Source organism: Mobula hypostoma, chromosome 24 (genome assembly GCF_963921235.1).
Source record: "Mobula hypostoma chromosome 24, sMobHyp1.1, whole genome shotgun sequence".
In the NCBI taxonomy this organism is placed as follows: domain Eukaryota; kingdom Metazoa; phylum Chordata; class Chondrichthyes; order Myliobatiformes; family Myliobatidae; genus Mobula; species Mobula hypostoma.
In genome coordinates, this window is record NC_086120.1 from 36,571,716 (window position 1) to 36,860,073 (window position 288,358).

At 42.4% G+C, this 288,358-nt stretch overlaps 2 protein-coding genes across 8 annotated transcripts in view; one reads left to right on the plus strand and one right to left on the minus strand.

Moving 5' to 3' along the window:
* The window catches only part of LOC134337378 (transducin-like enhancer protein 4), a 279,756-nt gene extending 253,357 nt beyond the window's left edge, over positions 1 to 26,399 (plus strand). For 4 of the 5 annotated variants that reach the window (XM_063032339.1, XM_063032342.1, XM_063032340.1 and 1 more), the window contains exons 13-20: positions 1,560 to 1,720; positions 10,677 to 10,753; positions 11,848 to 12,097; positions 13,316 to 13,563; positions 14,352 to 14,499; positions 17,374 to 17,524; positions 21,136 to 21,212; positions 24,686 to 26,399. In XM_063032339.1, the coding sequence (XP_062888409.1) occupies positions 1,560 to 1,720; positions 10,677 to 10,753; positions 11,848 to 12,097; positions 13,316 to 13,563; positions 14,352 to 14,499; positions 17,374 to 17,524; positions 21,136 to 21,212; positions 24,686 to 24,793 (1,220 nt within the window). In that variant the 3' untranslated portion in view covers positions 24,794 to 26,399. The remainder of the gene's footprint in view (positions 1 to 1,559; positions 1,721 to 10,676; positions 10,754 to 11,847; positions 12,098 to 13,315; positions 13,564 to 14,351; positions 14,500 to 17,373; positions 17,525 to 21,135; positions 21,213 to 24,685) is intronic. The other variant, XM_063032341.1, reaches the window with a different exon arrangement.
* A 5,130-nt stretch (positions 26,400 to 31,529) lies between these two features.
* On the minus strand, positions 31,530 to 229,367 carry LOC134337365 (transducin-like enhancer protein 1). Of its 3 annotated transcripts, XM_063032303.1 has the most exons (20): positions 228,911 to 229,367; positions 214,337 to 214,449; positions 204,512 to 204,575; positions 192,785 to 192,829; positions 140,480 to 140,542; positions 139,734 to 139,838; positions 131,856 to 132,054; positions 129,685 to 129,701; positions 92,769 to 92,873; positions 84,519 to 84,572; positions 82,007 to 82,162; positions 80,311 to 80,440; positions 79,017 to 79,192; positions 75,331 to 75,407; positions 71,946 to 72,195; positions 64,625 to 64,872; positions 57,783 to 57,930; positions 50,608 to 50,758; positions 37,367 to 37,443; positions 31,530 to 34,669 (listed from the first exon to the last, which is right to left on the minus strand). In XM_063032303.1, exons 1-20 carry the CDS (start codon positions 228,932 to 228,934, stop codon positions 34,562 to 34,564), a joined length of 2,310 nt encoding a protein of 769 aa, XP_062888373.1. In that variant the 5' UTR covers positions 228,935 to 229,367; the 3' UTR covers positions 31,530 to 34,561. The 3 variants fall into 3 exon arrangements, with proteins under 3 accessions (XP_062888373.1, XP_062888374.1, XP_062888375.1); XM_063032304.1 differs by lacking the exon at positions 84,519 to 84,572; XM_063032305.1 differs by lacking the exons at positions 192,785 to 192,829; positions 204,512 to 204,575; positions 228,911 to 229,367 and having other exon boundaries at positions 214,337 to 214,423.
* Positions 229,368 to 288,358: the final 58,991 nt, after the last annotated feature.

Consider the following 288,358-nt stretch of genomic DNA (forward strand, 5'->3'; position numbering starts at 1 on the left):
CAGGACTGGACTTCATCCCGAAACGGCAACTGTACTCTTCTCCATAGGTGCTGCCTGGCCTGCTGAGTTCTTCCAGCATTTTGTGTGTGTTGCTTGGATTTCCAGCATGTGCAGAGCTACAAAATGAAATACAATGGAGAATACTGTTATAACACCTCCTGGAGATGATGATTGGAAGCCAAGATGAAAACCACAAGGGTGGAGCTCAGAAAACTAGCTGAGCTCCAGAAAGGTGTGAGGATCAAAGACCCTTCTCAGTTACTAAGGAAGTACAGAGGTAAGTCCACAGTTGAAGCCCTGGAAACTGCCAAGCAATAGTTAACAGTTCTGGCTACCAGACTACAGAAGTACACAAGAACGCAGGGGCCAAGCAAATAAATGCACTCTTTTCCAAAGAAGCAGGAAAAGCATTCGCGCATTTCCAGAGTAACAACATGCCAGTACCTGGACCAATCAAACAGCAGCTGAGGAGCATAGGAAGAGTATATGGGAGAGAGAAGCATCACCAGTGCCCAATGGCTGGAAGACCTACAAGCAAGCCTCTGCAACCAGTCACCATCACAGCAGCAGATGTCCAGCAAGTATGAAGAACTAGACATCACCAGGGCCTGACACGATCCAGGTCTTTTGGCTGAAGACACTGACAGCATTACATCCACAGCTGGCAGCTCAGATGAACGAGCTGCTTGAGCAAACTCCCACCCTACCTGGCTAACTCAAGGAAGGACAGGACTCATCCTGAAGGATCGTCACAAAGGCAGCTCTCTAGGTGATGAGAGAGGTCAGAGGAGAATGACCAGCCTGGTTTAAGCTGACAGGAAGCTGACGGGTAACTTCAGTAACCATGCATTACAGCAGCGGTGTGCGAAAAAGCAGCTCTGAAGGCCCAACCTGTCAAACCTTGGAGAGGATGGGCTGCAGCAGCAGAAGACCATGACCGTACACTCGGTGGCCACTTTATTAGGAACCTTTTGTACCTAATAAGGTTGCCACTGAGTGTATATGGAAAGTGCTGCCAGAGGAACTGGTTGAGGCATTAACATTAAGAATTAAAAGGCAATTGGACCTGTATGTGGATAGGAAAGGTTTAGAAGGATATAGGCCAAATGTGAGTAAGAGGGACTAGACTGAATGGGCGTCTTGTTCAGCACAGACCAATTCGGCCAAATGGCCTGTTTCCAGGCAGCATGACACCGCAATTTAATTTCTGTCTGCCTGCATGTGAATGTGAATGCATTCTGTTTCGGGGATGTCTACAGAGAGTAAGAATTTCAGGCTGCATATTGTATACATTCTCCAATATTAAATGGAACTATTGAATTAGTGAGTGTGTCTGATGGTGTGAGTAATTCTGTGTTCATTCAGTTCACTTACCTCCATTGGTGTAAGCATGCATGCATTTTTTTGAGTGTGAGTGTGAGACAATGTCCACTAACGAATGTTAGTGTGGATGTGAATGTGTGTGAATGCATTCTTCTGCACTTGTTTTTTTTAAGTAAAGGTACGTTGTACATTAGGTGGGTATTTATAAATAGTTCTTTTATGTGTTTCTCACTAAGGTCTAAGGAGCCCATTGACAGTCCCTGGCCCCTACCCCACGCCATTTGGAATGATGACCCACGCAGGAATGAATGGGGAGTTGCCCAGCCCTGGGGCCTACGCAAGCCTCCACATCTCACCTCAAATGAGCTCTGCAGCCGTGTATGGTCGATCGCCTATGGTAAGGATTTATTCTCTTTTAATGATTCCAGAATCCGCTGCACTCCATATGTGCTCATGGTTGATACAAGGAGCCTTTGGATGTGAAATATATAAAGCATAAGACATAGGAGCAGAATTAGGCCGTTCAGCTCATCGAGTCTGCTCCTCAATTCATATGTTGGATGAATTGTAGCATTTGTAACAATTTTTTTCATCAAATTCCCCTACCTCATCTTCATTCAAAGGTACAGTTGCATTTAGTCATAAGGTTATAGAAAAGTACAGCACAGAAACAGGTCCTTTGGCCCATCTAGTCCATGCCTTCTCCCATCGACCTGCACCAGTATTGTAGGTCTCCATACCCCTACCATCCATATACCTATCCAAACTTCTCCTAAATGTTGAAACTGAGCTCATCTGTAAGTTCTCAGACCTTTGCTTTGGGTGCCCCATGTGCAACTGACTTCTAGACTTCCTGGCCGGCTGATCAGTAGTGCTGTATTTATCAACACTATTTACTGTTGTATCTATTATTACCATGAATACTGACTACTCTGTAAGCTTCACGCGAACAAGGGAATTCATTGCACCCTGGTACATGTGAAAACAAACTAATCTAAATCGGATGCATATTATCAACTTTAAACAATGGCCTAGATTTAGTGGTCAGTCTTGTGGTAAAGATGTATGCTCTCGGTCTTGAAGAGATCAGACCACAAACATCTAGTGATCTGTGGCCCTGGATTGCCTATTTCCTTCAAGCGTGTCGGGTCAAAGGGACATGCTGTGATCTGCAGCAGTATTTAATTGGTTGAAGGATTATAGAGCAGCTTGACAGATTTGTGCAAAGACTGGTGAGGATGTGGAACACTCTGCCTGAGAGAGTGGTGGAGAGAGAAACCTCCAGCATGTTTAAAAAAAAACCCTGAATAAGCACGTAAATTATTTTATATATATTGAAGGATACAGCATGGTAACAGGTCCTTCCAGCCCAACGAGCCTACACTATCTATTTACACCCGTACTACTAACCTGTACGTCTTTAGAAAGTGGGAAGAAACTGGAATACCCGGAAGAACAGAGGAACATGTATAAAGGGGAGAGCGTACAAACTCCTTATAGACAGCAATGAGAATTGAACCTGGCTGCAGAGCATTACTCTAACCGTTTTGCTACTGTGCTGCCCCAAGTACTTCTGTTAGTGCTGTGATCTTCCAGAACCAGGAAATGCAATTAACCGAGAGTCCATTTTTGGTTAGTATCGACATTGGGCTGAATGGACACCTTTGTTGGAAACTTCTGTGATGTCATCAAGCTGGATGATTAAAATCTTACACATTTCACAGAGAACCAAATAAAGATTTGAAGATACAGTACAAGGATGAATAAAGTATAAGTGAGAAATCCATGGTAAAATCCATTATATTTTGGGATATTTATTAGAGAAAAGTTCAATGTAAATTATACTGTATTTATTATTTCAGTAATATTGTAAGTATACTGTTTTATTAAGCATTATTCTTTGTTTGCATAATTTATTACGGGCTATAGGTAAGAAGTAAGCGAAAGGCATTTTTTTTTAACCTATTGAGATATAACGCAGAATAGGCCCTTCAAGCCACACCGCCCAGCAACCCCCCGATTTCCAGCCTAATCATGAGACAGTTTGCAATGACCAATTAACCTACCTACTGGTACATCTTTGGACTGTGGGAGGAAACTGGAGCACCTGGAGGAAACCCACGCGGTCACGGGGAGAATGTACAGACTCTTTACAGGCAGGAGCAGGAATTAAACCCGGGTTGCCTGTACTGTAAAGCGTTGTGCTAACCTCTACGCTACCGTGCTGCCCTACGTCATTACGCCACCACATCGTATGTGAGCGCCTCACTAAATGTGAAACTAAGCATACAGTTATCCCAGCTCCCTTTTTTTTTCCTTCGATAAGTTTCTGGAGTTCTAAAACATAACAATAAAAATGTAAAACTCCAGTTTTAGAATCCAAGGATTTGCTTATTCATAATTGCAATTTGGGATGTCAATACAGCTATTGATCTATTACCTAAGACTTACAGAATATTTCATTGCAAGGCCTAGCCTGTAAACAACTAAAATAGGGAGACCAGAGGAAAGTATAGCTAATCCAAGAATCTGCAGGCTGTAGTGCAGTGGGTTACGTTACAAGATCAGCATAGGACATAGAACATAGAATAGTACAGCACAGTACAGGCCCTTCAGCCCACAATGTTGTGCTGACCCTCAAACCCTGCCTCCCATATAAGCCCCCACCTTAGATTCCTCCATATACCTGTCTAGTAGTCTCTTAAACTTCACTAGTGTATCTGCCTCCACCACTGACTCAGGCAGTGCATTCCACGCACCAACCACTCTCTGAGTAAAAAACCTTCCTCTAATATCCCCCTTGAACTTCCCACCCCTTACCTTAAAGCCATGTCCTCTTGTATTGAGCAGTGGTGCCCTGGGGAAGAGGTGCTGGCTATCCACTCTATCTATTCCTCTTATTATTTTGTACACCTCTATCATGTCTCCTCTCATCCTCCTTCTCTCCAAAGAATAAAGCCCTAGCTCCCTTAATCTCTGATCATAATGCATACTTTCTAAACCAGGCAGCATCCTGGTAAATCTCCTCTGTTCCCTTTCCAATGCTTCCACATCCTTCCTATATCCTTCCTATCTACAGGCTTGGACCATTGATTCAGAAAGATGAGTTCAGATTGACTGTGACGTTAGTGGAATGTAAGTTCATGAATGCAATAATTCTGGAATAAGTAAGTTAATAATTGTAATGATGAAACAACTAAGTTATCATAAAAATCAACTCGTGTTCTTAGGAGAAAGAATTTAAACATGCGATCCCAGACCCATCAGCGGAGAGAATCAGATGCAAAGTAAACATTCGAGTTGCCAGTTACATCCACCTCTAGTGAACCAGCATCTTGCTTGTTGCTAATTTTAGTGGTGAAGGATGCCAAGGTGGAAGGTTCACTCACTATAAATCACGTCAGGAATCCCAGCGTCCTGTCAACTTCATGACAGGGAACTGGTGAAAGTTAATGATTTTCTCTTCATTACGCAAGGCCATGTGATATGTACAAAGGTACTGTCTATCCTATGACAGCTTTGTTTTCTTCCATCTTATCTTTGATTTCTGGCACTGTCATTACTTGGCTTTTGTGTCACCATTAAGAAATACATACAGCCTCATTTTCACCTCCTCGTTGTCTGTTAGTTGCAGTGTATTGATTGCAATCACAGGACAGATTCCGCAAGATGACTGGGAATTAGTGAAGGGACTATAATTTAATTGAAAGGGAATAGGTCATGACAGAAGCCACAAAAGCAACAGCTTATCTAACCTCAGGTCGAATTACTAGCCGGTTTTTAAAGATATTCTTCCAGAATGTCCTTCACAGTTTGAGTTTTATTTCAGTCGTTCATCTGCAGCAAGGTTACATTGACAACTGTGAGTGTGTGTTGTTTCAAAACGAAGAGATTATCTCTGCTTCACCATCTCGAAACAGATATAAAATGGGAAATTACTAAGTAACGTGATAGGCTCACTGAGGCTCTGTAGCAGAGCTGGGAGGAGGGGAGGATGGGCAAAGAATTGGCCTGAACATGAGAAAGTCTGCAGAAAGAGGAAATCCAGAGCAACACACACACGCACACACAAAATGCCGGAGGAACTCAGCGGGTCAGGCAGAATCTAGAGAAGTGAATAGACAGTCAGCATTTCAGGCCAACACCCTTTTTCAGGACTGAAAAGGAAGAGGGAAGTTGCCAGAATAAAAAGGTGGGGGGAGGGGAAGGAGGCTAGCTAGAAGGTGATAGGTGAAGCCAGGTGGTGGGAAAGGATTGGCCTGGCTAGTCTGCTGATATCCTAACCACATTGCATAGAACTCCTGAAATGAGTAGAGACTGTCATGGAAACATTGCCAAGGATAGTATAGTACAACTATTCAACAAGTTTATTTAAGCTACCATCCCCTGCTGTAATACTCCAGTTGCTGTCATTCCGGAAGAGGAATAAGCCCTTCAGTCCACCATGTCTGTGGTCAACACAAGGCCAAGTTAAACTAATCCCATCTTCCTGCGTATCCCTCCATTTCCTGCATCTTGATGCGCCTGCCTATAAACACTACTATCATATCTGCTTCCACCACTGATCCTGGCACCAGCTGCTCTCTGCCTTTTTTAAGAGATAACTTGCCTCAACTATCCTCTTTAAATTTTTCCCCTCAATTGAAATCTAAGCCCTCCAGCTTTCAACAATTTTACCCTAGGAAGAAGATTCCACCCTATCTCTGTTTTGTTATTTAGAGACACCTCACCGTAACAGGTCTTTCCAGCTCAACGAGACCAGTTACACCCATGTGACCAATTAACCTGCTAACCTGCATGCCTTTGTAGTGTGGGAGGAAACCAGGATACCCAGAGGAGAACCATGAGAACATACAAAGTGCTTAGAGAGTGTGGAGTGATTGAACGCTGGCGGTGTAACAGCATTACACTCACCGCTACACTGACGTGCCACCCCCAACGTCATAAACGTCTGTAAAGTCTCCCCTCAGCCTCTCACACCGCAGGGAAAATCAATGTGTCTCATGGAAATGTTGCCAAGGGCAGGAAAATACAAATGTACAGGTACCTGGCAAGTTTATTTAAAGCAATTTTCCCTGCTGTCACAACACGCTGGAGGAACTCAGCAGGTCGGACAGCATCCGTGGAAACGATCAGTCAACGTTTCGGGCCGGAACCCTTCGTCAGGACTGTTCCCTGCTGTGTTAGTCCAGTTGCCTTCATTGTACTAATTCCTTAATTAACATAGAGGAGTAATTTCACACAAGGTACCTTTGCTCCAATGCAACGTGGACTCATGTTACAAAGTTGCAGCAGCTGGGAAGTCCATGGCTGTTTTCCTCATAACATCAATTCATTGAGAAACTGCAGCCACTGGAAATGTTGGCAAACAATGCTTCCCTGTGACATGGATTCCCAACTTTTTTTTAATGCCGTTGACTCTTAGCATTAACTGAGGGGTCTGTGGACTCGTGGTGTGGAACCCCTAGCCTATAATGTTCCAAAGTTACCTCAGTCCATGACTTGGGCCATTTTGGGCCCCTTATTTAAGAAAGGATGTGCTGACATTGGAGAGGATTCGGAGGAGGTTCACATGAACGATTCTGAAATAAAAGGCTTATTGTATGAGGAGTGATTGATAGCTCTAGTCCTTAACTTGCTGGAATTTAGAAGAATGAGGGGGTATCTCACTGAAACCTGTCAAATATTGAAAGGCCTAGATAGAGTGGATGTGGAAAGACTGTTTCATATGGTAGGGGAGTGTAGGACTAGAGGGCACAGCTTCAGAATAGAGAGACGTCCATTTAGAAAGGAGATGAGGGGTAATTTCTTTAGCCGGTGATTCTGTGGAATTTGTTGCCACAGGCATCTGTGGAGGCCCGGTCACTGGATGTGTTTAAGGCGAAGGTAGATAGGTCTTCAATCAGTCAGGGCATGAAAGGTTATGGGGAGAAGGCAGGAGACTGGGGTTGACAGGGAAACAGATCAGCCATGGTGAAATGGCAAAGCAGACTTGATGGGCCAAATGGCCTAATTCTGCTCCTATGTTTTATGGTCTTATGATTTTCCACTGCATTTCCACCTTGTACCCCATCTTCACTCCCCGACACTATTTTTTTCACAGTGGACTTTGTGTGATATGTTTTTTTAATAGATGGCGGCCAAAAAGAACACGTGTAATGCATCCCAAGGTATGGCTAAAGATCCAATAATTGCCATTCCTTGTGTATTGTCACTGAGTTATACTGAGTTGAATTTCTGCTTAAATCCTGGAGTAAAACCTTTTTATTTAAAATTATCACTTTCAACCAATGAAAGGGAAAAGCTTTACGTGACTCAGTAACACATCTGGTTAAAGTAGCAATGCATTGCATTAAAGAGCAAGTTGTTAACGTTATTTTAGTGTAACCTCTGCCCTGTAAGTAATTAAATACCTTAACAGATGGCGCTTCAGTGGCTTAGCAGACTCAACTTTCATGCATGTGGTCTGGATTTGAAGGGAGCTCAGACAAACAATAGGAAAGGCTGTAGATCCTGTGGGCAGTTTTAACCTAATTCTCAGTGAACTTACACCCACAAAACAAAAAAAAAATTTCATTGAGGCATAAAATCAGTGTTATTGTACAATAGAGAGGCATTCTATGAAAACCCAGGTTCATGTAGTTCTAATTACATTCTCATCAGCCTTAATGATGCTTTATACTGATGAAATTTCGCTTCAGTGACTGCATGTGACAACAGGGGGTGAAATCTATTCAGTGCTATTTCGGATACAAGCCAAGAACGCACATCCAGAAACTGTATCAGCATTGTGCAGAAGAATTTTAACTGATTTTGCAGTGTTTCCAGAAGGGGTGCTGCACAGTGGAGGTGCACACCTTGGGATCTCTCAAGGCCTCTTACCTCCTCTCACCTGCCTATCACCTCCCCCCGGTGCCCCTCCTCCTTCTCTTTCTCCTATGCTCCACTCTCCTCTCCTATCAGATTCCTTCCTGCCCAGCCCTTGACCTTTCCTACACACCTGGCTTCACCTATCGCCTTTTAGCTATGCTCCTTTCCCTCCCCCCACCTTTTTATCCTAGTGTCTTTCCCTATCCTTTCCAATCCTGAAAAAGGGTCTCAGCCCAAAACGTAGATTATTTGTTTATTTCCATGGATACTGCCTGACCTGCTGAGTTCCTCCAGCATTTTGTGGTGCTCTGGATTTCCAGCATCTGCAGATTTTCTTGTATACATCCTAAGAGATGAGCCTTATTTGTCACATGTACATCTAAACATACTGTGAAATGCATCGTTTGCATCAACAGCTCAACAAAGATGTGCTGGAGACCAGTTCTCAAGTGTCTCCATGCTTCTGGCACCAATAAAGACTGCCCACAATTTGCTAACCCTAACCTATATGTCTTTGGAAGCCTCAGAATACAATGACATCCCTTTAGAGCAAAGATGAGGAGGAATTTGTTTAGCAGAGTGGTGAATCTGTGCAATTCATTGCCACAGGCGGAGATTGATTGGTTCTTGATTAGGTGTCAAAGGTTACAGAGAGAAGGCAAGAGAATGGAATTGAGAGGGATAATAAATCAGCCACAATGGAATGACAGAGCACACTCAAAGGGCCAACTGGCTTAATTCTGCTCCTAGTTCTATGGAGCAGAACAAGGCCATTCGAACCATTGAGCCTGCTTCTGCGTTTCATCGTGGCTGATCCATTTCTCTCCCAACCCCATTCTCCTGCCTTCTCCCCGTAACCTTTCATGCCCTGAGTAATCAAGGACTTATCCTCCTTAAACAAACCCACTGACCTGGCCTCCACAGCCGCCGGTGGCAGCAAATCCCATAGGTTCACACCCTCTGACTAAAGAATGATTCTGGGAATGAAAGGGTTGTCATATGAGCTGTGATTGAAGGCTCTGGGCCTGTACTCACTAGAATTTAGAAGAATGGGAAGGATTTCATTGAAGCCTATCGAATATTGAAAGGCCTAGATAGAGTGGATGTGAAGAGGATAGCTTCCTTCGGAAGGGGAGTCCAGGACCAGAGAGCACAGCTTCAAAATAGAGGATCTAAGCTCTTAAAAAAAATCAACACAGTAAAAAAAAATTTATTTTGGCAATCACAGCTCTGTCTTTTTGCCTCATGGAGATGTTTCAGGAGGATTCATAATGCTGCTCTGCAAATTATTGCTGGTCCAGCCATGGGTATGCATGTAGATTTAAGCTTGATGGGTTTTGGATGGTTAAGTTGCCCAAACTGGCATGGTGGGATTTGAACTAATGTCTCTGAGTCAATGCTTCAGAAATCCAGCTCCTGTCCCTATGCTACGGCATCCAAAGGACCCGGGGGGAAAGGGAAAGCACCAGGGATAATCCCAGTGCTTTTATTCAAAGTAATGGTGTGAGTTCTTTTGCATCCACTCAAGAAGTACTCTTGCCTGTTCTTAAATGAATGGGAAAACATATTTCATTTCTTTTGATTATTTGGGGTTCTGCCCGCACTGCTAAAATGCTGTAATGTTGTAACAGAGCTGATATGTGTGCAAGATACTGATTTGCAGAGTGATGGCGATTTGGTGAGCAGTTGGGTTGCCAGCTCTCTCACTCCCAAATAAGGGACAAAAGTAGGAGTCAAATACGGGACACTTGTGTTTACCCCGAGAAAGACTACCATGACCATGAAGTCTTGCGTGGGCACCTGTGTGCGCGTGCGTGTACGTGCCGATTTTTTTCTACAAATCAGTTTTGGCTTAATCTGATACAGATTACCCGATTCTGATACACCGTACATACATTATTTCTACTTTATTTAGGCTGTGTATTTATCATATCATTCCTGCTTTTACTATATGTTAGCGTTATTTTAGGTTTTACGTGTTATTGGTATGATTTGATAGGTTATCTTTTGGGTCTGGGAACGCTCAAAAAATTTTCCCATATAAATTAGTTGTAATTGCTTCTGCGCTTTACGCCATTTCGGCTTACAAACGGTTTCATAGGAACGCTCTACCTTAGCGGGGGAAATACGGGACAAGGGCGGTCCCGTATGGGACAAACCAATTTAGCCCGATATACAGGATGTCCCGGCTAATACGGGACAGTTGGTAACCCTAGTGAGCAGTTGCATCTGAGTGAGACAAAGGACAGGTTGTTGATTAGTCAGGGCATCAAATGTTATGGGGAGAAGGCAGGAGGATGGGGTTAAGAGGGATAATAAGTTAGCCGTGATGGAATGGCGGGAACAGACTCGAAGGGCCTCATTCTGCTTCTGTGTCTTTTTGTCTTGTATATTCCCATACTGAGCGGTCCTTACCACATACAGTATCTTTGCTTTAGCTTGTCCAGTAGCACCGTTGACCCGTCTGATATCTTTACTTTCAGGTTGCGTTTGACTCACATCCTCATATGCGTCCTTCAGGCCTTCCTCCGAGCCTGCCCACAATTCCTGGGGGAAAACCGTGAGTTTCCTTACCTTTGCATGGTGGTGGTGGTGTGTGGGGAGAGGGGGGGCGGGGTTGAGTATGCAGTGGAGTGTTGAGAGGATGTAAATTGACACTTAACTTCTTCAAATTTGAGTGACAAACTCTTCTTTGAAATCTTCTTCTGATCCACCTCCTTTTCTAGCAACTCCATAGGTTCTGTTTTCATGCTGAGGCTTTTGAGGCCTACGTTCAGGCAACGAAGCTTCTTCCGTAAGACAGGAGGGAGGATCTGGTAGAAAGCTGGCCTTCAGATTATTCAGGCTGCTGGATAATCTCGGTTATTGGTCAAGACTGGTTTTGTTCGAAAGTCCCTTCTCGCAGCCGACATCCATTTGGGTATGAGCCCTGTCAGATTGTTTATGAGACTAACGCAGATGGGGAGAAAAGGTCACATGTAGGATGCATCATCAGGGACCGCAACCACCCAGGCAAGGTCTCTTCTCACTGCTGCCATCAAAAAGATGCTACAGGTGCCTCAGGACTCACGCCATCAGGTTCGGGAACAGTTATTACCCCTCAACCATCAGGCTCTGAACCAAAGGGGATAACTTCACTTGCCCCAGCATTGAAATGCTCCTACAACCTATGGACTCAAGAACTCTTCATCTCATGTTCTTGATATTTATTGGTTATTTATTATTATGATTTCTTTCATTTTGTATTTCTATGGCTCGTTGTCTTTTGCACACTGGCTGAATGCCCACGTCTTTCATTGATTCTGTTATGGTTATTATTCAGTATGCTCACAAGAAAATGAATCTTGTTATTGTAAATGGTGACATATACGCACCTAAAGTGACATTTCTGTGTTTTACAACTAACTCTGAGCCCTTTCATTGTAAAGTTATGCTAAATGAGGGATAATGTATAGTTTTGCAAGTAATCAGATACAGGGGTTTTAGAAAATATACGTTATTAAGGAACTGAGACCTTTACAGTATCTACATGAATGGGCAATATTGTCCTCTTTGCTTTTCCATGATTTTTGATGCACAGGACTGTAGATATTTTCTTTTAGAAAATTCAGTGTTATGTGTATTGTCCGTTAACTTACTGCCTTTTGATCCCAGGGCCTATTCATTCCACGTAAGTGCTGACAGTCAGATGCAGCCCGTACCGTTCCCTCCTGATGCCTTGGTGGGACCAGGGATTCCTCGGCACGCCCGGCAGATCAATAGTCTGAATCACGGTGAGGTAGTGTGCGCCGTTACCGTCAGCAACCCCATGAGGCACGTGTACACCGGAGGCAAAGGGTGCGTCAAGGTGTGGGACATCAGCCAGCCGGGTACTAAAAGCCCCATATCTCAGCTCGACTGCTTGGTAAGGAATATCCACGTTTGTCGTTTATATAAGTCTGAGACTAAAAACAACAGGATTGAGTATCTGTGTTGTATTGAAATGTTCTAGATCACTTAATTTCCTCGGGAGTGCAATTACTTTAGTAGCAATGTATGCACATTGTGAATTCACCACAGCAAGTGGGGTGACCAGTCAGTTTGGTGATGGGTAAGGAAAGGTTTGGTCAGGATACTCAGTGTTTGTTTTTTGTATGGGACCTTGCACACCCTTCTGTGGAAGCGGGCCCCAAAAATTGAACCAAACGTGCACAGTTTTATCAGTAGCAGTTTCTTTGGGCTGCTCTGACCGAAAAATAAGGACTAGCTTTTGAAGTCAATCTTGAACTTCTGGTCTCTGAGTTGGAGATGGAAACTTTAACCAAGTCAAGCTGGCACTCGGGATGGAGTTTACCAGTGTTGACCTCTTTCATTTCTCACTTCTTCTGACTTCTGCAATCAGATGGCAGAGAGAAGAGCCGTCACCAAGCCTTCAATGGAGCCGCTTCATGCAGAAGCACCGGGAGAACTATTTAAGAGTTGCCAAGAGCAACTCTGTAGTCAAACTTATTCCCTGTAGAGTCATATTTGGTGCCCAATATTTGTCAGTGCCTGACAGGAACAACTGTACTGCTGAAATCTACTGTCTCTCAACACCACACATTACTTCACTGGGAATCTGTCATCCAAAAGCAATAAGTTAATAATGAAGAGCAGGTTTTATGACTGAGGCCCCACTAGGACTGCCTGAAGATCCAAGCTGGGGATATATTCAGTCTTCCCTCTCGGCAACGTCTCGTGTGAGAGGACATACTTTTAAGGTGATTGGAAGAAAGAACAGGGGGATGTTGGAGGTAGGTTTTTTTACACAGAGAATGGTGAGTGTGTGGAAAGCACTGCTGGGAGTGATGGTAGAGGCAGCTAAATTAAGGATATTTAAGAGATGGAGGGCTATGTGAGAGAGAAGGATTAGATTGACCTTGGAGTAGATCAGCACAATTTCATGGGTCAAAGCGTTTGCACTCTGCTATACTGTTCAATGTTCTATCACTCTTTGACATTGTGATCAATGAGGGACCTCCAAATATACTTGGATTGAAATAAAATGTAAAAATCCCAGATGTTTTTCTGCTTAGATGGTGCTGGATTAAGTGGGGATCTATCACAGAGGGTAACTCACCCTTACACTTTCCTGTTGATCTAGAACCGGGACAACTACATCCGTTCCTGCAAGCTCCTCCCTGATGGGCGCACTCTGATCGTGGGCGGGGAGGCCAGCACGCTTTCCATCTGGGACCTGGCAGCACCCACCCCGCGAATCAAAGCAGAACTGACCTCGTCGGCTCCCGCCTGCTACGCGCTCGCCATCAGTCCTGACGCTAAAGTCTGCTTCTCATGCTGCAGTGATGGCAACATCGCTGTATGGGACCTGCACAATCAGACCTTGGTTAGGTAAGGCACCGTTGGGAATATGGCCAGCCATCTCCTTTCATCCCACTGGGGGTTGCATCTTAGGGCTCTGTTGGTGACGGTAGCTTCCAACAATGTTGGAGACACAAGAGACAGTGAATTTGCACCAAAGCACAATCAGCCAGAAGAATACAATGGCTCCAGTGGCATCAATGGAAGGCAAGAAATCTGCCCTGATGCAGGATTTTGGCGTGAAACGTGTACAATTCCTTCCTCCCACTGACTGCTCGACCTACTGAGTTCTTCCAGCCGATTGTGTATTGGCTGCAAAAACCACCTCTGATTTTCTGTTCTTTATGCAAGAACCATCGCTATAAATGCTGGCCAAATGTGCATGATTTTTAATTATCTTAAAGCTCGGTCTATTTGTCAAGTGTAAATGCCTACGTAAAAAAGATTAATGCTTTTGGGAATATCTCAGAGTTAGAGCAATTAATGAGAAACACCTTCACACTGTCAAAGGGAGTAACAAGCCTGGTCAAATTATAGGCACGCTCACCTGGACTCACCTATGTTACATTGTTATTTAATATTCCCCTGTGCTGAAGGATAATATATTGGACTTCAATTTGGTGAATGGGAAATCTAAAATGAGGGGGCGGGGGGGGGGGAAAGAAGATTGATGTGCACAAGAGTTGAACGTTGCAGTGATAAATGTACATTCTACCTGTTTGAAGTTTGAAGTTTAGCGTTGATGTTCATTGATTGCAAGCATTGGTTACAGATGGCCTTAAATTTCATCTGGTCTATTTTGCACTCTGTAATTGCAGACAGTTCCAGGGCCACACAGACGGAGCCAGTTGCATTGACATTTCAAACGATGGGACCAAGTTGTGGACCGGAGGTCTTGATAATACCGTCAGGTGCTGGGACCTGAGGGAAGGACGACAACTCCAGCAGCACGACTTCACTTCACAGGTACAGAACATGGGGGGATGAGGATGGAGGGGCAGAGATGTCAGTGGGTGCGGTGCAATTTGTGCTTGTGGTACAGCTGAGGGAGGAATGTGCTCCAGGATACATCTACCAGAGCATGTCTTATGAGGTGAGGCTGTGTGTGCCAGGGCTTTTCCCATTGGAGTGAAGGAGGATGAGAGGTGTACAGGATGAAATTGAGGCTTGCTTTGTTCTGTGTTGTGCTGCATGTGATGCTGGTGCCTTGCAAGCTACTCCCAACACTGCCTTGGTGTGTTGGTTGTTAACACTAACTACACATTTCACTGTATGTTTCATAGAAACATAGAAACATAGAAAATAGGTGCAGGAGTAGGCCATTCGGCCCTTTGAGCCTGCACCGCCATTTATTATGATCATGGCTGATCATCCAACTCAGAACCCCGCCCCAGCCTTCCCTCCATACCCCCTGATCCCTGTAGCCACAAGGGCCATATCTAACTCCCTCTTAAACATAGCCAATGAACTGGCCTCAACAGTTTGCTGTGGCAGAGAATTCCACAGATTCACTACTCTCTGTGTGAAGAAGTTTTTCCTAATCTCGGTCCTAAAAGGCTTCCCCTCTATCCTCAAACTGTGACCCCTCGTTCTGGACTTCCCCAACATCGGGAACAATCTTCCTGCATCTAGCCTGTCCAATCCCTTTAGGATCTTATACGTTTCAATCAGATCCCCCCTCAATCTTCTAAATTCCAACGAGTACAAGCCCAGTTCATCCAGTCTTTCTTCATATGAAAGTCCTGCCATCCCAGGAATCAATCTGGTGAACCTTCTTTGTACTCCCTCTATGGCAAAGATGTCTTTCCTCAGATTAGGGGACCAAAACTGCAGGGGTCAGGGGGTATGGAGGGAAGGCTGGGGCGGGGTTCTGAGTTTCGATGCACATATGGTAACTAAGTGTGAATCTTGGGAAATCAAAGTAAATCTCAATTTGTACACAGTCCCTCAGTGATTTTTCTCGGTCGCACCGGTTAGTATAATGATAGGTAGGTGCCATTTGGAAAGGACCTGTGGAAAGGAAGTTAGGAATCAACATGATCATCACTTCCAGAGACTAAAGTCCAGAAAGGAAGTTAGGAATCAACATGATCTTCACCTCCAGAGACTGAAGTCCAGGCAAAACAACACAGTGAAGCATCTTCCTGCATATTTCAGTAATGGTAGTCTTGGGTAACTTGAGTTTGCCAATGCATTGCTCATCACTGAGCTCCTGGTAAAAATAAGTTTTCTCTGACATACAGACATACCTTTGCCTCTGGCTCTGTGATCCTAGACTACTATGAGTAGCAAGAATGAAATGGAACAATACTTTAGTAAGGGCCTAATTATTATAAGGAGGAACAATAATTAGTAAGGGAGTGCTGTAGGTGGTGTCATCACTAAGGCATCCAACAAATGCATATCTCAGTAGCTTAATACTGGAATAAAAATTCGTCCCTACGCCTTAATTGGCGCAGCAGGTGGGAACCTTGCTGTTTCGTTAGTATTTTCCTGTTTTTACGAGGCAGAGTTGCTAGCTCGATGCTCAACCCAGCACAGATGGAAAGCATGCAAAGAGCCAGCCGGACTTGAACCTGCGGACCTCTTGTTTCAAAGTCTGGGTGCGGATACCACTGCGCCACCAGCGGAGACATTGTTGGAATAAAGCACACTATAAATTGTAGCACCATCTCTGGCTTTTGGAAGGTGCCCTGTCAGTCTTCCCCTTGTCCCATAAATGGACAAAAAAACAGTAAATGCACACACATTTTACTGAGACTGGTCCGTGATGGCCCATTGCATGAAGCCTACTGCTCCCGAGTCAGATCGAGAGGAAATGGGTGTTATACTAATAACATCACACTGCATACTTGGACAGATGGAAGACATCAGATGGGCAAAGAAAAATAGTGCACAGAATTGCAAGGTCCAGTTGAAAATGTGGTGTGATTTAATCTGGAAATTATCACCAACATAATCTGCTTTTCATAAATGCAAAATTAGACCACAAAAAACACACACGCACACTCTGTTTTTCCTGATTCCAGCCTAAAGGATCGGACATAATTTTAACAAAGTGTCTACATCCAAAATTTTAATTCCTGATGGGGTCTGTTATTTTTATATCTGCATTAATTTTGACCTTGGATAATAACAGTTAAATGGAAGACTTTGATGCCCATTTCACCCTGTTCTCACTTTCACTGATTAGGCCAGTGAGTACAGCATTGACCTGTTCACATATCAAACGATCCCCATCTTCACATCAGTATGTCCTGCAAACAGCCTGGTTTCCCTCCACAAAGCTGATAGTGTTTTATGGTCAACACAGAAAATGCTGGGGGAACTCAACAAGTCAGGCAGCATCTATGGCGAGGGACAAGCAGCCGAGGCTCCAGACTGAAATCTTCAATCGGGACTGAAAAGGAAAAGGGTAGAAGCCAGAGTAAGTGGGTGGGGTGGGGAAGGTGTACAATCTGCTAGATGATAGGTGAGACCAGGTGAGGTGGAGGATGGGTGGGTTGGGGAGGGGGGAATGAAATGAGAAGCTGGGAGGGGATTGGTGAAGAGATAAAGGGCTGAAGAAGGAGAAATCTAAAAAGTGATGGCAGTAGGCCATGGAAGAAATGAAAAGAGTGGAACCAGAGGGAGGTGATGGGCAGTTGCCCCTGCACCTTTTTATTCTGCCTTGTGCCCCCTTTGTTTCCAGACCTGATGAAGGGTCTCGGCCCAAACCGTTCCCCTTCATAGATGCTGACTGGCCTGCTGAGTTTCTCCAACATTTTTTTGTGTGTGTTGATTTACAGCATCTGCTGAATCTCCTTGAATTTCTGAAACTTTTTCTGGTGTGTGTTCCAGATTTTCTCCCTGGGGTACTGCCCAACTGGCGAATGGCTTGCGGTTGGCATGGAGAGCAGCAACGTAGAAGTGTTACACGTCAACAAGCCAGACAAATACCAGCTTCATCTTCATGAGAGCTGCGTGCTGTCACTGAAGTTTGCCTGTTGCGGTAAGGAATATTGTTTTGCCACAGCTTGCATTAAACTGATCATGAAGTTTGTTTTTTGTTTAATTTTGTATGCCCTTGATCTGGTTGGCTTGCTGTGTTACTTTGGAGGTCAATAATGGATGTTAAGTCATACTGATGCCAGCAGATTTTCTTCCTGAACCAAACCCATGGCAATGTGGTAGAGCAATGGTGATGTTCGCTTTTATTCCAGATTTATTTAATTAAAATTTATATTTCCTTGCTGCCATGGTGGGATGTGAATTTATTTCTCAGGAGAAGTAGTGTACATGTCTGCTTCACCGGTCTAGTGACAATGGTTCAATGGTTCAACTTAATATCAGAGAATGTATACAATATACAACCTGAAATCCTTACTCTTCACAAACATCCAAGAAACAGGGAGAGAAAAAAACCCGAAGAATGAATGACAGAAAATGTTAGAACCCCCAAACCCTGCTCCCCCTCCCATGCACATGCAGAGCATCAACCCTCCCCCCTGCCGTTCCACTTGCTCCATCAATCCCCACCACCCACCATGCAAGTAACAGTAAAGCCCCCAAAGAGAGACGATAGTCTGGAGTCCATCATAATAACACAGCTATTAGCTTAAAAGAGACCTAGAGCAACAGTAATGTGAGAACCTTTCTGTCAGTCTGAAATTGCTCCTGCATTTTAATGTTTATGCTCCATTTATATCTAACTCTTTCGTGGTATGTGTGCATTATAGACAAGGTCACAATTAATTTCCCATCTATTGTTGCAGTCTACAGGATAACAAAATCAAACAGCTAGAAAATATCCTCTTTGGCCCATCATGTTCATGTCAACCTTCAAGCACACATTTACTTACTTTCTGCTCATTACACAGCTGGCACTTAGGGCAGCAATGGAGGTCTTCTGCCTGTCTGTCACGGACAGATATAAAAGGATTATTCATTGCTGTTTCTGTAACTATTTTTTTGACCAGTCAGGATTGTTAGCGATAAGCTGAACCTCCGAACCCGGAGGACTGGTGGACCACTCTTAGCCGGGCCTCTACTCTTTGACCTGTTTGGCATGGGTGACCCTACCAAGAGTCAAAGCACAGGGCCCTGACTCCAGCCAACATAAGTCTCTGGGTCCATGAACCCTACGACAAGGTTGTGGTCCTTTTGGAGGACCCATTTATTCTCTTTGCGTTCCCATCAGGCTCCACCCCTCCAACCACCTGCCATTGCAGCAGGAACTACCACTCTCCTAGGGCTATTTTACAATGGTCAATTAACCTTTCAACCTGCACTTCTTTGGAATGGGGAGGAAATAGTTAAACTAGAAAGAAACCCATGCAATAGAACGTGCAGACTCCTCACAGAGGTCAGGAAACTGAACCTGTGTCACCAGAGCCAAGAGGTTACAGCTTTTTTATAGTTGTACCACACCGTCACCCGTGCTGGTGAAGTGCCTTGAAGTATTCCCATCTGTGTGGTGAAGATATGCTCAAGAGTTACTAGGTAAAGAGGTCAAGAATTCGGAGGGAAATGAATAAAGTTACTATAGCATTGTTATTTTCAGTGGATGAACAGTCAGAATTCTGAACTATTGATGCAGAGCCACAAGTTCAAATCCCATTGAGGTAACTTGGAAAGTAAATTCATTAATAAAATAAAATCTGGAATCACAAGAAAAAGCTGGGAACCATTAACATGCTGGACTGTCATAAAACCCCATCTGGTTCCTTCATATCTCTTAACTGCGGTCTGTACCCACCCAGCCTGGTCTTTGTGATTCCAAACTACCAGTGCTATTGGATGCTATTAGGGATGGAAAACAAGTCCACATCTGTGACCAAGTAAACTCACGTAATTGTTTTCTTTGAAAGTTAAGTTGCCTTTGGAAGCAGAAGATGCTGGGTATAGTTCGCAGCACGGGCAGCATCTATTGAATTGAAAGCAAAGATATAACTTCAGGTCAATCCCATCAGAGTAAGATATTACCTGTATTTCTCCCTTCACGTATGCTGCTCAAACTGCTGAGTATTTCCAGCATCAGCAGTACTTTGTGTTCCAGTTCTAGTAGAAACTTTGGCCAAGTTGGCCTGGAATGGTATTGACTTTATACACACCCTCCCATCCAGATATCTCCTTGTAACACGTTCAAAGTTACCAAAATCTACTTGCCATATTGGCAATATTAGCACAAGGTGGAAAAACTCTGAAATGATGTTTGAGGCTCCTGCAGCCACGCCATCTGGTTTGCTGTTCTTCAGTTTTCCATCTTGTTCACACTAGAATTTAATCTAATCCATGTTCAAACAACACTGGCATTTCAATTGCCACTGGAAGTGCATTCAAACTATGATTATCCCTCGGATTCACATCCTTCTAAGTAAGGGGTTCCCAACGTGGAGTCCATGCTTAATGGTATTGGTCCATGGCACGGAAAAGGTTGGGAACTCTTGCTCCAAGTTTAAATTTATTATTAAAGTACATGTATGTTACCATATACAACCCTGAGATTCATCTTCTTGCAGGCATTCCCAGTAGGACAATGAAATAAAATAGAATCAATGAAAAACTACACGCAAAGACAGAAACAACCGATGTGCAAAACACAAACTGTGCAAATACTAACTTAATAATAATAAATAAGTAAATAAATAAAATTGAGTACGAGCTGTACAGTCCTCGAGTCCATAGGTTGTGGAATCGCCTTAAGCATCTTTACTGACAGAGTATCCGTTACACTGCCTGTGGAAAAGCTTGCTTCTCTGGTCACGGAGTAGTTTTTGATAGGTTCTGCAGAAATTAATTCTTCCTCTCGCACAATTGGCTTAACTAGTATTTAAATGAAGTATTTACTCCAGGTGTTAGATAACCAGCTAACTCATGTACATCCCACACCGTGTCGCAGATACTATTTTCAAAGCTCTTGCCTTTTAACTCCCAGAGCGGGTCTAGAATGGCTCAACCTACCTGTCATCCTTTCCTCTCCTCTGCCAATCAATCACCTGAGGCTCCTATCTCACCAGTCTCCCCTCTATCTTTATAGTATCTATCACCACCCTACCCCCACCCCCACTCTCAATCCTGGTAGGGGGTTTCAACCCAAACCATCAACAATTCCTTCTCTCAAAGTTGCTGCTTCACCCACTAAGTTCCTCCTGCAGATCGTTGAGCCTAGAATGTGGGGCTCAAAGTGACCTGATCTGCTCTAATCATTAGTCTCCAGGGGAAACCAAGTTGGAGTCATGGCTTTGCTGCCTTTGGAACCATCTTCTCCACTGACAATGCTCCAGTTGTGCTCTAAACAGAATTTTATGGAGGCACAGCATTGTTCCTGATCATACCTAGCACATGATCCAAGAGGCAATTCCCTGCCATTATGCTATGAAACTGCAATAAGTCTGGGTGAACAGACAGAATTACCCCCACCCTCTCAGCTTTCCAAATCTGCTAGTATATCCAAGTACATGATACATATATATTAGTTTAAACTTGTTTAGTATGAATAAGTGAAAGCAAGTACTTTTATTGCTATAGGTATCCAACCAATATCCATACTTCCAGATAAAGATATGACAGAATAATGATTTTTTAAAAATTATGGCTTATGTTTTTTTTTCCATGTTTCAGGTAAATGGTTTGTGAGTACTGGGAAGGACAACCTTCTGAATGCATGGAGAACTCCCTATGGAGCTAGTATATTCCAGGTATTGACATTGTCTGAGTTATTCACAAAAATACAAGGCCAGAGCATTAACCACTCCTACCTCTATCATTGCTCATAGAGGTAGAACTGAGAGGTATAATAAATCAGATATAATGTAACAGTGGAGCAGACTCGATCGAGTATATAGCCTCATTCTGCTCCTATGTCTCATAGCCTACGTCTTGGTCACCACCTCCAAGTGAAAGTCAGTACACAGCTGTCAATGTGGAAACTATATCTACAGTTAACCCCTCATCAGTGTAGTGGAGAGTTGACAAGAGCAGTTCTCAAATCTGCAGGAAAGAAAGGGAACTCGTCCCCAGTTGTGTTAACTTGCCCCACTGCCAAGCACGTCACGAAAGCAAGTCCAGAAACTCGTGGAGTATTAACCAAATCAAAATTGTTCAATTATGGTTAAACTTTAATAAAGAAGGAAACGTATCATTGATGATTCAGTGGCATCCAATTGATTAATTTTATAATTGGCATTACTTGATATTTAAGTTCATTACCCTTAAGGTGAAAATATGTCCTCTGTCCACTCATAAAGACTTATAATTTATTTAGAGATACAGCAATATAACAGGCCCTTCCAGTTCAGTGAGCCTGCGCCATCCAATTACACCCATGTGGCCAATTAACCCATACACCTTTGGAATGTGGGAGGAAACTGGAGCACCTGGAGGAACCCCATGTGATGGGGGGGCGGGGTAGAACATACATACCCCTTACAGACAGCAGTGGAATTGAACCCAAATTGCTGGCATTATAATAGTGTTACACTAACTGCTGTACTACTATGTGTAGCCGCAGTGCTGCTTCAGAATATTGTGCATGTTGGGGGTGGGGGCGGAGTGCATCCCAAGAAAGAAGCAGCGTAGAAGGTTGAGGGGGGACTTGATAAAGGTGTTTAAAATTATGAGGGGGATTGATAGAGTTGACGTGGATAGGCTTTTTCCATTGAGAATGGGGGAGATTCAAACAAGAGGACATGAGTTGAGAGTTAAAGGGCAAAAGTTTAGGGGTAACATGAGGGGGATCTTCTTTACTCAGAGAGTGGTGGCTGTGTGGAACGAGCTTCCAGCAAAAGTAGTTGAATCAGGTTCAATGTTGTCGTTTAAGGTTAAATTGGATAGATATATGGACAGGAAAGGAATGGAGGGTTATGGGCTGAGTGCAGGTCAGTGGGACTAGATGAGAGTAAGAGTTCAGCACGGACTAGAAGGGCCAAGATGGCCTGTTTCTGTGCTGTAATTGTTATATGGTTATATGGTTAAAGAAGACTAGGTACGGGATCACCCATGAAATCCGTCCTGTGCTTTTTTTCCCCTTCTCATCACCAGGTAAGTTGGTAAGTTTGTACAGAATCACAGGGTCTATAGCCGGGAACATGGTAGCTGGAAAAATACATAATTTTAATTGAAGTACAAAGAGAGTGTAGAGTATGTGAGACAGGCTGCCCGTGGAGGTGATTGTGATGGCAAGAAGGGAGAACCCAACGGAAGAATAGCAGAGAAGCAGTGTCACTCACAGGGATTTTTAATTGGCCAGCTAAATCACAGTGAACATGAGCGGCGATAGTTCGTTCTCATGGTGAAGCAGGGTCACCTTAATTCAAGGATATGCGTACCCCAATCTCTACACTTGTGGAAGATATTATTTATAAAAACCCAACGGCAATAGATGAGGAGGAAATACATGGTTGATAATTTCCTGCCAGAAGAAGGCACAGTGACTAATTGCTGTACTTCATCTTGGTTTATAGTGAAGCAAATTGGCTCTAGCTTGCGCTGGAATATCTTCGCAAGAGCCAGTAAATCGGTTAAAACCTTGTATACAGTTTTGTTCCCAAGTTCCTGCTGTTAATGTAGATTTTGGAGGGCTTTCTGGGAGTCAATTCACTGCCAAATGTGCTTCTAAGTAACATCTTGGAACAGTTCTGTACTGCCAGTGAGTCATGGCTGGTTGGTAAGTTAACTCTAAATGCCTTCCTTTCCCCCCCCCATTGTGCCTTTGGTTAATCACCATCTGCCTCAGGTTTAAAACTCTTTGGATCCAGGTTCAATCCTGCTTTTTGGTTGGATTGAGCTAGAGAAGAGTCTTTTTGCAAGGGGATCAATCGCCTTTCCTGGTGCAAATCACTGCCTACTAGTGCGTGGTGCAGCTTCTAGAGCAACTGCCTCACAGCACTAGTGACCAAAGTTCAATCGTGGACTTCAGTGCTGAATGGGTGGAATTGGAACATAGCACAGGAAAGGCCTTTCAGCTCACAATATTTGTGCTGACCTTGAGGCCATATTACTTAATTAATTCCATCTCTTCCATTTCCTGCCTGTCGAAGTGCCTCAGACTCCTCTCTCACATATGCTTCTACCACCACTCTAGGTAAAGTGTGCCAGGTACCTGCTACTCTGGATGGCCCTTTAGAAAAGGGATGAGGAGGAATTTCTTTAGCCAGAGGGCAGTGAGTCTGTGGAATTCATTGCCACAGACAGCTGTGGAGGCCAGGTCACTGGGCATATTTAAAATGGAGGTTGCTAGGTTCTTGATTAGTAAAGATCAAAAGTTACAGGGAGAAGGCAGGAGGATGGAATTGAGAGGGAGAATAGATCAGCCATGATCAAATGGTGGAGCAGACACGATGGGCTGAATGGCCTATGCAAATGGTCTATATCCCACTGTATCCTTTGACATCATCTGCACTCTCTCCGTGACTGCTGAGCTTCCTCCAAGTTCTCCAGCTTCCTCCCACTTCCAGAAGATGTACTAGTTGATAAGTTAATTTCACTTGGTCAACGATAAAAATCTTTGTGGGAAGGGGTTGGGTGAAGTTAATGGAAATGTGGACAGGAAAGGTTACAAGGAGACTTATTGGAGGAATGGAAAAGCTCAGAAGACCACTGTAACTTTAAGGGGCTGAATGGAAATACAATAGAAGTTGCAGTGCTTTCTTAACTGTAAAGACAGATCACTACAGTACAATACAGGCCCATGACGTTGTGCTGATCTTTTAACCTACTCTAAAATTAATCTAATCCTTCCCTCATACATAGGCCACATTTTTTTATCATCTATATGTCGATCCAAAAATTTCTTTAATGTCCCTAATTTATCTGCTTCTACCACCACATTGGCAGGGTGTTCCATGCACCCTCTGTGTAAAATAACCTATCTTTGACATCCACTCATTTCTTTCCTCCAATTACCTTAAAATTATGCCCCTGTATTAAATATTTCCCTGGGGAAAGGTCTTGCTATCTACTTGATCTGTACCTCCTATCATCTTGTTCACCACTATCAAGTGGCCTTTCATTCCAACTGAAGTCAAGAATGTTGAGTGAGTGCGTCGAGGGGAGTGGAGAGGAAGGTGAAAGGTCATTTAAATGATGTGAATATGGCTTGCTTTGTTTAGAATCAAGCATGTTTTTCTCATTTAAGTTGCTGAGACCATATCTTGTTTGCTTTCCACTCAAGTCAAAGGAATCATCGTCAGTGCTGAGCTGCGACATTTCAGTGGACGACAAATACATCGTTACCGGCTCAGGAGACAAGAAGGCTACTGTCTATGAAGTGATCTACTGAGCAGCCACCTTTACGGAGCAAGAAATCTAAAAGGGACACCAAGCTGTTACTGGACATTGGATTTAACGAGGGACAAGGTCAACGACAGCTACTGCCAAAGCAGACTGCATATGTACTGTTAAAAGCTGCAATATACTATAGAGTGGAATCTTCAGATAGAATTAGGCGTAAGAAAGGCTCGCGTACCTGGGGCATTGTCTTGTTTATGCAACATAGTAAACCTGTAATTGTGGAAAGTGTATATATTTCTTAAAAAAAAATTTGCAATCAATGCTGTAGCCACTAACAATCATTCATTCATGAAGACCTTCTTTATTGTCTTTGCCTTTGGAACGCAGGGCTCCTGTTGTATTTAATTGCTCAACTACATTCAACAATGTCTAGGGGACAAATGCACTGTGTAGAACTAATTTGTGCTTTAAACAGCAGTTATGACATGAAGTTTAGAATGCTATTGTCTTTAATCCTAGTCCTCATTTTCTTTTCTGACAAGACTTGTGCCACCATTTTTATGTAGGGCACGACTCTACAGCACATTACCACAGAGGATAAAGGTTTCTGTTTAACTTTTAACTTGGCCTATGATCATTTTTCCAACCCACTGGCGGGGCAGGGGAAGCAGAGTCAGTCAATTTAAAGGGAGTTCGAAAGGCCTTGAGGGAAGTTGATGTGTAGGGCTATGGGGGAAAGAGCAGGTGAATGGGGCGGACAAGATTACTTCAAAGGTTAATGAACAGAGAACCCTCCTTCAGTGTTAGGATAATTATATACTTCCAACAAACGACAGGCAACCATTAATGTTAGAAGAGATTATTAAAAAACAGAGATGAGGAGGAATTTCTTTAGCCAGAGGATGGTGAATCTGTGGAATTCTTGGCCACAGCTGACTGTGGATGCCAAGGCATTGGGTATATTTAAAGTGGAGGTTGATAGGTTCTTAAATTAGTAAGGGTGTCAAAGACCTTGGGGAGAAGGCAGGAAGGCGGGGTTAATAAGTCAGCCTTGGTGGAATGGTGGAGCAGGCTCGATAGGCCAAACGGCCTAATTCTGGTCCTGTCTTATGAGGTCGTATGACAGTCACCTGCTCCCTCCTAGCCATGACGTGAGGAAGCCTTTCATACCAATATAACCAAGTGCAATGTTGTCAAAGTCAAACTATCACATGCCTCCAGAGAACCCCTTCTCTATATCCTCCCCAAACTACTTTTGAAATCATCTCTTTATAGAAATATTGAACTTGATGAATGCAAGTTGGATTATGATGTTGGGTCTCACTTCTTGTAAAGGAGGATGGACACCACGTCACACAAGAGGCCCTATAAAACACGTGGAATGAATGCACACTTGTGTAGAGCTGGCAGAAGAGGACCGGTGAAGTAGTGCACTGTGATTCAAAGAAATAGAGGCTAGGGGAAAGGTGAATGGAGGGACTGAACATGTGATGTACTATATTATATTGCAGCTTCAAAAAAGAAATTTGCACTTTTATGTGCATTTTAAGAACAAGCTTCTCTTTTGTACAGGTCAATGTAAGTGACTGACTGTAGAACCCTGCTGTATAGTTAATAAACAAGCTGATTAAACAGGTAAAACTCTGCACAGCTTTGCATCTTTGAGTGTCCCATAACTGAATAGGAAAAGCAGAAAATACAGGAGTGAAAATGAAAGTATTAATATTACTGATTTAATTATTCGTAGCTCTTATGGAAGCTGAGACAAATCAGTTTCTGAACATTAGTAAACAGCTGTCTAAGATCTGTCTCACAATAAAACACAGGTCAGTTTAGACCACAAAATATAGGAGCAGAATTAGGCCAATCAGACTGCTAAGCTTACTGCACTGAGCGCCAATCTCCCATGGCACAGTCAAAAGAGGCTGTCATTGTGTGCACATGTACCAAAGGATAATTATCCATCAGGATTTGAACAGCTTGGGAAGATGAATCCACAAACGATAGCTATTACTTTCCGAGAAATAAAAGAGTTGTAGTTTGAGATGGCTTGGCAGCTTGAAGGGGTAGACTTTATCCCAGTTATTACAAGTTTCCTTGTGGGAAATTGATATGGAAGAGCTGGGGGATTGTGGTGGAGTGGGCTGGCAGAAACATAAATTTGAGTTTTAAAGGCAGGAAAGTAATAGTCACTTGTGATCTGGCATGGTGAACAAGGATACTGAATTGAAGGGGATTGTGGGAGTAGAATAGAGTATAGAGAACCAGGCCTGTCGTGCATTTATAAACACATTTCTGCCTCCAACCTGAAGATATGAACATCTATTTCTCCTTCCAATGACTTTTTTCTCCCTTCTCCTTCCCTCTTCTTCTATTCTGCACTCTGGCCTCTTACGTCTCCCCTCACCTGCCTATCACTCCACATTTGTGCCCTTCCTCCATCCTTTTCACCTTTGGTCCATGCTCCTCGCCTATCAGATTTCTTCTCCAGCCCTTTACGTTTTCCAGCTATCATCTATCAGCTTCTTAAGTCAGCCTCCCCCCTCCTCTACCCACCTAGCTTCACCTACCACCTTCTAAGCTTGTTCTCCTTCCCCTCTTCCCAACCTTTTTTATTCTGGTATCTGCTCCTTTCCTTTCCAGTCCTGATGAAAGGTCTCAGCCCGAAATGTCGACCATTTATTCATTTCCATAAATGCTGCCTGACCTGCTGAGTTCCTTGTGCATTTTTCGTCTATAATGCATTTCATTGGGAAAAAGTGGCTGTGCATGCCAAGGAAGAACATTTAGAATTAAATTATATTACTGGCTACACCCTGACAGAAGTGCATCAGTGACTTTCCTTAACCAGAAACAGGTCCTTCAGCCCATGCTGTCTAAATGTCTGAGCTAGTCTCATTTGCTTGAATTTGGCTTATAACTCGCTAAATGATATCGATCCATGTACTAGTGCGGATGCCTTTTAAACATTGTGATTGTACCCACCGCTATAGCTCCCTTTGACATATACCTACCGTTTTGTGTGTGGCAAAAGTTACTCCTTAGATCCCTTTTAAGTCTTTTCCCTTTGCCTTAAAACTATACCCGCTAGTTTTGTTCTGATTTTTTATAATATTTTATTTATGTTTATCTATATCAATCTATTTATTTTACTTAGTTATTGAGATGCAACACTGAATAGGCCCTTCTGGCCCTTAAAAGCACGCCACCCAACAGTCCCCCAATTTAACCCTAGCCTAATCATGGGATAATTTACAATGACCAATTAACCTGCATTAGATCTTTGAACTGTGGGAGGAAACCAGAGCACCTGGAGGAAAACCACACGGTCACGAGGAGAATGTACAAACTCCTTACAGGTCGTGGCATGAATTGAACCCGGGTTACATGTACTGAAAAGTGCTATGCTAACCACCATGCTACTGTGTTGGGAAAAGAAATGACTATCCACCTTATCTATGCCTTTTATGGTTTTATATACCTCTATAAAGTCACCCCTCAGCCTCCTATGCTCTGGGGTAAAATAATTCCAGCCTCTCCTTGTAATTCCAGACTTCTAGCTCTAGTAGTATCCTCAAACTTCAGAAGAGTTCTGAAATCTTTCCAGCTTAAAAACAACTTTCAGTGGGTGGTGAACAACATGCTTGGTTGTAACATGACTTCACAACTCCCGTACTTAGTGCTCTAACAAATGAATTCAAGCATAGCCAATGGCTTCTTCATCACCCTGACTACCTTTGTTGCAATTTCAGTGGAACTATATGCCTACATCCCAAGTTCCTTTTGTTCTACAGCACTCTACTTTGGCCCTATCATTCACTGTGAATATCCTGCCCTGGTTTAATTTACCAAGATACAAGACTTCAAGCTAAATTGCATCTCTTCGCCTGTTCCCCCACTTCACCAACACTTTGTTGTAATCTTAGACAAGAAGAAAATAAGTTTGAAACTTACTTTCTTCCCACCTCACTGTATGGACTGTTTGCTGTGATAGAGACAACTAGAAATTAATTTCTAGGCAGTAGCAATAAACACATAATTAGCACAAGCCAAGTTGCAGTAAAATATGAATTTCTAGGAATAAAGAAAATTCTGCAATTAATGCAAGATCAAAATGGCTGAATGTAAATTCAAAACTGTGAGAATTGCACTAAAGACATGCTTTCCTTCTACCTGCTGGCAAAAATTCTAGAGTTGGATCCCTAAAGGTTAATTTGCAAGTTGAGTTGGTGGAGAGGAAGGCAAATGCAATGTTAAGATTATTTTCGAAAAGACTTGAATATAAAAGCAAGGATGTAATATTGATTCTTTATAAGGCTCTGTTGAGGCCTTACTTGGAGTATTGTGAGCAGTTTTTGGTCCCTTACCCAAGAGAGGATATGCTGACATTGAAGAGGGTTCAAAGGAGGTTCATGAAAATGATTCCACGATTGAAAAGCTTATCATATGAAGTTTGTTTGATGGCCCTGGGCTGCTGCTCACTGGAATTCGGAAGAATGATGGGTGACCTCATTGAAACCTATTGAGCAGATGTTTCCTATGGTGAGGAAGTCTTAAGACCAGAGGACACAGCCTGAGAATAGAAGGGGCACCCTTCTAGAACGGAGAAGAGGAAGAGTTTCTTCAGGCAGAGTGTGGAGAATCTGTGGAATTTGTTACCACAGGCAGCTTTGAAAGCCAAGTCATTGATTAGTTAAGGCAGGAGATTGGGGCTGTGAGGGAAACTGGACTAGCCATGACGAAATGGTGGAACAGACTCAATGGGCCAAATGGACTAATTCTGCTCCTTTATCTTATGGTCTTATATTTACTTATGGCTTAAATGTAACTTGTATTTTGAGAATAGCTTTATCTGCCACAGCATCTTAGTTAATGAACCATGTTCTCTACTATCTAGGCAATTTTTACTCAGCAAGACACAAACAATAAGAGACCAATCAGAAATTAACCTGCATTGAAGCTCAAAAGGTTCGTCCATCGTCATCAATGAAGACCTCGACACCATTAGTATTTCTTACGAGGTCGAGTTGCTAGCTCGACACTCAACCCAGCACGGATGGAGAGCGAGCAAGGGAGCCGGCCGGATTCGAACTCTGGACCCCTTGCCCTGAAGTCCAGCACTGATGCCACCACACCACCAGTTGGCAGTGATGGTGTCAAGACTAGCACTTGATTTGGATTTAAGTGAGGGAGAATTGTGCAGTGTCAGCCTCACTCTCTCTTCCCAATTCCCATCTGGATCCAGTGGCAAGACAAGAGTCGAGAGGGTTGGAGATGGGACTAGGTGCAGTGGATGACAAAGATGTCTTCTGTGTCTTGTCTTGCTCTGCACATTCCACAACACTTGCAGAGACCGCCTTCTTGACCGTTGGACCTTCCATTGGTCTCGTCCGCTCAACCTGGCGGAGTCTGTCTTTACATGCTGGGATAGACATCTCCCTATCTCACCGAGGGTTTAAGACCCGTCAACTACCGTCACCTGGTTTAGCCAGCTTATTGAAGCCATTGCCCGGGGTGTGGCGACTGTCACATGCAAACAGCTACGAGGAGCCACAGGTGAGATCTGAGTGCCAGGTGGGAATAAAAGGTGGACTAACCGCCTTGAAAAGGACGTGACATGTTCCCCCACCAGAGGTGCTACCCCTCCCTGACATCCCATACACCCTCATTGAAGCTCCTAGATCCAGTGGAAGAACTCCATTGCACTTCAGATGGTGCTATGGCATTACTGCCCTCTACTTAAATATTTGCATTTATATAGCAACAATGCTCCTTTCAGGATGTTTCAAAGTCATTTGTGCCCAATAAACTCCTTTTGAAGTGCAAGTCAATTGGTACATAGGAAGCTCCCACACCGCTGATAGTGCCCTAGTCTACTTTTTGTGATATTGAGACAAAGAAATATATTGGTCAGGTCAACAGGCAGTATACTGCAACACACACAGAGTGCTAGAGGAACACAGCAAGTCAGGCAGCATCTATGGACGGGAAAGAACAGTTGATGCTTCAGGCTGAAACCCTTCATCAGAACTGGAAGACAGGGATCCTGCTCTCCCTCCCCATCAATTCTTCTTGGAAATAGTGTCTGTGATCTTTTACATCCAATCACTGGGTGTATTGAAGGCAGAGCTTGACAGGTTCTTGATTGGACACGGCATCCAAGGTTATGTAGAGTGGGGCTGAGGTGGGAAAAAATAAGGATCAGCCATGGTGGAGCAGACTCAATGGGCCAAATGGCCTAATTCTGCTCCTATGTCTAATGATCTAAGAGCAGAAAGGGTCTCAACTTGACGTCGCAATATGCACATTTCTGATGCTCAAGCCACTGAGGAGCATACTCAACGTGTTGAATAGCCTAATTCTCCCCTATGGTCTAATGGACGAATGGCCTAATTGTGCTCCTATATCTTATGGTCATATACTCTGACCTGATACATACTTACCTATGACTTCAAAGATAATTTAACCAACTGAGCCATAGTTGACAACCTTCAGTGTTCAAGAGCCCTCTGATCAATGGCTCATCCCAATGATATTCCCTCAGGACTGAATCGAGATGCTGGGCATCATCAAGTCTTTCAGTTCAGAGTATGGCGTCTGATGCATCTGGGGCCTTTCCGCCTTGGATACCCTCGAAAGTGTAGTCGGCATCCTTACAGCTTCACTTACCATAAAGCCACTTCCCATCTCACATCACGGCATCAGAGGGCCATCGGACCTTAAATTTGGCTGCAATTTTTTTTCTGGATTGATGTGTTTACGGTTAGCAGACGAAGAATTTATTTAAGTTGACACAAAATACAGACATCACATACAAAATAGTTTATTGGGATTTTAAAGGCATAAACTACAAATTCACCCCAAACTGGGATGTAAAAGCATGAGACATGGAAGAATTTTGGACATTACAAATCACCATATTGGGCGACAAAAATATCTGGGTGTCACTGAAGAATTTAGCAATTTATTCATTTCTTCCAGGAGGAAGGCAGAGGCACGGTTACCATCGAAACCAAATATACAAGTTGACAATTAGGGCAATCTTAAATGTTTACAGTGATTACTTTACCAGTGGAGACAAAAAAAATGTACACAACCCTCTTTCATTACAGCATCCATAAAGAGGAAAAGTCTCTGAGGACGTGAACACACCAGAGCTCATCTTCAAAGTCACTTGGACTCTTTCTATTCCATTGTACCAAAGCCAAATGAAACAGGAATGTCTACATTTGGCCAAGAGGAAGGGAATGTTCAGAGCATAGTTCAGAATAAAAGGAAGATGTCATAGCGGACATTCAGATCAGTCAAATCGGACTGATAATTTATTTGGTTTAAACTCCACTATATGTACCATTCAACAGCTAAACTCCTGTCATGGAGATGACAAAATAGAACTTAATGATTCTCAGTAACACACACAAAATGCTAGAGGAACTCAGCAGGTCAGGCAGCATTTATGGAGAGGAATAAACAGTTGGCGTTTCAGGATGAGGTCCTTCACAGTGTGTGAGTGAGTATGAGTGAGTGAGTGTGTGTGTGTGTGTGTGTGTGTGTGTGTGTGTTATGTTATGCTACTCTAGATTTCCAGCATCTGCAGTGTTAATGATTCTCAGACCCAGAAGGTCCATGACTTTATCCAGGTTTACCACCCCTAAAGCTTAACCATTTCACCCCCCCAAAGAAAAATATAAAATCAAACAACGTTGGCCATTTTAGACCATTTAGGAAAAGCCAAAAGTTCTTAAAAACTGGATGCAATGAAGTTGATGTATTCACCAGACACATTTAGGTACCCTACACCATGAAGAGAAAGTGCATGTGTGCATGTGCATCCAGGTGATCAGGTGATTTTGAAGTAAACAGATGGTTAGAAGATGCCAATCTATCTTTAAAACCAACAAAAACTGAATCGTTAAATGCCCTTAGAACCCAGTTTAATTTTTGCTCCCTAATGAATGAGCTACCCAGGGGTTAACAGTGGCATAAAATCAACCACAGGCCCTTTTAAAGGAATGGGTGGTATTAGGAGATCAGGACTTCGGTGGAAAATTGCTCTCGATTACTCATCAGCCATTTTATAGGCTGTCAAGCAACATTGGGACCATGATTGCAAGTGGAGTCTTCCCAGGTCAGATATTGAAGGGGTGCCCACCATTCTGGCGTACTCTATAATGGCAGCTTTTGGCAAACGCTGGAAGGCAACCAATGGATGTGGAACCACCCATCAAGGAACAAGTGTTTTGAAGAATGAAACAAAGTAAGATGAAAAGAAGGACAACAAATGAATACCTTTATAATTATTGCTTTTAACATTGTGGATGATGAAAGAGAAGGAAAAATAGATAAAATGGTAACAAGGCAACAAATTTCTCCAGAGAGCATGTCTGACCAAAACCACGAGGCTGTGTTGTAAATTAGAAATGAAAAGTAATTACTATAAAGCCTAGATGTTAGTAGGACAAGCTGCTTCTCCTATAATAGTCATTTTATTACCATATTTATCCATCGGCTTTGAAAGAAAAAAATTGCCCAACTATTAAAATAATCCAAATGGTTTTGAAACTGTGTGGAACTCTTTGCAAATATAAGCTGATGACGGTTTCCTACAAACTTGATTAATAAATCCATGAAATTGCATAACCCAAGTTTCAGAAACATGCTCGAGTAAATTACAACATTGAAACCCAACTGGACAACTGTCATAACAGGCTGTAATTCTGTAATTCTTCAAGTCAAGTAGCACAAGTTGCTTCAAATCTGGGGTGTGGACTGCAGCCACTTGAAGCCCTAGTACTTGAACCTACATGAGATGTATTTTTCTAGTGAATGAAATAGGTTGTTAAACAGATTATTTTTCTCTTTCCTAAAAGCAACTCATTTTGTTACATCACATTTATGACTCTCTGTATTAAGTGTAAACCTTGTGCTCTCCTCCTCTCTACCTGAAGATCTCCCTTAAAGTTCCAAAAAGCCAATTGCTCCACAATGGGAGGAGTTAGTCTCAGACAATGGTGGAATTTGTGATCCTTGCCAAAGCAGGGAAGCAGCCAAATGACGAATACTAATTTCAGGCAATGACAAAACCTTGAAATCTGTACAGGCAAGTGGAAATGGAACCAAAATTTTAAAGCAGTCAACTTCTAAATCCACATTTGAACTGCTGTCTATAAAATGCTAACACACAAACACTAGTTTATATTAGGGCGGAAGGAGACTGGGAAGGAGAAGAGCAAGCCAAGGTTTTAAATTTCACACTGTTCTACAAATGAACAGCGCAAAATAAAACGATGAATTTCATGTATGGTTTAAAGCTTCGTTTGTGATTGAAAAGCAGGACAAAGTTCCATTGGTGTCATAACTAGTTAGGTCCAGAGGCAGCAAGCCTATAAGGAGTTACATCGTCTTAAACAATTATTTCCCATAACAGATGACCAAATCCAATGGTGAATTTCAAAGTTTCAGATAACAAAACAGAGAAATAAAATAAATTGTACAATGAATGTGTTACCCTAAACGTTAGCATTAATCATGGTGTTAGCTGGACCATGGGATCGTGAGGTGAATAAACCTTCCTCCTCAGATGAGAATTCACCACTTTGGTCAACTTAGAAATCCTTTCTTGTTAAAACAAGTTGAAGTTAAATTTCAATAACCAAGACAAGGCCACACAAAACAGTCTTCCAATGAGGACGTGGACTCTGTTGAAGTGTTCCTTGGGTAATGTGGTTAACTGATCCAGACGCAATGTCTCTGTTAAATGCTTGTCCCCTCCCCGTCCCATTTCCACTCCCTCCTCTCCCTGGAAAGAACTGAATTCTCAGTAAATTACTTCATACACTGTGGCTTTCTTGTCCCCTGAGCCAGTAACAACATATTGGTCGTCAACCGAGATGTCACAGCATAGCACAGATGATGACTCTTTGGACTGGAATAAAAAGAGAAAAAACAGTGATCACTAGCTATAAGTAAATAACATTTAAAGATGAGAGTGAAACACAATATTTTAGATTTTATTTTAACTTAGTTTTAACCAACAGCACAGCCATCTGCCTTTTCCTGAAGGCATTACAATGGCTGGATTAGAACTCTCAAGTGAAGACCATCACTGCCCCCTTGCATTTTGAAATAAATATTTCATACTTGCCTTCTTATGTCTGAATTCAAGCTATTCCGTGGGAGGCAACCCAACAGTCTACCTGTATGCTTTTACCCTATCAAGTTAATTGAGGATTTGGAATTCTACATCATTTTGCCCCAGTCCAATAACTGGAGACAACTAATCTCTGTTGAAGAATTAATTCGAGCTGTTTTCTTTTCTGCTTTATAAACATATAGCAGCCAATACCTGCCAAAAGGACATCTGCAGGCATCCTGACCTCTGCAAGGGGCTGGCAGCTGTTGGTGGACCTCGAAGGGCAGCTGAAGTTCCCCAGCCATATCGCAGCCACCACCCTGCGACCAGACATTGTCCTAGTGTCTGAGTCGACTAAGCAAGTGGTGCTGCTGGAGCTGACAGTCCCATGGGAAGATAGCTTGGAGGAGGCCTTTGAAAGGAAGCTCTCCAAGAACGCAGGACTGGTCAGCAACTGTCAGCAGGCTGGATGGAGAGCGAGGTGACTCCCAGTGGAGGTTGGTTGTAGGGGATTCATAGCCCGTTCTTTAGTTAGAGCCTTCAGCATTTTGGGCATCGAGGGAGAGAGGAAGAGGAGAGCCATCCGCAGTACCACCGATGTGGCAGAGAGGGCCTCAAGATGGCTGTGGCTCAAAAGAGGGGAGCCATGGAGTCATAAGTAGCTAGCCATCTGGACACAAGCTGGGGTCTGATCAGCCCCGGCTGGGTCACCTTGAGGAGGTTGTATGATGTTGAAAGACCCGAAACACCCGATGATTCCAGGAACATCACTGAAGATGTGTCCAGAAGCATCAGTAGATGTATGTACACAGCAGAGCAGGAGTAAAACACTTCACCTTCAAAATGCTCTGCCATTTAATAAGATCGTGGCTGGTGTATACCTTCACAAGAACTCAATGCGAACATAGACTCAAATCTGAATTCCTTTTGGGCACAGCTTAGAGTCCATTTGTGACTTACAAACTAGTTGCAACATACCAGTTGAGGGAAAATTAAGCTGCATCTTAACCAACTCATTATTTTCTCCTGTTGTGATTTTGGACAGTGATGATAATCATATCTCTCCTGAAGGCAACTTGTTAGCAAAAGTGGACGATAAGCATCAAGCTTTTTATGTTGCCGTGTTCGCCAAGGTTGGCAATTAGCTTCCAGATGTTTCATCACCAGTCGAGATGACAAATTCAGTGCGCAGTTGTCAGCATTTCTTTCTGAGAGTGCTTGCATTTACATAGGTCTCTATTTGCTTGCCTCGGTCCTAATTTGGTACTCCTTCAGTTGACCTTTGAATTCTATTGGCTTGCGCTTCTTTAGCTCTTGAGGATTCGTAAATGGTGTCTATTTCGATATGTTTGCTCGTGGAGTTATCAGAAGAAAATCAATAGAATGCAAGCCAGTAGAATTTAAACGTCAACTGAAGGGGAAGCCAATCAGAACCGAGGCAAGCGAAAGGGACCTATATAAATGCGAGGTGACGAAACGTTTGCAGGTTAATTGTCCAGCCGTGACGAACACTGCAACATCAAATGCCTCAAGCCAAGCTATCTATGTTCAACACCATCCTAAGCATCAAGCTATTTGCCCAGTTATCTACTTACCACCCATCAAAAGATGTTCACTATTACCTTCTTTCAGCACAGAGCAATTCAACGCATCAATCTTGGCAAAAACCTATGACAACATCTCCCCAGCTCCCCACACTCTTAATGGCCAAATCAAAATTGACTAGTGGAAAGTAAAGTCCAAACACACTAAAACGTGGAGGAACTCAAATGGGCAATGGTATGGCATGCTACCATTGAATGTGCCTAGTTTTTACATCGAAAACTTTGGGTTTTCAATGAGGAAACAAGGTGGAAAGTGAGCAGTTCATCAGCAGTGACTGCCTTCCTTTTCTATCGCAACTATAAAACAGTCCGTTTATCAGAGATGCCTCGAGCAAGGAGATTTGGAAGTGTGGTCAGGGATGAGCGGCGAAAGGTTTGATAAATAGTGAGCAAGAATAAAACTTGGAAGAATGTAGCAGCAAGATGGATTAATCCAATTAACACTTACTGGTCTCTACATAGCTCAAGAGCAACCACAATACAACTAGTCAAACCTTTGCCTGAAGGTACACACTCAGTGATTCAGGAATAGCTTCTTCCCCTCTGCCACCAGATGTTTGAATAGACATTGAACTCATGGACACTACCTCTCTGCTTAATTTTTCCTTTCTTTTTGCTCTACTTACTTAACTTAAAAAAAAATAGACTTTTTACTGTAATTCAGTTTTTATTACTATGTATATATAACATACATGCCTGTGATATTAAACCTGATTCTGACCATTTACAAGAAAAGCCCAAACACTCTTGAAAGTAGTCCTTATGTACAAACACTTTCTCTTTTCAACTGCACACCACAAATCAATTAACTGCTATTTTTACCCATCATATACTGATGCAAATATTGTCATTCCTGCTTGATAACCCACTTGATATTGTTTCTTACCTGGAATATACTTGCTCCGTATGGTACTCTCCATGCATTTAACAAGTTATCTTTTCCAGTGCTTACAAACCATTTACCTATAGAGACACAAAGGCAGTGTATGAATGGCAAAGCTTCAGACATTATTCAACACTAGCAGTGGCCATTTCCAACTAAAGCAAAAACATCTGAGTTTGCTTTGTGGGCTTTGATTAACCCGGTTTTACCATTCCCCCAGTGACTAGTTTGTTTGTCCTTGTTTTAAAAAGAAATTCACACTAAGAAATTTGCTGAGAGGAATTATAAAGTCCTGTGTAATGAAGGAGACTGACATCAGCAGAGATGATCATTGACCCAAGCCATTACCACACATTCTATATCAGTGGTCCCCAACCTCATGCAAAGCATGTGCTACCGGGCCACAAGGAAACGATATGATTTGGCGATATGAGTCTGCTGCACCTTTCCTCATTCCCTGTCACACCCACCGTTGAACTTGAACACACGCGAGGTCATTACCCACGCGTCATCCATGTCAGCGCGGGAAGATCATCAACTCCTCGAGCTTGCAAATGACGGCAGGCTGAAAAGAAGTATGTTTGACACAACGTCTCTGCTGGCATTCTGGATCATATCCAAGGCAAGTATCCTCAGATAGCTACGAAAGCACTGAAAACGTTGCTTCTATTTGCAACTTATCTCTACGAAGCAGGGTTTTCTGCAATGAATGCAACGAAAACTAAATTGCGGATACACTGGCCATTAGGAACCCCCTTGGAGTATCGCTGCCTCCCATCACCCCTCGATGGGACCGTCTTGTTGCAGGGAAACAAGCCCAGGGTTCCCACTGATTCAGTGATATTGGTGTGTTGCAATGAATTTATATGATGATACGGGGAAAATATGTGCTGTGTGTTTAATATCCGAACGTTACTTAAAATGTTATGATGCTATTGACTTATAAGTGACTTATAATTGACTTATCACGATATTCATATGAGGAAAATATGTGCTATGCGTTTAATATTAAATTCATTAGATAAACCCTTTTAGAAACGAAATTGAGTGTATTAGCCACTTGTAAGTGACTTATAGTTGACTTATCACCTATATTCCGGTTGTGATTAACAACCCTCCCCCGCTCCCCCCCCCCCATGGTTGCCAACAGTCCCGTATTAGCCAGAACATCCCGTATATTGGGCTAAATTGGTTTGTCCCATAGGGGACCGCCCTTGTCCTGTATTTCCCCCGCTAAGGTACAGCGTTCCTATGAAACCTTCCGTGCCAAAATGGCGTAAAGCGCATAAGCAATTACTATTAATTTATATGGGAAAAATTTTTGAGTGTTTCCAGACCCAAAAAATAACCTACCAAACCATACCAAATAACACATAAAACCTAAAATAACACTAACATATAGTAAGAGCAGGAATGATATGATAAATACATAGCCTATATAAAGTAGAAATAATGTATGTGCAGTATAGTTCCACTGAACAGGATTGCCAAAAACGATTTGTAGAAAAAAAAATCGGCACGTACACGCGCACGCATGTGCCCACAAGTGCCCCTGCAAGGCTTCATGGTCATGGTAGTCTTTCTCGGGGTAAACGCAACGCATTTGACTGCTACTCTTGTCCGTTGGCAACCCAACCCCCCCATCCCCCCCGGGTCGGCTGGTCCGTAAGAATATTGTCAATAATAAACCGGTCCATGGTCCACGATGCAAAAAAGGTTGGGGACCCCCTGTTCTACATAATGCAGTCAAAATAATCAATGCCCACCTAATCTCTTGCCTAGTCATTTCTCCCAGCAGCTTTCCCCAAGAAGTCAGTCACTTCTTCAATGAAGAAGTGTCTTGAATGGATAATTTGATTCTCAAGGACTTGATGCTTTTATTTGTTCTCCAGTGCCACACATTCTTCTGCCAAAGTTATGTCCCTATCCTTGAAGACCCATGTTGTGTTCCAACACTCAAATAAGAAACCTCCCACAAAGTCCACTCAATGCCCTGCCAAAACAAATGGGAACAGAATTGGTAATCAGACCTTCTAAAGTAAACTTTTAATAGCATTAATTGTGTTTATGTTTAATATTTTTAAATGGTATGCAGGGTCATTTAAATGCAAAGATCGAATGCAATTAAAACAGCTTGGAGTCACCCAAGGCCATCAGGTATCTTCCCCGAAGGACAATAAACATGATATTCTGCAGATACTTGAAATCTTGAGCGACAGATACATAACGCTGGAGGGATGGGTAGCATGGAAGCTTAGTGGTTACCACAACGCTTTACAGCACCAGCAACCCGGGTTTAATTCCCGCCACTGCCTGTAAGGAGTTCGTATGTTCTCCCCGTGACAATGTGGGTTTCATCCTGGTTCTCCAGTTTCCTCCCACAGTCAAAAGATGTACCAGTTGGTGGATTAATTTGTCATTGTAAATTGTCCTGCGATTAGGCCGTGATTAAATCGGGGCTGCTGGGCGGCTTGGCTTGAAGGGCTAGAAGACCTATTCCACACTGTCTGTCAATAAATAAACAAGCAAACTCAGCAGGTCAGGCAGCATCTAATGGAGGGAAGTAGAGAGTCGACGATTCAGGCTGAGACCATTCATTAGTATTGGAAAAGAAGAGAGAAGAAGCCAGAATAAGCAGGGGTTGGGGGGGGGGGCAGAGGAGGAGTTCTTCCTCATGGTTTTATGGTAACCAGGTTTGTCACCAGCTTTATTTCATTGCTTAGATTTAAGCTCCCAAGTCCATGATAGGATTTGAACTGTAATGTCTCAGTTAATGTCCAAGCCTCTGGATTCTAGTCCACTAAGCCACAGTGTCTCCATATTCAAAAGCCAGGCGCTGTTTGAACTTGGAGATGCATCTAAGATGATGCAACGAATATGGCCTGTTCTTAGGAGACATCATCTCAGAAGTTGCCATCCTAAGCAACCGCTGACAGCCACCACTTCACGAGAAACAATGTCTCTAGTGAAGTCTATCTGTCTGGACTGCACAGTACATGAACATTTTGAACACGTTCCTTAAACACCCTGCCACTTCCCAAAGCCTTTCCCCCTTCCAAACCTTATTTGAAACAAATATCAGTGACAGCAGAGCAATAGCCAAAGCAAATGCAATTTAAAAAAAATTCTTTCCACAGATGTGCATGAGGCACTTTGAAAATTTTATCTTCAGTAAAGACATTTTCAAATAAATCTTTCAAAGCACATCAAAAGCCTACCAGTCTCAATCTTGTTACTGCAAGATTAATGGCAAATAACCTCTCAGAAAAGCTATTAGCTTGCAAGGTCAGAGATGGTGGCAGCCAATTACAAATCGGGCAGATCATTTAATTGAAAACCTCTTTAAGAAGTTACAATTGGTTCAGCCTTGGAGCACAGTCTCAAAGCTGTGGAACAGAAATAAAATGAAGGGTGGGGTGTGATGGTGAGTGAGATAGTTTGAATGTAAACAAGAAAGGGGTAATGCTGTGCGCACAAATTATACAGAAAACCACTGCAAAGTACAATCAATTACATTAGATCGTGATGTAGATATTATATATAGATATATATACACACATACACACTCCGTGGCCACTAACTTTGGTACATCTGCTTGTTAATGCAGATATCTAATCACATGGCAGAAACTTAATGCATTAGAGCATGCAGACACAGTCAAGAGGTTCAGATGTTGTGCAGATCAAACATCAGTATGGGGAAGAAATGTGACCTAAGTGTGTTTGACTGTGGAACCTTCAAGATGGCAGCGTGTTCAGATGCCGTGACCACTTCTCTGGGTGTAATAGAAACATAGAAAATAGGTGCAGGAGTAGGCCATTCGGCCCTTCGAGCCTGCACCGCCATTTATTATGATCATGGCTGATCATCCAACTCAGAACCCTGCACCAGCCTTCCCTCCATACCCCCTGATCCCCGTAGCCACAAGGGCCATATCTAACTCCCTCTTAAATATAGCCAATGAACTGGCCTCAACTGTTTCCTGTGGCAGAGAATTCCACAGATTCACCACTCTCTGTGTGAAGAAGTTTTTCCTAATCTCAGTCCTAAAAGGCTTCCCCTTTATCCTCAAACTGTGACCCCTCGTTCTGGACTTCCCTAACATCGGGAACAATCTTCCTGCATCTAGCCTGTCCAATCCCTTTAGGATTTTATACGTTTCAATCAGATCCCCCCTCAATCTTCTAAATTCCAACGAGTACAAGCCCAGTTCATCCAGTCTTTCTTCATATGAAAGTCCTGCCATCCCAGGAATCAATCTGGTGAACCTTCTTTGTACTCCCTCTATGGCAAGGATGTCTTTCCTCAGATTAGGGGACCAAAACTGCACACAATACTCCAGGTGTGGTCTCACCAAGGCCTTGTACAACTGCAGTAGTACCTCCCTGCTCCTGTACTCGAATCCTCTTGCTATAAATGCCAGCATACCATTCGCCTTTTTCACCGCCTGCTGTACCTGCATGCCCACTTTCAATGACTGGTGTATAATGACACCCAGGTCTCATTGCACCTCCCCTTTTCCTAATCGGCCACCATTCAGATAATAATCTGTTTTCCTATTTTTGCCACCAAAGTGGATAACTTCACATTTATCCACATTAAATTGCATCTGCCATGAATTTGCCCACTCACCCAACCTATCCAAGTCACCATGCATCCTCTTAGCATCCTCCTCACAGCTAACACTGCCGCCCAGCTTCGTGTCATTTGCAAACTTGGAGATGCTGCATTTAATTCCCTCATCCAAATCATTAATATATATTGTAAACAACTGGGGTCCCAGCACTGAACCTTGCGGTACCCCACTAGTCACTGCCTGCCATTCTGAAAAGGTCCCGTTTATTCCCACTCTTTGCTTCCTGTCTGCTAACTAATTCTCTATCCAGATCAATACCTTACCCCCAATATCGTGTGCTTTAAGTTTGCACACTAATCTCCTGTGTGGGACCTTGTCAAAAGCCTTTTGAAAATCCAAATATACCACATCCACTGGTTCTCCCCTATCCACTCTACTAGTTACATCCTCAAAAAATTCTATGAGATTCGTCAGACATGATTTTCCTTTCACAAATCCAGGCTGACTTTGTCCGATGATTTCACCGCATTCCAAATGTGCTGTTATCACATCTTTGATAACTGACTCCAGCAGTTTCCCCACCACCAACGTTAGGCTAACTGGTCTATAATTCCCCGGTTTCTCTCTCCCTCCTTTTTTAAAAAGTGGGGTTACATTAGCCACCCTCCAATCCTCAGGAACTAGTCCAGAATCTAACGAGTTTTGAAAAATTATCACTAATGCATCCACTATTTCTTGGGCTACTTCCTTAAGCACTCTGGGATGCAGACCATCTGGCCCTGGGGATTTATCTGCCTTTAATCCCTTCAATTTACCCAACACCACTTCCCTACTAACATGTATTTCGCTCAGTTCCTCCATCTCACTGGACCCTCTGTCCCCTACTATTTCTGGAAGATTATTTATGTCCTCCTTAGTGAAGACAGAACCAAAGTAATTATTCAATTGGTCTGCCATGTCCTTGCTCCCCATAATCAATTCACCTGTTTCTGTCTGTAGGGGACCTACATTTGTCTTTACCAGTCTTTTCCTTTTTACATATCTATAAAAGCTTTTACAGTCAGTTTTTATGTTCCCTGCCAGTTTTCTCTCATAATCTTTTTTCCCCTTCCTAATTAAGCCCTTTGTCCTCCTCTGCTGAACTCTGAATTTCTCCCAGTCCTCAGGTGAGCCACTTTTTCTGGCTAATTTGTATGCTTCTTCTTTGGAATTGATACTATTCCTAATTTCTCGTCAGCCACGGGTGCACTACCTTCCTTGATTTATTCTTTTGCCAAACTGGGATGAACAATTGTTGTAGTTCATCCATGCAATCTTTAAATGCTTGCCATTGCATATCCACCATCAATCCTTTAAGTGTCATTTGCCAGTCTATCTTAGCTAATTCACGTCTCATACCTTCAAAGTTACCCCTCTTTAAGTTCAGAACCTTTGTTTCTGAATTAACTATGTCACTCTCCATCTTAATGAAGAATTCCACCATATTATGGTCACTCTTACCCAAGGGGCCTCTCACGACAAGATTGCATAGTTCACCCATGTCCCGTACGTCTTTGTTATGATTGGAAAATGCTACTGGCTATTAAATATCCTGTGCACAGCAATTCCACCTCGCTAGTGAATCTGTTGGGACTGTAGAGGGTTTACTGCGCACGGCATTGCCTGCTTCAGAACTCCGTGAGCGACGCCGTAGGAAGAGGTGTGCAAGGAAACAAAAACAAGGAGGAGAACGCACAGGAATCCAGGAACGACTTAGGTCAAAGCCCTGCAGACCAGCTCTCCACTCATTCTTACAGTCTGCTCACTTGAAAATAAACTGGACTAGCCGCACCTGAGACTGAAGCAGCAAGAGAAAACATCTGCGCACTCATTCTCACGGAATCATGGCTTCATGAATCCATCCCAGGTGCAGCCATCCAGAGCATTTTGGGCTGACAGGAATCCAGGGATCTCAGGCAAGTCCCATGGTGGCGGCATCTGTATTTACACAAATAAGAACTTGTGTGCGGACAGGTTAGGTGGTGTCCAATTGTTCACACTGATGATTGAGTATATTTGTGTAAAGTACAGACCATTTTATATACAGAGGGACTTCACTACAATCGTGTTGGTAGCTGTATATCCATCCCCATCCTCCGCAAACGCCAACGAGGCATTGCGGTAGCTCTAAAGCAGCATCAGTGACGTTCAAACCAAACACACCGATGGTATCTTCATCATCACAGGCAAATTTAACCATGCAAACCTAAAGACAGTCCTGCCAGCATGTTGATTTTGTTACCAGAGGTGAAAATACACTGGACTGGGTTTACACTAACACATCAGGAGCCTATAAAACAGTCCCTCGACCCCACTTTAGAGTCTCAGATCACTTTTCTGTAATGTTATTTCCAGTACACAAACTTGTGATCAAATGTGTATAAAACATGGTGAAAACCTGGTTTGAGGGTGTAACCTTTGCACTGCAGGACTGCTTTGATAATATTAATTAGATAATGTTCAGGGAGGCAGCTACCTACGGTAACCATGTTAACATCGAGGAATATGTGGATCCTGTGACCAGCTACATACAGAAGTGTACTGAGGATGTTACCACCACAAAACACACCCGGGTGAGGGCAAATCAGAAGCCCTGGCTAACCGCAGAGGTCTGGGCCAGGCTGAGGGCTCGTAATTAAGAGAAAAATCGGCAGATGCTGGAAATCCAAGCAACACACGCAAAATGCTGGAGGAACACAGCAGGCCCGGGAAATGGTGAAGTGGGGGAGTGGTGGTGGAGGCATTACTGGTATATCGGTGAGACCCGACGTAGATTGGGGGACCGCTTTGCCAGGCATCTATGCTCCATCCACCAGAACAAACGGGATCGCCCAGTGGCCACCATTTTAATTCCACTTCCCATTCCCATATGTCCATCCATGGCCTCTTCCACTGTCAGGATAAGGCCACACTTAGGCTGGTGGAACAACACCTTAAATTTCGTTTGGGTAGCCTCCAACCTGATGGCATGAACATCGACTTCTCAAACTTCCAGTAATGCCTCCACCAACTCTCCCTTCACCATTTCCCATCCCCTTCTCCCTATCTCATGTTATCTCCTTGCCTGCCCATTGTCTCCCTCTGGTGCTCCTCCCCCACCCCCCTTCTTCTTTCCTCTATGGCCTTCTGTCTCTTTCACCAATCACCTTCCTAGCTCTTTGCTTCATCCCTCCCCCTCCAAGTTTCACCTCTCGCCTGAGGTTTCTCTCTCCCCTCCCCCACCTTTCAAACCTACTCCTCAGCCTTTTTTCTCCAGTCCTGCCTAAGGGTTTCTTGAAATGAATGCTAACAATGCATTTTCCTTCCTCACCACTGACTCAAGCTGCAAGTTAAACATCAGGGTGTTCTGTACAAGGACTCCCAAGTCCATCTGTATCTCAGATTCCTGGATTTTCTCCCCGTTTAGAAAATAGTCCGCACGTTTATTTCTACAATCAAAATGCATGACCATGCATTTTCTAACATTGTATTGTGGCGACCCACTTTCTGGCACACACGAACCGGCTCACAACAGCGCGCGCAGGCAGAGGGCCGGCCCCAAAAAGGGCGCCAGGCCATCTTCACCAGCAGGGGGAAAATCCTGCGCGCAGAAAGGGTCTGGGAATATGCATTCCCCACAGCAATCCTGCCCAGGGAGGGCGGGAATGGGAAGGCTTTAAAGCGGGCCGTGAAGTTTGAATAAATCTCTTTCATCGCAACTCTAACTCACCGACTCCGTGTGGTTATTCTAGCGCTGTGTGTAGCACATCGCTACAGTATTTTGTTTGCCACTTACTTGTCCATTCTCCTAATCTAAGTCCTTCTGCATCCTACCTGTTTCCTCAACACTACCTGCCCCTCCACCAATCTTTGTATCATCTATAAACTTGACAACAAAGCCATCTATTCCATCATCTAAATCATTTATATACAGCATAAAAAGAAGTGGTCCCAACTCCAACCACTAGTCACTCGCAGCTAACCAGAAAAGGATCCTTTTATTCCCACTCACTGCCTCCTACCAATCAGCCAATGCTCTAACCATGTTAGTAATTTTCCTGTAATACCATGGGCTCTTAACTTGGTAAGCAGCCTCACGTGTGGCACCTTGTCAAAGGCCTTCTGAAAGTCCAAATATACAACATCCACTGCATCCCCTTTATCTATCCTACTTGTAATCTCCTCAAAGAATTCCAACAGGTTTGTCAGGCAGGATCTTCCCTGAAGGAAGCCATGCTGACTTTATACTATCTTGTCCTGTGTCACCAAGTACTCCATTACCTCATCCTTAACAACTGACTCCAACATCCTCCCAACCACTGAGGTCAGGCTAACTGGTCTATAATTTCCTTTCTGCTGCTTTCCTTCTTTCTTAAAGAGCGGAGTAACATTTGCAATTTTCCAATCCTCTGGCACCATGCCAGAGGCCAATGATTTTTGTGAAGATCATTTCTAATGCCTCCACAATCTCTAATGCTACCTCTTTCAGAACCCTAGGGTGCAGTTCCTCAAACCTGGGTGACTTATGTACCTTTCGGTCTTTCAGCTTTTTGAGCACCTTCTCTTTTGTAACAGTAACTGCACCCACTTCTCTTCCTTCACACACTACAACATCAGGCATACTGCTAGTGTCTTCCACAGTGAAGACTGAAGCAAAATACTCACTTGGTTCAGCAGCCATCTCCTTGTCCCCCGTTATTATTTCTCCTGCCTCATTTTCTAGCAGTTCTATATCCACTCTCATTTGTCTTTTGATTTTAGTATACTTGAAAAAATTTTTACTATCCACTTTGACATTATTTGCTAGCTTGCTTTCATATTTCATCTTTTCCCTTCTAATGCTTTTTTCTAGTTGCTCTCTGTAGGTTTTTAAAAACTTCCCAATCCTCTATCTTCTCACTAACTTTTGCTTTGTTGTATGCCCTTTCTTTTGCTTTTACAATAGCTTTGACTTCCCTTGTCAGCCACGGTTGTACTATTTTACATTTGAGTACTTCTCCATTTTTGGAATACTCATGTCCTGCTCCTTCCTCATTTTCCCCAGAAACACACACCATTGCTGCTCTGCTGACATCCCTGCCAGCAGCTCCTTCCCATTTACTTTGGCCAACTCCTCTCTCATACAACTGTAATTTCCCTTACTCCACTGAAATACTGCTACATCAGACTTTACTTTCTCCTTCTCAAGTTTCAAGTTGAACACAATTATATTGTGATCATTGGTTCCTAAGGGTTCTTTTATCTTAAGCTCCCTAATCACCTCTGGTTCATTACATATCACCCAATCCAGTACAGCTGATCCCCTAGTGGGCTCAATGACAAACTGCTCTAAAAAGCTATCTCTGAGGCATTCAAGAAACTCACTCTCTTGAGATCCACTACAAACCTGATTTTCCCAATCGACCTGCATGTTAAAATCTCCCATGACTACCATAATATTGCCCTTTTGACTTGCCTTTTCTATTTCCCGTTGTAACCTGTGATCCACCTCCCAGCCACTGTTGGGAGGCCTGTATATAACTGCCATCAACGTCCTTTTACCCTTGCAGTTTCTTAACTCAACCCACAAGGATTCAACATCTTCCAATCCTATGTCACAACTTTCTACTGATTTGATGCTTCTTTACCAGTAGAGCCACACCACACCCTCTGCCTACCTTCCTATCACTCCAATATAAGGTGTAACCTTGGACATTCAGCTCCCAACTACAACCATCCTTCAGCCATGATTAATGGGGGACGGAACACCATGACTTGAGGGGGCTTTGCTGACACAGGGCCCAGACAACTTGCAATCATTGAGGGAAGAATGAAGTCAAAATTGTATCAAGACATTTTACAGTAGAATGTCAGGGTAGCAGTCTGTCGCCTGAAGCTAAACAGAGGTTGAATAATGCAACAAGACAATGATCCGAAAGACAAGAGTAAATCAATAACAGAATGGTTTAAAAAGAAGAAAATTTGTATTTTGGAATGACTGAGAAGTTGGATAATGCAACAAGACAATGATCCGAAAGACAAGAGTAAATGAATAACAGAATGTTTAAAAAGAAGAAAACTTGTGTTTTGGAATGACCGAGTCAAAGTCCTGACCTTAAACCTATAGAAATGTTGTGGACGAACCTGCAGCAAGCAGTTCATGCAAGGTAGCCCACCAACATCCCAGAGATGAAGCAGTTTTGGAAGAATAAATGGTCTAAAATTCCTCCAATCCGATGTGCAGGACTGATCAACAGCTACCATAAGCACTTGGTTGAAGTTATTGTTGTACAGGGGTGGGGGGGGGGCGGGGGAGGTGTCACACCAGTTACTGAAAGCAAAGGTTCACATACTTAATTTAATATTTAATTGGGTTCTTTATTAAGTTTTAGGACGTGTGAAGATCTGATCACATTTTAGGTTATATTTATGTAGAAAAAGAGAAAATTCTACAGGGTTCACAAACCTTCTAGCACCACTGCAGATCTGACTGTGTCAAGAATCACTTATTTTTCAGGGAGAAACTGGCTTTGGGAAATTGAAATAATACTTTCAGACTCTGGGGTAATCTGCAAGATGAGCCATCCAGTGCCTCAAACACGTTGTTTCAACTCAATTAGTTTTAGCATGCTTACTAATTAAGTGGGAAACTACAGGAGGGTTTACTTCTGAAGGTTTTCAAAATACAAACAACTTTAAATGAGTGGAAGTGACTTCTAAAATAGACAAAAGCAAGCAACTACATCTTGCAATGACATTCCCTTCTTGGATGAAAGTGCCTCGTTCTAGCCTCTGTGACTCCAGACCAACTGTCCTTAACTATTCCCTGAAGTTACATTGCTCATAGAAAGACACTGGGTCACGAACTCCTTAAATAAACAAAGGTGGATTGACCTCCTGGCTTTGATGTAAGTACCAGACATGACAGAGAAAATGAAAATAATTCCAACCCAGTCAACTCTGTAAAAGATCTCCTAACCACCACCAGGGTGCATGATAAAATTGGGAGACCCGTAACAAAATCCATCAGTCACAAAATCTTACTTATCCAATATTGCTAACATCTGTCATTCAATACATCTTCTTCCAGTGACACAGAGGCTTCATCAAGAGAGGATTCATTAGGTGTGACTCTAGGAATTCTTGGTATTAACTCCAAGAAAAAGATAAAAATGGAAAAAGGAACTCCAATGTAGTCCTAGTCAGCATCCATGCTTTGAGTGAAGTAACATTCATGCCAGAAGTATTAGATAGCAATTAGAACTTGAAAGAGAATCTGATGACCTACTCTTGATATCCAATAAGACTCCAACCATCAAAACTTTGGAAAGACTACTGGAGTCATCCACATGAAGTGTGGCTACAAGACAGGCCAAGTACAGAGAGCAAGAGAGCCATCTCTCAAATGTCCAAACCTTTCCATTATCTGTAAAACACATGCATGTCATGGATGGGTGCAGTTCTGACAACATTCAAGGACCACCCTGAGAAAGCAATCCACTCAACAGGCCGAGCATTAACTGCCTCCAGCACCGAAGTACCATGGTGGCCGTGATAGTCGTAGAAAACCTCAGCACAAAAACAGACCCTTCGGCCCATCTAGTCCATGCCAAATATTATTCTACCAAGTGCCATCAATCCACATGTGGACCACAGCCCTCCATATCCCTCCCATCCAAGCATTTAACCAAGCTTCTGTTAGTTTATACCATCCAGTAAATGCAAAGCAACAAGCTTCCTCTAAAGCACATCCCAAATCCATTCCTCTATCACCCAGAAGAACGGCAGAGCCATAGATTAAACACAAGACTGGCATGTTACCCTCCCCAACCACACACTATCCTGACTTGGAAATACACAGTCATGCTGTTCATTTTTTGTTGCCGTGTCTAAAACCCAAATTCACCCCCCACGGTGTGGGGGTATTTTCACCAGGATGACCTCAATTAGTTCAAGAAGGCAGTTTACCATTGCTTCTCAAAGTGAATTGGGGGTGGACAATAAATGCTAGCCTTGAGAGCAATGTCCTCAAACTACGTGTGAAAGGAAAATCAAGAGTAGTAGTAGAAGATGGAGACCCAAGTTTCATGGACCCTCACCTGAGTTTAAAGCCAAGGTTCAGGAGGAATACCAGGCCACTGGAGAAGTTACATAACATTCAGCAAATTGACAGCTGGGCAGAAAAGGTGAAAAATCACGAACACATGGCATGTAATCCCCCAAGTAGAGAAGATTACTGGGTAATTGAATTGCAGTCGTTAAGATGGTCCAATTAATTAGCAGGGAGGAGCAAAGGCCAATGGGTGGAGAGCAGCTGAGGTCACATCCCTTGGTGGCAAAGGGAAAATGTTAAAACCTGTAAATTACCAGGTCTTGTGTGAAGATGTGCTTTCTGATGTATTTGGAGATACACCAGAAAGCACATCCTCACACAAGGGGCAGTAACAATCTGAAATATTTTCCTCCAGGTGCTGTTGTGGTTGGGCCAATTGAAATTTCTAAAGAGTTTGATAGGTTTATGTTGTCTGGCAAGGTTCTTAAAAGGTCACAGAAATAAGGCGGATTTATGTAATTTAGTCATAATCTAATTAAATGACAGGAACAAGCTTGAGGAACTTGAATCATCTGCTGCCTTCAGTGAATGACACTAAATCACAGAGCCAGTTCTTACCACAATAAGCAAATTTGAGCGACAGAACACAGCTCTCGTGAAGGTGAAGTTGATATTTATCTGGTTTGTTGATGTGTAAAACTTCTACGTTGCTGCTCTCTGTGCCGACCGCAAGCCACCCTCCGGTCGGGCAGCATCCTAGTGCAAAGATCTGTGGGAGAAAGGAAAATCAAGTATTAAAAGGCAAATTCTACGGGCAGTACCTCATATAATTCAGCAGCTTGTGCGTGGAGCAGGAAGAGAGCACAAAAGCATTGCACTTAATGCAGTCCACCATAGATACAATGCTATTTTCATGGAACGGCAGTCATTGAAACCAGATGAACTTTGACCTCCTGCTGTCAGACAGAAGGTACCACAACATAAGAACCAGAACTGCCAGGGCTCCGCAACAGCTTCTTCCCCCAGGATGTTCGACATCTTAACATCCTACTGCCACCCAGCACACAGGTACACCCTGCCTGAATGCCCTGCCCCAACTCCCCAACTCTCAGACACACTCTCATCGTGCACTGGTCACTTTGCATCTTTTATTGTTGCTGTTTCACATATTTATACAACTGTTTTATCATAACAGTACCTGTAACATTATACTGTCTTTCATAAACATGTACCTCGCACTTTATATCAACCTGTCAATCTTCAGCTATGCCACTCCGCGACTTGTGTTAATATTATTTTGTAACTGTGTGTGCTGTGTGTGACTATATGTACTGCATTTAGCAACTTGACTCCAGAGGAACGATGTTTCGTTCACCCATATTTAGTGTATGGTTGAATGACAATGAACTTGTACTGTTAAGACTGAGGTGTAACCACATTGAGTCAAAAGGATACTGATCTCAGCATTGACAAAATAACTGGGCAACTATCTCAGAGCAGTGGTACCTTCAAGTTTACATTTTAATACATTATTTTTAGTGGAAGACATCTAGAATATGGACTCATAGCTCGTTACTGCCAGAGGAGGGCGCCTACGTTTGATCGGCCTCTCACTCATTGCTGCAGGAGGATGGCGCTGGAGCCTTTGGTAATGGGCAAGATTTACTGGGCGTGGTTTGTGTCGTTCATGTTATGTGAATTTCCGATTGCTCCTTTTTTGTTGCTATTTTGTGCAATTTTAACCAGAGCAGGCTGGTTCTGTGGCCTGCAGTCAATGAACAACACGACACAGAGCCAGACTGAACTGAACTGAGGTGAGCTGAATAATCCTCCACTGTTTCGATGACTTTGTGGTTTTGATGTTTTATATTCTGTGTTTTTAGCCATTTGCATTTGTTCTTTTTTATGCGTGTTGGGGATTTGATGTTCTTTCTTTGAACGGGTTCCATGGTTTCTTTATTTTAGGACTGTGTGGGAAGACGAAAATCAGGGTTGTATACTGCATACGTACTTTGATAATAAATGTTCTTTGAATCTCTGGAAGCAGGCCATTTAGCACAACACTCCCATGAAACCAAGGTGCCTTCCGGAGATAGTCTCAGTTAGCACATTCCTCTCTAAACCTTTCCTATCCACGTATTTACCTAGATGCCTTTTAAAGGTTGTAATTGTATCTACCTCTACCACATCCACTGGCAGCTCATTCCATATCTCCACCACTCTCCATCTCTGGGTCCCCTTTAGGTCTTCTTCTTCTTGTCTTATACCCATATCCTTTAGTTTTGGAGTCCAATAACCTGAGTAAAAGATAGTAACTATCTACCTTGTCTATGTCCCTTATGATTTTAGAAACTTGTATTAAGGTCATCCTTCAAACATCTTCACTCCAGGGGAAAAGGTCCCAGCCTGACCATTCTCTCCTCATAAATCAAGCAGTCATTATCCGCACTCTCTCCAGCTTTATCACATCCTGCTTATTGTATAGTGACCAGAAATGCACACAATATTCCAGATGCCGTCTCACCAATATCCTACACAGCTATAACATGTCCACTCTTTTGTACTAAGCACCCTGTCCAATAAAGGCAAGTCTGCCATATGCCTTCTTCACCAATTTCAAAAAAATAGGTCTCTGTTTCCCAACATTCCTTGGGGCCCACTCATTTATTGTGCATGTCCTGTCCTAGTTTAACTTCACAAAGTTTTAACTTCCCAACATGTTATTACGTCCAAAGATGAATCAGGATATCATGATTCTTGATTACAATCTTAGCAAAAAGGAGTTTCCTGCTTCAAAGTAAGTGAAGCTGCAATAAAAGACGCTGCAAATTATATACTTTCAGCTATTATTTACATCCGAAGTTCCAAGTTAATTTATTATCAAAATACATATATGTCACCATATATGACCCTAAGATTCATTTTCTTGTGGACAAGAAACACAATAGAATCAATGAAAGACCACATCCACCAGGATGGACAGCTAACAACGTGCAAAAAAAATGTAGATACGAAAAGAAAGAGGGGAAATAAAAGCAATCAGTATTGAGAACATGAGATGAAGAATCCTTGAAGTGAGTTCATAGGTTACGGGAACATTTCAGTGACTGGTTCAAGAGACTGATGGTTGAGAGGTAATAACTGTTCCTGAACCTGGTGGTGTAAGTCCTGAGGCTCCTATACCTTTCTTCCTGATGGCAGCAGCGAGGAGGGAGCATGACCTGAGCTGTGGGGGTCCCTGATGATGGATGCTACTTCCCTGTGACAATGTGCTCAATGGTGGGTGGGCTTTACCCATGACGTACTTGGCCATATCCACTGCTTTTTGTAGGCTTTTCCATACAAGAGCTGTGATGTAGCCAGTCAATAGACCCGCCACCATACACCTACGGAAGTAAAACTTGTCAAAGTTATTGAAATCATGCAGAATCCTCGCAAACTCCTGAAAAATTAGAGGCACCGCCGTGCTTACTTCGTAATTGCACCTACATGCTGGGCCCCGGACAGGTCTTCTGAAATTAAAACACTGAAAAAGAATTTAAATTTGCTGACCCTCTTCTCGTCTTATCCCCCAATAAGAGCTGGTTCATGGATCTCCGGTTTTCTCCTCCTGAAGTCAACAATCAGCTCCTTGGCCTCGCTGACATTGAGCAAGAGGCTTTTGTTCCAATGCCAATTATCCCCAAAGCATGAATTAGTTGAAACGAAGCATTTTAAACACAGCACTAATTACAGAGTAAAAAAAAATTACATCTGCTTTGAATCGTTTAAATATTCAAAGGCAGAGCCATTAATGGGCAAAGGAAATGGGCAAACCAACGCCATCTGGGTTTCAACAGATGAGGGAATCACTTTTAAAGCAAGTGTAAATAAATAAAAAAAGCAAGCAGTAGGGGAACAACAGAAATTCCGAGTCTGCATATGTCACAAAAAGATCTGGAAAATATCCCAAAAAGCTAATGGACGAATAGCCTTTCTATCTAAAGCCTGAGGTATAAAGGATGGATTCTTCCCAATAGGGCAGGTGTCGAAGAGCAGAGATTGTAGATTTAAGGTGAGAAGTATGAGGTTTAGAAGGGGTCTAAGGTAGAGGTTCTGACTCAGAGCAAAGCTGAAATCTGAAGCATCGTGTCTCAGAATTGTGGCACAGGCAGATACTCTCAACATTTCAGCATCTGCATGAGCACCTGGAACCTCCAAGGGATGGTAGCCACAGTTGGTTGTGGATCAAATGTTGGAAAATGGTTATTTGTACAGATAGGAACATAATGGGCACCACAGACATAATGGGCTGAAGGGCCTGGTTCTGTGATATATGACAAAGACTATTATGCCACAAGCTAATGATTAGACCCTGCCTGGGATATTTTGGCCAGTTCCGCGCACTATGCGTTAGGAAGTCACAAACATGAGAAAGTCTGTAGATGCTGGAAATCCAAACCAAACCTGAAGGAACTTAGCAGGTCAGGCAGCATCCATGGAAAAGGTTAATACAGTCAACATTTCAGGCCAAGACCCTTCTTCAGGACTTGGAAGGAAGGGGGAAGATGCCTGAATAAAAAGGTGAGGGGAGGGGAAGGAGGCTAGCTAGAAGGTGATAGGTGAAGCCAGAAGGGTGGGAAAGGTCAAGGGCTGGAGAAGATAGAATCTCATAGGAGAGGAGGCTGGACAACAGGAAAAAGGAAAGGAGGAGGGAACCCAAGGGAAAGTAATAGGCAGGTGAAAAAAAGTGAAAGGTCAGAGTGGAGAACAGAGGAAGAGGGAGGAGGGAATTTGTTCACCAGAAGGAGAAATTGACATTCATATCATCACTTTGGAAGGTACTGAAACGGATTAAAAGGTGTTTCTCCTCTGCCAAGGATGGCCTCATCTCGGCACAAAAGGAGGCCATGGATCGACACCTTGGAACGGGAATAGGAATTAAAATGTTTGGCCACTGGGAAGCTTGTGGCGGATAGTTAAGAAGGATGTGCTTGACCTTGGAGTGAATGCTGAGCAGAATTGCCAGGATAATACCTTGATTCCAAGGCTTTATTGGGTACCATTGCTAAACTAGGGCTGCATTCACTGAACCTGGAAGGTCAGAGGTCAATATCATGGAGGCTTATGGGAACTGATAGATAGACAGAAGGAAACTACTTCTGCTGACTGAGATGTGAGGAAATTAGTTCTGAGAATGAGAAAGTTTTCTAAATTAGAAAATTAGAATCAGACCTATGAGGAGCGACGCAAGGAAGAATGTCTTTGCACATGAGGAAATATACATGTGGATCTCCTGCTGCAAATGTCAGTCATGTTTAATGCCATACATGCAAGTACGTGTACGCATAGGTGCAATGATAAAGTTACTTGCAGTAGCATCAGATACACAACCTTCACAAGAATGACAATCAATCCTGGGCAAATTGTTCATTTTAGGTGCAACTGACAGATTTTTGATTTTCATGCTAGATATGACCTAACTCAGGGATGGGCAACTTGTGGCACATTGGATGATTACAAGTGGCACATTGCACCCCAGTGATAATAATAAAAAAAAAGTAAGCCTACTCATGCAAAAAGTATTAACTAAAAAACAATTTGTAGAAAAGAAAACTTATAACAGGAATTCAAGTAGATTAGAGCTAGAAATGGGTTTTACTGAGAATAAATCTAAAACTTAGCAATTATTTTTAGCGATTTTTATTATTTTGTGTACATCTTTTGGTGAATATTATCTTCTTTCACATTAATCTGTTTTCAATTAAAAAAATGTTCAATGAGTCAAACTAGGACTTTTGCTCTGCAGTTGTTCCATAACTATTCAATACACATTTGGTGCTCTTTTGATCCTGAGGCGCCAGGCGTCTGCACCAGCGGTGCGTCGCCGATTTTTGCCAGTCAGTTTACAATTGACACTCGTGCGCTACGGAGTTATGCTTTGTTCATCCTTTTGTGAACATTCGCAGTTTTGTACTTTTTCAACAACTAAGCCGTGTTTTTACATTCAGTTACCTATCACGGTGCAAAAGAAAATGAGCAAAAGAAAAGCAGAAAGTGATAGTAAGTGTGAATTCAATGAACAGTGGGAAAATGAGTTCTTATTTATAGCGGGTCCGTCAGGAAAACAGTTGTGCATTATTTGTGAAAACACTTTCTCACATAATAGAAGACATGATCTTAATAGACACTATAAAACACAACATCAGACTGAAACAGAAGGAAAACTGAAGCTAGTGCTTGGGTCTGAGTTACGGAAAGAATATGTGATTAAGAAAAAGGAAGAAATCAAAAGATGACAAAATATATTTGTTAAAAGTCTCATTAAGGTAAGTAATGTTTATCTTGTTTTATATTAAATCAATATATCATGTAAAATGCTAAACATGTCTATATCAACATATTTTTACAAGAATTGAATGGTGGTACAAGAGTTGTATGGCGCATCTGAACTCGTGCGTGAAAAAATTAATGCATGGAATGTAAAAGGTTGGCCACCCCTGATCTAACTGAATGAGATTTTGGGGGAGTTTCTGGACTATAATATACGGAGGCCTGATCTGAAGTTTAAATCCCACCATAACAGCTGGAAGATTTAAATTCAAGTAGTTAAATTAATGTGAAAACAAATTGTAACTGCTGGACTGTCACAAAAACCATCTGGCTTGCAAATGGTCTCTTGTCTGTTTCATACAAAACTGCAAATCCGTAGTTGATTCTGAGGTAGTCTAGCAAGCCAACAAGGACAATAATGTCGATTTACTCTAAACAGATTTTTAAAAATTGTTCAAGGGGGTAAATTAGCTCAATTGCATTCTTTATTCTGCACAGAGTTATAGAACAATACAACATGGTTACAGGCCCTTCAGCCCAACCACTCTGTGTTGATCACCTTCTCCACTCAGCTCGTACTCATCTCTAGCAGTTGACCCATATCCCTCCAAACAGTACCCCTCCATAGAGTCATCCACATGGTTGATCTGGATGTTAAGCTACTCAGACCCAGTGGCACGCCACCAGCCATAGGCCTCCCATCAGAAAGGCAACCAACTATTACCACTGTCTGGCTTCTCCCACAAAGCAAAACTGAATCCAATTTTACTACCTCATCCTCAATGCCAAATGTCTGAAACTTCTTCACCAGCCTCCCATGCAGGACTCTGTCAAGGGCCTTACTAAAGTCCATGTAGAAAACATCCACCACTTTTCCTTTATCAACTTTCTGGGTAATCTCCTTAAAAACTCTATAAGATTGCTTAGATACAACAGTGTTCCAATCCGACTCTTCTTAAAAGACACAGTTGTACGTGCCACAAACACCTCCTCTGGCAGCTCACTCCATATACACGTCACCATCTGCACCTTCATGTAACCTGCCCAAGAACAGAACTGAAAGAGGTGATACACACAAATTGCTGGAGGAACACAGTAAGTCAGGCAGCATCTATGGAAATGAATAGATAGTCTACGTTTCAGGCCAAGAATCTTTTTCAGGACTGAGAAGGAAGGGGGAAGGTGCCAGAATAAAAAGTTGGGGGGAGGGGAAAGAGGCGAGCTGGAAGTGATAGGTGAAGCCATGTAGGTGGGAAAGGTCAAGGGCTGGAGAAGAAGGAATCTGACTGGGAAGGAGAGTGGACCATAGGTGTCAGAACGGGAATGGGAATTAGAATTAAAATGTTTGGCCACCAGGAGGTCCCGAAAGTGCCTTTGTGTTTGCAAGAGAGGAAATTATGTCCAGCTGAAGAAGATGGCAAAATTAAGGATGGAGTTGGGGGAGGAGAATAGCACTACCATATTTTCTAACAGCGACGTACCTGTGATGCAAAGTCATGCTGATGCATCTGACGACCCTCCCTCAGGTCCCAGCACCTGACTGTGTTGTCCAGTGCTCCTGTCCATAGTTTGGTCCCATCATTAGAAATATCTGTGCAGCTCACTCCATCAGAATGACCCTGGAACTGCCTGGGTTGAAAAATAAAATACTCAACATTACATTGTTGATATTAAGTTACAAAATGCAAAACACAGATAAAAATTAAATATTAGCATTATTTGTCGCATCAGTGATATGCCTTATTTGCATCAAATGAGAGCCTCTGGGCCTTGGCCTCTACTCACTGGATTTCAGAAGAACGAGGGTGACATCATTGAACGTTGAAAGGCCTCGATAGGGTGGATGCGGAAAGGATGTTTCCTTTGGCGGAGGAATCCAAGACCAGAGGACGCAGCCTCAGCATCCCGGGATGTCATTTTAGGACGGAGACGAGGAGGAATTGCTTTAGCCAGACAGTAGTGAATCTGAGGAATTTGTTGCCACAGGTGGCTGTGGGGGTCAAGCCATTGGGCATATTATGGCAGAGACTGGTAGATACTTGATCAGTCAGGGTATGAAGGGATACAGGGAGAAGGCAGGAGGAGATTGGGGCTGAGAGGAAAAATGGATCAGCCGTGATGAAATGACACAGCAGACCCAATGAGCCAAATGGTTTAATAATGCTCCTATATTTTATGGTCCTAAATCAAATCAATGAGAATTGGACTGGGCAGCCCACAAGTGAGGCCACGCTTCTGGCACCAATATAGCATGCCCACAACTCACTAACCCTATATGTACATCTTTGGAATGTGCGAGGAAACCCTAGCACCCAGAGAAACCCATGTGGACACCGTGGGGAACATACAATCTCCTTACACACAGCAACAGGAATCGAACCCTGACCTCGCAGTTGAATAGCCTTACTCTAACCGCCATGTTACCATGGTTATAAAAATGTCTAACATTAACCACCTTCCTGAAACAAAACAAAAAATCAGTTAAAGAACTCAAAGTTACTGAAAAATCAATGATCATAGATCTGAAAATACTATAGATCAGTGCAAGGAACTCAACCAAAAAATACACTGCAGAAATGCATTTGTCGTCATTACTGGCCTTGCATCAAACTGGTCCGTAATCCCACATTAACAACTGAAAAGCTGTCAACGAGCATTCCTTCAACCAGCACTTTAGGGACCCGGCTGAAAAATGACTTGGTTAAGATTATCGGCCCCAAATCAGCATGTACAGATAGTTTAGCGTTCAGTTTTACAGTTGCCAGCTCAAGAATGAGGAGGAGAGGTTTTAAATTTGCTCTGAAAACAATTGCAGCTTTTTTAAAATATTACTCAACACTCAGAATTGTGCTTTCACTTAGGTAGTTGCTACAACTAATAGTCGAAAAGAGCTCAGCTCAGGAAATGACCCAACCACATGACCTCAGTGCAGAAAGTGTGCAGATTCGAGTCACTGTGGCTAAATGTAAGGCGAGAGGTCAGTTTGGGGCGGAGCTTACAAAGCAACAGCTAGATACAGACATCAAAGAACACTTGGGTAACGCGTTGAAGGAGCCAGCAGAGATCAAGTAAACATTATCAACTCTTTGGATGGGAAAATAGTGAAAACAGGGTGGGGTGGAGCTTTTTTTAGTATTGGTGTATTTCTTTTTATATAAATGTCTTAGTTGTCCTGAATAACAAATTTCACAATGAAAGCCAAATTTTTGAAGTAATCAGGTGTTCCATCTGAAGTTTGCTTTTAACTAGGTGTGTATTTATACCACAAGAGGCTTTGTTGCATTTGCAGTAGAAACGTGAATGATGTGGAGTCACAGAAACAAGGAGCAGGCCCTTTGGCCCATCTAGTCCATGCCGAAACCTTTTAAATTGCCTACTCCCATTGACCTGCACTGGGACCATAGCCCTCCATACCCCTATACACACATCCGTGTACCCACCCAAACTTCACTCAAATGTTGAAATTGAGCTTGCGTGCACCTCTCACGCTGGCAGCTCGTTCCACACTCTCCGACCCTCCGACTGAAGAAGTTTCCCCTCATGTTTCCCTTAAACATTTCATCTTTTCTCCTTAACCTATGACCTCTGGTTGTAGTCCCACCCAATCTCAACAGGCTGACTTCTTTCACCGACTTCTTTCATGTGGCTCCTTAAGATGAGATAGAATTTTTAAAAAACGACACAGAATACACTCAATGCATTGAAATCGCTTGTGGTACACTTGCAGGAAAAAGCCAAAAAGTGAGGTAGAGAGAGATGGAGGGATCAGTATTGGGAAGTTGGGGGAGGTCAGTAATGGGAAGAAAACAATTGCGTGTGAACAGTTTAACTAAATCTCATGACAAATAGCTCATGCTTTCAGTGCTATGGTAACAAAATACATTTAACAGGAAATATACTTGTGGTTAAATAACAGGTCTTGCCCGTGAAAAGATGAGTGATATTCTTCTTGATTAAGGTATCAGTGTGCTTGTGTGAAAGAACACAAAACATTGCTTTTAGAGTGCTCTGCACCCAACGCTGGAGATATACACTCGGTGGCCAGTTTATTAGGTACACCTGTACACCTGCTCGTTAATGCAAGTATCTAAACAGCCAATCACGTGGCAGCAACTCAATGCATAAAATCATGCAGACATGGTCAAGAGGTTCAGTTGTTGTTTAGACCAAACATCAGAATTGTGAGGAAATGTGATCTATGTGACTTTGACTGTGGAATTACCATTGGTGCTACATGAGGTTGTCTGACTATCTCAGAAACTAGTGATCTCCTGAGACGTTCATGCACAACAGTTTACAGAGAATGGTGTGAAAAATAATAAAGCAACCAGTAGGCAGCAGTTCAGTGGGTAAAAACACCTTATTAATGAAAGCGGCCAGAGGAAAACGGCCAGACTAGTTCCAGCTAACAGAAAGGCAACAGCAACTCAAATAACCACCCGTTCCAACAGTGGTGTGCAGAAGAGCATCACTCAATTCACAACACATCGAACCTTGAAGTGGATGGGCTACAGCAGCAGAAGACCACAAACATACACTCAGTGACCATTTTTATTAGGTACAGGAGATACCCAGTAAGGTGGCCACTGAGTGTGCTTTAATGCCAGTAATTTTTACACTGGTTCTGCTACTTTTCACGTTATACTCTATGTTAACCATCTGGATGACAGAATTGATTGCTTTGTGCTCAAGTTTGTGGATGACACAAAGATAGGTGTAGGGCCAGCCAGTGTTGAGGAAGAAGGGAATCTATAAACGGACTCGAACAGGCAGAAGGAATACAATACAACATATGGAAATGTATGGTCATGCTCTTTGGTAGAAGGAATAAAGATGTAGTATATTTTCTAAATGGGGAGAGAATTCAGAAATCAGAGGTACAAGAGACTTGGGCGTCCTAGAGTAGGATTCTCTAAAGGTCAACTTGCAAGTTGAATCTGTAGTAAGGAAGGCAAATGCAACGTTGGTATTCATTTCAAGAGGACTAGAATATAAAAACAAGGAGGTAATACTGAGCAACGCACACAAAATGCTGGAGGAACTCAGGAGGCCAGGCAGCTTCTATGGGGAAAAAGTACAGTCGATGTTTTGGGCCGAGACCCTTCAGCGGGAGACAAACAGATGAGGAGTAGATTTAGAACTTTTTCCCATCGATGCTGCCTGGCTTGCTGAGGTCCTCCAGCATTTGTGCGTGTTGCTTGGATTTCAAACATCTGCAGATTCTCTTTGTGATGTAATACTGAGGCTTTATAAGGCATTGGTCAGAACACATTTGCTTTCGAGCCTCATATCTAAGAAGTGATGTGCTGGCACAAGAGAGGATTTCTCTATTCCATTAAACCTTATTGAGAAGCTTAACTAACTTGGAGAAAGGGAATAAGGCCAAAAATATTGTCTGAATCCAATCAGGATCACAGTTTCTCTTGTCATAATAAATAAGGAAGAGGAAAATATCCTTTTATACAATAAACAGGAAATCTAATTTTCTGCACAACTTACAATGCTTGGCACCTCTGTATTACATTTCTATTTCTTTAAATACATATAACACCAGTTTACAAATTTTATAATAGTGGCATAAAAGAAGTTGAGGTTTATAAAATGTTAAACAGGCAATCATTTCCTACGTTTATATTTGTTGTCAACTAATGATTTGGAGCTGAGACAGATCGTATGACTAACAACAAACAGAAAACAAAAGTAAATATACTCAAAGGGTAATTTGATTTAAAGCCCAAAGTAAACATACTAGAACAACAAATCATAAACACAAGAGATTCGGCAAATGCTGGAAATCCAGAACAACCCATGCTAAATGCTTCAGGATCTCAGCAAGTCAGGCAGCATCCATGAAAGACTGGGGCCCTTCATCAAGACTGGAAAGGAAGGGGGCTGAAGTCAGATTAAGAAGGTGGGAGAGGGGAAGGAGAATAAATTGGCAGGTGATAGGCGAAACCACATGAGCGGGAAGGGGGTTGGGTGGGAGAGTAGGGGGTGGGATGAAGTAAGAAGCTGGGAGGTGTTAGGTGGAAGAGATAAGGGGCCGAAGAAGGAATCTATTAGGAGAGGACATGACAGTAAGTGGAGGATATACACAATAATGTGCATATAACCACCTTAGACATTGATAGCAGTGTGGAGAAGCTTGATTGACAAGGGGATTATCCAGTTATCTGTAAGTGCACTGTATGCATCCTTTAGAATTACCTGCAACACACATCAAAGTTGCTGGTAAACGCAGCAGGCCAGGCAGCATCTATTGGAAGAGATTCAGTTGACGTTTCAGGCCAAGACCCTTCGTCAGGACTAACTGAAGGAAGAGTTAGTAAGAGATTTGAAAGTGAGGGGGGGGGAGGGTGAGATCCAAAATGATAGGAGGGGGAGGGATGGAGCCAAGAGCTGGACAGGTGATTGGCAAAGGGGATATGAGAGGATCATGAGACAGGAGGTCCGGGGAAAGACGGGGGTGGGGGAGGAAAACAGAGGATGGGCATGGGGTATAGTCAGAGGGACAGAGGGAGAAAAAGGAGAGTGAGAGAAAGAATGTATATATAAAAATAAATAACGGATGGGGTACTAGGGGGAGGTAGAGAAGTCGATGTTCATGCCATCAGGTTGGAGGCTACCCAGATGGAATATAAGATGTTGTTCCTCCAACCTGAGTGTGGCTTCAACTTTACAGTAGAGGAGGCCGTGGATGGACATGTCAGAATGGGAATGGGATGTGGCATTAAAATGTGTGGCCACTGGGAGATCCTGCTTTCTCTGGCGGACAGAGCGCAGGTGTTCAGCAAAGCGGTCTCCCAGTCTGCGTCGGGTCTCGCCAATATATAGAAGGCCACATCGCGAGCACTGGACACAGTATATCACCCCAGCCAACTCACAGGTGAAGTGTTGCCTCACCTGGAAGGACTGTTTGGGGCCCTGAATGGTGGTAAGGGAGGAAGTGTAGGGGAACGTGTAGCACTTGTTCCGCTTACTCGACTGAAACGTCGACTGAAACTCTTCCAATAGATGCTGCCTGGCCTGTTGCGTTTACCAGCAACTTTGATGCGTGTTGCTTGAATTTCCAGCATCTGCAGAATTCCTGTTGTTATTTTAGAATTACCTGTCAGTTTTTTTTTGTGAAAGTCAAAGTTTGTAATATAATGTAGCACAAAGCTTGAAGTAAGAGGGGGAGGAAAACACTATTGATTAGACAATGCCAAGCTTGACTGTCAATTCTTTTCCTCTCCAGGAAGAACGTGCCTCCAAAGTGGTCAGCTTGGCCATTTTATAAAACCTACCCAGACAGCATCCATCAGAATAGAAGGACAAGTGAGTGAGTATGTGAATATCATGAGAGGGGTCAGGCAAGGTTGTGTCTTTTCGCAGACTTATTCAACCTGTGTAGTGTAAATATCTTGAAAAGTATTAAAGACATCAAAGGATTCACAATTGGAGCCCATAATGTAAATAACATCAGATATGCTGATGACATCGTACTAATAGCTGACTCAGAAACAAAACTTCAAGAACTACTCACTATAGTGGCAGCAGAAAGTAATCACAGAGGCCTCTCAATCAACGCCAAGAAGACAGAAAGCATGGTCATCTCCAGAAAGACAAACATCCCACAATGTGTGATCAAGATCGGCAATACAAACATCAAACAAGTCAACAAATTCGGATATCTTGGCAGCCTAATAACAAGTGATGGTAGGTTCGACACAGATATCAAATACAGAATAGCAATGGTGAAAGAAGCTTTCCAAAAAATGAAGACCATATTAACAAACAAAGATGAGCATGTACACTAAAAACAGAATACTGCAGTGCTACATTTATTCTATCCTGATTTATGGAAGTGAATGCTGGACCATTTCCCCAGCAATGGAAAAGAGACTAGAAGCAGCTGTATTATGGTTCTACAGGAGAATGTTAAAAATATCATGGACCACACATACATCAACTGAAGAAGTTCTCAGAAGAACCCAAGCAGTTCAATCACTCATACCAACAATAAGAGAAAGACAACTCAGAATCCCAGGACACATCATGCGGAAAGATGAACTAGAAAAACTCATACTCTGGAAAGATCAAGGGGATCAAACCTTGAGGAAGACCTCGGCTTATGTACATCAAAAGCCTAGCCAGGTGGCTACACATTGAGGAAATGGAAGTCATCCAAAGAACGAAGGATAGATCTATATGGAAAACCATGGTCACCAATGTCCACATTGGATATGGTACCCAGACAGACAGACAGACAGACAGACCCAAGGAAGAACATGGCTTCCCTCCTCATTACCTGTGCCCAGTTCCAATTTTCCATCTTACTCACCTAATGAGCGTTTCGTTATGCAAGTCCCAGACAAAAATGCTTCCATCGCTGCAGCAAGAGAAACAAACTTTAGCATCTGGGCTGATGGCCAGCGCGTAGCAAGCGGGAGCAGATGAGGTTAGCTCAGCTTTGATTCGTGGGCTTGGAGCCGCGAGATCCCAGATGGAAATGTTGTTAGCTTCTCCGCCCACGATCAGACTGCGGCCATCTGGGAAAAGTTTACACGTGCGGATGTAGTTCTCCCTGTTCTGGAAAAAGATCACATTCAGCAAATCAGTAACTGCCAGAGGGCAGAACAATGCATTCTACTACAGAAAGCTAACAGGCTTAAAAAATACTCTGAAGTGCCTTGTATCTAACATGGATGTTGGAATAATCTCCAAAGACGGAAAATTAGATGGATACTAGGGTGTGGAGTAATACACACAAAATGCTGGAGGAACTCAGCAGATCAGGCAGCAACACACACACAAAACACTCCTGAAGAGTCCTGAAGAAGGGTCTTGGGCTGAAACATCGACTGCTTATTCTTTTCCATAGATGCTGCCTGGCCTGCTGAGTTCCTTGTGCATGCGTTGCTTGGATTTCCAGCGTCTGCAGATTTCCTTTTGTTTTGTGTGTGTTGCTTTGGATTTCCAGCTGCAGGCTTGCTCGTGTCTGAGATCAGGCAGAACCTATGAAGAGGAATAAGGAGCCAGCTTTTCAGGCTGAGACCCTTTCCTCAGCATATCACTCCGAGTCAGACTCTTATAGAGTCACAGTTGAGGTTATTATTTTTCCTTAAAGTAACATACTCGTCAGACTCTTTTGTCAGTTCACAACAGATGACAGGATTTTGTGAATCCAAAACACTCCGACTTGGAGTCAGATGCCTACGAAAGGGCTGACATCCTGATGAAGGATCTCGGCCCAAAACGTCAGCTCCTTATTCCTCTCCATCGATGCTGCCTGACCTGCTGAGTTCCACCAGCATTTTCTGTGTGTTACTCTGGATTTCTACCATATGCAAGATATCTTGCGTTTGCTGTGGATTCATGTCCCACTCACCATGAGCACCAAATCCATGCTGAGAACTACAAAATCATTAAAGGTATTGTGACTCGAACAATACAGCTCTCCCTGCCTTCACAGGTAGACACAGAAGATCCCATGCCTGTGACTGAGAAGGGAAATTCTTCCTGGTATCTTGGCCAATTCTTCAATTAATATCATTAAAGTAATTAGCTGGTCATTATCACACAGCTTTTACATGGAACTTGCAGTATGTAAATTTAGCTGTCAGATATCCTACGCTAACATACTCTGCATTCTGTATAGTTCACATGGCAGCACGACAGAGTAGCTGCTGCCATAGAACAAGCGATCAGGGCTCAATTCCCACCGCGGTCTGAAAGGAGTTTGTACGTTCACCCCAGGACTAAGTGGGGCTCCTCTGGGTTAGTGTGGGTTATGCTACGCTAGTGCCAGAAACATGGCCACACTTGTGGGGTTGCATGTTGGATGTTGACGCACCATTGACGCAGCCACTGAAATGCAGATGCAAACGACATATTTCGCTCTATGTTTTGATGCACAAACAAAGCTAATCTTTTTCTTTATCATGTATGGCAAAATCTGTCTGGATGGCATGGAGAACAAGCAGCTTTTCACTGTATTTTTACATGTGCTGGGATAATGAAGCATTTCAATAGCTGGAAATGGCTACAGGATTTGTCACTTGACACGGCTACATTGACGTCCTCCTGATCAGTTGGCCTCATTCTACCCTCCATAAACTTGAAATCATCGTCTAATAAGATTCCTGTGCCACTGAGCCACTATCTTCATCCAACCCCCACGTTTAATTCTCCACTTGTGTCTCTGTCAGGCAACACTACAGTTTGAACTTTCCACCTTCGTTTTCCTTAGGTCCACAAACTCCAGATAGAGATCCACCGTTATTTTCCCCTTCCCACCCTCGGTAGATGACAGAAATTTAAATATCAAAGATTCAGTTTGAAAACTTAAGACTGAAAAAAAGCATTTGTCCTAGAGATGTAGGTTTTCTTTTATATTCCAAAAAAATAGTATGCAGACCCCTTTAAATATGACCTACTGGTCAGATTTTGACATCTTGCTCTCAGTCCCCAAAGCAGGTCAAAGCTGACAAACAATTATTGTTGGAATCATGCCAGCAGCCAGCTCCAGCATGCGACTGGTTAGTCCTGTGGCAGCAGAGGAGTCTAAAATTAGACCAGAGTATGAATTACAATCAGCACTTCGATCAGTCTATTCACTGCCCCTCCTTCCTCTCCACAACAGATGTTGCCTTGTGTTCACTGCACGGATCAAAGCCAATAGATTTGCACTGAACTCCAGTTAGCCCAGCTCAAAGCAAAACATTTGGGAGGACTGGATCATTTGCCAAAACAGCAAATACCTAAATAAATTGTACTTTGGAGCCCAGATTTCCTTTACCAATACTCAAGTGATTAACAGATTGGGCTGGCTGCCAAAAGCCGATGGCATTTATCAGGTGCGGTAATAGCTACTGATAGCTTTTGAAGGCAGGCGCGGGGAATGAAGAGGAATCAGCCACTCTGTAACAATGCAATTAAACATGACAGTATATCAAGTTCAAGCAGTTAGAAGCAACACATTCACTTGTATCAGTTTTAACTCCTTTGTGACAGCTACTGATTGCCAGGAAATCTCGCCCTTGTAGATGAGGCCATTTACTGCTTTAAAAGCTTAGATTTAAAGTCCCGAGTTTCCTTCCCACCCCCCACCCACTTGAGCTACTTTCCCGTCCCTCCTGAAAACCAAAGAACTAATAACTCTTAACATCGGAAGTCAATAGGAATCAAATCCACTGTCAATGTGTGCGTGCAGCATAGCTAATAAAATCATGCAGTTACAGGAAAATACAGCACAGAAACAGGCCTTTCAGCCCATCTAGTCCATGCTGAACTATTTAAACTGTCTATTCCCATTGATCTGCACCGGGACCGTAGCCCACAATGCCCCTACCACCCATGTACCTATCTAAACTTCTCTTAAACATTGAAATTGGGCTTGTATGCAACACTTGTGATGGCAGCCCGTTCCACACTTTCACAACCCTCTGAGTGAAGAAGCTTCCCTTCAGTTCCACTTAATCTTTTCATCTTTCACCCTTAACCCATGACCTCTAGTTGTAGTCCCACCCAACCACAGTGGAAAAAGCCTGCTTGCATTTACCCGATCTATATCCTCATAATTTGGTACATCTCTATCAAATCTCATCTCAACATTCTATGTTCCAAGGAATAAAATACAAGTTCATTCAATCTTTCCTTATAACTCAGGTCCTCCAGACCTGGCATCTAATACATGCAGAAACTACTCCCTGACCTGAGGAGGACAAAGTCTGCTAGAAGGCCCCACAATGAGGGCAGAATCCACGGATTTCATGGTCTGCAGGTTCAATTACTTTCTAGTAAATTAACCAACAAGCACATCCTTCAACAGAGATTGCCCATGGTACTTATATTGTATACACTCAGTGACCACTTTATTAGGTACAAGAGTGGAACACAAATGGTCTTCTGTTGCTGCTATTGTAATGTGTAGTTATTTGAGTTACTGTTGCCTTCCTCTCAGCTTGAACCAGTCTGGCCATTCTCCTCTGACCTCTCTCAGTAATAAGGTATTTTTGTCCACAGAACTGCTGCTCACTGGATGTTTTTTGTTCTTCACACCACTCTCTGTAAATTCTACAGCAGGGGTCGGCAACCTTTTTGCCTCTGTGGGCCAGGTCACGTATTAATGAGCGGACGGTGGGCCAGATAAATGCCATAAGAAAACTTGAAATATGGGAATTATCCATTTAAATACATCCAGTTATGTTTTGCTTCAAATTAATGAATAACACATGCTAGAAAATCATTTGTGCTTAAGGTTGCCTACCCCTGCTCTAGAGACTGTTGTACCTGAAAATCCCAGGAGATCAGCTGTTTTCTGAGATACTCAAATCACCCCATCTGGCACCAACAATCATTCCACAGTCAAAGTCACTTAGATCACAATACTTCCCCATTCTGATGTTTGGTCTGAACAACAAATGAACCTCTTGATCATGTCTGCATACTTTTATGCATTGAGTTGCTGCCACATGATTGGCTGATTAGATATTTGCATTAACAAGCAGGTGTACAGGTGTCTGTAGTAATGTGGCGATTGAGTGCACATTTGACATAGAAATAACTTCAAAAAGAACAGATCCATGTTCAGTAATTAATCAATAACTTAGAGCTACAACTGATTAGTGTGTCTTGTTATCTTACACTGGACACCATCAGTTTTATTATCATTAACATAATCCTGCATCTAGAGGTGTGTGTGTGTGTATACCTTTGCACAGTACTGTATTTGTCAATGTGGAGTGGAGAACAAGTTTGTAAATCTGGCAGGAGCAAAGGATGTTGAGAAAGGTGAGGGTGGAGTACTACTGGAGGATTGTGGGACAGGTGGCAGAGGAGGAGTGCCAGGGTTGGGGAGTGGCACAGGTGCAGACACACCCAGTCCTGAGACACCAGACAATGTCATTTGATTCCAGACAACTGGTTTATTGATCATCACAGAATGTCTCCGTCTCCCTTTTTCCAACCATGGTTGCCCTCTCCCTGACCCCTTCCCACTCTCAGTCCACAATAAAGAACCATATCGGAATCTGGGTTATCATCACTCACATATGTCATCAAATCTGATTTTTTTTTTGTGGCAGCTCTACAGCGCAATGCATAAAATTACTACAGTACTACGCTAAAGCTTAGGCACACTCGATATATACAGGAGATGTGCCTAAGACTTTTGCACAGTACTGTATGCCATGAAATTTGTTGGGTGCAGTACAGAGCGACCAGCTAAAAGAGGAATGGCGAGGTTATGTTCATGGACCTTTCAGAAATCTGATGGCACAGGGGAAGAAGCTATTCCTTAAATATGAAGACACAAGCTATCCAATACTTTGCCATTTTGACTCCTTATCTTTTAGTTCAAGGTAGTTGCTGCAAGCCAACAGTTCCACAAGCCCAAGTGTTGGAGCTGAGGTCTATTCACTCCTCAGCGTCACCCATTCAATTTGCCTTTTTCAAGAAGCTACCAGACAGTGGGAGAGTGCCCCACACACAAACTACTAGGGGAACTCAGCAAGTCAGACAGAATCTATGGAGAGGAATAAAATAGTCAATGTTTCAGGAAGAGTTCCTTCATCAGGCCTCATGATCAGTCCTGATGAAAGTTCTTAGCTTGAAATGTCGACTGTTTATTCCTCTCCAGAGGTGTTACCTGACTTGCTGAATTTCTCCAGCATTTTGGGCGTGTTGGACTGAATTTCCAGTATATACAGAATCTCTTGTGTTACTGGAAGAGTGCAAGGCTTGGCTGACTTTTTTTGCTCCTGGCTTCACTGAGGAGCCCTGGATGATGATCTGAAGCAATGAAGATCACAAGGACGGTGTGTCGATACCTTCCAGTTCAACAACACAGACAGCGTGTTGAGAAGTGATATTTGTTCCTCAGATGACTCAGTTTATGTCGAGCTCAAAGGCTTCTTTGTACTGTCCTGGCCCAAGGACAGCTAACCAACACCAGCCGCGTTCAGGGTGGCACAGTGGCACAGCTAGCAGAGCTGGCACCTCACATCTTCAGTGTCACAGGTTCAATCCTGACCTCAGATGCAGTCCATATGGACTTCGAGCATTCTCCGGATGTGCTGGTTTTCACCCACACCCCAAAGATATTCAGATTGGCAGGTTTACTAACCACTGAAAATTCCTCAGTTTGTACGATTAATCAGTAGAATGTGGGGTTGGAATTCAAAATGGGGTTAAGATAGGTCGGTGGTTAATGGTCAGTGCAGACTCAGGTGGGCAGGCGTAGGCAAGTGCACTTTGGTAGAAGGAATAAAGCATCGACTATTTTCTAAATGGGAAACAAAATCAGAGACCGGAACAGGATTTCCAAAAGGTTACCTTGGGATTCGGTGGTAAGGAAGGCAAATGCAATGTCAACATTCATTTCCAGAAGACTAGATTATAAGACCATAAGACAAAGGAGCAGAAGTCGGCAATTTGGCCCATCGAGTCTGCTCTGCCATTTTACCGTGAGCTGATCTATTCTCCCATTTAGTTCCACTCCCCCGCCTTCTCACCATAACCTTTGATGCCCTGGCTACTCAGATACCTATCAATCTCTGCCTTAAATACACCCAATGACTTGACCTCCACTGCCGCCCGTGGCAACAAATTCCATAGATTCACCACCCTCTGGCTAAAATTATACAAGCAAGGACGTAATGCTGAGGCTTTATAAGGCATTGACCAGACCGCATTTGGAGTATTGTGAACAGTTTTGGGCCCCAAATCTAAGAAAGGGCAAAATGGCATTGGAGAGGACCCAGAGGATATGAGAAGCATTTCATGGCTCTGGGCTGTATTCACTAGAGGTTAAAACAATGAGAGGGGATCAAATTGAAACCTACCTATTACTGAAAGGTCTAGATAGACTTTGTGAGGAGGTTTCCATAGTGTGAGAGTCTAGGACCTGAAGGAACTCCCTCAGAATAGAAGGACATCCCTTTAGAACAGAGATGAGGAGGAATTTCTTTAGCCAGAGGATGGCAAACCTGTGGAATTCGTTGCCACGGACAGCTGTGGAGGCCAAGTCACTAGGTATATTTAAAGTGGAGGTTGATAGGCTCTTGTTTAGTAAAAGTGTCAAAGGTTACACAGAGAAGACAAGAGAATAGAGTTGAGAATAAAAATCAATCAGCACTGAACAAATGGTGGAGCAGACTTGATGGACCGAATGGCTTAATTCTGCTCTGACGTCTTACAGGACAAAGGACCCATTCCTGTGTTACATTATTTAGTCAACCTTCCCACACCGAGAGAGAGAAGGCAGTGGAGAAACACAGCAGAGTACCACTTGAAGTGAGCTCACGAATATAAATAACATCCAGTTCACTCACTCATTCGCAAGCCAGATGAGGCAAGATGTGTTTACCATATAGGTCAAGAAAACTCTTCTTCAAACAGAACGCAACCTCTTCAGAGCCTCGAATGCATTTTAAATGGGCTGGTTCCAAAAGCAGCCTCTAAGCAAGAATCCTCCACAAACAAACTGTCAGGAGTCTTCTGGGATATCCTGTGCAAATAACCTAAATAAACCTGCCCTGCTTGAGTAAAGCTTACGTGGACAAGGGCATGACTTCATCTCTGCAACGTGCTCTCTCAGGAGTTGCTGTGTGACCCCAGGCAAGGTTTAAAAACGAGAAAAACAAACAAGCATGCCGCTTTACCAGACAATCCAGCTGAGAGACAGGGCTTCTGTTTCCTGGCTGGCTGATATCCCACACTTTCACACAGCCCTTTCCTCCCGTGTACACGTGCTTGGTGAAGTTACTGATGGCCACGGCGCACACCACCTCTCCGTGGGGAAGGTTGTTGATCTGTCGAGCATGTCGAGGTATGCCTGTGCCTGTAAGGGCATCAGTCGGGAAAGCCACGGGCTGCATCTGTCTGTCAGCTCCAACGTGGAATGAATAGGCACTGTGAAAGGAATGGGGTGGGGATTGGACAGAAAGTCGGTCATTAGACATGGGAAGCGATATCAAGTTCAGCAGGACATCCAGTAGACCAGAATTCAACAGATCTCGTCTCAAGCAACTCACTCTACTAATCCTTTCCCTTGTCAGAAGCTCTCCCATTGACTCTTGAATCTGCCCCATTAAAGTGATCCACTATTACTGACCTGGAATGTCAGCTAAGGTCAGTGGCAACTGAACTTTCTGAACAGCCATTTATTTACCTATTGCTCCCCTCGCTCCCATACATAGGAACTCTTCAGTGATGACTTAGTGTTTAAACTAGAAGGTTCCTGGATTTCAGAGGTTTGGGGTCAAATGAGAGAGCAGGCAAACTATGCAAAGTAGGCACAGAGCATTATGGGAGTATAGGTGTATAGTACAGCACTGTGGGAAATGCAGTTTTCCCACGTTTACTCATCTTTCAGCTTCAAAATCTGATAATGCGCAGGCACTTGAAGCAAGGCTCACAGAAGCACTGGAGCAAAAGCAGACAAGAATAATTCTTTTACAGAAGGGCACTAGTCTGGGGGAACAGGATGAAAAATCCGACATCAGAGTCGTGGTCCATGTAGGTACCAATGATATGGGTAGGACGAGTGACAAGGTTCTACATAGGAAGTTCAGAGAGTTGGGTGCTACGTTACAGGGCAGGACCTCCAGGGTTGTGACCTCAGGATTGCTACACATGCCATGTGCTAGTGAGGCTAGAACTAGGAAGATTATACAGTTTAATATGTGGCTATGGAGTTGGTTTATGAGGGAGGGCACGAGAGTTTTTGATCATTGGTCTCTCTTCCAGGGAAGGTGGAACCTGTACAGAAGGGACCACTTGCACCTGAACTGGAGGGGGACTAATATCCTAGCGGGAAGGTTTGTAAATGCAGCATGGTGGGGTTTAGAGTAGAGTTGCAGGGAGATGGGAACCACAGTGCCAAAGCAGTTAGTGGACAAGTTGTGGAGATAGATGTTGGTAAAACCTCAGACAGTTAACAATCAATAGGTTGAGCATGGTGCGACAAAAACGGATAGGGTGAATACAGGACTGAAGGTGTTGCATCTGAATGCGCCTGGTACATGGGATAAGGTAGATGAACTTGCAGCATAGTTGCAGGTTGGCAGTTATGATATTATAAGCATCACTGAATCATGGCTATGCAACCTGATGGTTCTGGGCCTGTATTCACTAGAATTCAGAAGAATAAAGTCTTTATGTATATATAAGGCAGAGGTTGATAGATTCTAGATTGGTCAGGGCACGAAGGGATGTGGGGAGAAGGCAGGAGATTGGGGCTGAGAGGAAAACGGGATCAGCCATAATAAAATGGCGGAGCAGACCCGATGGGCCAAATGGCCTAATTCTGCCCCTATATCTTATGGCCTGAAAGAAGCACACACTCACACCCATTGTTGTGGCTCTGGTCTGACGCCCATGAAGTTTCATGCCTAGATAAACATTCCAAATATGATGTTGACAATTTTCAATATACAAGATCTCTTATTGATCATACTTGGAATCATGTGATCAGTTCCATGACCTGCACCTTGGTTAGGATACATTGGCTTTGAAAATTCAAAATTGAATGGCACCCCAAAAGATTATGATACACAGGAAGATTACCCAAACTCAGGATGAAGCTTATGGAATTTCCAAAATTTAAGAGTGATCTGCTCAAAATCCTGAATGGCTGCTGTTAGGGTATAAAGAAGCTATCACAACTAGTAACCCATCCTCACCTGGATCTACCAATCACCTGCCGCACTCCTTCTTGGTCATCTCCCATCTGCTCTTTCAGCCCAGGTTAAAGGTCTTGACTCAAACCGTCAACTGTCTATTTCCCCCGATACATGCTGCCTGTCCCACCGAGTTCCTTCTGCAGAGTTTGTTTTTCTTTGCTCCAGATTCCAGCATCTGCAACCCATGTCCTTAGTCATACTTTTCATCAGCTCCATAGCTTGTATCCTAACCTATTGTCTCACTCTTGCCAGGCTTCATAATTGCTCTATATAGCATTCTCACCGTCATCTGCAATGCCAGAACCTCAATTCGTCCAGTCACTGGTGACCAATGACACAAGCTGTCCTATTTACACCACTCCACCCCACTCTCCTTCTCCACAACTCAGGTGTGTCCACCTGTGACGAAGGACCAAGAACTAGAAGATACAGCAGGCAAATAAACCAAAAGTGACACAGGCAGAAGTTTTTTTTTAAGTTAGCTTAGGATCTTGAATTCATTGCAAGGGGTGTGGGGGGCACAGATTCAAATGGTATTTAAAAGGGATCTGGACAAGTATACAGAAGGAAAGAACTTGCCAGATTTTTGGGGCAAGTTGGGAAGTGGTTGGTCTTACAGATCTCTGCAATTCTAATCCCGAAACAAACCTACCTAAATACCCTGCCAGCGTAACAAAAAATAAAGATTTTTATTATTAACGACATTGTGATTTTAGAGACTAGGCAGATATACGTTGGCCAGTTCAATACACAAGGGAAAACAGATGCTGGAATCTGGAGCAACACAACAAAAGTTGCAGAAACTCAACAAATTAAACAGCATCAATGGTGGCAAATGGATAGTTTGGCCAATCCTGTTGAAGGATCCTGAGCTGAAGCATCATCTGGCCATTTACCTCTATAGATGCAGCCTGACCCGCTGAGATTTTCCAGCTTTGTGCGTGTTGCAGGAGTTTTATTTATTCTTTTATATTCTGAGATATAATGCACAACAGGCCCTTTCAGCCATGCTGGCCAGCAACCCACCAGTTTAACACCAGCTTAATCACAGAACAATTTACAATCATCTACTAACTGGTACATATTTGGACGGTGGGAGGAAACCAGAGCATCTGGAGGTTTCCACGCGGTCACTGGGAAACATACGAATTCCTCCTCAGATGGCACTGGAATTGAACTCCAAACTCCAATGCCCCAAGCTGTAAAGGCGTCCCGCTAAGGCTAGACCCATGGAAACTAATGCTTATTCCCATGTGAAAGCAGGCCACACATACAGTTACAGTTCATGCAAGATGCCACACAGCGCACCATCACAAAACAATACCTCTGAGCCACATTCTACTTCAGTTCCCACAACACTTACGGCTTTCCTGCAGTGGCTGCTGACAGACTCCCAGGAAGGCCTGGGCCTCGCTTGTGAGTGTGATGTTCAAAACCAGCCTAGACAGACCAAAAAACAGGGTTAAGAAAGGAGATGAATTCTAGAAATTCCTTACGGACAAAAGTGACGAAAACATTTGATGTCAGTCCTGCCCTCCTCATTCTTTCTACTGGTTTTTATTTATTTAATTTTATTTAGCGATACAGCACAAAACAGGCCTTTCCAGCCCAACGAGCTGCACCGCCCAACAACCAATCTAGTCTAATCACAGGACAATTTACAATGACCAATTGACCTACTATGTCTTTGGACTGTGGGAGGAGGAAATCGGAGCACACCCAGAAGAAATCCACAAGGTCACGGGAAAAACGGACAAAGTCTTTAGAGATGGTGCCGGAATTGAACTCTGACGCCCTGAGCTTAATGGCGTCGCGCTAACTCTTACGCCACCGTGGTGCATGTCAGTGCCCGCTTAACTTAACCTTTCACCTTGCATCCTCTGTAATCCTGGAATTGGAACGATTGTGGCACAGAAGTTCATTCAAGTCTTCAATATTTTGCTCCTTGTAGAGCAACAGATTCAGTCCTATTCTCCCCACCACCCCCCCACCTGCACACAAAAGCACAGCTGATGTTTCGGGTTCAGGATTCCTGTGAAAGGGTCTCAGCCCGAAACGTCGACTGTACTCTTTTCTATCGATGCTGCCTGGCCTTCTGAGTTCCTCCAGCATTTTGTGTGCATTGCTTAGATTTCCAGCATCCGCAGATTTCCTCCTGTTTGTGACTCACAAGATAACTTACTATATATTTCATCACCAAAGCCCTTCCTCTCCTTTACTATCCACCATGTTTTATGGCTTACTAACCTACTCTAGTTCCTATTCTGTCATTCTGTCACCAAGTTTCATCAACATTCTCAAATCTCTCCAGGTCCACCTCTATAATCTCACCGCTTCACAACCCTCTGAGACCTCCTCTTTGCATTGCAATTCTTTATAACCTTGTCATTGGGTGTGGAGACTTGCGTGCCTCAATGACTCGAAGAGCTATCTTGGCTAGAGTGAGGGCCTTGTGCATTGGCTTCTTGGTAGGGTCACCCATACCAAACAGGTCAAAGGTTAGAGGCCAACCTAAGTGTGGTCCACCTGTCCTCCAGGTTCGGGGATTTCAGCTCAGGGCTAACAACCCTGTCTGGTGAAATAAAACCGTTATGGAAAAAGCAATGAAGAATCCTTCTACATCTGAGTGCAACAGTACTCCCCAGTTTCCAGTGGGACTTGCATGAATGACAGTAGTGAAAACCGAGAGGAAGCTACTGACATGATGACGGAAGCTCTGAATACTGCCAGAGATGGAGTATCTTCACAGCTGCCCTAAATGCCAGTGGCGTAACGGGCACTCAGTCATTGTATCATCATTGTATTTTCATTGGCTTTCTGGATCCAGGTCCCAAACTTCACCCTCTAATTTTTCTAACCTTTGCTCTTAATATCAGGTTTTTGTTGTTTTGTTGTATTACTAAATTTATTGTTTTGTGCTTGGTACAAAGTGTAGCACTCTAATATTATCTGCCATCCCCATTACTTTTATTTGATGAAGCTCGCGATGCATCCTCAGATATCTGGCCACTGTGAAGACTCTATATATATAAATGCAATTTATCACTGTGGTAGTGATAAGTTATGATTCAAAACACTTTTCCAGGTTCTGAACTGTGTCTTACAGACCAGTTGTTTATTTAAAACCTGACAGGAAAAGAACAAAAGGGCACAGCTTACCACTTAGATGAGCGTGACTCAAAGTTACCTTAAGTCTCCTCAGGGATTGAGCTCTGCTGTAAGCCTCAACTATTAATTGCTCAGCAACTGGAACACTGTCAGATCTGGATTTGAGAAATGAGAACTTGCCTTTTCTTTCAAGGCAGACCAAGGCACAGGGGAAATAGCTATGGTCAAGAGGCTAAGGTTCACAGTTCAATATTTAACATGCACCCTCCCCCACACTCCTCCATGTACCTGTGTTTCTAGATTTTCCATAAAAGGAAAGAACTGAGCCTATAATCCTCAAGGCTGCTGTATTAAGACTCCCAATAACTAACAACTCAATGGGAAAACATTTCAGGCACACTCACAGTAGCAGCAAGTCATTTTTATGCATCTAACGTTGATCTCTTACACCGCCAGGATTCAGAAAACATATAAATCAAAGTTATTCATTAAGTTTACTGGGCTGTTTTTTGGCCCCAAGTGCCAGAGGACCAGAGAGTAAAAGAGCTTTGTATTTGAAATGAATTGATAATCCCCCCAAGAGCCCACTAACTGGTTGGGAATACAAGAGAAACACTAATGAAGAGAAGGCCAGGTACCTGAACTTTTTATTCCATTTTAAACCGAGCTGCAGAACACAGAACTACAGAAAGTTTAAAGCCTGGCTCCTCTAAAATTAGTATAATGTTTGGCAGTACCAAGAGATCTTGGAGTTTGTGATTTAAGGGAAATCTCTAATATGCTGTGAGGATCATGTTGAACTCCACATAGGTCTGCCTTATCCAGTTCTACAGGTCTACAGTAGTTCAAATTCATATATTGCTCCTGGCTGGGATTAAAATCCAGTGCCAAAAAAAGAGGGAGGAATGTTTTGAATCCCATCATTCTAGAGTATATCCACCTGGGTTGTCTTGCATTGACAACTATCCCAAGCAGGAAGTCATAAATATTCCTTATTCCCATCCACAGAAACTTTAGAACATAGAACAGTACAGCCTCTTCAGCTCAGTGTTGTACCGACCATTTAACCTACTCCAGAATCAATCTAACCCTTCTCTACTGCATAGTTCTCCATTGTTTCTTTCATCCAAGTGTTTATCTAAGAGTCTTTTAAATGTCCGTAAAGCATCTGCCACTACCACCAGCCTGGCAGCACACTCCACACACCCACCACTCGCCATGAAAGAAAAACGCCTACCTCTGACATGTCCCCTCGGCTTTCTTCCAATCACCTGAGAATTATGCCCTGCCATATCAAAGCCTCTTATTACCTCGTACACCTCTATCAAGTCCCCTCTCGTTTGCCTTTGCTCCAAAGAAAAACGCTCTCGCTCATTCAGCCATTCCTCATAAGACACACTCTTCAATGCAGGTGGCATTCTGTTAAATCTCCTCTGCACCCTCTAAAGCTTCCACATCTTTCCTATAATGAGGCAATCTTTGTTAAGAAGCATTTACCCAGCAATCAATCCTTAGATGCCCATCCTCCCCTCTCCCTTCCTTCTTAGAACTAGGGGACATAGCCTCAAGATTTGAGGGAGTAAATTTAAGACGGAGATAAGGAGGAACTGCTTTTCCCAAAGAGTGGTGAATCTGTGGAATTCTCTGCCAAATGAAGCAGTGGAGGCTACCTCAGTAAATATATTTAAGACAAGGCGGGATAGATTTTTGCATAGTAGGGGAATTAAGGGTAACGGAGAAAAGGCAGGTAGGTGGAGATGAGTCCATGGTCAGATCAGCTACAGTCTTAGAAAATGGCAGAGCAGGCTCGACGGGTCAGATGGCCTACTCCTGCTCCTATTTCATATGTTCTTGTTTTACTTAAGGATCACAATACACTTACAGATTGTGAACTTGGTCTTCAAAAAAAATGTTTCTGTAGAATAAGAAGGCAGGACTCACCACGGATGACCGTCCATACGTGGACGCTGTGGCTCCGCCGTTGAGTTGAGGGGAAGCAAAATGCAAACCTCCGTAGGCATTAGCACCGGCAATCCCACCATTCACCGCAGTGTGCACCATCCCAAACGGCACTGGGAAAGCTCCCTGTACAGAGAGCGGCGGTTTCAACCCTAAAGCTGAAAAACAAAATGGTACCATTAATGCTATGCAATGCTTCGCTCAAAACATGCACTTTGTTCTAACTCAGTTCTTTTCTGCAGACTGTAAATTCAATAACAAAACAAAATCTCCTTCCTTCCTTTCCAGTCTTGATGAGTGGTGTCGGCCCGAAACATCGACTGGTTTATTCCCCTCCACAGACACTGCCTGACCTGCTGAATTCCTAGCATTTTGCATGTGCCGCTCAAGATTTCCAACTCCTGCAGAATCTCTTGTGTTTATTCTATAGTTTTAAAACATTATTAAATACTCTAAGAACATCAGGAACATGTTTCTGAACCTGGTGTTGGGGGACCTGAGCCTCCTGTACTCCTTCCTGATGGCAACAACAAGAAGAGAGCATGGCCTGGAAGGTGAAGGCCATTGAGGATGGATGCTGCCTTCCTCTATCATCTCTCCTTGTAGATGTGCTCAGTGGTGGGGTGGGCTTTGTCTGTGATGGACTGAGCTGTATGGACTTTTGCAAGGTTGAAACATTGCTGATTTTCTGTCTCCAACCCCTCTCCCCATAACTGTTATACTGTGCACCACAAGGAAAAGAACTGTAATTTAGAGGAATGAGCATCTAGGCAATGTTTAGGCAGGGGTAAGGGATGGATTGTCTGGCTTTGAAAGAGGCTGCTACATACACTAATCTGGTAAACACAGAGATTCTCACCCTCCTTAGACTGTCCCATAGGATTGAGGACGACTCGTTTCTACTCTGGTTCTGTGAGTTCTGAGGTAGATACTACCAGAGCTGGGCAGGTCGAGGCAGAAAGGGCAGACTAGTCAGTACCTTAAACATGAGAGAATCTACAGATGCTGGAAGTCCAAAGCAACACTGCAAGCCAGGCAGCACCTATGGAAAAGGGTCACTGTTTCGGGCCGGGACAATTCATCGTCTTACCGATCATCGGCAATCCCTCCCATCACCTTGACAGTAAATGCAAGGCCTCAAAACCCAGCTGAGAGTTTGATTAGCTTGCACACCCTCAGTAAAAGCATAACGTATGTGGAAATGGAGCTCTGAGAACAACAGTCACCAAAATCAATAAACAAAAATAAACCGCTCAGATCAGTAAAGTCTGATTACCCAGTGGATCAGCTCCTGCTTTGCCAGGTGCCGAGCAGAGCTGTGAGGTGCCGCTAGTGCTGGGGGTCGCCGTATCACTCCGAGATGGCGGCACACCAGACTTCAGTCCTGGTGTGCTGGACTTCTCGTTCTAATATCAAGAGCACAGACAGCAGTTAGAGGGTTTTTAAGTATAGTTTATAAATCCAGCAGAGACTGATTGAGATGGGAAGACACAAGGTGCAGCATTTTAGTATGACACCTGACCTTAGAATGATTTGTGGATAGTCATATATCAGGATGTGTGAATAAAAAGGCAGAACAAACAGTAAGAGAAATTTTGCATGTGGTTTTCTTTTTGATACCTTGATAGTAAAATTGTGTTATTATGGCACGATCTGTCTAGATGACAGGCAAAACAAAAGCTTTTTACTGTATTTCAAAGTTAAATAAAGTTAAAAGTAAATTTGTTCTGAAAGTATGTTTAATAATAGGCATCCGTTAGTCTCATGAGACCATGGATTTGTGCCTTGGAAGGTTTCCAGGGCGTAGGCCTGGGCAAGTTTGTATGGAAGACCAGCAGTTGCCCATGCTGCACGTCTCCCCTCTCCACACTACCGATGTTGTCTAAGGGAAGGGCAGTAGGACCCATACAGCTTGGCACCAGTGTCGTCGCAGAGTGATGTGTGATTAAGTGCCTTGCTCAAGGACACACACGCTGCCTCAGCCAAGGCTCGAACTAGTGACCTTCAAATTACTAGACGAACGCCATAACCACTTGGCTATGCGCCAACACACAAAAAGTATGTTTATATCACCATATACTACCCTGAGTTTCACATCCTTGCAGACATTCACATTAGAACGAAGAAATACAATAGAATCAATGAAAAACTACACACAATGACTGACAAACAACCAATGTGCAAAAGAAGATAATCTGCAAATATAAAAAGTATATAATACAATTGGGTGGCAGGGTGGAGATGTGCCTCTGCCAAAAGAGGTGTATGGTGCTCCTTCCCTCTGCTAGCCGGCACGTCACCCTTAGGCAAGGTATAGCACCTGCTCAGTCCCCCGACTGGGGCCGTGTGAAGCCACGGGTGGTCGTATGAGCAGCTGGTGCATATCACAAATCCTAGTTATGTGACCACTGACGCCAGGCAGAGAATCTCTGAAAGTATTGATAATGGCTAGGGTCACCTGTCTTGTAAAGACACTGCCCAGAAGAAAACAATGGCAAACCACTTCTGTAGAAAATTTTGCCAAGAACAATCATGATCGTGGAAGAACCATGATCGCCTAACAACACAGCACATAACCATATAACAATAATTAAATCATTAAGTGGATAATACAGAGAACCTGAGTTATACAGTCCTTGAAAGGGAGTGCATAGGCTGTGGAATCGGTTCAGAATTGAGGTGAGTGAAGTTATCCACACTAGTTCAGGAGCCTGACAGTTGAAGGGTAATTGTTCCTGCATCAGGCAGTGTGGGACCTAAGGTTCCTGTACCTTCTTCCTATTGGCAGCAGCAAGAAGACAGCCTGGCCTGGATGGTGGTGGTCGTTAATGATGGATGCTGCATTCTTGTGGCATGCTCCTTGCAGATGTGCTCAATGATGGAGAGGGTTTGGACTGTGATGAACTGTGTGTGTTCTGTCACCACTTTTGTCTCAGTATATTTGAGAAAAATAAACCAGTACTAACACTTACCATGACTGGCTCTTTACTTTTTAGTGGAGGGGGAGTGCTGCTTGTTGTAACCAGGGACGTGGGGCTATTCACTTGTGTCTTCCTCCTTGCATGGAGCTTGTCTAATCCATTTTCATGTGCTGCTTGGGGAGAACTGCTGTGAGGAGATGAAGGCTCCTGTAACATAGAACAGTCATACATCCATAAAAAGATGGCAAGAACATATGACTCACAAACTCTCAATCTACAGGCTGCACTAGTTGGGCCAGTGGAATAAGTGTGATCATTGGTCCATTGGGTAGGTGTACAAAGAGAGAAACTTGCCAAGATGTTCACATGCTACAATCCTGCATCAATGCTTTTCTCCTCTGCTACTGAAACTTATTCCACTGGCTTCAGAGTACTAACACAATCACTGCCTATTGACCAGTGTTGAAGGGAAATTTCTAGTCAATGGGCCTATTCCTGCTCCCAAATCCATAAATTGTCACCATACCACTCCCTCAAAATCCAAGTTTTTATAAGATAAATCTTAAAGTTAGCTTTTTTTTTTGGAAGCAAGCAACAATGGCAAGGTCAGTATTTTGAGCCAATCTCAAACTGACATGCAGAAAGAAGTGCCTGGGCATTCCATGAGTTAGGAGATAGTACACTCTGTGGTTAAATAAGTCTTGCTCATTGTCCACATTGTTGAAAAGAGTTAGGGAGACAGGCTTAGGAACATTTCTACTCCTTTGCCCAGATACTCTCTTATGGTTAATATCAAACTACAGCTTCCCTCATTTTACTATCAGTCCATCAGCAGTACCCAAAGTGGTCAGCCAAATCCTAGTGTTATGAACTCATTCTGAGACTGCACACCCAACACAATCTGTCCTCAACACAAGGGAAAGTTGGTTAGGGCTGAGGCCAGTTCTCAGTGGTGAGCAGGCATGTTCCACATAATCTAATTGTGGCTGGAGATGGAAAACATTCTTGAGAATCTTTTGTTGCCCTCAGATCACCAGGCCCTGTCCCGGACCATGTTGGTTTTCCTGGTCAACTCCATCTACAGACTTCTGGAAATTCATCTCCAAAGATTTCACCATGAGTAGATGGTGAAGGAGCTCGAAGTGTAGGGATAGGGGCTCAGAGAATGGCTTTGACAGTTGGTTAGACAGTCCCCAGGGATACCAGCTCTTAATGCTGTCACCATTAGAAGCTTCTCAGTATCTTTGACATTCAAACATTCAGAAACAATTGAAGCCAATTAAAGAAAAATAAAGATTGTTAAATGGAAACTATTTTTCACTTTACATCACACACACATAAATTAAGAACATAAAGCAGCTTAAACAAATAATAAAAATAGTTCTAACTACCATTTATCCAGCATCCAATATTATCTATACAGGACTGTGGGGCTGTAACCCAGCTTTCATCTAGAACAAGAGCAGACGGCTGGCTTTCAACAGGGAATTCTGCAGAGGTTCACACAGCCCCCTTAGTCTTCTTGAGGAATCTGCCATGTACTATAAGATGCAGAAGTAGCCTCCAAGTTGGACACAAGTCAACACCAGAAACCAGACTTCCTCAGGGAGACATGGCTAAGTCCTGATATTAGAGCTGGTATGGAGTCAACAGATCCAGGCCACTATAGAGAAGAGCATCTAAAATTGAAGCTGACTTTTGGTCAGCAATAAAGCCAAGAATGTGCAGGCTACAAAAGAAAATGGCGCACCAAATGCAGGGAATGACTAGGCCTGAAACAGATTTAGTTGAGTACTTAGTGGGACAGCAACCATTCTGGTGGCATTCATCTGGGGCAAGGAGCCAGCCAACACAAGAACATCATTCGAGCCAACTCAACAAAGGTTAGGTTTTAATTATTTAACTATCCTCGGAAAGGAGCCAATTTAGTGAGCAAAGGGTCATGGGAAATGTCAAAGCTTTTAGCTTACGTTACAAGTGATACTTTAATCTATATTAATTACTAGCTGATATAAGGGGAAAAATTACCGTCAAAATAATTTGAAGATTTGGGTTTGAGATTTTTGTTGTCCATGCTATGGATTTTGAGTTGTTGATATTTAATAAACGTTAAAGTGTAGTCCTAGATCACTGAAATATTGCACAGACAATAAGAAAGGTGATGTGATCATTGTAGTCTAGAATTTAAGAAGTTATTGTTGGTGTCACTGATGGCTTGAAGATATTAAAAATAACTGGTAATGGTGGATAGAGGGATACTATTTGTACATACAGGGGAGCCAGACAAAAAATAGCCAAGCATTTCAGGTGTGAAGTTATTTAGCAAATTTTATGCAGAGGGTTGCAGAAATTTTAAACTCTATTCCACAAATAGCAAGTGCTCATGGATACGGTGGAAAAGGCAGGCATATGGATTTAGATTATAGATTTGTCGCAATATCACTGAATTGTAGAAAATAATATATCCTATCCCTTTTCCAGCGTTTCTCTGGTCGACAATAATTATGACAAAGCTTTGACCAACTCTAAATGACAAAGTCTTGTTTTACAAAATTTTACTGACCTCATTGGAAACATCAACTACAAGATTATCATCACTCTTGTCTTCATCACTGTCCTGTTTGAAAGCCAAAAAAAGTATTAAACACCCTCAAGGTGAGCTTGGCCAATTTTCCTATTATTTTAGTCACAGTGTGATCGACTAATTGTCAGCACATTGTCCAACACTCTATACATCATTAGGTGGCTAATGTCTTTGGTCACAATGAGAAAATGGTACAGTGGCTACAATTAAAGAAGTGAGTAAACAAATTATTAGTCCGGCAAAGCTAGTCCCTGGCTTTCTTGCTCTGCGTCTGATTCTAGGAGTGCTGCTTATTTTTGATGGCCATCTATTTAATCAAGTTTAAAATCTCTGTTGTCGATGTGATGGTAGTACTGAGATTAATGAGTTTGACTTCCAGGATCTCCAGTGTTAGGACATACAAGCTGGCAAATGCATTTGATTCATTGGACTGGGACTGTGGTGCTGATCATAGTAACTGAGCCCATTTAGCAGATACTGGTAGCCAGATTGCAGAACTTAAAGCTGTACCAAGACAGCTAATTGTCCAAGTTACAAGCTGGCAGCTCACCTACATTCGGGCCGAGATATTACTATAATTACTAAATTTAGGGCAGATTTATTTAATAAAATGGAGCTGTGGGAGAGTTGGGAAACTCGCAACATACAATCTAATCCACCAAGGCAGTCTCTGTATGTCCCAGTGCCCTGAGTACTTGGTAGTAGTCAGCAGTTTGCACACTCCCTTAAAGTTCAGATTTATTAATCACATGTACATTGAAACATACAGTGAAATACATTACAAATGAACAGAGAGGCTGTTTGTCATCTGTCAACATCAAAATAGATACCACCTTAACGGCAGTGTACAGACCACAAGACATGGGTGCAATCAGGCCATTCATCCAATTGAGTCTGCTCCACCATTCTATCATGGCTGATTCATTATTCCTCTTGACCCCATTCTCCTCCCCGTAACCTTTAACAATCTTAATAACAAGAGCCTGTCAACTCCTACTTTAAATATACCCTACGTCTTGGCCTCCATAGCCCTCTGTGGCAATGAATTCCACCAGATTCACCACCTTCTGGCTAAAGAAACTCCATCTCATCTGTTCTGAAACATGAAAGGAGATACTTAATTTACAAATATAGTAATTCCAAATTATCCTATCAATACCTTCCTAATTTCTTCTCCTGTGAGCTCTCTCACTGCTTCACAAACAACAGCTCAGCTGTTGCATACACAAGTAGCCACTTTTCATACAGATGCCAGTACAGTAAATATTAGCTGTATCACCTGTTCATGTATATACACAAAGACTTGAGCCCTCAGGACCGAGCAACATTACCTGGCTTTGAGGTCACCCTGACACAAACTAATGCTCCTTCTTCACCAAACCAACTGACTTTATTCCTAGCTACAGAAAAGTGCCATGTCAGTCTTTCTTACCTCAAGAATCAGTGATTTATGGACTCAAGCATAAAATATAAACGTGCTCCAGAGTAACACACACACACACACAATGGTGGAGGAACTCAGCAGGTCAGGCAGCATCTATGGAGATGAGTAAGTAGTCGATGTTTCCTGTAAAGATCCTTCATGAAAACTCCGATATGGTGAATGTTTATTCATTTTCATAGCTGCTGCCTGACCTGCTGTGTCCCTCCACCATTTTGTGTGTGTGTTGCCCTGGATTTCCAGCATCTACAGAATCTCGTATTAAATGTGCCCCAGTGCAATAATGAGGGAGAACTACGGCTGGCTAGCTTGCAGATCAAGCAATAATCCAAAGCTCCATCTGCCCTCCCTCTGGATGTCAAAGATCCCACAGCAATATTCTGAAGAAGAGAGGAGTTAACCCTGGCATCCTCACCAATACTGCATTGCTCCTTCGTCCTTTGTGAAAACAAAGATCAGGAGGGTTTGTGGGAATTTGCTGCATACAACATTTTCTTGCACTGCAATAGTCATTTTACTTAAGACAACCCAAACCATGAAAGGTGAAATGTAAATTGAAGTGTCATTAACCTAGAAAAGATACAAAAGTATCTACAAGGATGAGGATTTCTGATATAAGGAGAGGCTGGATAGACTGACTTTTTTCCCCTAGAGCACAGGAGGCTGAGGGATGACCTGAGAGGTTTATTTTTTAAAAAATCTGAGGAATAGATAAGCCACGGTCTTATAATTGAAATGCTTGAGTAACACACAAAAAATGCTGGAGGAACTCAGCAAATCAGGCAGCATCTATGGAGGGATATAAACAGTCAACGTTTCTGGCCAAGACTTGTCTGCAATAAAAGCAAAAGTGTTCTTGATTAAATATTATATTTACGGCTACTTGATCTCTGAATCCTTCTTTTCATTAGAGTTCACTCACAAGATGGCAGCGCAGAACTATTTATATAAAGCCAGCCAAGCACAAGTGTTTGTATTCATGAGCAATACAATCAAACTGCTGCAAATAAATACATTACACATTAAATTCTTTACTCCAACCTCAGCTGGTTTATCAAGAGCCCTTTTCCAATCTGCCTGTAAAAATAGTTAAGTAATGAGATCATCTTTCTACTGGACAGCTGAAGGAACATTAATCAGAAAACACTCTGTTCCTGCTAGACCAGACTCACATTAGACTTATTTAAAGATTCACAGCCAATAGAGAAACCCAACCCTCAAGATCACAGTGCCATGACACTGCTCAGGAACCCCCTGACACAGAGTTCTTCAAGGCTACAGGATGCAGACTCCCACCCACAATTTCAGACCTGGGCAGTCTCCAGCAAGAAAATATTAATCATCAGAACACAACCAGAAACAAATCTGCGAGATTCCTCTGTGTTGCTTTTATTTGATTGAACTCTTTGGGGAGACAGGCACTTCACTTGGTAATAGATGACGGGCAGTCATCTTTCCATGTGGCAGAGAGAAGGTGCCAAATGCACCAACTGTCACCCCTTGTATTTCCCGATGGCATCAGCTGCCATTCAGCCCACTAAGCTATGGAAACATTACCATCAGTTTTACCTGTACCTCTGTAACAGAGTCAGAGTCGGAGTCACACTGAAAGAAACACGCCTTTGGTCCATCTAGTTCACAATGACCAAGCTTTTCATCTAAGCTAGTCACACTGGGCTACATTTGGCCCATAACTTTCTAAACCTTTCCAGTCCACATACCTGTACAGATGTCTGAAACCAATTCGGAAAATGTGTAGCTTGGGTAGTTAATGGTTGGGTTGAGTAGTTCTCCAATCCTGGCAATTTACTCGCAAACGTTTCAGCACGATACGAGGTGACATCATCAGTGTGCTGTTAATTGTGGTGCGTCCTCCGAATGCTTGGCCTTTATATATTTATCAATCAGCTGACTGGTTGTCATTACGGAAACTCAATAGTAATGCAGGGTGGAAATCGCGTCGTTGATTTGTTGTGTGGCGAACTTCATGTGTTGTGGTCTGGAATTTTGCCCGCATCGGCTCATAAATGCAAGAGAATTTCTAGAAGCACGATTTTCCGCGAACATTTCAGTAAACAGGGGTGTAAACCTCGATCCTATTTAAGTAAATTGCCAAGCTCAGAGAACTCAACCCAACCATGTACAACTGTCTTTTTGAAGTTGCTATTGTACCTGCCTTAACCACTTGCTCTGACAGCTCATTCCACACAGATACCTCCCTTGCCTCGCAAGATCCTATTAAGCCTCTCCACTCTCACCTTAAACCTGTGACGCCAACTGCACAGCTCGTGTTCTCGGCTCTCAGTATCTTTTTTTTATTTGCACCATTTATCTTCTTTTGCACATTAGTTGATGGTCCATGAATATGCTGAGATTTCATGCCTCCTGTGTCTTGGTAGCATGTAGTTGTAATTATTCTAGTATAACAATTAGGGGGCTGGAATGTAGGATCCATGAATCTGTTCTCTATCTGCATTGTGTTCTGTGTTGAGCATTTATTATGGTAACTAGTCACAAGTGGTAAAAGCAAAGGGAATAAGTTACGGCTTCATGCTTTGCTCTAGGCAGTTTGTAGGTAGCTATGCACTAGCGGAGGTCATATCTTTTGCTGCTCACTCAATAGTGCTCAACATTGCTTAGCTTACTGTATGCTTAAGTTTTAGCACAACCCCATGCACAAAAGCATGCAGACACAGTCAAGAGGTTCCGCTATTGTTCAGATCAAACATCAGAATAGGGAGGAAATGTGATATAAGTCTCTTCGACTGTGGAATAATAGTTGGTGCCAGATAGGGTGGTTTGAATATCTCAGAAAAAATGTTCCCTGTAAGGTGCACACGCCTATATGTCTTTTGCTACTAGCTCACAAAAGAATTTAACCTGAGCACAAAAACTTGTCACTTTCTACCTTGTCAGCATGTTAAGTATATTTCACAATTGTACACAATCACATTTCCTTTTCCAGTTTCTGATGCGGATGGTGTTGACAATATGGAGTTGGCGATGACTTAGCTGCAGATTTTAGAACTGACTTATTTATATTGCTTTTATTGAAGGAGTTATTGATTCACTGTCGCAGTCCAAAGAGCAAAGGGCGTGAAGCGCAAAAGAACTGTTAGTTCATTTAAAACGGGATGATTTAATGAAACAGTAGAAACTGCTACATAGAAAGCTTATGAGGTCAGGAACATGCACCTATGAGAAATATTTATGTACAATACAGAAACTGGTGTTACCTGTGTGTATTGTTGTGATGCAAAAATTGCCTGAGAATTTGCAAGTGGGAAAAAGTGGAGTGATATTTGCAAACTTGAATTTTTTAAAGCATAATTTAGCAAACAAATCACATATGGGCAGTGTGCAAAAGCTCCAATGAGAAAATCTTTCATTACCCACGAAAGGCCTCCTACCTATGTTTTGTAAGACTGCAGATGAACGAGAGCGAAAACGATCAAACCCAGAGGAGATCAAAGTTCTTTTTGCCAATTTATTTTATTTCTTTTAAACAATGAACAACAAACTGGACTTGGTAGTTTATTAAGGGTGGTGAATTTATGGAATTTGTCGCCACATGCAGCTGTGGAGGCCAGGTGGTTGGGTGTATTTAAGGCAGAGATTGATAGGTTCTTGATTGGACATGGCATCAAAGGTTAAGGGGAGAAGGCCGGGAACTGGGGTTGAAGAGGAGAATAAAAAAGGATCAACTGTGATTAAATGGCAGAGCAGACTTGACGGGCCAGATGGCCTAATTCTGCTCCTGTTTTATGGTTTTATGATCCTTAAAATATCTTCAGGTTTACTTCCACTTAAAAATTCAGTGCACACATGTTGTCGTCACCAGGCAAAAAATTGCACTGCACAAGATTTTTGCGCACACTGGTCATTACAAGTTAAAGGGAACATTGCTCAGAAACTGCTGATGTTCTGGATTTTCATGCACAACAGTCTCTAGAGTTTACAGAGAATGGTACAAAAAACAAAAGAAAATCTCGTGAGTGGCAGTGCTGTGGAAATGCTTTGTTAATGAAAGAGGTCAGAAAAGAATGGTCAGACTGGTTTAAGCTTAAGGTAACAATAACTCTAATAATGACACATTACAACAGTGGTGTGCAGAACAGCATCTCTGGAAACAAAATGTTGAACCTTGAAATGGATGGGCTACAGCAACAGAAGACTATGAACATACACTCAGTGGCCACTTTATTAAGTACAGGAGGTACCTCATAAAGTGGCCACCAAGTGTAGCTGGGGGGGGGGGGCGGTGTGTGGAAGCTTCAACAATGAAAACCTCATCGAGGACAGCTCCGGCCAATGTAATAGTCGGGATGGTAAAGATGATCCACATGGGCTGCACGAGGCTGTATATTAAACACTCCTGGTGAAGAAATCCAAGAACATCACCAGTGGCCTACAAACCCATTAGTGGAACAGAAATTAAACAGCACCAGTCAGTAAGTTTTAATCCCATGTTTTGCTTGCCAAGATCTGGAATTACTTTCAAGAAAGCACAGCAGTGCCTCGACTTCCTCAGGAGTCTGCGGAGATTCAGCCTGTCATCAACAACCTTGGCAAACTTCTATAGATGTGTAGTGAGAAGTGTGCTGACTGGCTGCATTATGACCTGGTATGGGTACACCAATGCCTTTCAGCAGAAAATCCTGCAAAAGGTCGTGGATTTGGCCCTGTACATTACGTGTAAAGCTCTCCTAACTACTGACTACATGAAACATTTTCATAGAAAAGCAGTATTCACCACCCAGGCCATACTCTTCTCTCATTGCTGCTAACAGATAGAAGGTACAAGAGCCTCAGGACTCGCACCACACCAAGTTCAAGAACAGTTACTACCCTTCAACCATCAGGCTCTTGAACAAAGGGGGATAACTATACTCTTTTATCTTATTTCATGCTTGTCATTTATTGCTACTTATTTATTATTTGCATTTGTGCAGTTGGTTTACTGTTTACAGACTCTGTTTACAATTACTGTTCTATAGATTTGTTATGTATACCTGCAGAAAAAGCAATCTCAGGGTTGTATGTGGTGACATGTATGTACTCTGATAATAAATTTTACTTTGACTTTGAAGATTATGTAGCTGGCAGCTAATACCATCACTAACATCCAATGCAGGCAAGTATGATTCAACTTATCCCCATGATTCCAGACACCACTGCCGCAATAACAAAACTCAATCGGGTGGTTACTATGCATTTCAGAGACTTGTGATCTTTGAATTTGGCAGAATTACTTTACATCTGGCCCAGCCTTTAATCTTCAAACTCTCTTTACAACTACATCACACACATTGCCCAAGAGTGTAATCACCAGACCACAACACACCCAAGTCCAGAGACTACCAATCTCCGGTCAAAATTTTGCCCAAGAGTCATAATTAAGCTTCCTTTTTAAAAAAAAGTTTCACTGCAGCAAAACAAAGGTAATTGAAATCGAAAATGTTTCTGTTTGGCTGAAATGGGGAGACCGATGTGAGTGAGGGTGAGCAGGGTGTTAAACTCTGCCCATGACACGCCCAGAGGCCAGCGTATCACAGGAAACAGCATTGAATAGTCTTCTAAACTGGAACAAAAAGGAGTCTGACAAAAGAAAACCACTAAGATTGGCAGAGTGAATGGATTATTCTGAGTCAGTCAAAGGACAACAGGAAAAAATTAAGTTTATGGGTTTCCTGATAACACAGATAAAATTATTTTCAGTTATCAGACTACAGTCACATTTCTGTTTCTAATCAGTTCCACAAATAACAATTGTGCGGCAATAGTGTCGTGAGACTTACTTATCAATATATGCTGATGACAACTTATCACCTTATTAAACTTGACAAATATTGTAGCAACATTTTTATTATATACTGGCAGAGCTGCTGAACTGCAATGAATAACCAAGATCCTTCTTACAGTGCTGGAATGCAATGGAATTGGACCTCTGCATGTTTTAGTATCTCAATGAATCAAACTCCAATCTCCCAGCACCCACATGAATGCAGGAAAATACATTCCCAAGTAATAACACATGCGAATATTAGTGATGGGGGATAGGTACTGAAGAATGGAAGTGAAAAGCGAGTCACTCATTTGTACTTGCTGGTTGGGTTTAGGGGCGTATAAAGTGTGGGGGGGTGGAAGGGGAGGTGCCAGAGAACAGGCAGGTAAAGGGGGAGGAAGCAAGTGGGCACCAGCAGAAGAGGGAAGGGACAGACTGAGAGATGGTTGGGGGGGCAGACCGAGAGACTGGACTGGGGCAGGACAGATGGAGAGTTGGTGGTGTCAGGCAGAGAGACTGGGGGCAGATGGAGAGACAGGGGGCAGACAGAGAGACAGAGGGGGCAGACGGAGAGATGGTGGGCAGACGGAGAGACGGTGGACAGACAAAGAGACAGAGGGGATTGCAAGAGTGAGTGAGCAGAGAGACAGCAAATGAGCAGGGAGAAAAAATGAAGAGAAAGAGTCACATAAAAATCTGAACGCTCTCATCATAGGGCAGAGAATGACACGGCAGTGGGGAACATAATGACAGCACATGACAACAATGATGGAAGGCAAAAATCCTCTAGTCTATGCAGTCTGCCACACAATACAAAGATGTTAAACATCAGAATTTATACACTCCCCATTCCCCTAGAAACTATGATAACTGTTTGGAAATTAAAACATAGAGAGAAAAAAAATCAAGCTACTTTTATCAGAGGGTAAATACCAAATTCAGAGTGACAAACTGAAAAGAAACAGGGTTGGAAAAAGGGGAAATTCCCAAATAATGCACCTACATAGTCATTCACTGAATCCCGCTCCTCAGTCTTCTTCTTCTTGAGGTGGATAGGATATTCCGAGGAGTTTCTTGGCTTGTCTCCGTTGGACGAGTGCACAGAACTCTGTAAAAGATAAGATGACCCAGGTGAACTTTTGGGGGGTAGACTATGCAAGGTGTACAGAGAGAAAGGGGAGTGAAAATAAAACAAAGCGTAAATGATTCATGCACTCATCTGACTTAAAGACAGAATCCTTTTCCACAGATAGTAACTAAAGCCACACCCAGTTTACTGGGGTCTTGCAGTTGACAACCTGCTAAGGTTTTTAAGGAGAATGGAGATGAACACATTGAAAAATCCCCTTCACTTTTTTTCTCAATATTTAACAATTTAAATTTCAGAGTGATCAAGCTGATCATCATCATTATTATGTGTCGAGTCTAGGACATGGACAATTATGGTCTCATGACTATGACTACTGTTGGCAAAATTTTCTACAGAAGTGGTTTGCCATTGCCCCCTTCTGGGCAGTGTTTTTACAAGATAGGTGACCCCAGCCATTATCAATACTCTTCAGAGATTGCCTGCCTGGTGTCAGTGATCGCATAACCAGGCCTTGTGATATGCATCAACTGCTTATACGCCCATCCATCACCTGCTCCCTTGGGCTCACGTGACGCTGACCCTGCTACACCTTGCTCAAGGAAGACCTGCAGGATAGCAGAAGGAAAGAGCACCTTACACCTCCTTTGGTGGAGACTTATCTCCACCCTGCCACCCAAATCAAGCTGATAGATTGTTCAATTAATGCCCTCCTTCTACTCATTTCCCTTGGAAACTTTTTCACCTTTATCTGGTTCTCCATGGGAAGCTATAAATAAATCTGCTGCCACCACCACTTTTGACAGCATGTTCCACATCATCACTGAAGAACTGGACTCTCACTGGTCTAGATTATCATTATCTCTGCAACCTTCCCTTTTCTAGCAGTGATTGTTTTCAAATAAACATCAGGAGGTAGATTTTCAGCTCATCAACATTTATGAGAAAAACAACAATAAATACCAGTTCTAACTATTATGTTATTTAACTGGAGAAGGCATCACAAGAGACTAATAATTGTTCTCACCAATATCTTTGCCCATATCTCCATGAATTGAACTGATTTTACATTATGGAATCCAGCCTCCCCTCCATGGACTCTGTCTACACTTTTCCCTGCTTCAGTAAAGCAGCCAGCATAATCAAAGACCCCACCCACATTGAAAATACTTCCTTCTGCCCCCCTCCAATTGGGAGCTTGAAAGCATATAGCATCAGGCTAAAGACAGCTTCTATCCCACTGTTACAAGCCTATTGAACACTCCCCTAGTACAAGGTGAGCATTTTTGACTTCACAATCATAAAACATGAGATTTTGCAGATGCTGGAAATCAAGAGCACAGAAAATGTTGCAGGAACTCAGCAGGTCAGGCAGCATCTATGGAGAGGAACAAACAGTTGATATTTTATGCCGAGACCCTTGCCCTGATGAAGGGTCTCGGCCTGAAACATCAACAGCTTATTCCTCTCTGTCGATGCTGCCTGGCCTGCTGAGTTCCTTTGGCATTTTGTGCGTGTTACTCTGACTTCCCAATCTACTTTGCTGTAATGTTACTGTCCACCTGCAATGCACTTTCTCTATAACTGCAACAAAATATTTTGTATTCTGTTATTGTTTCCCTTGACCTACTTTAATGCACTGATTTATTTATTTCGATACAGCAAAATGGGCCCTTCTGGCCCGCGCACCCAGCAACCCCCAATTTAACCCTAGCCTAATCACAGGAGATTTTACGATGACCAATTAACCTATCAATCAATATATCTTTGGAATGTGGGATGAAACCGGAGCACCTGGAGGAAACTCATCCCGTCACAGGGAGAATATATACAGGTAGCAGTGGGATTTGAACCTACGCTGTAAATCACCATGGTAACCACTACTCCACAGTGCTACCCCACTGATGCGATATAACCATCTGTAAGGATGACATGCAAAACCAGTTTTTCACTGTATTTTGGTACATGTATCAGCAATAAATCAATTTAGCAATTTGATAAGAGTTAGTGGGAGCGGCCAAGAAAGTGGAAAACATCCTGTACATTTATGAATGGCGTGTTGGAATTCCATTGTTTGCCAGAGAGGCAAATAAACAGTAACGTAGCATTGCCACAGACCAGAGGCATCAAAGTTCAAGTGCTGCTGTGTGCTTTAAACTCATTAGCTTTAGTGCCAAGCTGAACTTGCAAGTTTGGCATAAAACTATATATATATATATATATAGATAGATACACACACACACACACACACATAAAAAAGATAGAAAATGGTAAAAATATTCAATAGATCAGGCAGCATCTGTGAAAGTGATATCACAGGTCAAAGGTCCTTCTGACAAAGTTTGCTTTTCGAGGTCATGTGCGTGCCTTGCTTCCCAATCAACTCAGAATAAAGTAGGGAACACCTCACACTGCATGATTGCAAAGCCCCAGGAGAAAGGGATTTCACAGGAAGTGTTTCATATCAGATCATCATGTACTGAGGTACAGATAAGTATTCAACATTACAGCATTTGTACTTTGGACACCATTTATTGATAATATGGAGGCAGAATATCAAGGGAGGGGTACAGTCGCTGTTCACAATTGGCAGCTCATTGCTTAAAACCACTAAACCAGCATAAAGTACCAACCACTGGCAACTAAATTCCCCCATTTAAACTGGGATTTGAGGTTTGGATTTGACCCCAAACCCCAAAAAAAAACGTAAACATGCAAATTTCTAAAGTTTTGAATGCTGAGTTGATGCCAAATGGGTTTCAAAGCTGTCTGAACATTTGGTTGTGATTAAATGCCATGGACAATTTCACTTCATGTCTACAGAATAAGGCCAAAAATAACCCAACAAATCCACACCGAAAAAGAAGGAAGCTACTAATAAAGACATAGGAGACGCAACATAATTTCATCTTGATGTATGGCTTCCAACTGAGGCTGGGTATAAAGGAGCCGTTAAGTATGCTTGGTTCATTGGTTCGCTTCCATTTGCTTATCCAAAAAGCCTTGAGAGCCTTTGGCTAAAGCTGAGTTAATTAGTAGGCAGAGCTGAACGTGCTGAAAGCATTATGCATGGGTAGATTATTTGTTTATTAACTGATCTAGCAAGGACAAGGCCCTTCCGGCTCAACGGGATGCACTGCCTACAACCCACATATTTAACCCCAGCCTAATCACAGGACAATTTACAATGACTAATTAACCTACTACCATCTTTGGACTGTGGGAGGAGACCAGAGCACCCAGAGGAAACCCTCGCACTTCACAGGGAGAATGTACAAACTCCTCACAAATGGCGCCAGAATTGAACTTTGAACTCCGGAACGACCCGAGCTGTAGTAGTGTTGTGTTAACCGCTATGCTACCATGGCAACCTCACAAGGTTCCTCACCTCCTGACAGAAGTTCAAGGAGGAATACACCCCTGTGAATCATAGGCAAGCATGATCAATGTATGGTCATGTGACATTGCTTCCCCACCCAAAGGTGAGTTACACAGAGTCACTATATAGTACCTTGAGATGTGTCAAGTGGCTGTTGTGACATGTCTAGTGGGTAGTGCTTGTTGCTTTCGCTTTCAGCTTCCACTGCTGACTAGCAGTCTTGAAAAGAGAGCTGAATGTACGGGTCTCCCACTGCCAGTACATTGCCCCTCCAAAAGCAAGCCTCACCGACTGCCTCCTCACTGGCAACACCAGGAAAGTGAACTCCTTTTGGACTCAGGCTGACCTACAGAGGACAGGGAGGAGGTCTGGCCCCTGCCCACATAGCACATAGGCCTATTGGCTTGAGGGCACGCCTTGGCGCTTGTGAACTAGATCCTCAGCTATGGGTAAGTAGCCAAGCATCCCAGGATCTCCATATTTTCTGCCCAGATGTGCCCTGGGGAGGTCACTCCAGTGCTGAACACCCCCATTGTCCTTTGAGACAGACAGACGTTATCAGTACCTTGAGATTCATTTTCTTGCAGGCATTAACAAAATAAATAAATACAATAGAAATTATGAAAAAATATACATAATCAAAGACTGACAACTAATGTGCAAAAGATTCAAGACTGTTTAACGTCGTGCAAAGGAGAACAAAATAATTGTTACTGTAGATCTGAAGCAACATAAAAAAAATAACAAATGCAATAAATATAGATATACAAGATAGTTTATATACAGTACACAGTTTGATTATATGTCCATAAAGTGATGCTAGGTACAGGAGTATTTGTACATAAGTGACTGATAGGAAATGATAATGTAGTTGTGGTGGGGTGGGTTACTGGGTAGAGGTGTTGACTAGCTTTACAACTTGGAGAAAGTATCTGGGAAAAGATGGCAAATTGTGCAAATAAAAACTGGTTTAGTTATTACCTGGTGATTAAAACCTGATTATATAATAAAGAGCTACTATTAAAAAAAACAATTTCTGTGCCACCTCTCTCCCACCAAAAAAAAAGTGCATATTTATCTCCACGAGTTTTATCTCCTGGAAACCTCAGTTTCATTGCAGCCCCCATATGTGCACTCACCGAGAAGACCACTGTAGGGTTCCTTTGATCAAGTGAAGCAGATCAAGCATTCTTAGAACTAAAGTGACGCTTCAACACTGCCCCAGTCTGCAACTTCCTAACCCATCCTGTGCATTCATCGTCGAAGTAGATGCATTGGGTGCTGCCATTGGTGCTCACGGGGACTTGAGGTTTAAGTGCAGAAAATGGAGTCCCAGTCCTCCACCTCTTCGTGTTAACAAGGAAAAGTGTAGGCTGCTGCCACTGCCTATGCGTTCCAGATTCAGGAACAGGCCAGCCATTCTTTTACTGGTGCAGTGAGTGTACGTTGCACTGTTCTTTGTCAGCTGTGTGGGCGCGTGGCCGAACAGTAACTGAAATGCTCCCGCACACATAGCCTTCGTACCGTGCAGCTGAGATTTTCTTTTACATAATGTAAATATGATCTTGAAATTATGTTAATACAATTTTGAAAAAATGCGAATATAATTTTGAAACCTATGTTAATAGAATTGTGAAGTACCCTGTAATTAACTATGTGTTCATGAATATAATCCACAAATAATAAACATAACACAACCATTACTTTGAAACATTAGAGCTTCAGTATATTTACATTGTTAGTGTTTCAAGTTACAACACCGTTACAACTTGTAACAATAAACAGAGAATGGAAGTCAGTAGTTCATTAGTAACCGCCAGCCAGAGAAATTGTTTACAAAATGTCAAAAGGTTTTCTTTGTTGTAGTGTATTTCCATATAGCCTTCAATTATTAAATAGAATCAAAAGTATGTGATTTTTCAATTTTCATTCCAAATATTCATGGAATACATATTGCATGAAACATTTAAAGTGTTATGCAGTTTTCCCTGATCAGAGTAATAGTTGGTCTGCGCAGCTGTGAAAAAAAAATTAGAGGGAATATTGGTGTGTTGGTCAAACGGGTAATATTTTTTTTAAACACAGCAGCTGACATTTACAAGATTTTTGTTCCCTTTGCAAAAGCACGTTCAGCCATTAAGCCAAACATTTGTTCATGATGGCATAATAAATGGTTATATTCCAGCAGCGCGGACAAAATAAGCCAGCACGTGGACTTCTGAAAAACAACAGATCCCAATTCCAGCCAAAATGGTCTGGATTCACTCCAGACTATCTGCCATTAAGCATTGAACTCTGCAAATCTAGAATAGTCAGTAGAGAGGAAGTCATCACCCTGACACAGTGGTGTCAAGAAAACAACCTCTCTCTCAGTGTTGCAAAACCAAAGGAGCTGGTTGTGGACTAAAGGAGGAATGGAGACAGGCTAACCCTTATCGACATCAAAGGATCTGGGTTGAAAGGGTGAACAGCTTTAAGTCCCTCAGCATAAACATTACCGAGGATCTCACGTGGTCTGTACATATCGGCTGTATGGTGAAAAAGACACAAAAGCGCCTCTTTCACCTCAGATGGTTGAAGAAGTTTGGTATGGCCCCCACAAATTCTAAGAACTTTCTACAGGGGCACAATTGAGAGCATCTTGAATGGCTGCATCACTGCCTGGTATGGGAACTGTACTTCCCTCAATCGCAGGACTCGGCAGAGAGTGGTGCGGACAGCCCAGCGCATCTGTAGATGTGAACTTCCTACTATTCAGGACATTTAGAAAGACAGGTGTCTAAAAACGGCCCGAAGGATCACTGGGGACCTGAGTCACCCCAACCACAAACTGTTCCAGCTGCTACCATCCAGGAAGTGGTACCGCAGCATAAAAGCCAGGACCAACAGGCTCCGGGACAGCTTCTTCCACCAAGCCATCAGACTGCTTAATTCATGCTGACGCAACTGTATTTCTGTTATATTGCCTATCCTGTTGTACATAATATTTATTATAAATTACTATAATTGCACGTTACACATTTGAACGGAAACATAACATAAAGATTTTTACTCCTCATGTATTTGAAGGATCTAAGTAATAAAGTCAATTCAATTCAAGACATTTATGCAGGACTTACAACACCAGGCAGAATCAACACCAGACTCACAGGAGTGAAAATCTTGCAAACCAACAGGAACTTTGAAGATCCAAATCTCAAAGTAAATTTATTCTGGAATTACTACACACTATATGTCACCATACACTACCCTGGGATTCATTTTCTTGCAGGTATTCGCAGCAGAACAAAGAAAGACAACAGGAACAATGAAAAACTACACACAACAGAGACTGACAAATAATCAATGTGCAAAAGAAGACAATCTCTGCAAATATTAAATAAATAAGTAAGTAAGTAAGTAAATAAATAAATAAATAATGCTGAGAACATGCATTATAGAGTCCTTGAAAATCAGTTCATAGGCTGTGGAATCACCTCAGTGTTGATTCAAGACTCAAAGTGCATTTATTATCAAAGAATGTATAAATTAAACAACCTTGAGATTTATTTGCTTACAGGCAGGTACAAAGAACCCAATCAAAAAAAAAGACCAACCTCCAGTGCCCACAGAGAAAGAGAAAAAAAGCAGATCATACAAACAACAGAACTGAGCAACAACAACAGCTTCCAAACAAAATTGAGTCCTCAGATTCAAATTGAGTGAAGTTATTGACTCTGATTCAGGAGTCTGATTTTTTTTTTATTTATTCATTAACAGGATATGTACATCGCCAGTTAAGCCAGCATTTATTGCCCATCCCTAATTGCCCTTGAGAAGATGGTGATGAGCTGCCTTCTTGAACCGTTGCAGTCCCTGAGGTGTAAGTACACCCACCGTGCTGTTAGGGAGGGAATTCCATGATTTTGACCCAGCGACAATGAAGTAACAGTGGTTTGTGTTTCCAAGTCAGGATGGGGAGTGATTTGTAGGAGGATTTCCAAGTGGTGGTGTTCCCAGGTATCTTCTGTATGGTAGTGGTCATGGGTCTGGAAGGTGTTGCCTTAGAAGGGTAATAACTGTTCCTGAACCTGGTGGTGTGGGACCTAAGGCTCCTGTACCTTTTTCCCAATGGCAATAATGGTGTCATATATTCCAATGCTTTTTTGAAAAGTTTAGTGAAATTATTTAGATGGGAGTTAAATATTTATTGGTGTGCCAGAAGACAATATTTTATTTGTCTGCACAACCTTGAACCTGGAGATCCAGTGTCAGATTGCTCTCACTCTGTCACTGAATGCCCCTGCCCCTAACTACAACCACCTCCAAACCACTGCTAGGTGTTGTCCTGGTGATTTTTGATACTTCAACATCAGAGTTTAGAAATCACAGTTCTCCTGTGAGGTCTGAAGACAATTCTTTCCACCACTGTTTTCCCTGAGGCCATGAAACTACAGTAACAGATCAAAATTTTAATACACAATAAATGAAATGCTTCTTGCTGTCAGCTTCAGGTGAGCTGTGCAAGATTTTAATCCAACTCAGTCTCCTGAGACCTTCCACTTTGGCATATTGTCAAATAGTGTAACAGCTTTGCATTAACTTGGTCAGCACAGGGCACTTTACAACACATTGCTTTCCTGTCCTTTGCCACTAGCCTTCATGAGAAGATCGATCATTTTTAAAGATACAACAGAGAAATTTTAACCCTCACCTTATACATTGTGCAATTAACTTTTCAAATCAGAAGTGCCTTTTGGTTTCTCCAGTATATTAAGCATTTCAAAGTTCGAAAGTTCAGAGCAAATTAAATTTATTATCAAAGTACATATATGTCACCATATACCACTCTGAGATTCATTTTCTTGCAGACATTCACAATGAATACAGGAAACCCATTAGATTCAATGAAAGACCAAATCCAACAGGTGGACAAAAAAACAACTCTGCAGAAGACAACAAGCTGTGCAAGTACCAAAAGAAAAAATAAATAATATTGATAATAATAAATCAGCAATAAATATTGGGAACATGAGACGAAGAGTCCTTGAAAGTGAGTCCATGGACTGTGGGAACATTTCAGTGATGGGGCAAGAGAAGTTGAGTAAAGTTATCCCCTCTGGTTCAAGAGCCTGATGGATGAGGGGTTACAAATGAACCTGCATATAATGAGAAAATAAAGGAAACATCAAAAAATTTCAACCCTAAATTCATCACCACTTTCAGTGTTTTCTGAAGTGAACTTTAACCTCGGCATTATTCTGTATACCATCTTATTAGGTATAAGAATGGAACCAGGTGTGCTCTTCTCCTGCTGTAGCTCATTCACTTTTAAGTTTGACATATTGTAATGTTCAGAGATGTTTTTCTACACACCACTGTTGTTAAACGTGGTTATACGAGTTACCATCACCTTCCTGGCAGCTTGAATTAGTCTGGTTAGATCTCCTCTAACTGCTCTCATTTTCACCCACAGAAATGTATGCTGGCATTTATAGCAAGAGGATTCGAGTACAGGAGCAGGGAGGTACTACTGCAGTTGTACAAGGCCTTGGTGAGACCACACCTGGAGTATTGTGTGCAGATTTGGTCCCCTAATCTGAGGAAAGACATCCTTGCCATAGAAGGAGTACAAAGAAGGTTCACCAGATTGATTCCTAGGATGGCAGGACTTTCATATACTCATTGGAATTTAGAAGATTGAGGAGGTATCTGATTGAAACATATAAAATCCTAAAGTGATTGGACAGGCTAGATGCAGGAAGATTGTTCCCGATGTTGGAGAAGTCCAGAACGAGGGGTCACAGTTTGAGGATAAAGGGGAAGCCTTTTAGAACCAAGATTAGGAAAAACTTCTTCACACAGAGAGTGGTGAATCTGTGGAATTCTCTGCCACAGGAAACAGTCGAGGCTGGTTCATTGGCTATATTTAAGAGGGAGTTAGATATGGCCCTTGTGGCTAAAGGGATCAGGGGGTATGGAGGGAAGGCTGGTACAGGGTTCTGAGTTGGATGATCAGCCATGATCATACTGAATGGCGGTGCAGGCTCGAAGGGCCGAATGGCCTACTCCTGCACCTATTTTCTATGTTTCTATGTTTTACTGGGTATTTATTGCTCTTTGCTCCACCCTCTGTGAACTCTAGAGACTGTAGTGTGTGAAAATCCCAGGACAGCAGCAGTTTCTGAGATACTCAAACCACCCTATCTGGCACCATCATTCCACAGTCAAGCTCACTTAGATCACATTTCTTCCCCACTCTGAACAACAAATGAACCTCTTGAGCATGTTGCATGCTTATATGCATTAAGTTATGATTGGCTGATTAGGTACCATATTGGCATTTAATGAGGTTACAGGTGCACCTAATTAAAGAGGTTGAGTACATATATGCATCTAGTGGATATCAGTTTATGAAACAATCCACCCAGCGACAACTAGCCGGCTTCAAGTGGTAGACCAGCCAAATTGACGTCCCTTTGATTATTTAGTACTTACAGCGGCAGGACAGAATCTAATTGAAAGGCTTCCATCTATGCATTAACCATCTGAAAAAAGTCAAAGTCCTGCATAACTCTTTCCTTTTATTTTAAAATAAGTTTATAGTGGCTCATTTTTAAAGCATGCTGGGATGCATAGTGACAGCACTGAAGCTGAATGTAGAGAGCTGTACGGAAATATGGTCAGCGGTGAAAAGACCAAAAAAATCCATTCTTGGTTTTTTATGCTGAATACACATATAATTGAGTACATACTGTGGATGGCTCCGAAATATGGTTCCACGGAATTTCAGAATTGCAATGCAGAGTCCAACTATAATGGAAAAATATATGTTTGGTGCAGGCGACAATGAATACGGAGCCTTCTTCACTTCCTGTATTGAAGGTCAGGCAAAGGTAATGGAGAGGAGTTTAAAAGAAAGGGAAAATGCTGTAGAAGTGGGTATAGCAGTGGATGTTCCTGGTGTTCTGTAGGGGTGGTGTTAGGTCTGCACCTCTTCATGTGATATGTCAATGATTTGGATAACAGAATTGATGGCAGACATCCCACCTCTCCCAGAAGTTCTGGGAGTCTCCCGCATATGAATAGTGGATTCCTGATGCCCGCAAATTATATACAATATCACGGAAATCAATTTTTTCGAGAGCGAGGGAGAGAAAGCGAGAGCACTTAAGAACGCACGAGCAACCACAAGAGGGAGAGAGCGCGCGCCATGGAAGAGTGTTCGAAAGAAAATATAAAACGTACATCACCCCAGACTACACTAAAGTGTACCCCTGCCTAATAGGGGTCAAAAATAATGACAGTGTTGCTTGCTGCACTGTTTGCAACAGTGACTTTTCTATTGCCCATGGTGGGTTAAGACTGTAAAAGACATGCTGAGGTGAGTTTAACAGGTGTCATTCGTTCATTAGCACAGCTAACATTATTTAAACTAGCTGGCCAGCTGCTAAGGAGCTACTCTATTGCAGACATCCCACCTCTCCCGGAAGTCTCCCGCAAATTGATGGTGCTACCTCCCTGAAATGAGTTTTTGCAGGGTGGGATGTCTGTGATGGCGTCGTAGCAAGTCTGCATAGGTGGAGGAGCTTGTAGTGTTGAGGAAGCAGCGAGTCTACAGAAAGACTTGGACAGATTAGGAGAGTGGGTAAAGAAGGGGCAGATGGAATACAGCATAGGAAGGTGCATGGTCATGTGTCTTGGTAGAAGGAATAAAGGCGTAGACTATTTTCTAAGTAACAAACAAATGCAAAAATTAGAGTTTGAGAGGATAATAAAGTCAGCCATGATGGAATGGCAGAGCAGATTGGATAGGCCAAATGGCCCAATTCTGATTCTGCTCTGATGTCTTATAGTCTTATGGATCTTGTCTATTTGGATTTCAGCCAGGCTTTTCACAAAATCCCACGTAAGCTGGACTGTAAGGTTAGCATCCCATAGAATCTGGAGAGAGCAAGTTAGGTAAATTCAAAAGAGGTCCAGGTACACTCTGCGGAAAACTATCTCACATGCGAAGTAGCAATTCCAGACCAAACTTGAATCACTGAAGGATGCTCGACAGCTGTAGCAGGTTTTGAATGCTATCACCTCATACAAAGTGAAACAAAGTGACATAGGCGACAACAAGGCTTCGCCCCCAGATAAACTCAATGCCTTTTATGATTGCTTTGGCCATCAAAATATGAAGGCACCTTCATGAGTTCTCACAGCGATGATCCTGTGATTTCAGTCTCCGAGGGCGATGTGAGAGCACCTTTCTGAAGGGTGAACCCAAGAAAGGCGTCTGGCCCAGATGGGGTACCTGGCCGAGTACTAAAGACTTGTGCTGATCAAATGGCTGGAGTGTTCACTGAGACCTTTAATATCTCACTTCAGCAGTCAGATCAGAGGCATTCAAGTCTGGTGACCAAGAAAGTTACAAGAGATTTAGGTACGGTTTCCAGAAAGCCTTCTCACAGGTGAAGTAGAAATTCCAGACTAAATTTGACAGGTGTGGCAGAACTTGAATATTATCAGTTCTTATAAAATTAAATCAAGAGACATTGGTGACAACAGTTCTTCACTTCCAGGTGAGCTCAATGCCTTCTATTCTCACTTTGACGGTCAAAACATGGAGGTAGTATCACGAACTCCCACTGGCACAGACGATCCTGTGATTTCAGTCTGAGGCCAACATGCGAGCAGCCTTCGGGAGAATGAACCCACGGAAAGCATTCGGCTCAGGCAAGTACTAAAGACCTGTGCTGATCAACTGGCTGGAGAGTTCACTGAAATTTTTAACCTCTCAGTTCCGAAGTCTGAGGTACCCGCCTGTTTGCTGTAGACTTCAATTTATACCAGTGCCCAAGAAGAACATGGTGACCTGGTTCAATGACTATCGTCCAGTAGCACTTCCATCCCCAGTGACGAAGTGTTTTGAGAGGTTGGGGACGCCTGATATATAACTTGGATCCACCCTAATTTGCCTACCGGAGCACAGCAGATGCCATCTCACTGGCCCTTCACTCAACCCTGGGACACCTGGACAGCAAAGATGCATACATCAGGATGCTTTTTCAAAAATCAACTTCAGCTCAGCATTCAATACCATCATCCCCTCAAAACTAATCAATACACTTCAAGACATTGGCCTCAATTCCTCCTTGTCTAATTGGATCCTCAATTTATATAACCATATAACAATTACAGCACGGAAACAGGCCATCTCAGCCCTTCTAGTCCGTGCCGAACTCTTACTCTCACCTAGCCCCACCGACCTGCACTCGGCCCATAACCCTGTCCATATAGCTGTCCAATTTAACTTTAAACGACAACATCGAACCTGCCTCAACCACTTCTGCTGGAACCTCGTTCCACACAGCTACCACTATCTGAGTAAAGAAGTTCCCCCTCATGTTACCCCTAAACTTTTGCCCTTTAACTCTCAACTTATGTCCTCTTGTTTGAATCTCCCCCACTCTCAATGGAAAAAGCCTATCCACATCAACTCTATCTATCCCTCTCATAATCTTAAATACCTCTATCAAGTCCCCCCTCAACCTTCTACGTTCCAAAGAATAAAGACCCAACTTCTTCAACCTTTCTCTGTAACTTAGGTGATGAAACCCAGGTATCATGCTAGTAAATCTTCTCTGTACTCTCTCTATTTTGTTGACATCTTTCTTATAATTTGGTGACCAAAATTGTACACAATACTCCAAATTTGGCCTCACCAATGCCTTGTACAATTTCAACATTACATCCCAACTCTTAAACTCAATGCTCTGATTTATAAAGGCCAGCATACCAAAATTTCCTCACTTGCAGACCCCAGTCAGTTCAGACTGGCAATATCTCCTCCACAATCTCCATCCACACAGATGCACCACACGGCTGCGTGCATAGCTCCTTGCTCTACTTAATTTACACTTACGACTGTCTGACTAAGCACAGCTCCAATGCCTTATTCAAGTTTGCTGATGACTCCACTGTCATAGGCAGAATCAAAGATGGCGATGAATCAGCATATAAGAGGCAGATTGAAAATCTGTCTCAGTGGTATCAGAACAACCACCGCTTACTCAATGCCAGCAATACCAAGGAACTGATTATTGACTTGAGGAGGAAAACAGAGAATTCAAGAGCTTGTTTTCATCAGGCGATCAGAGGTGGAGAAGGTCAGCAACTTTAAATGCTTGGTGCTATCATTTCAGTGGACCTGTCCTGGGCCTAGCACTTACGTGCAATTATGAAGAAAGCAGCGCAGCACGCCTACTGCCTTAGGAGTTTGCAAAAATTCGGCATGCCATCTACTGTACAACTTTGACAAACTTCGAGAGATGCTTGGTGAAGAGTATATTGACTGGCTGCATCACAGCCTGGTCCATCTGTTCAAGGGTATTGGAAACACCAATACCCTTGAACAGAATATCCTACAAAAAGTACTGGATACAGCCCAGTCTATCATGTGGTAAAGCCCTCCCTACCACTGAGCGCATCTTCAATGGAGTTTTTTTGCTGGAAAGCAGCATCCATCATTAGGGTTCCCCCACCACCCAAGTCATACTTTCTTCTCGCTGCTGCCATCGGGAAGGTGGCATAACAGCTTCAAGACTCACACCACCAGGTTCAGGAATAGTTATTACCTCTCAGCCACCAGGCTCCTGAGTCAGATGGGATCATATCACTCAACTTCACCTGCCCTATCAATGAACTGTTCCCACCAATTTATATTGACCAGTGTACTCAAAAACCTTCTGCTATGCTATTTTTTGCCCAGTGACGACATGTGTGCATGGAATTTTATATATAGAGGTATTCATTTTAACAGCAAGCAAAACACGGTCAATAAGAACTTTGATCTCTGGGTTTGATTATTTTCACTCTCGTTCATCTGCACTCTCCTAAAACATACACAGCAGGCCTGTAGTGTGTAACTTGACAACGGGGTGACCCGTTGGGGCACTCTTTGAGAGAAGGGCAGTGCAGTCTGATGTGACCAGAATGAACATTAAATTTTCCTGAATGCTATTGGGATTGCTTTGCTTTGGAAACTGAAGTAGAAAACCTCAGTTTATTAAAGAAGAACGATGCGCAGCAAAGCAAATATAGCTGCTCCTCATTTAACGAAGGACACTTTTGATGCATCATTTCTGGTTTATCTGCCACCCTTGTGCCTCTCGTTGTCATTCTGGAGATGTGCAGCCCTTTCATCCCCCATTTCTTCAGCTCTTCTGCTGTTTGTTGTTTGTCTCTGATCCTGGAGACATGCATGCCTCTCCTCCTCTGTCTCTTCTTCTCTCATCTTTTTTTTGTCCTGACTCTTTGATCCTGGAGTCATGCAGCCCTAGCATCATCCGATTCTTGTTCTCTCCCTCTCCTTGCCACTTCCCGATGACATTCGGTGTCATCTTGACCATAATGTCCCCCTTCCCTTTCCACGCGGCATAATTAGGCTGACCATTGTTTTTTACCCTAATGCTGGATAGAAGATACGAAGCACTAACACCAAAGGATGCTGATTATTCTTGATGCGTTTGGCACTCTCCTATATGGATGTGATATAGTCACCGCTGTCCTTTGACTGCAGCAAAGGGTTTTATGGGTGTCTCGGAGTTTGTCATTACAATAAGATTTAATTATCTCTTATTGATGAGTGGCAGTTAGATGTGTCCAAATCCTGCACATGATGGTGATTAGCAGAATGTGACCCCTCGAAATAGAGCTGCCCTGCCTTTTTGCTCCAGTGTTGCTGCTGAGGCTGGCCGTGCGCATGCGTCGGGCTGTCGCGTCCCGATTTCCATGATGGCTGATTGGGTCTCGGGTGAAAGCCAGCCTGTTGATTTTTGGCGAATGAGGAATTTTATATGAATATATAACCTTGAACTTTCCCTGCATTCTGTAAGTTAGCGCATTTTAATTCGATTGAGCCAAAAAAAGTGCTGCTGTAATGCACCGTTTGCGCCAACTGGAGGTCACAAACAGACAGACAGAGCATGAGAGTTTTAGTAGTATATAGATGAAGGATTTTCTTACCGGAGCTTCTACACACCACCCAAATGTGATTTGCTTGCTAAATGATGCTTAAAAAGTCAAGTTTCCAAATATCACTCCACTTCTTCCTACTTGCAAATTCTCCAGCAACTTTAGCATTGCAACAGTACGTTCAGGTAAAATCAGTTTCTATATTGTACATAAATATTTCTTGTAACTGAACATTCCTGACCTCATGAGCTTTCAATGTAGCAGTTTCTATTGTTTTATTAAGCCACTGTGCTTTAAATGAACAAGCAGTTCTTCTGCGCTTCATGCCCTTTGCTTCTTTGGAATTCAACATAGTGAATCAATAATTTCTTCAATAAGAACAGTATAAATAAGCCAGTTTTAAAATCTGCAGACAAATCTTTGCAAACTCCACGCCGTCAACACCGTCCACATCAGAAACCGGTAAAGGAAACACGATCGTGAAATATACTTAATGTGCCAATAATGTACATAGGGTGACAACATTTTGTGTGCTGGTAGCAAGAAATGCACCTACACACACACACACCCCCCCACCCCTATAGGGAACATTGCCGTAACCTATGCAACACACACAAAATGCTGGAGGAACGCAGCTGGCCAGGCAGCATCTATGGAAAAGAGTACAGTTGACATTTGGGGCCGAGACCCTTCCTCAGGACACTATGGATTCAATTTCACAGACTCTTCATCTTATGTTCGCAATACTTATTATTTTTTCCTTCTTTTTCTACTTGCACAATTGTCGTCCTTTGCACACCAACTGCCTGCCCTGTTGGCACAGTATTTCATTGATTCAATTAAATGGTTATTGGATCTATTGAGTATGCCCACAAGAAAATGAATCTCAGGGTTGCAAATGGTGACATATATATCTTTATTTACTTATTGAAATACAACACAGAATAGGCTCATCCAGCCCTTCAAGCCGTGCTGCCCAAAGATTCCAGCACCCCCCCCCCATTTAACTCTAACCTAATCAAGGGACAGTTTACAATGATCAATTGAGGGGGACCTAGGAGGACAGAGTGCAAAAAAAACCGTCATTTAGCAAGCTGGCCATCAGTCAGAGCATGTGTGTAGGAGATAGGACATTATATTGCAGTTGAATATGTCGTATGAGGCCGCATTTGGATAAAATGCTTTGAGAGGTTGGTTATGACTAGACTGAACCCCTGCCTCAGCAAGGACCTGGACCTATCATAATTTGCCTATCGCCACAATAGGTCAAAGGCAGATGCAATCTCAATGGCTATCCACACAACTTTAAACCACCTGGACAACACAAACGCCTACATCAGGATGTTGTTCATCGAATATAGCTCAGTATTTATTCCCACAATCCTGATTGAGGAGTTGAAGAACTTGGGCCTCTGTACCTCCCTCTACAATTGGATCCTCGATTTCCTAACTGGAAGACCACAATCTGTGTGAATTGGTGACAACATATCCACCTCGCTGACGATCAACACTGACTGGTGCACCTCAAGGGTGTGTGCTTAGCTCACAGCTCTACGCTCTATATACACATGACTGTTGTGGCTAGGCATAGCTCAAATACATCTATAAATTTGCTGATGATACAACCATTGTTAGTAGAATCTCAGGTGGTGACGAGAGGGCGTACAGGCGTAAGATACGCTAACTAGTGGAGTGGTGCCACAGCAACAACCTTGCACTCAACGTCGGTAAGACAAAAGAGCTGATTGTGGACTTCAGGAAGGGTAAGACGAAGAAACACAAACCAATCCTCATAGAGGGATCAAAAGTGTAGAGGGTGAACCGCTTCAAGTTCTTGGGTGTCAAGATCTCTGACGATCTAACCTGGTCCCAACATATCAGTGTCGTTATAAAGAAGGCAAGACGCCAGCTATACTATATTAGGAGTCTGAAGAGATTTGGCATGTCAACAAATACACTCAAAAACTTCTATAGTTGCACTGTGGAGAGCATTCTGACAGGCTGCATCACTGTCTGGTATGGAGGGGCTACTGCACAGGACCAAAAGAAGCTGCAGAAAGCTGTAAAACTAGTCAGCTCCATCTTGGGTACTAGCCTACAAAGTACCCAGGACATCTATAGGGAGCAGTGTCTCAGAAAGGCAGCGTCCATTATTAAGGACCTCCAGCACACAGGGCATGACCTTTTCTCACTGTTACAGATACAGGTAGGAGATACAGAAACCTGAAGGCACACACTCAGCAATTCAGGACCAGCTTCTTCCCCTCTGCCATCCGATTCCTAAATGGACATTGAATGTTTGGACACCTCCTCACTTTTTTTTATATATACAGTATCTCTGTTTATGCACGTCTTTTAAAATCTATTCAATATACGTAATTGATCTACTTGTTCATTTATTATTTTTTATTTTATTTTTTCTCTGCTATATTATGTATTGCATTGAACTGCTGCTGCTAAGTGAACAAATTTCATGTTGCATGCCGGTGATAATAAACCTGATTCTGATTAGTTTCCTGATTCTGAACGCTGTGTAGTTTTAGTCACCCCATTGTTAAGGGAAGATGCGGTTAAACTGGAAAGAGTGCAGTAAAGATTTACGAGGATGTTGCCAGGACTAGGAGGTCTGAGGGGTGATCTTATTTGAGGTTTATAAAATCATGACAGGCATGGTTACGGTGAATAGTGACAGTCTTTACTCCGGGGATAGAAAGTTCAAAGCAAAGGAGCGTAAATTTAGGATGAGGAGGGACCTGAGGGGCGACTTTTTCAAGCAGAAGCTGGATGAGCATAGAGAACCAGCTGTGGTTGTGGCAGATACAACAGATTATTATTTGAATGGTGGCCGATTAGGAAAAGGGGAGGTGCAACGAGACCTGGGTGTCATTGTACACCATTCATTTAAAGTGGGCATGCAGGTACAGCAGGCGGTGAAAAAGGCGAATGGTATGCTGGCATTCATAGCAAGAGGATTCGAGTACAGGAGCAGGGAGGTACTACTGCAGTTGTACAAGGCCTTGGTGAGACCACACCTGGAGTATTGTGTGCAGTTTTGGTCCCCGAATCTGAGGAAAGACATCCTTGCCATAGAGGGAGTGCAAAGGTTCACCAGATTGATTCCTGGGATGGCAGGACTTTCATATGATGAAAGACTGGATCGACTAAGCTTATACCCATTGGAATTTAGAAGATTGAGGGGGGGACCTTATTGAAACGTATAAAATCCTAAAGGGATTGGACAGGCTAGATGCAGGAAGATTGTTCCCGATGTTGGGGAAGTCCAGAACGAGGGGTCACAGTTTGAGGATAAAGGGGAGGCCTTTTAGGACCGAGATTAGGAAAAACTTTTTCACACAGACAGTGGTGAATCTGTGGAATTCTCTGCCACAGGAAACAGTTGAGGCCAGTTCATTGGCTATATTTAAGAGGGAGTTAGATATGGTCCTCGTGGCTAAAAGGATCAGGGGGTATGGAGGGAAGGCTGGTACAGGGTTCTGAGTTGGATGATCAGCCATGATCATACTGAATGGCAGTGCAGGCTTAAAGGGCCCAGTGGCCTACTCCTGCACCTATGTTTCTATAAGTATCATTTAAGAGTCACTTGAATTGGGACATGAAGTGGAGGGGTTTGGCAAAGCTCGACAAGTTGAGTGGGCACTCTGGTTGGCATGCACTCATTAGGCTGAAGGTTCTATATCTGTGTTTCATTGCTCTTTGATCATCAATGTCTTCAGGTCCTCCCATCTCCAATTCATAAAAACCAGCTGTCAGTTCATGGGTCAGTACAGAGACAGGAACATCCCCTTCAAATATAATACCAAACTCCTGCTGCTAAAATTAAACTGAAATTCCGTCCCCCACATCATGCCGCTTCTGGCTGTGAGTTGGTCTCTGCCACAGCCTCTGCATAAATAAACACTCGTGCCCTGATTTTAAAGTCTGCTCCTCTATCCCTTTTTTTTCCATTCATCACTCACACTCCATCAGTTTCGAACCGAGGATTGTTAATGGCTTCTTACTGCCGCGACTTACCCAGTCATTACCCAGCGGGAACAGTGCAATACATCAAAAACGTGATATGTTTATTGGATCCCATTATATCTCACTGCACCTCATTCAAGCTACAGCCCCTGGAGTGCCATAACGTAAATTGGTAAGGGAAGGAAGCGGTAGGGACAGCAAATTAGCGGGAGGAAAATGTGAAAAGGTAAGAGAGAAGATGGTGATTAGCAAGAAGGTTTCCTGTTCGTGTATACACGTAGCTGAAGCATAACTGAGTGCAGGAGATAAGCGGGGACAAAGGATGATTCATTTCACTGACAGCACAGAAAGACCCTAAAGACCTTTCAGTGGGATTCCTGAAACCAGCTCCACATCTGATAGATTAGAAATGAACACTTGGGGTGTCACGGTACCATGGTGGCTGGCACAATGTTATTACAGCGCCAGTGACAAAGGTTCAATTTCTGTCACTGTCCGTAAGGAGTTTTATTTGTTCTCCACGTGACTGTATGGGTTTCCTCCCATATTCCAAAGACATACAAGTTAGTAGGGTAATTGGTCATACAAGTGTAACTGTGGGGGATGCGGTCTTGTTGAACTGGAAGGGCCTATTATGGCCTTGCATCTCTAAGTAAAAAACTTCAACCCATCAGAAAAACTAAAAGTGCTGGAAATAGTCAACAGGTCGGGTAGCATATATTGCGAGAGAACAGTTAACATTTTAAGGCCAGTGATATTTTATCTTTCACATTTACTTATTTTCCAGATATTTTCATATTTAGTCAGACTTCTAATCTTCATGTCTCCAGAATTTTAAAAGAAGAGCGCTTATTCTGAATATTTAGGTTAGTTCATGGTATAAAGATGCCTTAAATCTGGGCTATTACAGACGGAATGGGTTAAATGACCTCCTATGCAGAAAATCTCTTCCACCAACACCCACTCAATTATAACCTCATTTCCACCACTTCTGAAGGATGGAGAATGTTTTGCAAAAATGTCAGGAATTTGTTAATTTTGACAATACAGAAGGAAGACACAGAATAAAAACAGAAAACGCTGGATCAGACCAGGCAACATCTGTGTTAATGTTTCCAGTGCGGGACTGGGGCAGAGAAAGGGAAAAGTAAAAACAAGGTTAAGTTTTCAGTAGCAGAGGTGGTGAAGTAGGGATGATAAAATAAAAGGAATATATCTGAAAAGGAAAGTCCAATTCAAAGTTCAAATTTATTGTCAAATTCTGTATACCATGAGCTGCGAAGTCCCAAGAAGTAAGTCCACAGGTAAGAAGTCAGTTCAACGCTAAGGGGAGTGAAACCAGTCCAGCTGTCCAATGAACGCAGGCCAAAACTGCTCCCGAACCTGGCAGCATGGGACCTCGGACCTGGGACCCAGGACCCAAGACTCTTACATCTCCCACCCAATGGTTGTAGCGAGAAGAGAGGGAGATGGGTCAGACGCAGGCAGAAAGTGGTGAACACTGGTTTGTGTTCTGATCTCCAGCACTCTGGCTCAACACTTTGATTGGCACAGAGTAATGAAGCTGACAATGTGTTTGTTTCCTGTTCAAGTCCTCGAGCCAGTGTCCATTCCTAGCAATGGCTGTACTGAATTCTCAAGGGTCAAGTTTGGAGAATCCTTCAGGAGATGATAAAATCACTAGTTCACTTGGACGCTTCAAAAGGGGAGATTATAGGCTGCGGATTGCAATATGCGTAGTTCAGAAGTACATCTCGTAGTTTCGTGAGCTGCTTGGAAAATGACACCTTATGTCTCCAGCACCATCTTGGACTCAAAATGGGTTAATGGGACCATTGGGTTAATTGGTGCAGTTACACACACATTATGCATTTTTACATTATGGGTTGTCATTAGCAAAGTGGTGGGACAGGCAGAGTCCAGAATGCATGAACAGAATGAAAAAATAAAGTTGACTTAAAACCATGACCAACAGAAATGGCCGGATCTGATGCTATAGAAGTTGGCTCAGTTCTAACAGTAAGGTTACTTAATTCATCAGACTGTTGCCTGACCACTTGGTTTAACATTTCTTATAAATTCCTTCTATTGTTCTAACCGTGCAGTTTTCTTTCCTCCCCTTCACCCCTCCCCACATCCTCCAGAAAATAAGCAGACACAAAAACACAAAGAAAGCAGGAGGAGGAAAGGGTAGGTGGTGCAGTTTGTAAGAAATTTCGACTGACAGGGCAACACAGTGGTCTAACTAGTAGAGTCACTGCCTGACCTGCCTGATTGTAAACTGTGGTGTGTATGAAATAGGTAGAATCTGTGAGGAAATTGATTAGAATATAGGATTAGTCAATGTCTGATTGAAAGCTTGAGATAATTTGCTAGACTGAAGAGCGAAATGCACTCAAGGAGATTTTATTGTTTAAAAAAAAAAGTATGTGAAGTTATAACAGTTGAAGATCAGGTAGGTTTGGAGGGAGTTTCCCTCCAAACTCCCCAATAGTCACTTCTCAAATCTCTCGGACAACACTAAAGCATCAGTAATTGACATACACAAGAGATTCTGCAGACTCTGGAAATCCAGATTAACAAACACAAAATGGTGGAGGGCAGTATCATGGAGAGGAATAAAACGTTGACTTTTCAGCCGTTCCTTTCCAGCCCTGATGAAGTCTCAGCCCAAAATGTTGACTCTTTATTCCTCTCTATAGATGCTGCCCGACTTGTTGAGTTCCTCCAGCATTCTGAGAGCGGCACAGTAGTGTAGTGGTTAGCACAACACTTTAGAGTACCAGTGACCCAGGTTCAATTCCTGTCACTGTCTGTAAGGAGTTTGTGTGTACTGTGTGGGTTTCCTCTTTCAGTCCAAAGACCCACCAGTTGGTAGGTTAATTGGTCATTGTAACTTTATCCCATGATCAGGCTAGGTTTAAATCGGGATTTGCTGGGCAGTGTGGCTTGAAAGGCCTGTTCCATGCTGTATCTCAATAAATAAAAATAAATAAATTTGTGTGTTAGGCTAAATGATATCTGGTTTGGAAATTATGTGCAAGGCAGGCAGGATAGAATATGATCATGAATATGATAATGATGGCAGCTCCCTTGGATTTGGATTTCTAAGAAAAAAGTATATTAAAGTTGTAAGAAGCACATAGAAAATTAGTCCAAACGTGAAATGCTGGCTTTTGAATATTCACTAAATGCCACAAACCACAAGAAATCATGGCCTTCAAACAGAAAAGGGTGACAAACTCTGAATGTATACTCACAACAAAAGATAGTCAACTAATGGTTTTCAACCCCAGAATGACACAAATGACAAAATGTCTGCCAACAAAACATTGAAATGCAGCTGTCAATTGCACATCACTTCTGCCGTTACAGTGGGTAGCAAATACATAGGGCTCTACACACCCAACCATGAGTCAATATCTGTCAAGGCACAGTGACTTATTGCAATTTTGTGTAAGACATCTGCCTTGGTCAAGATGTTGCATTCTGGCCTGCTAGCTCACAAATCTGAACATCTCACATACCTGCTGTTGACAATGTGGAAATCATTATGAACTACACTGGCTACGCTGACAGAGTCACACCCAAACAGAAGCAGCAGTTCAAAGCAGAGTTACAACAGAGGAAAAAGTTTCTCAATATTGATCTTCACCTGGCAATGAGATGGTTCACCAATGCATCAAGGTAAGAAATGCACCATGAACTAGAACTGGTTTATTAATGTCACATATCACAGAACATGCATTTAAGGTTGAGTGGGGTAATGTCAAGGGAGATATGAGGGGTGTTTTCGTATTTTTAATTTTATTTATTTATTTACAGAGTCTTGGGTGCCTGGAATCACTGCCTACAGTGGTGGTAGAGGCAAATACATTAGAGACTTGAGACATTTGGACTGCCTTTTTAAAAATCACTGTGGGGGAAAGAAAACACTTTGTTACCAGAGAGAGGAGGCTGCCTTCTGATCGCTGGTAGATTACCCAGCTACGGTGAGGGGAGAATGGCTTTGACTGCTCACTGCCCGAGGGGGAAAGGCCCGCCATTGTGCCCGGAGAAGGTTACCCAGTTTTTCTGTGTTTTGGATAACGGACTTGGACTACAGACTTCATTTTCAGTCTTATAGTTTTTTTTTGTATACTGTGCTTTTCGCCCGATCGTTCTTGTCTTTTGTGGATCGATGTTCTTGTTCCATTTTTGCTCTTTGTTTTGTGTGGGGAGGGGGGAATTCAGGGATTGATGACTGTGCTGCAATTCTTTTCTTTCTTGGCTTCATGGCTATCTGGAAAAGAAGAATTTCATAGTTGTATACCTTGATAACAAATCAACCTTTGATCAGGCACATGAATGTGAGGAGAATGGAAGGATATGGACAGGGGATTAGTTAGTTTGTCCATCTGATTACTGGACTAGTTGGTTAATTAGCACTGTCATGGGCCAACGGTCTATTTCAGTGCTCTACTGGTCTATGTTTTATGTACCAAGGGTCAGTGAGAAGCTTGTCTTGTATACACTTTGTACAGATCAATTCATTACATGGTGCATCAAGGTAGTACAAGTTAAATCAATAACAGTATGCATAGGTTGGTAGCATAGCAGTTTACATTGCCAGTGACATGGGTTCAATTCTGCCACAGTAAGGAGACTGCACATTTTCCTCATGACCACACAGGTTTCTTCATACATTTCAAATGGGCTAGTAAGTTAGTCACATGGGTGTAATTGGGCACTGCAAGCTCTTTGGGCCAGAATGGCCTGTTCCCATATTGTACACCATCTCCAAATCTAAAATCAGCATTATCCAGAGTTAAAAGAATGTGGGCACAGATCCACTGTTAAACTAGTTCACACAGAAATCCATACAGACTAACTACAGAGACGATATTCCCCGACTAGTTATCTAGAACAGGGGTCACAGCCTCTAAACAGAATGTAATACTTCAAGTATGAGAAGAATTCTTTCTCTCTGCACCCCCCCCCCAACAGAGATTGATAAGTCTTTACAATTCTCTGCCCAATAGGCTTGCAAAAGCTCATTAACTGTGTGCATTAGACAGATTTAGTTTTTGGATAAAGAGATTTAGGGTTAGTATAGGAAATCTGCTCCGAGGTAAGAAACGTGGGCACGAATTGGAATGGGTTTTATTACTGCCATGTGTACCAATGTACAGTGAGAAATGAGAAGCTTGCCTTCTACACTGTTCATACAGAACAATTCATTACCTAGTGCAATGAAGTAGTACAAGGTAAATCCATATCACAATGTAGACCCACAGTGGATCACTTCACTCACCTCAATGTTGAACTGACTCAACAACCTATACACCCACTTTCAATGACTCTACAACTCATGTTCTCAGTATTATTTACTACTCTTATTTATTACTTGCACAGTTTGTCCTCTTTTGCACATTGGCTGTTTGTCAGACTTTAATATGTATATTTTTCATAAATTCTATCATATTTCATTATTTTCCTGTAAATGCCTATGTAGGAGCCATATATTTTCTGTTGGTATTGTGTTTTCTGTTGCATTTTATTTTGGGTTATGGTAATTCGTTATGTGGGCTTGGGCGTGGTAGGAGTAAGTGATTATAGACACGTATGCATGCTTGGTGCTGTTAGTTACAGCTAGACAGAACATGGGATGAATACTGTTGTTGACTGCCAGCTTCACTATTACACTTATATTGCTAATTCCACTAACTACATTAATATCATTACCACTATTTTTGATTGCTCATCTTTGGTAGTTTCATAATCAAAAATTGAATGTACTTTTCTCACCCCTGGCTTGGAACTCAGTTATTTTGAAGTATTAATTCCCTCACTCCTCGTCTCAGCAGCATTGGTTCGCATCCGTAGATGTGAACTTTCCACTATTCAGGACATTTACAGAGACAGGTGCGTAAAAAGGGCCTGAAGGATCATTGGGGACTCAAGTCATCCCAACCACTAACTGTTTCAGCTGCTACCATCCGGAAAACTGTACCGCAGCATTAAAGCCAGGACCAACAGGCTCTGGGACAGCTTCTTGCACCAGGCCATCAGACTGATTAATTCACACAGATAAAATTACAATTGTATGCTATATTGTCTACCCTGTTGTACATACCATTTATTACAAATGACTATAAATTGCACATTTAGATGGAGACGTAGAGATTTTTTTACTCCACCATGTACATATGTGAAGGATGTAAGAAATAAAGTCAATTCAATTCAAGTAGCCACTATAACCAGCAAGAAAATGAATCTCAAGGTTGTAGATGATGACATAGTCAATATGTACTTTAATAATAAATTTACTTTGAACTTGAGAGTACAGAGAAAGTACAGTCCAGTTAAACAATAAGATGCAAGAGCATTAACAAGGTATATTCTGATGTCAAGAATCCATCTTATTGTACCAGGGAACCATTCATTAGTCTTATAACAGTGGGATAGAAGCTGTCCTCGAGCCTGGTGGGACATGCTTTCTGGTTTTTGGACCTACTACCTGATGGAAGAGGGGAGAAGAGAGAATGGCCGGATTGTGATTAATTTGATTTATGTTGTTCAATGAAAAGTATACACTGTATCTTTTTAATTTTGAAAGGTAGAGCAGCACAAGATACCAAATGGCCCACACCTGCTTCTATAATCTCAGGAGAATACCACAACTGATTCAAATTATCTGCTGATTCCTGTTGCTGATGTTAACTTCCAGAGCAGTTTTATGGCTTGGTTGGAGTACTACCCAAGGTTCTTCTGCCATTTGCCGCACAGAATTAACCGAGGGAGCAGGAGCTGTACCCTTCTCAGAGGTAGCTTCAGCACAAGTGCAAGGCCTAATGGAAAACTTGCCATGCCTCGATAAAAGACGGAGCAATTGCTTCCAGAGCTGGACAGGGTTTCACTGCACAGCAGCAATCCTGAAAGGCTGCTGTCCGAGTTGTCAAAGTCTAATCGTCCAAATGTGGTTTGAAGTACATTAAAGGGTGGGCACATATTTTCCTCTACTTACTGATTCCATCAGAGGTCAATGCCAAAGCATTACTGACAATCATCATCTTGACAACATCAATTGTGTATATTGAGCCATGCTCCTAATGGGAAATGTATTGAGTCCTTTCGAAACAGAAGCTAATGCAAAAATCTCAAAATCCAAGCTATTCAACATTTTGGGCGCTTGGACGGCTACGGGGTTTAACATAACCATCAGTGAGCGACGCAAGACCTTTAACATCAAGAAAATCACAGGCCTGGCAAGGCAGCTGAAAGTGCCTATTATTGCATCAACTCACATGCTGTGCTGCCTAATTCTCTGCACTTCATCCTAATAATGCACTTTGGAAAGCGTCACCATTAGAGAACCCAGTCATGGGAACTTTGTTCATCCATTAAAGTTGGCTGCAAAATTCACACAAAACACTTTCAGATTGGCACAGCAGCATAACAGTTAGCATAATGTTATTACAGCACCAGCAACCCAGGTTCAATTCCCACAGCTGCCCTTAACGAGCTTGTACGTTCTCCCCGCGACCGTGTACTTCAGTTTCATCCGGCATTCCACGATGTATGGGTTAAACTGAGGAAAATGGACATTGTGCAGGTAGGAGAGATGAGCTTTTGTTGTAGTTTTTTTTAAAAAAACTTTCTAGCTAGTTCGGCACAACATTGTGGGCTGAAAGGCCTGTTGCTGTTCTGTACTGTTCCATGTTCCATGGTCACACTGGTATATTTGGACAGCATTGGCTTGCTGGGCCAGTCTCCTCACTGAAGACATCTTCAAAAGATGATGCCTCAAAAAAATAATGGCATCCATCATTAAGGATGCCCAACACACAGGACATGTTCTCCATCAGAGAGAAGATACAGGAGTCAGAAGACACACACTCAATGTTTTAGGAACAGCTTCTTCCCCTCCACTGTCAGTTTTTTGACTGAACTCATGAACACTAATTCACTTTTTGCACTACCCATTGTTTTAATGATTTCTGAATTGGTTCAGTTACCCAGGAACACCATCTCACCACTTTGCTTTCTTTTAGCGCTTAACAAAAAATCTATAAGTTACAATAAGAATTTTTTTTTGTTATGTTTTGCACTGCACTACTGGCCCAAAACAAATTTCATGACAGACATCTGTAATAATAAACCTGATTCTGAAGTTTTAGGAAGTCCAAGTAACCACAGAATGAATTTAATACTGACCTTGAGGCAATTAAGAACATCTGTGATAACCTGTTATAAATCTATAGGGCATAAAGTACTCTATAATTAGACAGGCGTAGAGTAGGTAATGGGAAAGTGTCTAAACATTCAAATATATTAAACTATTCATGTAACTGCAGCATTAATCTGGTCATGCTTTGCTAGTATTACTCCAAGCAGATACCGAGCAAATGTTTTTCAGGTTTGAAGGTTCAAAGTCAAGTTGCAGCAAAGGAAGGCTCATCTCTCTTGATAGCAATCTATCCTCAGAGCAGAAAGGTCAAGCAACCCAAGTACAGAAATGGAGAACCAAGGTCCCATTCTTTAGATTGGATATTAAAGTAAAATGTTGCTGTTATCAAGTGGGTGTTAAAGATCACATAACACTATTGAGAAGGTTAGCCGGAACACCGGAAAATATTTATCCCTTACTGAATAGTCCCTTAAAAGATTCTGATCATTACTGCTGTTTTTTTTTACATAATTGGTTCCCATTGAACACACACTCCCTGTTTCCTACAACAAGGCCATATGATAAGACACAGGAGTAGAATTTGGCCATTCAGCCCATTGAGTCTGCTCCACCATTCCATTATGGTTGATTTATCATCACCCTGAACCCCATTCTCCTGCCTTCTCTTCCTTACTATTCAAGAATGCTTCTTTAAAATACCAATTACCCGGCCTTCACAGCCATCTGCGGCATTGAATTTCACAGATTCACCACCTTCTGACTAAAGAGATTCCTCAACTGTCCTTTTAATCTGAGTCTGTGCCTTCTGGTCCTAAACGTCCCCACTATCAGAACTATGAAATCCAACTAAGTTCCAAAAGTACTTTACTGTCTGTGATGCACTTTGGGACATTCTGAAAGTAGCCAGATAATTGAAAATGACAAAATCACTTAGCGTGACATTCAGCGCTTCATTGTTTCTTATGCAAGGTCATCAATCTGAAAAGTTATCTTCATTCTCCACAGCTGCTGCCTGATCTGCTGATCATTCCCAGCATTTTGTTTTTCTCTTTCCAATATCTGTAATTCCTTACTTCTGGATTCAATATTGTACAAAATGTTTACATCTCTCAAAACAAGCAACTGGCAATAGGAGGAAAAAGGAAATAAATATTTGTGTTGCTATGATCTGCAATAGAGGGCCCAAAAATCCTGTGGGAATAGCATCAATAATAAAACTTCAAAGGAATTAACATTGAGTGCGATGATCTATATGCAGGCAACGAGGCTAATTTCAAGGCACTTTCAGGATCAGAGAGTACACATGGACTGAGTGGCTTCAGACAGTGCTGAGAGATTTTAAATCATTCCAAACAAGGCGTAGGCAAGGCAGTGATAGTTGCTAATTCATCATTGTGTTAAACTGTTCAGGATAATTATCGTACAAATCTGAAAGGACTGAATCAGTGTCTGAGCGACAGACTATGTGGCCTTGATCTGCATGGCTGTGGATTACATCGAAACAGACACAAGTGGGTTAAATCTTTCATGCCACATTAGGGTTTGGGAACATTAAGCTAAATGCCCTCACCGCACCAGATTTAAGTTCATTTTCCCCTTTTCTAGTCCCATGATCATTGTGCACATTGAGGCAGCTAATTATTAATAAAGAAGGCAAGCATGTGTGACAGATACACTACATCTCTGTCAACACATTCCCTGTGGGCAAACAAAGACACTGTTTTGGCTGCTGTAGCAATTGTCAGGTCAAACATGATGGATCTTCCGTCTTTTGATTACATCTAAAAGAGCTCACATTACCTTCAGCTCATAGTCCTAACGCTATTTGCAAAGTCAAAGGAATTTAGTGTATGGAGGAGGTAGCTACCGAGTTTAATAAATCCCAAATCAGCATTTCTCAACCAAGTGCAATTTTCAACATCATTGTGAGTTCTGGTATTCAAATCATGTCAAGCCATTTGTTCTTCTTGCTCAATACTCAACATGTATGCATTTGGCTGGAAGCTCTCCAGTTTTGATCGAACAAGTCACTTGCATTTTGTATTTAGTGACAGTATTAGCCAGGTTACCAGGAACCCTTGACAGCAATGCACAGTTGCGAGCTAGTCAAATTCCTCTATTCGGCCCTTTGGGATTTCGAGAATAACTGCGGCATGACGGTTCAGGATGAATCCGATGGTCACTGGAATCTGTACAGCAAGGGCATTAGCAAGTGGAAGAAAGGCATTCAACCTTTTAGCATGGGTCGGACTTCAATTACAAGCTCAAAGTTGAAGGGGTTGCTTTGATATTATCCGCAGCTGGCGTTGCTGCAGGGACATGTCAGCTACCTGCTGCACACTGCTCTGCACATCTCATTATATCAAGAGAAAACAGTCAAACAGGAGGAAGACAAATACAAGAGATTCTGCAGAACCTGGCAATCCAGAGCAACAGACAAAATGCTGGAGGATCTCAGTAGGTCAAACAGCATCCATAGAATGGAAGAAAAAGTTAACACTTCAGGCTGCTACCCTTCAACAGGCTTTCAAAGGAAAATTATGCTTTGATTATTATGGCATTGGTAAATTCATATTAGGAATATTGTGCATAGTATTAGTCTCCTTAAGGAAGGACATTGATGTGCTGGAAGTAGTTTGAAGTTTAATAGACCCATCAAGAGGATGTTGCCTCTTGTGGGAAAGAGTCTCTGGGGGGTCCAGCACAGGCAATGAGTGAGCTTCAACAACAGGCCACACCACAAGAAGTTTATTTTTTACTTAGAGGTAAATAATCAGGCCTTTCCGGCCCAAGCCCACACCAAACTGACCAACTAACCTACTAACCCATATGTCTTTGGCATGCGAGATGGAAAACCCAAAGGAAATCCAAGCAGTCAAGGGGAGAACATACCTTACAGACAGCAGTGGGAATTGAACCCCTAGTTACTAGGGCAATAATAATGTTGCGCTAACTGCTATACCACTGTGGCGCTGGTTGTTCCATAGAGAAGTACTGATCAACTATGGTACGAGTCAGTGTGTTCCAGACCGGCACTTGAGCACAGCAATGTGGAAGTACCGAACACACTGCAGCCAGATGGCAGCTCGTTCGACCTCCTGCTGTCGCCCTGGCTTCAGCACAAAATCCAGCAGCACCTCCAGAAGCCACCAGCTGTAGTCTCTTCAAACAGTCCTTGGATTTGCACGTGCCATAGCTGCCATCTTTATCATAGAGTCAGACTAACAAATGGGGTTGAGGACCATCGCAACAAAAGGTAGTAGTGCTTTCATTTAAATACTTGTAATTAATCCTTGCAAGTTGGATAGCGCAATACAGCTGTGGGTATCGCAACCATCTCTGAAGCTCCAGGGATACAGGTTCGATCCTAACCTCCCACACTGTGTTGAGTTCACACGCTTCTCTGTAACTGCAGATTTCTGCTGGGTGCTGTGGTTTCTCCTCATAACCCAAAAACCTACAGAGTCAGCAAACTGTCCCTAGTGGGATTATCACAAGGGCTCAGATGGGCATACAGGAGAACAGGTTCCAAAATTTAAAGTAAATTTATTATAAAAGTTCAGATACATCATCATATACTATCCTGAGATTCATTTTTTTTTTGCAGACATGCACAACAGAACAGAGAAATTCAGTAGAATCAATGAGAAACTACAAAGATTGACAAACAACCAATGTACAAAAGTTAACAAAACAGTGCAAATTAAAAAGATAAATAATATTGAGAATATCAGTTGTAGAGTCCTTGAAAATGTCCATAGATTGTGGAAACAGTCCAGGGATGAGGTGAGTGAAGTTATCCACACTGCTTAAGGAGCCTGATAGTTGTAAGGTACTAACAGTTCCTGAATCTGGTGGTGTGGGACACCAGACCCCTGTACCTGCTTCCTGATGGCAGCAGTGAGAAGCGAGCATGGCCTTCCAGAGAAACAAGTGGAGGTTTGGGATTGAAGAGTTGCTCTCAATGTGCCGGTATAGACAAGTGGGTAAATATTCACTCATTCCAGCAGGGACACACAGCAATATCTACAGGGTGCACTGCAAAAACTCAAGGATCCTTAGGCAGTACTTTTCAATGGTTCCATTTAATATCAAAATGTAGACAGTATACAAATAGAACTTCTTACTCTTTGGAGACATCCACGAAACAGAAGAAACTACCCCCCCCCCAAAAAATGACAAACATTAGAACACCAAAGCCCCCTCCACCCCACGCACATGCAGCAGCACAGCCTCAAGCCTAAGACCACTACCAAGGACAGGGGCAACAAAAGCATTTTAACACCACCAAAGTTGTCCACCAAGTACACACCATTCTGTCTTGGAAATGCATCTGTTCTTTCACTGCTGCTGGATCAAATTCCTATAAACACCCTCCTTCCAGCATTCTAGGTACATCCACACCTCAAGGACTGAAGCCAGCTCACCACCACCTTCTTGAGACAATTAGCAATGAGAAATTAAAAGTTTAATTATCTCATTGTTTAATTAAAATTTTGCTGTTTTTAAGCAATTGATTAAAACATAATAGTGAGAAGATTCAAAAGAAATTTGCAGTGTTCTGGCATAATTCCAACTTGGTGGAGCAAGATGTTGGAGAGGATCCTGAGAGGCAGGATTCATGAGCATTTGGAGAGACATAATCTGATTAGGGATAGTCAGCGTGGCTTTGTTAAGGGCAGGTCATGCCATATGAGCCTGATTTAATTCTTTGAGGATGAAGGTAGAGCAGTGGATGTAGTGAAAATAGATTTCAGTAAGGCATTTGATAAGGTTCTCCATGCCAGGCTCACTCAGAAAGAAAGGAGGCATAGGATCCAAGGAGATCTTGCTTTGTGGACCCAGAATTGGATTGCCAAAAGGCGGCAAAGGGTGCTTGTAGATGGCTCGTATTCTGCATAGAGGTCAGAGACCAGTGGTGTTCACAGGGATCTGTTCTGGGACCCTTCCTCTTTGTGACTTTTATAAGTGACCTGGATGAAGTAGTACAAGGGTGGGTTAGTAAGTTTGCTGATGACACAAAGGTTGGGGGTGTTGTGGATAGTGTGGAGGGTTGTCAAAGGTTACAGTGGGATATCGATAGGATGCCAAACTGGGCTGAGAAGTGGCAGATGGAGTTGGACCCAGGTAAGTGTGAAATGGTTCATTTTGGTAGGTCAAATTTAAAGACAGAATATAGTAAGACTCTTGGCAGTGTGGAGGATCAGAGAGATCTTAGGGTCTGTCTCCATAGGACATTCAAAGTTGTTGCACAGGTTGACAGTGTTGTTAAGAAGGCGCGTGGGGTGTTGGCCTTCATCAACCTTGGGATTGAGTTCAAGAGCCGAGAGGTAATGTGACAGGTTGGTCAGACCCCACTTGGAGTACTGTGTTCAGTTCTAGTCACCTCACTACAGGAAGGATTTGGATACCATAGAGAGAATGCAGAGGAGATTTTACAAGGATGTTACCTGAATTGGAGAGCATGCCTTATGAGAACAGGTTGAATGAACTTGTCCCGTTCACTTTGGAGCGATGGAGGATGAGAGGTGACCTGATAGAGGTGTACAAGATGATGAGAGGCATTGATCGTGTGGATAGCCAAAGGCTTTTTTCCCCCAGGGCTGAAATGGCTAACATGAGGGGGCATAGTTTTAAGGTGCTTGGAAGTAGGCACAGAGGGATGTCAGGAATAAAGTTTTTCCACACAGAGAGTGGTGGGCACATGGAATGCATTGCCGGCGACGGTGGTGGAGGCGGGTGCAATAGAGTCTTTTAAGAGACTCTTAGATGGGTACATGGAGCTCAGAAAAATAGAGGGCTATGTGGTAGGGAAATTCTAGGCAGTTTCTAGAGTAGGTTACATGGCTGGCACAACATTGTGGGCTGAAGGGCCTGTCATGATTTCTGTTTTTTATTATTATGAGGATGCTCAGTCCCTGTTTATTGTCATTTAGAAATGCATGCAATAAAAAATGATACAATGTTCCTCCAGTATGATATCACAGAAACACAAGACAGACCAAGACTAAAACTGACAAAAAACCACATAATTATAACATATAGTTACAACAGTGCAAAGCAATACCATAATTTGATAAGAGCAGACCATGGGCACGGTAAAAAAAAGTCTCAAAGTCCCGATAGCACATCATCTCACGCAGACAGTAGAAGGAAGAAAAACTCTCCCTGCCATGAACCTCCAGCACTGCAAACTTGCCGATGCAGCATTCTGGAAGCACCCGACCACAGTCTGATTTTGAGTCCGTCCGAAAACTTCGAGCCTCCGACCAGCCCTCCAACACCGAGCACCATCTCTGCCGAGCGCTTTGACCCTGGCCCCGGCTGCCAAGCAACAGGCAAAGCCAAGGATTTGGGGCCTTCCCCTCCAGAGATTTCGGATCACAGTAGCGGCGGCAGCGAAGCAAGCATTCCAGAAGTTTCACCAGATGTTCCTCTGTGCTCTCACATCTACCTCCATCAAGTCAGAATTGTGCACGGTATCCTACTTGAATATTCATCACCGAAGATGCTGCACGCGCTGCGTCGCGCCATCTTCTCCTCCCGCTGGCTTTGATATGTTCTATAATTGGTGGATGCAATTTGAACACTATGACACACAGATGACACGCAGGTGCTGATAGCTTCTTCTGAAGAGAAGCTCCAAGAAATACTGGATAAAGGCGAAAAAAAAAGGCAAAGGGGATTGACCATCAACTGCAAGACAACTGGTGGTCACAAAGAAGAAAAATACAGAAATGCAAACTGAATGAAACAAGCATGAAAGTTCAATTACTTAGGGAGCACGATAACATCTGACAGTAGGGCTGATGTTGAAATGAGGAGGAGGTTGGGATTGCTAAATGCATATTCAAGGGTTTCAGCAAGATATTAAAAAAAAAAATCACATTCCCTACGGGTACAAAACTCTGTTACGTTACTGCGTTCATTCCACGCAACATATGGAAGCAAACGCTGGACATTATCAAAGCAAAATGAGGGAAGACGCAAAGCTGCAGAAACATGGCTTTTGAGAAGAATGATGAAAATATTGTGGAAGGAGATAGTAACAATTAAAACTTCTCAGATTAATGACAGATGGAAGACCATGATCGCCCAACGTCGTACGACACAGCACATAATGATGAATTAAATGCTGTGAAGCCATCACCCCTTGAATGAATAAAACTATACCTACCCCCAATTCAAAATCTGTTAGTGGTGGCAAGAGGGGTTTAGTTGATTCATCATAACCCTACCAGTAAATATAGATGGCCTGCACAATGCAAAACTGAACAGGAACATTACACTGTTAGAACAAAACATCGTTTGTATTAGACTTTGAAGAGGCTCCCTGTTAGGATGGGTTTGTAAGATGGCATGGTTGGAAAGGAGGGACAGGAATCTTTCCAAGAGAGTCTTGGCAGACTATCACTCATTAACACAAGAGGCCCTTCAAGCTATCATGACTGTGTAAGCAGTTCAAGGCTGCCAATAAAGTTTAACCATGGCAAGGATCACCGCATTTACACTAAAATGCCACAGCTGAACAGTCTTCCCAGAATCATTCCTGCTGTAATTAGAATTCTGTATGAATAATAACAATGGAATTCTCATTATGAGCAAGAAGCGAATCAGAAAAAATCATGCCAATGGAGTTGGAGTCACAAAGTACTTCACATCCAGTGATTTACTTTTCTGGCAGGCAGTTTGTGTATTACAAGAATCCACAGATGGACAAGATGAACAGCCAATTTTTTTCCCCCCCCTGTGGTGTCTATCTTTCATAGATAAATTGGATAACTGGGTACAGGACTAAATTGTGCAAAATAGACTTTTAAAAAGTCAAGGGTTTTTCAAACTGTTCCTGAATCATACACTCAGGCGCCACTTTATCAGGTACAGGAGTGGAACCCAGTGTGGTTTTCCACTGCTGTAGCCCATCCACTTCAGGGTTCAATGTGTTGTGTGTTCAGAGACGCTCTTCTGCACACCACTGTTGTAATGTGTGGTTATTTGCGTTACTGTCAGCTTCCTGTCAACTTGAACCAGTCTGGCCATTCTCCTCTGACCTCCTTCATTAACACGGTATTTTTGTTCACAGAACTGGCAATCACTGGATTTTTTTTTGTTTATGGCACTATTCTCTGTAAACTCTAGAGCAGGGGGTTCAAACTTTTTTTTTTTTTTAAAAAAAGTTGCCATAGACTCTTATCATTAACAAAGGGTCTGTGGACCGCAAGTTGGGAACCCCTGCTCGAGAGACTGCTGTGTGTGAAAATCCCAGGAGATCAGCAGTTTCAGACAAACTGTCTTGTCAGGCACCCAACAATCATTCCATGGCCAAAGTCACTTAGACCAAATTTCTATCCCCATTCTGATGTCTGGTCTGAACAACCACCGAACCTCTTGACCATGTCTGCATGCTTTTATATTAAATTGCTGCCATGATTGACTGATTAGATATTTGCAGTAACGGGGTGTACAGTTGTACCTAATAAAGTGGTCACTTAGTGCAAGTGTCAAAGTCTCAGCAATTTGATCACAACCAGCCAAGGTCAAGCAATTCTCTTTTATTTATGCCAGGTTTTTTTTTTAAAAAGTAAATGCTGTGGCACCATGTTTGGAAAGCTCCAATTTTAAGTGCATTGTGCTGATTCTGGATACTTTCCAGATCAGGCAAGTCAGATGGTTAATAAATGTAACTAAAAATGGATCCTCATGGGCACATGGAATGGAAATAATATAGCCCCCAAGATTCCACATTAAACATTTGGAGTAGCTGCTCTTTTGGCCTTAAAGAATAGTGAATCACACAAGAAATAAAAACACACTTCAGTTGGGGAAAGTACAGCTTTCTTTCAGTGTAAAATTAGGCCATTTAGGTTGCTCCTTTCGCCACTCTCGTTCCACAATCTACAAAACTTTTATATCTGAAGGGATTTTAGAGTGTTTCAAAAATTCCATTACCTCAAGAGAAAGCCAAATGTGCATAATTATGAAGAGTAACGTACTACCAAAGGGTGATATTTGCAGTGATCCGTAAAGCTATATTGTATGAGCCAGTAAGAGTTACAAAGCATTAGTCAGTATTTAATTCAGCTTATTATATAATGGGCCATTTGACAAATTCCAGATTGTATCTGCCCTCCCAGAAAAGGATATCAGGGAGTTTTGCTGCTTTCCCCCCATATTTGTGGCGCACGGACACTTTCACATAACCCACCAAATAAAACCTTTACCTTTCGAATTAACACTACATTCATAAGCTCAATATAGATCGAACATGATCAAAAGCAGAGCTCCCTGGGAATAATTGCACTGTCTGACCTCAAAATGTTTGCTTTATAAGCTGATAGCAACAAAATGCCACTACTCACCGACCCTTGGTCTCTGTCTGTCTCCATTGGAATTACACCAGACCACGTGGAACACAAGAGGTACACAGAAAAAAGAAAACAAGTTAGTCATTTGGCCTTCAATATGTGCCATGTGACACAGTCAACTCACTTTATTTTACGGTTACAAGACAGAGGAAATGTCAAGCACAGAAATGGATCAATTCAGTCCTTCAATGTTCTTGTAGCCCATTTCACATTGCAACAGCCGGCTGAGTGCATAACATCCTTAGGAGGTAATGGCTTGCCCTGCAGTGGCAGCATATCTCACACCAAACCCCGATGGGCAAACTTATCGATCGCCCCACCTCAAAATCTATAAGCACAGCAACCATTCAGTTCTTGAACCAACCTGCACAACCCTAATCACGACTGGCAACTTTGAGCACTGCACCAAAACGGACATTTTTGTTCTAAGTATGTTCTTTATTATGAAAAATGTAAATACTTTAAAGTTTCTTTTCTTGATAGTACGGCTTAAATGATGCTATATACCTGTGATGCTGCTGCCACAAATCTATCACTGTCCTGTGCATATGTGTACTTGTGCATAAGACAAGAAATCTGACTGAGTTGTGAAGAATCCCTGACAGCGAGTCTGAAGTTATAGAATCAGTTCAGAGAAGTGGTGATTGAAGTTATCCACACCGGTTCAGGAGTCTGATGGTTGGAGGGTAATAGCTGTTCCTGAACCTGGTGGTGTGTCACCCAAGGCTTCTGCACTTCCTACCCAATTGTATTAACAAGAGAACACAGCATGAAAAAATGGCCAAATTCTGTCTAGCTGAGCATTCCCCATTTACAGTGTTCCACCACTGACAGATATACCACAAATTACCAGAAGCCCAAACTGTCAAATTCCCACTCAATCTCCCTTCAGTATTCTATGACACCTATTAAACAACTCTCTGAACACCTTATACACTAGAGCCACTTTTTATATACCAAAAATACCTCTGCCAGATGTCAAAGGTGCTAAATTAATTGAAGCAGTTGGTGCAGCCATTTCAATGTTCCTACTTCACAGTAACCTATACAATTAGATTACTTCAGAATATCCTCTTTAGACTTGGGAGCAATTTTCTTTCAAATACCTAGACAACTTTATTACCCTTAAATAATGTATTGTTAAGCACTTGCAAGAGGTTAGCAACAAGTACCTTAACATTGTAATCAGATAAATGCAGTAGCTTTTCCATTAACTGATGCGATCTTTCTTCACCAAACCAGTCTCCTTTAATTCTACGCTTAGAGCCAAACTGCACACTGCAACAGCAGAGCATGGCTGATTTATTATCCCTCTCAGTCCCATTCTCCTGCCTTCCCCCCGTATCCTTTGTTGCCCTTAAAAAAAAAATCAAGAACCTGTTAACCTCAGCTTTAAATGTATCTAATGTTTTAACCTCCACATCCATCTGTGGCAAATAATTCCACTTATTCACCACTCTTTGCTGAAGAAATTCCTCCTCAACTCTGTTCTGAAGGGACATCCTTGTATTCTGAGGCTGTGCCCTCTGGTCCTAGGTTGCACCACTATTGGAAATGTCTTCTCCATTCTACTTAGGTCTTTCAATATTTGATAAGCTCAGTGTGATCCCTCATATTCTTCTAAATGCTTATTTGGCTCCACGCTGAACTGAGGCTCAGGCTGTGGCCTGCTCTAGGCTTCATGGCCGAGGACTCACTTTGTTCCAAATGCTTTTGTTTACTTTTATTGCTTGCAGAATACGTTTTATTTTCCTCTCTGCACATTGGGTGTTTGACAGTCTTTTTTATGGGTTCTTTTGGACTTGTGTTTTATGCCTGCCTGCAAGGAGATGAATCTCAAGGTTGTATAATGTATACATACTTTGAAAATACATGAACTTTGAACCTCCAGTGACTTCAGGATACTAATAAATTAGTTAATAATGGAATGCGGGACAATGCCCCCTGCTCAGTGTAAGTTCTATGTCCTTACTCATTCAGAGACTCTGCCTTACAGTCAAGTCAACCAGCATAAGGCAGGAAAAGGCAGAAAACAGCCTCTGATGCTACAGAGCATTGAACTTAATTGCAAGGTAAGAGATTAGGCACCATTTTAGAATTGGCACCTTGAGTATCAGCTACATCAAAACACATATCAGCATGGAAATAAGCACAGGTTACTATACCTCTGCGATGCTCTGGATCTTGATGATTCTTGTCTTCTTTGAGGGCAAATTGGGGATGTGCTGCGAGGGCACTGGAGAGCGCCAGAAGACCAGAGCTGGCTCCTATCGAAGACATGGCGGGAAGCTGCAGCCCTGAGGGGTGAAGAGCAAGTGGAAACGGAGAAGCATGGTGGGACAGCTGCTGGGGTTGGAAGTGGTGCTGTTCCAGCAAGGAGAGGAGAGAGCAGAGCAGAAAAATAACTGATTACAAATTATATTCATGCACAACTCACGCAGACATTAAAACTACAAACTCTTCCACAGATCTGTACCACAAGAAGCACGGATAGCAATAAAACCATATTGGAGGTTCATGGAGATTTATAGTTCTCCACCAAAATGAAAACTAAATACTTCATCATTGAAGGGGAGACTAAAGAAAATGACAACTCTTCCAAGGAGTTCCAGTACTGTAGTACACAAGGACGTTGGGGCGAGAGTGACAGAGGCAACAGAGAGAAGAGGATAGGAGAAAAAAAATATGGTGGATGTATTCGAATCCATGCTTGGGTTACACAGATTTGTAGTTCACTATATTTCAGTTTTCATTGTTTTGACCTATATCAGTCACCCACTGAGCTAGAATCTACTTTTTAATTATGTTGAGGAAGCCCTTATAAAATGAGGCACTGCTAGCCCCAGGCTTTCAGACGCCATTCCCTTCTCTGGCATGTGGCCCCTTTAGACTAAGACCATGGCCGCCATCATGAACCCTTGCGCAGGATGATGGACGTTTTCCAGATGTTTGATACCACGTCAAAGTAGCAGAAAGTGTTGTGCTGGAAGTGGAAGGGAGTCGGGGACAAACAAACCACATTTAATAGGCCTGAAATTGCAATACTAGGATGGTATACTAGGATGGTAAAGGAAATAAGTTGACAGAAAGTAAAATCATCAGTCAAATACTGCGTGCCAAATTAAATGCTTAATAATTACACCAAAGCTCTTCCTCAAAGCTACTCATGAAAGAAAACTTTTAAACAACCTTACGTTGCTGTCCTTTGGTTAAGACAATTATCTCTGAATTTTTGATTTCCTCTGGTTTATCTCCTTGCATCTGTATAAAGCAGGGGTTCCCAACATTTTTTAAGCCATGGACCCCTACCATTAACCAAGGGGTCTGTGGACCCCAAGTTGGAAATCACTGCAATTTTGATCAAGCATAGCTTCTTTAGGCTAAGCTTCATTTCTTTACTACTTAGATACCTTACAGCAGTTCAAATCACCATCAGGAACCTTATATGATTAAGAAATTATTTTTGATTCAATGCCTGCTATTCTGTAACATCAAAAGGTGGGTAAAGTTAAATCCTTGACATTACTGGTCAATTCAGTTACTTTCAGCCCTCCACTGTACTTGTATTATTAGCAAACATTTTAAAAATCAAAATCAATCCAAATCAATCACAAAATTAGCAGAATAATCAGTAAATGTGATGACATCCAAATAATTGGATGTTAAATATTGGAGATTTATTCAAGGTACCATCTCATCAAATGCCAAGCACAACCTGAAGGCTAGTTCTGATGTGATACCATAGACAAAAGAAAATAGATCAATTTTCACCATGAATAAACTCTTCTCAGGCTTCCAGCTGAGTACAAGTTTAGGTTTTAACCGATGTTTCAATGACAAGTTCTGCTATCTTCAGCATGGATGATGCCAAGTCCTCTGATCCAATATATATACACCCCCAGTCATCCGTGTCTCCTGATTGGTTAATCCTCATCCAGTGACGTTTCCACTGTCCCACCACATTTATAATCAAATTCCAGTTCTTACCTACAGCGCAACCTTCGTCTTTGCTGAAATTTATTTTCACTAGTTTTATTTCAATGGCTTCCTTTACCAGGCGGTCCCAAAAGCCATTGACACAGCACAAGTGTTTTGTGCTGTTGAAATCAATCCTATGGGCATTGTAAATGCAATGATATGTAACCACTGATTTATCCAGGTAACGCAAACAGATACACCTCCTGTGCTCTTCGATGAGGGTTTCCACCGTGCTCCCCTTCTAGCTGATATATTCTGCACTGCCCTCACAGGGAATCCAGAGTCCACAAATTCAAATCACAGCTTGTGTGGGTCAGAGATGACATGGGACACAGGATGGCTGGCGTTCACAGGATTCCCTGTCAATGCGAAGGCCGGTGGGGGAGAGAGAGCTTGGAGAAGTGACGTGGAAGATTGTAACATCAGAGCAGCAAGTTTCTGGTCTCAACTCTTACTGTTGCAGGAGCAAGCTCACACTCCCTTGATGAAGAGACAGAGAGCCTGCCTGAAATACCGAGGGGCTGGTTTGTGAACTGTGGTTCGATGGTCTCTGGATCAACGGAATCTTTTGTGCTTCTGATGCTGCTTGCATGGGGGGGGGGGAGGGAGAAGGAATTGGTGCTTCTACTGTCATGGGTGGGGGCAGGGGAGTGGGGGTGTCAATGTTTTTGCTGCCGATTGTGCAAAGAAGGGGGGGCTTTAATGTTTCTGTTGTTCTATGGGGTTTCTTTGTTTCATGGATGTCTGTGAAGAGGATGATGTTCAGGTTCCATACTGTATACATGTAATGCCCTGGTAAAGGTTTTTACTGCTACTGTTGTGGGGTATTTCATGCAATGGCCTTTCTATAGAAGCAGTGTCTTCTACTGGCGGTGTTTGGATTACCGTTAAAGGGATGCTCAGGAATGTCCGTCCTAGTTTTAAAGTTCCTCCACCAAAAAAGCCAGCACAGATTGGATGACGTTAATGGCCTCCCAGACCTGTGCTGTTCCACAGGTCAGCAGACGTTTTTAACGTTGCATTGACACAGCCTAAAAAGGGGTCAAGATTCAAGATCGTTTGTCACGTTTACATTGAAACATGCAGTGAAATGCATCATTTGCATTAACAACCAACACACCCTAGGTTGTCCGTACAAATTCTAGCGCTAACACAGTATGCCCTCAATGCTTGGCAGAACAACCTAGGATGTGTAGCTAAATATCAATAGGATCCTGCTGCAACATTGAAGATACCAACAAGTACAGAATACCCTCCAAACACCCCATGATTGGCAGCTGCTATGGCACACCGGTAGCCATTTTTAAAAAGGGCACTGGAGGTCACTGTTTGGTTTGTAAAAGCTTTTTAAAACAGGGACATGGAATGTATTTATTTATTGAGCTGCAGTATGGGATAGACCCTTCCTGCCACACCGCCCAGCAATTCCCTCGATTTAATTTGACCCTAGTCACCGGACAATTTACAATTACCAATTAACCTACCAAACAGAACAACTCTGGACTGTGGGAGGAAACTGGAGCACCCAGAGGAAATCCACTTGGTCACGGGGAGAACGTACAAACTCCTTACAGGCAGTGGCAGGAATTGAACCTGGTTCAACTGTACTGTAAAACATTCTATTCCACATCTCTACTCTTGCATCTCAGATCCATCCACTTCGGGGGGGGATTTCACCTCAATCTTTCCCCCTCAAAAATAATCAGAGAGGCTGGGACTGTGTCATAGCCATTAAATTATTGAAAGCTTTTTACAAATGCTAGATTGCCCTCCAGTGAGGCCAACAGGGAGAGGTCACACACCAACACCACAGATGTATCTTGAATTACAGGCCACAAGAAACCCAAGGAAATTCACAAACGCATACCAGACTGTGCAGGATTATTCTGGGATTGACAAAATCAGCTGAGGCTGCCAAGCTATGCTCAGCCCTAAATCCGGCTGCTTTACAGTCGAAGACAAAGTAAAGTCAAAGTAAGTTATCAAAGTACGTATATGTCACCATATACTACCTTGAGATTATTTTCATGTATATTTCTGCAAGAAAATCAAAGTACAACAGAACTTGTGAAAATCTATACAGTCGGCCCTCCTTATCCGCGGGTTCCGCATGCACGGATTCAGCCAACTGCGGATCAGAAAACCCGTAAGTTCTCTCTCCAGCCCTCATTGTTTGTGCATTTTTTCTTGTCATTATTCCCTAAACAATATAGTATAACTATTTATATAGCATTTACATTGTATTAGGTATAAGTAACCTAGAGATGATTTAAAGTATACGGGAGAATGTGCGTAGGTTATATGCAAATACTACGCCATTTTATATAACGGACTCGAGCACCCACATTTTTTGATATCCGCGGGGGGGGTCCCGGAACCAATCCCCCATGGATAAGGAGGGCCGACTGTACATAGACAAAGAATGACAAAGAACTATTGTGCAAAAACGACAAATAGTATAAATTAAAATTAAAATAATACTGAGAACATGAAAGCTGGGGTCAGATAGCAAAACAACAGGGATCCCAACTAACCATGCAGGAAACTAAAATTCGAAGAGTTTGATATAGCAGTTAAAAATCAGCAGGAAGAGCACTGCCTGAAGTGCATAGGTTCTTTCATTCGGCACAACTGGCCATAGCACCTATGCCAACTCTTCCAAAGAACCTAAGATGTTGCCTGGATTGGAGGACATACCTAATGAGAATAGGTTGAGTGTTCTCCTTGGAGCAATGGAGGATGAGAGGTGACCTGATAGAGGTGTACAAGATGATGAGGGGCATTGATCCTGTGGATAGCCAGAGGCTTTTTGCCAGGGCTGAAATGGCTAACATGAGGGGGCATAGTTTAAAGGTGCTTGGAAATAGGTATCAGGGGATGTCAGAGGCAAGTTTTTCCACCCAGAGAGTGATAGGTGCATGGTCTGCACTGCCGGCGGTGGTGCTACATGGGGCTTAGAAAAATAGAGGGCTATGTGGTTGGGAAATTCTAGGCAGTTTCTAAAGTAGGTTTCATGGTCGGCACAACATTGTGGACCGAAGAGCCTGTTGTGTGCTGTAACCCACACCATATGTTCTATGAACCCACACCACTGCTCTTCCTCCATTTTGTTATAGTTAGTATTTTTAATGAATTGTGGAACCATCTAGGAGAATTTGCACACTGACTTCTTATACTGGGTTATGAGTTCCAGTTTGTGGATCACTGCTACCCACTACCATCTACAGCCCCTCACCTGGTCCCACTATCTACATATCCCTTAAATCAGATTTACTGGAAAGGGAAAAAAATGAAACATGCACGAGGGGGATACTTAATCCATTCGTGCCTAACCTGCTGTTCAATGATACAGCACACCACCCAGCAACTCACCTACTTAATACTAGCCTAATCACAGGACAATTTAGAATGACTAATTAACCTGCCAACCTGTACATCTTTCGACTGGGGGAGGGAACCAGAGCACCTGAAGGAAAGGCATGCAGTTCACAGGGAGAAAGTACAAACTCCTAACCAATCTGTGAGCCCCTCCCATATACACCAGTCCTCGACCCAAAATTAAAACAATCTTGATCTTGAATTTATTTGTCATGCTCTCATCAAAATAGTGAAACAATCACCTGTGAAACAATTTGGTTGTTAGCACAAATTAATCACAGGTTGCTAATCTAATATCCACAAATTACAGTAGAGGAGAGCTACAAGAGTTTCTGCGCTCAGATTGTAAAAAAAATTTCCCAACTTCACTTCCGAAAAGCCCAGCTTTGAGATCTGAGTCTCATTCCACAAGCCACCGGAAGAGCTATTCTCTTTTGGTTCCCCTTGGTATCTTGCAAATTTCATTAATAACCACTTAATTCTAAATTCCATGGAACCTCAGACTAATTTTGTAATATCCCATTGCCTTAGGGGAAAAAAAATCCGTTGATTAAAATCGTTGAGAAATTTCAGACAAATTGGTGGGGGTAGGGATTGGTAGGCTGTAGATCCCACCCCCACATCTGCCATTCTACCAGCTGGAGTCTTTCAGTGGAACAGAGATATGGATGAAAATTCAGTCCCATAACTGTTTATGACAGATGAAGGAATCAAAGTGGCCAGTCATGCTGCTGTGGTTTTTCTTCACAGTGAAAGACCAATTATCACACTTCTCCCTGATAAAGTATTGTGCCTTACAAGAAGCTGTAATTATACCAGGGATGAGAAATAATGACAGCTTCCACTTGGATTAGAAAAAAAGTTCCTGCAAACTTGTTTTTCCACATCATTATGCATGCAAGCATTTAGTTCTGTTAAGACAATACAAGTAAAACATAGCATAATGAGATGAAGAAGGAGATTGGTAAGAAGCCCAAGAACAGAAGACAATGCCAGATCTTGGATGGAAAACTTAAACCATCAACAGCTCTGGAATGGTTCCATATTGGAATCCAAACAGATCCACATCCAAATGGCCCCTAGGTCCAAACATGTACAGTCAAGTGTACCTTCAAGTTTAAATCTATCACAACGTGTCCTTCACCTGAATTGTCAGTCCAGTTTCCACTTGCCTGCAATAAAACACTTCAAAAAAATGGGACATCAATCCCAAACCCTTCCACATGGTACTCAGGGGACAGACAGTCTATGGAACTGAGGCAAAGTAGTAGTGGAATCATGGCCTATATCAGCCATGATTGAATGATGGAGCAGACTCAATGGGCCAAATGGTCTATTTCTGCTCCTATGTGTTATATAATCCTATTACAGAAGAGGCTTTTTTGCTGTCTTGAGGTAAATTAGGGTTGATAAGTCCCACAGGGTCCAACACGATGAGGAGGCCAGCGCAGCAGTTGCAGGGGCCTTGGCAGATTATGATGATGTCCTTAGCCTCCCGTGAAGTGCCAGAGGACCAAAGGCTAGCTAATGCTCTGATGTTCAAGAAAGGCTCGAGAATGAACTGGGAAACTATAGGCTAGTGAGTCTGATGTCAGCAGTGGATAAATTGTGGGAAGATATTCAAGTAAACACAGGAGATTCCACAGATGCTGGCATTCCTGAGCAACACACAAAAAGCAGTTCGTGTGGTCACGTGCAGAGCAGCTGCTATTCCAATGCATCCAGACAGAATGCGTTCTGCGGTGCATCAATAAAAATTGGTCTGTGTCAATGGGGACATTTGAATTTCTTCAGCTTTGAGGAAGTAGAGGCTTTCTTGACCATGAAATCAAGATGATTGGAACAGGACAGGCTATTGGTGATGTTCACACCAAGGAACTTGAAGCTCTCAAATTCAACGCTGTTGATGTAAAATGGAGCATGTCCAATGGTCCACTTTCAAAAGTCAAAGATCAGCTATGTTTAGTTGGCATTAAGGAAAAGGCTGTTGTCATTACACCACATCACCAGTCAACCTCCTTTCTGTATTCCAAGTCACCTCCCACCAACTTTAATTGTTTAAAAACAATAACAAATGTTTTCTGAAGAACAGAAGCCAGTTGTTATTTTGATATCTATCACAGCTGGAAAGGCAATGTCTTAGTCAGCAACCAAAACACCTAGCCAGGTAGTTTCCATTGGGAGATCCACACAAGGGTAACTTAGTTCACGAGGTTATTCTCACCTTGGATGGTTCATTGCTCTACATAAAAATCAAGACTATTTACTGTTTGCTTTTTGAAACTGCTTTATGTTGAAGAGTATCTGAACGAGAAGATTGCAGGACAAGTATCGGTGAGTGGTTAAATATTGTATGGTGAATTGTTATATGATGAAGTGTTTCAATTGGGATTTTGCTTCTGCTGCCCTATGATCTGATTGGTTGTTATATCAGGAGCACCCTGTGACATTTCCAATATGGGACCATTCCGGGATAATTGAAGGTTTCAGCTGTCCATGCAAGATCTGGCTAGTGCTCGAGTAGCTTCATTTTCAAGCTGGTAGATCTTAGGCCCACAGCCTTAAGATGATGTCACAGGTCCTACCTCAAACACTTCTCCACCTTTGCTCAGGTAAAGTTCAGTTATGTAAAATACCCAGCAAAAACAGAATGCCAAAAGAAATGAATATTAATCAGCTATACATACAGGGGGTGGTAGAATAGGAAGTCCTCGGACCCCAATTGCAGCATTCAAATCGCCCATGGTCACTTGCTTTGCACGTTCAATAGTCTGGATGACTTGTTGTTGATGCTGGAAAGATACCAAAATCAAAATTAGTAACATTGGATGGAATAAGCCTTTATTGAATAGAATATGCATTACAGTGGCTGGTTAAACCTTCTTCAAAGTGTAACAGTTTAGAGAGGATATGATAATGCAGTGTGGAAACATTGTTCGCCCCTCCCCAAGGGTTTCATTTCCTAGCATCTATAATGACTGCATCATAAATTCAAAAATGTTTAATTAGCTTTCTGGTGCTTTGGAATGTCTAAGATTGCAATAGGTGTCATAAAATGCAAATCCATCTTCCTTGTGCATAATAAAAAAAATAAGTGCGATCACTGCTTCTTTCTTCTCTGTTATAATCTACTATTAAATGTAATAGTGTCAATAAATATAGGAAAATCTAAAATTCCATTTTATTCAAGTTATGACCTCAATGAGTCCTTCTAACCCAAGGAAACTTGATCTAAAAACCCACATTGAAATCATTTGATATATTGTCTTCCATTTAACAAACCCAAACAGCATTTGTTTTCTCTCTGCTAAAGAGAATTTAATTATTACAGAAACCTTAATGAACTCCAAAACAAGAAAACCAAAAACCAGATGGTATCTGAATTATTTGGAGGGAATGAATTAATTTCACGATAGGAAAAATTCATACTTACTTCTTGTGATAAGTAAGGAAGGAGTTGGGCACAGATCATGTTTAGTCTCTTCGCTATTTCAGTCTAGGAAGAAAAAGATTGGATTTTTAAAAATTCCAGTTAATAGATCAGCCAAAATTTCTGTTGAAAATGGACCTGGGATGACAATGTGAATGCCACGTGTACTGCAGTACATTGAGGACAACAGTAGGGGGATTCCCAGCCTTTTCCTAATGCCATGGGCCAATACCATTCAGCAAGGGACCCACGGACCACAAGATGAGAATCCTTGTCTTAGACCATACTATAACTAGTTTGTTGTGTCTAAAATAGTAAAGCAATGGTCAATTAACACATTTGGTTGATTCCCCCAGCAGTTTTATGGGCAAATTCATTTTTTCCACACTTATTTAGCTAAAGGGTGGCGGGGTGGAGATGTGTCTCTACCAAAGAGGTGCCAGGTGATCCTTCGCTCTGCTAGCCTGCAGGTCATCTTGGGCAAGGTGTAGCATCTACTTACCCACCCCATCCCTAAAATCAAGGGCACGTGGAGCCATAGGAGCAGGCTCTCAGTTGTATGAGCAGCTGGTGCATATCACAAGTCCTGATTATGCGACCACTGACACCAGGCAATCTCTGAAGAGTATGATAATGGCTGGAGTCATCTACCTTGTAAAAACACTGCCCAGAAGGCAACAGCAAAACATTCTGGAGAAGAATTGGTCAAGAATAATCATGGTCATGGAAAGACCATGACTGTCCACATCACAGCACAAACTACCAATTTAGCTAAACAAGAAACTGTATACCCAGGATCATACTTATACTTTAGAGATCAGTCATGTAGACTGTTAGTTAATAAACCCACCTGTCATAGAATCACACAACACAGAAACTCAACCACTAGGTATCTATTTTTACTAATCCCATTCACAGCAGCCTTCTGCATCTTGGCAATTTAAGCACCCACACAGTTATTATTTCTCCCAAACGTTATGACAGTGCTTGGGGTTGTTATGCTTTGTAAAGTAGCAACACTAGTTAGACCGCACTTGGAGTATTGTGCGCACTTCTGGTCCCCAATCTGAGGGAAGGATGTGGTTGCACTGAGAGGCTAGTTACGAGGAGAGATAGGTTGGGTTTACTTTTCCCTGCAGCAAAATGGGCTGAAGAGTGACCTACTAGGGAATTATAAATAAGGCAGAGAGTCAGATCGTTACCCCATGGTAGGAGTATCAGAAAATAGAGCGCATAGGTTTAAGGTGAGAGAAAGAACTGTTAAAGTAACTTTCATCTCACATCGCCTTTATGTAAACACAGAGTGTTTGCTATCTGGAACTCACTGCCAGAGGAAGTGGTGGAGTCAGATACAATCACTTTTTTTTAAAAAAAAGGAGATACTTCGGCAGTTCAATACGATATTCACCTAGTGCGGGCAAGTGAGAATAGTGCAGATAATCAAAACGGTCAGTATGGATATGATGAGCCAGAGGGCTTGGTTCTGTGAGAGGAAATCAGAGCACCTGGAGGAAACCCAGATGGTCATGAGGAGAATATACGAACTCCTTCCACACAGCAGCTGGAACCGACGTCCAATTGCTGTCACAGCTCTACTGAGGCACGGTAGCGCAATGCGATTACGGTGCCAGCGATCGGGGTTCGATTCCTGCTGCTGCCTGTAAGGAGTTTGTACGTTCTCCCCACGACCACGTGGGTTTCCTCCGGGTGCTCTGGTTTCCTCCCATATTCCAAAGACTTATGATTAGAGCAAGTGAGCTGCAGGCATAGTTATGTTGGCACTAGAAGGGTGGCCCCGCTTGCAGGCTGCTCAGCGCAATTCTCACTGATCTGACGCAATTCACTGTATGCTTCGATGTAGATGTGGCAAATAATGCTAATCTTTCTTTCTTTGCCTCCAGCAGCCTTCATGCATTGAGGTCCAGGCTGCCATCACGTTCAAAGCGAAATTTTTTTTTCCTCTCCAATCCCCTTTAATTCTCCTACCCTTCACTTTAAATCTTTGCCCTCTGGTTTTAGAGGTCTGTCTTCTGGATTTTCACACATCTCTCCGATCTTCCCTCAGCCTCCTACAGATAACTAATGTGTCAAAATGTAAAATGTTGGAGGAATGGTGGAACATGAACCCATGGCCAGCTCCACTAACTCCACGTCGATTGAAGCAGCGAGCAAGATTAAAATGATTGAGGACGAGAGTGGAAAACAAGCAGGTGCTCAGCACTGTTTGCCTGTATTTGACCGGTCCCTCCTCACTGTTACCGATGGGTGTAAGGCACAGGAATCTTGGGTCCCACGCTGCCGGGTTTGGGAACAGATGTCACCCCGCAGTCACCGGGATACAGGGCAGGCTTCACTGGCCTCAGCACTGGATGCATTTCGCAGCTGTGGACTCACCTTCTGGGACTCTGCAGTTCGTGTTCTTGTGGTTTTGTTTAAAAAGTATTTGTGCGATTTGATTAAAACACTTCAGCGCTCAACTGACTCAGCAGTTGCGGCGTGCAACCATCGGGCTCCTGGACTGGCTTCACTTGCCTCAGTGGCTCTGGGCTCACTTTCGAGGACCCTGAGATTAATGTCGTTTGTTTACTTTTCATTGTTTGCAAGATTTGTTCTCTTCCCCCCCCCCCACCCACCACCCACCCACTGTACACACATTAGGTGTTTGATGGTTTGTTGTGTGAGGTTTCTCTTTAAATGGGTTTGCTTGTTTTGTGGCTGGCTGCAAGATGAAGAATCTCTAAGTATATATACTTTAATAAATATACTTTGAACTTGGAGGATCATAATATCAACAAGCTAAATGAAGTCGGAAAAGTACAGAAAGCAACCTTGGCAGGTAATGCTGAGGAAAAATCAGAATTTGTAAAGGCAAGCATAACTCTGTGGTTTATGTATGTACTTGATACTAAAGTCTGACAAAGGCACCTGCTTTAATTATATTTAAAGTTGCAGGGCCATTTTAGCTTCAATGCATTGGATGCAGAATTGGAGTTGGTGGAGCAAGGTTTTTTTTGTGCTACAATAAAGTCCAAAACAGCGCTGGCAGCATATGCCTGGAATGTTAATGATGCTATACTGGCAAGAGTATGAACATGTGCACACTGAACATCTGGCTGACATCAATCCGTATGTAACACTGACTTGAATATATACAAGTCTGAGCAGCAGCAAGGAGGACACCCCCACTGCCCGCCACCCCCCACCCCCCAAGTGACTTGAGGAATAATTACTTAACAGGCTGGTTGCTGGCTGATTACTTCTTCATTTCTGTGAAGTGTGTGATGCTTTCTGGAGAGGACTCAAGTTACAAGGCTGTCCGATTGCAGTGGATGGGAAGAGTCGAGTCCATTATTAAGGATGAGCTTTCATGGTACGTGGAAGCACATGATAAATCAGGCCAAAGGCAGCATAGTTCCCTGAAAGGCAGGGGTTCCCAACCTTTTTTGGGCCATGGACCCCATACTGAGGGTTTATGGACCCCAGGCTTTGAAATCCTGCTTTAAGGGGACAACCTGGCCGACAAAGCTGTTGGAACTCTGGGGAAATAATAGGCAGCATAGGCAATAAGATGGATGTTTACTTAGATCTTCAAAAGGCTTTTGACAAGAAGCTGCACATGAGATTGCTAAACAAAATAGGAATCTATGATATTACAGGAAACGTAATAGCATAGATAGAAGATTGGATGACTGGCAGAAGGTAAACAGTGGGAATAAAAAGGTCTTTTCTGGTTGGTGCCAGTGACAAGTAGTGTTCTACTGAGGCCAATGTTAAGCTTGCTACTTTTTACCTTGTTATTGATCTGGGTGACTGAATTGGAGGTGTTGTGGCCAAATTTGTGGATGATACAAAAAAAATGGGGAGGGGGCAGGCATTGTTGAGAAAATGAGATTACAGGAGTTGCACAGTTGAGAGAACGGGCAAAAAACTGACAGCTGGAGTAGAGCATTAGGAAGTGTATGGCCATGCACTTTGACAAAAGTAATAAAATAGTGTAAACTATTTTCTAAATGGGGAGAGAGTTCAGAAATCAGGTAGAAAGGGACTTGGGAGTCCTCATGCAGGATTCCCTAAAGTCAATTTGCAAGTTGAGTCAGTAGGAAGGAAGGCAAATGCAATGTTAGCACCCATTTTGAGAGGACGAGGAACATAAAAGCAAAGATGTAATGCTGCGGTTTTATGAGGCATTGATCAGAGCAGATTTGGACCACTGAGTAGTTTGGGTCCCCTACACAAGAATGTGCTGACAGAATTCAGGGAAAGTTTACAAGAATGCTCCCAGGGAAGAAAGGGTTAATGTCTGAGGAACATTTGATGGCTCTGGCTGGAAGAATGAGGGGTGGGATCTCAATGAAACCTATTGGATAATGAAAGGCCTAGATAGAGTGGGTGTGGAGAGGATGTTTCCTATAATGGGAGAGTCTAGGACCAGAGGGCACAGCCTCAGGGCAGCAGGACATCCCTTTAGAACAGATGTGGTGGATTTCTGGAGCCAGTGGGTAGTGAATCTGTGGAATTCAATGCTAGGGACACTTGTGGCAGTCATGTCATATGGCCTACTTAAAAGGAATGTTGATCGATTCTTGAATGTTAAGGGTGTCGATGGTTACAGGAAAATAAACAGGAGAATAGGGTTGAGAGCCATTATAAAATCAGCCATGATGGAATAGCAAAGCAGACTCGATGGGCCAAATGGCTTAATTCTGCTCCTATGTCTTATAGTTCAACTCAGTTCACTTCATCCGTTGTAGGCTATTCAAGTGCAATTCCTGCATTTTGCTGACTGTCTACATGTTAATAAGGATCCTGGCAACAGTCAGAAGGCCATGGTATTGTGCTCTGCCTGCTTTAAGAAAGACAAAGGGGTTGAATCCTCTGGCAACGTCGCTAGCTCCCAGCATTTAATTAGTATTTAATGCAGAAGAGTAATGTCAAAGCACAAGCAGCAGAAGGCAGGCCTGGGAGATATCCTACTTGCTCCGGAAGATTTCAGGCACATAACTAGACATGCTGACAAGCTCATCAAGCATACAAAACCGAAAATAAAAATTAAGCAATTTAATGTGACTAGTGCTGGAAGGAAGCAAGAATGAAAGGGAGAAAAGGTCAGGCTCACAGAAAGGAAATAACCATACATACACAAACATTCAACAATATGCTTTATTAGATTTCCAATAATGGAGGTAACAGCATCTCAAACATACTTTATGTCAGTACATAACTGAAGGGCTGTCAGCAATCACCCACCATGCAGTCCACACAGAAACGCAGAGATATTAATTAACTTCAAGTTTCCCGCACTATAGTTAAAAAGCACTGCTGTACTCTGCACGACAAAGGGGCAAATTAGGTCACTTTGCATCACTTTAAAGACCCAAGTCCTCCATTAGTTTCATGTTACTTACTGACTTTCAGAAGCCAGCAGAATATAGATTAACTCCTTCATAGTTAGTGACAGCATCTCAAGTGGATTGTCTTTTTTTAAAAAAAAAGTAGGCAAATGAGCATTGCTGAAAACTGAAACTGAAAAAATACGCAAGAGTACGAAGTGGATAGCAATTGGAACCAACGTGTGGGTGTGACAAATGTCACAATTCCACCGCTTTCCCTCAGTTGCCTGATATTATGAACTCGCAGTTAGCTTCCTGTAGCCTATTGTTCCTTTCAACTGAGTGATCAAGACAAACAGTAAAATGCATTGTTTGTGTCAACAACCAGTAGTCCAAGGATGTGCTGGGTTGCAGCCCACAAGTGCCGCCACGCTTCCGGTGCCAACATGGGCATGCCCACAACTCACTAACCATGACAAGCACCATACATCTTTAGAATGTGGGAGGAAACCAGAGCACCATGAGGAAACCGATGTGGTCCTGGGGGGGGGGGGTGCAAACACCTTACAGATGGTGACAGAATTAAATGTCAATAACTGGTGCTGTAAAAAGTACTACACTACAGTGTCACCCCTCTCATGGCCAATTTTACACTCAAGCACCACACCAGAAACAGGCACAAACATTTTAATCTCCAGTACAGTGAGGAGGGAGAGCTACGCTGTTCAAAGTGTCTAAATGGGACTAACTCAGACAACTGGGTTGGCATGGAAGGCTTGGGTCAAAGGGCCTGCTACCGTAACATTGACTTTAGTGGCCGCTTCTAGATGAGAAGCTTTAAATGAAGGTAATGCCTGCCAAAATAGGCACAAAATACAGTAACATACATTAAAGTTGCTGGTGAACACAGCAGGCCAAGCAGCATCTATAGGAAGAGGCGCAGTCGACGTTTCAGGCCGAGACCCTTCGTCAGGACTAACAAAATACAGTATCCTACTACGCAACTTTTTAAACACTAAAAAAGGATAAAGTTCCTGGGTGCTCAAGCCTGTATTCATTCTAAGGCAGATTATTTGATCACTCTAACATTGAGTCCCACCCCACCCCACCCGAGCTTGCCTTAGGCAGTTCCTCCATTATATCAGGCACTACACCAAAGACTATGCTTGACTGGTAGCCCACTGCCATGATTGTTGTTTTCTCCAACATTCTGAAATTTCCCACTGTTGCTTCTCTTCTTTTTATTCCCCATTCTAGCTGCCCTCTCACCCTTTCTCTTCTCATTACATACCTAGCACCTCTTGATGGAACCCTTCCTCCTCCCTACCTCCTATTGTCGACTGCTCTCATCCATCAGATTCTTCCTCCAAACATTTACCTCTCCACTCATCACCTCCCAGCTTACTTCATCGCCCTTTCCTCACCCACCTGGTTTCACCCATCACCTGCCAGCTTGTACTCCTCCCCCCCCCTCAAACTTTCAGCTTCTACCCTCTCTTCCTTTCCCATTTTGATGACGGGTCTCAGCCCAAAATATCAACTGTTCATTCCCTTCCGTAACGCTGTCCAACCGGCAGAGTTCCTCCAGCACAGTATGTGTTGCTTCGGGATACAAGTTCATTGAGCTACTACTACAGTTGCTGAAAATAGTTACATGTTGGAGGCTTCAAGAGGTGTCTCCAATTCCAGAGAAGACTGAGGTGAGCAAGGCTCTCCCTCTCCCACCATCCTAACCAACAAGAGCGTCATCGTCTGATACTGGAATTGCAAGGCAACTGACCACACTTCCCTACACAGGTTTGTGAGGACTGCCAAGAGTCTTTCTTCCACCCATCAGATAATTACTCATATCATTGCATACACTGACCCTTCGCATTTTCAACGACCCTGCCATCCAACAATCCCTGTGAACCCCTACCATCAGGTACTGCTGCATTAGGAAAGGAACTGTTGGAATGAAAACAGCTTCCTCACACTCTCCCTCCACCACCCCTGCCAGGCCTTAAGACTACTGAACTCCTTGGCACCATCTAGGTTTCATCACATACGAAGTACCAGGAGACCTCATGTGTAAAAACAAATGTCTTTTGTTTAACTACTGACTCTATGCCAACAGCTGTTGTGTCTAACTCATGTTAAAAAGAATCACTACCCCCTGGTTCTGTCGGTACTGTTAAAAATGTACATCTCCCCTTCCTACCAATACCAGAAAGTCACTAATGGAAGTCAAAGAAATCTTCTAGTCTTAAAGATCAAAGTAAATTTACTATCAAAGTACACATCACCATGTACAATCCTGAGATTCATTTACTTGTGAGCATACTCATTAAATCAATTAACTATAATAGAATCACTGAAAGACCACACAACAGGGCAGACAACCAGAGTGCAAAAGAAAAACTGCAAATACAAAAAGAAAAATTTGATATTATAATAATAAACAAACAAGCAATAAATAAATAAATAAATAAATAAAGAGAGAACACAAGATGAAGAGTCCTTGAAAGTGATTCCATAGGGTGTGGGAATAATTCAGTGAGGGGGCAAGTGAGGTTGGGTGATGTTATCCCTTTGGTTCAAGAGCCTGACAGTTGAGGGGTAATAACTGTTCCTGAACCTGCTGGTGAGAGTCCTGAGGTGAATTTTCAAATCAGATTTAAAATGACAGCAACACAAAAAAAATGCTGGAGAAACTTGCCCATCACCTACCAGCTTGTACTCATATCCCCCCTCTCCCCCCAGCTTCTTCCCCCTTTCCTCCAGTCCTGATGAAGTGTCGCGACCCGAAACATTGACTGTTTAGTCCCTCCTGACCTCCGAGTTCCTCCAGCATTCTATGATGCTCTACATTTCCAGCATCTGCAGAATCTCGTGTTTAAAATGAGAGATGTGTTTCTCCACTACCTGGTGCAAGAGCATGTGGTGCTGAGAGCAATTGACACCAACTTAAAAGAGGTGTTAAAAAATACATTTCAATTGCTTCACACCACATCCGGCTGTGGTAGACATATCAACGTGACACTTATGATAAGGCCAAGCAATCCAGAATGGCACACGCGTACTAACACTTCAACAGTGTTACTGGGTTCTACTCTGTGTGCATACAAACGTGGCCAAATACACCTCACAATCAAAATGCTAAAGCAACAGTGAAGCCCCAAATGGCGTCCATCTTGAGCTATCTGGTCAGAATGAGACAAGAACTAAAACACACATCCCCCAAACGCCACGAAATCATTGGCTGTAATGTTCACAACTAGAAGATACTTTATTTTGTGAATGTTCTAGAAGAGGTGCAACTTCAATTAGACTCTTTATTAGTACATAAACGCAAGCGATTTTGCAGATGCCAGAAATCCAGAGCAACACACATAAAATGCCGAAGAAACTCAGCAGTCAGGCAGCATCTATGGAGAAGAATAAACAGTTGATATTTTGGATTGCGGCCCTGCATCAGGACTGAAACACTGACCGTTTATTCCTCTACATTGATGCTGCCTGACCTGCTGAGTTCCTCCAGCATTTGGAGCATGTTGCTCTTCATTAATATCTTGATACAACTCATCAGGTGCCCACTGGATTTTCTGGTCTGGAACAGATGATGCTCTGGCTCATTATTTGTAACACTGGCTTCAGTTTTACAAGTGAATAAGTAAAAGATCTTCATTTGCAAGCACCTTCCACATCCCCATGGACCCAAATGAGTGTCCAACCAATGAATTGTTAAAGGAACACCAATGCAAGGTAAGCAGTCAAATGGATAGTGAAAAGGAATATCATCTTTCTTCAAGGTTTGAAACAAAAAGGAATGGGCTTCCACAGAGCTACTCAACTAAAACATTTTTGAAACCATCAGTAGAAAACTGCAGATCATCCCATTTCCACACGAGATCTACACTTACAGTAACTTCTAACAAGTCACATTTACAGAAAATAAAATGTGCAGAGCTTAACCCCAATTTCAATATCAGACTATTAAACTAATGGAGGGTCTCGGCCAATATGTCAACTAGTCACTCCTCTCCAGAGATGCTGCCTGACCTGCTGAGTTCCTCTTGCATCTTGTGTACGTGCACAACATCACCCACAACAACCCAACTCCACAAAGGCAGATCAGCTATGATCTAAAAAGCCTGATCCAGGGACTTTGTCAGTATGGCTAGCTGTACTGCAGATTGTGCTGCAGCAACCAGGGCAGAGGGTTTTTTGAGCTATAAATTCTGTAACCTATTTAGCATAATTATGGAGTCCAAAATATATCCAGAGCAAGAGCTAAATGAGATGTATACAATATGTGAAGATGGTTTGTGAAGTGCAATAATTATACTAAAACTTTGAATGCAAAAGTTTTACACAATTAGCACAGCAGGCATGTGTGGCTGCACCTTGCTCTGTGTCTAGCTTCTGGAGATAAACCTATAATTCTCTTTCCCCTCCCCCCACCTTTTTATTCAGGCATCCTCCCCCTTCCTTTCAGTCCTGAAGGGTCTTGGCCCGATAGTTGGACTGTTTACTCCTTTACATTGACCTGCTGAGTTCCTCCAGCATTTCCATGGAGTTCCATGGATTTCCAGCATCTTCAGACTTTCTCATGTCTATAATTTCTCTGTACTGCTTCTGAACTGTAAATCGATTTGACTTTGAGATCCATTTTCCAACAAGTTAAGACCATGCTCAGATCTTTTCTACTATTATACTAGATTGGTGACGAGTTGCAGATGTCCTTACTGGGAAAGCAAATACAGGCAATATTCATCATTAAGGACCCCCATCACTGTAACCTATATACACATTCCTTGCCAGGGGTTCCCGACAGCAGAAGGAACAATGTTGTCATGCAGCTATTAGTACTGTTCTCAAAACAGTGGCTGGAGACTTAATGAACCGACCCCAAACCCAAAATTTTCAGAGATTTTTGAAGCTAAGTTAGGGAAATTTAAGACTCTGGTTTAGCACTGGAAAAGTGCACAGGACCGTCTTCACAACTGCTTTAAATTAGATCAAATCTCCTCTTCCGATACAGGGCAGGCTAGCATGGGGGAGCACGGTAGCATAGTGGTTAGCACAATGTTATTACAGTGCCAGCGACCCCAGGTTCCATTCCCACTGTTGCCTGTAAGAAATTTGCATATTCTCCACATGAACTTGTGGGTTTCCTCTGGTGCTCTGGTTTCCTCCCACATTCCAGAGATGCATGGGTTAGTAGGTTAATTGGTCAGAGTTGTAAGGTTGCTGAGTGGGAAGGGCCTGTTACCGTGCTGTCCCTCTAAATAAAAATAAGAATCAAAATTTTAAAAAGATTGCAGAAACTTGCAAAATTGGTCAGCTCCATCATGGGTTCTAGTCTCCGCAGTATCCAAGAGCAGTGCCTTAGGAAGTTTATGTCCATCATTAGTGAACCTCAACACCCAGTACAAGCCCTCTTCCCATTGCTACCATCAGGAAGGAAGTACTGAAGCCTGAAGGCACACACTCACCGAATCAAGAACAGCTTCTTCCCCTCTGCCATCCAATTTTTTTTTAATAAATGGACATTGAACCAATGAACACTACCTCATTACTTTGTTTTATTTGCTTTTTCTTGCACTACTTATTATAGGCATCCATTAGTCTTGTGAGACAGGCCTGGGCAAGGTTGTATGGAAGACCAGCGGTTGCCCATGCTGCCAGTCTCCCCTCTCCACACCACCAATGTTGTCCAAGGGAAGGGCACTAGGGCCGATACAGCTTGGCACTGGTGTTGTCACAGAGCAATGTGTGGTTAAGTGCCTTGCTCAAGGACACAACACGCTGCCTCAGCTGAGGCTCGAACTAGCGACCTTCAGATCACTAGACCAATGCCTTAACCACTTGGCCACGCGCCAACATACTACTTAACTTAGCTATTTAATAGACATCAACTTCTAGCATGAAATCTATATATCTAAAGCAATGTAAATGTACTTTAACGTTAAGCAAAGTCTGATAAAGAGATAGCAGCTGACATTTTCAAAGCTACTCCTACAGTAAAAAGATGGCTTACAAGAGATCTGTATTATAATCCATTATTTCAGTTTTGTCTGATCCATGGCGATGTTTCAATTTGTTGGGCAAGGGTCAACACATACATGTGGGATGTGGTCTAGGAAAAGGATTTGCCAACACCTCTGAATCTAAAGCGTCCGCTCACCAAAGAGATAATTCAGGAGTTGGCAGCATTTAAACGAGGCGTCATTTACAGTCCCCAAGGACCCACTATGATGGATTTCCTACATTTGTCCTGTGTAAGGTAACAGCACTTTTGAGCCACGGTTCCTGCTGCACTTATACTCATTAATAAATCATTTACAGGCTATTTGCGCTCACCAAGGGAAATCAAAAATTCTCCACAATATCATAAATGGATTATTTGCAAGCTAATTTGTCTTTATTGTTTTTGCAGTCAGGCAGACAGTTAAATGGCCTGCATGTTATTGGAATCTCAGATTACCAGCCCCCCTACAAAAAAAAGTGATTCATAAGCATTGTATTTTCCTTTTTAAAAGGAGGAAACACCAGGCTTGAGGCACAATAATTCATTAAAATCACCTTCAGAGCCACAAGTCAAATTCCAGCCCTTTTGACAGTGAAAACGGATTCTTCCTCGACCCAGTCAGAGCACTCTGCTGTTCTTGAGTGATTATTACATCTGGTTTTGGTCGGCATCAACAGTGTCAGAGAAACAGAGACCGTCCTGTTCAACACAGGGCTGCATTCTCATGGCAAACACACAATGGCAGCCCTTCCATTCACTGCACTTTACGGGAGAGTCATTGCACAATATGGACAATGCAAAGTACACAGCACAACAGACCATTCTGCCCAACCATTCCATGCTAGCATTTATGCTCCACCCAGACTCTTCTCAGCAGTTAAATCCTGATACTTCTGAAATCCAAACGTTCTTCCGAAGTCAGAGTGGGGCATAAAAATTGTTGCTTATAAGAGTTTTTTTAAAAATCAGAATGAACGAGAAAGAGGAGCCAAGAGAACAAAGACAAAGGAAAAAAAGTATTTTGTAATCCTCCTCTACTCAACCTAGAGACAACACAAACTTCAGTGATAACAATCAACCTATAAAATAGCCAGATTCAAGTGGTGTGACACCTGCTACAGAAAACCAAAACAGAAAAAAATACAGAAGCAACTATACAAATCCTAAAGAACTTTCTACAGGTGCACAATTGAGAGCATCCTGACTGGCTGCATCATTGCAGAGTCCTGCAATTAAGAGAGGACTCATACAAGGCAGAGAGTGGTGCAGGCAGCCCAGCACATCTGTAGTTGTGAACTTCCCATGATTCAAGACATTTACAAGGACTGGTGTGTAAAAAAGGGCCCGTAGGATCATTAGGGACCCAAGTCATCCCAACCACAATCTATCCCATCTGCTACCATCTGGGAAGCGGTACTGCAGCATAAAAGCCAGGACCAACAGGCTCCGGGACAGCTTCTTCCACCAGGCCATCAGCCTGATGAACTCACGCCGATTTGAATGTACTCTATATTATAATTGACTGTTCTATTTATTATAAATTATAGTACTATGATTACACATGACACACTTAGATGGAGACAAAGATTTTTACTCCTCATGTATGCAAAGGATCCAAGAAATATAGTCAATTCAATTCCTGGAAAAATTATATGTATAGAAGCAATTTTATAGAAATACAAATATAGAAAATTCAAGAAAAATAATAATTCTATACCTAATTCAACACACCTTTTCTCATCTAAATCTATGGGTCAGGTCTTCCCCTTCATTCTCTCAGCATCATCTTAGATACAGCTATTCCTTTGGTTCAGCCACATTCTTTTTATTTTATTCTGATACAGTGCGGAATAGGCCCTTCGAGCCATGTTGTCCAGCAGTCCCTTGATTTAATCCTAGCCTAATCACGGAACAATTTCCAAGACCCATCAACCTCCCAACCGGTACATCTTTGGACTGTGGGAAGAAACCAGAGCACCTGGTGGAAACCCACGCGGTCATGGGGAGAACATACAAACTCCTTACAGGCAGCAGTGGGAATTGAACCCAGTCCGTCTGTACTGTAAAGCGTGGTGCTAACCACTACACTACCGAGCCACCCATATATAGATGGCTGCTTCCACATTCTTTATCCACTAAATTTTCAGCTGACTGTGTTATATTCTTGGCCTTTAGTCATGCTCTTCTCCACAGCGGCAAACATTCTTTGTATCTGATTTATCAAAACCAGCTATTTAACAATGGAGGTGGGTAAATTATATGGGTGACAGAGTACTGTGCCTAAGACTTTTGCACATGTATACAGCCAGGATGTCTAAGACTTTTGCACAGTACTGTAGTAAGTTTATGTATTGCACTGTGCTGCTGCCACACACAGAAAAAGTTTCATGACATAGGTGAGCAATGATAAACCCAATTCTAATATGGGTCTCCATTGTGGACAGAGTGGGAGGGGGCAGGGAGAGGGGAATCATGGTTAGGAAAGAGGGAAGGTTGAGGAGGAGCGGGAAACACCACAGAGACAATTTGTAATGATCAATAAACCAATTGTTTGGAATTAAATGACCTTTCCTGGCATCTCAGGGCTGGATGTGTACACACCCACGCCACCTCCTGCAACTCCCTCTCTGCCACCCATCCAAAACTCCTCTCGCAGTGCTCCACCCTCACCATTCCCAGTATCCTTTGCCCCCACCAGTTTACAAACTCACTTTCCAATACAGTACTGTGCTAAAGTCTACACACACACACACACACCGTACTCTGGGGGGGGGGGGGGGGGGAAGAGAGGTGGCAGGTGTTAATGGGAATGTGAAAGAGAGAACAAGTTGTAGGGATGCAAAGAAATGAGAAGTGGGATTGCTTCCTTAGAGGCCAGCAAGGACTCAATGGGCCAAATAGCCTCTTGTTGACATTTCAAGTTTGAGACACAAGATAAAGATCACTTCTATTTTTTTTCTTTTGAGCAGAAGTCCCAGTTAAGACAATGTTTAATAAACACATCAGCCACTGGAAGCACAGAGAGTACAAAATAAACAGCCTTTTGTTAATCACCAGATAATGTTTTAGTGATGTCAGTGGAAAGATAAAAATCTGGTTGGGAAACTAGGATAAATCTTTGGGGATGGACTTCATTCCACAACCTTCTAAAGACAGTTGTGTTACCCACTAAGCCAAAGCAACAGCTGAAACATCTGACCACAGCTGGACTGCAGATGACGGGAAACACTTGCCTGTCCACAGTGGGATAAGGTAACAGTGTCTCCCTGCACCTAAAATATTAATTATAAATACAGCCAGTAAACACTCAGAACAATATCCAGTAACCTAAACTGGGGCACCACAGTAGTAACAGTGGTCAGCGCAAAGCTATCACAGCTTGTGGTGTCCAAGTTTGGAATTCAATTCCAGCATTCCCTCAGAAGTTTGTACATCCTTCTAGTGAGCATTACTTTCCTCTGGACATTCCAGTTTTCTCCCACAGCCCAAAGACATACCAGATAGTAGGTTAATTGGTCCTTGTAAATTGCCTTGTGATTAGGACAGCATTGCAGATCACTAGACAAGAAAGGCCTGTTCTGTGCTGTATCTCCACATAAAAAAAAATAAGCATAAGAGATTCTGCAGATGCTGGAGATCCAGAGCAGCACAGAAAATGCTTGAGGACCTCAGCAGGTCAGACAGCACCACAGAGAGGAACAAATGGCCGACATCTCAGGTCAAGGACTCTCCATAGACACTGCCTGACTGCTGAGGTTCTCCAGCATTTTGTATGTGCTACTCCAGTAACCTAATGTCTTTAGCTTGGAAAGAAATCTCAAAAGGAAGTACTGCTCCCTTCAGGCTGGACAGATGATCAGAAGTATTCAACATTTGAGCATTGTTTCTACCAAGGCCAGGAATTTACAATCCTGTTGAAAAAGCAAAAGGGACATTTGATCATAATCTACATCAGTTGAAGTCAAGAAAATAAGTGTTCATCTTCAACACCAGTACGAAAAGCCTAAACTCCAACAAGATTCAAGATTTGTTTTATTTGTCACATGTACATCCAGAGTGATATGTGTCATTAGTATCAAATCCAATCAGCAAAGATTGTGCTCGGTAGCCTACAAATATTGCCATGCTCCTAGCGGCAACTCAGCACGCCCACAACTCCTTACAGACAGCGTCCAGAGTCAAGAAGGCACTAAATGGCGGCTCCTTTGTTTGTATCTTTGTAAACAGCTTTATTTCCATCTTTAATATCTTTATTTTTCCCTTTCAGGGTTCTTTCGAAGACCCTGACCTGGAAATACACGCTGACTTAAATTCTTTGCGGGAATGGGACCCGTTCTTGGAGTTTCAGGGCTGGCCGTTGTTTGGCCTAAGAGCCCGGCTTGAATTCAGAATCCCAAGATCTCGGGGCTCTGGAGATGGGCAGATCGAGGGTTGGCATCACAACAGGAGACCCGTGTGTCGTCAGGGGAGTAGGATATCTGCTGTGGGCCCGAAGACCCAGGATCTTGGCGATCTTTGGGCACAGAGCTTGGGGAAAAAAAGTGATATAATGGACTTTTTAACACTGTAAATCAGCGAGTTGTTTGTTATGGCTCCCTACTTGCTAGGAAAATGGAGACACCTTTTTCGAGGGGGAAGGGGAGGGGAAGGGGAGATCTGCAGTAGGTCAAATGCCGGGTGTAACAAAGTCTTTGGGGTAACTGCAAGTTTGTCTTTGCTATTGCTTTGTTCACACGAGTGCTTGGTGATGGTACCAATGCTTGCTTTTTTTTTGGTGGTTGGGGGGAGGGGTGATTGTTACCCGCTGCTGTTTCCACGCGGGGGGGAGAGAGCTGGGGGGTCTTTAGAGTTCTTCTGTTATCTGTCATTCATTCTTTGGGGCACCTCCGCTTTTGTGGATGCTTGCGAAGAAAAAGCATTTTCAGGATGTATATTGTATACAGTTCTGATATTAAATTGGACCTTTGGATCAAACCCCAATTATTGAGCACAGTAAGAGATTGCACTAATGATTATGCTACTATTCCACCACAAAGGGATTGGGTAGGCGAGAGGTTAAAGAACAGAAATTGGAAAGTACCGCTGGTACTCCCAAAATACATCTGAACAGTTCAGTCTAGTAGTAGGATGGTATGGTAACATGGCGGTTTAGCACGATCACGTTACAGCGTTAGCAATCACCGATCTGTAAGGAGTTTGTACATTCTCCCCATGTCTACAAGAGTTTCATCTCCAGTTTCCTTCCAAAGTCGTAGGGGTTAGGGTTAATAAGTGTTGGCAGCACAAGCGTAGCAACACTTGTGGGCTGGGACAAAATCCTTGACTTCGACACAAATGATGCATTTTCCTGTATGTTCCTATATACATGTGACAAAGTTAACCATATACTGTATCACACACATTAGACTGTATTCAACCAGTGACCACCTTCACTGCCGAGGTATACATTTCAGTGGGAAGGACAGCTGCATAGCTGGAAATACTTAGTAATAGTCTAACTGATGTGAACAATCAGGCTCCCTTTCCTGGAGACTAGGATTATTTCCCATCCTTGGAAGAGCTTTCAGTCAGGGTGTCACAAAGATAAGACCACAAGACATGAGCTTCATTGATCCTTTTGGCCCATCAAGTCTGTTCCACCACTCAATCATGGCTTGTTTATTTCCCTCTCAAACTCATTGCCCTGACTTCTCCACATAACTTTTGACATCCTTTCTCATCAAGAACCTATCAACCTCCACTTTAAATATACCAAACTACTTGGCCTTCACAGCCATCTGAGTCAATCAATTCAACAGATTCACTGCCTTATAGTAAATCTCCTCTGGACTCTCTTCAATGCCATCACATCTCTTCTCAGATATGGTCCCAAAACTGCTCACAATACAAATGAGGTCTGACCAATAGCTTATAAATCTTCAGATGATGCAATTGTACAAATTGTTTTCTTCCCCAGTGAGGAATAAGGGATTTACCGCCAACATTACTTTGGGGATCACAAGAAATTTCAATGGTGTCACGTTAAAATGTTCAAGATGCTCTCGGCTACCAGCCAAGTGATCCATTAAAAACTTTCCATCCATTCCACAACCTACTTTCCATTTTCAAGGATTCTATAATACATGTTCTCTGTATTAACTTTTTTTAAAAATTTGCACAATTTATCTTCTTTTGCACTCCCCCCCCCCCCACCCAATGATGTAAATCCAAGCAACACACAAAATGCTGGAGGAATTCAGCAGGCAAGGCAGCATCTATGGGGAAAAGAAAAAAAGTACAATTGACATTTTGGGCCGAGACCCTTTCTTGTCGGTCTTTATGTGTAGTTCTTCATGAATACTACTGTATTTTGGTTTAAATTTTCCTGTGAATGCCTGTAAGAAAATGAATCTCAAGGTAGTATATGCAACATACACATATTTTAATAATAAATTTACGCTGGACTTGGACTCCCTCAGATCCTACCCCTACACTAGAGGAGATTTACAATTTAATGTACCAACAGGCATCCTTTGTTGCAGGAGCAAACCAGAGCACATGGATGAAACTGTCAAGGAGGCAAAATTCCACACAGAAGTTACCCTAAATGGGTTCCATTGCACAAAACCTGGTAACGCTGCCAGTAACATTGCAAGCAGTTACCCAGAACCACATCCCCAAATTGACAAGCAATAGTTGCTGAGTGGGCGAAACTTAAGTCACCAGACCAGGAACTCCAACATCATGAAAAACACAATAGGCTACTGCAGCCATGTTGGGTCATCTGTAGTCGTAGCCCAGAGTCCAGATTATTTGTTTTTTTTTCTTTAAATGGAGACATCTGTAGCTCCAGGGCTTTGTCTTTCTTCTTCACAGCCCCAACTATGTTATTGGAGACCCTGACTAAAATTATCTCAGATCTGATAAAAGCAGTTTTATTATCATTGACATGTGGGAAATTTGTCATTTTGTGGCAGCAGTACAGTAACACATTGCTGCTGTTACATCAGTTTAATACTGTATTTGAATACTTAGACACATTTCCATTCTATATTCTGCACCCCAGTCTAATTATACAAAACTTTATGTTCTATAAATGTTCTTAATTACCTCTCATGCAGCATTAAATTCAGTCTAAAGATATTTGAACTTTATCAAATCTCAGATACAGGTTTATTTTAACTGACAGAGGTTGTTAAATTTGTATTTTGCAAGAGCAATACAGTATAATAAAAATTACCATAAGTTACAATTATTAAAAATTAAATTTTGTAAAGAGAGCAAACTAGTGAGGCAGTGTTCATGAATCATTCAGAAATCTGATAGCACAGATAAAGGAGCTGTTCTTAAAAACACTGAGTGTATGCATTTTCAAGCTCTTGTACTTCCTCCCTGACAGTGGCGATGAGAAGGGGGCATGTCCTGGATAGCGAGTGTTTTTAAAAAAGATGGACATTAGAGAGAGACAGGAGACTGCAGATGCTGGAATCTGGAGCAAAAAAAAAGCGCAAGATGATCAAGGAACTCAGGTCAGGCAGCATCCATTGAAGGAAATAGTTGACTTTTTGGGTTTGAGATTCTACATTTGGGCTGAAAAATGGAAGGGAAATGGCCAGTATGAAAAGTCACGGGGCAAGAGCTAACAAGCAATAGGTGAATCCAGGTGAGGAGAGGTAATAGATAAGTGGAGGAGAAGGGGATATTGGAAATAGTGACCAAAGCTGGAAGGCTATAAAGTACTGAAGATGACAGGAGGAGAAAGTTCCAATGTCATGTACAACTACTATGATTGAGTCAATAGCTTCCAGACTGTGGAAGAGCAAAATTGGAGAAATATGGTTAATTATCAAAACCTCCTAGATCCCTACTGCCGTTGGGTACTGACCTGGTGGTAATCAAATTGAGGAAGTCTATAACCAGACGCTGCTTAGGAAGTTCTGACTCATGAAGAGAGAAATGTGAGCAAAATGTGGATGAAAGAACCGTCAAGGCAAACAGCAACCGAGGAGCCACCCCAAAGTAAATTCAGGAGACAGCAAGTAACACATCTCAGCACAACCCCCAGCATTATTGCCACACTTTTGCTCAGTCAGGGAAGGCAGCCAGAAGTACAGGGGTAGGGAAGGGGTGAAAACATATGGTGTAAAGGAAGTCTAGTCTTAACAGGAGAACACTGAATCTCTTCAAATGTTAACAGCTGAGAAATATGCAATGTTGCTTCAGAACAACCCTCGCCAGGGTGGAAAAGTCAGTTTCCGCTCAGGTTCAAGATCCTTAGGCAGACTGGAGAGAGGAGAATACAATGTTATTTGAATTAAGGCAAGCTGTTAAAGCAGTGTAGTTTTTACAACCTGTGTCAGAATATATGAAAGATGAGATGAGCATGAGTGTTTGGGGGGGGGGGGGGAGTGGGGAGCAGAAACAGCAGTAATAGGTTAAGCACGTGAAGAGAGCACTTAAACATAAATAATTGATTTCTGTTCACAATGGACATCATTATGGTTATTCCATTGACTGAATGGCAATGCACATTTTAATTATCAGGACAAGCCAAAAAAATATACTTTTGTTCAGGCTGTCAAACAGGAGGGTTATCATGATTTGTTACGAGGAAGCAACTTATCTCCAAGATTGGTCCAAAAACAAGTCCATAATGTAAGATAGAGTCATTGAATCATAGAACACTACAACACTGAACCAGACCTTTTGCCCATCCAGTCCATTCTCCCTGGTCTCAACGACCTGCAACTGGACCATAGCCTTTCATACCCCTCTCATCCATATGCCAATCCAAATTTCTCTTGTGTTGAAATTGAACCTACATCCAATCACTTGCACTGGCAGCTCGTTCCACACTCACTACCCTGAGTGAAGTTACCCCCACCCCCAATGTTCACCTTTAACCCATGACCTCTAGCCTCACACCTCAGTAAAAAAAAATGCCTGCTTACATTTATCCTGTCTATACCCCTGATGACCAATGCTGAGCTGGTTGTGGGAACATTTAGTCATGGTGCTGCTCATTCCTGCTGTCTCAAAAAGGGTACACACTCTCAAGCTGCTGGAGTGCTCGAGGGAGAAGTGCACTCACAATGACATTATACAGAGTACTGGGGCTGCAATGAGAGCTCTTGGCACATTGGGCTTCATAAATCAAAGTAGTAAGTACAGAAGTGGGATGTTATGTTGACATAAAAGACAATTTAGAGTACTGCCTGCAGTTTTGAACTCCTAATTACAGGAAATATCAATCAGATTGAAAGAACACCAAGAGAACTTACACGGATGTTGCCAGAACTTGAGGACCTGAGTCATAGGGAAAGGTTGAATAGGTTAGGAGAATGAGGGGAGATCTGATAGAGGTATACAAAATTCTGAGTATAGATTCCCTCAGAGATTGGGTGAGATTAGAACTAGAAGTTATAGATTAAGGATGAAAAGTGAAATATTTAAGGGGAATCTAAGGAGGAACTTCATTCAGAGAATGGTGCAAGTGTGAAATGTACTGTCAGTGGGGCAGACGGACGCAGGTTCAATTACAACATTTAAGAAAAGTCTGGATAAGCAAATGGATGGGAAGAGGTAGAAAAGGATACAGTCCAGGTGTAGGTCGATGAGACGAAGCAAAATAACAGTTTGGCTTGGACTAATGGGCAGAAAGGACTGTTTCTGTGCTGTAGCACCCCCACTCTACAACTCAAGAGATCTTTACCGGAGATGGTGATGGAACTGAGGACGTCCCTGTCAGACCAAAGTGGGGTGTGGGGAGGTGATACTTATCCCACTATTTTCATTCCTGGCAGAATGATCTAACCTTCTTACAGGACCAAAATGATCCATTCATTAGCACGAAACTCCTCACTGCATGACTTGTTCCTCTTTTTTATATAAAAAAATCTGTGTAGAATGCTTTCAGTTGGATGATTGACTTCAAAAAGTTAGCACACTGTCACTGAAGAGCATGAAACATCTCTTTTTACAGGCTGCATCCAATTTAAGTGACATCAAGAGCTGGGAAACAGAAGTCTTCACTTCAGGCACCCTTGTCAGTGCCAAGCACTCCCACGCAAGCTACTGCACAGCCAAATGTTTTCACTGATAGTCCTCAGTCCCAATCGCAGACAGCAACCAAAACAACATTAGTATGGTGCCATTTCGCTGACCCCCACATCAGACGTTTTGGACAACATTTGCAGCAGCACGCCTTCTGATGGAGACCAAGTTCATCAGCAGCTGCTCAACTCCATTCACGTAGAGTGCCTAGAATCAACAGCCACTCCATCCAAACTCATAACCCAGGAAGGAAATTAAACAATCTTAGAGGACAATTGTACAGATTAATGAAAATCTAGACACACTGATCCCTCTTCCTTGTCACACATTAAAGTAATATTAAAGTGACATCCCATCTTTCACTTACGTTCTGCTTTCCCCAACTATCCCTGCTTCTCTCAGTTCCCTCAGCAACCAGAAGAAACCGGTCAGCTTCAAATGGCTATACAGGCGATTCTTTCATTACAGAAGAAGGGACATGTTCCCAGAGAATGGTCTGTATTACAGTTTTCTGCAGTGTCAAGCAATGGAAATTGAAAAACATTGTATTTTTGCAAAGACATATGAAATAAAAAGAATTGCCATTGCCAAAACCAACTTCCATAGAACCATAGAAACTACAGCACAGAAACAGGCCCTTTGGCCCTTCTTGGCTGTGCCGAACCATTTTCTGCCTAGTCCCACTGACCTGCACACGGACCATATCTCTCCATACACCTCCCATCCATGTATCTGTCCAATTTATTCTTAAATGTTAAAAAAGAACCTGCATTTACCACCTCGTCTGGCAGCTCATTCCATACTCCCACCACTCTGTGTGAAGCCCCCCCTAATGTTCCCTTTAAACTTTTCCCCCCTCGCCCTTAACCCATGTCCTCTGGTTTTTTTCTCCCCTTGCCTCAGTGGAAAAAGCCTGCTTGCATTCACTCTATCTATACCCATCATAATTTTATATACCTCTATCAAATCTCCCCTCATTCTTCTACGCTCCAGGGAATAAAGTCCTAACCTATTCAACCTTTCTCTGTAACTGAGTTTCTCAAGTCCCGGCAACATCCTTGTAAACCTTCTCTGCACTCTTTCAACCTTATTTATATCCTTCCTGTAATTTGGTGACCAAAACTGAACACAATACTCCAGATTCGGCCTCACCAATGCCTTATACAACATCATAACATTCCAGCTCTTATACTCAATACTTCGATTAATAAAGGCCAATGTACCAAAAGCTCTCTTTACGACCCTATCTACCTGTGACAACACTTTTAGGGAATTTTGTGTCTGTATTCCCAGATCCCTCTGTTCCACTGCACGCCTCAGTGCCTTACCATTAACCCTGTATGTTCTACGTAGAGAACTAGAAAATAAAAAGGATCTAATGCTGAGGCTTTGGTCAGACCTTATTTTGAGAATCTTGAGCAGGGTTGGGTAACTTTTCTAAGAAAGGATGTGCTGGCATTGCAGAGGCTGGAGTGTAAATTCAAGAGAATGATCCCAGGACTGAAAGAGTTAGGATATAATAATCATTTGATGATCTGGGACAAAAAAATGAAACTCATTTTTACCAACAGACACATTCCTATAACAAGGCTTAGGCTACTAAAATGTTACATCTGGTCAATCTTACTGTGTGCTTCTGAAACATGGACTATAACACCAGAACTCCAAAGAAACTTGGAAACAACAGAAATTCTTAGAAGAATGCTGAAAATATCATATAGAGATAGAGTAACTAATGAGACAGTACTCCAACGTGCCCATACAGAAAGATTTTTAATGAGACGAAACAAATTCTTGGGCCATGCCATCAGAAAGGGAGAAATAGAATTATTACGTGGAAGGCGGCAGCAAAGAAGAAAATATACAGACACTGAAAGAACTAACAGATCTACGTGTGCGAGATATCATTGATGCGGCATGGGATCGTTCGATGTAGAAAGCCATGATCGCTCAAGCGTGTAATGCGCAAGGCACAGGAAGTTGTAGGTATGCTGAGGTTTTAAAGGCACTGGTCAGACTGCATTTGAAACATTGAACAGTTTGTGCCCCATATCTAGTAAAGATATGCTGGCATTGGACAGGGTCCAAAAGGAGGCTTGCATACAATTGGAATTCAATTATTATTTACTAACTTATGTTTTTAGTTGAACCAACAAGCCAGCACCACCCAGTTGCAACCATATGACCAACTAACCCATACTTCTTTGGAATATGGAAACTGGAGTATCAGGAGGAAACCCACGGGGTCACGGGGAGAACATACAAATTCCTTACACAGAGCAGTAGAATTGAACCTGGGACGTTGGTTCTGTGATAGGATAATGCCAATCACTATACCATGCTGCTGTCGTCACGTGAAACAAGATAGTGGGAAAACTTTTGCTTTGTGCGCCATCCAGGCAGATCTTCCCACAAATATGTACACTGGGGCAGTAAAAAGGAAACAGAAAGCAAATATAGTGGAGCAGCTACAGAGAAGTTGCAGCACAGACAAAGTGTGAGAGTCACAACAAAGTAGGTTGGGAGATTTAAAGTTCATCTTTAGCATGAAAGAGTCTGATAACAGTGTGAAAGAAGCCATTCAAGTCTCGTAGTACGTTTTCAAGCTTTTGTTTTTTTTCTATCCAGTGACAGATGCAAGAAAAAATATATACAGTGCCAATAAAAAATATTCACCCCTCCCCTTGGAAGTTTCCTTGTTTTACAGCATTGAATCACAGGGTCAAAGTGAAGACAGATCTCTGCAAAGTGACAAATACAAAACATAAATTAATTGTGTAAGTATTCACCCCCTTTAATATGGCACACCAAATCATCACTGGTGCAGCCAATTGGTTTTTAGAAGTCACATAATCAGTTAAATGGAGATTACCATGTGTAGTCAATTAATTGTAGTAAAAACATCTGTATCTGGAAGGTCCAATTGCTGGTGAGTCAATTCCCGGCAAAAACTACACCATGAAGACAAAAGAACATACCGGACAACTCCATGAAAATGTTATCAAAAAACAAGTCAGGAGATGGATACAAGAAAATTTCCAAGTCACTGAATATCCCTTGGAGTACAGTTAAGTCAATCATCAAGAAATGGAAAGAATATGGCGCAGCTGTAAATCTGCCTAGAGCAGGCCATCCTCAAAAACTGAGTAACCATTAAGGAGGGGACTAGTGAGGGAGGCCACCAACAGACATACGACAACTCTGGAGGAGTTTCAAGCTTCAGTGGCTGAGACTGGAGAGGCTGCACATACAACAGTTGTTGCCTGGATGCTTCACCAGATGCAGATTTGAGGGAGTGGCAAAGAGAAAGCCACTGTTGAAAAAACTCTCATGAAATCTCAGCTGGAGTTCACCAGAAGGCATGTGTGAGGCTCTGAAGTCAGCCCGAAGGAGGTTCTATGATCTGATGAAACCAAAATTGACCTCTTTGACCATCAAACAAGCCAAACACTGCACATCAAAAACACACGATCCCTATTCTTAAGCATGTGAAGGTAGAGGGTAAAATGAATGCAGCAAAATACAGAGAAATCTTGGAGGAAAGTCTGATGCAGTCTGCAAGAAAAGAGAATCGCGACTTGGGAGAAGATGTGTTTTCCTGCAAGAAAATGACCCCAAGGATAAAGCCAAAACTGCACAGGAATGACTAAAAAAAGTGTCCTGGAGTGGCCAAGTCAGTGTCCAGACCTGAATCCAATTGAGAATTTGTGGCTGGACTTGAAAAGGGCTGTTCACACACGATTCCCATGTAATCTGACAGAGATTGAGCAGTTTTGTAAAGAATGTGGAAAAATTGCAGTGTCCAAATGTGCAAAGCTGATAGAGACCTATCCACACAGACTCAAAGTGTAATTGCTGTCAAAAAGTGCATGTAATAAATACTGATTAAAGGGGGTGAATACTTATGCCATCAATTATATTGTTTTATATTTGTAATTAATTTAGATCACTTTGTAGATAACTGTTTTCACTTTTGACGAGACTTTTTTCCTGTTGATCAGTGTCAAAAAAGCCAAATTAAACCCAATGTGATTCAATGTTTTAAAACAATAATGCATAAAAAATTCCGAGGTGGGGTGATGAATACATACATATATAAAAAAGGCCCTGTATTCTTAGAAAAAGATAGCACAACTACTGCAGAGGATCAAATACAAAATGCTGGAGGAATTCAGCAAGTCAGGCAGTATACACGGGAGAGCAATGAACAGTTGATGTTTCAGGCAGAGACCCTTCATCAGGGTTGAAAGAAAGTACCTTATGAAGTCTCTAATGAACTGTACACTACTGCATAATTTTTAAAATTCCATACACAGATGTTCTGGTTACAAAACACGCTAGGATTGCAGATGCAAATGCTAAATTAGCGTTAGCAGAAAGTGAAAGGAGCCCTCTTCAGGGAGCAGTGCCTCAAAACAGTGGTGTCTATCATTAAGGACATCGATCACTGAGTGCATGCCATCCTCTCATCGCTATTGAAGGAGGTACAAAAGCCTGAAGGAACACATTCAATGATTCAGGAACAGCTTTGACCCCTCTGCCATCAGAATTCTGAATGGACATTGAACCCATGAAAACTACCTCACTATATTTTTTTTGCATTTTTAAAAACTATTTTATTGTATATTATATAAATAAAACTGAATTATGGTATGAAATATACATCTTCATACCTTAATTCCATTTTTGTCCCCATTATGCATTGCAATGTACTGCTGCCACAAAGTTAACAAATTTCATGACATATGCCAGAGATATTAAACCTGATTCTGAAGTGTGAGCAAGACTGACGCAAGAACCTGAAAGCAATGTTCCAAAAACTCCAAATGGAATAATTCTATTCTTACCTAGCTAAATAAGAGCATGCCATCACATCAACTCTCAGGAATTCACATGGGAGTAAAGAGAATGTAGCACGTGTTCGCCACAATACTAATCAGTAATTGAAGCACACCAGCAATGAACATTATCCATCAACAGAAATTTGCCCTTTAAATGCTAACCCTTTAAACTTATTTAAATAAGTTGTGCAAAAAGAGGGGAAAATAGTGTGTTAGAGTTCATGGGTTCAATGTCATTCAGAAATTGGATGGCAGAGAGGGAAAAAGCTATTTCTGAATCATTGCATGGGTGCCTTCAAGTTCCCCCACCTTCTCCATGATGGTAGCAATGAGAAGATAGCATGTTCTGGATGATGGAGGTCCCCAGTGATGGATGCCGCCTTTTTGAGGCATCACTCCTTGAAAATGTCTTGAATGCTGGGGAGGCGAGTACCCATGATGAAGCTGACAACTTTCTACAGCTTATTTTGATCCTGCGCAGTGGTCCTCCTCATACCAGACAACAAAACAGCCAGTTGAAATTCTCTCCATGGTACGTCTGTAGAAATTTGCAAGTGTTTTTGGCGACATACCAAAACTCCTCAAACTCCTGAAGAAACACAGCCACTGTTGTGCCTTCTTAGTAATTGTGTTTCATGTTGGTCCCGGGAAAGATCCTCATATTAGCTATTGGAGTGCAAGTACTCCAAACCCACTATGAATTACTAACATTCACTCTCTATATTCTTCTGATGCAAGATGCATAGAGTGAAAAGATGACTCTCCTTCCTGACAAATGCCATGCTTTTGCTAAGAGTTCAAGTCCCAATCTTGAGGCTCAAATGCAAAACTTCCTAGCTGGGACAATAGTACTGAGGGAGAGTTACATTGTTGGTGAGGTGAGGGCCTCCATCGGTCAGAGTTGACTGTGGATATTGCATCCTAGCTGTCGTCTAGATACGCAAGCCTGGGCAGTATGATATGGAGAGAGCAAGCTCCCCCGTCTCTACACCTCTGATTAACCCAAAGGAACAGCAGAGACCAATACAGTTTGGTACCAGCAGCATCACAGGAGTTGCCAGTCAACACTGAACTCAATGTAGGACTCCAGCCCTGGATCCCCCCCCTCTTCCAGGGTTTACTCCCAAAGCCTTCCCCTTGAGTGGATATAGATGCATGGCAGTGGAAGTTTGGGATCAGAGTTTTCTTTCTCCTAGATGAGCTGCTGACCATGGCTAATGAGCCCCATGTGCCGGAAGTGACCGGCTTTAAGGCGCCAGTAACCCACCATGCCCCTTCCCCTGTCAGTAGAAACGTTTCCGCCAGGTTTAGTAGCTGAGCCACATGTGAAGGCCAGGAGCCGGACTTGGTTGTCAGAGGCACACGCCATTGGGAACATTTAATAAGTAATGGGAGCTTATCCCCATTACCACCCCCGGCTCTAACAGTCTTTCAAGTGAGAAGTTTAAACATGGCTATGTCTGCCATTTGTAGTGGATGTAAAAGAGCCTTGTGGCATCATATTGAGCTCTCAAATTAACTCTGAAATTGTTCTCATAATTACCCCTAAGTCAACATCAATGTCACATTAGTTCCAATTACATTGCTTGTTATGGGAGCTTGCTGTGTGTAAATTGGCTGCCATGCTTCCTACAACAGAGACCACACTTCAGAAGTACTTCATCAGCTGTGAAGTGGAACAGGATGTTCCAAGGAGGATATAAACTGCACAAGGGAAATACAGGACTTCTCCTGTCAGCACACCATTAATTATTCACCCAGCAACCACATATAGATGCTAGCGTGATAACTCTAATGTTTGTGAACATTCTAGATGAAGATTAATTATTGGGCAAGAGGAAAAGGATCATAGAAGTGATCAGTGTGAAAACTGAGCAATCGTTAACAACTTTGAATGCCCTTCCCTAACGTAACATTAACTTTTTGCTTGATGAAATGAGACCCAGAAAACTCAAGTGGTGCTAGATCCCTTCAAGAAAGTGGCAGGGGTCACAACTTTCGTATATAACAAAAATAGATTTAACAGTCTTTATTTTACTTGACTACTTAATTGCCTGCCACGCAAAGCAGTTGAGGTTGGCCACCTGTTCATACCAAAGGAAAAATACAATTGCCAACAGAGAGGAGAGCTGAAAAGCTGAAGAAAAAAAATCTATAATTATTTGAAATCTGAATACTATATCAGAAGATTTGAAATTATGGTTAGCACCATCTTCAGATAACCGAAGTGATGGTGACATAACACGAACACGTTTAGGGCAGGCAAATACAGTCAGCAATCATACAAAACCAGGGATGTAGTAGAATGAACAGGATTGGCCAACAGTCTTGAGACAAGAATGACAAATGGAAAACATGAACTTAATCTGACTGACTTGTGCTTTATGGGACCCATCGCTGAGATGCATGGGATTGGACCAGTTAAATTATAATTATCACATGTACTGTACTGGAAAAAAAAAATCAGTGAAAGGCCTTTGTACTACTCACCATCCAGACAGAAGATGCAATGTATAATTACACTGTGTTAGCTAAAAGAACCACTGTATTCTGCTTTTTAGTTAGAGAAAGTAGAGTGCAGGTAGACAAAGTCCATTATATTGGGAAATCAGGAGCTCATTTTTGTGCACGAGAGGTCCATTCCAGAGTTCTATAACAGTAGGAGGAGGAAAAGATTGGACACAGTGGTAAGAAAATAGTCTGACCATTTACTGGACTTGTTGCTCCAGCCAGTTTTGACAATGGAGTTCTGCTCTAACAGAAGGTAGCAGAAGCAGTTAAGAGACTTTGGTCAATCAGCTACTTCCAGACCCTGGAACAGATATGGCTGCATTTCTCATCTAATCCAAGCATCAGAATTTAAATAAGAGCAATCTCTAACAGATGGTATTTCTATGGAGGAGAATAAGCAATCAACATTTCGGGCCAAGAACCTTCATCAGGACTAGATGCTGCCTCAGCTGTTGAGTCCCTCCAGTATATCACATTTGTTCCTCTGGATTTCCAGCATCTGCAGAACCTCTTGTGTGTAACTGGTCTGTCTACAAGTTTTCAATCAAGGTGGTTTAGAATACATAGAAGATTCCTTCAGGTTTTTCTGTTTTTACTTCCCCCTGCCTCCACAACCCACACCCCCAACCGCAACTACTTATTGCTGCTGCTAGCTTGGGGTGTGAACTTGAACTCCAGCAGAAAACTTCTTTGAGATCCTCACATTGAGTCAACAGGAAGACTCAAGAGATTCATTAATGCTTTTCCTCACAGCTACAGCTTCACAGTTGAAAATAATAAAAAACCTCAGCAGTCCTTTCATTCACTTCCTTTAAATTCAGAGTGGTTTCCTATACACAACTAATGAAAATAATACTAGATTGTTACAACAGCAGAACAAAAAACTCCAACACACTTCTGGCCACGGTTTTAAAGATAACATGGCAACTCTGTTCAATTTCCACCTGCTCAACAATAGACATTCTTGCACACGCAAGACAAGAGTTGAAGGTCAGAGCTGAAACTGATGCCTTTGTTGATCTTGTCCTAACAGCCAACTTTATTTGGTAGGTATGCTAAAAATGTTTCCACTTCAATGTATTTGTAAAGTTTTATATGACTTGTTCCAAGGGTGAGGCTTCGAAGTCTGCCAACTCCCAATTGATGTTCTAACAGATTCAGTGGGAACAGTAACAGCAGGAAACACTTGAAATTCATTGCACAACCTGCTAACCTCTCAGCCATTTCTCCTTTTCAACTGCCAAGCATCAATTATTCAAATCATTATTTATTATTAAGAGGCAAACACCAAGTGTATGAATTAAAGAGCTTGTTTTAGTTAATGTGCTTTATGCATTCTCCTAAGGTCTCGGAAACAGAACACCACCACCTACATTATTCACTCCACATGCAGCTGTGTGGTATTGAAAATATGGCTGCGCCAGCAGTTCTTTTGTAGATCAAGACAGTTATCATTTAATTCACATCCAAAGGGGGAAAAAAGTAATGGCCAACAAATGGTCAGGAGCTCACAATGAAGCTCATTTTCAAACCTCTAGGACAGCATTTGTCCAGTGAAGCAGAGGTTAAAAATTGAAAATGTTGGAAAGATTCAACAAGTCATGCAGCGGAAGGAGAAACAGCTAATGTTTCAGCTAATCATAAACACAAAAAAAAAATCTGCAGATGCTGGAAATCCAAAGCAACACACACACACAAAATGCTGGAGGAACTCAGCAAGTCAGGAAATGAATGAACAGTCTATGTTTTGGGCAGAGACTCTTCTCCAGGACTGGAAAGGAAGAGGAAAGGCGTCAGAATAAGAAAGTGGGGGGAGGAGGGGAGGGGTTAGCTAGGTGATAGGAGAACCTAGGTGAGTGGGAGAAGGAGGAATTTTATAGATGAGTGGACCATAGGAGAATGGGAAGGAGGAGGGGACCTCGGGAGAAGTGACAGGCAGATGAGAAGAGGTAAAAGGCCAGGGTGGGGAATAGAAGAGGTGGCGAGAGAGAGGAAATTTTTTTTTATTATTATATAGAAACAAACAGAAGGATAAATCAATATTCATGCCATTAGATTGGAGGCTTCCCAGATGGAATACAAGGTGCTGCTCCTCCACCCCGAGGGTGGCCTCATCTTGGCACAAGAGGCGGCCATGTATCCACATTTCAGAACGGGAATGGGAAATGGAATTAAACGTTTGGCCACAGGGAATTCCGGCTTTTGATGGATGGAGCAGAGGTGTTCAACGAAGTGGTGCCACAATTTACAACATGTCTCACCAATGCAGAGAAGGTCACATTAGACAACCCAGCAGATTCATAGGTGAAACGTTGTCTCACCTGGAAGGATTATTTGGGCCCCAAATGGAGGTGATGTTTCAGCTGTCTGACCTGAATTTCCAGCATTTTCTGCTTTTTTTGGATTTATTATAAATACAGAGATCTTACAGACAATCCAGTTTGTGTCAGCATACAACCAACATCTCCAGTATATCAGGAAGGTCCAAAGTCAAAATAGAGCAGAGGGGGCCACAGACTGATTAAGTACATGTTTAATGTGCTGGGATTATGATCAAAATTTGTAACAAGATAGGAGAGGAAAGAGAAGCATGAAATAAAGAGGGAAATAGGGTGAGGATTCTGTGGGACGACTGTACAGGTGTGAGGCAGATGGAGAGGATAGAGGAGGGGAAAAAGATAGGAGGAAAAAGCAGGGAGAGGAAGAAGGGCGGATGGGGAAGAGTTAACAGTAGATTGAGAGCTCCATGTTCACGCTGCCAGACAGAATACAAGTTGCTGCTCCTCTAATTTGTGTTACACCTTCACTGAGCTTTGCAAGAGGCATAGGACTGAACACTATGTGGGAATGGGAAGTAAATTTAAAATGGCTGGCCTCTGGGTGATCCCAGTGAACAGGTTACACTGCCCCTGAAGAATTATGTCACACAAACTTTCCTGTTGGAAGTGAACAACAGTGTAACTCTCTTTAAAGTTGAGGTCTAACTTGACCTTTGAATGACAGGAACAAAGCTTTACCTGCAACAAATGTCAACTATGCCAAATCGGAGATCGATTCTCCAGTTAAGCTTTATATACTCAACAAGCAAGGTCAACTTAGAATAAAATAACCTTGCAACTGTACTACAATAATAGCTTGAAGTTGTTAAACTGTGCTAAACCTCTCAAGACCATATGGCCAGCTTTGCGGCGATGTAAAGGAATGTTGCTAATTAAAATCAGGCCAGACATGTATCATTATCCTAATGTTCCTGGGGAATTATCTCCCCATTGGACAAGAACAACCAGTACCATAGAATAGAAATTGAAAACGCAAATAATCAAAACTAACTTCTCAATTTTACATTCCAGGAACATATGGCCATCAACCAAAAGCAGACCGCAAGCTTCCACTTTACTTGAAGGCTTTGGTCTCTGAAGGTCCCGTTATTGATATGTTTGATTATAGCTGACATCAAGAGAATCAAGTTCCCAGTAACACCTTCTCAAAAAGACAGGCTGGCTCTGTGGCTCACAATTCTTCCCTCAGACACAGGTTGCCAACTGGATCCTCACTTACAAATTGAACACAAATGCAGAGTGCAAAATAGAGATGGCCCTGGAATTGCCAATAGGAGATTTGGCATGTCACTAAAGATGCAAATTTCTACAAGTGTACTGTGGAGAGTAAACTGGCTGCATCACTGTTTGCTATGGGTGGTAAGGGGGTGGGGGAGAAGATGGCTATTGCACAGGGATCGAAGTAAGCTGCAGACTTGTAAATTTAGTCAGCTCCATAGTATCCAAGACATCTTCAAGGAGTAATGTGTCAAAAAGGCAGCATCCATCATCAAGGACTCCCAATACCCTGGACATGCCCTCATCTCATTGCTACCATTAGGGAGATGGTACAGGAACCTGAAGGCACACACTCCATGATTCAGGAACAGCTTCTTCCCCTCTGCTGTCCATTTTCTGAATGGATATTGAACAATTCCTCACCACTTTTGCACTACTTATTTAATTGAAAAATTTAATGTATACTTACTGTAATTCAGTTTTTTTTCTATATATTGCAATATATTGCTGTCGCAAAAACAACAAACTTCATGACATATGCTAGTGATATTTAACCTGATTCAGGTTAGATGCAATGCAAAACATACTCTCCCTTTGGAAATATATTCCCCTTTTGTAAGGGTAAATGACAAGGTTGATCCTTGATCTTGTTACATCCACTCAGTAACGTAGCCAATCATATTGCAACATACTAAAAAGCATAGGCATTCTCCCCAGCACATCGGTCAATATTTATCCCCCAAAATCAACAAAACACACTCCTGGCCTTTCCCTACACCTACTTTAAAAGACTTTGCTTTATGCAAACTAGCTGCCACATTTCCTCTAACATTATGGTGACCACAAAAATCAAAATTGGCTGTGTAGCACTTCGCAACTTTCTGAAACACTTGTTTATGAATACAAGTCTCTTTCTATTAAGCGACAAATCTGTCCCCTAAAAGTTGAAGTGAAAGCTTCAGCATTTTAAGACTGTGCTGATGTTTTCTTAATGCATTGCTATTGAGCTGTAGTATGCAAACACTCTGCAAATCCAACCACTCAAGTCAGTGCAACAATACCACCAAGATACAAGATTTGCAGCACACCCTGGAAAACATGGACAATTTCCCACGTCAAGAGACCCGAGTAATCACATTGTCAAGTTTGCCAATGACACGTCAGTAGTAGGGCTCCTCATCAATGTTAAGATGGCCTACAAAGACGAGGTGGAAGAGCCGAAGGCCTGGTACCAGGTAAATAAGCTCTTCCTCAATGTCAACAAGACCAAGGAGATGGACACTGACTTCAGGAGAACTTGCAGCACTCACGCCCCTCTTTACATTGGCACACAGCAGTAGAAAGTGCAAGCAGTTTCAAACTTCGGGAAGTGCACATCCCGGGGCCCAAGAGAGTTCAGAAGAATGAGAGGAGATCTTATTGAAACATAAAATATGAAAGGGATAGATAAGATAGATAAAGAAAAGTTGCTTCCAGAACTAGGGGACATAGCCTCATGATTCGGGGGAGCATATTTAGGACCGTGATGAGGAGGAACTACTTCTCCCAGAGAGCGATGAAGTTCTGGAATTCTCTGCCCAATAAAGCAGTGGAGGCTACATCAGTAAATATATTAAGACAAGGATGGATAGATTTTTGCATAGTAGGGGAATTAAGGGTTATGGGGAAAAAGGCAGGTAGGTCCATGGCCAGATCAGCCATGAACTTATTGAACTGTGGAGCAGGCTCGATGAGCCAGATGGCCTACTCCTGCTTCTATTTCTTATGTTCTTATGTAGAGCTGGACTATGCACATCTATACTCAAATCATTTGACTGATGCACAGTAGAGAGCATCCCAACATGCTGCATCACTATATGATATGGAAACTGCACTGCCTCAGAACACGAACACACACACGCGAAAAGGGCAATAACATCATGAAGGATCCCACACAACCTGCTCATGCACTGTTTGTCTCACACCCATCAAAGAAGCTACGTGTCATCCACACCAGAACTATCAGACTCAAACAGTTCCTTTCCCCAAGCAGCAAGGGTGATCAATATCTCCTGCCATTAATGCGCCCTCTACACCCCAAAACACCTCTACTTTTTCATTTTCTGTCAAGTTGAACTTTAAGCTTATATATTCCACCAAATGAAATATTCCTCCAGACCAAGGTGCACAACACAGTACATATAAACCACACACATGGCACAAAGTAATATTACCACCAACAAATTTGCAACACAAGTTTAAAAAGTAACCAGCTTAACTACACTGGCGCTTTGTACGTGATGAGATCTGCGTGGTGGCAGGGAGTTCAGCAGTTTTATAGCTGGGGGTGGGGGGGGGTCGTGGGGTGGAGAAGGTGCTGCCTATCTGAACAGTTCTTCTTCTAATGCTACCTCCTGACTGATAGTAAGAGGTCAAAAGAGATTGTGACACAGATGGGAGGGATCACTGACAACGCTATGGGACCAGAGTATGCAGCACTCCCAATTAATATCTCCCATGGATGGAAGACAGACCTCAATGACCCTTTCAACAGTTCTCGCTATTCTTTATAGGGACGTGGTCAGATGCCTTGCAATTGCCGTACCAGATTGCAATAGAGTTGGCCAGGATACTCTCAAGGGTGTGTCAGAAAAAATTTGTTAGAAATGGAGGTGGGGAAGGGTGGAGAAAGAACCTCACTTGCCTTAATCTCCTCAGGAAGTGGATATGCTGCTGTGCTTTCGACTAAAGAAGTGGTGTTGAGGGACCAAGTGAGATCTTCCGTTATGTGCAGTCCCAGAAACTTGGTGCTCCTAACTCTCTCCACGGATGGACTGTGTGTGCACAGCAAGGAGTGCCCAGCCTGCACCTTCCTAAAGTCTACAATCACCTCTTTGGTCTTGTCGATGTTGAGACTCGAGTTATTGTGCTCACCCCATTCTGCCAGCTGCTCGACCTCCTCTCTGTACACCATCTCATCGATGTTGCTGATGAGGCCAACCACAAGCCATCTTATTTACAAGTTTTTAATTATTGTGTTACTTAACAGTGCTTTTTCTGTGCTGCATCAAGAGCCAGATTAACAATCATTTCATTCTCCTTTACACATGTGTACTGGAAAAATGACATTAAGCCATCTTTAATCTTGAATCACACTCAGCAAAAGGTCAGGCACAAGGTGTCTGGTAGTGTCACTACCTCACAGCCCCAGAGTCCAAGGTTTGATGCAGACCCTCGTACCATCTGTGTGGAGTTTGCATGCTCTCCCTACAACTACATTTTCCTCCGGGATCTTCTGGCTTCCTTTCACATTCCAAAGACATGCAGATCAGGTGGTTAACTGGCCACTACACATTCTCATTGTGTACAGCTGAGTATTAGAGTCTGTAGGAGTTGAAGGCAATGTGGTGGGAATATTAAATGGGACTGAGTTAATGTAAACGGATGTTTGACGGTTGGCACAGACTTGTGTTGAAGGGAATTTTTTCCCACAATGTACAATTCTCTGAGGACACAAGTTGAAGGGCTCAAACCCTTAATGTTCTTCTCTTTGTACACGTACCACTGTAGTCAATACATGCCCATTTGAGGGGATAGTTATTGCTTTCATGATGGCAGCACAACTGTTGCTTGCAGTGCTGGATAGAGTTAAATTATTGAATGCCGCTTGTAGCAGCAAAACTAATCAAAAAAAAATCAAAAAACTAATTGCTGCTTGCCTGCAACTATACGGACTGTTACACAACTGATGCGCCCACAGCTCCAATGACTTCCAAATGTCAAAACCTTTATTTGGTCCTTTATTAGCAATTAGCTAACATACAATTAAGCATTATTGAGCATTACCTCTGCAATTGGCAAAAAATATCACCTCTGCCAGTCACAAGCTATAACTGCCAAGGAATCAGCAAAAATACACAACTTACTCCCTTTGCTTTTACCATACCCCACTCATGTGACTAGTTACCATAATAAACCCCACAGCGCAGAGAGAGAAGATACGTGGTTCCTACACTGCTATAATTTTAGTAATTGATCACAGCATTCATCTGGGGATGGTGGATGAACTTCCACGTATCATGGCCTGAACCATTTGGTTAAAGGTACCCAGAATGTACATGAGAAAATTCTCTCGGGTCTCAATTAACACTGTCAAAGATTGGTCAAAATATGTGAGAGATTCCATTAGCAGAAGGTACCTTTCTCAGCAAACAATGGCAGAAGGCCATCCAGCAAAGGGTAGGGTCAGTCATTCATTCCTTGGTTCAAGCATGAAAATAAACAGAGTTCTATCCTAATTAATATGGCTCGTGCCCTCATGCACTGCTTGATGAGAAACCTGGAGTGTACAGAAATTAGGTAATTAAAAAAAGTTAGCAGATGCATGAAAAATTAACTGAGGGAGATCACACATTGGTAGTAAGATTGATTTATAGTCAAGACAACAGCAATGGTCGAGTTTGTTGCAGAAATGAGGAGGTTATCACAACATTAATATACCCTTTAGATTCTAGTATGGAGAAATGAGTTTGCAGGATAAGTGGGAGAGTCTATGACTTTGCTGTTCCACAGCAAACCCCAAGCCATTCAAGATCTACCAACACAACTGTTCTATATAGTAGCTCCTGGGGCATCAGAAGGGTGCTGCTGATAGAATTGCTAGCTCTAAGCTCCGGTAACATGAATACAATCTAATGCTGTCTGTGCAGTGTTTGGATGCTCTCCCCACGAGTTTCCTTTTGGTAGCCTGGCTTCCTTGCACATCCCGGAGATATGCTGGTTGGCAGAATAAACCAAGCTGCAGTAAAGTTCTCCTGTTGTGTAGGCAAGTGGCGCATCGGCAGGAAAGTGACGGGGCTGTGAGCAGAATAAAATAGGATCAGTTAAATGGATCATTGACAGGTCCACCCTGACTCAGTGGGTTGAGGGGATCGGTTTCTATGATGTATGAAAATGACAAAAACTGGCACTCGCATCTCACCACTCAGGATTGCCAAATCAAATCGAATCTCACGGGGAAGATGATTCACCAAGTTGCTTCAGATGAAAAGGAGACAAAGCGAAACACATTACTGCAGGGCCAGTCTTTAGCGCTGGTATCATCTAGAGATGTTGCTGTACAAACCACTCAAGAATTTGGGCATTATGTGAGCAAAGTGACTTATTACCCTGGAAAGGTATAGCAACTTCTGAAGAAATAAGGAAGATTAAAAATTGTGCCAAGGCCACCTCGGCCTTTCTAGTAATGACTTTGGAGGGGCGGGGAAGAGAGCACGAGAGAGCAAAAATAAAAAAAGGTTCTGTTCCCTCAACTGGCCTGGCGATTTCCAGGAAACCCCAGGGCAGGGGAGCATTAAATCAGGAAGCTCTCAAGTCAAGGTTATTTTCCCTACCCACTTCCCTTAATGTCCTCAAAGGTTTTCCAGTGATTGCTGTGACAGCAATTAGTCTTATTCAAAGTGTTGATCACTTTACATGCTTAAAATAAAACACACTGAGTAGTAGGCTCACCTTCAGCTCAGAACGCTCCCTCCACTGAGATAAGAGTAGGCAACCTATGTGAAAATTCTAGTGTCATATTGTAGCACAGATACCATCTTGCTGATCTGATATTAAACAAATCTTATCCACTCTCAGAGGAGCATAAACACCTCATTCCGAGAACCCAGAGAGATTGACCCAGTCAACTCAGCATTTATCGCTTAAGTAGCATGATTAGGCCTAGAAACAAAACGGTCAATGCTATTATGAATAATTTGCACCAGAAAATTGTGTAACCCACAAGGTCCGTGGGATTCAGCATCACACAGAGGTTGCAGAAGGTCTTTTCCTTACACAATCTAACACTGCAAATCAAAACAGGTTTTTAGAACTAGGTTCTGGACTGAGCTGGGACACCCAAAATACAATGTCATAAAAATCAGCTGCTCGGGAAAGGTGGTGGTTAGAGTGGACTCGTGATCAGCAAGAGTAAAAGAGGAGATACAGTGCAAGGGACTGTAGATGTTGGAATCTGAGGCAACAAATTACCTGCTAGAGGAACTCTGGCAGCATCTGAGAGAGTAAAGGATTGTCGATGGACAGGGTGATGGCATAACAGCCAGTGTAATGCTGTTACAGTTCCAGCCTCACTGTCCATGAGGAGTTTGTACGCTCTCCCCATGACTATGTTGGTTTCCTACGCATGCTCCGGTTTACTCTCGCATTCAAAGGACATACTTGGGGCTACTGAGCTGTGAGTGTGCTATGTTGGTACCAGGATCATGGCAACATTTGTGGGCTGCTCAGCACAATCCTCGATGTGGTTTAATGCAAACAACACATTTCACTGCATGTTTCAACGTACACGTGACAAATAAAGATAATCTTTATACTTCAGGCCAAAACTCTGCATCAGGGCAAAAGTGGATCAGGTCAGAGATCCAGGGCGATGAAAATGTTTGGACTCTAAGGGAAGGTGTAGGGAAGTCGAAGGAGAAATATTCTACGAGACTCACCAATGACAGGTAGCTAGTCCCCACTTCCAAGGCCTTGTACTTGCCTTGACAAGACAATTCGGATAGGTACATCGATGGGATGGGTGTGGAGGGCTATGGGTTCATGTGTAGGCCGAAGGGACAAGGCAGATTAATAGTTTGGCAACCTGAAGTGCCGCTTCTGTGGTGTAATGTTCCATGATTATGACTCATTCAGGGAACAGCAAAGCAGTCTGCAAAGATTGGGTGGCGTGCTTCTGAATGAGCTATCCTCACCATACACATGCAATCATGATCACAAAGGTTGCATCCCAGTGTGCAGTGGGAATGGAAGGAAGACAGAACTATTATTAATTTTTCTCTCCTTTTTCTCCCTCCGTCCCTCTCACTATACTCCTTGCTCATCCTCTGGGCTCCACCCCCCCCCACCATCTTTCCCCCTAGGCTTCCCATCCCATGATCCTCTCGTATCCCTTTTGCCAATCACCTGTCCAGTTCTTGGCTCCATCCCTCCCCCTCCTGTCTTCTCCTATCATTTTGGATCTCCCCCTCCCACTTTTCAAATCTCTTACTATCTTTTCTTTCAGTTGGTCCTGACGAAGGGTCTCGGCCCGAAACATCAACTGTACCTCTTCCTAGAGATGCTGCCTGGCCTGCTGCGTTCACCAGCAATTTTTATGTGTTTTGCTTGAAATTCCAGCATCTGCATATTTCCTCGTGCTTGCGTTTTTAAGCTCAGAATCTACACTTTTTTCCCCCCCCACACTAAGGGTTAGAGTGATAATGCTGGAATCAGTTGCTGAATGATAACAAAACAAAGCTTCTAATTTATAGAATAAGCAAACAATCTTCCTCCCACCACTTCCCACACAGTAGAAAGCCTGATTTTGATTATAATTAACCATTCCATTGTCTCACTTTTTAGGTCAACACCAAAACTATTTACCTCTCAAATACAGGTGAACTCATCATTAAGCCAGCATTTACACTGAAGGAAACTACCAGCTAAAAGTTGAATTGGACCAGGTAATCTGGCATGAGTAATTTGCGAAAAAAAAACTTAATATCCAGCTCCTGAATCAACATCTCTTAAATCATCAACTCCAACTAGGATATGGTTAGATTAGTAGTGTTATGACAAAAGACAGCTAGCAAATTTGAGCCAGGGGAGATGGTGGAGCAATCAATGATTGACCATCTATTGTACTTGTAATCCTCTCACCAGGCTCTATGCAAACTCTGCTCATTAGCTAACTCTGCTAACAGCCACATCTCAGCTGTGAGAAAGCTGCCTTTCATGAACGTAGAACATCGACATCTGCTGCACATTACAGGCCCTTCGGCCCACAATATTGTGCTGAACAAAATGCAACTCAGGTCAATATGATTTGGGATTCAACCAAACAGGAACATCAAGATGTTCTGATAAAAGAAACCTCATCTTGAGCGAATGTTGCCTATACAGGGTTATCAGGCAGCAAGAAATACATCGTACACCACATAAAATTAAGTAGTACATTTACCACTTTCAGCTTTATCAGTTAAAAGAAAGAAAAAAGGGCCCATTACAGTTAAACCAATCTAAATATGCACATGACCATTGGAGCTCATCTCTTCCAAAGCTAGGTATAACCATTACTCACAGCGCCAAACCAAGATCTGTGTGAAAGCACACGCCACAGTCCGAAATTCCCTTGAAGTTCATCTGGAACAAACTGGCTCTATCTCAGGAGTACTGGTCCTCTTCCTTGGAGCCACTCATCTGCACAAAGCACTTCCTGCAATGGGGCCTCTCCTCCCCATGACATTCTGTGGCATATTCCCTCCTGTCTCGCTCTGCATCTCCCACCAAACCTGGCTACTCCGCTCTCTCTGGAACTGTCTCCAGATCCCACCATCCTGACTGGTTGACACAACATTCCCCAAGTTGAACAGCAGGGCTTCTTAATATTAGCAGAAACAAAAACATTCTACCAACAGGACACACTGCTCTTGCAGGTGGAGCTTAGGAGGGATAATGGCGTCTAACAGCAAATCCTTTGCATCTTCGGAAACAGCTCTATTTCCACCTTTAATATCTTTATTTTTCCCTTTCAGGGTTCTTTTGACGACCTTGACCTGGAGTTACAAGTAGGCTTCGGTTCTTTGCGGGAATGGGACCCTTTCTCAGGGTTCCACAACTGGCCGCTATTCGACATGCCAAGGGTCTGGCCTGAGTCTCGATCGTGTTCAGAAGCCCAAGATCTTGGGGCTCTGGAGATGGGCAGATCAAGGGTTGGTGTCACAGCAGGAGACTCGTGTGTCATCGGGGAGGCCGGAAAATCTTTCGCTGTGGGCCCGTAGACCCGAGGTCTTTGCGATCTTCGGAAAAAGTGACAAAACGGACCTTTAACATCGTAAACCAGCGGGTTGTCTCCTGCTCGCTGTGAAAGTGGGGGGGGGGGGGGAACACCTCCCTCTCCTGGGAGAGAGAGAGAACCTGTGGGTTGTCAAATGTCAGATGAAATGTGAAGCCTTTGGAGTAACTTTAGTCTGTCTTTGCTATCGCTTAGCTCACGCTTGTGCTTGGTAGCGAGTGCACTTTTTGTTTTGCTGATGGGGGGAGGAAGGGGGGATTGTTACTCTCTGCCGCTTACTTTGGGGTTCTCACCTTTAGCTGTCGTTCATTCTTTGGGGCATTTGTTTCGTGGATGTTTGCGAAGAAAAAGCATTTCAGGATGTATCTTGTATACATTTCTGGCATTAAATCTGACCTTTGAAATGAAATACTGACAGCATAGCAATAGAAATCTTAACTAGGGTATACACATGCATTTCCCCTTTCAAAAAAAAAATTGGGAAAGCAGAGACCAAGGGGGAAGGGGGAAATTGTGCATTAGCAAGTCTAGGTGAGCACATGGTCGAAGAGTCAGAGGGCAGCAGAGATCACAAAAGGGGGAGCAGTGACAGAAGATTTGAATTTCTTCAAGGTGGGCATCCTTTGAAGAGACTTTGCAGTGGAGCAGCAAATCAAACATGAGAAATTCTGCAGATGCTGGAAATCCAGAACAACACACAGAAAATGGTGGAGAAACTCAGCAGACCAGGCAGAATCTATGAAAAACGTTTGGGCCAAGACTCTTCATAAGGACTGGAAAGGAGTAAGGAATGGAGTCAGATTAAGGTTGGGAGAGGGGAGGAGGAAGTAAAAGGTGTCCATGGCAGTCTAGCAGAGACCAACATGGGGAAAAACAATTGTGCATTTCTGTGGGTTCCAAGACACAGGAGGAGCTTTTCCAAAGATACATCATAACCAATTATAAAATTTCAAAGCAGATGACTTGAATTGGCAAATTGGTTTATCGTCACATGTACCTCTATAGTACATGCTATACATAGATAGTTTCAATACAGCAGTCCATTGAATTGGTCATGGGTAGAACACAAAATGCAAAATAAAATGTTACAGTTACAGAGAGGATGCAGTGCTGGCAGATAATAAGGTGCAGTTATAACAAGGTAGATTGTGAGGCCAAGAGCCTCACTATACTTGCTGGCTCTTAGATCAACACAGAATAGCAAAGAAAATTACTTTAGTGAAAATTAACCATCATAATTCTGGTTCTTTAAGAAGAACTCTACCCATGAAATTAGATCAGTTACAACACAAATTGCTCAGATCCATGTTTCCCCAGTTAAACTTAGTCTCATTTTATCCCCATTGTATAATCGTATAATTTTAAGCACTTTTCTTTTAAGGTTGACAGAGGGTTCTTTTAAATATTTTAATGGTATTTTTATCAATTACTAACAGTGTCAATCATTAAACATACACTGCATGTAAAAGCTATTTTATCCCTGTGTGCCTGACTATTGGGGCAATATTAATTATGTTAAGAAGAATCTCATCTTCTCAGCAAGCTATCAGCAGACCCATTGAGCTAGATGTGATGAGAAAAAGGATGCCAGAGAAGAAAAGGCCTACAAGGAGTATGAAGGGAGGCCAAGCCCCTAGACCATGCTCGACTCTGGCTTTCCTCAACTGTCGTATGGATCCCTCCACACTGAAATCACCCACACATCCCAATTCCCATTCCAGTTCAACTAACAAATCAGTTCCGGCGTCAGGATTGGACTCTGGGGAGCCCTTGTATCCCCCACTCCCAGCAAGTTCCATCTACAGAGATTACTAGGCAGCAGGCCGACTCTTCTTTCAACACAAGGGTACAAACGAGTGGAAAGACACTTGGGAGACAAATGCACCAAATATTTGTGGTTTGTTGAAGTGCAAATTAAGTAAATGTGTTTCAGCAAATATTAATCGTGGGATACCAATAACGTATAGGGTGGCGCGGTAACGTAGTGGTCAGCGCAGTGCTTTACAGTACCAGTAACCCCAGTTCAATTCCCGCTGCTGCCTACAAGGAGTTTGTACATTCTCCCTGTGACCACGTGGATTTCCTCTGGTGTCCTCCCGCAGTCCAAAGATGTACCGATGAGCAAGTTAATTAGTCATTGTAAATTGTTCCGTAATTAGGCTAGGATTAAATCAGGGGTTACTGGGTGGAGCAGGTCAAAGGCCCAGAAGGGCCTATTCTACACTGCATCTCATTAAATTAAAACATGGTATTTCAAGTGCAGAGTCAAAAGTACACCTGATCACAGATCTACAACTTCACACAAGACAAGAAACCTCAGAGGTGACAGTTGCTGCAAACCAAAAGACTGATTGCCACAATCAGATATCTATTACTGATGTGACACGTAACTAAGGGGATAGCAGAAGATAAGACTGGCCACTGTCTTTCAGATGGTTAGCACTTCCCATATTAGCTAGAGTTGCAAACATTTTGCATGCAAATGTGCAATGTGCAAAAGAACTCAACTCCCTTCCTGTCCCCAATAAAGCTTCAATTATTAAGACTGCACAGTTAAGAGCTCATACCAGCTTCATGGTTCATTTGAGGTTCTGATGGCCCCTTAAAAATCATAATTTAAGGACTTTAAAGGCTGCATTAACTTACCACTGCAGCTTAAATGATACAATAGGGAGTATTAAAGTGCCGCAAGTGTTCATAACAATTACCATTAAAAAGGAGTTTACTAACATGCAGTACTAAAACAATGAATAATTAAGTTGTCATACAAAATAGCTGGTGTTCACTCAAGAGGCAGAGTTTCAATAGAATTATAGAATCCGCACCACATGAGGCATCTGCTCAGCCCAGCAAGTCTGCACCAGCCAGTTAGTCTCACGCTTCTGCTAATTCCCTGCAGATCTCCAATTTTTTTTATATTTCGAAAGTGCCTGGTGAATTTTAAGAGTCCTTTCGCTATCCGCCAGCAAATGAATTTCAAATCAATACATTCACAAGATGAACCATCTTCCTCATGTTTATTAGCTATCCCACTAAATCTGTGCTCCCATTGTTTTCTTTGTTTTTCTCTTTATTTTACATCCTCACACAATCTCAAAGTTCAAAGTAAATTTACTATCAAAGTGCATGAGATTTATTTTCTAACAGGCGTTCACAGTAGAAGAAATACAATAGAATCAATTGTCAGTCATTGTGTGTAGTTTTCAAACTAATGTGCAAAAGTCAACTGTGCGGATACAAGTTAATTATTTTACATTTGTGAAAGTTGATAATGTCCAAGTAATCTCCCTCTCAGTCTCTTCTGCTCCAAGATAAACAGCACCAAATTGCTGAATCTTTCCACTCAACCATAACTCTTCATTTAAATGGATCCAACATTTGACAAGGTATCAACTACTATTACAGTTATCCCGCCCCCCCAAAAGTACTATCCATTGGCAAGTCAATCTTGCCATTTCAGATCAACCAACAGATGACAACTTCTGCCTTTATTTCTTAATCTAGTCCCATTTCATCACTATGACACAAGTCTTGAACTTACACACGCCTGTCACAACAAATATTCCAGAAATGTTACTTCCCTCCTTTCTGATTAAGTCAATTGACGTAGATGATGCAGGATTACAAGCTCTCGCAAACAAGAGAGCCTCTGTGAACAGTGACTGCTTTTGTGATATTAATTGAGAAATATTGCCTAGAGCTCTTGTCAAACAGTCTCATGGAATCTCGCACACGCATGCATCATGGGCACATCCTCCCCGCCATCGAGGAAGTCATGAATAGGCCGTCCCTCAAGGTGGCGGCTACATCATTAAGGATGTTCACCAACCAGGACATGCCCTCTTCTCATTGCTACCACAGGGAGGAGGTGCAGGCAGAGGCCACGAAGAGCATCAGAATCTGGTTTATTATCACCAGTATGTGTCATGAAATTTGTTAACTTAGCAGCAGTTCAATAAATGCAGAACACATAATAAGTAAATCAATTACAGTATACACTGAATATATTAATAAAGTTCAAAAAACAAATATACATTTAAAAAAGTGAGGTGGTGTTCATGGGTTCAACATCTACTTAGCAATTCAGTAACAGCTTCTTCCCTTCTGTCATCCGATTCCTGAGTGTGTGCTTTCAGGCTTCTGCACCTCCTACCTGATGGTAACAGGGAGATAAGGGCATGCCCTGGCTGCTGGAGGTCCTTAATAATGGACACTGCATTTCTGCAACACTGATCCTTGAAGATGCCCTGGGTACTTTGTAGGCTAGTACCCAAGATAGACCCAGCTAAATTTACAACCGCTTGCAGCTTCTTTCAGTCCTGTGCAGTAGCCCCCCCCCGCCACCCTCCCCAATACCAGACAGTGATGCAACCTGTCAGAGTGCTTTCCACAGTACATCTATAGAGGTTTTTGAGTGTATTTGTTGACATACCAAATCTCTTCAAACTCCTAATGAAGTATAGCCACTAGCTTGCCTTCTTTATAACTACATCGATATGTTGAGACCAGGTTTGATCCTCAGGGATCTTGACAGCCAGGAACTTGAAGCTGCTCGCTCTCTCCACTTCTGATCCCTCTGAGGATTGGTATGTGTTCCTTTGTCTTACCCTTCCTGAAGTTCACCATCAACTCTTTCGTCTTACTGATGCTGAGTGCCAGGTTGTTGCTGCGACACCACTCCACTAGTTGGCACATCTCGCTCCTGTACACCCCCTTGTCACCACCAGAGGCTCCACCAACAATGATTGTACCATCAGCAAGTTTATAGATGGTATTTGAGCTATGCCTAGCCACACAGTTATGGGTTTATAGAGAGTAGAGCAGTGGGCTAAGCACACACCCCTGAGGTGCACCAGTGTTTTTGTCAGCAAGGAGGAAATGTTATCACCAATCCGTACAGATTGTGGTCTTCTGGCTAAGAAGCTGAGAATCCAATTGCAGAGGGAGGTAGAGAGGCGTAGGTGTTTGTGTTGTCCAGGTGGTCGAAAGCCATGTGAAGAGCCATTGAGATTGTATCTGCCATTGACCTCTTGTGGGATGTTCCCTTTCGAACATTCGGCATCTGCATTTACCCTGTACCATTCAAGTACCGATTAGTGCCTGAAATTGACATGTTCTCAAGACCAGGGGTCCCCAGTCTTTTTTGCACTGCGGACCGGTTTAATATTGACAATATTCTTGCGGACCGGCCGACACTGGGGGGGGGTAGGGTTGCCAGTAGCAGTCAAATACCTTGTGTTTACCCAGAGAAAGACTACAATGACCATGAAGCCTTGCGCAGACACCAGTGCGCATGTGTGTACCTGCAGATTTTTCCCCCTGCGAATCGTTTTTGGCGATTCTGTTCGGGGGGGGGGTGTTAATCGCCACCGGAATATAGGTGATAATTAGCTCAAACACTCAATTTTGTTTATCTAACAGATTTAATATTAAACACACAGCACATATTTTCCTCACATGAATGTAGTGATAAGTCAATTATCAGGGGAGGACAGGGGAGCTTGAAGTAAGTGTTGAACGAACTTCCAGTAGAAGTGGTAGAGACAGGTTCGATATTATCATTTAAAGAAAAATTGGATAGGTGTATGGACAGGAAAGGAATGGAGGGTTGTGGGCTGTGTGCAGGTCAGTGGGACTAGGTGAGAGTAGCGTTCAGCACGGACTAGAAGGGCAGAGATGGCCTGTTTCTGTGCTGTAATTGTTATATGGTTATACAAGTCAACAGCATCATAACAAGTAACGTTTGGATATTAAACACACAGCACATATTTTCCCTGTATGAGCATAAAGTCATTGCAACACACCAATATCACTGAATCAGTGGGAGCCCTGGGCTTGTTTTCCTGCAACAACACGGTCCTACCGAGGGGTGAAGGGAGACAGCGATACTCGAACGGGGTTCCTTATGTCCAGTCTATTCCGCGATTTAGTTTTCGTTGCATTCATTGCAGAGATACGTTGGAAATGGAAACAACATTTTCAGTGCTTTTGTGGCTATCTCAGGATATTTAGCTTCGAGTTTGATCCAGAATGCCAGCAGAGATGTTATGTCAAACATACTTTTCAGCCCGCTGTCATTTGCAAGCTCGAGTTGATCTCCTTCCCGCGCTGACATGGATGATGCTCGGGTAATGACCTCACGTGCGTTCAAGCTCCACAGTAGGCGGGACAGGGAATGAAGAAAGATGCAGCTGACTCACAGCGTTTCCTCACGGCCCGGCAGCACATGCTTTGCAGGCCGGTACCGGTCCGCGGCCCGGTGGTTGGGGACCGCTGCTCAAGACTATTTACCCAACTCCAGAATTAACACAAATCTCTATGTAATTCAAAAGGTTACATAACCCACCTTCAAAAAGCTTACATCACCCATGTGCCCCCACTCACCTGGCTACCACCATCTACTCCTTTCACTCTGTTCCCCACACCCCCACAAACCTCTTATTCTTACTCAGCAGGTCATGAGGCATCTATGGAGGAGAATTTATAAACACACACACTGGACAGGAAGGGAAAAGAAACCACACTAAGGTGGGGATGAGAGTCCAAATGGCAGGTGACAGTACTGCACAAAATACACAAACTAATTTACAGATATTTTCAGATACAAATACAATGGACTTTGCAGTTCAAGGGAACCAATTTTCCTTGTGTAAAACTACAAGTTAAACAATGTCTGCAGCTGCTATTTGTACATGATCTGCAAGGTAACCTTTATCGTACAAGTATTTTGCCGACATGCAATTCCTCCCCTGCAACGCTCCAGCAAGTTTAATCCACATCTGCAAAACATTACATAAAACAGCCAATGGTGCAGCAGAATGCCAACAACACTCAGTTTTTTGTTAAAAAAAAAAGGAAGTTTGATTAACAAGCTTTAAGTGGTTTGCAATGAATCACTGCAGTGTTCTTCAGATGCAACCAAATATTTCAAAAATTGCCAACACACTCATCTCTGTATTAGGAGCTGTCAAGTTCAACTCAAATCAAGACCTATATGGAAACAAGTAACAAAGTCCACATTGAGAAAGGGTACAATACTGACAGATGTCCATGTTGGTCCATGGTCTCCTGTATTGCCATGATGAGGCCATTCTCAGTTTGGAAGAACAACTCTTCATATTCTGTGTAGTTTCCAACCAAACAGAATGAACGTTGACTTCTACAACTTGCAGTAATTTGTTCCCGTCTGCCCCTCTTTTCCATTCCCCATTCTGGCTCCCCTCTAACTCCTTCCCCCCACCTGCCTATCACCACCCTCTGCTTTCCCTTCTCCCTTCCCATTCTCCTGTGGTCAACTCTGCTGTTCTATTAGATTCTTCCTACAGCCCTTTGCCTTTTACACCTCTCACCTCCCAGCTCTTCACTTCTTCCCCCTCTCCCACCCATCCACCTTCCCCCACTCACCTGGCTTCACTTATCACCTGCCAGCATGTATTGCTTCCCCAGCCCCCCCCCACCCTCCTTTCCAGTCCTGAGAAAGAGTCTCGATCCAAGGCATAGATTGTCCTCCCCATAGATACTGCCCAATCTGCTGAGTTCCTCCAGCATTTTGTGCATTACTGACATGGGTGTTATTCTGTGGAAATGAAAAGCTGCAACAGGTACCATATGTTCCAAGCCATTTTTCAAACAGAGAGCAAGTGGGTCTCGGCCTGAAACATCAACTTTTTATTCCGCTCCAAAGATGCCGCCTGGCGTGTCAAATATACTTGCACTTACTTTCTAAGAAAAAATGGTACAGTTTCAGTTGTGTTCCAAATTCACTTCTATTTTGTTTCTGGTTATTACTGATATAGCTGATTAAATATTATTAGGGCACTATTCTGTGGCTAGTTAACAAGCTTTGAGCAGCACACACAAAACTGTTCAGGGCAGGAAAGGAAGAGAAAAGAAGCCAGAATAAGATGGGTGGGGGGGGATGGGAAGAAGTGATACAGTACTGCAGAAAAGTCCTAGGCACAAAGAAACAGCTGGGTTGCCAAACAACAGGAATTCTGCAGATGCTGGAAATTCAAGCAACACACATCAAAGTTGCTGGTGAACGCAGCAGGCCAGACAGCATCTCTGGGAAGAGGTACAGTCAACATTTCAGGCAGAGACCCTTCGTCAGGACTAACTGAAGGAAGAGCTGGTAAGAGATTTGAAAGTGGGAGGGGGAGGGATGGAGCCAAGAGCTGGACAGGTGATTGGCAAAGGGGATATGAGGGGATCATGGGACAGGAGGTCCGGGGAGAAAGACAAGGATGGGGGGGGGGGGGAAAAAAGAGGTTGGAGGAACAACACCTTATATTCTGCCTGGATAGCCTCCAATCTGATAGCATGAACATTGACTTCTCTAACTTCCGCTAATGCCCCACCTCCCCCTCATACCCCATCCGTTATTTATTTTTATACACACATTCTTTCTCTCTTTTTTCTCCCTCTGTCCCCCTCACTATACCCCTTGCCCATCCTCTGGGCTCCCCCCCCACCTTGTCTTTCTCCCTGGGCCTCCTGTCCCATGATCCTCTCATATCCCCTTTGCCAATCACCTGTCCAGCTCTTGGCTCCATCCCTCCCCATCTTCTCCTATCATTTTGGATCTCCCCCTCCCAAATCTCCTACCAACTCTTCCTTCAGTTAGTCCTGACGAAGGGTCTCGGCCTGAAACGTCAACTGTACCTCTTTCTAGAGATGCTGCCTGGCCTGCTGCATTCACCAGCAACTTTGATGTGTGTTGCTAGGTTGCCAAAGACTTTTACACAGTACTGCATTTGTCAATGTGGAGCAGAGAGCAAGTTTGTAAACCTGGCAGGAGCTAAAGAAGTTGGGAGTGGCAAGCCAGAGGGGTGTGGGACAGGTGGCAGAGAAGTGCCAGGGGCAGGGGGTGGCACAGGTACAGACACACACAGCCCTGAGACACCAAGCAAGGTAATTTGATTCCAAACAATTGGTTTATTGATCATTACAGAATGTCTCTCTGGTCCTTCCCAGTACTCACCCCTCCCTTCTCCTTTTCCCAACCACAACTTCCCCCTTTCCACTCTCAATCAACAATAGAGACCCATATCAGAATCAGGTTTATCACTCACATACGCCAGGAATTTTGTTTTGTCAGTGGCAGCAGTACAGTGCAATACAAAATCATTACAGTGCAGTGCAAAAGTCTTAGGCACCTGAGCTATATACATGTGCCCAGGGCATTTGGGCAGTACTGCAGGTCAGTGGTCCCCAACCTCCGGGCCGCAGACCGATAACAGGTCACAAAGCAGGCAGGGGTGCAGTAGTGCTGGGTGCACTCCGGCTATATCTTTAAGAAAAAAAGCCGAAATAAACAAGCTAATTTAATTAGGTACCGCCCGGTACGGAAATGTCAGCCCCAATCAGTGTTTGCCGATTTCACTTCCTCTATGCAATGTTCACTCCTCTTTCCAGGGCGCTGGAGCCTTTAGCTGTTCCAGTGTTTGGTCAACCTAAACGCCAGCCCAGACAGGTTGAAAAGACAGGGCTGTCAAGATCGAGGTGACATGTTGAATCTACACAAACTTCTAATAAAGTATAGGCACTGCCGTGCTTTCTTCGTAATGACAGTTACGTGCTGGTCCCAGGACAGATCCTCTGACACTTTTCACAGAGAAAAACGTCGATCCTTAATGCTGAAGAATTTAAAGTTATTGACCCTCTCCACCTCAGTTCCTCTGATGAAGACTGGCTTCTGGGTGGCACCTAATTAATTAGTTTATTTCATTTTTTTCCCCCTTAAAGATGTGCTGGGTACACTCCAGCTACTGCTGCACCCCTGCATGTTTTGCGGCCCGGAGGTTGGGGATCACTGCTGTAGGTGAAACCAGGTGACGGGAAGGTGGGTGGCAGAGGGGAGCTTCAGGCAAGTTTGTGTGATCTTGCTGTGCACATAAACCAACACTCCAAACTTAACAGTGACTACTTAATATATATAAAAAAAATAAAATTCATTGCCTGGAAATACTTTGATGCAGAAGTTGTGGAAGGCATTAAGAAACGCGAACTATTTCACTTGGCTTCTCCTCGTAACTTGGTTCCAGTATTATCACACATAATTCAACAAAATGCAAAAGTCACCATGCTCAAATATTCAGATGAGTTCATCACAATCAAGCAGTAACCTTGGTAAGCGTCTGCCTGTTACATTAGGAATATCTTTGAAATTTGGTTTAATTGATAAATTTGACTTTGAATTTCAGAATTCATATAATAAACCCAAATATAATGCCTGTAACACACATCAAAGTTGCTGGTGAACGCAGCAGGCCAAGCAGCATCTATAGGAAGAGGCACAGTCAACATTTCAGGCCGAGACCATTCGTCAGGATGTTCGGCCTGAAATGTCGACTGCGCCTCTTCCTATAGATGCTGCTTGGCCTGCTGCGTTCACCAGCAACTTTGATGTGTGCTGCTTGAATTTCCAGCATCTGCAGAATTCCTGTTGTTTGCGTATAATGCCTGTAGTCCATCTCGCACACTTTGCAGATAATTTCACCCAATTGTAGAATAGATGAGAGGGTGCAGGGGTAAGAGCAAGGGGAAGAGGTCACACACCTTGTCACATGACCCTTCCAGCCACACAAGGAAAAAAAGGGAGATATCTTGACACCTATCAATTATTGGCCAGTTAGGTAGAGTTCAAAAGGGTACCTGTAAAACTATTACCAGCTTTATCTACAAAATGAACAAAACTTTTCTTATGCAGGGTCGCAACCTGAAATATCGACTATCCCTTTGACCCCAGAATTCCTTCACCACTTTCCATTACACAAAGGAGGAAAGGTGCTTCTCAAGCCACATGACCAAAGCAGCCACAATTTAGTCAATAATGAATTTCAACATGTATATAAAAAGGTAACACTTTCACTATCTTCCCCTCAAGTCACAACGGTCTGCTGACTGCAATTTGCTGCCACAGACCTCTCTTCCCCTCGCTCTTCATAACCCCGCGCCCTCCCATCTGTTCTACAATTACCAGAAACGCTGTTTCCTATCATTACAAAAACACAGTTCTTCCAGAATGAATGTGAAACAGCCATCTGCCAATGACTAGGCCTTGCAGGCCAAGGTTTGGAGGAGGAATTGCAAAACCAAATACTGATTTACATTCATACTACCCACGTACTCTTGGTTCCGTGCATGAACTGCAGATGACAGGCAATTATTCCATTCATTAACCTCAAAGGCTTTCATTTACTCTTGTACTTACTTGTTTATGCATCTCAAGATTGAGGCCATATGACATCTCGTAATACTGAAATAAAAACAAAACCACACATTAGCAAAGCAACAAACATTCAAACTAAAAGCCACAAAAGATTGGTTTAATGCAACATGAGGGGATAATCTACAAATCTTGAACGGAAAGATTTTAAACCATTGGTAAATGTCATTTAATTCAGCAAACATGGTAGGAGTTCAGGAACTAATTCTTCCTTGACAAATTTGCATAACTCTGGTCATCTCCTAGACAGCATTTAAGTTATTTCAGAGTCAGCATTATTAGCTTAACAAAGAGGATGTGTTTGACTTTAGTCTATACCAGAGTCCCAGCAGAGTTGGACAGGTCAAACTAGATGTTGCAGGTTGGAGTCAAATAAGGTCTATCTTCTGCCAAAATCTTCAGATTTAGTTCGCAATGTGTGAAAGCCAGTTTGATTGTGTTGTTAGTAGGCGGCAGCCCTGTGAGAAAGTTCACCAGGCATGGTGCGGGGGGGCGGGGATTTAGCTTGTCTTGGGGTCAGCAAGCAGACAGAAATTCTGCATGGGAATCAATGTGGAAACATTACCAGAGATCAGGCAGTACTCTCCTGGGCATCAGCTGAGCACTTTCCTCGCAGGCTCTGTTAACTGAAGACATAATCACGGGTAGTGGACACGGGGCCTTCACTTAGGCTTAATGAGTGTCAACATCAAATCAGTTTCCTGCTGCAAGATTCTTTACCTATTCCAGGCCAGGCCACCAAAGGAAATAAGGTTTCTGATTGGAATGATCTGATTATTTACTTAGAGATACAGCACAGAATACGTTCTTCTGGCCCAACAAGCCACATCGCCCAGCAATCTACCTATTTAACACTAGCCTAATCACAAGACAATTAACCTACTAACTAGTACATCTTTAGAAAGTGGGTGGAAAGTGACACACGTGGAGGAAACCCACACACTCACCGGGAGAACGTACACGCTCCTGCTAGGAATGAACTTTGAACTCCAGAACACCCCGAGCTGGAACAGCATTGCACTAACCACTACCCTACCACGATGCTCCAAATTAGGTTTGAATTCTGAATATCAACACACCTGATTGCCAAAATGGCCTTTCTTTGACAAAGTATACAGACTTGGACACCGAGACCTCATTTCTTCAAATCTACATTCAATCTGTTGGACTGACCACCATTCCTGTTGCTTTAATTCTCCAGCCCACTCAAACCATTCTGTAGCCTCCATACCGATGTTCAAAGGCTCAATGCAAGTTTAAGAAACAGTACTACAGCTCCTGTCTCCCCCACTCGAGAGAATTCTACAACTTGAGTACAGTTTCTCTGGATGAAAATTGGTTATTTCTGAGAAACATCTATTAGTGACACTGGCTCAATTTCTTACACCTCCCCCCCACCCCAAAAAATCAGTGCAGCCTACCCTGTTGGTCATGACCTCAAACTCAAAACCTTTAACATTCCCTTGATTATCTCACTCTAACTGCCTCCCCCCCCGCCCCCCGATTATGCCATTGTCCAAATACTTTATCCTCATGACAAACATGGCTTCACCTATTTACGGTAACTTCCATCCTTTCTCCCTCATTTTCTCTGCAAATCAAAACTAACTAGTTTGCTCTTTAACAGTCTCTGACCCAAATCATTAAGTTACTAGTTTGCTCTAACAAATTGGACTTGATTTGCAGGGCCTCACTGATGCTTCATAAAGCCTCAACTTTGCTTTACAAATTTTAAGAATAGTGAATGATGTAATTTTATTAAACAAGTCCTAGAAAGGGCAAGGTGGTGAATAATGCGGGAATGGCCTCGACCCAAAACACTGCCTGACCTGCTAAGATCCTCCAGTATCTTGTGTACTAGAGTAATCTGGGGTGGTGGTACAACTACTCCACCAATTACACAGGGTTTGTGTCGCCCTCTTGCTAGAATGAGGCTAACCAATACCACACTGAGGGCTCTCGTCTCACTTTGAAAGGTCACGGGCTTGGGATCCTGAGAGTTGGTGGGACTATTGCATTACGCTTCACACCCCTGGAGGCTTTGCGCATATTCCCAAATCTTTTCATCCATCCACTTGGTCATCTCTTGTGTGATAAGTTATTTAAATTCTTATGACCTTAAGTCACTCATTAATTGCCCTGAAGTCCTCCGAAATTAATCCAGAGAGACAAGCATCATATCCAAATGAAAAGGAGAACTTTCAGAGCATCCAATGACAAGTGCAAAATCAAAAGTTGGTAGAAACCTTTTGTGCTAGCAAATACAATTTCTGGGAAAGTTTCCCATCCTATGTTTTGATACCAGCAAGATACAAATCAGGAAGCTTAAACACAGGAGATTCTGCAGATGCTGGAAACCTAGAGTGACACATGCAAAATGCTGGAAGTACTCAAACAGCTCCAGGGCTGAAGAAGGAATCTGATTGCGTTTTTGCCCATGGTCCACTCTTCTCTCCCAGGAGACGACTTCTTCCGCCCTTTACTTTTTCTACACATCACTTCCCAGCTTCTTACATCATCCCCACCCACCTTCCCCGTCACCTGGTTTCACCCATCACCTTTCAGCTTGCATTCCTTTCCCTCCCATCTCCTTCCTATCCAGTCCTGATGAAAAGTCTTTGCCCTTTGTTCCTCTTCATAAATGCTTGACCTGCTGAGTTCCTCCAGCATTTTGTGTGCATTACTCAAGAAGCTGGAACTATGCAGGAAAAGAACTCTCCGTTTTTCTGTGCAAAGGTACACTATAACCTCATGAAATCTTTACTCCAATCTTATTTAAAAACTTGGTGCCTACAACAGCTCTTAACTGCTCCCAAGGACAAATCTTAATAATAAATGCATGGGAGAGGTCTTGAACACATGATATTATATTGCAAGAGCTGACAACATGAAACATGTTACTCTGCATACATGTTTTTTCATTTCCACAGAAAATCAGCCAAAGGTTAGAAATGACAGATTTGACCATGATCTCCAAGAAGTTCCCTTTATACAACCATCCTCAAAATTTGAAGATTATGCAGCCCTCATTTCACTGTTCACTCAGAACTTCCATACTGCGGTTAGTAGTCTCTGGGTTGTGCTAGGATTATTTCTGAGAACAGTATGTAAGCAGATTGCCTATGATAGGAAAATCCTACAAAATGTGGTGGACTCAGCCCCATACATCATGGGTAAAGCCCTCCCAACCACTGAGCACACCTAGATGAAACGCTGTCATAGGAAAGCAGCATCCGCTATCAGAGATCCTCACCACCAAGGCCATGCTCTTACTGCTGTCGTCTGGTAGAAGATACAAGTGCATCAGGACTCACACCACCATGTCCAAGAACAGTTACTACTCCTCAACCAATTGGCTCTTGAATGAAAGGGGATAACTACACCATCTTGCCCATCCATTGAGATTTTCGCACTTTATCTCATTTTAAGGACCATCTTGTTATTTCATGTTTTCATTATTTATTGCTATTTACTTATATAGTTTATTCTCTTCTGCACTCTGGTTAACCTTTCATTAATTTTGTTATAGTCACTATTCTGTAGATTTTCTGAGTATGCCCATGAAAAATGAATCTCAGGGTTGCATGTGGTGACGTGTATGTACTTCAAACTTTTCTCCAAGTCAGAAACACATTTTCCAGCACTGCCTATATTACATCACTACATTCACTTGCTGTCATTAATTTCATCGTTCACCCTATCACTACCCATAGTTAAAATAATGTATGTATCCAATCATACACGGATACCACAAAACATTACTAGCTTGAAAACGTGTGGAGAACTTGCACGTCAGATTTCGGTACACCAGCAACCCCTGTATAGGAAAGCTAATAAGACAACCCACAGCGACACCAAATCAAAAACTGACAGATCTGCAGAAAGAGGGCACATCGGGAGTTTAAAAAACGGCTGACAGGACCACTGGGGTCTCACCCCCCCCCCCCCATTTGCAACATTAAACAGAAGCACTGTAAACGAAGGATCCCCATCACCTATTCCACAACCTCTTTGACCCACTACCCCTCAGGAAGGAGGCACAGAAGCATCAGGACTAGGATTACCAGACTGGGTAACAGCTTCTTCCCTCAGGCTGCAAGATGAATGAACACTCTGCCACCAGTCACCACTAGCAGAGCAAGCTGTTTACCTGGGCAGCGCCCTACATGCATTTTAGATTATTTTATTAAATAATTTAATGTAATACTTTGTTTTATGTGCTGTGTTTATGTTTTGTGGGTGCACATGGTCTGGAGAAATACTTTGCTTGGTTGTATGCATATACAGTCATATGACAATAAACTTAAACTTGGGAAAAGAGATTTGTGGTTTAATAAAACCACAAGACAGAGGCAGAGTCAGGCCATTCAGCCCATTGGGTCTGCTCCATCATTCTATCATGGATGATTTCTTTTCCCTCTCAACCCCATTCTCTTGCCTCCTCACCATAACTTTTTACAACTTTAACAATCAAGAACCTATCAACCTCCACTTTAAATATACCCAATGACTTGGCCTCATGCGAGACAATAAATTCCACAGATTCATCACCTTCTGACTAAAGGAAATCCTCTTATCTCTGTTCCAAAGGGATATCCTTGTATTCTGAGGCTGTGTCCTTTAATCTGACTGAGACTCCCCTACTACAGGAAACATCTTCTCCAAGTCCATTATCTCGGCCTTTCAATATTTGATAGGACTCAATGAGAGTCACCCCTCCCCCGATTCTTCTGAATGCCAGTGAGTACAAGCCCAGAGCCTTTAAATGCTCCTCATATGTTAACCCTTTCATTCCAGGGATAATTTCCTAAACCTCCTTGGACCCTCTCCAAAACCTGTACATTCTTAGATAAGTGGCCCAAAAATTGCTCATAATACAGTGCCTTCTGACTAAAGTCTTAAAAAGCCTCAGCATTACATCCTTTCTTTATATCATCCTCTCAAAATGAATGCCAACATTGTATTTACCTTCCTTACCACTGACTCAACCTGCAAGTTAGATGCTCTCAAAGAATCTTCCAGCAAAAGGTGGAGTTTACAGATTTCTTTCAATTTAGGACTCTGGATTTGAACAACCAATAGCATTGTCTAAAGGTGGTGGTTACATAAGCGACTGAAGACAAAAAAACCATACACAGAACACCAGCACTGGTGAAGATCATGTGAGGTTAGTATTATTGCTATCCCCGGTGGCCCTCCCCAAAAAATAAATAAATAAAGAAATAGGTAGTGAGCTACCTTTTTAAATTCAGTGTCTTGTGCTAGTGACACAATTTAGAAGCTTAATTCGTTCGTGGGCAGTTCCACATCAACCAGATGGCTGTGGGTCTAAAGTCACTACAAGCCAAGATGGCATTGTTCCTTCCTTGAAGAATATTAGCAAACCAAATGGGAATTTTCTGACAATCCTGTTGTTTCATGACCACCATAACTGATGCAATCATTTTCACTCCACATCATTTAATTCATTAACTTGGATCTGCAGCTGCTGTGATGAGATTTGAACTCTAGACACCAAATCATTAGTCCACACATCTGGACTGCATCCAGTACAATAACTATGCACCACCCAATTACACCAATCGTCATCTGCAGAAATCAACAGATAAAAAGGAGGGATGAGACCACAGAGGAACGGGAACAATTTCCTTTTCAAATCCCTATGCACATCAGTTATCCTACAAGGGATCCAATCACCTTGAACAGTGGGTTTCTAAGGAACCTGTTACAACAGCCTCCAAAATCTCCAAATTGGTCACCAGAGAAAATTAAAACTCTGCTATAAATCAGCTCTAGCACTAACTACTGTGAATGTATTTTATTTTTGGCACTGTTGAACAACTTACAAATCAGGTTTTAATAAAAGTACAACATGCTGTTCTTTGATGCGTCTCTGCACACCTCTATTTACAAGTCTGGCAGAAGGCCAAACATCAACGTCCTAAGAATACTTGCCTTTTAAAGCCATTGAGCTCAAGATTCAGGATCCCCTCCTTTAGCAAATACTTAACCGGCTTTTATTTGCCCATCCATCATTATTCAATCCATTGGAACAGCAAAGCTGCCAAAAACTCAAGAGATTGACACGGTTGCATCCTTCAGTTATACTCTATCCAAAGCAAACAGCAGCATGCTCAAAAAGTTAGCATAGCTCCCCTTTAAACTTCCAAAAATAGCTGGCTCTTGACCAATGATATATTTTCCAAATAAGGGAAAAAAGTGCTTAGAACTTAAGGATGCAAAAGAAAACTTAGGAATTGCTTTAATAGAAGGAGAAATCTACCCACATGTTCTTCTTTCTTTTTCTAAGTCCAAAGAATACTGGGGTGGGGTGGGGGAAGAAAGAAGAGAGAAGAGAAGATCTCACCGAAATCTCTCAAATACTGGAAGGCATAGAGTGGATGTGGAAAGGATGTTCCCTATAAGGGGATGTCTAGGGCCAGCAGGCACAGCCTCAGAATACAAAGGCGTCCCTTTGTAACAGAGTGGTGAATCTGTGGAATTTACTGCTCAGATGACTGGGGAGACCAAGTCATTGGGTGTATTTAAAGCAGAAGTTGATAGGTTCTTGATTAGCAAGGACATCAAAGGTTATAGGAAGAAGGCAGAGGAGATTCAATGGGCTGAGTGACCCAATTCTGCTCCCATGTCTAATGGTCTTATCCAATTGTTGGCATTAATTCTGGCACCTTTATGTCAAGAGCTTGAAGCAAGAGATATTTTGTGCTTAGTGTCTTGTATAGGATCCAACTGTTCTCTCACCTTTAAGGTCCAATTATATTCAATTGGGCAAAAAAGAAAAATGGCAATTACACAGCATCATTTTCCACTGAAGCAAGCTTAGACGAGGCACATAATCAAAAGGACTTTAAAGCTCCAAGTTCAATTCCAGATGAATAAGCCAACATCCTATGAACACCGTCACTGCCAAGTACACATCTTCCTGACATGGGCATGCATTTATCTTTTTATTGGTACTAAATCCTGGAAATTATCCAAAAACCTCCTTAGCAGATGATAGCAGTGAAGGCCACGGCAGATGTTCTATGTAAATATACAAATTCAAGACCCAAATATCACTCCTCTTGGCTTTGATATTCAGAGATACTTGTGACATCAACAGTTTTGGGTGGTCAGCAGGTCAATGTGCACATCTTCAGCATTCAGTTTGAAAGGACTAGAATATAAAAGCAAGGATGTAATGTTGATAATTTATAAGGCATAGGCAAACCACATTTGCAGTATTGTGAGCAGTTTTTGGTCCCATATCTAACAAAGGATGTGCTGACATTGGAAAGAATCCAGAGGAAGTTTACAAGAACATATGAGGAGTATTTGAAGGCTCTGGGCCTTTACATGCTGGAGTTTAGATAAATAAGGGAGGATCTCATTGAGACCTACCAAATATTTAAAAGCTTGGATAAAGTGGATGCTCACAGGATGTTTACAATACTGGGAGAGTCTAGGACCAGAGGGCACAGCCTCAATAGATGAATATCCCTTTAGAACAGAAATAAGAGGAATTTCTTTAGCTATGGGATGGTAAATCTATGGAATTCATTGCCCCGCACAGCTCTGGAGGCCAAGTCTTGGGTACATTTAAAGCAGAAGTTGATAGGTTTTTGATTAGGAAGGGCAAAGGTTACACGAAGGCAGGAGAATGAGTTTGAGGGGGATAATAAATCTGCCATGCACTACTATCTACCATTACTTCTCTCTGGGTGGGCCTACCTTCCAGATCATAATCAGAATTCCATTGTCACCCATCCTGCAGCTCTTTTCTCACATCCTGACTCAATTTATTTTAAATATCATACATTGAAACTGCAGCTCAAAAGAATCTCACTTCAAGTAAATTTATAACTAGTGATCAAAAATTTTATGCCCAGTTTTAAAGCCACTGCAGCATCTCAGCAATCTCACCATCCAATAACTATTCTATCAATGGTATTTCATGATATTATACCCACAGTCAACCTCACACTCATTATCTTGCACATTTTGCCCTTACAAGAAATTCTGTCATACTAAAAATTCAAGTGAATAGCAAGTCAGTGGGGATAACTGCACTCAACTTCACTTGCCCCATCACAGAACTGTTCCCACAACATATGGACTCACTTTCAAGGATGCTTCATCTCATGTTCTCAATATTTGTTGATTGTTTATGAATATTTTTTTCTTTTATATTTGCACATTGGTTGTTTGTCCACCCTGTTGGGCAGTCTTTCATTGATTCTATTATGGTTCTTGGATTTACTGAATATGCCCGCAAGAAAAAAAAAATCAAACCTCAGGGTTTTATGTGGTGACATATGTACTTTGATAATATATTTATTTTGAACTTTGAAGACGAGATGTTCCATTTCTGTAGCAGCAATCACTGGTCACAAGAGCATGCAATTTAGGTATAGAAATAGCCAACACCTCAAGCCACTTGCAATATTTTGGAAGATCATGCCCAACCTGTTTATAATATCAACACTCCATCTAACAGTGATGATTTTTCATCTCAACCGTCAAGAATCCACTCACTTCCACCTTAATATTTAGAGCTGCTACTTTCACTGTCCTATTTGAAAGGCTCCTAATCTTCCTGAAGAAAATGGTCCAGTCTAAAAGAGAACAACATTTAAAATAGTGACCCCTGGTTCCAGATTCTCTCACAAGAAGAAACCTTTCCACATTCACCTAGCCAAAATTAATTAGGATCTTATATTTCAATTACCCTCACTCTAAATCCCAGGGAATGCAAGCCTAATCTTTCCTTACAATTCAACCCACCCTTTCTAGGTATCAGTATAGTAAAATTTTGTCCAAACTGATGCAACATATCAGCCTCATTTCTTAAATAAAGGAACTAATATGGTACAGTGCATTTAAGATAGGATGGCACCAAACCCAATGCAACTAAAGTACAACCAACCAGGTAGTCAGAAAACAGTAAAGGACAACTTGGGAAGGTGTCTTTTTTCCACTTGGGTTTGGGCAAAAAAGGTATTCAAATGAACCTGCTCCATCTTAAATGGCTCAATTCATCAACAATAGGACGGTGCTGCCAGACAAAGTCTAATTAAACAAACAATCCAAACAAATAGAACAGGAATATCCAAATATTTTGTTTTCTGCCAATTAGCTACTACACTCTGAAAACACCCATGAAAGTTTATATGTTACTACTAATATGCCTGGATTTCAACCTGCCAACACCAACTGATGCCGATGTTCCAATTGAATATTTGGATACCAATTAAGTTATAACATTAAGAACAGACCTTTCCAAACACTTGGGCAGATAAAATTCAAACAGCAACCTAGCTTGTAGGAAATTTACAAGAACAGAGCTGCTGTAGCTTTACAGCCAAGACTCACATGGCGTTTACAAGCTAAGACCAGAGGTAGAAGGTGATAATCTCACTAGATTGGTACGAGTGAAACAAAGTTCATGGCAGAATTTCTGGTCAATCCAAAGCTGAATATATTACAGGGACACATGCAAAATGCTGGAGGAACTCAGGTCAAGCAACATCTATGGAGGGGGATAAACAGCTGATGCTTTGGGACCTCCATCTGGATTGTGTTTAAAATAGTCATCTCGTTCATCAAGCCTAACTGCAACTCTAACAAAACCAAGGTGGTACATTAGTGAAGAGCTTGAGAAAATTTGGTATATTACCAAAGACTCTTGCAAATTTCTATAATGTACAGTGGAGTGTATTCTGACTGATTGCATGACAGCCTGGTGTACAGACACCAATGCACAGGAACTCAAAAGGCTACAGAAGGTTTGGACTCAGTCAGCTCCACCACAAGCACAACCCTCCCTATCACGGAGAACATTTTCGAAAGGCAGCTCCTTCAGAATCGGGCACTAAACACTTTCATCATCGAGAAGATGGTGCAAAACCCTGAAGACCCTCACTCGATGATTCAAAAACAGCTCCCCCCCCCCACCACATCTCTGAACAATCCATGAACACCATCTCATTATTTTCAGAATAATATGCCAGTTTAACATCACTGGCATATACATGAAATTTGTTGTTATGCAGCAGTATATTGCAATACACAATTCTAAAACTAAATTACAGTAAATATATCTATACATTAAAAAAGTTAATTTAGTGCAAAAAGAAATAAAAGTAGTGAGGTAGTGTTCATGGGTTCATGTCCATTCATAAACTTAATGGCAGAGGGGAAGAAGCTGTTCCTGATATTGAGTGTGTGCCTTCAGGTTCCTGTAACTCCTTCCTGATGGTAGCAAGATGTCCTGGGTAATGGGGGTTATTGCACTATTTTTTGGGGGGGAATTATAGTAATTTTAATGTCTTTGCACTGAACTGCTGCTGCAAAATGACAAATTTCACACAATTCAGTGGTAATAAATCAGACTAGGAAATGCCTGTAATGCAAGGTCTCCAACCTTTTTTTAATGCCATGGACCACTACCATTATCCGAGGGGCCCTGTGGACACCAGGGTGGGAACCCCTGTAATAAATGTGTTCATACAGAAATAGCCCCAATCTAGAAAACATCTAGTCAGATCTGAAGATGAATCCTAGATTTCTGGAAACTGCTTGTAGAATACTTTTAAAAAATTTATTGCTTCACCCCTACAGAAGGGCTGAACAACAGAAATAACTTTGCTCTGCCGCATAATAAAAGGTGTAAATGAGAAAAGGAAAGAGCCTTACAGAGGAAGGAGTAATATCAAAAAAGCTCACTCACTATACTCCCATTACTGACAATGCACTTGTACTTTTGGTTATAATACCTCATTCTTACAATAACAGGCAGTGAAACGTTTATCTTCAAATCACAAAACTATTGGTGCACAGAAAAATGTTCAACAAACTTGCTTAGCATTCTTCAGCCATTATCCACAACAGTAATCTCCATGCTTGATCAAGACTGTTTGAAATATCATGCTAACTAATTAATATTCCTTGGAGAAAGGGAGGGGAAAATATCACCCATCACCAGAATTCAGTTTAGATATGCTTTAAACTGACATTGACTATCACCTACTTTCAGTCCCACCTCCCCTCCTCTGCCATCTTCCATCTGCCTCTCATCTCCTCCCCATCTGCTTCCATCTACCACCTACCAGAATCTGTACAGCCCTATCCCACCTCTGGTACAGACTGGTTCTCTTTTGTGTCGTCCCCCCCACCCCCTTAGTCATAATGCAGGCTCTTTACCCAAAATCACCAACTTGCACCTTTTGCTTGACCTGCTGAGTTCTTCCAGCATTGCACTTTCATCCTAGATTGCAGCATCTGCATGTCATCATCATCTTGGCTCATTCGCATTCATCACACGCATAATTTTAGTTTTCTGAGACAATGGGACAGTTTTCTTAACACTTAGTACAAGAAAAATTTGAGCACGATTGGCATTTCTTTATTGGCCGACGATTAATCTGTGGAAATAGTTCTGCAATAATATTTAGAATAACAATATTATTCTAACAATATGGACAAGCTCAAGCAATGCTGCTGCCAGCAACTAGAGGACTGAATAGCAGGAATCAACATAAGCAAACATGACTATTACAGCAAGGTTATTATACTGATAACCTTATTACTTTTAATCAGATGAACACATAGTTAGTTTTTAAAATTGTATTTTGCCCTACTATGGGGTGTTATGAAGTGACCATAAACACATTACTGCTTTAAGCAACTGGAAGAAGGTTGTCACATACTTACCATTACATAATGCCGTTGCATCTCTGTCTTTTCACTGGCCAACTTTTCACATTCCAGCTTGAGGCTTGCAAACAAGGAAAGCAACGTCAGAACACATTTCAAATGGTTTTTCCACCCAGACACAATTGGTAATCGCTCCCATTCACCTCCCCACCAAGGTACGTCACATCTGGCATTCAGGAGTGCTGCCCATGGCACAGTTGGTAACATTCACCCCTCAGGATCGGAAGGCAATGCAACTCTAAGGACTCGAGCTCAAAAAAAAATTCAGTGCTCAGATTTCAATGCAGTACTGAAGGAGGATTGCATTGCTGAAGTTGACACCATTCTGGAGCTCCACAGACCATTTTAAACAGTCCTCAGAGCCCTCGCAAATATGTATTCTTTGTAGGAGTTTGCAGTAAACAACTGGTCATAATATCACGCAGCATGAAGACAGTCCTTCAGTCCGAGTCCACACTTGCACATCAAACACCTATTTAACCAAGTCCATTTGATTTTCCACAAGTTCCCATCAACCATTTCCTCCCTCACCCACAGACTACCAATTACTGACGTGCCAGAGGCAATTTATAGTGGCCTATTAACCTGCAAACTGACACGCCCTCGTGATGTGGGAGGAAACCGGAGCAGTGGGTGGAAACCCCATGTGATCACAAGGGAAAATATGCAGACTCCATACAGACAGCCCGAGGTCAGGATCAAACGCAGGTCACACATATCCACCACCTGCTTAAATGTCATAAACTTCCCACAGCCTTGAGCACCCGCTGAAGGCAGAGGCCCCACAAGGGGAGGGGAGACAGGAGACAAAAGTAGAACACATTGTGCCAAACTAATCCATTCTGTTACGCAATGCTATCCCTCCATTCTCTGCACTGTCAAGTGGTTGTACAAGATCCTCAAATGTCTTTATCATTTTTGCCTCCACTATCACACCTGGCAGCACATTCCAGGCACCCACCACTTGGTGTACAGAAAAATCTTGCCCCACACGTCTTTGAACTTATTCCCTCTCACCTTAAACACATGTGTTCCAGTATTAGAGATTCAGGCAGTGGGGCGGTGGGTGAAGACGAGAAAGAAGAGGTACTGGCTGCCTCCTACATATGCTGCATACAATCTTACAAACCTTTGTCAGGTCTCACTTCAGCCTTCTCTACTTCAGAGAAAACAATCCAAGTTTCTCCGATCTCTCCTTATAGCATATGCCCAATGAAGCAGTGGAGGCTTCCTGAGTAAATATAATTAAGGATGGATAGATTTTTGCATAGTAGGGGAATTAAGGGTTATTGGGGGGGGGGGGGGGGGAGAAGGCAGATGGGTGGAGACGAGTCCATGGACAGATCAGCCAGGATCTTATTGAATGATGGAACAGGCTCAATGGGCCAGATGGTCTACTCCTACTTCCTATGTTCTTATGCCCACTAATCCAGGCAGCATTCTGGTAAATCTCTTCTGCACACTTTCCAAAGCCTCCACACCCTTCCTATAACAGGATGACCAGAACTGAATGCAGTATCCTGGATGTGGCTGAACTAGAGCTTCATAAAACTGCAGCATAACTCCCTAACTCTTAAACTCCGTGCCTCGACTACGAAAAGGCAAGCATGCCACACACATTCTTTCAAACCATGCAGCGACATTCAAGGAGCTACAGGAGGAGGACTGAGAGTGGAATTAGGTTTCTAAGAGAGATACTGAGCAAGAGCACAAGTCATATGCGTACGTGCACATACACACAATCAAAGAATCTGTTTGAAGGACCATTTACACCAGTGTCTGGAAAGAGTTGTTTTCTTCACCCCAGAGTCTATGGCTTCCCAAGTCAGGTTCCTAGGGACTTTCATTCAGATAGTACTCTAATATTAAAATAGAATCCCAAAAGGAAATTATCCTCAACACTTCAAGTTCCAAAATGTTAAACAATTGACCACATTAAGCCCAATCAATGGTTAACTAGGTCACTGAGACACTATGGGTTACCAGGGAAAGGCTGAGGATCCCATCACTGATGGACCTTGAAAAGGCAGCAAACCATTGTGTTTGAGTCTTGACAGTAAGTTTAAGAAACTCTATTCTAGAATACTAAAAAAGTTCTAATTGCCTAGAAGAGGTTCTTGAACTTTGTTTAGTGATTACTCAATAACTAGGCTTTTCTCATGCCTTCTACTCACCAAAGTCTCCCAATATCCAATCTTATTTATTTTCTCCTTTCTCACGCAGGACAGCAAACGGCCGAAAGGGCCTGTTCCTGTGTTGTACTGTTCCGAATAGCATAATTCTAATCAATAAGCCTTCAGACTTCGCCTTCAATACCGCACTTGAATCCTCGATTTCCTCACTTGCAGACCCTAGATCGTACGGATTGGCAACAACATCACCTGCATGATCTCCCATCAGCAGAGGTGCACCATCGGGTGTGTGCTTAGCCCCAGGCTCTACGCGTTTTACACCTACGACTGTCTGGCTAAGCACAGGTGCAATTCCACATTTGTTTGCTGATGACACCACTGTTACAGGCTGCAAAGGTGGTGATGAATCAGCAGGTGGAAGGGCTGAGTGGTGCCACAACATAAACCTCTTACTCAATGTCAGCAAGACCAAGGGTCTGATTATAGACCAGGAGGAGGAAAATGGAAGTCCATGAGCCAGTCCCTTTTGGAGGATCAGAAGTGGAGAGTAACTTTAAATTCCTCAGTGCTATCATTTCGGAGGATCTGTCCTAGGCCCAGCATGCAAGCGCAATTATGAAAAAAGCACAGCAGTGCCTCTGCTTCTTAGGAGTTTGTGAAGATACGGCATGGCATCCAAAACTTTGACAAACTTCTTTACTGTAGATGTGTGGTGGAGAGTATATAGATGGCTGCATCACAGCCTGGTACGGAAACACCAATGCCTTTGAACCAAAAATTCTACAAAAAGCAGAGGATACAGCCCAGTCCATCACAGGTAAAGCCTTCCACACCATAGAGCACATCTACATGGAGCACTGTCACAGGACAGCAGCATCCATCATCAGGGACCCACACCACCCAGGACATGCTCTCTTCTCATTGCTGCCTTCAGGAACATGGTTCAGGAGCCTCAGGGCTTACACCATTGGGTTCAGAACCCTCAACCATCAGGCGCCTAAACCAGAGGGAATAATTTCACTCATCACTCGCCCCATCACTGAACTGTTCCTACAACTTAAGGACTCACTTTGAAGGACTCTATCTTATGTTCTTGATATTTATTTATTATTTATTCATTATTATTTCTACCTTTTTGTATTTGCAGTTTGTCAGCTTTTGTACATTACTTGTCCACTCTACTGGCGCAGTCTTTCACTGATTTTATTACAGTTATTGGATTTATTGAGTATGCCTGCAAACCATGAATAGGGTGAAGTATGTACTTTAACATTAAATTTATTTTGAACTTTGAAATCTGCTATGTCATATGGTCTTAACTTGTTTCTTTAAGGCTTTCAGTTTGCTAAAATGCTCAATTTCTGTTGATGAATGAAATCAAAGCTACTACCATATTTTTAACTAGAGGAGACAGGATTTAAGGAAGCTGGCAAAAGGAGGGCATTTTACGCCAGACAAAGTGCAGCATTTTACAAATTAGAAACAGTTTCTATCACAATTTTCTAAACCACAAACTGGAAGTATGCTCAAGGGGTAGTGGGGAGAAGAGCAAAACCTGCAGGAGCCAGAACGAAGGAACAAGGCTGTTTGACTAATTGGACTGCTTTTGTGCTCAAAGATCCAGCACGAGCTAATGGGACCAAATGACATCTCTGCTGCCAAGATTTTAAGGAATTCAATACCATAAATACAAGCTTGAAGCCATCTAATCATAACCAAAATTCATCTCATCTTCCTTGCATTTTTATGAAAATGTACTCTACATCCTCCACTAAATTAAAAAATATTAATTAAATACTGCTTATTGGTTTACTCTAACACAGGAGAAGCTAACAATGGTTTAATGCACAAAGTTACTCAAGAATTGAGGACACAAAAGGGTGGCTAATTCTGTGCTCTTCAGTCCTTTGTCTCGATCAGAGTACGCTTCGTGCCAGTGACTTCAACTGATGCCACGTGGTCTGCTCCCCTTCCTACTTGTCCCAGCTTTCAGGGCTAAAAAGGTTAATGAGGCTTCTTAGAAAGCTATTAAGTTTGGGCTGTTCAATAGAGAAAAAAAATGGCAGGAGCAGGTTGAATGAATACACTGCAAACAGCAGCTTCCTATTAAAATTAAATCTTTTAATATCAGAATCTTGTTTTTTTTTTATAAAAAAAATTCAGGATTACTCAAGAAAGCAGCATGCAGCTTTCCTTCCATCTATCAGTAAATATGTATAGACAGAATTCAAAAAAAAGTGGGTTTAGTTCTTCACCTGTGCCAAATTATTTTTGATCTAGATGTTAAGAGGTGTCAAGGGAAGTATTAAGAGCATGTTTACATATATAAAAGAGACCAGAGAACAAGACCGATTTCCAGCATTTTTGCTTTTCCAAGTGCAAAGAAGCTTAAAATCAAAATGAGGGGATTTTAAACAAATTGATGTGCAATTTAACACCTTTGATATTGTGAGAAGAGTATTCAATGACTCACGCAGAGAGAGAGGAGAGTGAATTAACAGATATTGGCAATAACAGATACCTCTGTGCATAAACCCACAATGTCATGGCCCAGAGCTAAATAACAACTGCAGAAAGAAAACAAAATGCAATTTTCCTTCCCTAAATGGAGCTTGCGTCATTTAAGGGGGAAAAAAAAGGGAATAGACAAGAGTGGGAGTTAGCGGCCATTTTTATGCCACACAACTCAAGGACCAAATGTCATCTGCAAGACTTGACACTCCAGAATGGCGAAGCAACCCCTATTTCTTGTGACACTGTTTAATGCATTCAGGTTTTTAAGGTGTCACTTGTGTGTTCGAATTTTGAAGGCTGAACAGCTTGTAAAGCAGCAAGCCCGTGGAGTGTTTAACCAAATGGTTTACACGTGACCCGTGGATGCACAATGTACAACAACAAAAGCAAAGGAGAAGGTAGGCATCAATCCCAAGGGACGGTGAAGGGCACAGAGGTGAAAAGCCAGCAGCAGCAGGCTGGCAAAACACACCAGGACAAAAATTATTTGCTATTAGGACAAAAGTCATGGAAAACACTCAGTGTCAGATAAAGCCTGGCCAAAACCAAATAAAGTGAATGTTAAACACAAATTCTGCAGATGCTGGAAATCCAGAGTAACATACACGAAATACTGGAGGAACTCAGCAGGTCATGCAGCATCGATGGAGAGGATGTTTTGGGCAGAGGCCCAGAGTCAATGTTTTAGCTTCTGTATTAGTCAGCTGACAAAAAAAGGTTTCTCTCTCTCCAGAGATGCCAAGTAATCCCATAATCTTCTGCAGAATTTTAGATCTATGGTTTTTTGCCTCTGTCCTTTGGTGTTCATTAAAAAAAATAAATCACTTGTGCATCATTTTACAAAGACGACGAATCATTGCTAAATTATAGGGCAAGGGCTCGGATGCTTGAAATAGATCTCTGGTAGATACATGCTTCAGTATGCGATGTATCCATTAAGTCCAAAATGTTCAGCCAGCATCCTTTGAAAAGTGTTCTGCATCCAACTCCCCCTCCTCAACAACACCCAGCCAAAAATAAATCTACTTGTAATAAAATGGATGTTCTACTGTCGCTTGCTGGTTAGACTATCAAATCTCAGCTTCATAAAAATCATAAACTCCCATGGGTACATTCCATGTTTAAGGCATGGAATTCATTTGATTTTTTATCTGCTAGGTAATAGGAGAATAAGGGGAAAATTTACTTAATTTACTCAAGGCAGCAGTCAAGTATCAATAACATCAGATTTCATGCTCTGGTTTCAAATATAGCTATTATTATTTGACTACTTATTACCAAGGAACGGTTAGGGGCAGGGCTAGCAATGGGAGTGGGGGTATTAACCAAGATCAGAGAGAGATTGAATGAGCCTGTGAGGGAACAGTCTGGTATGAAAAGACCAATGCCCAGGAAAGTGATGGATACAGCCTAGTCCATCAAGTCCCAGTGAATCAAACCTGGACCCATCCTCTTCGCAGAGGTGATGACTAAAGGACAAGGCCACTTCTTTCTCTGGTTTTGACATGGCTGCCAAACCCTAGGAATATTAATTGGAACACCACTTACTTTCGTTAATCTCTGTGCAACCTACCCCCAGCCAAAGGTGGGAGTTTTGACAGAGTTGGGGCTCAGGTAACTAGTCACCTGGCCTGAAAACCCACTTCAGCTGCGCACTATTTCCCACCCTAACAGGGGATAAAGCAAGAAAATGCCCCACCAGTAACAGCATCTGCAATTAAAATGTCCCCACTCTTACTCATCACCTGTAGTCCATTGAATATTGTTTGACGGTCAAAAACTTACCCAACTACATTTACAGAGGTAGGACACTTTCTTTCACCAAGGTACAAAATGTAGTTTTAGAATACTGACCTCCAAGGTCACTGCGCAAGTAACTTTCTACTCAAACTCAACTACAGCAACCCTCACGTAGACTGCAGATGTAACCACAAATGATAGCTACATCCATCAGGAAAACCTCCAAGCGTCACTAGGTACTGGTCTGGCAGTGAACCCTGGACAAGTTCACTGTAATATCCCAATCAGTAAAGCAGTATGTATAGATGACGATGCATCTCAAAAAGACTAGAAAACCATCTTTGCCAAATCACAAAGTTTAACTTCAGAAAACTTTAGAATTATTTTTTAAATCAACCAGTTTTACATTAGAATAAAAATGGGAGGGCAAACAGCAGCCACCTGGAGTATTCAGGGCCTGCAGCCAGGAATTCTGAAGTGGTATTCTTGGTATCCTGAGTGGTTCAGGTCTAGAATAACAGGCCTACAAGTGTGGCTGAGACAAATATCTACAGCCTGGCTTCTGTTACAAATTTCCATTCCACGCTTTGAGCAGTGAACACTGTCAGTTTGAATCAAAATGCACCCTTCTATCAGAAATCACTTTGCTACTGTCAAACATCTGTTGAGTGAATAACAGCTGGGTGCTGTAGATCATCAAGTCTTCTGGCAGAGAAAAATCATACCATTACCAATGGCAGACGAGTTGTTTGGCCTCCTTTGAAACTAAGAATGGAGACAGCTGGACAAAGAGGGAAAAAAATCCTCAACAAAAGATTCAAAATAAATTTCAAAAATCAGTCATAAAAATCAAACTTTTGATGTTGAAGCATATTCATGGCTTGATTGCTTTTCTGAAAAGTCAGGAAAATAGAATCAGTCTTACGACAGCTGCAGAGTCCCAATTCAAGAGAACCTTTAGGACCACAAGGGTGGTAGAAATTCATTCAGTGAAGTCTGTAAATATGCCTCCAGCACTGGACTCATTTCTTGTAGATCATTTTCAGTCGTACAGAGCTACAAAACAGAAACAGGCCCTTTAGGCCATCTAGACCATGCTATACTGTTATTCTGCATAATCCTAGCAACCCAGGATATAACCCTACACACCCCTCCCATGTACTGATCCAAACTCCTCTTATGAACTATCCTTGCAAAATCATGTGTCTATTCAAAAGCCTCTTGAACACCAGAGTTGTATCAGCTTCCATCTCCACCCCAGGCACCCACCACTCCATCTGCAAAAAAAAACTTGTTCCGCACATCTCCTTTAAAACTCTTCTTCCCCCCCCACCCAAATACATGCCCTCTTGTACTTGAGGATCTCTAATGTTACAAGCTGCATCCCCAAAAGTTTATTTCACCACTTCAGAAACAAAATGAAATACAAACTCAGCCTCCCACCATTTAAATTTCTGCACAAGATGCTTCCAAATATTTATGGAAACCCATTTGCTGCAAACCTCACTGCCAAAAATAATCAGGAAAATGACCAGGAGATCTATAACTGAATTCCACTAAATGGGTAGCCTCCAACTTGATGTCATGAACATCTATTTCTCTGATTTCCAGTAATATCTCCCTTCCATTCCCCATTCTGGCACCTTTCACATCTGCCTATCATTTCCCTCTGGTGTTATCCCAACCCCATTCCTTTTCTTCCACTCTCCCCTCAGATTCCTCCTTTTTTTTAAAAAAAAAAGCCCTTTACCTTTTCCACCCATCACCTCCCAACTTCTCACTTCAAACCTTCCCCTACCCATAGCTTCACCCATCACCTTTTAGTTTGGACCCCTTCCCTTCCTCCCAGTCCTGATGAAGGGTCTCAGCCCGAAATGTCGACTCTGTAATCCTTTCCATAGATGCTGCCTGACTTGCTGAGTTTCTCCAGCATTTTGTGCATGCGTATTACTCTGGGTTTTCCTTCATTCAGATCCCGACTGGCTTGTTGTACATTTGCAACATCATCACCCTTTATTAAAATCACAGAGAAACTAGATTCAAGGTAACAGTAGCACAAGACCATTTGCTATTCCACACAGCCTCTTTCATTACATGGACTGTTTCAAGTCCCAGGCCGCTAATATAATATTTTAAGTTGTTAACACTCGCCTTCCAGTTGACGCTAAATGTAAGTGCTTTAATTGAGTGTGATGTACAAAATGTTTACTGCATGGCAAATTAATGCACATCAAGCCATTAAATTATAATACACCTACCTAGAGGTCCTCTAATTATATGCTAATGATTCTGATCAGGTTGACGTCACTGGTTTTATTATGTGCATAGTAATAACAAGCAGCTGCAGAAACACTTCCTTAAAGAAAGTGTTTAAACGAGCGAAATCCATTAGTCAAACCCAGATTATCAGAAGGTACGTCAAAAGTTGCACAATTACAGCTAAAGCTGCTCAGATGAAGTGCAGTGAACTGCAGCCACAAGTTAAACCTCTTCACATGTTCACAAAGCAAAGCCAAGGATCATTTGCCCAAAGACTGCCTTTAGGGGAAGATCATGGAGCGCTGTTAAATTGTATATATTAATAAAAAAAAGAATCATTATCCAGCACAAGTTTGCCAAGATCCACACTTCGTTCCTCATCAATCCTCCAAGAGATGCAGGAAAGATAAAGATACTCCAAACCCCACAGACACTCCCACAGTGGAGCAGCAGTGAAGTGGTTAATTGACCATTGATCCAGAAACACCAATGCAAATCCCACCTTGGTAGCTTGGAAATTTTAATTCAATTAAGTCAAAGGAACTTGCAATTAAAGTTAGTTCAGTAACAGTCACCTCGAAAGTGGTGGATTGTTGTAAAAGTCTATCTGGTTCACCCTTGGACTTCAGAGAAGGAAATGAAATGCTGGTCTTCATTCAGTAGCAGCCCCACCAATATTTCCGACGCAGGGGCAATTAAGGAGGGACAACAAGAACCAACATAATAAAAAAAACCCTTTGAATGATATACACAACTGCGTCACAAGTGCTGTGTACATTCCAATAATGCTAGAACACTGAGCTTTTAAGTGAAAAGTGTCTTTTACATGTGTGGATTAATGATAATCTGGAATAGGAAAGGTCAGCTTTGAGATTTCAATTTCAAAAAAAAACTGGGAGTAAGCATCCAAAGTCAGGAACATGAAAATTGACCTTTTCTCAAAGCCACACAAACAAGGGAGCTGGAAGGGGGAGACTGAGGGGGAAAACAGCATCTTCTTCATATTTTGAATCATCAAAACATTCTTTTATTCAACAAATAAAATTATTTCTAGGCCATGGCATGAGAAAACAGTGCCCCCTTGTGCCAAATAGTTGTACAACAGCTTTGAGACAATGCTTGTAACACAGGTAGATGGGTTGAGTGTATTTAGCCCAAGTGCACCAGCCATTCTTACCTGTGGTACTGTGCCTGTAGAAACTGGAATTCCTCTTTAATCCGATCCAAAGTTTCTGGGAAGGTAAATTTCAAAGTTTGGGATGAGGCAGCTGGGGTGGCGGATGGCGGTACCTAGAGAGAATGAGATTTAGAATAATGTAATCACACTCCAGAGATCACAATCTCAAGTCTGCAGTCAATTAATAAAGATGCTGAATCATTATATGACAACGTTGAATCTTATAAGGCAGCACAAAATTCGAACATCTCCAAAGATCTATCCTGTGCCCACAGATTGATGCAAAATTGAAGGTGGTACGCCGAAGTTACATTTCATTAGGAGTTTGACAGGATTTTTTAATGTCACCAGAGACTCTAGCAAATTTCTAGAGATGTACAGTGAACAGCATTCCGACTGGCTGCATCAACATCTGGTATAGAGACGCCAATGCACAGGATTGGAAAAAGCTGCAGAGAATTGTGAACTCAGTCAGCTCCATCACAGACACTAGCCTCTCCACCATCGAGGCCATCTTCAATAGACAAAGCCTCAAGAAGGCTGCATCCAAGTTTAAGGACCCTCACCATCCCCTCTTCTCACTGGTACCATCGGGGAAGCAGGCAGGACAGGAGCCTGAAGATACACACTCAACTTTTTAGAAACAGTTCCTTTCCTTCTACTGTCAGATTTTTGAATGAACCATAAACACTACCTCACTTTTTGCACTGTTTTTTAATGCATCATTATAAACTACAATCTTATTTATCACACTTTGCTGCTGCAAAACAAATTTCACAACATCCATCAGTGATACCCGATTCCACTTCTATAATTTCCCTCTTACAGATGCAGATACATGGGAGAGAGTGCAGAGAAGATTTAAAAGGCTGAGAAGAGTTATGCAAAAGCTAGGCACATCTTCAGCAAAGGTTCAGGGATGACCAAACAGGAAGTCGGTAAAATAAGATACAGAATAAGTCAGGAGACCAAATAAACATTTTATTCAAGAAATTCAATAGGTTAGGAATTGCTCTAAACTCCTCAAAGTATGGTGAAGATGTAGAACCAGCTACTAGACCAGTTGGAGCAATGCAACAAGATTTCTGGGAATTTGTGTTTTTAAAAAATAAAAGCTATGTATTGATCAATTACAGGACGATTATTTTTATTATCCAGTCCCCAGTGGATTGCACCAAGTTGCTCCCCATTTTGAGATGTGAACTGATCCTGGACCATTGCTTCTGGCCAAGGCATTTGAGCAGAAATGAGCCACAGACTAGTGATCAATTTAGCTTTATTTGGCACATGTACGGCATATCGAGACATAGTGAAAGGAGTAGGTATGAGTCAATGAGCAACAGGGCCCAAGGATTGTGTAGGAAGCAGCCCTCAAGAGTCACATTTCCTGCGCCAACACTGCATGCCCGCAACTCAGTAATTCTAACTGTACATCTTTGGAATGAGAGAGAAAACTAGAGCACCCAGAGGAAACCCACATGGTCACAGGGGGAAGGTACTAACCCCTTACAGGTTTGCATTGGATACTGAACACCAATTGATGATCGCTAGCACCGTGAAGCAACTGTGCCAACTGCTATGCTACCTTTGCAAATACAGTGTTGGCATTTATTTCAAGGGGAATGGAATATAAAAGGAGATAATGCTGAGCCTTCACAAGACAAGTCAGGCCACACTAGGAGTATTGTTAACAGTTCCGGGCTCCATTACTCAGAAAGTAGGTGTTGTCATTGGAGAGAGTCCAAAGGAGGTTCATGAGGATGAAGGGGTAACATATGAGGAACATCTGGCAGCTTTGGGTCTATACTTGCTGAAATTTAGAAGAATGCGGGGGTGGGGGGGGATCTCATTGAAACCTATCGAACACTGAAAGGACTAGATAGGGTGGATGTGGACAGGTTGTTTCCAATGGTGGGGGTATCCAGAACTACAGGGTGCAGCCTCAGAATCGAGGAGCAACCCTTTACAGCAGAGATAAGGAGGATTTTTTTTTTTTTTAAAGCCAGAGAGTAGTAAATCGATAGAATGTTCTGCCACAGACTGCAGTGGAGGCAAAGTCTGTGCATATATTTGGGGCGGAAGTTGATTGTTTCCCTGATCGGTCAGGGGATCAAAGGAAATGGCGAGAAGGCAGGTGTATGGGGTCGAGTGGGATCCGGGATCAGCCACGATGGAATGATGGAGCAGACTCGACAGGTTGAATGGTCTAATTCTGCTCCTATGTTTTGTGGTCTTTTCAGAGGGCAAAAAAAATCAACCAATTTCCATGAACCTGAAAACACATTGGCCTAGACCGAGTAAAAAAAAAAAGCACATTTTCATTGTCACCACTGAAAAGGCTATTATATTCCAAATTTATTAAGAGTAAATGATTTTTAATATAAATATCGGCATTGGGTGCAAATTCATTAGGTGAATCTAGTCAATCCCACCTACTATCAGTTACAGGATCAGACCCTAGAAGTTCAAACTCAAAGTACATTTAATTCATTACACTATATACAATCTCGAGATTAGTCTCTTCATGGGAGCCACAAAGAAACCCAAAAGAACCTATTTAGAAAAAGACCAAACACCCAATGAGCAGGGAAAGCAAAACAAATCAAACAACTGAAATTAATGAAAGTGGGTGCAGAGCCACAAAGCCAGTCATCACTGCAGTTAACTGGCAGATGGTGAATCAGCGTTAAAAAAAGTTTTGTTAATTGAAATTTAGTCGCACTCATTGGGAAAAGTGCAGGAATAAAGATACCCAAGTGTTTCTTGATACCACCCACGGCCAAGTTGTTTGTCAATGCTCATAAAAGGCACTTGGGCAAAATAGCAGAGCGACAGCATTAAACTAAGATTTTAATTGTTCATTCAGTCACAGTAGAAACTGTCTTCACTGACTCGCTTCACGTATTATCCTCAAAGGGAGTTTCCATCCCTGCCCACTGAGAATTCACCAAATTAAAACAAGTACAGAAACTGCACCAACAGCAAGGCAATATAGTTTCATGTCACACTGATCATTTCTATAAACCCCAATGGCTAGCTTTTAAACCAATACTACATGCCAGGCTCTTCAACTGTTTTCATTCAAACTACACAGAAGCATAACCTCCACACCTTGCGGTTTACAATTGACATCCTTGCTGCACAGAAGCCCGACACGTTACAATAGCAAGTCTAACATGCCACTCACTTCCTTCAGGCTCCCCACCTCCTCTTTATTTCACGGTCCTCGACCAGAGGATCTCTTCTTCAGCCCTTTGCCTCTTCCACCTATCACCTCTCAGCTTCGCACATCATTTCCCCTCCCCCACTCACCCACCTTCTCCCTCACCTGGCTTCACCTATCACCTGTCCGTTTACACTCCTCCCTCACCCTTATTCTGGCTTCCTCTCCCTTCCTTTCCAGTCCTGAAGGGTCTCAGCCCAAAAAGTCGACAATTAATTTCCCTCCGTAGATGCTTCCAGACGTGCCCAGTTCCAGATGTGTGTGATGCTACAACAGTAAGACTCTTGTGATAGATTCACCTTTCATCATTGCCATTATCGGATACAGATTATGCAAGGCTTGGTGACGTCAACAGCAAGGTCCTGCACGTCACAAACAAACCCTCTGTCACCACCTAACAGTTATTTTTGGGGATGCAAACCCCAACTCATTACAATGGGATTGACCAGATTCTCCTAATGATCTGGGATGAATTTGCACTCCAATATACATACAAGGACCCACCTGGTGGCGTAGTGGCATCAGTGCCGGACTTCAGGACAAAAGGTCTAGAGTTCGAATCCAGCCAGCTCCCCTGCACACTTTCCATCCGTGCTGGGTTACAAGCTGGTGATCTCTTTAGAAACTCACCCAGCAGAAGGCAATGGCAAACCACTGCTGTAACTTGCCTCGTATGCAGTTCCCCACCACGTCAAAGAGGCATGGAGGGAAATCGTCCGAAAAAAAGATACAAGGGATTTAAATTCATTTACTCTTAAAAGTTTGGAACACAGTTTAAGAATTCTTTTCTGTTATGGTGACAATAGAAATGTGCTTTCCTTATTCAGTATGGGCCAATGCATGACTTCAGGTTCATGGAATTTGGTTGATGATTTATTGGCCTCTGTAAAGGCCTCGTCTGTAATCATTCCTGTTTAATAAATTGGGGGCCAGAACCAATCCTTTCTGATGGAAGATTATCAGCTTGGATAATCTGCTCTTTGGTCTGTCCACACTAGTCTTCCAGATCAAGGAGTTATGTATAACCAAATGCTACAAGCTGACACATTCCAAGCCGTAGGACTATATGTTGCAAGGAGTTATGCTTCCAGTGCAAGGAGTTGTGTAACCAATTGCTACAGGCTGACGCATTCCAAATTGTAGGCCTATATTTATTTACTGAGATAGTGAGCCGGCGGCCTTGCTGGTTCTTAGAACTGCACCACCCAGCAATGCCTTGATTTAATCCTAGCCTAATCACAAGACAATTTACAATGACCACTTCACCTACCAACCAGTAGGTCTTTGTACTATGGGAGGAAACTGCAGCACCCAGCGGAATCCCACACAGTCATGGGGAGAACGTACAAACTCTATACAAGCAGCAGTGAGAAGGGAACCTGGGTCACTGGTACAGTCTAGCATTGTGCTAGCCACTATGCTACTGTGCCACCGTATTAGTTTCAGGGAGTTATGCGTAACCAATTGCTACAGGCTGACAAAGTCCAAGCTGTATGTTGATACATTACAAGGAGTTATGCATGATCAAATACTACAGGCCGACACATTCTAAGCAGTAGGACTAAGATGAGGCACAAAGTCTCTGCGAATCAAGACCAGGATACAGGAGCCTCAGTATCACGTGGCTGGAGAGGCCTCGCCCTGTGTAATCCAAACCCCTGGTGTTAAACTGAAAAAGGATGGCATGGTGACACAGCAGTTAGTGTAACACTATTTCAATATCAGCGACTGGGGTTCAATTTCCTCCCCCCCCCCCACTGTTAGTAAGTTGTACAGTCTCCTCTTTTCCTCCAAGTGCTTCAGTTTCCACCCACAATCCAAAGACTTTGGTCACATGGACGTAATTGGTCACAAGGGCCTGCTGCTGTGCTGTATCTCTTAACACAGCGTGGTAACATAGCAGTCAGCACGCTTTACAGTACCAGCAACCCAGGTTCAATTCCCACCGCTGCCGGTAAGGAGTTTGTATTGTCTCCCCGTGGGTTTCCTCCGGGTGCTCCAGTTTCCTCCCACAATCCAAGCACGTACTGGTTGGTAGATTAATTGGTTATTGTAAATTGTCCCGTGTCTAGGCTAGGGTAAATTCAGGGGACTGCTGGCCAGTGTAACTTGAAGGGCTGGAAGGGCCTATTCCACAACGTATCTCTATATACAAATAAAATAAAACTCCTCAGCAGGTAATGTGATGCTGATAGACAATCCAAGTTTAAACCCAGTCGAGACAAAGGCAACATCAGACCTCCTCCCCCCTACCCCGCCCCCCCCAAAAATATCAAACTGCTTGATCAAAGCACAGCGAAGCTCCTTGATGCTGGGGTTTTAACCTCATTTCCAGATTAAGAACTCTGATTAGTCACATATGGAGGGAGTCTATCAAACCCACAGCTTTGTACTCTTCCTCACCCCACCCAATTACTGCTTATACAGAACAAACTCTTTCTGATTAAGATAATTCTCCCAGGTTTCCTCCATTTGAACACCTACTGGCAGGGGAAACAAAGGCGTGGGTGGTGGCATACAATGGCCTGGAGCCCTAACATTAATCACACGTCTTCAGGATTATGCTAAAATGGCAAACCCAAGACTTGGCTCATTTTCTAAGGCTGGACTTGAATCTGTGACCTGCTCTCAGAGGCAAACCATCGACAGATTACTCAACTTCACAAATTTGACACTTGTAAAAAAAAATTAAAAATAATGTAGACTTGACTTACATCGAGACCTGCAAACAAGTTCAAATCCCACTACTGTAACTGGGGACTTTAAATACAAGTAATTAAATTTAAAGTGCAACATCAGTAATGATGACGGCTTGTGAAAAATCCATCTAGATCGCTGCGTGGAAAGGAAATCAGAAAGTCTGGTCTATACCCATGAGCAAGGCTTTATTTCCCTCAAAATGATTTTCCTGCCTTCTCCCCTTAACCTTTGCCACCCTTACTAATCAAGAAACTATCAACCTCCGCTTTAAATATACTCAATGACTTGGCCTCCACAGCTACCCGTCGCAATGAATTCCACGGATTCACCACCCTCTGGCTAAAGATTAGAACTTGAGATCTTACGCTTAGAGTAAAAGGGGAAATATTTAAGGGGTGTCAGAGCATGAATTCCTTCACTCAGAGGATGGTCTGACTGTGGAACAAGCCTCAGCAAAGTGGTAGATGAGTGATAAATTATAACATTTGAGAAGGGTTTGGATAGGTACATGGAAGGGAGAGGAGTGGAGGGTTACCGTTCAGGTAGACAGGACAAGGCAGAGGTCAAGGCTAGCACTGATTAGGTGAGCCAACAGGCCTGTTTCTGTGGTGTAGGACTGAGTCTAAGGCTTACCGTAAACTACCCTCTGCATGCTGGTCAATTCCAAGGGCAAATGAAATATATAGCAAGTACGAGTTCTTGTGTCCCAAGAAGGAACCAAAAAAAAAGATAACCTAAACCAGTGAAAAAAAAAGCTGTTCTATTAGTTATACCTGAAACATGACAAATGATCTGAGTAGGTATTTATGAAAGTCACTCATCGCTTACTACTAAATGAAACTCTGCTGTAAAATAACTGCAAATCTAACCTACTGAGTTTCAGATCACTGGCTCCGCTGTTTTGGTTTCAGAGAATTAAATCTATTCAGCACTCATTACAAAGAATTGCAGCGGCTGGTGAACATCTTGCAAATAAGAGCACAAGAAATTCTGCAGATGCTGGAAATGCAAAGCAACACAAAATGCAGGAGGATCTCAGCAGGTCAGGCAACATCTGTGGAAATGAATAAACAGTTGACATTCCTCCTCCTCTAGCCCTTTACCTTTTCTACCCATCACCTTTCCACTTCATTTTCCACCCCCCCCAAACACCTAGCTTCACCCATCACCTTCTACCTTGTACTACCCCACCCCCAACCTTCTTATTTTGACCTCTTCCCTGTCTTACCAGTCTTAAATAAGGGTCTCAGGGTCTCGGCACAAAACATTGATTGTTTATTCATTTCCATAGATGCTGCCTGACCCGCTGAATTCCTCCAGCATTTTGTGCGTGCTGATCTTGCAAATGAGGCCTATTGCATTTGTCAACCGTTTCACGAGTTAACCCAGTATTAAATTAGTGCTGGTGCTGCTTTTGTATGCTCCAGTATTTCTATTAACACATTATGGATTGGCTGGTAAACTGCATCCTACCAAGGTACACTGTAGGCGTGTCCTGTGACACCCAAGAGTTATGCAGAACAGAAACCGACTGCAAGCCAACTCATCCACACCCACCAAGTTGTCTACCTGAGCACGTCCCACTTGTTTGGGCAAAATGCTTATAAACATTTTTTTTGTACCTGTAATAAGCAGCATGACGTTAAAGACTTCTAGTTTCACCCTGGATCTCCGTTCACTGAACTGGTATCAACAATAGACACTGTGGGCACCAGAAGAGAGGGACATTTTAAAAACGACCTTGGTCTCTACCTTTCGAAAGTTTCCAACAGCCCTGGCTGAAATGCACAGATAGAGGAAACAGAGCGGTAACAATGTCACATGCTGTTGTGCCCAACCAAAACCAGAGACTCCTAATTAATCCAACCACACTTCACATTTGACCATATCCCTCCCTTTTCTGCATCTTCACCTGCCTATTCAAAATTTGTCTTCTTTGTCAGTTTTTATGTACAGTACTGTACAAAAGTCCTTTAAGACTTTTGCACAGACTGTAGTGATGTTATGCATTGCACCGTACTGCTGCCACATAAAAAGAATTTCATGACATATGTGAGAGATGAGAAACACGATTCTGATGCGTGTCTCCATCGTGAAATGAGTGGGAAGGGGGCAGGGAGAGTGGATTCATGGTTGGGAAACACAGGAAGGGAGCAAGAAGCACTAGAAATATATTCCGTAAAGATCAATAAGCCAATTGTTTGGAATCAAATAACCCTGCTGGTGCTCAGGGCTGGATATGCCTGCACCTGTGCCAACCCCCCGTTCCTGGAACTCCTTCCCTGCCACCTACCCCACACCCCTCCCGTGGTGCTCCTCCCTCACCATCCTTTGCTCCTGCCAGATTTACAAACACACACCCGAGACTTTTTACACAATGGTGTACAAGTTTCACCAGCACCCAACAGTCCCAAGACCGGTTGCGAAAGGAAGACAGGGCACAGGGTTAGCAAACCCCCACCCATCAAAAACCCAGTGCTACAGAAACACCAGCATAAGCTCCAAAGACTTCATCTTAGGGAGAGGAAGGAGCTTTGAAGATGGGCTGCACCTGCAGCAACTTGAAAGACCGGCTCGGAATAAAGGACTCTGGTGAGCTGCTATCTGCCTCAGTAGGAGTGATGGGTTTAAGTTTTGTTTAAATGTATAATTGTTTCATAAATTCTATTGTACTTCATTTCCCTGAAGTAAGAAAATGAATCTTAAGGTGGTATTTGGCAAAACATACATACTGTGATAATATACTTTGACTATCCAAGAGTCTCCGAAACACTCCTATGCCATCTGCCTCTACCACCAGCCTTGGCAGTGCATTCCAGCTATCATCCTCAGTAAAGAAGCTAACAATATAGCAGGGGAAGGTGGGGTGTATTTGGAAAGAAAAGTATAACAGATCAAAAGGGAAAAGGGTTTAAAACGTAAAGGATTAGTGAGTTTAAAGTTTTGTGAGAGTGACAAGGGAACACCTCTTCAGCAGCTGGAGGACATAAGAACTTGGGGAACATTCTGGCAGGAAATCAAACCTCCTTTGAGCTCAGAAGAGGTCAGCTCCATTGAAAGCCCGAAGCTTTATCAAACCCAAAATGGAAAGCTGTAAAAGTGTGGGCGAAATTACACAAATAGAATCAGTGAAGTAACAGAGGTCCGGGAGTACAGCCGATTCAAACCGGTGGTATCAAACAAAATTCTTCAAGCCAGTTTGGGGAAACAAAGCAAAAGGAACAGTGGCAAAATGGATAAAAAAGTCACCTCATGATTAATTCAATCACTCAAATAAAACCGCAAGATTAAAAACAGAAACTTATCAAACTTTGTTTCGCTTTGAATACATGCAAATTCACACATTTCATGCAAATACATTCAATCCACCCAGATGGTTTCGTTTACATAACAACATTTCCAGAGTTGGCATCCATTCACGCTGGCATTTTCCTTCCTGTACAAGCAACATATGCACAAAATGCATGAAGACCTCATTGGGCAAATACATCTATTAAGAAATTGCCCGTGACAAAATGCAACATGTAAACATTTTTGCTTCCCCACCCAGCAAACCACCTCCCCCCCATCAGTTTGCCTCAAAATGACACCAGGATGCCTAGTGCAGAGATTCCCAACATATTCTCTCATTCCACCCATCTTTTGCCAAGCCCAGTTCTTGGTCCTGCAACTGCACTCGGTGGCCAATTTATTAGATACTCCTGCTCATTCCATGCAAATATCAAATCAGCCAGTTACGTGACAGCATCTGAATGCATAAAAGCGTGTGGTTCAGTTGTTGAGAGCAAACATCAGAATGGGGAAGAAACATGATCTGAGTGATGTTGGTGCCAGACAGGGTAGCTTGAGCATCTCAAATTGCTGATCTCTTGGGATGTTCACACACAACAATCTCTAGAGTTTATGGAGAATGGTGTGCAAAACAAAAACAACCACCCAGTGAGCGACAGTTCATGGGAGAAAACACCTCGTTAATGAGAGGGGTCAGAATAGCCAGACTGGTTCAAGCTGACAGGAAGGCAACAGTTAACAAAAACAACCATGACAAATGTTGAAGTAGATAGGCTACAGCAGAAGACCACAGACACACATTCCATGGTCACTTTATTAGGTACAGGATGCATGCAATAAAGTGGCCACTGTAAATAGCCATTACAATCAAAGGGAGCAAGTGAGGCACACTACAATGAGATGTTTCAGCATAACCACAAGAGATTGTTCAGATGCTAGAAATCTGGATCAGCACTCACATACAAAATGCTGGAGGAACTCAGCAGGCCAGACAACATCAATGCACAGGAATAAAGAGTCAACATTTAGGGCCCAGATCCTTCAAAAGAACATTTCAACATGCTTCAGGTAAACAATAAAATATATTTCTGTCAGTCTTCCAGAATATCACCTTGTAATGCAGACAGCTCAATAATCAATGTCAGGTTAATTGAGAAGATTTTAAATTAAACCATATCTTTCAAACATGGCCTCAGGCGATTAGACAGTGATCAATACATTCATCTGCCCTTGCTTTCAAAATTCTTATCCCATTACTCAAATCCTATCAGATATGTACCATCAATCCTATGAGCTTCCCAGATCTCCTCTAGTTGCAGTCTACATTTGGCTATGTTGCCTTCTGTTGCAGAGGGCCTAAACATTTTAACTCCCTCTACAAACCATTTCATTGCCATCCTGCTAAATTTGTACTTAAAACTCATTGCCAACTTCTTAAGATGTTTGATGTCAAATGTTCTCTGCACCCTGCTTTGGTGTTCCCTGAAGGTGTCTTGCCAGAGCAAGTACCAGATTTGGGGCTGGGTATTGGGCACCTGTCATTGGTAAGTTCTCGCAGAATATTTCTCCCTCTGCTTCCATACACCCTCCCTGAATTCCAAACCTAACCTTTATTCCCCAACTTCCTTCAAATTCCCCATGGTAGGGGAGTCAGGGACAAGAGGGCACGACTTCAGGATTGAAGGGCGTCCATTTGGAACAGAGATGCAGAGAAATTACTTTAGTCAGAGGGTGGTAAATCTGTGGAATTTGTTGCCACGAGTGGCTGTGGAGGTGAAATCATTGGGTGCATTTAAGGCAGAGATAGATAAGTTCTTGATTAGCCAGGGCATCAAAGGGTATTGGGAAAAGGCAAGGGAGTGGGGATGACTAGAAGAATTGGATCAGCCCATGACTGAATGGCAGAACAGACCCAATGGGCCGAAGAGCCTACTTCTGCTCCAATATCTTATGATTCAAACTCATGGAACTTTAACCTGACGCACTTCTGCACTAGAGCAGGGTTTCAAACCAAAGCATAATTATTAGTTTTAATCATCACATGTACATCAAAACATACAGTGGAACATGTTACTGCATTGTTTGCAAGTGTCTGGAAACAACACAGCATGTCCTCACCTCACTAGACCTAACCCTGCATCTTTGGAATATGGGAAGAAGCTGGAGCACCTGGAGGAAACCCATGCAGTCACAGGGAGAACATACAGACTCCTTAGAGACAGCAGTACGAATCAAATCCTGACCAGTAATTGCTGGCACAGTAAAGCCAATTCACTACCCACCACACTACCTTGATCATGGTGACGCTGGAATTTGAAACCATGAGCATTTTCTTAACAACGACAAACCTTGTAAAATGCCTTGAAACATGTTGCTATGGTTAAGGGTTTTAAAAATGCAAGTTGTCATCCATATAGCTTACTGCAAAAATAAAAGGAAGTCTCCATCAACCCAAGATGCAGAACCTTGGAGAAAATCAGGATACCCATTATTCTTTATGCAGAAGAATTAGCAACACTTTCCAGTCATCTGGCCTCACCTCCAATCCAGGGAAAGGATGTGGGTATCATACCAATCTGCTACTGGGTTTACCCTGGCTTCTTGCCTGGGGCAAACACAGACAGAATGACAGATTGATGGTCAGTGACTATACAATGCCACACCCATTGCACCATTTGATTACCACGACCGTAGAGAACAAACTACGTTCGCCTTTCCAGCATTTTCTCATGTATTGGTGTCACAATATGAAAGAGAAACAGTCAATCTGGAGTCTACATGTGGGGATATTATTCATATTACCATTCAATTCACCATTGGTACATGGGTATAATGCCTCAAAATAGATGCATTTGGGAACTAAATATGAAACAATATCCCAGATTCAAAATAGTTTTGGATATTACAAATGAGCCAAAAGAACAGCAAGATCTCATGTCACAAAATAAAAACATGCAAGTTTACAGGGGAAAATAAATGTAAATGTATCCCAAGCTTCAAAAAGACATTGTGTTAAAGAACAAGTCTGCAGAGATATTTGGGAGAACAAGGAAATTTATCCCAGGGCATCAAAGGTTACAGGGAAAAGGCAGGAGAATGGGGTTGAGAGGGATAATAAATCAGCCATGATGGAATGGCCTAATTCTGCTCCATCTTCTGGTCTGATTGGGAAACACTTCAAAAAAAAAGTTAGTGCAGAGAAAGTGAGTCGGAATGGCCTCCTAATTCCTCACTTTGCCTCCCTGATTCACAAAGGAGTGATACTACTCTACACATCTGGCATTACCATCCAAACAATTCAATGACTTTGACATTGCAACAGCATCTTTCTGTATCCATCTCAGCATTGGCAAACTAATTTTGACACTAAGTCACACATAAAGATAGCTGGGCACTGAACTAAATTTTAGTCACAGTTGTAAAAAGCAACTGAAGAACTGCAAGTTCTAGCCTGGGGCAGTGCCTTGGCTATCAGTGGCAGAATAATTACAATAAAATCCGAAATACTTAAGGCGTGCAAACTTGGTGAAATGTAGATGCTTTAGAACATTCGTACGAGGCAGAGGAAAACCCTGGGGAGGAATGGTCATGGTGGAAATTGAAACCATGAGCATTTTGTTAACAACTCGTTGCTTAACGAGAAGTTCAGTGTGTGAGAGAGAAAGTAGGTATTAGCGCTTAGTGTCCATTAGGGCGCAAGGAACAGCTTTGAAGAGATCAGAACTAAAGCAATAGAGTAGAAGAGTTGGTCCAAAGATGACAGAGGAACAGCAGATGAACAGTGGCAGGTGGAGAGCCCGACAATACTCCAGTGGCGGAAATAGCAACCTTAATTACGGCACCACCTTAACTCGGAATCAAATATGCCAGCGAGGGTGTAAACAATCTTGTTTAATCTCAGATAATCACCAGGGAGAATGATGAAGTGGGCGGCTGGAGAACAAAGTTTGTGACAAGGACTGAATACAATGGTTTCAGTTTTACCAATACTCCTTTGGGTGACATGACTGCCTCTCCAGTACTTTTCTGTCAGAGAAGCAACATTTTTTCCCCCCCAGGGAGACAAGGGAGGGGTCCACGTTGGAGGTAGAGCCGGATGCCAATATACACACTTGGCAAATGACGCTGTAGTTTAGGATTATATTGCATGCCGTTCAGGAAAAAAGATCTTTGGAAGACACTCCAAACACCGAAGAATTGCATTGCAAAAACCTCCAGTAAAACCATTTATTTCAATAGGGTTGAAATAAATAGCACAAGTTTAGGAAAAAGATGGGGACGCGCAAATAAAACGGGTAACCACTGCTCTCCGTCGCTACGGAACTCAGTCCAATAAGGAAGTCGGTTTTTTTTAAACCGCAACATTCGCCATTTCTCTAACATGATGGTTTAGCCTCTTCACCGTTTAAGAATTGGCCTGTGATCTTCTAAAATGGGGTGGGGAAAGGAGGGCAAAGAAATTCCCGATATATTAAAAATAAACAAGCGTGACTGACAGCTAATAAGGGGAGGCGAGAGTGTGTGAGGGGGAGTACGGATGAAAGGTTTGAAGGTTTACAGGGGGATGGTGGGGGGGGGGCAATGAAACCCCTCCCTAAGCGGCTTAGTGAAAGGCACCCAGAATTATCTGACCTCAGCCACCCCGGGATGCCAATGTAAACAATCCCCTGTAATTCGAGTGCGCTTCTCTCGCTTTATTGCCCCGCACGTGTACCGCACATGCCCCCCTCGGATAAAAGTGAAAGAGGCTGTAGGAACGGGGAGAGCGGGTGGGTGCTGGCTCTTTGAATTTAAAATAAATCCAAGATCCCAAATCGATTCGCCGTATGGTGCAAACACACACGAATGCGGGCGGGTGGGGGGGGGTGGAATAATAGTATTCAGAATCGACTGCTTCACCTACTGCCCGGCGCCTGCTTTCCTCTCTCTCTCTCTCACACACACACTCACACACACCCTCCCCCTGTGACAACGCATCTCCATTTTCTACAGTTTTTACTTGTGTGGAGTTGAGTTAAGAGCCCAGCAAAGCAATTCGGCGGCGGCGCAAAAAACAAAATGACATTTTCGAGAAGAGAAGGCGATGCTCAGAAGAGAGGAAAAAATAACTCCCACCATGGTGCTTTTTAAGTATTTACATAGCAAACGCGGCTTTCACAATGGACTATTAGAGGCTCACACGCCGTGCTAATCATCTATTAGCATTTCCCCGTGTTGGTAGCACTCAAGCTTCATGTTGGGGGAGGGAGCGAGAGAGAAAAATAGGCCACGATATATCAAGACAGTCGTAATGTACCGAAGTAGAGACTCTATATCCTTCCATTTAGAGACAGAGGGAAAAAAACGATCAAGTCACTTACCGACGAGCGGTTGTGAGGAAACATTTCTGTTGCTGAAGAAAATTTGTCCAGGTAGCTGCAATCTTTAGGAATTGTAACAGCCCACACCAAAAAAAGCTGCGATCAAACGGTGTAATACGATGTTGTACATCCCCCGGATCCCTTTGTTCAAATGGACTAATTCAAACAAGCACTTCTTCTCTACCGGGATCAAATCATGTAGCCTTGAGGCGATGGTTCGCAATTGGCTCATAAATCTGTCAGTAACGTCGGATACTTTTTTTTACCCCTCCTGGCTAATGTGCAAGAAAGGCAGATTAATAAATCACCCGCAATCCTTGCGAAAAGAAAGGAAAGGGATGAGCGAAAACAGAGTTAGCAAATAAATATCAAAAGGAAAACTAAGGCACGACTGATCGAAGACTTTGCACTGGGAGAGATCAGGGACACGCGGTTTCCTGGACTGAAATCTAATGTTTTCACCGCAACTAGTCAATTACCAGCCCCCAGCCAACCAATGGCAGCGCTGCTCGTCCGACCCAACCCACGTGGGGGACTCGGCACTCCCTGCCGCCCATTGGCTGCGTTTGGGTTCCAACCTTTTAGCTACATTTTGCCTTGTAGCTTTTTTTTTCTGTACATAAAAATGCATTCATATCATTTGGTAATTGAAGTTCCAAATAAGGTATCCTCCCACAAAAATATGATTTTGTCGCTGTAAACAAAGAAGAGCAAAGTACAGATGCAAGTAAAGTTTAATTATAAATAAATAAAGCAAGTAAATTTGTTAGAAGAAAGAGTGTTCTTTCTGAAACAATGCTGCCACAGAATTGACCCAGTTCCTTAGGGCAAAATAACTTAATATCCAAATTTAGTGTGGTGAGACTGGTCATTAAGTACTAAGTATGGTTTCATAGAGCAGGTATATACATGTTTCTTAACTGACATGAACAGAACATGTGTTACGGTTCAACCCAGAGCCCAGGGGAAACTACTTGGTGTGTAGCAGTTTAAACTTGTTTTGAAATTGGGCAATAGACGACAGAAAATGCAGGAAATGATTAGCAAGTCAGGCAGCAATGAAAAGGCATTTATATCTCTGCCTGACCTGCTGACTACTTCTGACAATGCACAAAATGCTGGAGGAACTCAGCAGGTCCAGGCAGCATCTACCAATAAACAGACAACATTTTGGGCTGAGACTCTTAATCAGGACTTGTACTGAAACATCGATGTTTTATTCCCCTCCATAGATGCTGCCTGACTTGCTGAGTTGTTCCAGCATTTTGCACGCATTGCTCAGGGTTTCCAGCATCTGCAGAATCACTTGTATTTACGATTGACTATTTCTGACATATGTTTTGAGTTCAACAATACGTTTGCTATCAAAATGGGCAGTTTGATTTTACTCATGAATACAGCATTTTCAGGGTTTGTGCAAATTTTGTCTGAAAACTTGTCCATCTACAATTAGAGGCCACTTTATTAGGTAGCTCCTGTAGTCACTGAGTGTATGTTCATGGTCTTCTGCTGCTGTAGTCTGTCCACTTCAAGGTTTGATGTGTTGTGCATTCAGGCATTCAGAGGTGCTCTTCTGCACACCACTGTTGTAACACGCCGTTGAGTTACTATCACCTTCCTATCAGCTTGAATCAGTCTGACCATTCTCCTCTGACCTCTCTCATTAACAAGTTGTTTTTATTCACAGAACTGCTGCTCATTGGCTTTCTTTCTTTGTTTTTTTTTGTACCATTCTCTGTAAGTTCCAGATTCTGTTGTGCATAAAAACCCCAGGAGATCATCAGTTTCTGAGATACTCAAACCACCGTGCCTGGCACAGGCAATCATTCCACGGTCAAAGTCACTTGGATCACAGGTTTTTCCCCCTTTCTGATGTTTGGTCAGAACAACAACTGAACCTCCCGCTCAGTCTTGAAGAATGGTCTCGGCCTGAAGAGTCAACTATCTATTCATTTCCATAGATGCTGCCTGACCTGCTGAGTACCTCCATCATTTTTGTGTGTGTTGTACAGAACCTCTTGATCATGACAGTATGCTTTTATACATTGACTTTCTGCCACATGATTGGCTGATTAGATATTTGTGTTAATAAGCGGGTGTACCTAATAAAGTAGCCACTGAGAGTATGTTGTTACTCTTTTGTCATATGAGGAAAGGGTGTACATGCTTGTGACTGCTGCTGTTTAGAAGATTGGGGGGGGAATAACAAAAATGTGGTGGGAATTGTGGGGGAATATAAAACTACGGTTCACCATTGAAATATAAGATGTGCCTACTTAAGTAAGAGATGAGTTGATTTTCTTTTTCAGGACCATCTGTGTGTTTTTATGACTTTATCTTGCAGTAGTGAGCAAGGCGTATACAACCAAGGATCCTGAGGCAATACTTCCAAAAGTGAGGATGACCTGACTTTGAGTCTGAGAGGAGTGAGGACACTTTGCCGGGCATAGCCCATCCTCCCCCTGAACATTCATTCCCACACGCCCCTCCATACCACTGGTACACAGTGGCTGCAGCACATACTGCTGTCAAAATGCTCAGATGTTACACATCCAGATCCCTCCAACAGCACCTACCAATCCCACGACCTCCACCCCCAAGAAGGAGAAGGGTAGAGGGTAGTGTCATGCCACCTGATGCATGGAGGGGCAGGGTGGGGGACTTGGTAACAGTCAGGCCATCAGTATCATATCATTCTCAATATTATGTACTCTTTCGCACATTGTATTGAAGCTTCACTGGGCTGGCATCTCAAACATTTTTGGGTAGTGTTACACTCCTCAGTAAAAAAGGGTTATCCCGTCTGCTGAGTATGGGATGCACTGGGACATAATGTTGCAGATTGTGGTGATGTACCCTTCTGTTGCTGATGGTAATCCCCGGCGCCTCATAAATGCACAGACTTGAATTGACGGATCTGATCCAAATCTATCGTATTTGGCACAATTGTAGAGTCAAACAGCATGGTGGCGGGTGTGGCCAATTTGACAACTGCAGCTTGTGTCCATGAGGACCATGCAAGAATTGCGTTTGTCGTGGGTAGAAGCATCCGTCACCAGTAGGTTGATGAGGACAAGGTCATTGGCCTATTCCTTATGTTGGTTCACTTACTAGAACATGCTCTCTCCTCATTAATACCATCAGGGTATATGGGGTGTCAGGGAGGGGTAGCACCTCTGGTGGGGGAACATGGCCCGTCCTTTTCAGGGCGGTTAGTCCACCTTTGGTCCCCACCTGGCACTCAGCTCTCACCTGTGGCTCCCCGTAGCTGTTTGCATGCGACAGCGGCCACACCCTGGGCAACGGCTTCGACAAGCCAGCTAAACTAGGTGAGGGTAGCCGACGGGTCTCAAACCCTCGGTGAGATAGGGAGTTGTCTATCCCAGCATGTGAAGACAGACTCCGGCGGATTGAGCGGATGAGACCAATGGAAGGTCCAACGGTCAAGAAGGCGGTCTCTGCAAGCATCGTGGAATGTGTAGAGCAGGACAAGACACAGAAGATGTCCTGGTCATCCACTGCGCCTAGTCCCATCTCCAGCCGTCTAGACTCTGTCTTGCCACTGGACCCAGATGGGAATTGGGATGAGAGAGAGTGAGGCTGACGCTGCGCAACTCTCCCTCACTTAAATCCAAATCACACGCTAGTCTCGGCACCATCATTATGGTGTTGAGGTCCTCATCGACGTCAACGATGGATGAACAACAACAACCATCAGGGAGGAGGTACGGGAACCTGATTACACACATTCGATATTTTAGGAACAATTTCTTACCCTCCACCAGATTTCTAAATGGTCAGTGAACCCATGAATACTACCTTACTATTTTTGCTCTCTTTTTACTCGATAGATTTCATTTATATATGCAGTGGTACTGGCTAATTTGAACACATTGGGACCAGTACATTTTGACTCAATTAAGCCCCATTTATCCAGTTTCATGGAAATAGATAAAAAGTATAAAAAAGACAAACTACCACTTAACTGAGTAACAATTTATGCTTTTCAATGAAATACAGAACAAATTAGAACACTACTAATACCCCTACAGTACTATAAAACTGTGTATTAGTTCCTAATAGTTGTCAATGGAGGAATTCATCTGCCTTGGTCTTGCGATTGACTGTAAACGAACAAAATCAGTGCAGACACCTAGTGCGGATACTGGATTGCCTTCATATAATGCTTTAGACAACTGCATCCTTCAAATCTTCATTTTCATTGAAATGGTTTCATTTTCACTCCTGACTATTTCTGCATAAACCCGAATGCTTGAAACGGCAGAGAGCAAAAACGAATTGCTCTACTGCTTATTTCTCACCAACTATTTATGACAAAAATCACTATTTTTGAAGACAAGCACACACAACTGATGTTATTTAAAAACTGATTGCTCTAAAAATGGTGTAGGGTCTAAAGGCCATGCGAGTGCATGTGACTAATATTAGTTAGAAACTGTATAGCAAAAGTTTCCTGTGTCAAGTAAGTGGCATAGTGTCCCAAATAAACCAAGGGAATCTCGGCTATTTTCTCAATTTAGTTTTTGTTCTTTAAGAGTTCTCCCAAATAACTGGCTTCTCCAATTAACTGATGGTCCAATTAACCTGAATCCACTGTGTAAATCTCTCTCTCCCTCTCTCTCTCTTATATATATATATATATAGATAGATAGATTGTTATATAGATATTATATTTTAATTTATAACATATTTTATATATTGTACAGTACTGTTGCCACAAAACAGCAAATTTCACGACATATGTCAGTGATAATAGATCTGATTCTGATCCCGATTCTACCCTGTTTGGCAGATTGCCGTTCATCACTTAACCACCCTAGTCTCTGGCAGTAATAGCAAACACCCCTGGTAATAGGATTTGAGGATGCTGACGTGCGGTGCATTCTGCACCAAGGTGATATTCAATGTTTCATTTTATGCTGTTCATTATTTAGAAACACTGAATCTTCTGCTGAGAGAGGATGGTAGATGGTAATCTATAGGAAGGTTGTTTAACTTGGTGCCATGAGACTCAGTGCTGAGGACTCCACACGCCATTTGATCGCTGATGCGTCTGGTGGATCTGCTCTGTAGCAGACAGGGAACGTGATGGAGTAGTTTCGTACCGTTCAGTGAGCACAACTGTGGCAAACTTCAAAGTTCAAAGTAAATTTAATATCAAAGTACATATACAACCCTGAGATTTGTTTTCTGGTGGGCATGCACAGCAAATCTAAGAATAGAATCAATGAAAGGTTGCACCCAATGGGACGGACAGACAACAAAGTATTCAACTGCAAAAAAACTGATAATTAATAAATAAATAAGCAATAAATATCAAGAACATGAGATGAAGAATCCTTGAAAGGGAGTCAAGGTTATGGGAAGAGTCAGTGATGGGATGAGTGGAGTTATCCCCTTTGGTTCAAGAGTCTGATGGCTGAGGGATAATAACTGTCCCTGAACCTGGTGGTGTTTGTCCTAAGGCTATCGTGCCTTCTTCCTGATGGCAGCAGTGAGAAGACAGCATGGCCTGGGTGGTGGGGGCCCCTGGTGATGGATGTTGCTTTCCTGAAACAAGTGTCTCATGTAGATGCGCTCAATGGTGGAGAGAGAGAGATCGTTCCCTGTGATGGACTGGGGTTGTATCCACTACTTTTTGTAGAAGTTGCTGTTCAAGGGCATTGGTGTTTCCATACCAGGCTGTGATGCAACCAGTTAATATACCCTCCACTCTACATCTACGTAAGTTTGTCAAAGTTTTTAATGACATACCGAATCTTCTCAAACATCGAAGAAAGTAGGAGCACTGCCATGCTTTCTTCACAATGGCACTTACATGCTAGACCCAGGAGTGATCCTCAGAAATGAAAATACAGAGGAATTTAACGTTGCTGACACTCTCCACCCTGATTTCCCAATGTGAACTGGCTCACGGGCCTCTGCTTTCCTCCTCCTGAAGTCAATAATCAGCTCCTTGGTCTTGCTGGCATCGTGTGAGTGGTTGTTGTTGTGGCACCACTCAGCCAGGTTTTCAATCTCCCACCGATATGCCAGTTCAGCACCCACCTTTGATTTGGCCAACAACAGTGGGGTAGCCAGCCTCTTGCTTGAGTGATATATGGGGCAAGTTCAGTTTTATTGTCAGTAACATACTGTACATAACCAGGGTATAAAGGCCAGAAAAAAATAACTTTTTGCAGCAGCAGCACAATACATGACAAACATCACAAACATAAATTAAATAAAGTTGATTTAACATCAATTATACATAACACAACAAAATGAACAAAAACAACATAATGACATTGTAGCAAGCTGAGAGTACTACAGTATAAAACAGAATTAGGGTTTTTTAGATTGAACCAACTTGGACACCAGTCCCAGAAATTTGCAAAGAGAACTTTATAAAGTTGACCGGGCTTTGAACAACTTCAGTTCTTTATCTTTGCTGGGTTCAAATGTAAATAATTATTCTAAGATGCTGGTATTTAAATTTATATGCACATTTAATTCCATATCTGTATTTTAACCTCTAACTTTATTTTCGTATAATTCCCTATTCTTTATAATTGTTGAATGTTGTTGCTTTTGTTACATGTCACTACAACACACCACAGCAAATTCGGAATACATGGAAATGTAGATGGCAATTAAAGTTGTTCCTCAAAGTTTATTCCATTAAAAAACCTGAAACCAAAATCACTGCAAGAGTACCTTTTCTAGAAGGACTGTAGTGGCAGGATGGCAGAGAGTGGGAATAAAGGCGACTCATTCTGTTCGGTTGCCAATGATTAGTGGTGTTCTGCCAGGGTCAGTATTGGGGCCGCTTCTTTCATGTTGTATGTCAACAATTTAGAGGATAGAATTGATGGCTTTGTGACCAAGTATGCAGAAAATACAAAGATAGGTGGAGGGGCAGGTAGTATTGAGGAAACACAGGCCCTAAGCGTTTGATGGCTCCGGGCCTGTACTCACTGGAATTTAAATGAATGAGGAGAGATCTCATCGAAACCTATCAAATATTGGATTGCCAATATAGAGTGGATGTGGAGAGGATGTTGCCTATAATGGGTGAGTCTAGGACCATAGGGCACAGCCTCAGGTTAGAGGGATTTCCATTTAGAATAGAGATGAGAAGGAATTTCTTTAGCCAGAGGGTGGTGAATCTGTAGAATTCATTGTCACAGGCAGCTGTGGAGGCCAAATTATTGAGTATATTGAAAGTGGAGATTGAAAGTTTCTTGGTTAGACAGGGCATCAAAAATTACAGGGGAAGGCAGGAGAATGGGATTGAGAGAGATAATAAATCAGCCATGATGGAACGGTGGAGCAGACTCGATGTGGTGAATGGCATAATTCTATTCCCATGTCTTATGGTCTTGTGGTTCAAGAAAGAGGTTCTCAAAGACAGTCTCATCTCAGAAACAATTAGGAATAGCCAATAAATGTTGGCCTTGAGATTGTTGCCCAGATCTTGAAAAATGAACATATTTTAAAAAGGAGCTGTTTTCAAAGTCAGGGTCACATTCACTTTTGGAATGCTGCCTTAGGATCCACACTGGACGTTTCCGCTGATGTACCTCAAACATGGCGTTTTCCTTAGTATAAGAAACTCTCACTAGCAATGTGGGGAATTCTCCCCTGAAACGCTAACTGTTCATTTCCCTCCGTAGATGCTGCCTGATCCACTGAGTTCCTCCAGCATTTTGTGTGTGCTGCTCTAAGTTTCCAGCATCTGCAGAATCTCTTGTGTCACCCTTTCCGTCTTTTGTTTACGGAAGATTCTGACCTATGATCTGGAAGGAGGAAAAAAATAGCATTTACATAAAAGTGAATGATTGAAAGAAACGATGCCTGCCCCTAACATCCCACAGACACCAAGGAGAAAACCTGGCATTGACACCAGTGCTCAGGATTAATACTGACCAAATTAAATATGACATCAGAAATGACAGATATCTTGTGGTAAGATCCTCTGAACTACTTTAATTACTGCACTTACTTGAATCACACTTTATTTGGTTTTTTTCCACATTTATCTGTGATCATTCTCACCAGACTTTTCAACCATGTGCTCATATGGTGTCCATCCATTCCAATGCATGAGCTATCCTGACTTTCATCCTTGCATTATTTACTTCCCTTCCTATTTCTGCAAGTTTCACTAACCTGATCCCATTGCCAGAATTCTTTGATCCACCAACTCTGGTTTCTGACAGATTGTGGCCTGCAAGTGGTAGCCAAGTTTTTAGCAGTCTAGGCTCCATGCTATGAAATCCTTCATCTTCCCAATTTAAAAAATATCTTAAAACGTATTTATCGCCTATTGTGATATTTCCATCTTTAACCCAGAATCCATTATACTCCTATCAAACACTTCACAATCCTGTTCTATGCGGAAGGGGCCAGATAGATGAATGTTGTTTGTTTATTTAAGGAGGAACCTCAATAAACCTAAACAACATCCTGTCAATTATTGCTCAATATAGCATAGACTAAAAATTGAATGTGGTTATTGTGACTGAGGATAATATGACTATTCTGGAGATTTAAAATACTGAGAATTCCAGTTAATTCGACCATCAGTTAATCAAGACAGCCACTTATTTGGGATAACTCTTAAAGAGCAAAAACTGATTGAGAAAATAGCTGGGGTTCTTTTCGTTTATTTGGGACAGTATGCCTCTTAATTGGGAGAGGAGACTGTTGCCGAACAGTTTTTAAGTACTGTCAGTCGCATGTGCTTGAGTGTCAGTTAGACACTACTCCAAGCCTAGAGCAAACAGTTTTTAAATAAGTGTCAGTTGTGTGTGTTCGTGCTCAAAAAGCAGTGATATTTGTCACTGATAGCAAAAAAAAAGACAATTCAGAATTGTTTTGGTCTCTGTGGTTTCTAGCATTCAGACTTGGAAATGCAAGAGACGGCAGGAAGTGAAAATGAAGCTATTTCACTACTTCAACAAATTAGGAACAATGAAGAATTTGAAGTTATTGGCATCGGAAACTCATTTCTCACCTGTGGCTCCAAGTAGCTGTTAGCATGTGGTAGTGGCTGCACCCCAGTATACCACTTCAACAGGCAGATTAAGCCATAGGGACTCATATCCTGGTGAGATAGGGACATGGCTGCCCTAGCATTAAAAATCAGCTCCAGTGGACTGGATGGATGAGATCTACAGTGAGATCCAACAGCCAGGAAGGAGGTTCTGCAATGCTGTAAGGAGAGTGAAGAGCATGAGGAGGCACTGAAGAAGCCATGGTCATCCACACTGCAACCATGGAAGGTCGCAGTTGTAACATCTACTCGTACCACTGGACTCAGACTGAGGATGAGAGAGTGGAAATGCCCAAGTGCAACGGCTTTTCCTCTTTAAAAACTCTCCCACACAGGTTTCCTGTCAACATCAAATACAACAGACAAGCACCAGTAGTACTGGTAATGTTCTAATTTGTTCTGTATTTCATTTAAACACTAAATTTATCACTCAGTTAAACAGTAGTTTGTCTTTCTTATACCTTTTTAACTATTTCCATGAAACTTCGACTAATTGGGGCAGCTACTTAAGTGGGCCTAAGTGTACTGGTCCCAATGTGTCCCATTTAACTGGAATCCACTGTACCTGTCTGTTAGCTTCAACACAAACTGAACCAACACCTATTTTTCACAATTGAAAATATCTCCAACTTATTGTAAAAACTACCATTTATAGGATGAATTCTTGTAAAAAAAATTCAGTATAATTTGTGTTCATGTTTTTCTTGTGAATGCTACTTACATGATGCTACGTACCTGCAATGGTGCTGCAAGTAAGCTTTTCATTGCATCTGCGCATGCATGTATTTGTGCCTCTGACAATAAACTTGACTTTGAAATGTTATTTTTAATATGACTGTAGTAGTTATCCATGCATGCATTTCTAATTTGAAGCACATGTTATTAAGTACACAAAATACATAATATACTTTTACACTGCTTTGTTATAATGTAGAATATTTTGGCAACATGCTATTGCTATATTTTGATGCAACTCTTCCTGTCATGTGATTGAGTATTGTGATCAATGGAACAAATATTGTAGCGGACTTGCAAATAGTGGCAGATATAAAGACATAACAGCGCTTCAGAGCATGTACCAACAGCAGACCAGACAAGTCACTGTATTAACAAAAGATTGTAGATTATGTGTATAAGCAGTTTACATGGATAGTATCTTATAGCACTGTAATCCAACACTGGGATTCAGACACCTTAATAAACAGCTCAAAGTTTGCTTTGTGGTTTATGATATCACCTGAACTTTAAGTTTGTGGTAGGGCTTGGTAACACATTCTAAGCAACAATTGTTCATTTTTTCACCAGTTAAATCTTTGTGCCAACTTGTGAAAATTTGTTTCCTTGTAGTCTTCATAAATATTCTGGCATTTTTCTTTGTGAGGATGGAGGCTTCCTGGTTTTCTTCCCCTCCTACATTCCACCCAGTGCCTGTGTTTTATTGACAGAGTGTGGAGCTGTTCCTCCCCACTGTTGATATTATTTTGATAAACTTTGATTATCAAAGTTTAAAGTAAATTTATTATCAAAGTACATATGTGTCACCTTGTATTACTTCCTTGAGGGCATAGTCAAGAAATCTAATAACCATAATAGAATCAGTGAAAGCCCACATCAACAGGGCAAACAACCAGTAGAAAAAGCAAGAAAGAAATAGGTAAATAAATAAATAAACAAACAAACAATACATATCGAGAGATGAGATGAAGAGTCCTTGCCAGGGAGTCTATAGGATCCATAGGATGAAGAAGAGGACCAGAGGAAGTGGGCGGCCCCTGTCCATATTCCCTCAAAATAATGCATCATCTCACTGCCAACCTCACCCAGCCATTAAAATGCCGATACCGGATTTGCCACAGCATTGATTGCAGATAGATTGGGATCTGGCACACTAACAAGTCATTTTCCATTGTTAAAGGAGAAGGTTGATCTGTTTCTATCAATCGTTAGGGAAGTGCATTCCAGAACACAACAATTCACACTTGAAAAATATTTCTTGCTTTGCTTTTCTTTTTTTTTGCTAGCTACATTAAATTTTCCCTTGATGGTTACCAACTGTTCTGCCTTAATTACTCTATCAGAAGTATCATTGATTTTGAATTCCCTCTATTTGAGTCTTCCCAACCTCTCTGCTCTAAGAGCAATCCCAGTTTTTTGAAGGAACTAAGTTGCTTTTCTCGAAGGTATTGCTTAAAACAAAGTGATAGGGATCATGGGGGAAGAGTATAATTGAAAATCTAGGGTGGTACAGTAGTGTGGCAGTTAGCATGATACTATTACAGCACCAGTGATCTCCATTGAAGGTTCAACTTTCACCGCTGCCTGTCAGGTGTTTGTAGATACTCCTCCGAACAGCATGGGCTTCCTACAGGTGCTCCAATTTCCCCTCCATTCCCAAAGATGTATGGCAAGGGTTTGTGAGTTGTGGGCATGCTATGTTGGAGCCGGAAGCACAGTGACACTTGCCAGCAGCCCAGCACAAACCCCGCTGATATGATGCAGATGATGCACTTCATTATGTTTTGATGTCCGTATGACAAATAGAGCAAAGCTAGTTTCATAACTATGGAGTATTGAATCATAATATTGATGCTTTGTGGCACGCTTGAGTGCTTGCTGTGGGGTGCAGATGCTTTTTTTGCTGGTGGGGGGGTCGCTGCTTTGCTGCTGCTTGTGCGTGGGAGGGGGAGCTGGGGGGGTGCTTTGGGTTTCTAACATTTAACTGTCATTCATTCTTTGGGGCACTCCTCTGTTTTTGTGGATGTTTGTGAAGAATAAGAATTTCAGGATGTATATTGTATACATTTCTCTTACATTAAAAGTACCTTTGAAACTTTTGAAATGATAATAATCATTTTAACCAATCTCATAGCTAGTTGGTAGTGTGGAATGTAAATTTTGGGGAGGAGATAGGAGAAAGCACAAACAAACTCTAAACATGACTTAGACCTTGATGTTGGCTTTTATGAGCCACATTCATGGGCCTACATCTAAACATAGCGCTGACCGACTGATTGCCTGCTGGTGCTCATCAATGGTGAAACATACATGTTGGATTGACAGGCTGCTACTGACATAGAGGAATAGACGGACTACCATGAAACTTCAGGTTATGGCACTGATAGCATCAGGTTTGTTAACACTTTAAAAAAAAACTTCTCCAGGTCATTGACTGCACACCACATTTAATAGTGTATATGATAAGCATCATAAATCCCTTATCAGATACTAATTGCACCAATTCTCATCAAATAATCAGCATAGTTTGAAATCGCAGGTAGGAGGGCAATATTTAGTCAGAGATTTAGAAGCAGGTGAAAGCTCTGTAAAACTAAAGAATGATTCCTCGTGATTGAAGTGATTAGAGTTAGACTGTTGTTTTAATCTTTCCTATACCTTTATGACAGTGAATACTCAACGTTAAATAAGAAGTTAATAATTAGCATTCAGAAGGAGAACTTTCAATCAAATTCTCTTGATTCTGGAGGCATCCAGTGACTTCAGATGATAAAAATTCACCTAATAATTAAATAGTTTTTGGAAAATCTAACTTCCCATTTTACCTTTATGAAGCATGGCTGTTCTTAAGACTCACAAATTTCTACAGATATACTGTGGAGAACATTTCAACTGGATACGTCAATGTCTGGTATCAGAATCAGATTTGTTATCACCGGCATGTGACATGAAATTTGTTAACTTAGCAGAAGCAGTTCGATGCAATACGTAATCTAGCAGAGAGAAATAAATAAGTAATAATAAGAATAAATAAAATAAAACATAACAATAATAAATTAACAAGTAAATCAATTACGTATATAGAATAGATTAAAAAACATGCAGAAACAGAAATACTGTATATTAAAAAAAAGTTAGGTGGTGTCCAAAGCTTCAATGTCCATTTAGGAATCAGATATCAAAGGGGAAGAAGCTGTTCCTGAATTCCTGAGTGTGTGCCTTCAGGCTTCTGTACCTCCCACCTGATGGTAAAAGTGAGAAAAGTGCATGCCCTGGGCGCTGGAGGTCCTTAATAATGGAAGCTTCCTTTCTGAGACACCGCTTCTGAAAGATGTCCTGGGTACTTTGTAGGCTAGTGCCCAAGATGGAGCCGACTAGACTTACAACCTTCTGCAGCTTCTTTCGGTCCTGTGCAGTAGCCCCTCCATACCGGACAGTGATGCAGCCTGTCAGAATGCTCTCCACGGTACAACTATAGAAGTTTTTGAGTGTATTTGTTGACATGCCAGGTTTCTTCAAGCTCCTAATAAAGTATAGCTGCTGTCTTGCCTTCTTTATAACTACATTGATATGTTGGGACCAGGTTAGATCCTCAGAGATCTTGACACCCAGGAACTTGATGCTGCTCACTCTCTCCACTTCTGATCCGTCTATGGGGATTGGTATGTGGGTGAGGGGGGAGGGGGGCCCTGCACAGGATTGAAATAAACTGCAAGGAGTTGTAAACTAGATCAGCTCCATCATGGGCACTAGTCTCCAAGGTATCCAGGACATCTTCAAGAAACGATGCCTCAAAAAGTTGGCATTCATCATTAAGGACCTCATCACCCAGGACATGCCTTGTTCTTATTGCTACCATCAGGAAGGAGGTACAAAAGCCTGAAAGCACACACTCAATGATTCAGGAAATATTTCTAGTGTTTTCTGCAGTACTTATTTAATTTTATAGAAATATTATATATAACTTTTAAGATTATATATATTTAACTTGTGAAAAAAATATAAACTTACTGTAATTCATTGTTTTTTCTATTGTTATGTATTGTACCGCTGCCATAAAGTCAACAAATTTAATGAAATATGCGGGTAATATTAAATTTGATTCTGATTCCTAGTTCTCTGAAACTCTGCCTGCTACTGTGCTCCAAAGTCATCAGAATTTCAGCTTTTGTCACCTGTTGTGAAAGAAGGACCAGTCCACTATTGCTCAGAGTTGCTTTGATTATATTACTTACTTGTTCTAAAATTAAACTGTACTTGTACTTCTTCTTTCTTTTTCCTCCCCCCCCCGCCATGAACAGAGTAACTCATAAATAGGCTTTTTGTAGTGAATCCACCCAAATGGGCACCCTCCAGAAGGAGAGTGCCGATATGCATAACTTTTTATGGAAATGCACTATTGACCCACTTAACACAGGCCTGAATATTGCTGGCCTGAGTATCACTCGTCTGCACATTGTTGGCTTGTACACTACTGTACTGCGCTTTTCTGGTTTGTACATTCCTAGCATCTTCTGTGCTTGCTTGATCATCACAAATCTGTCCAGTGTAAATCTGCACCTTGTAGACCTCAGTATTAGTGGTATAAGCATTGCTGGTCTTAACAGTGTGTGGCTGGCCTGAGCATTGCTAGTATGATCCTTATTGGCCCACACACCGCTGATCCATGCATTGTAGGTCTGAGTGTTGATCATTTATGTATGGCTGGAACCAGTATTTAAAAGATTGTAAATAAGATCAACTTTATTTGTCACATAAATGTCGAAACCTCAAAATGTATAGTGTAATGCGCTGTTTACATCAACAGCCAACGCAGTCTGAAGATGTGCTGGGGGCAGCACACAAGTATCACCAAGCTTCTGGTACCAATTTGGCCCTAACCTGTACGTCCTTGCAATGTGGGAGGACACGGAGTACTCAGAGGAAACCCACACGATCATGGGAATAGGGTACAGACTTCTTAGAGACGGGCAGGAATTGAACCCTGATTGTAATCGCTAGCTCTGAAGGAGCGCTACATTAACCCCTATGCTAACGTCCATTTCTAACCCACGCAGGGGTAGATTGTGCACTAATATCTGCATTTTTCTTTGCTGCCCCAAACATTCCCTGTGTTTGTTTTGTTGCTTTGTGGCTGACACATTGCTCATCCACGTTTTGCTACCTGCATGTTGTTGGCTTGTGTGTTCCTGTCGCTGGGGCCTTTCGATTGCTGCATGTGTGTTCATGGCCTGTGCCCTTTTGGCCTCTGCACTGCCGGCTTTCCCTTACTGTTGGGAAGGTCTGGTGCCTGGAAACAAAGTTAGTGATTGTCTCTGCACAGTTGTTTAAAACACGCAGCCTCACACATTTGCCATCGATGTTGTGGAACTCCTCAAGAATGTAAAAGGCACAGATCTCCCCAACAGCTGGAACATTCAGCAACACTTCAGTCTGAACCAGTTCAGTATAACAAAGACTCACGATTTTCAGCACTTTTGATTAGCCACTAGAATTTTTTTTAAAAATGCAGGGATTGTCAGATATGCTTGCAGGAATTCATGTTTAAAGTCAAAAGAATAGCAATAATCAAACTGCCAGAATATACTAACAAAACACTATCAACAGATAAGGCTAAGATGCTAATGAAGTTCTTTTCAGAAGGGGGTTTTGGAAACTCTTACTTATCTGCAGATTTAATGATATGCCACTTGTCACGGTCAATAATCAAGTCTTTCATCACCTGATGTAAAAGACCTTAAACTGCCACGGTGTACGTGAAGCATGGGTTTGTATTGAAATCTATTCTATAAAGGGTTCTCAGATCTATTCCTTTTACATTCCTGAGAAATCCCGTAACACTGAAGGCGCTCGTGCATGATTGCAAATTTTAAACAACTGTGCATGCTCAATCACTATCATTGTTTCCTGGCACCAGACCTTCCCAATAGAAACCCACTAAAATGTCTATCAACATGTAATTTATCCTTCAATTGTGCTTTTAACAATCCATAATATATTAAAATCATTGAACTTGCTACAAGTAAATTGAGGTCTGCCAGTGATGCTGTAAATAGAAGGACCTTGCATTCTTGCTTGGAGGAAGAGTTGCATTTATGTGACCTTTATGAATGTTGCAAAGCACCCTAGAGCCAATGAAGTAATTTAGAACTTGGTCTCTGTTGCAATGTAGGAAACATAGTGACAATCTGTGCACAGCTAGCTCCCACAGTTCATAAAACCATAAGACATAGGAGCAAAATTAGGACATTTGGCCCATTGAGTCTGCTCTACCATTCCATCATGGCTGATTTATTATCCCGCTCAACCTCATTCTGCTGCCTTCTTCATGTGACCTTTGACACCCTTACTAATCAAGATCCTATCAGCCTCCGCTTTAAATATGGCCTCCACATCCGTCTTGGGAAATGATTTCCACAGATTCACCACCCCCGGCTAAAGAAATTTCTCCTTGTCTCTGTTCTAAAGGGACATCCTTGTACTCTAAGGCTGCGCCCTCTGGTCCTGGACTCCCCCATTATAGGAAATAGGTTCTTCACGTCCACTCTATCCAGGCCTTTCTATATTTGATAAGCTTCAGTAAGATCCTCCCTCATTCTTCTACAATCCAGTGAATCATCAAATACTCCTCATACATTAATCCTTTCGTTCCTGGAATCATTCATGTGAACCTCCTCTGGACCCTCTCCAATCATATCTTTTCTGAGATATGAGGCCCAAAACCGCTCCTAATACTCCAAGTGTGGTCTGACCAGTGCCTTATAAAGCCTCAGTATTACATCCTTGTTTTCATAACTAGCATAGTGGTCATGAACCACTAGTCTATTTTTCAGAACTGTTGAATTAAAAGTAATATACTGGACAAGGAATACCTGCTCCAGAGTTAATGGTTTAACTTCTCATAGCTTGTTACAAAATATTAGTTTTGACCAATAATTATTTAGGAAAATGTGTGGTTCTTAAATATAGAATATTACAGCACTGCAACGGCCTGAGTTGCAGTTAATGACTCCCGCCAAGTACTGTAAAAATTAATGCACAAGTCTCATTTCCAGGTATTTTACTTAAGGATAATAAAAACAAAGGCCAAGTTATTGGATATATTTAAATCAGAGGTTGATAGGTTCTTGATTGGTCAAAATGTCAAAGGTTATGGACAGAAGGCAGGAGAATGGGTGAGGTTGAGAGGGATAATAAATCAGGCATGATGGAATGCTGGAGCAGTCTCGGTGGGCTGCATGTCTTAATTCTGTTCCTGTGTCTTATAAAAATGAATCTCAGGGTTGTATATGGTGGCATATATGCACTTTCATAATAAAATTTACTTTGAACTTTGAACTTTTGAACTTTATGCTCTTATGGTCTAATTTGTACACCAATGGCAGTTATACTATACTGGAGAATTGGTTTAATAATGAGATAATAATTTTATTCCGTACAATTCAACTTTTACTTTACGAAGCATTAACTTTTGATTTATGCAGTTTCATGTCTGTTCCTATTTTACTCAACCTGAAGCTACATCAAAGGATTCTGGGCCAGCGAGATAGGTCAACACAATTCAAGTCTAATTCAAGTCCGGAAGTGGTAATTTGGGATCAGGGCACTGAACCAGCGGAGGATTAAGTGAAGCGCTGTTGAAGAAAATTTGATTTGGTTGAGGTGTGTCCCACTGGTAAGAGATGAAAACTGCATGGAAATGGCAAGAATTGTTTGAAAAATAAAGTGGCACTTTATCTTAAAGATCTAGAGAATAATCAGAGGAAACTTCAATCAATTTTCATAACTGTGAAGAGCCACCAAGTTCAGGAACATTTATTAGCCTTCAGCACATCAGGCTCCTGAACCAAGGTTCCACGCCCTCACCAGCTGTAGTTCTATACTCTGAGTATAGACAGAGACTGAAGATTGCAGCACCAGTAGTGAGGACCAAGAAGGTATGGACAAGGGAAGCACGGGAGTGCCTACAGGACTGCTTTGAATCGGTGGACTGGGCTGTATTCAGGGATTCTTCTTCGAATCTGGATGAGTATGCTGCAGTTGTTACTGACTTCATTAAAACCTGTGTGGATGAGTGTGTGCCCACAAAGACTTACTATACATTCCCAAACCAAAAGCCGTGGATGAACCAAAAAGTACATTGTCTGTTGAAGGCTAAATCTGTGGCATTCAAGTCTGGCGACCCAGGCCTGTACCAGAAAACCAGGTATGATTTGCGGAGGGCTACTTCAAGGGCGAAGAGACAATTTCGAATGAGGTTGGAGGCGACATCAGATGCACGACAACTCTGGCAGGGTCTGCAAGACATTACTTCCTACAAAGCGAAACCCAATAGCATGAATGGCAGCGATGCTTCACTACCAGATGAACTCCATGCATTCTATGCACGTGTTGAAAGGGAGAACACAACTACAGCTGCGAAGATCCTTTCTGCACCTGATTACCCTGTGATCTCCATCTCAGAGGCTGACATTAGGCTATCTTTAAAGAGAGTGAACCCTTGCAAGGTGGAAGGTCCCGATGGAGTACCTGGTAAGGCTCTGAAAACCTATGCCAACCAACTAGCAGGAACATTCAAGGACATTTTCAACCTCTCATTGCTACAGGTGGAAGTTCCCACTTGCTTCAAAAAGGCAACAATTATACCGGTGCCTAAGAATAATAATGTGGGCTGCTTTAATGACTATCACCCAGTAGCACTCGTATCTACAGTGATGAAATGCTTCGAGAGGTTGGTCATGACTAGACTGAACTCCTGCCTCAGCAAGGACCTGGACCCATTACAGTTTGCTTATCGCCACAATAGATCAACGGCAGATGCAATTTCAATGGCTCGCCATGTGGCTTTAGACCACCTGGGCAACACAAACTCCTACGTCAGGATGCTGTTCATTGACTATAGCCCAGCATTTAATACCATCAATCCCACAATCCTGATTGAGAAGTTGCAGAACCTGGGCCTCTGTACCTCCCTCTGCAATTGGATCCTTGACCTCCTAACCAGAAGACCACAATCTGTGCGGATTGGTGATAACATAGCCACCTCGCTGATCAACACTGGTGCACCTCAGGGGTGTGTGCTTAGCCCACTGCTCTGCTCTCTATATACACATGACTGTGTGGCTAGGCATAGCTCAAATGCCATCTATAAATTTGCTGATGATACAACCATTGTTTGTACTATCACAGGTGGTGATGAGAGGTGGTGAGATATGCCAACTAGTGGAGTGGTGCCGCAGCAACGACCAAGAACTCAACGTCAGTAAGATGAAAGAGCTGATTGTGGACTTCAGGAAGGGTAAGACGAAGGAACACATATCAATCCTCATAGAGGGATCAGAAGTGGAGAGAGTGAGCAGCTTCAAGTTCCTGGGTGTCAAGATCTCTGAGGATCTAACCTGGTCGATGTATTATAAAGAAGGCAAGACAGTGGCTATAACTTATTAGGAGTTTGGAGAGCTTTGGCATGTCAACAAATATACTCAAAAACTTCTATATATGTACCGTGGAGAGCATTCTGACAGTCTGCATCACTGTCCGGTATGGAGGGGCTACTGCACAGGACCGAAAGAAGCTGCAGAAGGTTGTAAATCTAGTCAGCTCCATCTTGGGTACTAGCCTACAAAGTACCCCGGACATCTTTAGGGAGCAGTGTCTCAGAAAGGCAACGTCCATTATTAAGGACCTCCAGCACCCAGGGCATGCCCTTTTCTCACTGTTACCATCAGGTAGGATGTACAGAAGCCTGAAGGCACACACTCAGCGATTCAGAAACAGCTTCTTCCCCTCTGCCATCCAATTCCTAAATGGACATTGAAGCTTTGGACATTACCTCACTTTTATTTTAATATACAGTATTTTCGGTTTTGCACTTTTTAAAATCTACTCAATATATGTAATTGATTTACTTGTTTATTTATTATTATTATTTTATTTTATTTATTTTTTTCTCTCTGCTAGATTATGTATTGCATTGAACTGCTGCTGCTAAGTTAACAAATTTCATGTCACATGCCGGTGATAATAAACCTGATTCTGATTCTGGAAGGTGGGTAACTCCACTTACCTCAACACTGAAACGATTCTACTACCGAGGAACTCACTTTAAAGGACTCCACAAATCATGGTTACAGTGTTATTTATTTGTTTGTTCAGTTATTTATTTTTTTGTGTTTTTTTATGTATTTGCACAATTTGTCTTCACTGGCATATTGTTTGTTGGTCAGTCTTTGTGTGTAGTTTTTCATTGATTCTATTGTGCTTTGTCTACTGTGAATGCCTGCAAGAAAATGTATCTCGGAAAAGTACCTTGAGATACATCTTCTTGCAGGCATTCACAGTAGCCAAGGGTAACAAATTTCCTCTAAACTTTCAACTTGAAGTTTATAGTTACACAACACAGAAACTACGAGATAGGGTGACTGAGTCCACAATGGCCATCAAGTTTCCACTTGCAGTAATTCCATTTTCAGAATCAGAATTAGAGCCAAGTTCATTATCACTGACAAATGATGTGAAATCCGTTGTTTTGCAACAGCAGTGCTGTCAAATACATAAAATATACTATAAATTATAATAAGCCATGCGTATTAAAAATTAAGTAAGTAGAGCAAAAATAGTGAAGTGGTGTTCATGGGTTCATTTACAGTTTGGAAATCTGATGGTGGAGGGAGTGAAGCTGTTCCTAAAACACTGGGCATGCATTTTTGGGCTCTGTGCCAATGGTAGCAATGAGAAGGGGGCATGTCCTGAGTGGCAGGGGAGCTTAATGATGGATGCCATCTTTCTGAGGCTTCATCTTTTGAAGATGCCCTTGTTGGTGGAGAGGCCATGATGGAGCTGGTTGAGTTTTCACCCTCTGCAGCTTTCTCCAATCCTGCACAGTGGCCCCTTGATACCTGATGCTTATGCAACCATTTAGTCCTCAGTTTTGTGCTCCCGCAATCCCATTAATTTCCCCCCCCCCACAGAATCTACCACTCACTTACAAACTAGGAGCAATTTCGAGTAGTCAGTTTGCTTGCCAAAGCCACATGTCTTGGAAGGAAACCAGAGCACCCAAAGAAGCCCCAATATGTCATAGGGATAATGTCCAAGCTCTACAGCACCAGAGTTCAGGACTGAAACCAGGTCCCTGCAGTTGTGAGGCAGCATCTTTATTAGTTGCTTCACAGTGCCATCCGCAAGAAACTGGATATAAAATTGAAGGAAAGGGGATTGAAGCTGGAATTTTCTGTGACAGCTGGGGTTGGAGTGGGAAGTTGCAAAGATAAAAAAAAAGCAGGAATCAGTTAATAAATATCCAGATGGACCAATTTTAATTGTCCAAAAGAAGCAGTGTATTAGTGTTTGCCAAACCAATCAGAGACCTCATTCCATACGTGATGACCTACATTTAACATCCTGAAGCCAAATCTTTGGGAAGTATTATGGAAGAATCTCCCCTCCCTCACATTTCTGTTGAAATATCTGTTGGAGTAAGATCTTCCAACACTTTGGGCTTCTTTCCAACATTCTTTGCCACAGCGGACGGGAGCTCCTGCTTAGTTTTTATTTGATGTGCTTCAACAGAATGAACTTGAGCAAGTGGAAAATTAGATCAGCGTCACTTCTTTTATCTCATCCAAAGGCCTTCTCTTCTTAAAGAAATATTTTCCGAGGAGTTGATGGAATCTAGTTGCTGATGTCAACTCTAGCAAAAAGAGCTGGCTGTTATTTTGAATGCCTGTTCCGGGTTGTTGCATTGCAAATCCAGTAGTGTTTCACTTGCAAGGATCTACCATTTTTAATTTATTCAGGAGCAGTTTCTCTTGAATGGTGTCACTTTTCTCTTCCTTAACAATGCATTCACTGAACTTTGACTTCTGCACTCCCTGTCCATCGTCATCTCATCCCTGACCAATTTCAGCATTGGGCATCCGTTAATTCAGAAACTTTGAGCTAAGTCTGCACATTGGCCACCATCCAATCTGGCAAAGACTGCATGTTCTTAGTCAGGATATTCATCCTTCATTATAAATGAAGGGCATTGGTTAGATTTGATTTTGTAGGTGCCGGCTGCTTCAAGAAGGTTTTTGGTCTGTGTGTTTAGACTTCAAACTGGTTATTAAAGTTTCCAAAGCACGTTTAGGGAAAACTGCACTAGAAGTTTAACTAGCTACGTTGCAATGTGCAGGAGGTGCTGAGGGCAAGTTGGTCATTTCACAAGCAATATTTGAATCTATTGGAGAACGTCAATCATTCTGAAACACAGGCATTGCCAACGGGAAGCTACTGGGATGGGAAGGGAAGTAGTTGATTTTACAAGAATGTGTTCCAAGACCAGAAGTGTCAGGAGATGGAATGAAGTGGATCGTCAGCAAGTTCTCTTGCCAGCGGAATGTTGGCAATTTGGTCATTGCAACATCAGGCAAAATTACAGATGAATGACCAACATCTGCTTTCCTATTTATGAATGATAAGGCATTGGAACGTGAATGGAACAAGCAGATCTTATTTCAAGGTAGTTAAATTGCTGGAAGAGAAAATTAACATGTGTCATATGCATAGCCCTGGTTTGCGCCAGAGTCAATAAAATATTTGTCAGTACAAAACTGTCATCAATTTAATGGTGCAAACAACAGGAATTCTGCAGATGCTGGAAATTCAAGCAACACACATCAAAGCTGCTGGTGAACGCAGCAGGCCAGGCAGCATCTCTAGGAAGAGGTGCTGACGAAGGGTCTCGGCCTGAAACGTCGACTGCACCTCTTCCTAGAGATGCTGCCTGGCCTGCTGCGTTCACCAGCAACTTTGATGTGTGTTGCATCAATTTAATGGTCCAATGTTTTAAGACGGAAAATAATGGACTGAACTTTCATTGTGTGTTTTTCAAAACATTTGGGTGCCTTTAATCATAGTGACACTGATTCAACATGTTACAGGTCATTGAATAAGAGAGCACGTTTGGTAATGTCTCCAAAAGAGTCACACTGGCGTCAACGTCTGAAAGGAAGGCTTGAGGGTGTTTTCTGAATTTACTTTTAGTTTGGCTTCAAATATCAAATTAAAAATTGTCTCTTTAGTAGCCTGGTGGGGTGGCAGGGTAGCATAGCTTAGCATGATACTGACACAGTGCCAGCTGTCAGATTGGGGTTCAATTCCTGCCACAATCTGTAAGGAGTTTGTCTGTTCTCCCCATGATCGCGTGCGTTTCCTCCTGGGGCTCCAGTTTCCTTCTGTATTTCAAAGATGTATGGTTAGGGTTAGTGAGTTGTGGGCATGCTATGTTAGCACTGGAAGAGTGGCGTTGTGGCAGCAAAGCAGTATCCATCATCAGGGACCCCCATTAGACAGATTATGCTCTCTTTTCGCCGTCGCCATTAGAAAGAAGGGACAGGGGCCTCAGAACTAACACCACCAGGTTCAGGAATAGTCATTACCCCTCAGTCATCAGGCTCTTGAACTGGAGGGGATAACTTCACTCAACTTCACTTGCCCAGTCACTGAACTGTTCCCACAACATATGGACTCACTTTCAAGGGCTCTTCATCTCATGTTCTCGATATTTATTGCTTATTTATTTATTATTATCTCTTTTTTTTGTATTTGCTCACTTTTTCTACACTGATTGTCCACCCTGTTGGGTGTGATCTTTCATTGACCCTATTATGATTAGTGGATTAACTGAGTACCCCCACAAGAACACAAATCTCAAGGCTGTTCAGCACAACCCTTGCCAATTTGAAGCAAATGATATCTCGATGTATGTTTGACAAGTCAAGCTAATCTTAGTATTAACCCTTCAATTTGCAGTGAAATGTACAATTCAAACGTCGGTGGTGGGGAAACTGCTGGAGTCAGTTATCAAAGATGTGACAACAGCACATTTGGAAAGCGGTGAAATCATCAGACAAAGTCAGCATGGATTTGAGAAAGGAAAATCATGTCTGACGAATCTCATAGAATTTTTTGAGGATGTAACTAGTAGAGTGGATAGGGGAGAACCAGTGGATGTGGTATATTTGGATTTTCAAAAGGCTTTTGACAAGGTCCCACACAGGAGATTAGTGTGCAAACTTAAAGCACACGGTGTTGGGGGTAAGGTATTGGTGTGGGTGGAGAATTGGTTAGCAGACAGGAAGCAAAGGGTGGGAATAAACGGGACCTTTTCAGAATGGCAGGCGGTGACTAGTGGGGTACCGCAAGGCTCAGTGCTGGGACCCCAGTTGTTTACAATATATATTAATGACTTGGATGAGGGAATTAAATGCAGCATCTCCAAGTTTGCGGATGACATGAAGCTGGGCGGCAGTGTTAGCTGTGAGGAGGATGCTAAGAGGATGCAGGGTGACTTGGATAGGTTGGGTGAGTGGGCAAATTCATGGTAGATGCAATTTAATGTGGATAAATGTGAAGTTATCCACTTTGGTGGCAAAAATAGGAAAACAGATTATTATCTGAATGGTGGCCGATTAGGAAAAGGGGAGGTGCAACGAGACCTGGGTGTCCTTATACACCAGTCATTGAAAGTGGGCATGCAGGTACAGCAGGCGGTGAAAAAGGCGAATGGTATGCTGGCATTTATAGCAAGAGGATTCGAGTACAGGAGCAGGGAGGTACTACTGCAGTTGTACAAGGCCTTGGTGAGACCACACCTGGAGTATTGTGTGCAGTTTTGGTCCCCTAATCTGAGGAAAGACACCCTTGCCATAGAGGGAGTACAAAGAAGGTTCACCAGATTGATTCCTGGGATGGCAGGACTTTCATATGAAGAAAGACTGGATGAACTAGGCTTGTACTCGTTGGAACTTAGAAGATTGAGGGGGGATCTGATTGAAACGTATAAAATCCTAAAGGGATTGGACAGACAAGATGCAGGAAGATTGTTCCCGATGTTGTGAAAGTCCAGAACGAGGGGTCACAGTTTGAGGATAAGGGGGAAGCCTTTTAGGACTGAGATTAGGAAAAACTTCTTCACACAGAGAGTGGTGAATCTGTGGAATTCTCTGCCACAGGAAACAGTTGAGGCCAGTTCATTGGCTATATTTAAGAGGGAGTTAGATATGGCCCTTGTGGCTACGGGGATCAGAGGGTATGGAGGGAAGGCTGGTGCAGGGTTCTGAGTTGGATGATCAGCCATGATCATAATAAATGGCAGTGCAGGCTCGAAGGGCCGAATGGCCTACTCCTGCACCTATTTTCTATGTTTCTATGTTTCTATATCTCCCGCACCTACCAACCCTCTCCTCCTGATTTGTTCTACACTTGCTCACTCGATCATGTCAGAGATATATAGGATGGAAACAGATCCTTGGGCCTGTTGGACTGGGATAAAAAATTGTCATTTTTCTTGTAGTTTAACTTTCTTATGCTTATTTGTACATTTATATGATAATCCTATATACGTGTAACTGTTGAGTTAGGTTTTCGGTAGTTATAGTTGTGGCGATATGACGTGTAGGAATGCGATTGGAGAGAGTTCTCTGCATGCGCAGGGATGATAGAAAGATCGAGGAAACATGGTATTGTAAAAACGTTGTGGTTGTTGTTAAATAAAAGTTCTATTTCTTCCAGAACATGGTTCTTTATTAGTAACCCACGGTATATATGAATATAAAGAACATAACACGGTGTCAGAAGTTGGTCTGGAAGAATAATACATTTCCTAACATGGGAGAATTGAAGATAATGTTCTGAAAAAAGAGTTCGAACTGTTTTGGTTTTGCTAACAGTTTTACAAATGGAAGGTTTGCAGTCTCCATCGACACTTCAGTTGTCTGGGAATGTAGCTAAGAACTGGAGAAAATTTAAGCAATGTTTTGAATTGTATTTATTCGCGATCGATGTGGATCGAAAACCGGAAAAAACGAAAGCTGCGCTTCTACTCCACGTAATAGGTGACGACGCAATTGAGGTATATAATCATTTAATTTTTGAAAATGGAGATAATTTAAAGTTACAATTGATAATGGACAAATTTGAAGCATCTTGTATACCGAAGCGTAATGTGACATATGAGCGGCATAGATTTTTTACATGTACACAGAGAGCCGGTGAAACTATTGATCAATATGTAACTGAGTTCAGACACCAGAGTAAAACATGCGAGTTTGACGAACTGACAGACTCTCTCATTAAAGACAGAATTGTTTGTGGCATTCTGGATAATGGTCTGAGAGAAACACTGTTAAGAGAACAAGACAGACTTGGAAAAAGCTTTGATGCTCTGCAAAGCTTCAGAAACTGTGACATCGCAGGCTAAAGAACTTTTCATTCAGAACTGCAATGTAGACACTGTGAGGAAGCGTGAACATATTAGAAAAAATAATAAAACGATAACAAAACCGACAGAGATCAAGACGTCATCTGAGAGAAAAAAGCTATGTGATCACTGTGAACAGCAGCATCGGCCAAAACAGTGTCCAGCATATGGGAAAATGTTCAATGACTGCAGTAAGAGTAATCATTTTTCACACTGTTGCAGAAGTAGAAAGAAAATAAAACAAGTAAAAGCAGTGCTTGAAAATGAACTTGAAGAGTTTTATATAGATGTGCTTTGTGAAAACAAACAAAGTGAGAATGACCGGACTATTCCATTGCAAGTGAACCAAAACAATATTCTGACATAGGACAAATATAATAGTGACCGGGTATTCAGGTGCAGACATTCCAGTTAAAGGAACATGTGTGGCAAAAGTATCACACAAAAATATTGTGCACATGCTTTCATTTGTGGTAGTGCCAAGGAATGTACAGTCAATACTGGGTTTATCTGCCTGTGAGAGACTGAATTTGGTGAAAAGAGCAATGTCCTGGACAGTGACACAGAGTCAGAATACAGTGACTTGATGAAAGAGTATGAGGACTTGTTCAAAGGGCTTGGTTGTCTTCCAGGAGAGCACACGGTTAAAATTGACAACACAGTGCCACCCGTAGTACATCCATGTAGAAAAGTGCCTTTTGCATTACATCATCAACTGAAAACAGAGCTTGACAGAATGGAACGGCTAGGAGTCATAAAAAAAATGATGAACCGACTGAATGGGTCAATTGGCTTGTCATTGTTAATAAGAAAAATGGAAAACTGAGGATTTGCTTAGGTCCAAGAAACTTGAATCGAGCCATTAAAAGAGAGCATTTCAAATTGCCTACTCGTGTAGAAATTTTGTCACAGTTTGCTAATGCAAAGTACTTTAGTAAATTAGATGCATCCTCTGGATTCTGGCAACTTAAACTAGATGAACCGAGTTCAAAGTTGTGTACCTTTAACACTCCTTTTGCCAGATATTGAGTTCTTCGCTTCCGTTTGGAATTGCATCAGCTCCTGAAGTGTACCATAAAACCATTCACATGCTATATGAGCACATTGAGGGCGTGGATACATCCATGGATGATATTTTTGTCTGGGGATCATCTAGACAAGAGCCTGATGACAGACTCAGACAAGTCTTTGAGGCAACATGCAAGGCTAACCTGAAAATGAATAAAGATAAATGTCAGCTAGGAGTGACTGAACTTACCTTTGTGGGTGATATCATCAGCAATGTGGGTGTGCGTCCTGATCCACTGAAGGTTTCTGCTATTGAGAACATGCCAAGACCGCAATGTAAAAAGGATGTTCAAAGGTTCATGGGAATAGTCAACTACCTGGGAAAATTCATACCCAATCCTTTGGATCAGCTTGCTCCATTGAGACTGCTAACAGAAAAGAAAAACGGATGGAGCTAGAATCATGAACAGGAGCAGGCATGGCAAAATCTCAAGAAATTGCTCACTAAAGAACCTGCGTTGAGATTCTATGATGCTGAGAGACCCATCAAGATCTCATGTGATGCATCTCAAGCAGGCTCAGGGGCAGTATTGCTCCAGAAACATGATCAGAAATGGTTACCAGTGGCATATACGTCTCGTTCATTATCTGATCCAGAAACAAGGTATGTCCCAATTGGAAAAGAATTGCTCAGGATTATGTTTGCTTGCGAGAGATTTCATCAGTTTGTGTCAGGGCAATGTATTGATGTTGAAACTGATCATAAGCCTCTCATTGCATTGTTTCACAAACCTTTAAGTGACTGTCCTTTGCGAATTCAGCGAATGATGATCAAATTGCAAAGATATGTATTGAATGTGTCAGACACACCTGGAAAATTCATGTACACGGCTGACACACTTTCCAGAGCTGTGGATCCAACAACAAAAGACGGTCACAGGGATGCTGTTGATGTTCAGGCATTTGTTGATATGGTCATAGAGACTGTCCCTGTTTCTCCCGAAAAGTTGGAACTGCTGTGTCTTGAGACAGAGAAGGCCATAATTCTCAGTCAGATAATACGAGTGGTGATGGATGGATGGCCAGATAATAAGCATGACTGTACCTCAGAAGTACAAGAATATTGAAAACACAGATTAGAACTTTCTGTTGTGGATGGGATATTGTACAGAGGTAGCAGAATTGTGATACCTAAAGGTCTCTGAAAAGATATGCTTGGGAATGTTCAAGAAGGCCACTTAGGTATCGAAAAATGTAAGTGAAGGGCATGGGAAGTGATGTTTTGGCCCAGGATGAATCAAGAAATTGCAGAATTGGTGTCTTCTTGTCAAATATGCCTTAACTACCAACCTAGCAACCTTAAGGAGCCACTGCATCCACATCCTAGTCCTCAGAGACTTTATCAGAAGGTCAGCGTTGATCTTTTTGTAACTGACAACAAAGATTATCTATTAATAACAGATTATTACTCACTGTATCCTGAAGTGTGTGGCCTGAGCAGAACAACAGCAGAGAATGTAATTACGTGCATGAAATCAGTTTTTTCTAGACATGGTGTACCTGATGAAGTTTTCACAGACAATGGTCCACAATTCAATGGTGAATGTATGAGACATTTTGCTCATGAATGGGGCTTTGTTCATACAACATCCAGTCCATTTTTCCCTCAGTCTAATCGATTAGTTGAGAAGTCGGTAGGAATTATCAAGAAACTGATGCACAAAGCAAAAGATAGCGGAGGTGATTTTTATAAAGCTTTGTTAGCTTATCGCAGTACTCCACTTGAATGTGGATTTTTTCCTGCTCAGCTCTTGATGGGACACCATTTGAGATCCAATCTGCCTATAGATGAGAGCTTTCTGAGAACAGAGGGAGGTGAACAAGTGAAAAGATGGAAAGATGAACACAAAGCAAGGCAGAAAACATACTTTGACAGATGTTCTCATCCATTACCTGAACTGCACCAAGGAGATGAAGTAAGGATACAAGACAAAGTGAACACATCGACACAGAAAGCTACAGTATTTGAAGCAGTACAACCCAGATCATACATGATCCAAACAGAAGAAGGAGCAGTGTTAAGAAGAAATCGCAAAGACCTCAAGAAAGAGCCAACTTTAGAGTTTCAGTTAACTGATGCAGACCAGACAAAACATGGAAATAACAACGAAACACAAGAACTGTGTGAACCACTTAGAAGGTCTACTTGTGTTCATAAACCCCCAGAGAGACTGATAGAAACATGTTAAATTATGCATTTGCTCTGGTCAATGTTGCTAATTGTTTTTCTTTTTAAGGAAAGGAAAATGTGGTGATATGATGTGTAAGAACATTATCGGAGAGAGTTCTGAGCATGCGCAGGGATGATAGAAAGATCGAGAAACATGGTATTGTAAAAACGTTGTGGTTGTTGTTAAATAAAAGTTCTATTTCTTTCAGAACATGGTTCTTTATTATGTTTGTAGTAACCCATGGTACGTACGAATATAGTTGCTGCTGTATTTTTCTAGAAATTTCTTGTTTCATTGGCAGATGTCACATGACTTGAATCTAGCTAATTCATTGGTTAATGTAACTAAATACTTAGTTAACTACTCTTTTTCTGTGCAAACGATCATCACAAATAATAATCTGTAACTATCTTTGGACTTGGAGGTAATTCGATGTGGCAGAACTGAGGCAAGGCAAGGCCCATTGCCAAGAGCGTGGAAGAGAATGAAAGATTGGGCACAGGCCAAATCGAAGCTGTGGGGTCCAGACCCCAGAGCATATCAACATGACAGAACATGGTGTTCAGACAGAGATTTACAGGTTGGATCGAGGAAGCGAAATCTGTCGTATTCAAGCGACAGAACCCATTGTTCAGGTGGAGATTTAAGTGCCAGGTCAGATTGAAAAGGTAAGGGTGTCGAGACCCGAGGTGAGATACAGGCCAGTTCAGATCACTGCTCCACGACGTCTACTCAGCTCTAAACTATGGAATTTTCTTTGCGGACTTCAGTTCAGAAGGCTATTTGCGCGGTGTTTTTTTTCACTCTGCACATTGCGATGGTCTTTTTTTATATATGGGTTCTTTTGGTTTCTTTGTTTCACGGCTGTCTGTTAGGAGACAACATAGAACATAGAATAGTACAGCACAGTACAGGCCCTTCAGCCCACAATGTTGTGCCGACTCTCAAACCCTGCCTCCCATATAACCCCCCACCTTAAATTCCTCCATATACCTGTCTAGTAGTCTCCTAAATTTCACTAGTGTATCTGCCTCCACCACTGACTCAGGCAGTGCATTCCACGCACCAACCACTCTCTGAGTAAAAAACCTTCCTCTAATATCCCTCTTGAACTTCCCACCACTTATCTTAAAGCCATGTCCTCTTGTTTTGAGCAGTGGTGCCCTGGGGAAGAGGGGCTGGCTGTCCACTCTATCTATTCCTCTTAATATCTTGTATACCTCTATCATGTCTCCTCTCATCCTCCTTCTCTCCAAAGAGTAAAGCCCTAGCTCCCTTAATCTCTGATCATAATGCATACTCTCTAAACTAGACAGCATCCTGGTAAATCTCCTCTGTACCTTTTCCAATGCTTCCACATCCTTCCTATAGTGAGGCGACCAGAACTGGACACAGTACTCCAAGTGCGGCCTAACCAGAGTTTTATAGAGCTGCATCATTACCCCACGACTCTTAAACTCTATCCCTCGACTTATGAAAGCTAACACCTGATAAGCTTTCTTAACTACCCTATCTACCTGTGAGGCAACTTTCAGGGATCTGTGGACATGCACCCCCAGATCCCTCTGCTCCTCCACACTACCAAGTATCCGGCCATTTACTTTGTATTCTGTATTGGAGTTTGTCCTTCCAAAGTTAACACCTCACACTTCTTTGGGTTTAATTCCATTTGCCACCTCTCAGCCCACTTTTGCATCCTATCAATGTCTCTCTGCAATCTTCGACAATCCTCTACACCATCCACAACACCACCAATCTTTGTGTCGTCTGCAAACTTGCCAACCCACCCTTCTACCCCCACAAAAGGGTCTCAGCCTGAAACGTCGACTACACCTCTTCCTACAGATGCTGCCTGGCCTGCTGCGTTCATCAACAACTTTGATGTGTGTTGCTTCTACCCCCACATCCAGGTCATTAATAAAAATCATGAACAGTAGATGTCCCAGAACCAATCCTTATGGGACACCACTAGTCACAACCCTCCAATGTGAATGTACTCCCTCCACCACAACCCTTTGCTTTCTGCAGGCAAGCCAATTCTGAATCCATCCGGCCAAACTTCCCTGGATCCCATGCCTTCTGACCTTCTGAATAAGCCTACTATGTGGAACTTTGTCAAATGCCTTACTAAAATCCATGTAGCTCACATCCACTGCACTACCCTCATCTATATGCCTGGTCACCTCCTCAAAGAACTCTATCAGGTTTGTTAGACACGATCTGCCCTTCACAAAGCCATGCTGACTGTCCCTGATCAGACCATGTTTCTCTAAGTGCCCATAGATCCTATTTCTAAGAATCTTTTCCAACAGCTTTCCCACCACAGATGTAAGGCTCACTGGCCTACAGTTACCTGGACTATCCTTACTACCTTTTTTGAACAAGGAGACAACATTCACCTCCCTCTAATCCTCTGGTACCATTCCCATGGACAACGAGGACATAAAGATCCTAGCCAGAGGCTCAGCAATCTCTTCCCTCAACTCCTGGAGCAGCCTGGGGAATATTCCATCAGGCCCCAGGGACTTATCCATCCTAATGTATTTTAACAACTCTAGTACCTCCTCTCCCTTAATATCAACATGCTCCAGAACATCAACCTCACTCATATTGTCCTCATCATCATCAAGTTCCCTCTCAATGGTGAATACCGAAGAGAAGTATTCATTGAGGGCCTCGCTCACTTCCACAGCCTCCAGGTACATCTTCCCACCTTTATCTCTAATCGGTCCTACCTTCACTCCTGTCATCCTTTTGTTCTTCACATAATTGAAGAATGCCTTTTGGGGTTTTCCTTTACCCTACTCGCCAAGGGATTCTCATGCCCCGTTCTTGCTCTCCTCAGCCCCTTCTTAAGCTCCTTTCTTGCTACCCTATATTCCTCAATAGACCCATCTGATCCTTGCTTCCTAAACCTCATGTATGCTGCCTTCAAGTTTTCATAATGTGTACATACTTTCATAATAAATGCACTGTGAATTTTGAACCTAAAGGAAGCCACTTGGGCTGAAGTCTTTCTTACACTAGTGGTTAAGTTACTGGACCAAAAGCCAGAGGTCTGGGATGGAAGCATGAATTGTGATTTAACAAGGAAGCTCAGAAAAATAAGTTCAGTAAAGCTGTAGTAACAGGTGTTTATAAAAATGATGTGTATAGAAATTAATGGCTTGTTGTGTAAGCCCATCAAGTTCATTCATGTTCTTTGGTGGAGAAAATCTATTTTCACTGACATCTATGTGACTCCAGATCTGTCAGTGTAATTGATTCATAACTGATCTGGCCCAATCCCATGTGGTGTAGAGGTTAGCACAACACTTTACAGTACCAGTGAACCAGGTTCAATTTCCACTGCTGTCTATAAGGAGTTTGCATGTTCACCCCATGACCACCTGGCTTTCCTCCAGGTGCTCTGGCTTCCCCCCACAGTCCAAAGGTGTACCAGTTGGGAGATTAATTGGTCATTGTACATTGCCCTGTGATCAGGCTGTGATTAAACCACGGGTTGCTGGTCATCTTGGCTCGAAGGGCCAGTAGGGCAGGTGCCATGCTGTATCTTAATATCAGAGGCTATATTTCGTTCAGTATTTTAGAAGATTTGGTATGTCACCAAAGCAGACATCCCACCCTGCAAAAACTCATTTCAGGGAGGTAGCCCCATCAATTTGCGGGAGACTTCCGGGAGAGGTGGGATGTCTGCAATAGAGTAGCTCCTTAGCAGCTAGCCAGCTAGTTTAAATAACGTTAGCTATGCTAATAAAAGAATAACACCTGTTAAACTCACCTCAACACGTCTTTTACAGTCAACCCACCATGGGCAATAGAAAATTCTCTGTTGCAAACAGCGCAGCGAGCAACACTGTCATTATTTTTGACCCCTATTAGGCAGAGGTACACTTTAGTGTAGTCTGGGGTGACGTACGTTTCATATTTTCTTTTTTTGGAACACTCTCAATCTTGCTCTTGCTCTCGCTCTCTCGCTCATGGTCGCTCTCTTGCGCTTGCTTTCTCGCGCTTGCTCTCTCGCTCTTGCGCTCTCTCTCTTGCTCTCGCTCGCTCTCTCTCTCTCGCGATCACCGTCTAGCTTTCTTGCTCTTGCGCTCGCTCTCTCGCTCTTTCTCATGCGTTCTCTCATGCTCGCTCTCAAAAAAATTAATTTCCAGGACATTGTATATAATTTGCGGGCATCAGGGAGCCACTATTAATATGCGGTAGACTCCCGGGACTTCCGGGAGAGGTGGGATGTCTGCCAAATACTCCAGCAAATTTCTACAGAAGTACTGTGGAGAGGGGTCTGACGGGTTGCGTCACCATCTGGTATGGAGGGGCCAATGAACAGGACTGGAAAAAGCTGCAATGGGTTGTAAACTCAGCCAGCTCCATCGCGGGTGCTAGCTCCTCCACCAACGAGGACATCTTCAAAAGGCGATGCCTCAGAAAGGCAGCATTGATACTTAAGGACCACCACCAGCCAGGACACGCCCACTTCTCATTGCTGCCATCAGGGAGGTGGCACGGGAGCCTGAAGGCACACACTCAATGATTCAGGAACAGCTTTCTGCCCTCTGCCAGCAGATTTCTGAACAGACAATGAACCAACCCATGAACATCACTCACTAACTCTCCCTCTTTGCATTACTTACTTAGTTTTTATAAATACATATCTCTTATCGCAATTTATAATATATTGTGTATGGTACCCTACTGCTGTTGCAAAGCAAAAAAATTCATATGTCCTGCTGAAGGGTCTTGGCCCAAAACATCGTCTGTTACTCTTTACCACAGATGCTGCCTGGCCTGCTGAGCTCCTCCAGCATTTTGCGTGTGTTGCTTGGATTTCCAGCATAGGCAGAATTTCTCTTGTTTGTCACTGATAATAAACCTGATTGTGATTCTATATCAGGGGTAATCAGGGATCAATCATGAACAATGTGCTTACCAGTGATACCCACATGATGTGAATAAACAACTAAATGGCCCTTTGATTTATCTGGGTATTAATTGAAAAAAGCTGAGATTTTTCACGTTCCATGTTAATTTGCTGGGATTTTTTTTTCAGATCTGTTGCAAAGATACAAGGAAGATAAGTTGGAGTTCAGACAGCCCTTTAGGTATTGCCAAGGAAGTAATGGTCTGGATTTTGAACATCAACAGCATTCCATCTCGAAACTGACAGCAACTTATGTAGGTATAGTTTAGTGGGAAATCCTGAGTCACTGTGACTGATACAGCCCTCCCCTACAGGTTTCACTGTTTGGAGGCTTCTCTAATGGAATGAAGGAAAGTCATGTGAACAGCCATGGACGAATGATATCTCAAATCTTATCTTCTAATTTAGGAAAAAAATTTGGGTGTTCTTAGTGATACGCTATATCATAATTACAGCTTAAAGTTTTTGAATGGGAAGTAAAGCAGTTGTTTGTGTGTGAATTTGAACACAGAAATATGGAAGTTTCAAAATATAACCAACTTTAAATGTTAACATCAGCTGTAACATGAATTATATGTATTTCACCGTTTGCTGAACTCATTGTACATTGTTTAAAAACGCCTATAAGTCAGCTTCAGTGCACTTGGCCGCCTTGCCAGTCAGATGACGCCTGGAGATCACCCTGCTCAACACCTGACAAGAATCAACATTGGAGAAGTCAGGTCATGATTTATCCCTATGGGCAGCTTTCTCTGAGGTCAGCGATGAATGCTAATTCTGCATCACATTATAATTCCAGGTCATTATAAACAGGTTTAACCTGCCACTACACCCTTCAGAATTCCAGTCAAAGAGAGTCAATGAGACAGGATTTCTATTAGACGTGTGTTGGAATCAACTGTTTAATTTTACCTTATTGTTTCAGATGAGAATTGAACTGAACCAAGTGGACCAGGTTCAGTTTGCTCCACTTGATAACTAAAACTTAGAAACGCAGAGGGCTTGTGGTTGGTTAGAAGAGGCTTTTTATTTCACTTAGAAATATAGCATGTGGCCAAATGGTTAAGGCATTGGACTAGCGACCTGAAGGTCATGAGTTCGAGCCCCAGCCAAGGCAACGTGTTGTGTCCTTGAGCAAGGCACTTAATCACATATTGCTCTGTGACGACACTGGTGCCAAGCTGTACGGGTCCTAATGCCCTTCCCTTGGACAACATTGGTGTCGTTGAGAGGGGAGACTTGCAGCATGGGCAACTGCCAGTCTTTCATACAACCTTGCCCAGGCCTGCGCCCTGGAGAGTGAAGATTTTCCAGGTGCAGATCCATGGTCTTGCAAGACTAACGGATGCCTTAAGCACAGTTACAGGCCCTTCCATCCCAACGAGCCCCTGTTGCCCAATGACACCCATGTGACCAATTAACTTACTAACAATGTCTTTGGAATATAGGAGGAAACTGGGGCAACTGGAGAAAATCTATGCAGTCACCAGGAGAACCCTCCAAGAAGACAACAACCTTGTGGTTTGGAGCATTGTGTGCCTCCGTGACCCAGAGAGCTGTGTTGGCTGTAGTCAGGGCTTTATGCTTTGGCTCTTGGTAGGGTCACCCATGCCCAACAGGTCAAAGGGTAGAGGCCAGACTTAGAGTGGTCCACTGGTCCTCCAGGTTTGGGTGTTCAGCACAGGGCTAACAACCCTGACTGAGAAAACAAAATTGTTATGGAAACAGCAATGAAGAATCCTTCTACGCCTGAGTGTCCACCCAAGACTTGCATGACTGACAGGAGTGAAAATCGAGAAGAAGCTACTGACATGATGAAAGAAGCCATGAACACCGCCAGAGATGAAGGACCTTCATTGCCGCTCTAAACATCAGCGGCATCACAGGCAGCAGCACAACACAGGGAGAACATACAAACCCCTTACAGGCAATGACAGGAATTGAACCCAGGTCGCTGGTGTTGTAACAGTGTTCCTTTAACCACTATTCTATCATGCTGCCTCAAATTCACGCACTTTCTCTACGTGGTACAATGTCCATTTTATCACTCCTGATCGTTATTGCAACTTATGATAGAAAGTATTTATGTTTTGAGTTTGGACTTGTCTGTGATGGACCACCACACCCCACCCCAACTCTACACCAGTTGACACTAACACACACCTTATTCTAACAGCCTGCTGGCATTTCTTGTCTAAATTCACACAGGGAGGAATGACCTAGTGCATTGCTTCTGTAAACACAGTCGTTCAGCATGAATTACCATCTACTGAAATGCAAACTGAGAGGGCGGAGATACCCTGCAGGGAGATATAAAGCATCATGTAAGAATGTTAAAGCCTTAGAGAGGGCGAAAGAAAGATTAGCTGGAATGGTTCCAGGGATTTCTGTTGAGAGAAGAAGCAGCAAGCAGAGGAGACGGAAAAGTCCATTTCTTTTGTATGACATCAAGTATCATATTTCAAATCTATATCTAATCCCCTAGTTTTATCGCTCAATGTGCGGATTCCACCCACTCAGCCTGAGCATTTGCAAAGACAGCAACATTCAAAGAAATCCCAACCCCTCATTGAACAGCCTGTTTAGAAAGGAGGTGGCTGTGTCTACCTTCTCATGCTGAGTCCTGTTTGTAGCCGTAAGGCAAGGTCGAAAGTCATACAAAGGGCAATCGAACTCACGGTTTCCCAGTATTGGGGCTGAGAGGCAACCTGATAGGTCATGGAGGAAGGGAAGCTGCTTCTTTTCGCCGAAGGGTTGAGAAGCAGTCAGAAGAAGATGGAGTGAGTGGCAAAAGGTCTCAAGTATGATCTGAATCCTGATGCCTTTGCAATCCAAAGCCAAGAGTGAGGCATTAGATATTGCTTAGAATAATTTCATTCAGTGTTACAAGAGTAAAGAATGGAAAGGAAGATATATAGCGAGAGACAAAGGGAAGAAAGACCAGATTTGGGAACAGCTTCTTTCCAACTGTGATAAGACTGCTGAACGGATCCTGACCCGGATCTGGGCTGTACCCTCCAAATATCCGGACCTGCCTCTCAGTTCTTTGCACTACCTTACTTTCCATTTTTCTATTTTCTATTTATGATTTATAAATTAAATTTTTAATATTTACTGTCGATTTGTAATCCAGGGAGCGGGAAGCGCAGAATCAAATATCGCTGTGATGATTGTATGTTCTAGTATCAATTGTTTGGCCACAATAAAGTATAAAGTAAAGTAAAAGACTTATGCAGACTACTCATAACAGGACAGTTATAAATAAAATTGCCAGATTCAAGTTCAAGTTCAAGTTTAATTGTCATTCAACCATAAATGGATACCTATTAATACAGCAAAATGATACAGTGTTATGCTGGGGCCAAGATACAAAACACACTACCAACAATCATGCACAGCACAAAGTACATATAGCACATGCAAGGTAGCAAGCACATATATGATATCAGTTAAGTATAGCCACACAAAAACAGATGCAGTCAAAGGCCCTAAGTCCATGAATGTTGCAGCAGTCTTCAATCAAACACAATATGGCTTGTCTTCTACAAAACGAATACTGAAGGGCAGCACAGACTCCAGCTTGAACACAGCGCCACGCCATCCCCGGCTCTCCGGTGGAGCGCACCAACTCCAATGCCTCTCTCCGAGGCTGCTGTAAACAGACGACACCCCAGCTTCAGGCCTAGTCTTCACTACCACTGAGGCTCTGTAGCTCCCGTGTCGTCCACCAGTGAATCGGACTTGCAGCATTTCACATTAATAATGCCCAACAGGGTCTTGCGATCGCAAGAAAAATGACCAAGGCAATCACTTGCTGTTGAACTGTACACTGCCTTCGCGCACATACTCCTCCAACGCCTCCTGTGCAGGCAGCTTCAAAAGCCGCACCGTCCAGCTCCTTCAGTTTCTCCGCCAACGAGCAATGTGCTGATGGTGCAGACCTGCAGTACTCTCAGTTCTTAATGTCCCGCAGGGTCCTGCAATTGTAAAAATACGTTAAAAAAGACAATAACACCTTTGGTTGGCCCCGTAGAAGCTGCTGCCACTGGGTGCGCAGTGAGATTCAAATAGTGTGAAACCCGCAACTGAATTCAATAAAGTTCCCAGAAAAAACATACAGAGGCAACTGTAAGCACTGGAAAACCCACTGAATCATTACATGTATATGGGTGATTATATAGAAACACAAACAAGCATAAGAAAATTAAACCATATGAAAAATATCAATTCTATACCCCAATGCAACAGGTGCACGCCAGAAAAGCTCCTTCCACACTGTGAATAGTTAGGATGTGGAATGTGTAACCTCAAAAGAAGGTAAAGCAGATTAAATTGTGGATTTTGAAAACAATGCATTGGATTGTGCTAGGGCAGTTCCATCACCATACGAGGAGACATTATCAGTGCGCTGTTGATTGTGGTGTGTCCTCCGAATGCTTGGCCTTTATATATTATCAATCAGCTGATTGGAAAGAATATAAAGCATTCAGAGGACACGTTTGCAAGTCAATTGCCAAGATTGGAGAACAACTCAACGCAAAAGTGAATTGTTACTCAGTAAAATGGTGGTTTGCCTTTTTTATACAGTTTTAACTATTTCCATGAAATTTTAGCTAATTGGGGCAGCTGCTTAATTGGGCCAAAATGTACTGGTCCCAATGTTAACTGGAATCCATTGTATTCAAAAGAAATAAGAATGGATAGAAATTGAGAAAATAACGTCAATTACAAACACTTAAAATAATTAAAGCTAAGGAAAGATAATTACTATTTATATAAACACATTAACACTTTCCTCTTTTCTTCCTAGATCTGTGCCTTGCACCTTGCAGTATTGCGGCGGCTATGTTAGAACTACATGGTCTAAATGGCGAAATGCTGATGGTTGCATTTGGATGCATTAGCCATGCCAACATGTTTCACTCCCAGATTACTGGAAGAAAATCTGCACAGCTAATAGTATTGCTATTATGAAGAAGCAATACAGACTTGAAGAACCAAATGGCTTCCATCTGTGCTGCAATGATGCTATGTCTCTAGATACAGAGGATATTCCGGGTACTCTATTGTCTGACTAGTCAATTCCTAATGCTGCACAGCGATTAAAATAATTGACTTTTAACTTGGTTCACCAAAAAATTAAAGACTAGTGTGTCACACGAACATAAACATCATTGTTAATCCCTACAAAAATCATCTCCGACCTGCTAAAGTTTGGCATTGATATTTCTATCGCTGCATACCTCCAGACCATAGGGTGCAAAGTGACCTTTTCATCAAAAAAGTCTGTTCAGGTCACCTCATGCTAGAGCAATTTACATCAGATGAAATTGATTGCTTCCGTACCTTATGGTTCAATTTGCTTCAGGACGGCAATAAATTATTAAAGAGCAGGAGATCCTGGAGTCGCAGTGAGCTTTCCAATCAGAGTGCCTGATTAAAGCTGCTGATTCAAGAGGTATTAACCTTGCAGCTTAAATTCATGGGGAGAAAAGTCCTGCCATTTAATCAGTATTAAATGTTCCTGCACTCCTCTCTTGGTAGGTCAGAGTCATCAGTTTCATGTAACTTAAAAACAACTGGATGCCATTAGCAGAGTGTGACAGGGGTCTCACCTTGTTAAAATAGAACTTCATTCTATCTCTATAATCTCTTATTTCAAAAGAGAATAAAACCTCATCATATCAGAACTGTTACTAATGCTAATGATCAATAAACAGGGTGAAGTTTTATGTCCTGTTGAAAGGCCTTTGGCTTGCAAAGTTAATTCTATTTCTTTCCCCACAGATGCCACCTGACACGTTGAGCTTTCTGCTTGTCTGTAGTCATGAACATATGGTGTAGCCGCCAGTTTAGCAGCTGTGCTGTAATCGATGGTGGAGCCACGGATAAGAACTTTCTCTACTCTGTGGGTAAAACACACCGTAGCTCAGTTCTGTCATTGACTCTGATGCATGTGCTTCAGTGAGGGCAAAGATTTAGTCGTGTCAAATTCATATTTCAATATTTTCATGTATTGCGTTGTGCTGTTGTTGCAAAGTAAACAAATTTCACGACATATGGTGGTGATATTAAATCTGATTCTGACAATCCAATGACCTACAATGGTCATTGGTCACATCCACGAGGAACGTTACCACAAGAAAGCAGCATTGATCATCAAGAACCCTCACTTTCTGGGCCATGCTCTCTACTCACTGCTATCATTGCAAAGGAGGCACGGGAGCCTTAGATCCCACTCCACCAGGTTCAGGAACAGTTATTACCCCATAACTATCAGGATCCCGAACCAGCATGGATAGTTTCACTCATATCAACTCTGAGCTGATTCCACTCTCAAGAACCCTACAACTATTGTTCTTGGAATTATTTATTTACTTAATTATTATTTATTTTTGCAGTTTCTCTTGTTTTGCACTTTGATTGTTTGCCAGTCTTTGTGTGTGGCTTTCACTGATTCTATTGTGTTTCTCTGTTCTACTGTGCGTGTCTTGATGAAAATGAATTTCAAGGTAGCATATGATGATGTATACGTACTTTGATAACAAATTTACTTTGGACTTTGAACTTTGAAAACGAGATCCAGATGTTTGTTGGTTTAGGATGCCCTCCATTGCTCTGACACTTAAAAGTCTGAAAAATAACCACTTAGTCAAGTGCATCTTGAATCATGCTCCAAGTTGTATTCTTTTAAACCTAGAAGGTCAGGGGATGACATAGTTTCAAATTTTTAAGGCAACAGCATACAGCAGATTGAGAATGATTATTTCACAGGCTGGAGAGATCTTAGGGAACATGATTGAAAAAATTGAGCTGGATTGTTCGAAATGAAGATCAGAAACACCACTCCATGCAATGTCAAGTGGATTTTGAGATTCTTTTTCATGCACTGACAATAAGTCAATTATTAAACTTCAACTGGAGATTGATACACTACTGATAATTGATAACCTATGATGTATTAGAACGGGCAGGTATATTAAGCTAAATCATTGATCAGCCATGAACTCTTTGAATGGAACAAAATGCCCTCCTTTTATCCTATATTCTAATGCTTGTTGAGTAATGTAATGGGGAAAAAAGGAAAACTGAACAAAATAGTTCCAAGAGAAATGCTTTTCTGAAAGAGTCATTGGCCGATCATCGTTCAAATCAGCAGGCAAAATTAGATGGAAAGTTTCCTATACCACAGTCATAGACCTGACACTCATCTTCAGAAGAACAACCACAAGACCTATGCAGTATTGATTTAATTTTCCACAATATTTATAATAAGGGCAGGACAATTGTTATTAAATTTTTTACTTCTAAAATTTCCATGGTAGCATATCAATTAGCACAATACTATTACAGCTTGAGCCTTTGGAGTCCAGAGTTCATTTCTGGCATCCTCTGTAAGAAATTTGTATGTCCTTCCCGTGAGTGTATGGGTTTCATCCCACAGTCCAAAAACATACTGGTTAGTAGTTTAATTGATCATTGTAAATTGTAAGCTAGGGTTAAGTAGGTAGGTCGCTTGTCTGTATGTCTCACTGGGCCGGAAGAGCTTGCTCTGCACCCTATCTCTACTGTAAAAATATATAAACAATGACTTCTATTTTCCCACACTAGCTGCTGCAGACTTCTGTACAATTAGTTTAATGTTATCTCGAACTCAGATATGTAAGGCCAAAGTAGAAACTGCTGGCTTACACCTCCCCTCCCCACAAGAGGAGAGTCAGTAGATGTTGTGGATCAGATAACTTCATGCAATGTGTAAAAACAAGATGGGAGCAAACTGATCTTCCTATTTTGAAAACTTAACAAATTATTAAAAGGAGCTGAAAGGACAGCAACTCCCATATCATATTTGTTCCAAGTCAGGAGTAACCTCATTTGAATGTGGATCTTTGGGTACAATCAAGTACTGAAGGAATGCCGCTGTGTTGGGTGTGCTGGTTCTTGTGTTTTCTTTGTAATGTTTGATTAAGATTTAAAAGATTATCTTTATTTGTCACATGTGCATCAAAATATACAGTGAAATGCATCACTTGTGGCAGTGGACCTGCTGGGCGCAACTTGCTGAGTGTTGCCATGATTCCAATACCAAAACAGCATGTCTCAACCTCCTAACGCTAACCCGTATGTCTTTAGAAAAATGGGAGGAAATGGGAGCGCTCTGGAGAAACCCGTGCCATCCTGGGAAGAATGTACAAAATCCTTAGAGACAGCAGTGGGAAATAAACCCTGATGTTACAATTAGCCCTATAAAGTACTATGCTAACCACTATGCTTCCCTTATTAGTTTGGCTTGGAAGTTAATTGAACAGCATAATACTTGGATAGCAATAATGAGCAGATACTCATTTGGGTAGAATGCTACAGACATTAATGCTGAGGCCTCACCTTGTCAACATTTTTATAATGAACGAATAATCGGATGGAGAGTTGTACGATATATATAAATTTGTCATTCATATAATAGGAAGCATTGCTAGCAGTGTGGGTACAAGTATTAAATTACAACGAGTTATTGATAGACTGAACAGGTGGGCAAATGGATTTTAATGCTGGCATCCCTTTGAACCTTAAAGCCAAAACACTAAGTCTGTGATTTCTATTGGTGACAAAGTCCCAGGGACTGCTAATACAATTGTGATTTTTGCCTACATTCATAATTGAAGGAAATGCTAAATTTCAGTTAGAGGCTAAAGAAAATAAAGATGTAATTTTTTTCCCACTGAAGTTCACAGACCCCTTGGAATCTATTACGGACTCCCGAGAGCATACCGGATATACCTAAACCAAAGGATATGGATGAACCAGAAGATTTTGTAATATCCTGAGGGCTAGATCTATGGCATTCAAGACTGGTGATCCAGAACTATAAAGAAGTCCATGTATGGCCTACAGAAGGCTAGTTTAAGAGCAAATAAAAAAATTCCATTTGAGGTTAGAGACAGAATTGGATGCATATCAGCTCTGATAAAGTTTTCAAGCCATTACTTCCTACAAGGCAAAACCTAACTTCATGAATGGCTGTGATGCTTCACCCCCAGTTGAGTTCAACACCTTTTATGCATGCTTTGGAAGGGAGAATAAAACTGATCTGTGCGAATCTCTGCAGCATCTGGTTACCCTGTCATCTCCCTGAGATGCCTTGGAGGCCAACATCAGAACATCTTTAAAGAGGGTAAACCCTCCTAAGGCATCAGGCCCTGATGATGTGCCTGGTTGACCACTGAAAACCTGTGCCAACCAACTGGCAGGACATATCCTCAGTCTCTCACTTCTGCAGTCAGAGGTCCCTACCTGTTTCAAAAGGGAAAACAATCATACTAGTGCTCAAGAAAAGCAGGGTAAGATGCTTCAATGACTATTGCCCAGTTGCACTCACATCTATTGTGATGAAATGCTTTGTGGGGTTGGTCATAGCCAGAATCAACTCTTACTTGGCAAGGGCCTTGGGCCTGGTGCAGTTTACCTACCGCCACAATAGGTCTACAGTGGATGCAATCTCATTGGCTCTTCGTGCAGCCTTGGCTCACCTGGATAATACAATACCTACATCAGCCCGCTATTTGTTGATTACAGCTCAGTGTTTAACACAATCGTATCTTCAGTGCTAATCAACAAGGTCCAAAACCTGGGCCTCTGTGCAATTGGATCCTTGACTTCCTCACCAAGGGACCACAGTCAGTGTGGATTGGAAATAATATCTCCTCCTTGCTGACAATCAATACTAGTGCACTTCAAGGATGCAAGCATAACTTTTTGTTCTACCTTCTCTACACTCACAGCTGTCTGGCAGGCAGAGCTCAAAGGCCATCTATAACTTAGCCTGTGACAAAACTATTGTTGGCAGAATTTCAGGTGGAGATGAGGAGGTGTACAGGCTTGAGGTAGATCAGCTGGTTGAGTGGTGTCACAACGATAACCTTGTACTCAACATGAGGAAGACCAAAGAACTGACTGTGGACTTCAGGAGGGGGAAGTTGAGGAACGCGCACCAGTCCTCATTGAGGGATCAGCAGTGGAAAGGATGAGCAGTTTCAAGTTCCTGGGTGTCAGCATTGCTGAAGAACTATCCTGGGCCCAATGTGAGGCACAGCTGCAGCTATATTTCATTAGAAGTTTGAGGAGACTTGGTACGTCACCAAAGATTCTCACAAATTTCTACAGATATACTGTTAAGAACATTGTAACTGGTTACATTACCATCTAGTAAGGTGGGGGGGGGGCATTGCACAGGATCAGAAAAAGCTACAGAAATTTGCAAACTCAGCCAGTTCCATCATGAGCACTGGCCTCCCCAGCATTGAGGGCATCTTGAAAAGGCAATGCCTCAAAAAGACAGTATCTATGATTAAGGACCGCCATCAACCAGGACATGCCCTCTTCTCATTGCTACCATCAGGGGTGAGTATAGGAGCCTGAAGATACACATTCAACATTTTAGGAACAGTTTCTTCCCCACAACTATCAGATTTCTGAATAGACAATGATCCCATGTACACTACCTTACTATTTTTTCTATTTTTTGTCCTCTTTTTGCACGACTTAACTTATTTAATTTTTTATATATATTGCTTAATATAATTTATAGCTTTTTAATATTATGTATTGCAATGAACTGCCACAAAATAACAAATTTCACAACACATATCAATGTTATTAAACCTGCTTCTGAGGATTTACAAACATCTCAGATATGAAATATTGGTAAGTGATTTATTTAATTACAAATTTAAATGAAAATAAAATCCAGACGATTGAGTTATGTAAAAATGTATGCTGTTCTGGAGTGTTTCACTTGATGACTGATAAAAATGTTTTACTCCAATTTAAATGACATGAGTTTCTTTGAGGGTTTGATTATTATACCATCTGTGCATTTGTATAAAAGGTAGAAAGAGAACTTACTTTGCTTACACAACCTCAAGGCACTCCAAAGAGTTTTACAGCTTGTGAAGTATTTATTAAAGTTGAATTAATGCTGTCTTGTAGGCAAACAATTTGCACTGGGAATGTCATTAACCAACACAACCAATGGTGACGTCCTGCAGACAGTTCACGAAACAATTTACTTCTAAGTTATCTTCTGCCACTAAACGGCGTGAAATTGGAGCCCGTAATTTACAGCTTGGTGATGTGTTTTAGGTCCAACTGAGCGACCTGGCTCTTTTGCTGTCTCATGGGTATTTGGCAAGGTTGAGAGCGGAGTGTGCAGCATCAAGGCGGAGCGCAAACCGATTACTCTTCACTGATTAAAGCATCGAGCAAGATTGAGGTTGATGAGGATGGGAGGGGAAGGTGAGCAGGTGGTCAGCTTTGTCTGCCTGCACTTGACTGGTCTCTCTCTCCCTCTCACTTGCTGCTGCCAGAGGAAGATGCAGGAGTCTTCCTCACAGTGCAAGGTTTGATTGCCACAGCTCGTGGCTGCGTCTCATTTTTGGAGGACGCTGCATTTCATGTTACATGCTTCTGGTTCCCAGTTACTCTCTTTTTTGCTACTTTTCGTGATTTGATTGGGGCAAGTCGGCATGCTCTGGCTCTGTGGCCTGCAGTCAATGAGTGACAGCACTAAACTAAACTGAACTGAGTATTCCTAGCCTGTTTCGAGGACTCTGCAGTTTGATGTTTAATATTCTGGGTTATTCTGTGTTTTGCTGTTTGCACAATTTGTTCTTTTTTTCCTGTGTTGGTTATTTGACGTTTTCTTTGAATAGGTTCTATGATGTTTCTTTATTTCATGGCTGCCTGTGGGAGGGTGAATCTCAGGGTTTTGTATTGTATATGTACCTTGATAATAAATGTAATTTGCATCTTTGAATGATAGTGACCAGCTGATCTACTTATTGTTATGACATTGCTTGAAGAGTAAATATTGCCATGGGACTCCAGGAGAACCCTACAGGTTTTCAAGATAATGCCAGGGGATTCTTTACTTCCACTGGAGAGAGAAGTTCACTATTTTTTAAAAAATATAGCATATCTGATTTAATTATCCAAGTACCAGTCCAGATATTGTCTAGAATGTTATTTGAACTTTCAAATTCTAAATCATTTACATTTTCAAATGAGGAAGCCTGGTCTGTATTAACACACACAAAATGCTGGAGGAACTTAGCATGTCAGGCAGCATCTATGGAGAGGAAGAAACAGTCAATGTTTGGGCCAAGACCCTTCACGAAGACTTTATTAAGTTATCTTGTGCTTATGTGTGCTGATTAATCTAAGAATAATTGTTCACTGACTTACTTTTTGAGAGAAAATGAAAATCAGTAACTTCCAGTTCTGGATGAAGGGTCCTGACTTAAAGCATTGAGTGTGCATTTCCCGCCATAGATGTCACCTGATCCACTGAGTTCCTTCAGTATTTTGTGTGTTGCCCTGGTTCCTGATTACAATCCACTGAACTCTGCTAGAGACTCACTGCTCTGTCGTACTGAGGGAATCGATTGCCACACCAACACATGGGATTACATAAGTTCCATTAGCTACCTCAAAAGATAGCTGTATAATTAACTTTTGAGGTAAGTAATGAAACATTGCTAATGGCCGTGCAACAACATCCCTGCAATCAAGCAGATATTAGAAAATAGCATAACACGTAATAATTAGTCACTTCTGTCTATATTATACTATGTATTTCTCCAGTCCACTTGTCTGGAGTGAAGTTGAGGTATGTGCTTCTTCCTCCTTATGATCTGAACCTCATAATTGAACTATGGCTGGTTAAATGTACAAGAACTTACCAAATCCTGTTCTATGAGTATTTTTAGACCATAAGACCATAAGACATTGGAGCAAATTAGGCCATTCAGCCCATCAAGTCTGCTCCACCATTCCACCATGGCTGATTTATTATCCCATTTTTCTGCTTTCTCCCCGTAACCTCTGACGCCCTTACTAATCAAGAATCTATCAACCTCTGCTTTAAGTATATCTAATGACCCAATATACCCAATTTCTAGTATGAAATCTCTTGAAAACAAAAAGTTATGGTTGATATTTGAGTGCCACGTAGCCAATCATTTAGTGTGATGCTATTACATTCTGAATTTGGAGTTCAATTCTGGTGCCATCTGTAAGGAGTTTGTACATTCTCCCCGTGAACTGTGTGGGTTTCCTCTGGTTGCTTCGATGTCCTCTAATAGTCCGAAGACATACCTATTAGTGGGTTAATTGCTCAATGTAAAGTGCCCTGTGATTAGGCTAGTGTTAAATAGGTGAGATGATGGGAGGTGTGGTTCATTGAGCCAGAAGGTGCTGTCCCATACTGTATCGCTAAATAAATAAATAACAAATAATATGTTAGATGGTGCTCTGCATTAGATGGCGGACCTTGAGATCTTTTATCTGGGTTTAAATTCAACCTAAAATTGGTAAGGGGACAGATCTCTTCTGCTTGCTGCAATTATACTTGAACCATGATCAGGTTTAATATTACCGGCGTAAGTCGTGAAATTTGTTGTTATGCAGCAGCAATATATTATAATAAAAACTGTAAATTACAGTAAGAAGTATATATATATTAAAAAGACCATATATATTATATATATATTAAAAGGTTAAATTAAATAAGTAGCGCAGATAGGGAGAAAAAGTAGTGAGATGATGTTCACGGGTACAATGTCCTTTCAGAAATCTGATGGCAGAGGGAAAGAAGCTGTTCCTGAATCATTGAGTGTGTGACTTGAGGAATGTTTTATCCAGATTTTTTTAGTGGATGTGAGCCAATGGCACAAAACCACCCTTAATTCAGCACAAATGGTAATCATACCCAGAAAAACCACAGTGTGGAAGGATGTGGGAAATCGGAAACTGTCACACTGCTGTTGCAGAGGCAAGTCTTTTGAAGCTGAGCCTGGGGCAAATTATTGGGGACTCAACAATTTTATAACCAACTCAGGAAAGCTTTTATGCTGAAGCTGAATAATTAGAAATATTCCCTTTCCCACAGCTTGCGTTCCACACACAGCCCACAAAAAAAGGAAAACGAAAGAAAGAGTGATTCTTTTCAAAAGCACAACATTTCTCACTGGCAGCTCCAATCTCTTTAACGAGAAGTAGTCCGCAGACCCCTGCAGAGGTGGGTGGTTGAGTCTGGTGTATCTTATGGGGAAGTATCGACATATGGCTGAGTAACTGCCGACAGCTCCCGGGTAGGTGACAGCAAACCTGGGATTCCTGCGCTAACAAAGAAGTTGCTGTCAGTTGTTGGAATTATTTCTGAAGGATACACTCTGGCATGACTCTCAAGAATTCCGGCAGCAGAATTTTTAGTGGTAGAGATTTTATGTTTTGGAGGTGATTTCAGAATAGATAGTAAACCCTGTGGCTACTACCCACCAGTGTTGGAGGGAATGAAAGTTTGCAGTGATTGAAAAGACGCCAGTCATGCCTGGACTGCTTTGTCCAAGGTGGTGTGAAGTGCCTTGGGAACTGGAGCTGCACGCAGGTGGAGACTATTCCATTACGCTCTTGACTGCACATTGTAGATGGTGGAAAAGGTTTGAAGTGTTAGCAAGTGACTCACTTGTCACAGGATATCCATCCTCTGATCTACAGTAGTAATTATGCACTTGCCCCACTTGGGTTTCCGCTCCATGGCAGGCCTCAGGAAGTTGATGAGTGGGGACTTGATGATGATAATATCACTGGACGTTAAGATTAGCGGTTAGACCATTAGACCATAAGGTTTAGGAGCAGAATTAGGTCATTCAACCCATTCCACCATTAATCATGACTGATTCTTTTCAACCTCATTCTACCACCTTTTCCCCATAAACCTTAACCCTTTTACCAATCAAGAGCCTTAAATATACCCAGTGATGTAGCCTGTCTGATCTTCTGTGATAATGAATTCCACAGGCTGAAGAAGGAGTTCATTTTCATCTCAGTTTTAAAGGAATGTCCCTTTATACTGAGACTGTGCCCTCAGATTCTAAATTCCTCTATCAATGGAAACATCCCCTCTATCCAGAACTTTCAGGTATGACCTGTTGGAACAAGACTTGGTGGAAAGGGTGAGCAGTTTCTGCTTCCAAGGAATTAACATCGCAGAGGATGTATCTTGGGCCCATCATATTGATAAAATCACAAAGAAGGCGTGCAGCAGCTATACCTCATAAGGAGTTTGAGGAGATATGGTATCTCACCAAATTTCTAAAGATGTACCATAGAGACGATTCTGACTGGTTGCATCACCTGAATATAGCCTTATGATGAGGGTAGTGGAGGCCATTGTTTGACATATTGGACTGGAAGTGGGAAGTGGAATTAATATGGATGGCCACTGGCAGATCCCTCTTCTTCTGGTAGGTGGAGTGTAGGTGCTGGGCAAAACGGTCTCCAACTCTACGTCGCCGTTTCCCCAAGCACCCACGCTCCGTCTGCCAGTCTACCATTCAGGGCCCTAAACAGTCCTTCCAGGTGAGGTGACACTTCACCTTCGAGCCTGTTGGGTTCATATACTGTGTCTGGTGCTCCTGGTGTGGCCTCCTGTATATTGGTGAGACCCAAAGTACATTGGGAGACCGCTTTGCCGAGCACCTACGCTCTGTCCAGCAGAAGGAGAGGGATCTCCCTGTGACTATCCATTTTAATTCCACTCCCCAATCCCATTCTCATTCCGATATGTCAATCCATGGCCTCCTCTACTGTTGTGTTGAGGCCACACTCAGGTTGGAGGATCAGCACTTTATATTCCGTCTGGGTAGCCTCCAATCTGATGGCATGAACATTGATTTCTGAAACTTCTGGTAATGGTGCCTCATCCCCTTTTCCCTTGCTCACCTTATCTCCTTGCTCCACCTCTTTTCTTTCTTTCATGGCCTTCTGTCCTCTCCTATTAGATTCCTCCTCCTCCAGCCCTGCGTTTCTTTCACCAATCAACTTCCCAGCTCTTTACTTCATTCCTCCCCCTCCTGGTTTGACCTATCACTTTGTGTTTCCCTCTCCCCTCCCCCACCTTTTAAAACTACTCTTCATCTTTTTTTTGCCAGCCCTGCCGAAGGATCTTGGCCCAAACATCGACTGTGCTTTTTTTCCGTAGATGCTGCCTGGCCTGCTGAGTTCCTCCAGCATTTTGTGTGCATTCAACCACAAACAAGAGAAAGTCTGCAGATGCTGGAAATCCAATTAACGCACACAAAATGCTGGAGGAACTCTGCAGGCCAGGCAGCATCTTTGAAAAAGAATACAGTTGACGTTTCGGGCTGAGACCTTTCAGCAGGTCCGTGTGTTGCCTGGATTTCCAGCACCTGCAGATTTTTTCATGTTTAGGAAGAGAGCGTGGCCCGGATGATGGGGGTTGCTGCAAAAGAGTCTCAGCCTGAAACATCAACTGTGCTTTTTTCCATAGATGCTACCTGGCCTGCTGAGTTCCTCCAGCATTTTGTGTGTGTTGCATGCTCTCTTCTCGCTGCTGCCAGCAGGAAGGAGCTACAGGAGCCTCAGGACCCAGATAACCAGGTTGAGGAACAATTATTACCCTTTAACAATCAGTTTCTTCAACCAGAAGGGATAGCTTCACTTAACTTCATTTTTTCCATTACTGAACTGTTCCCATAATCTATGAACTCATTTTTAATGACTCTTCATCTCATGTTCTCGATATTTATTGCTTATTTATTTATTATTATTGTTATTATTATTTCTTTTTTTTCTTTTTGTACTGTATTTGATCTACTTGTTGTTTTTTGTACCTCAATTGTTTGTCCTGTTGGGGGCAGACTTTCATTGATTCTATTGTGTTTTTTGTATTTACTGTGAATGCCTGCAAAAAAAGAATCTCAAGATTGTATCTGGTGACGTATATGTACTTTGATAATAAATTTACTTTGAACTTTGAAGACTGAGTGAGCCTCAATTTTAAACACAAGAGATTCTACAGATCTGGAAATCCAGTGTAACACACACAAAATGCTGCAGGGATTCAGCAGATCTGGCAGCATCAGTGGAGCGGAATAAACAGTCAATGTTTTGGGTCAGATTCTGACGAAAGGCCTTGGCCTGAAATATCAACTCTTTATTCCCCTCCATAGATACTACCTGACTTGCTGAGTTCCTCCAATATTTTGTGTGTGATTTTGAAAGGCTTAATTTGCCTAAATTTGCCTTTGTGTTGGCGTGTGGCCAAGTGGTTAAGGCGTTCGTCTAGTGATCTGAAGGTCACTAGTTTGAGCCTCAGCTGAGGCTGCGTGTTCTGTCCTTGAACAAGGTACTTAACCACACATTGCTCTGCGACGACACTGGTGCCAAACTGTATTGGCCCTAGTGCCCTCCCCTTGGACAACGTCGATGGCGTGGAGAGGGGAGACTTGCAACATGGACAACTGCCGGTCTTCCATACAACCTTGCCCTGGAAACCTTCCAAGGTGCAAATCCATGGTCTCATGAGACTAACGGATGCCTATAATTTGCCTAAATTCCTAGATCAGACAAGATAAACTACACTGCACTAATGCCCTCATCAATATGACACCTGGTGTGATTCACAGTTGGGTGAGGTCATATTGGTTGCCATGTAGAGCTGTGTTTTATGGTTTGTTATTTTCACCTGTTACAGTAGAACATCTGTATGTCAACGCTGATGATCTATTATCCAGCTGTAGTTTTACTAGACCTGTCAGGCAGGTTATCACCCTTAAAATGGATCGACTTAACCTATTGATCTTCCTGGATATTTATTAGTCCTTCGCCTGTTAAACTGTTTGTAGCGTTAAGCTAGTAAGAAAGATGATCAGTGTGTGTGTGTGTGTGTGTGTGTGTGTGTACGTGTGAGACAGCCAATTCATATCTCAAGTCTCAAATCAAGTTTATTGTTTTTAACTATATACATGTATATAACATACATAACCATATAATGTGTGGTAGAAACGAGACGTTTCTCTGAACGGGGGTGTAAAGCACATAATGCACGATAACTTATGAAGGAAAGGAAAAAATCTACAGATGAATCATGCATTAATAACAAACTAAAGTGCATAAATTAAATATTGTAATGCATGGAACAGATTAACCAATGAAACTTTGAATGTGGGAGGTCTGTTCGGAAGTCTAATGACCTGAGGGAGGAAACTGTTTCCCATCCTGACCATTTTTGGTTTTATGCATTGGAGTTTTTATGGATGGTACAAAGTCAGAGAGGATGTTGTATGGATGGGTGGGATCCTTAATAATACTAAGGGCCCTGCGGACGCAGCGCTCCTGATAAGTGTCCTCAGTGGATGGTAGGGAGACCCCTATGATCTTCTCAGCAGTTCTGACAGTCCCTTGTTGGGACTTCCAGTCCGTTGCTCTGCTGCTCTCATACCAGATGGAGATGCAACTTGTCAGGATGCTCTCAATGATGCTCCTGTAAAATACGGTTAAGATCGTGGGGGGGGCGGGGTTGGTGGGAGTGGAGCCTTGCTTGCTTCAATCTCCTTAGGAATTGGAGGTGCTGCTGTGCCTTCTGGTTCAGGGAACTGATATTAAGGGACCAGGTGAAGTCATCCATGTTGCAAACTCCCAGAAACTTAAGCAGAGCCCAGGCCCAAAACGTTGTCTATCTATTAATTTCCACAGATGCTGCCTGTTCTGCTGAGTTCCTATGGTATTTTGTATGTGTTGCTTTGGATTTCCAGTAGCTACAGACTTTCACATGTTTCTGTATTAGCAGGGGCTCAGTACTCTACTCTGAGAATCAAAGGGTTGTGGGTTCAAATTCCACTTCAGACACTTGAGCACACAATCCAAGCTCATGACTAAATGTGAAACTAGGGGAGGGCTGCACTCTTAATACTGCATGCATCTTGATGAGACATTGTTTCAAAGAGCAAGGGTTATCCTCCTTGATGAACCCCAGAGATTCTGCGGATGGTGAAAATACAGAGTAACACACAAAATGCTGGAGGAACTCAGCAGATCAGGTACCATCTATGGAGAGGAATAAACAGTCGACATTGTGGACCAAGACCTTCAGATAAACGTCAACTGTTTGTTCCTCTCTAGAGAGTTCTTCCAGCATTTTGTATGTGTTAATCTTCCTTGATGACCTGGCCAAGATTTATCCCTCAGTTATAAAAAGAATAGAGGTTATAGTGCCTTAATTAATTAATTAATCAATCAATTTCTTCCTTTCTTGCTTTATTTACTGAGATACAGTGCGGAATAGGCCCTCCTGACCCTTCGAGTCATGCTGCCCAGCGACCCCTGACTTAACCAAGGGACAACTTACTATGACCCATTAATGGATCAACTGGTATGTCTTTGGAATGTGGGAGGAAATTGGAACACCCAGAGGAAACATACGCGGTCACAAGGAGAACATACAAACTCCTTACAGGCAGAATTGAACCCAGGTCACTGGCACTGTAAAATGTTGTGCTAACCGCTGTCCTACTGTGCCACTCAGTCAATGTAGTACTCTCAGTCTCATGGGCATTATCAGCTAATATCGTCTCCCAAAGCCTGCTCTTCAAATCATGGCCTCACAGTTCATGATTAACAATGGCCCATCACCTCTCATTCTTTTCCAATACCCTTTCAGGACTGTGTCGACCAATGGAAACCCTCATTAATTCTCCTCTTTCTGGACTGCAGGAGCTGGTGTGAATTACAGTCGTTCTGCTTCGGTCCTGCCTGAGGCGAGACAAACTCAACCTAGATGTGATGCCAGAGATGGTTTATATTCACTGACTTGGTCAGATAGCAAGTGGTGAGAAAGAGAGTCATCCATCAAATGAGCATCAGTTACCTCTACTGATTATCTGATGAAGGACCATTTGCCATATCAGATCGATTGCGAGAATGTAGCGAGTGTGCATACTGCACAATCGATCCGTCCAGCACGTACATCTCTGTAAAGATGTTTAATCGTATTACGCCATTGTCGTTCTTGCTCTGCAAATACAAAACAGACCATGAGAAATAGGAGCAGAATTAGGCCATTCAGCCCATCAAGTCACCATTCAATCGTTTTCCCTCTCGACTCCATTCTCCTGCCTTCTCCCTGTAACCTTTGATGTCCTTATTAATCAAGAATCTATCAACCTCCTCTTTAAATATACCCATTACGTTCAGTTATTTTAGCAATTTCATAGAATATAACTGCCATTTCTTTGTCCTACTTCCATACAAATTCTTCAACATGAGTAATTATTCTCACAGAACAGTTTGATGTTAGATAAGCTATGAAATGAGATGTGAACTCCTGCTAGGTTTCAAATAATTCCCACAAAGTAATATCACACACATGGGACTTCTAATAACGTGTTATAACTTCAGAAGATTCATTATATTGCCCCACAGTTCAGCACATGGTGAGGGGCAGGGAAACAGTTCTATCCATCCTAAGAGTATACCCTCAGAATTGGAGTATTCTCGTAGCTCTATGCCTGCCTGATAGCCAATAAGAAATTAGGGAATAACAGCAGAATTTATGATAATATTTGTAATCAGCACGGCTGCAAATTCAATAGTTTATAGCTCTTTTTCTTTCTTAGGGATTAAGGATGACTGCTTCCACTCCATATCTGCAGATTGTGAGGTGACTAATGAGGCCAGTATGGAATCTATAGACTTTCCCACATACAGGATAGGTGAGTGGATTACTTCTGAGGTGGTACTTCCCTGATGCTCACTCAGAACACTGTAAGATCCTGATATCAGGATTTGAGGTTCTCATTACTGAATAGTTCTTGATAGGTGCTTAAATGCATAAAGTCAGAAAATTAGAAGGTCCAGTACTTGGCCTCATCCTTCATTCAAGTCAAGTCAATCAAGTCAGTTTTATTGTTATTTTGACCATAACTGCTGGTACAGTACACAGTAAAAATGAGACAACGTTTTTCAGGATCATGGTGCTACATGAACAATCAAAAACTACACTGAACTACGTAAAAAAACAACACAAAGCTACACTAGACTACAGACCTACCCAGGACTGCATAAAGTGCACAAAACAGTGCAGGCATTACAATAAATAATAAACAAGACAATAGGCACAGTGGAGGGCAGTAGGTTGGTGTCAGTCCAGGCTCTGGGTATTGAGGAGTCTGATGACTTGGGGGAAGAAACTGTTACATTGGTCTACCTGTAGGCATTAGCCAGCAGATTAGAAGGTCTAATAGTTGGCCTCATTCTTCATTAATAGGCATGACACCACCACATTAGAAGGCCTAAAATTTGGTCCCATCCTTCATTAAATATAATTGGTCTGTCACACCTTCACAGGCACCTTGAGCATTTGACAGAACACTTGCCCTACAGTTGGATAATGGTGGGCTGTTGGGGGAGGGGCAAGTAAACAGTGGAGGGCTGGTGAATGCAATGGGCCAAATGGCCCCATGAGGCTATGGTTCTACAATTCCAGAATTGGAGAAGAAATTTACCCTGCCGTAGTGGTGGCACTACCTGCAACTTACTGGAGGAAGGCTCTCCTGTGTCTGAGCTGTGAAGCTTTATGATCAAGTCTCACTCCCAAGTCTTAAACAAAATCTTAGGCTGCTGTTCAGTGCTATGATAAGATTTCCTGCCGCTATCTGTAAGGAGTTTGTACATGCTCCCTGTGACTGTGTGAGGTTTCTTCTGGGTGCTCTGCTTTCCAAAGATGCACAGGTTAGTAGATTAATTGGTCACAAGGGTGTGGTTGGTGGCTCGGGGTCATTGGGCTGGAAGAGCCAGTTATAGTGCTGTGTCTCTAAATAAATGTGTATACTACAGTAACAGAAGTGCTGTTTTCCAGGTGAAGTAATCAGACAATTAATTCAGACAAAAGGCAGTTTTGTCAGGAGAGCAGATTGAAGTACTCACCATTGCTGGTCTATCATTCTCATTGAACATGGATCAAGTAAAATGCTCCATATCTGCTGTTTGTGGGAGATTGCTGTGCGCACACTGCCTGCTACCAAAGCTGTATTGTGGCAATGACTACACTTCAAAAAGTATTTCAAAGTACAACAATCTGACTTTACAGGCCAAGGCCCTTCATTACAGCCCAAAGCACCTGCTCTTCATTTCTCTCTGTAGACGCTGCTTGACCTGCTGAGTTCCTCCGGCATTTTGTGTTTGTTCCTTCATATTTCCAGCATCTGCAGAATCTCATGTGCCTAAGATTCTGTGTGGCATCAGCAGAGAAGATGCTGAAAGTCCACAGGGTATTTAGAATTAAGATGAGGAGAAATTAGACAGAGCATTGGTAGAATTCTCTGCGATGAAGGACTGCAGATATCAGACAATGAGGTGCAGTCAAGAACAGGATCAATAGACTTCTAGGCATATGTCAATAAGAAGATCTTTTATGGAGGGGATGCAGATACCACCAGCAATGCCATCATTTGTTCTCTAATCCTAATTGCCCATATCTGAGGAAGCACTTAGTTCATCATGTTAGTAGGGTTACATAAAAGCCAGACAGACAAGGTCAGCATATTTCCTCCCCAAAGGGACAAAAATAGAGCTGACAGGTTTTCACAATAATTTAGTGGTTTCGTGGTTATGATCACTAACCGTATCTCGAAAATTTCTAAACCGTAATCTTGATTCCTTAAGGATGTTATAGCTGGGGAATGGTGGGGATTAGCTCTCATGACCTATTAAGTGTTCCTATAAACTCAAATAACGGTGGGAGGAGAGGGCAGCCCCCCCGGTGAAAAATGATATCATATCCGTTAAATAGGGGCCATGGACAATTCTAATTTGATGGAGATGGACGTGAAAGCACAGAGGAACATCTGAAAAAATTTCTGAAATGCTTGTTCGCTGCTGTCGTTACTGTGCGGTTGGGAATCTTTCAGAGGAAAGGCCTCAAAATCCCTGATTTTGCCTGCTGTTGGTGACTGAGATGGAGGTCGAATCGTTCGGATAGAGATGGCGCTCAGTACTCGGTGTCGGAGAGCTGATCAGAGCTCGAAGTTTTCAGATGATGACTCAGAGCCAGACCGTGGTCGGATGTGGCAGGGAGAGTTTTTCTTCCTTCTCCCGTCTGCGTGAGATGCGGGACATTTGAGAGACTTTGAACTTTTACTGTGCTCATGGACTTCTTCATCAAGTTATGGTATTGTTGCATTATTGTAACTATATGTTATAATTATGTGGTTTTGTTAGTTTTTTTCAGTCTTGGTCCTTCCTGTGTTTTGTGATATCACACCAGAGGAAATATTGTATCATTCCTTAATGCAATAATTGCTAAATGACAATAAAAGAGGACTGCGTGTCTTCATAATCTAACCTTTGACAACCAAGTCCAACTCCTAGCCTTCATGTGTGACTTTGCTACTAAGCTCTGTGGAACAATTTCTACTGACAGGAGAAGGGGCAAAAGCAGGTTACTAGTGCCTTAAAATCAGTAACTTTGGGAAGATGGGGCTCTTTAGGCGTGGTTGGCAGTTCGTCTAGGAGAAGAAAAATACAGATCTCTAACCTCCACGGTCTTGCAGTTATACCCACTCATGGGGAAGGCTTCGGGAGGAAACCCCAAGGGAAAGGTCTGGAGCTGGGGTCTGTAAGGCAGTTCTTAGTTCAACAATGACTTTGCAATGCTACTGCTGCCAAACTGTATCGGTCTCTGCTGTTGTTTTGGGTTCATCAGATGCATAATGGCTCTCCATATTGTACTGCTCTGGCTTGTGTATCTAGACAGCTAGGTCACAACATCCATGGTCAATCCTGACCAACAGAGGATTCCCTAAAGATAATTGAATTTACATTCTGCATCCATCAGTTTGGGACTTAAGGCTATGAATTTCTGTTGACTTGTCAGTGTCTTAACCACTTTGTTTCCATACCCAGTAAAGATTTGAACAGGTTCAGTCAGGTCTGACTGCACAGTAACCGATTCAAGAAGCCGTTTGACCTATTGCTGCTTCTGTTTCCTGTTTTCATTTATTCTTAAAGGGCACTGGTTACTGGCCTGCGCTGTGTCAATCACTAATAAACATACCAAAGTTTACAGTGATTCAGAGAGGCTTTAATAATTTTGAGGTTCTGTAGTTAGAGATTCATCATAAAGGACAATAAATACTACCACATTTGATGTGCTATGGGACTGCATGCTATCCCTGGGAATCTTAAGAAAGCCCCCACTTCTTAAAAGTAGTGGTTTATGATATCATCAGGTTTAGGGTAAGGGGCAGAGATTGTGGCATATTGGCATTGGTTTATTAGACATGTACCAAGATATACTGAAAAGCTTGTCTTGCATAATATTTATACAAAACAAACCATTCCATAAAACCATAAGACATAGGAGTAGAATTAGGCCATCAGGCCCATCGAGTCTGTTCCACCATTCAATCATGGCTGATCCTTTTTTTTCCCTCCTCAACCCCAGTTCCCAGCCTTCTCCCTGTAACCTTCGATGCCATGTCCAATCAAGAACCTATCAATCTCTGCCTTAAATACACCCAGTGACCTGGCCTCCACAGCTGCACATATGCCACAATTTCACCACCCTTTGGCTAAAGAAATTTCTCTGCAACTCTGTTTTGGAAGGGCACTCCTCTATCCTGAGGCTGTGCCCTCTTCTCCTAAACTCTCCCACCATTCCTCAGTGTACTGAGTCAAAATAAGGTGAAACAATGACAGTGCAGAATGAAGTGTAAAAACTGCCAAAAGAATGCAGTACAGGCAAGCAATAAAGTATAAGATTACACAAGGAAGATTGTGAGGCCAACAGTCCATCTTATCATCAGCTCTAACAGAGGGGTAGAAGCTCTCCTTGAGCTTGGTGGTTCATGCCTTCAGGCTTTTGTAGCTTCAGCCTGATAGGAGAGGGAGGGGGAAAAGAAGGAATGATAGGAGAGGAGAGAAGAAGGAATGGGAGAGGGGAGAAGAGGGAATGTCCATGGTGGGTGGGAACTTTGATTCTGGTGATTGCTTTACTGAGGCATTGAGGAGCATAGACAGAGTCCTTAGATGGGAGGCTGGTTCCTGTGATGTGCTGAGCAGTATCTTCAGCTCTTCATTTGCTTGCAGTTGCGTGCTGAACAGTTACCATACCAAGTTATTATGCATCCAGACCCACTGCTTTCTATGTTGCATCAATTTTTTTAAAAATTCTGAGAGTTGACCAGTATTAGCCGAGTGTGGACATCAAAAATATTGTGAACTTACTCATGCTTAATAAGATATGTCTCACCCCTGGTCACCAAACTGCCTTGCACCCCACCATCACAGGCCATTCCTTTTAAGGAGTTGTTGTCAGCAATAGCTCAGAGCCCCAGGCCAAGGCAGTTGATGTGCTATGTATAATAGTGTTTCAGGATATCCTGAGGTT

What these genes read in the sequence shown, in the direction of transcription:
- LOC134337365 (XM_063032303.1), bottom strand. Translation starts at nt 228,934, where the DNA reads ATGTTTCCTCACAACCGCTCGTCG. An exon ending in AGCAGGAGCTGATCCACTGG is followed by an intron (nt 79,193 to 80,310) that starts GTAATCAGACTT and finishes TTTGTTTTTCAG; the next exon opens with CTTTAGGGTTGAAACCGCCG. An exon ending in AGCATGACTTTGCATCACAG is followed by an intron (nt 50,759 to 57,782) that starts GTACGTCGCTGT and finishes TTTCTCCCACAG; the next exon opens with ATCTTTGCACTAGGATGCTG.